Genomic DNA, 288,358 nt, shown 5'->3' with positions numbered 1-288,358 from the left:
TAAAAAACAATGAAATCCGGTCATTTGCAACAAAATGGAGGAATCTGGAAACATCACGCTGAGTGAAATAAACCAGTCCCAGAGGGACAAATATCATATGTTCTCCCTGACTGGTGACAACTAACCGAGCACCAAAAAGGAAACATGTTAAAGTGAAATGGACACTATGAAAACAGTGACTTGATCATCCCTTGTCCTGACTGTTGATGTACAATTTAATACTTTGCCCCTTTTAGTATATTTTTGTTCTACTTAATACTATTGGTTGAACTTTGTAATTAACACACAATTATTCTTAGGTGTTTAAATTTAACTGAAAAGTGATCTCTGTTAAATATAAGAGTGGTAATAAGAGAGGGAGGAGATGTACAATTTGGGACATGCTCAATCGGACTGGCCCCAAATGGTGGAGTTAGAAATGTGCCAGGGGATTCCAATTCAACCCAATCAAGGTGGCATGTACCAATGCCATCTCACTAGTCAAAGTGATCAGTTTCAATTCACAACTGATCATAATGATAGGTCTAAGAATCAAAGGGATCACACAAACAAGACTAGTGTCTGAAAATACTAACCGATAGAACCAAAAAGGGAGAGAACGATCCAACATGGGAAGCGGGATACACAGCAGATTCATAGAATGGCAAATGTCCTAAACAGCACTGTGGCCTCCGAATCAGCCCTTAAGGCATTCGGATCTAGCTGAAGAGCCCATGAGAGTATTTTAGGCATGGAAAGCCAAGACACTCTGGCATCTGGCCAAAAAAAAAAACCTAAATGAAAGATCTCTGCAAGTGAGATCCCAGTGGAAAGAACTGGCCATCAAAGAAGGAGGTAACTTTCTCTGAAGGGAGGAGAGAACTTCCACTTTGACTATGACCTTGTCTAAATAAGATCGGAGTCGGCGAACTCAAAAGGTTTCCATAGCCTTGGCAACTCATGACAAGAGCCCAGGGAGATTACTGACGCCATAAACAAGAGTGTCAATTTGTTAAGTCAACAACAGGAGTCACTGTGCACTTACTCCTCATGTGGGATCTCTATCCTTAATGTGTTATCCAATGTGAATTAATGCTATAACTAGTACTCAAACAGTACTTTACACTTTGTGTTTCTGTGTGGGTGCAAACTGTTGAAATCTTTACTTAATATATACTAAATTGATCTTCTGTATATAAAGATAATTGAAAATGAATTTTGATGTGAATGGAATGGGAGAGGGAGCAGGAAAGGGGAGGGTTGCGGATGGGAGGGAAGTTATGGGGGGGGGGGAAGCCATTGTAATCCATAAGCTGTACTTCGCAAATTTATATTTATTAAATAAAAGTTAAAAAAAAAAAAACTTAGAGAGTCCAAACAGACTGCACACTCAGCCCTCTGCCTCTCAGCTGAGCCGCCCGCCTGGCCTGCCTAGGTGTATTCTCTCCACTCAACTATGCAACCTCGCTCTCCCCAGTCTGAGTGACTGGCTGCTCTCTCTCTGTCCCTGCCTTTCTGAGGGACACCCTATCCCCAATAAAGCCTTATCACTCTACTCTCTGTTTTTCTTGCGTGGAGACAAGAACCTCACGGTTTCCACGACCTTCCCTCCAGTAACAGATGGAAAATCTCTCTCTTGTCTCTCCTACTCTCTGTGTAACTCTGCCTTTTCAAATAAATAAATAAGTCTTTTAAAAGAAGAAGAAGACATGAATTCTAGAAGGAGAACAAAAGCTGATAGAGGTAGACAGACCAGTATTATTACAACCATCCTGGCAGTGATAACGGGAATAGAAATGAGAAGAGAGACTTGTCACCTGGTCAAACAAAGTGCAGAACCTAAAGATGTCTCAAGACTTAAGGAGTCAATGGAAGAGGAGGCCTTGAATGCACACGGTCAGGATGGACAGGTAAGAACAGAAGCTGGGGCCAGCACTTCGGCCTGGTGGGTAAATCTGCCTCCTGCGGCGCCAGCATCTCTTACGGGTGCCGGTTCATGTCTCAGCTGCTCACCTTCCCATCCAGCACTCTGCTGTGGCCTGCGAAAGCAGTCGAAGATGGCCCAAGTGCTTGGGCCCCTGCACCCCCATGGGAGACCTTAAGGAAGCTCCTGGCTCCTGGCTTCAGATCGGCACAGCTCTGGCCATTGGAGCCAATTGGAGAGTGAACCAGCGAATGGAAGACTTCTCTTCCTCTCTCTCTCTCTCTCTCTCTCTGTAACTCTGACTTTCAAATAAATAAATCTTTTAAAACAACAACAACAACAAAGAACAGAAGCTGGAGAGCACAGACAATGAGCAAAACCAGACTAGTACAGTTTGAGAAGCCACTGGAACATGTATGTGCAGCCATCCAGCAAGTGAGAGGAAATTCAAGTCTGAACGTCATTAGCAGGGAAAGAGCTGGAATTATTTGCTTGAGAGTTATCCACAGAGATCCATCTGAGCATGGAAGCTGGGTGAGAAATGGAGCCCGGGAGATGATGATGCTCCACAGTAGAGACAGGCATAGGAAGGCTGGAAGAAGAGCAAGGGAAGAAGCAGAAAAGCTGAGGGCTGCAGAAGCCAGAAGACAGTCTCCCGCTGGAGCTCACCAACACGCTAACAGCAATAGAGGCTGCGGAGGGGCGTCAAACGCAGACTGTGGAGAGACCCCTGGGGACTGAGCAAAACTAGGCCAGTGGAGCAATAGTCATCCAGCATGAGCAGATTAGAGAGAAATAGTCTAGCAATGAAGGGAGGGAGTGGTGGAAATAGTGCAACAACCATTTGAGGGTGAGGGTGAGGGGTCTCATTGACCAACCTTCCGCTTTTCTCAACTGATGTTGCTAACATCAGATGCTTGCTTGGATTCTTGGCTCTCATTCCCTCACGTCAGCATTTACTCTCTCTCTCTCTCTCTCTCTCTCTTTTTTTTTTTTTTGACAGGCAGAGTGGACAGTGAGAGAGAGAGAGAGAGAGAGAGAGAGAAAGGTCTTCCTTTGCCGTTGGTTCACCCTCCAATGGCTGCTGCGGCCGGCGCGCTGTGGCAGCGCACTGCGCTGATTCAAAGCCAGGAGCCAGGTGCTTCTGGTCTCCCATGTGAGTGCAGGGCCCAAGCATTTGGGCCATCCTCCATTGCACTCCCTGGCCACAGCAGAGAGCTGGCCTGGAAGAGGGGCAACTGGGACAGAATCCGGCGCCCCGACCGGGACTAGAACCCCGGGGTGCCAGCACCGCAGGCGGAGGATTAGCCTATTGAGCCACGTCACCAACCAGCATTTACTCTCATTCCTGACACTTAAGTTTGCCTAATCTGGTCTCCAGGAAACTGGACCCTGTGGAATTCAACTGCATGAAGGATTAAACAGGATTTTGTGAGCAAGACTCAGCACCACCATTTGCAATAACCACCTGAAAAGAATGCCCTGGAAACTGAACTATTCAGTATGTGTCTCTCTCTGCCTGTGTTCACAAAGGCTTAATTTGTGTCTTTTCCAAATCTATGCCCTAGAGAAGGAAGGAATGGCAGTTAAAAGGCTTGTGTTGAGAAAAAATATTTTTTTAATTTCTTAGTAAATCAACTTATAAGCCTCATCTTATTGAAACTCTGTGTCTCTCTCACACACCAAGCAGATGTTACAGAGTCGCGCACATTCTTCTAGCTCTGAGATCATCATTATGAATAGTAATAATGCAGTTTTCAAAGCATTTTCATATTGGCTCAGTAGCAAACCTTAACTGTAAAGATGTTAAGCAGTAACTGTTATATTACAAATAAAACTTACACCTGTCTCTGTCTAAAATGTTAGAGTTTATTATTATTGTTATTGTTATAAGAAAAGGAAAAAGCAACCCTATAGGTATAACCCTTCACAAAAGAAAAATATCATGCTGGCAACTCATTATTTCAGGTTGTTATTATGTTAGATGATAGCTTCTAGGTGCAAGGCACATACCTATAATGATCACATTAAGGCAGAACCTCATTAATAATAGATGAGATCTGATTATATCCATTCCTGACGTTTCTTTAATAACCTGTGGCATTTTTGCAACAAAAAATAATAATTTGAACCTTTTTGCTTTTTTTCAAAAATATATATATTCTTGGCACATCTCAGTACCATGCTAGAGAAAATAGGCTGCTTTTGAATCAAGGAGTTGCCCCTGACATGAGACTTCCTGGTGCCTTTTAACAGTACAAATTGACATTTCAAATAAATGATAATAATAATCATTTTAGACTGAATTTCTGGCCTTTTAGAGATTTTTGAGAGAAGGAATTTGACAGATTTTCATTGTTGTGTATAGTGATTTTGCTTTTTGTTTTTTCATAGAACACATCAGCTTCTGTGTTCAAACCAGACCCAAATGCCTTGTATTCCCAGTGCAGTTAGTCCAGTATAGTTGCAATCTTTAAGAATTTTGAACAAATATTTTATAGAAGGCACCTGGTTAGTAGCAGGCATTTAGCCAAGAAGCGACCCATGTCCCACATCAGAGGACCCAGGTTTGCTTCCCAGCTCCAGATCCTGCTTCTCAAAAATTTTTTATTTATTTTTCTTAAAGCAATTGAGACACCATTTGAGATACCCACATCCCATATTGGAATGCCTGGATTCGAGATCCTGCCCTGCTTCCAATCTAGCTTCCTGCAGATGGGCATCTTGGAAAGCCCCAGGTGATGGCTCAAGTACTTAGGTCCCTACAATGCACATGGGAAACCAGGACTGAGTTATGGGCTCCTGATTTTGGCCTAGCACAGTCATCAGATGAAAAATTTCTCTCTCTCTCTCTCTCTCTCTCTCTCTCTCCCCCCCCCCTTCAAATAATAAATAAATCTTAAAAAATTTTTTAAAGCACCTTGTTTCTTATTTGATGCTATTAGGAAATTTGCTGCTGCTTCTCTTGCCCAGTTTTTAATCCTTCATCTCTTATGTAAGACGAATGATGCTCCTTTAACCAAAGATCTCTATATATCACCTTAAAATAGCAAAAGGTACTCTACACATATAATTAAGGACGTTGAAGTGGGGAGGTTATACCGGGTATCCAGATGTATCTGCTGTAATTACAAAGGTCCTTATATGGGGAGAAGGTAAAGTGATTAGAGCAGAGGCTAGAGTTATGCTTTGAAGATGCAGGAAGGAGCCACAAGCACAGGAATCTGGCAACCTCTGGGTAATTTTTTTAAAAGGTGGGGGGTGCAAAGAAATCGATTCTCCTTTTAAAACATCCAGAACCAGCCTTGCCCACACCTGCAGTTAGCCTCCAGAAGATTCAATTCAAACTTCTGATCTCTGTAACTTAAAGAGAATAAATGTGTGTCACTTTAAGTCACTATGTTTGCAGTAAATTTGTCACAACAATTGGAAACAAATATACCTTCATCTTATTTGCTTTCAAAAGAGGAAGAGGTAAGGATAAATTGTTTGCCACAAAGCTAAAGGAAGAGAAAATTCAACAGATATCATTTTAATCTATGTAAACTTGAACAAAGAAACAACATAATTTTGTAAATGATTATTCCTATTGAAAATAATGCTTGCCTATGATAGAAAGTTGAAAAGTACAGAACAGAGAAAGAGAAAAAATAAACAGCTATTGCTGACTTTCTATAGTTGTTCCCTTCAGTCTCTTTTCTATGTGTTTTTTATATACTTGAGCATTTACCAGAATATGGAAAATAATCATGTAAGGCAGGGATTTGTTGCCCACTTTGTAGATAAGGAATTTGAAGATCAGAAAAATTAAAGTGATTTTGCCATGCCACATTGCTCACAAATAAGAGAGCTTGGATTTCAGTTGTGTCTTTCCTAACAACAAACCATAACACAAAATGGCATTAGTAGGTGGGAATAAAACTGTAAGAGGAAAGTCCCACCAATTTTGATAGAGGCTTTAAAATTCTACTCCTGTTAGAGGTAACCCCAAGAAACCAGAAAGTGTTGATATGAAGTGTTGATGACAAAGAGCCATCTTTCTTTTTCCTAAGTTAACTCAACCACTAACAGACCAATAACCCAGGAAGACAGTAGGTAGACAGAATTGAGGTGCACAAATTAAAACCCATTTCATATCAGCAACCAAACTGCCCCATCACTAGAGCAAAGGTAGGTGGAGGCTGGGGAGGAGAGGTAGACTTTTCACATCCATGCATTTTATTATTTGTTCTACCAATACTATACCATTCTATGTTGTTCCACTAAATGTGTCTACTTTGTCTTTTCAAACAAAACTTAAGGGAGGAAAGAGGGACAGAGAGAGGAGAGAAGGAAAGCAGGAAGAAAGGAAGTATGTTAGTTGAGTCCTATGGCATGGGAAAGGTTGATGAACATGCTCTCACAGTTGCATACATTGGCTTTATCCATAGGCTTCTTTTTTATTATTGTTCATTAAACATTTCTATTTGGGTCAAGCAATTGGGAATTGTTTGCATTTAACAGTTTAATGCCTTGTGCAGTCAGTGATGTAGAGAAATTAATGTAAATGAAAATAAATTGGGTATTATGCCCAGTAGGAAAGCACCCCAGTCTGTATCCCTCATCTAATTCACTGCCTAAGCCAGAGTGCAGAACTTCTAATGCAGTGTAATTTCTTTTTTGTAAGGTGCAAAATACAGCCTCCATTAGTGGTCTATTTGAAGGATGCTTCATAAAGAGAAAGAGCATCCACATCTCGGAGGTACTTGGGAAGCTTGTGTCCTGTATATGGGTTCTGGCTGAGGCATTCATCCTGAAGGCAATTTGAAGAGAGAGACAATAGGCAATAAAACTAAATCATTCAAGAGACATCTGAGGGCTCTCCTCTGTGCCTGGGTGGTGGAGCTGGGCTGTAGCCAAGGTTGTGCTATCTACTCAGAGTGCAATTCTCCCTCCTTCAAGGTCATTCTCCTCAGTAAAGCAAGAAAGGAAAATGGAGTTGTAACTGAGATGAGATCCCTGACCCCTTTTAAGTAGAAAGTCTAAAGCCACTGTACTGCCCACATTTCTCTCTTTATGCCAAATACCTATTCTTCATATTGCCAGGGCCAAGGTTCTGGCTATTGCAGGGTAATCTGATTATGTGGTTGCAGTATGTGAGAGGATTTGTTCAGGCTCATGTTAGAACTTGAGGATAATGATTAGAGTGATGATATGACAATGACAGACACTAGCCCAACCAAATGCTTAACATGCACTAATGTGCATGTGTGTGCATGTGTGTGTGTGTGTGGGGGGGTACTTGTATAGTCACATATATCTAAGGACACTTCAAAAAGTTTGTGGGCCGGCGCCGCGGCTCACTAGGCTAATCCTCCGCCTTGCGGCGCCGGCACACCGGGTTCTAGTCCCAGTCAGGGCACCGATCCTGTCCCGGTTGCCCCTCTTCCAGGCCAGCTCTCTGCTGTGGCCAGGGAGTGCAGTGGAGGATGGCCCAAGTCCTTGGGCCCTGCACCCCTTGGGAGACCAGGAGAAGCACCTGGCTCCTGCCATCGGATCAGCGTGGTGCGCCAGCCGCAGCGCGCCTACCGCGGCGGCCATTGGAGGGTGAACCAACGGCAAAAGGAAGACCCTTCTCTCTGTCTCTCTCTCACTGTCCACTCTGTCTGTCAAAAATTAAAAAAAAAAAAAAAAAGTTTGTGGAGGGATGGGAGTTTGGCTGAGCAGATAAGCCACTTATTGAGAGATCACATCTCATATCAGAGTGCCTAGCCTTGATGTCCATCTCCACTCCAATTCCAGCTTCCCGCTAATGCACACCCTGGGAGGCTCACGTACTTGGGTCCCTGCCACTGATGAAGGAGACCTGGACTGATTTCAAGGCTCCTGGCTTTAGCCTGGCCCAGCCCTGGCAGGTGCAAACATTTGGGGGTGAAGGATCTCTCTTTCTCTGTGATCTCTTTCAAACAATCTATACTCACAAATACATAAAGATCATGGAAAATGCATATTAAAAATTGTATAGATTTCAATAATGTGTGCCATAGTTAACTTATCTTTTAATCTCATTTCCATGAAGTTTTTAAAGTATCATTATATGTATATTCATTTAATTCTCAAGCCAATTCTAAGCAGTAGACACTATTATCCTCATTATCTACATGAGAAAACTAAGGCACAAAGAAACTAAATAACTTACCTGAGACAGCAGCAGCTAATAAGTGGAGGGACCAGTATTTGAATGCTGGCCACTGGCCTCAAGACTTTGGTGAGTGGCTCTTCTTTCTCTTATAGGAAGGTACTTTAAAACGTTTACAGGAAAATATGGAATTAAAAGATAAGTTTATTTGGGAGTCTAAAATGTTGACATCCATTCATAGTTTTGTTTCGTTTTGTTTTTTGACAGGCAGAGTTAGACAGAGAGAGAGAGAGAGAGAGAGAGAGAGAGAGAGAGAAAGGTCTTCCTTTTTCCGTTGGTTCACCCCTCAAGTGGCCGCTACGGCTGGCCAATCCGAAGCCAGGAGCCAGGTGCTTCCTCCTGGTCTCCCATGCAGGTGCAGGGCCATCCTCCACTGCACTCCCAGGCCACAGCAGAGAGCTGGACTGAAAGAGGAGCAACCGGGACAGAATCCAGCGCCCCAACCGGGACTAGAACCCGGGGTGCCGGCGCCACAGGTGGAGGATAAGTCTATTGAGCCACGGCACCGGCCCAGTTTTTTTTAATAATATGCATTGTTCATAAACTCTTTGAGGACTCCTGGTATGCATAGATTTCAACAATTTTTGCCCCCTGTCCCAGAAAACTTATCTTTTAAGTCTATTTTTCATAAATGTTTTGAGGTATCCTTATAGATATATTTTTGTTAATTCTCTCAGCAACCTCTAGGGTGAATAACATTATCTACACTTTACAGATTAAGAAATGTGGTCTTACCTAAGCTCTCTTAGCTTCTCACATTTATATGTAATTTTATAAGTCATTGGTTTAAAAGTTTTTCTTCTACTAGAATCTTCCTGGAAATGAAATTTATTGGAAACTTCTCTGTCTGGAGAGAGAAGAGATGAGCCCATCCACTCCTATGTGTAGCAAGGAGAAATTCTCTTTGCTATGGAAGGACCATAGCACTTACCGTATTTCCAATTGTTTGATGCCATTGTTTGATACTCATTCATTGCCTGTTTTTTTCTAAAAAAGCTCTAGGAGAGCAGGAACTAAGTCTATCTTATTCACCACTGTGCATCTAGCACCTACAAAACACCAGGCACATAGTAAGAATTTAATAAACACAAGCAATCTTCAAAAAGTTCATGAAGAATGAATACTATGAAAAAAACATGCATGGATTTAATTTTTTTTGCACCAAAATAAATTTCTAATTTCATTTTCCAAAAACTTTTTTTAAGAGTCCACATATTTATTGAAATGTACAAATGAAGTCATACTTTTTGTTTCTCCATCCCACATGGGGCAAATCAGGACAAAACAGAACTTCCAAAAACTAGACAGCAGAGCAAACTATTAAATGAGGTTTTCTATCACCCAAGACTGTGTTTCATTTCTGTTAGTAAAAACCCCTTTGCAGGGCACTATGCTTAAACTGTTCTGCTGCCACTGTGGTAAAAAACACTGTGTGTTAAGCCACAGACATGAACTTGGTTTCACTCAGTCCATGGTGCCAGCAAGAATAGACAGAGAAGACGAGCTCAAGGAGCATCTTCTAGGGAAGTCTATTACCCTCACACATAGAGGCATTGTTCATTCAGTCTCTCTCTCTCTCTTTGATTTTTTTAAAATTTATTTATTTTTATTCATGTGAGAGGCAGAGAGACACAAAGGGAGAAATCTCCCATCTGCTGGTTCACTAAGAAAGAGGAACAAATTTAGATCCCCAAATGTCCACAATAGCTGAAGCTGGGCAAGATGAAAGCCTGGAATCCAGAATCCAATCCAGGGCTCTCAAATGGATCACAGAGACCCAAGCAGTTGAGCCATCATCTGCTGCCTCCCAAAGCGCATATTAGTAGGGAGCTGGAATCATGAGCAAAGGCAGGATTTGAACTTAAGCAATCAGGTATGGGATACAGACAACCCAAGCAGCATCTTAACCATTGCACCAAATGCCTTCTTCCACTGTTCTTTTTTCTTCATTTGCAAAGTCTTCCCAGACCATACAAGGTGGTTTTCCCAAAAGAAGCTGAATTAGAAATTACTGAAACATTTCAGTGTTTCAAATGTAACTATCATGCAGGTCTGCTTACAAAATTAAATAGATCCCTAAATTAAACATCAACGAATTTGACTAGTCAAATAAATACATGAAAATATTCACAAATAAAGTTAAGAAGAATTTCAGAAAAATATATTTATGCTTTACAACAGACAATATTATAAGATCAAATTAATAAGAAAAATTTACTGACTTATCAGACAAGTATGCAATGGGAGAAAAAGAGAATTTTTCAAAGAAGAAATATTAATGGTTAATAAAATATAAAGCTCTTCATTTCCACAGTAAAGCAAAAAAAAATGATAAAAAGGTGTTGTAAACCACAGTAGATATCTCAGAAATCTGAATATAGACTTACCATCAGACTCAGCCATCTCACTCCTGGAAATTTACCCAAAGGAAAGAAAATCAGCATAAGAAAGAGTTATCTGTACCCCCATGTTTATTGTAGCTCAATTCACAATAGCTAAGACATGGAATCAATACAAATGCCCACCAACTGAAGACTATACAAAGAAATTATGGGATATACACACCATGGAATACTACACAGTGGCAAAAAAAAAAAAAAAGAAAGAAATTCTGTCATTTGCAACAAAATGGATGAAACTGGAAAACATTATACTTCGTGAAATAAGCCAGTCCCAAAAGGACAAATACCATATGTTCTCCCTGGTTTATGGTAACTAATAGAGCACCTAAACAGTAATCTATAGAAGTGAAATTGACACTTTGAGATGTGATGACTCTGAACAGCCCTTTTCTCAACTACTAAAGAACAATTTTTTTCATGTTATTTATTGAACTCTTTATCTAGTATAGTGTTAATCTTATGTGTATAAAGTTAAATGAAAATAGATCTTAGTAAAAAATAAGAATGGGAATAGGAAAGGGAGGACAAAGAAGGGTGGGAGTGCAGGTGGCAGGGCAAATAAACTGGGAAGAATCACTATGTTCCTAAAGTTGTATTTATGAAATTCATGAAGTTTGTATTCCTTAAATAAAAGATTTCTAAGGAAAAAAAAAACACAGTGGAATGACTTTTTTAAAAATCAGGTTTATTAAGATATGATTTATAAACAGTAAAATTTATTCTTTTCAAATGTATAGTTTAATGTTTTGATAAATATATACAGTCTAGAGTTCATCATTAAAATCAAGACATAGAACATTTTTATCACTGACAAAAAAGTTCCCCTCAGCCCCCTTTGCTGTCAATCACCTCCCTCATGCCCACATCCTGATTCAATTTTTCCTTATATTTTTTTCCTTTTATAGAATGTCATATAAAAAGAATAAATACATAGTCTATTGAGTCTGACTCATTGTATATTTTGAGTCCATCAAAGTAGTGAAGGTGCAAAGAGTAACAAACAATAATGTTCCCAAATGTGTCAGACACAAGAGTGAATATGTAAGTTGGCATAATATAATCTCTCTTGGGTGCAGACTGGTAACATTTATCAGATTCTAAAAAACTGATACATGTTGACCACTAATCCTAATTCTAGGAATCCCTATACCAATAGTATTATCAAAGATGGGTAAGTATGCACAAAGATGTTTGCTACAATGTCACTTATCATTGTGAAAAGTTATAAGCATCCTAAATATTCAACATAGAATTAATGTATAAGTAAACTTATATAATAAGCATATCTATAAGTACACAAATTAGAAGTTAAGTTTATAAAAAGTTTTTGATGACATAGGAAAATACTTATGATAAAAGAGCACAAAAGCTGCACACCATGATCTCAGAGTAAAAATGCACAGGGACAAGACTGGAGGGAAAACTGTTGCCTCTGTGGGACAGATGACTGTGAAAAGTATGTATAGCATTCTTTTGTATTGTCCCCATTTGCTCCAAGGGCGTTTCATTATTTTTATAATTAGAAAAACACTTTACAAAATACTCAAAACCCTGCTTTCTACTGCTCTGCTTAATGAGATTCAGGTCAATCACACACCTTTAACCAAGATTCATTAAACACCTCCTAGGCCCCAAGTATTCTGCTAGTGCTAGGACAACAAGGATGTACAAGACTCTGTCCTTCCCTCAAAGGCACATTAGATCAAAAGATGAACATACAACACTAATTACTTTCAATAATAACTTATTTTGCATTTTTACTGTATGGTAGACACTAGCCTTGTTTTTATATGTCATCTCTTCTATTTTTAAAATGAAAATAACACTATTGTGGTTATAAAGATTCACCCTTACAGCACAGAGCACAGCTCCTAACTTATTTTAGGTTACCACATATTTGTTCTATTGTTAAAAGTATAGGCCGGCGCTGTAGCTTAACAGGCTAATCCTCTGCCTTGCGGCGCAGTTACACTGGGTTCTAGTCCCGGTTGGGGCACCAGATTCTGTCCCGGCTGCCCCTCTTCCAGGCCAGCTCTCTGCTATGGCCCGGGAAGGCAGTGGAGGATGGCCCAAGTCCTTGGGCCCTGCACCCGCATGGGAGACCAGGAGAAGCACCTGGCTCCTGGCTTCGGATCAGCGCGATGCGCCGGCCGCAGTGGCAAAAAGGAAGACCTTTCTCTCTGTCTCTCTCTCTCTCACTATCCACTCTGCCTGTCAAAAAAAATAAATAAATAAAAATAAAATAAAAAAGTATTATAAGAGAGGCAATAATTGAATAAGCTAAGAACTAAATACAAAAGATGGAAAGGAAGGACCATTCTACATTAGAGAGGTCAGAAACATTTGGGCTTTGCTTTAAAGATCATTGAGATCGGCCGGCGCCACGGCTCACTAGGCTAATCCTCCACCTTGCGGCGCCGGCACACCGGGTTCTAGTCCCGGTCGGGGCACCGATCCTGTCCCGGTTGCCCCTCTTCCAGGACAGCTCTCTGCTGTGGCCAGGGAGTGCAGTGGAGGATGGCCCAAGTCCTTGGGCCCTGCACCCCATGGGAGACCAGGAGAAGCACCTGGCTCCTGCCATCGGATCAGCGCGGTGCGCCGGCCGCAGCGCGCTACCGCGGCGGCCATTGGAGGGTGAACCAACGGCAAAAGGAAGACCTTTCTCTCTGTCTCTCTCTCACTGTCCACTCTGCCTGTCAAAAATAAAAATTAAAAAAAAAAAGATCATTGAGATCTTCCAGGTGGCCAAATAAGGTATAAGCATTCCAGGCAAAGGGGTCAGTACGTATCCTTATACCTTTGCAAGTGACTCCCCTAATACTTGTATAAGGAAATAGTTTCTTGTGTGCTACAGTCTCAGGAGTCCCTTAAAACCAAAACTGTACACTGACATGGAAGAGCTTCCAGTGTTAAGACAGCTCCTGAAAACTTTTTGGATTCATTTTATAACTTAATTCCATAGGAGAAACAGAGAACTGCAGTTCATGCATTGAAGATTGCTCTTTAGTTGCACTTTAACTGCATGTGAGTTGCACCAGAGAGCACCAGGGCTTCTTGATAAATGGAAACATCACAGAAACCTTTCGAAGCAGCAAAGCAACAATATTGTTTTGCCAACAAAGAGGAGTTGGTTCATTATCTTTCCTTCTTTACTGTCTTTCTTTGTCCTTTGCACTGTCTACCAAATGCTCCTCTAGTGCATAAACATAAATCCTAGCCATCTCAGTGATCTTCTGGAAGAGGAAAATAAAAGAATATTATTTTCTTTAGGATAAAATTGCCTTTGTTTTGCTTCAGAAACACTAGTCATTAGCCAAATAGTGTGACAAATTATGTCCCTGGCTTCAGCAGCATAAACACACAAGTTCAGTGAAAACAGCTTACACCCATGTCAGGCATCAATATACCAAAGAAAGAGCTGGAAGAGAAATTCCAGTCCAGGGAAGGTGAGGCACAGCACCCTTCATCATCATGCAATTACAGGTCCATGGAGCTACTTTCAGCAGGAGATGGTACAGTTCTATGCTCCTCAATATTCATATTCAACATTCAGGATTTCTTAACTTTCCATCTGAAAAACCCAAGGAACCCCTACTTCGGTGTCTTGGTGTGCTAGTAACAAGTGTGTTTAGGAGCTAACTGCAAATTTTTGCTTCTGTACCTGATCGCTTTGCTTGCTAATACTTGATCTTGTGAAATGCGCTCCCCCCCGCCCCCCCCCCCCCCCGCCCCAGGTTAGCCAATACTCTATAAGTTTCGATTTCCCGAGAGTTTCGCTCCCCGAAAGTTCCGGTTTCCCCAGAAAAGAAACTGATTGTAACTCCCGCCTGGGGCTCCCGCCCGGGACAGCCACTCCCCATCTAAAGGATCCAATGAGTACTCATGGTAACTTTCAAACTGGCCAATCAAGCCAAAGCGCGCGAAATAAGTTAATCTTGTGGTTTTTGTCTTTAAAAGCTGCTGGTAACTGCCGCTCGGGGCTTCTCTTCGCCATTGCTGGCAGGGAGCCCATTTGCCCAAACACCTAATAAAATCCTCTTGCTATTGCATCAGCCGGTCTGGAGATTGAGTCTTTGGGCGGCCACCGGAGCGTGTTGGATTCCCGATTTTGGGGTCCTTCACATCTTCATAGAAAGGTATTCAACAACAATTCCCAAACACTACCACTTCCACTAACATTTTGGTCCCAATTTATGGGACCACTGATTTTTAATTCAGAACCTAATTCTCACTCATCTTCACATTTTTCTCATGAACACAGCTCACAAGAGGTTTATTTATAAGCATGTGGGAAGTCACTATAGATTAATAAAAGCAAAGACATCCCTTGAAGCGGCCAAGCTTGACAGAAGCCCTACGTTTTCAACTACAGCCATCTCCTCTTCCTACTGAGAGCATAGTGGATAGAAAATGCAAGGCACGCTAGCAAACACTGGCTGCAGGAGTCGTGAAGAATCTGTTCGTTAATGAGTCCATCTTGGATTGCTTTCATGTTGTCCTTTTTTTTAAAGATTTATTTATTTATTTTTGATATTTAAAAAGATTTATTAGAGTCAAAGACCTCCGGCCAGAGTGGCATGGAAGAGGGATTCCAAGAGAGCAAAGAACCCAAAGAACCTCTTGGCACTGAGGTTTTTAAAGTATAATTTCCAAGGAAAAAAAAAAAAACTTGACAATCAGTTTGGCCTTCAGTGTCCCCAGGTGGGGACAAAACCCATCAAAAGAACTGATTTACAATCCTTTATCCTATCTGGCTTGCTCAGGATAAAACCAAAACCATCCAGAAGGGTAGGATAAGTAAATTGTTTTCACAATAAACTGTGAGCTCAGGAAGGTGAAATCACCACTCCCTTGCTATTCTCATGGTAAATTTGGAGATTCCTAAGGAAGGAGGACAGACATTTCGTTCTTGATTAAAAAAAAACCTTTTGGATGAGGGGGGGGGAGCAAATTTCACATTCCAAATTACATTGGGACTACACTGACTATTAGGAAGAGTTGCAGGTTAGTGCCTCCTCACATGGGGCATCAAAATTTAAGAGTCACAGAATAGAAAAGAGGCAGTGTACAAATTTACAGCCAGACCAAATTTATTCAGAGAAAATAAATGCGTAGAGGTGGGTGACCTCTGTGTGTACCTGATGGAGCATGTGGCAGAAGGCCCGACCCCCAGGAGCAGGGCTTTTTTAGGAAGGGCTAGGGCTGGGGGTGCCAGTAGGAGGCAGCAGGCAGAGGGGAATTCTGGGAACTGGGTTTGGCCTTGGGAACCTGCAAAACAATGCAGGGTGGGGTATGAAGGCAATAGGGTGTGAGACCCAAGTAAGTTTCAGGGGCAAGGAATACATTCCAAAGTTTATGTCTTTTGGGCAGTGAGGGAGAATGGCTGAGCCTTATGTCCTTGTTCCATCACTGACTACCTATTAACCCATCTGACTCCTCACATCCCCTCCTTAACACAAATGTACCCTAACATCTGTTAGAGAGGACTGGACGATGATCGCTCTGGCTGCTTCATGCTGAAAAGGGATGTCTTTGGGAAGGGAAGTGTTAGGAAAATGGCACAGTTTTATCTATGGTGCGATCTACACCCTGATTTACATCCTAGGCCCTAGCCCCCATGGCCCAACCACTGGTGTCAAGCTCCACCCCCATCCTAATGGGATTCGATACTCCTGCTTCCCTGCCCACCCTCTGGTGAAATCAGAAAAGACACCCTAAAATTCACACTGAAACGTGGCCCCTTAAGGTTCCCTAGAAATGCTATCCGGGGTGCCACATGTACTACCAGAATTTGGGGTGCCTTACGATTTCACCACGGGCTTATTACTAAATCCCCGATATTAATAAGCCCAAGAGGGATCTTGCCTAATATTTAGAGAAGAATTCTAAATATCGGCACAGATAAACGAGGCAGCATGGTACGTTTTAAGCTTTTATTTAGTGAGAAAGAGGCATAGGAGAGTGAGAGCTTATTTAGGGGAGAGAGGTGAATAGGGGTTCATACCGAGCACCAGGAACCAGCCACATGGTTGAGCATCTAGGCCAGGAAGCCTAGAGCACATGGCCCGAAGGCCATGCGCCCTGGAGACGCAGGGCTACAGCCAGCCCTGCCCTGGCAAGAGGCCAGGGAGGAAGAACAGGCTGGACCACACTGTGGCCTGGCTTTTAACCCACTTCCAAAGGGGGAGTGGTTAATTAACCTGATTGGCTGGTGGGCACCCAGGTGTGGCCAGGTAGGGAAATGAGACCACACAGGGGCAAAGGCATCAGGTAGGGGCATGAGGTCACACAGGGGCGTGGTCTTCCAGTTCACAAATCTGATCAATTTTAACCTGTATGCCTGCCTACTTCACTGGCAGTTTTAAAAGGGCCTGTTCCTGAATGTGTGGCTCTCTTGGCTCCTCTCACCTGCTCTCCTCTCCTCTCTTATCTCTCTTGGCTTCTCCTGCTCACTCACTCTAGCCTCCTCTTCTCTCTCACTCCCCTCTCTCTTCTCTTTTCTTTCTCTCTTACTCTCCTTTTCTCTCTTCGCCCCTTCCCTCCAGTCTGCTGTGTTTTCCCCAATAAACCCTTTCCCTTACCCCGGTGTTTGGTGTGTTTTGTGACGGCCTAACAGAAACACATAACAGGGAGTCAAGATAGGCTTCCAGCAGGAGGTGGCTTCACCAGGGGGTGCAGTGCCAGCTTGCAGAAACCGCTTCCATTGGAGGTTTTGAAGTAGGCAGCCATAAAGGTTAAAATCGATTAGGTTTGTGAGCTGGAAGACCATGCCTTCGCCATGCCCCTGTGTGACCTCATGCCCCTACCTGGCCACACCTGGGTGCCCACTGGCCAATCAGGTTAATTAACCACTCCCCTCTGAAAGTGAATTAAAAGCCTGAGACATGATGTGTCTGCTCTCTCTTCTTTTCCCTGGCCTCTAGCCAGGAGGGGGCTGGCTGTAGCCCTGCGCCCCAACGGCACGTGGCCTTTGGGCCACCCGCCCTAGGCTTCCTGGCCTGGATGCTCCTCCACATGGCTGGTTCCTGGTGCTCAGTATGAACCCAGATTTACCCCCCTCTCTCTTAAATAAAGCTCTCACCCTCCTATCCACATTTCGCACTAAATAAAAGCCTAAAATGTACTGTGCTGCCTTGTGTATCTGTGCCAGTATTTAGAATTCTTCTCTAAATATTGGACAAGAACCCTCTCGGGCTTATTAATATTGGGGATTTATTAATAAGCATATGGTGATATCATATGGCACCCCAAATTTCGATAACATATGTGGCACCCCAGATGGCGATTCTGAGGAACTTTAAGGGGCACATTTTTGTATATATTTTAGGGGGTCATTTCTGATTTCAGTTTCATGTGCATGGCCACCTAGAATTTTACTTTTTTTAAGTCCAGAGAAAACGAATCTAACAAGCAGTTTAAACTCACAGGATCTAAAACTGAGGACAGAGTCCTCCTCTAATAATGAGGCCCTAAGAAAAGTGTCTAAACCACGAGCAAGTTTTTTTTTTTTTTCATTGAGAGGTAAATAGAAACTGACAGAAAGGCCTTGAAAATAATCAGGTGGGCTTTAAGGCCTTGGCAGTTAGGAGGCTCAGAACTATCTACCTGTTTACATGGGATACATCATACGGGAGGTACCCTGTTCTTTTTCATTACCTAGCTGGCCTGGGAAGAGAGCTGGCTTGAAGAGAAGGTAGGTGGCATTTCTAAAAGGAAAACGTTTTTAGTTACTATACAGTTCTGCCTGCAATGTTGTTCACCATACTTGGCCATCCCCCTTGACAGCAGTGGTTACTTTGGAAGCTGGGCTGAGTGAAGGGCTTTTCAGCTTAGAGGGAACAAGGTCTGTGGCTCTGACCTGGAGCCCTTCAACTCCAGGGCAGGTCCATTTCCAGTGACCCAACTCTTGGCTGGCAGAGCTGCCAAAGCTCTTCATGAGCTGACTTCTGCTGAAGCCCTGGCTTTCCACATCGAAAACCAATGCAGTGGACTGGCCTGTTGGGTCTCCTTGATGGCAGATCACTGTGTAAAGCAGCCATTACTTGGCTTGCCACCTATCTTTCTTTACATTGCTTTTGCAACCTAGCTTCCTCTTCCTCCTGGTTTTTGTTAAAACAGACCAGAGGAAACCTTTAAGAGAATGCAAGTCAAGTGGGTGCTCTGTCCCTAATCTTTGGTGGCCTAAACTAAAAATCTGTAGTCACAGGCATATTCTGATAGTGTTTTTTCTTTGAGGTAGACAATGCCCATGAAAAAGCTATGTCAAAATGATGACCATCTTATCTATAAAGCTTTAAGTCATTAGTAAAACTCTCTTCCTTTGTTTCATTTAAAAAGTGAAGTTTTGCCTATGCCCATGGCAAAGTAATCTAGCTGTTGAATCACAATTTAAGCTCTCATTTTGGCTATGATATTATTATAGAAAAATGTTAGCCATCCATATTATAAGGTCTAAAGATTAAACTGTACATTCTAGAGAGTCCTTCAGAATAGAATTAATTACCCATCTTGAATAGAAAAGAGAAATGAGGGAACAAGTCAGGCTTCCCAGATCACTTACTGACAATAACAATACCAAATGAAAACTTAGCAAACAATTTTAACTGTTAAATAACAACTATGAAAACATCTACCTGAAGGTCCAATGGCTTCTATACATTTCAAGACAATAGTGTAGAAATTTATTTTTATTTATTTGAACGGCAAAGCAACAGAGAGAGGAGGAAAGACAGAGAGAGAGAGAGATCTTCCACCCATTGGTTCACTCCCTAAATGGCCACAATGGTTGGGGTTGGCCAAAGCCAGGAGCCTGAAGCTTCCCCAGAGTCTTCCACATGGGTGCCAGGGCCCAAGCTGACTTCTTTCCCAGGTGCACCTGCAGGGAGCTGGGTAGGAAGAAGAGCATCCAGAAAAAAAGAAGGAAAAAAGAAAGAAAAGAAATCCTGCCTTTTGCAACAAAATGGATGCAACTAGAAACCATTATATTTAGTGAAATAAGCCATCCTCAAAATGACAAGCACTATATGTTCTCCCTGATCTGTGGTAACTAACAGAGCACCTAAAAGGTAATCTATAGGAGTGAAAGTAACACTTTGAGATGCAAGGATTTTTAACATCCCCTGACATGACTGCCAAGAAACAGTGTTTTTTTTTTTTTCTCTTCATACTGTTTATTGAACTCTTTACTTAGTGAAGGGTTAATCTTACAAGTATAAAGTTAACTGAAAATAGATGTTTGTAAAAAAATAAGAATGGGAATAGGAGAGGGAGTAGGAATAAGGGTAGAAGTGTGGGTGGGAGGGAGGGTAGAGTGAAAAGTATCAGTATATTCCTGGATCTGTATACATGAAATGCATGAAATCTGTAAATCTTAAATAAAATTAAAAAAAAAAATTAAACCTCAGCAAGAGAATGAAGACTTCTTTCTGCCCAACCACTGGACAAAGTCCTAAACTCCACTATGATTGGACCAGCTTAGGTACTACCTGTCCATGAACTAATCACTATTACCAGAGGACTGATTTAGGCTCTGGTTCCTGTCCATCCATGAGTTCACCACTGTGACACAGAGCACGGGCTTACGGCTGACTCTGGAGTTAAGAGGTGAACACCATCCAACCATAATGCTATATAGTCTATAGGGATGGTTTTTGGGAGACAGCTAACTATATCTACTATAGGATGTCATAATCAGAGGGTTACTCTGTGCACATGGACTCAGAATAAAGGAATTCAGATATACAAATGTTTAACATCAAAACAAATAACAGGATTCACCAAAATCTCTATGTGAACTTCCTAGCCAAGGGTAGTAGGAAGTTCACTGGCTAACTTCTGATTCTATCAATGTACTACTATAAAAACAAATGAAACAAAAAGACAAAAACTACATGATTCCACTTAATAGGTACCTAGTGCTCGTCTCATAAAGATAGAAAGTAGAATGGTGATTACCAAGAGCTGTGGGCAGAGGAGAATGGAAAATTACTGTTTAATGAGAAAAGAATTTCAGTTTTGCAAGATGAAAACAATTCTGGATATGGATGGTTGCCATAGTTGCACAACAAATAAATGTATTTGATATTACTGAGCTGCCCACTTAAAAATAAGACAGTAAATTTATTATGGGTATTTTAGCACTATTTTGTAAATGGATGGGTTATGGGCATATTGTACAGACCTTAGAGCTGAATTTAGGTATCCCAACTCTAAAGTATTAAGTAATTCTTTTTTTTTTTTTTTAAAGATCTATTTCTTTATTTACTTCAAAGGCAGAGTGACCGGGGTGTGAGGCAGAGAAGCAGAGAGAAAGATCTCTTCAAGCCACTGGTTCACTCCCTAAATGGCCACAATAGCTAGAGCTGGGCCAAAGCTAGGAGCCAGGAACTCCATATGATTGTCACACATGGGTGGTGGGGTCCCAAGTGTTTGGGCTCTCTTCCAGTGCTTTCTCAGTCACATTAGCAGCAAGCTGGTATGGAAGCAGAGCAGGCTGGACTTGAATCAGCACTCTGATATGGGATTCCAGCACTGCAAGACAATGCTTAATCCACTGTCCCATAATGCAAGCCCCATGCTTGTTTTAAGTTAAATTACAATGAAAGTTATTATTTTTCTGCTTTCAAAAGATACAGGGTTGAACAACACAATGACATACAGAGAAGACATATATCAACATTTGGATGGATTGGAAGACTCAATATTATCAAAATGTCCATTCTCCCAAAAGCAATTTACAAGTTCAATGCAATACCAATCAAAATACCAAAGTCATTCTTCAAAGACCTAGAAAAAATGATGCTGAAATTCATATGGTGAAACAGGAGACCGAGAATAGCTAAAGCAATCCTTTACAATAAAAACAAGGCCGGAGGCATAACAATTCCAGACTTCAAGACATACTACAGGGCAGTTATAATCAAAACAGCCTGGTACTGGTACAAAAACAGATGGATAGACCAATGGAACAGAATAGAAACACCGAGATCAATCCAAACATCTATAACCAACTCATATTCAGCAAAGGACCTAAAACCAACCCCTGGAACAAGGACAGCCTCTTCAACAAATGGTGCTGGGAAAACTGGATGTCCACATGTCGAAGTATGAAGCAAGACCCCTACCTTACACCTTATACAAAAATCCACTCAACATGGATCAAAGAACTAGAGATGCGCCACGACACCATGAAACTAATTGAGAGCATAGGGGAAACCCTTCAAGATATTGGAACAGGCGAAGAATTCCTGGAGAAGACCCCAGAGGCACAGGTAATCAAAGATAAAATAAACACAGGGGATTACCTCAAATTGAAGAGTTTCTTTACAGCAAAGGAAACAGTCAGGAAAGTGAAGAGGCAACCAACAGAATGGGAGATGTTATTTGCAAACTACACAACAGATAAAGGATTAACAACTAGAATCTATAAAATGATCAAAAAACACCACAAAATCAAAACAAACAACCCAATAAAAAAATGGGCCAAGGACCTTAACAGACATTTTTCAAAAGAGGAAATCCAAATGGCCAACAGACACATGAAACAATATTCAGGATCCCTAGCCATCAGAGAAATGCAGATCAAAACCACAATGAGGTTTCACCTCACCCCGGTTAGATTGGCTTACATACAGAAATCAACCAACAACAGATGCTGGAGAGGATGTGGGGAAAAAGGGACATTAATCCACTGTTGGTGGGAATGCAAACTGGTAAAGCCACTATGGAAGACAGTTTGGAGAGTCCTCAGAAACCTGAATATAGCACTACCACAGGACCCAGCCATCCCACTCCTTGGAATTTACCCAAATGGAATTAAAGGGGAGAAAAAAAGAGCCATTTGCACCTCAATATTTGTTGCAGCTCAATTCACAATAGCTAAGACATGAAATCAACCTAAATGTCCATCAACGGATGACTGGATAAAGAAACTATGGGATATGTACGCTATGGAACACTATACAGCAGTAAAAAACAATGAAATCCGGGCATTTACAACAAAATGGAGGAAGCTAGAAAACATCATGCTGAGTGAAATAAGCCAGTCCAAAAGGGACAAATATATGTTCTCCCTGATAGATGGCAACTAAACGAGCATCTAAAATGATACCCATTGAAGTGAAATGGACACTATGAGAGACAATGACATGATCAGCCCTTGTCTAGACTGTTGAGGAACAACTTACTATTTTATTCCTTTTAGTATTTTTGTTGTAGTTGTTGTTGTTGTTGCTCTGTTTGTTCTAAATAAGACCACTGGTTGAACTCTGTAATCAATGCACAATCATTCTTAGGAGTTTCAAATTAACAGAAAAGTGATCTCTGTTAAACATAGGAGTGGGAATAAGAGAGGGAGGAGATATATAGGTTGGCACATGCTCACTCGGACTTACCTCCAATGGTGGAACTAGAAATGTGCCAGGGGATTTCAACTCAATCTTACCAAGGAGGCAGGTACCAATGCCAGCGCACTTGGTAAAGTGATAAATATAAATACACAGCCGATCAAAAAGATAGGGTATGTGTCGAAGAGATTTCACAAATAAGACAAGTGTAAGCAAATAATGAAGGATAGAATTAAAAGGGAGAGAATGATCCTGCGGGGGAAGCAGGACACACAGCAGACTCATAGAATGGCAGCTCTCTGCTATTGCCTGGGAAAGCAGTAGAAGATGGCCCAAGTCCTTGGGCTCCTTCACTCATGTGGAAGACTGGGAAGAAGCTCCTGGCTCCTGGCTTCGGATCAGCGCAGTTCCGGCCATTGTGGCCTTTTGGGGAGTGAACCATCGGATGGAAGACCTCTCTCTCTGCCTCTCCTTTCTTTGTGTAACTCTGACTTTCAAATAAATAAATACATCTTTTTTTTTTTTTTTAAAGAAGCAACTACACAAAGCCAGATGTTAGAGAAACATCAGTTTTATCTTTCAGGCAAAGCAAACAACACTAAAACTGCACAGAAATTCTACAATATCCATTGAGATTGCTGGTAGCCAGTCCTATCAGGAGAAAAATAAGTGAGTTCCAGGTTCCAACCTTAGCTTTAAGCCTCCCTCAAAGAATGTTGCTTACATAGCACTGATGTTAAGCAAAGATTAATAGACATGGGTCCAAATTCAAATTCTCCCTTGCTCAAGTTATTTAACTCCTTGAGCCACATTTTTCTCACCCCTAATATGGGTACTTTTTTACTACTTCAATATTCACTTGTTTATTCAGAAACTTTCAAGCATCCTAAGTATCAATTTCATAATTATGTTCTTTTTTAAGATTTTATTTATTTATTTGAAAGGTAGAGTTAGAGACAGTGAGAGAGAGAGAGAGAGAGAGAGAAAGGCCTTCCTTCCATTGGTTCACTCCTCAGATGGATGCAATGGCTGGAGCTGTGCCGATCCAAAGCCAGGAGCCAGGAGCTTCTTCCAGGTCTCCCAAGTGGGTGCGGGGGCCCAAGGACTTGGGCCATCTTCTACTGCTTTCCCAGGCCATAGCAGAGAGCTGGATTGGAAGAAGGGCAGCTGGGACTACAACTGGTGCCCATATGGGATGCCGGCGCTGCAAGCAGAGGATTAACCTACCATGCACCAGCCCCAATTTCACAATTATGTTGTAACAAAAACAGGATTTATAACAATGTTTTTACAAAAAAACCCTTTTATGCAATAATTTAGTGTGCTTATTTTTTAATTTTTATTAAAATAAAGTGAACACATTTCATGTATTTCATAGGTACAATTCTAAAAACAATACTTCCTTCTTTCCCTCAATCCCCTCCTGAAAAGCAAATCAAAACCACAATGAGGTTTCACTTCACCCCAGTTAGAATGGCTCTCACACAGTAATCAACAAACAGCAAATGCTGGCGAAGATGTTGAGGGGAAAGGTACCCTAATCTATTGTTGCTGGGAATGTAAACTTGTGCAGCCATTGTGCAAGACAGAATGGAGATACCTCAGAAATCTGAATATAGACCTAGCATATGACCCAGCCATCCCACTCCGGGGAATTTACCCAAACCAAATAAAATCAGCATATGAAAGAGTGATTTGTAGCCTAAGGGTTCATTGCAGCTCATTTCACAATAGCAAACATGTGGAATCAACACAGATGTCCATCAGCTGAAAGATGGATAAAGAAATTATAGTATAAATACACTATGAAATACTACTTAGCAGTTTAAAAAAAAAGAAAAAAGAAATCCTGTCTTTTGCAACAAAATGGATGCAACTGGAAACCATTATACTTAGTGAAATAAACCAGTCCCAAAAATGCAAATACCATATATTCTCCTTGATTGTGGTAACTAATACAGGATCTAAGGTAATCTGCAGGAGCAAGATTGAGACTCAATAATTGTTCATGGCCCTTGTCTCAACTGTTGAGGAACAGTGTATTTTTTTTCATACTATTTGTTAAACTCTTTAATTAGTGTAGGGTTAATCTTATGAGTATAAAGTAAACTGAAAATAGATATTTGCAAAAATTAAGAATTGGAATAGGAGAGGGAGGAGGAAGAAGGGTGGAAGGATGGGTGGGAAGGTTCACTATTGAATCTGTATATAGGAAATAAATGAAATTTGTATACCTTACATAAAACTTTTTAAAGATGAGAAAAAAAAGAAAAAGCAGGAAAATCAAATCTTAAATGGTCAAAACTTTCTAGAAAATAAAAAATGCTGCTACCTTCTTTTTTTAATTTTTGATAAAACATAATTTCAAACTACTCTATAATCACAAGCTTAAACAGCACTAACCATAATATTCAACAAAAAGTAGAAACACCACAGTTCCATAGGAGCATAAACAAAGGCTAGAAACAACCCAATCACAAAATACCGGTTTCATTCCCATACTTTTTTTTATATTTTGTATTAACTTACACATATCAGAGAAAACATATATTTGTCTTTTTTTGTGACTGGCTTATTTCACTAAGCATAATGGTTTCCACTTGCATCTATTTTGTTGCAAAATATGGGATTTCATTCTTTTTTGCGGCTGAGTAATATTCCACAGTGTGTGTGTGTTTGTGTGTGTGTATATATGTATTAATGTACAATTATTAGTTCTTTTTTATTTAGCCACTTGAATAAGTGATTTTAATGCCTTTGGGGTTTTAATTTTAATTTCTCTGGTGGCTAATGTTGTTAAACTTTATTATTTTAATTAGTATATCTTTCTTGGCAAATTATCTACTGAAACTTTACACTTATTTTTAAAAAGTGAATTTTTGGTCTTCTTAATATTGAGTTTTCAGAGTTTTCCAAATAAATTTTAGATATGTACCAAGTGTTAGTGCAGACAGAAAACAACTGGAAATCTTACACACTTCTGGTGGAAGTATAAAATAGTGCAACCACTTTAGAAAGGTGCTAGGCAGTTTATGAAAATTTAAACATATACTTCTACTATGACTCAGTCATTTTACTCCTAAGTTTTTATCTAAGAGAAATGGAAAAATTTGTAAAGAAACAAAAACAGTTGTGTATGAATGTTCACAGAAGCTTTATTGATAATAGCCCCAAATTAGAAGCAATCCTTGTCCATTAAAAAGAGAACAGAACAATAAAATATGGCATAGCTAGACAACAGAATATTATTCATCCATACAAAAGAACAACACACTGATCTATATGACATCGATGAGTCTCAAAATTATGCTGAATGAAAAAAAGTTGCATAACAAAGAGTTCATATTGTAGGTTCCCATTCACATAAAATTCTAGAAAATGCAAACTAATCTACAGTGACAGAAGATTGGTAGATTCCTAGAGATAGGAAGAGGGACATGGCAGGCTGAGAAGTAGAAAATAAAAGGGGCAAAAGGAAATATTCATGGGTGCAGATAGATTGACTATCTTTATCATAGTGAGGGCTTCCAAGGTGTGTATATGCCACAGTGTATCAAATTTAAATATGCGTAATTTATTGTATGTCAATTACACCTCAATAAGGCCTTAAACATTTATTTGCTCTCAACATTCCCTTTGTCCTGAGATTTGCTCTATAAAGAGGAAGAGGCTGCAGCAGCCATGCTTGTACATGTATTACATGACTCTGTCTTCTCAGAACCAACCCATGTGACAGCAGCTCATTAAAGATGATAAACACAGATGACAATGTTCTGGAGAAAAGGCTCTTAACACTCTGCTTTGGAGGTTCCTACAGTTTCTCTGGCTTGTTTCATCCAAACCTTGGTTGTTTTAGACTACAAAACCTGAGTATTCTTTTTTTTTAATTTTTATTTTTTATTTATTTGAAAGAGTTACAGAGAGAGATAGAGATAGAAAAAGATGTCCTCCATCCAATGGTTCATTCCCCAGATGACCGCAATGGCCGGAGCTGTGCTGATCCCAAGCCAGGAGCCTCTTCCAGGTCTCCCACAGCGGGTGCAGGGGCCCAAGGACTTGGGCCATCTTCTTCCGCTATCCCAGGCCATAGCAGAGAGCTGTATCAGAAGAGGAGTAGCTGGGACTAGAACCGGTGCTCATATGGGATGCCGGCGCTTCAGGGCAGGGCATTAACTCGCTGCATCACAGCGCCAGCCCCACAAAACCTGAGTATTCCGTCAATAAATCTCAGTTAGAGTTGGTTTATGTTATGGGAATCCCAGGAGTAAAATGAAATTTCCTTTTAATTCATCTCAGAAATATATATTGTATTCTCTTCATACGTAGCCACACCTCTATCTTGAAAAATCAGATGTTCAGCCAGCTAAGTGGATCATTCATCTGTCCCTCATTTAACAAAATGCCAGTAGTGTACTATAGGACAGGAACTGTGCCAAGCATTTTCACATCTCATTCAAGTTATACAACAGACTGTATAACAATCTCTCATTTATAATTGAAAAAGCATGGGCTCAGAGGGCTCAGTTATTTGCTTAACATCAAAGTTTTTAGTAGTTATTCAATCCAGCATTTGAGTACAGGCCTATCTAACTCCAGAGGCCACATTTTCCCCACTATCATTCCCTAGGAGTAGTAAGCCCTAACCTCAACAGCAAGTTTGCAATTTCCAGTCATAGTGGCTTGTGGGTTTGAGAAACAGGGACCTCAAGATGTTTCCTTGATGTTACCTCAAGGTTATCAGAGTGTAAGCTGATTGAAGCTCTAGAAATCAATGTCCAGGGAACAAATGAATTATCCAGTCTGGAAGGCAGGGAAAATCTGAGGTCCTTTTCTCTGTGTCAGTGTCTGTTTCCTAAAAAGGAAATTGGCTCCTAACTGACAAAGGAGCAGCTAAACCTTGAAAATAAAAGCAGTAACTACAACCACAAGAATTGCCCAAGCAATGCCACCTCTGGTCACAAATCAAAAGATAATGGGACTATAATATTCTTCCTGGGAACTCACTGGATCTTTGAACGCTTATGGAAAGTTCAAGGTTGAAGCTGAACTTTCTCACAGTTGCACTCCTGGTAATTCCAGTTGCACAGGCTCAGGTTAAAGCCAGAGACCTCCTAATACTTTCTTTTCCTCAGGGAAGAAAGTCTACCAGAGCAGGGAGAGTTTTGTTTTAAAATTTTAGAGATTTCAGTATGGTTTAAATGGTTTTTCTCTTGAATTTAAGAATACAATAAAAGGGGAAAATCTATAGATCTTCACATTATATAGTCTTCTTTTTCACCAAGATATAGAAATGTGAAAAATCCCCAAAAGCTCATGTACACCAAAAAGCATCACATTTGTAAGATTAAAAAACATGGAAACAAGAACTTAATAATTAGGTTAAACTAAACCAAAAAATATATCTATATGATAAAATGATGTACACATGAAAAGTATTTTCAAATACTAAAATAGCATAGCATAATATTTATGACTTTAAAATAATAAAAATAAAAATTAAGAGGGTACAAAAATAGGTATGCAGTCTGATCTGTGTGTGGGATGTGTGTATCTATGTGAGTTATCTAAATATTAACCACAACAATGTCTGAAAATGGGTCAAATGATTTCCTCTTAATTCCAGATACTGTCCATCTTAAAATACATATACTTGCATGCAAGTGTAATATGGCATCTTAAATTAGGGAAAGAAAAAAACAAAATCAATTGAAAAACTTGTGAAATATATATAAAGTCTGTAGCTTAGTTAATAGTAATATATACTAATGGCGATCACTTAGAAATGATATACAAACCCTGATTATGTAAGATGTTACCATTAGAGGAAGGAGGCTGAAGGATATATGGGGATTTGCTATACTAGCATTGCCATTTTTCTATAAATACAAAACTATTTTTACAAAACAAAATATTTTTTAAACATATGAGAGTGGGAGAGATCCAAGATGGCAGAATAGGGAGACAGCTTACTGCTCTATTCTAGGGGAAGATAGTTTAAAAAAAGCGGAGAGAGTGCAGTCACAGAGAAGAGTTAGGGAGAAAACGACAGAAGAAACTTCACACAAATTAGAGGGACACTGTGCACCTATGTGGAGAGCATGGATGTGCACAATTCAGGACTCCAGCAGCTGAGAGCCCCAGCACCAGCTCTAGAGAGTGAGGAGAGACTAGACTGCAGTAACCTAAGCCACTGGAGATAAAGCTGCAAAGAGCCTGGTGTGAGTCCAGCTTGAAGCCCTGTGGGGGCAGTCTTTCTGCCAATCTAGAGGAGAAAAAAAAAGGGGGGCATGTTTCTCTCTCCCTAACTACTCTGCACCTGTATCCTATAACAAGCTGAGAGAGGGTAAGCACAATTTTGCACATAAGTAACAATTGCACCAGCTCCTGTCCACATACCCTGCAACCAGCTGAGCAGAGACACCTGAGTCTGAGTGGGAGATGCTCGCAACTATGGGAGGCTTCTGTGCTGGGACTGTGAAAACACTGTGGCTGCATGGGAGGGTGCAGGGTAGGGCTGAGACTTTGGGCAGTCACTGTGGCTGGTTCCACATGCTCTGGGCTCCCTGATTCCCTGGTGAGGGTCATTGCTGTGGGATTCCTGCTTACACCAAGGAATGCACAGATCCTTTGTGTTGTTCTTGTGGCAATGCAGACAAATATTATACCCAGTGGGGCTAGCACCAAGGCACTGATCTTTGAGGAGAGGGGGTGAGTGTGAGACTATGTCAATAGAACAGAAAAAAAATCTCCCATTTGATAAAAATAAAAGAGATTTACCACGCCCAACTTGGGTATCACCTTGGACACGCCCTTCACCCTGGAGCACTGAATGGATCCCTTGATCACACCCAGAATATGCCTCTAGGTATTCACTGAAAATGCAAACACTCTACTAAGCCACAGAGGAATAGACCAAAGATAAAGGTCATCACAGAGAAAAAACATAACAAAACAAAAAAGAAACCAATAAGTATCTCCATAAATGCCTAATAATAAATGCAGAAATTCAAGAAATAAGAATAAGGAAGATGGCTGGCGCCACAGCTCAATAAGCTAATCCTCTGCCTTGCAGCACTGGCATCCCGGGTTCTAGTCCCAGTTGGGGCACCGGATTCTGTCCCAGTTGCTCCTCTTCCAGGCCAGCTCTTTGCTATGGCCCGGGAGTGCAGTGGAGGATGGCCCAAGTGCTTGGGCCCTGCACCCCAAGGGAGACCAGGAGAAGCACCTGGCTCCTGCCTTTGGATCAGCACAGTGCGCTGGCTGCAGCACGCCGGCCGTGGCAGCCATTGGAGGGTGAACCAACAGCAAAAGGAAGACCTTTCTATCAGTCTCTCTCACTGTCCACTCTGCCTGTCAAAAAAAAAAAAAAAAAAAAAAGAAGACCTAAATGAAAGATCGCTGCGAGTGAGATCCCAGAGGAAAGAATGGGCCATCAAAGAAGGAGGTACTTTTCTCCGAAGGGAGGAGGGAACCTCCACTTTGACTATGACCCTATCGAAATAAGATCAAAGTTGGCGAACCCTAAAGGCTTCCATAGCCTTGGCAACTAATGACTAGAGCCTAGGGAGATTACTGACACCATAAACAAGAGTGTCAAATTGTTAAATCAACAACAGGAGTCACTGTGTACTTACGTCTCATGTGGGATCTGTCCTTAATGTGTTTTCCAATGTAAAAAACAGTATTTTTACACTTTGTGTTTCTGTGTGGGTGCAAACTGATGAAATCTTTACTTAGCATATACTGAATTGATCTTCTGTATATAAAGATAATTGAAAATGAAAAAAAAAATCTGGTGTTAAATTGGAAATTGCATACAAAATTAATCAATTTTTAAAAAATATCATGTAGGATCTCTGTCCTTAAAGTGCTGTACACTGTTATTTAATACTATAACTAGTACTCCAACAGTATTTTTTCACTTTGTGTTGCTATGTGGGGGCAAACTGTTGAAATCTTTACTTAATATATACTAAACTGATCTTCTGTATATAAAGAGAATTGAAAATGAATCTTGATGTGAATGGAAGGGGAGAGGGAGCAGGAAAGGGGAGGGTTGCGGGTGGGAGGGAAGTTATGGGGGGGAAGCCATTGTAATCCATAAGCTGTACTTTGGAAATTTATATTCATTAAATAAAAGTTAAAAAAATAAAAAATAAAAATAAAAAAAAAATAAGGAAGACAACATGACACCCCCAAAAGAATGTAATGGAAGATGAAAAGAAAGAAGAAATGCCAGAAATGGAATTTAAAAAATTGATCATAGGATTACTTAGAAGTAATCAGAAGCAAATCCAGAAACTAATGAAATCCATACAAGACATGAAAGAAAATTTCTCCCATGAAATTGAGATCTTAAAGAGAAATCAAAATCAAAATGAAATCTTAGAAATGAAGAATTCAATAGAACAAATAAAAAAATTATGGTGGAAATCCTTTACAATAGACTGGTGAAGCAGAATAAAGAATAACAAAGTTTCAAAGTGGAGGAGGAGGGGGAGGGGAGGGGGAAAAGGAGAAACTAGAAAACTAAAAAAACACTATTGGAGATCTATGGGATATTATCAAACAACCCAACATATGGGCTTAGGAGTTCCTGAAGGTGAGGAAAGAGAGCATGGATTAGAAGGCCTTTTTAGTGAAATAATTGCAGAAAACATCCCTAATTAGAAGAAAGAGAGGGACACTTAAGTGCAGGAAGCACAAAGAACTCCTAATAGACATGACCAGAAAAGATTTTCATGACAACACACTGTAGTCAAATTGTCCACAGTAAAACATAAAGAAAAGATTCTAAAAAGTGCATGATGAGGGCAGGTTCCAAGATGTCGGAATAGGGAGGGAGCTTACTGATAGTCCAGGAGAAGATAGTTTAATAAAAGTGGATATAGTGTATTCTCAGGGAAGAGTTAATGAAAAAATGGCAGAGCAAACTCTTCCATAATTAGACGGACACAGTGGACCTATGTGGAGGGCACAGGCACCCATTGCTTGGGCCTCTAGCTGCCAAGAGCCTCTGCACCAGCACTGGAAAGTGAGTAGAGACAAGACCGCAGTAGCCCGAGACACTGGCAGAAAAGCTGCAGGAAGAGCCTAGAAGGAACGTGGCATGAAGCCCCATGGGGGAAATGTACACTAGCCTAACTAGAGAAGAGAAAAAATAAGGGATGGTATGGACACAATTCTATCTCTCCAATCACCTCACAAAGGCATACAAGCCAATAGAGCAGGCGCCATTTTGGACAAATGTCATAGCTGTGCCAGCTTGGGGCTGCACCTGGCAATCAGCCAAGCAGAGAAACCTGACTCTGGTAGGAAGAGATAACAGGCAGCTAGGAACTTGTAACTGTGTGAAGCTTCTGAACCGGGACTGTGGGAAAAAAAAAAAACAAAACCTGAGGGTGTGTGGGAGAACTCACAGTGTGGCTGAGACTTTGAGTAGTCTCAGTGGGAGATGCCACAAGCTTGTGTGGCCCTAGCTACCCAATGAGAGACATTGCAGGGGAACCTGAGATTACACTGAGGACTGCACAGATCCTTTCTGTGGTCCTTGGGACAGAGCAGTCGAATATTATATCCACTGGGGCTAGCACTCAAGCACAGATCACCATTGAGGAGAAGCGCTCAGCTGAGTGGAATTACCTCCCTTCTGATTAAAGAGACAGAGAGAGGTTTACCATGCCAAACCTGGGTGTGTCACTTTAGGCATACCCATAACCCTGAAGAACTAAACAGAGCTCTCTGGTCACACCCACTACAAGCCTCTAGAGATTCACTGAAAGCAGACAGTCTACTTAGCTACAGTCATAGTACAACGAAAAAAGCTGCCACAGTGGATAAAACAAAAGAAGAAGAAGCCAACGAATACATCCACAAATGCCAAACAACAAACACAACAACCCAAGAAACAAAAATATGGAAAACAACATGATGCTCCCAAAAGAATATGACACTTCAATAAAAGATTATGAATATGATGAGATAGAAGATATTAAAGAAATGGAATTCAAAAAATCAATGATAAGAATACTAGAAGTAATCCAAAGCAAATGCATGAACTACTGAAATCCATGCAGGACATGAAAGAAAATCTCTCTCATGAAAACGAAATCTTCAGGAGGAATCAAAAAGAAATGAAGAAGTCAATAGAACATGAAATTGAGATATTAAAGAGAAATAAAAATGAAATGAAGAATTCAATAGAACAAATAAAAAACGCAGTTGAGAGCCTTGAAAACAGAATCAGTGAGGCAGAAGAGAGAATACTGGACTTAGAAGACAGAGCACAGGAGAGGAAATTAAAAATCTAAAAAATATAGTTGGGAATCTACAGCATACTATTAAAAAACCCAACATTTGGGTTCTAGGAGTTCCTGAAGGCAAACTGCAGAAGAAAAACCATATGATCATCTCAATATATGCAGAGAAAGCATTTGATAAAATACAACATCCTTTCATGATGAAAACTCTAAGTAAATTGGGTATGGAAGGAACATTCCTCAACACAATCAAGGCAATTTATGAAAACCCATGGCCAGCATTAAATTGAAAGGGGAAAAGCTGGAAGCATTTCCACTGAGATCTGGTACCAGACAGGGATGCCCACTTTCACTACTGCTATTCAATATAGTTCTGGAGGTTTTAGCAAAAGTCATTAGGCAAGAAAAAGAAATTAATGGGATACAAATTGGAAAGGAAGAAGTCAAACAGCCCTCTTTGCAGATGATATGATTCTTTATTTAGGGGATTTTTATTTATGGATCTTTATTTATGGGATGTTTATTTTTATTTATGGATCTTTATTTATGGGATCTCCACTAAGAGACTATTGGAACTCATGGAAGAGTTTGGCAAAGTAGCAGGATATAAAATCAATGTACAAAAATCAACAGCCTTTGTATACACAGAAAATGCCATGGCTAAGGAAGAACTTCTTTTTTTTTTTAAACTTTTATTTAATGAATATAAATTTCTAAAGTACAGCTTATGGATTACAATGGCTCCCTCCCCCCCATAACTTCCCTCCCACCCGCAACCCTCCCCTTTCCCACTCCTTCTCCTCAGGAAGAACTTCTAAGACCAATCCTATTCACAATAGCTACAAAAACAATCAAATGCCTTGGAATAAACTTAACCAAGGATGTCAAATATCTCTATGATGAGAATTACAAAACCTTAAAGAAATAGAAGAGGATACCAAAAAATGGAAAAATCTTCCATGCTCATGGATTGGAAGAATCAATATCATCAAAATGTCCATTCTCCCAAAAGCAATTTATACATTCAATGCGATACCAATCAAAATACCAAAGACATTCTTTTCAAATCTGGAAAAAATGATGCTGAAATTCATATGGAGGCACAGGAGATTTTGAATAGCTAAAGCAATCTTACATAACAAAAACAAAGCCAGGGCCGGTGCTGCAGCTCACTTGGCTAATCCTCTGCCTGCAGCACTGGCACACCGGATTCTAGTCCTGGTTGGGGTGCCAGATTCTGTCCTGGTTGCTCTTCTTCCAGTCCAGCTCTCTGCTGTGGCCTGGGAGAGCAGTGGAGGATGGCCCAAGTGCTTGGGCCCTGCACCTGCATGGGAGACCAGAAGGAAGTATCTCGCTCCTGGCCTCAGATCGGTGCGGTGTGCTGGCTGTAGTGGCAATTTGGGGAGTGAACCAATGGACGGAAGACCTTTCTGTCTCTCTCTTTCTCACTGTCTAACTCTGTATAAAACAAACAAACAAACAAACAAAAACCAAAGCCAGAGGCATCACAATATCAGATTTTAAGACATACTACAGACATAATCAAAACAGCATGGAATTGGTACAGAAACAAAGGGATAGACTGATGGAACATAATACAAACACCGGAGATCAATCCAAACATCTACAACCAACTTATATTTGATCAAGGATCTAAAACCAATTCCTGGAGCAAGGACAGTCCATTCAATAAATGGTGCTGGGAAAACTGGATTACCACGTGCAGAAACATGAAGCAAGACCCCTAACTTTCACCTTACACAAAAATCCACTCAACATGGATTAGAGATCTAAATCTATGACCCGACACCATCAAATTATTAGAGAACATCGGAGAAACCCTGTAAGACATTGGCGCATGCAAAGACTTCTTGGAAAAGACCCCAGAGGCACAGGCAGTCAAAGCCAGGATTAACATCAAATTGAGAAGCTTCTGTTCTGCAAAAGAAACAGTAAGGAAAGTGAAGAGGCAACTGACAGAATGGGAAAAAATATTTGCAAATATTTGCAACTGATAAAGGATTAATAACCAAAATCTACCAAGAGATCAAGAAACTCCACAACAACAAATAAATAACATACTTAAGAGGTGGGCCAAGGACCTAAATAGATATTTTTCAAAAGAGGAAATCCAAATGGCCAACAGACACATGAAAAAATATTCAGGATCACTAGCAATCAGGGAAATGCAAATCAAAACCACAATGAGGTTTCACCTCACCCCACTTAGAATGACTTACACACAGAAGTCAACTAACAACAGATGCTGGTGAGGATGTGGGATAAAAGGCTCACCAATCCACTGTTGGTGGGAATGCAAAATGGTAAAGCCATTATGGAATATAGTTTGAAGATTCCTCAGAAACCTAAATACAGTCCTACCACATGACCCAGCCATCCCACTCCTTAGAATTTACCCAAGAGAAATTAAATTGGCAAATAAAAGATGCCTCAATGTTTACTGCAGCTCAATTCACAATAGCTAAGATATGGAATCAACCTAAATGCCCATCAACAGAAGATTGGAAAAACAATTATGGGATTTGTACTCTATAAAATACTATTAAGCAGTGAAAAAAAAATGAAATCCGGTCATTTGCATCAAAATGGAGGAATCTGGAAAACATCATGCTGAGTGAAATAAGCCAGTCCCAAAGGGACAAATATATCTTCACCCTAATCTATGACAACTAACTAAGCACAAAAAGGAAACCTGTAGAAATGAAACTGACACTATAAGAAACAATGACTTGATCAGCCCTTGTTCTGTTGAGGAACAACTTACTATTTTATTCTTTTTAATATTTTCTTGTTCTACTTAATATCATTGATTGAACTCTTTAACTAACACACAATTATTCTTAGGTGTTTAAATTTGACTGAAAATTGATCCCTGTTAAAAATAAGAGTGGGAATAAGAAAGGGAGGGGATGTACAGTTTGGCACATGCTTACTCAGACTTACCCTTAATGGCAGAGCTAGAAACATGCCATGATATTCGAAATCCCCTTAAGTTGGCATATACCAATGCCATTTTACTAGTTAAAGTGATGAATTTAAGTTCATAATTTATCATAAAGATAGGATTAAGTGTCAAAAGGATCACATAAACAAGACTAGTGTCTGCTAATAATAACTGATAGAATTAAAAAAGAGAGAATGATCCAACATGGAAAGCGGGATACACAGCAGACTCATAGAATGGTAGATGCCTAAACAGCACTCTGGCCTCAGAATCAGCCCTTAAGGTATTCAGATCTGGCTAAAAAGCCCATGAGAGTTTCTCAGGCATGGAAAGCCAAGACATTGTGGCAAAAAAAAAAAAAAATTGACCTAAATGAAAGATCTTTATGAGGAAGATCCCAGCGAAAAGAACAGGTCATAAAAGAAGGAGGTACCTTTTTCTGAAGGGAGGAGAGTACTTCCACTTTGATTACGGCCTTGTCTAAATAAGGTTGGAGTTTGTGATCTCAAGAGGCTTCCATAGCCTTGGCAGCTCATGACAAGAGCCTCCAGTGATTACTGACGTCATAAATAAGAGTGTCAATTGTTAAATTAACAACGGGAGTCACTGTTCACTTATTCTCCATGTAGGATCTCTGTCCTTAATATGTTGTACTATGCAAATTAACAGTAAAACTAGTATTCAAACAGCACTTTATACTTTGTGTGTCTGTGTGGGTGCAAACTGTTGAAATATTTCCTTAGTATATACTAAGTTGATCTTCTGCATATAAAGATAATTAAAAATGAATCTTAATGAAGAATGGGATGGGAGAGAGAGTAGGAGATGCGATGGTTTGCAGGTGGGAGTGTGGTTATGGGGGAAAAAAACACTATAATCCAAAAGTTGTACTTTCAAAATTTATATTTATTAAATGAAAGTTTAAAAAAAATAAAAAGTGCATGAGAGAAATGCCAGATTACTTTCAGAAGATCTCCAGTTAGATCCACAGTGGACTTCTCACCAGAAACCCTATAGGCTAGGAGTGAATGATGAGATATAGTCTGAGTCTTAAGAGAAAAAAACTGTCAACCCAGAATACTATACCCTGCAAAACTCTCATTTATGAAGGAAAGTGAAATAAAGACCTTCATAACAAACAGAAATTGAAAGAATTTGTCACAACCCATTCACCAATACTAAAAAATGCTTAAGGATGTGCTGCCCCCAAAACACAGAAACATGGCCATCACTACAAAAGTAGGTGAAAGTAGAAAATCTCCCAATGAAAGTACAAAGGAAATCCAAAGTAAACAATACAAATATTTATGTAAAAATAGCAGGGCAGAATCATTATTTATCAATAGTCACCTTGAATATAAATGGCTTCAACACTCTAGTTACAAGACACAGACTGGCAGAATGGATTAAAAAATAAAACTCAACTATTTGCTACCTACAAGAAACACATCTCACCAACAAGACACACACAGACTGAAAGTCAAAGGATAGAAAAAGATGTTCAAGGCTAAGAGAAACCAAAAAAGAGCTGATGTAGCCATCTTACTATCAAACAAAATTGACTTCAACACAAAAATTGTTAAAAGAGACAAAGAAGGGCACTATGTAATGATTAAGGGAACAATTCTACAGGAAGATGTCACTATTATAAATGTATTTGTACCTAATTACAAAGCACCTGGCTATTTAAAAGAAATGTTAATGGATCTAAAGGGAGACATAGACTCCAATACAAAAGTAATGGGGAACTTCAATACCCCACTTTCAGCAATGGAAATTTCTAACAGACAGAAAATCAGCAAGGAAACAACAGAGTTAATTGACACTATAGACCAAAGGACCTAACACATATCTACAGAACTTTCCATCCTACTGTTGCAGAATACACATTCTTCTCACCTATGCATGGAACCTTCTCCAGGATTCACCACATGCTAGGCAATAAAACAAGTCTCAGCAAATTCAAAAGAATTGAAATCATACCATGCATCTTCTCAGACGACAGTGGAATGAAACTGGAAATCAATAACTCAAGAACCTCTAGAACATTTGCAAATGTATTGAGACTGAACAACATGCTCCTGAATGAACAGTGGGTCATTGAAAAAAATAAAAGAGAAGTCAAAAAATTTCTGGAAACAAATGACGATGACAATACAATATATCAAAACTTATGGGACACAGCAAAAGTGGAGTTAAGAGGAAAGTTTATAGCAGATAGTGCCTACATCAAGAAATTGGAAACACACCAAATAAATGAGTTATCAATGCATCTCAAGGACCAAGAAAAACAACAGCAAACCAAACCCAAAACTAGTAGGAGAAAAGAAATAATTAAAAGTAGAGAAGAAATAAACAAAATTGAAACCATAAAAAATACAAAAGATCAGCAAAACAGAGAGCTGATTTTTTTTAAAAAATAAACAAAATGACACACCATTGTCCCAACTAAACAAAAATTGGAGTAGAAGAACCAAATCAATAAAATTAGAGATGAAAAAGGAAATGTTTCAACAGATACCACAGAAATAAAAGAATCATTAGAAATTACTACAAAAAGCTGTGTGACAATAAACCAGGACCTAGAAGAAATGCACAGATTCCTGGACACACACAATCCACATAAAATGAGCCCAGGAGACACAGAAAACCTAAACAGGCCCATAACAAAGACAAGAATTGAGTCAGTAATAAAGACCCTCCCAACAAACAAAAGCCCAGGACCAGATGGCTTCACTGCTGAATTCTACCAGACATTTAAATAAGAACTAACTCCAATTCTTCTCAAGTTAGTTCTTAGAACTTAGTTCTTAGCTATTAGAAGAATTTAAAAGGTAGGGAATCCTCCCAAACTCTTTCTATGAAACCAGCATTACCTTAATTCCTAAACCTGAAGATACATCAGAGAAAGATAACTATAGACCAATTTTCCAGATGACATAGATGCAAAAATCCTCAACAAAATACTAGCCATTCAAATCCAACCACAGATTAGAAAGATCATTCATACGGACCAAGTAGGATTTATCCTTGGTATGCAGGGATGGCTCAACATTTGCAAATCAATCAATGTGATATAACACATTAACAAATTGAAGAACAAAAACCAAATGACTATCTCAATAGAATCAGAGAAAGCATTTGATAAAATACAACACCCTTTCATGATGAAAAGTCTAAGCAAATTGGGTAGAGAAGGGACATTCTTAAACATAATCAAAGCAATTTAAAACAAAATTACAGTCAGCATCCTATTGAATGAGGAAAAGTTGGAAGCATTCCCACTGAGATCTGGAACCAGACAAGGATGCCCACTCTTACCACTGTCATTCAGTAGAGTCCTGGAAGTTTCAGACAGAGCCATTGGTCAAGAAAAAGAAATCAAAGTGGGGCTGGTGCTATGTTGTAGCAGGTAAAGCTGCTGCCTGCAGTGACAGCATCCCATATGGGCGCCAGTTTGAGTCCCCACTACTCCACTTCTGATCCAGCTCTCTGCAATGGCCTGGGAAAGCAGTAGAAGATAGCCCAAGTCCTTGGGCCCCTGAAGCCATGTGGAAGAACAGGACAAAGCTCCTGGCTCCTGACTTTGGATCGGCACAGCTCCAGCCATTACAGCCAATTGGGGAGTGAACCACCGGATGGAAGACCTCTCTGTCTCTGTCTCTGTCTCTCTCTCTCCCTCTGCCTCTCCTTCTTTCTCTCTGCCTCTCCTTCTCTCTCTGTGTAACTCTGACTTTCAAATAAAATAAATTCTTTAAAAAAAAAGAAAAAGAAACCAAAGGGATATAATTGGGAAGGAGAAAGTCAAATTATTCTTATTTGTAGATGACAAGATTCTATACATAAGGAATCCAAAAGACTCCACTAAGAGACTACTGGAACTCATAGAAGAATTTTTTAAAGTGGCAGGATATAAAATCAACACACAAAAATCAATAGCCTTTCTACACACAGATAATGCCAAGGCAGAGATTGAACTTCTAAGATCAATTCCATTCACAATAGCTAAAAAAAAATCAAATACCTTGGAATAAATTTAACCAAGAATGTCAAAGATCTCTATTAAGAGAATTACAAAATATTAAAGAAAGAAAGAGAAGATACAAGAGAATAGAAAAATCTTCCATGTCCATGGATTGGAAGAATCGATATCATCATCAAAATGTCCATTCTTCCAAAAGCAACTTACAGATTCAATGTGATACCAATCAAAATACCAAAGACTTTCTTCTCAGATATATAAAAATGATGTTGAAATTCATATGGAGGCACAGGAGACCTCAAATAGCTAAAAGTAATCTTATACAACAAAAACAAAGCCAGAGGCATCACAATACCAGATTTCAAGACATACTATAAGACAGTTATAATCAAAACAGCCTGGTACTGGTACAAAAATAGATGGAGAGACCAATGGAACAGAATAAAAACACCAGAAATTAATGCAAACATATACAGCCAAATTATATTTGATCAAGGAGCTAAAACCAATCCCTGGAGAAAAGACAGTCTCTTCAACAAATGGTGCTGGGAAAATTGGATTTCCACATGCAAAAGTATGCAGGAACAACCCCTACCTTACACCTTACACAAAAATCTACTCAACATGGATTAAAGACCTAAATCTCCGACCTGACACCATCAAATTATTAGAGAACATTGGGAAACCCCTGCAAGACATTGGCATAGGCCAAGAGTTCTTGGAGAAAACCCCAGAGGCACAGGCAATCAAAGCCAAAATTAATACATGGGATTACATCAAATTGAGAAGCTTCTGTACTGCAAAAGAAACACTCAGGGAAATGAAGAAGCAAGTGACAGAATTGGAGAAATTATTTAAAAACTATGCAACTGATAAGGGACTAATAACCAGAATATATAAAGAGATGAAGAAACTCCACAACAACAAAACAAACAATCCAGTTAAGAGATGGGCCAAGGACCTCAATAGATATTTTTCAAAAGAGGAAATCCAAATGGCCAACAGATACATGAAAAGATGCTCAGGATCACTGCCTGTCACGGACATGCAAATTAAAACCACAATGAGGTTTCACCTTACCCTTGTTAGAATGGCTTTCATACATAAATCAACAAACAACAAATGCTGGTGAAGATGTTGGGTAAAAGGTACCCTAATTCATTGATGGTGGGAATGTAAACTGGTAAAACCACTATGGAAGACAATATGGACGACCAGCGCTGTGGTGCAATAGGTTGATCCTCTGCCTGTGGCGCCAGCATCCCATGTGAGCGTCATTTCTAGTCCCGGCTGCTCTTCTTCCAAACCAGCTCTCTGCTATGGCCTAGGAAAGCAGTGGATGATGGCCCAGTCCTTGGGCCCCTGCACCCATATGAAAGACCAGAGGAAGTTCTTGGCTCCTGGCTTTGGATAGGCAAAGCTCCGGCTGTTGTAGCCATTTAGGGAGTGAACCAGTAGAAGGAAGACCTTTCTGTCTATCTCTACCTCTCACTGTCTGTAAGTCTAACTCTCAAATAAATAAATAAATAATCTTTTTTTTTTAAAAAGACAATATGGAGATACCTCAGAAATCTGAATATAGACCTACCATACAACCCAGCCATCCCACTCCTGGGAATTTATCCAAAGGAAATGAAATCAGCATATTAGTTATCTGTATCCCCATGTTTATTGCAGCTCAATTCACAATAGCTAAGATATAGAACCAACCCAAATGCCCATCAACTGAGGACTTTATAAAGAAATTATGGGATATATACACCGTGGAGTACTACACAACAACAACAACAAAAAATCCCGAAATCCAGTCATTTTCAACAAAATAAATAAAACTGGAAAACACCATACTTAGTGAAATAAGCCAGTACCAAAAGGTCAAATACTATATGTTCTCCCTGACCTATGAGAACAAATAGAGCACCTAAAAGGCAATCTATAGAAGTGAAATTGACACTTTGAGAACCAAGGATTTTGACCATGGAGCCTTATTTCGACTATTGAGGAATAGGGTTTTTTTGCATACTATTTGTTGAACTCTTAACATATAGTTAATCATATGTGTATAAAATTAATTGAAAATAGATCTTAGTAAAAAATAAGAATGGGAATAAGAGAAGGAGGATGAAGAAGGATGGGAGTGTGGGTGGGAGAGTGGGTATGGTGGGAAGAATAACCATGTTCCTGGCCAGCGCCGCGGCTCAATAGGCTAATCCTCCACCTGCGGCGCCGGCACACTGGGTTCTAGTCCCGGTTGGGGCACCGGATTCTGTCCCGGTTGCCCGCTTCCAGGCCAGCTCTCTGCTATGGCCTGGGAGTGCAGTGGAGGATGGCCCAAGTGCTTGGGCCCTGCACCTGCATGGGAGACCAGGAGAAGCACCTGGCTCCTGCCTTCGGATCACCGCAGTGTGCTGGCTGCAGCACACAAGCCGCGGCGGCCATTGGAGGGTGAACCAATGGCAAAAGGAAGACCTTTCTCTCTGTCTCTCTCTCTCTCTCTCACTGTCCACTCTGCCTGTCAAATAAATAAATAAATAAATAACCATGTTCCTAAAGTTGTAATTATGAAATGTATGAAGCTTACATTCCTTAAATATAAGATTTCTGGGGGAAAAATTTTAAAGACTACGAAAGTGGCAACAGAAAAAAGGAACCAGTTTGGCAAAAAAAAAATGCATTCTTGTTTGAGGCATAATTTATCATATGTAAACTACTTCCTAGATGTTTGGTTCTTCCCATAGTGATGGAAATTTCTATGGTCCAGACCTATCCTGGATTTTTCTGGTATGCCCCAGATAGCTGATAGACCGGTACTAGGCTAAGGATGTACAACCCAGACTGACAAGTTCATTGATTAGTTGACTTGTATTAAAAAAGAAGCCACTAAAAGACACATCAAAGGTTTCACTATTTTGTTGCTCTTTTCCCTTTTGCAAGAGCTTATAACTCATCCCCAAGTACATTTTAGATGAATGATAGAACACACTAATGAATTAATTAGCTGAAACCATATGAAACTATATTTTCAGACCAAATATGTCTAGTATTTGCATTTATATAGCTCAAGTTAAATAATATGCATTTATGATAATCAAGAAGGAAGAGTTTCAGAGTTAACACCTTACCAGGCATGGTATAAGCTCTCCTGCAATTATTATTTCCATGAGTTCCCCTCCGCTCCTATAGTATAGCTGTTTTGTCCTCTCATCTACATTTATTCTTTTTTTCTCCAAAAAATATAAACAGTAATGTGCTCCCAGAAATTTAGGACCAATTTATAAAACATCAGTTCAAAAGTCATATGTCAGGAGGAAGCATTTCGTCTAGAGGTTAAGGCACTCACATCCCATATAAGAGAACCTGGGTTTGACTCAGCTCTGGCTCTTGATTTCAGTTTCCTATAAATGCAGAGCATGGGTGGCAGCAGTGATATTTCAAGTAGTTGGGTCTCTGCAACCCACATGGGAAACCTAAATTGAATTCCCAGCTCCCAGCTTCAGCCTCAGTACAGCCTCAACCAATGCAGATATCTGAGGAGTGAACCAGCTGGTGGGAGTTCTTGTTCTCTCTCTCTCGCTCGCTCGCTCGCTCACTCACACTCTCGCTCTTGCTCTTGCTTTCACTATCAAATGCATTCTTTTTAGTCATGGGACAGGTGTTGTGATACAGTGGGTTAAGCTACTACCTAGGATGCCCTGATCCCACATCAGAAGGCCTGTTTGAGTCCCAGCTACTGCACGCTTCCCATTAAGTTTCCTGCTAACAAACCTGTAGGGCAGTGGATGATGATGGCCCAAGTATTTGGGTTCCTGTCACACATGTGGGAGACCTGGATGGAGTTCTTAGTCCTGGGTTTCAGCCTGGCCCAGCTATTGCAGGCATTCAGGGAGTCAATCAGAGGATGGAAGATCTCTCTCTCTCTCTGCCTTCAAATAAATAAATAAATAGTTTTTAAAAATCACACGTCATGACAAACTGATGTGTCCTGATTGGTTGTGAGGTGTGAAGCAAGTTAATTCATTACAACTTTTTAAAAACATACAATGTATAATTGGTTTGTCTTTTGCATTTTAAGACAAAACAAAATAGAGTCAAGGTAATCCTACCAGTAGCCTTACACTCGCCCTCACTCACACCCCAGTATGATTTCCTGAGTGGAGAACAGTCAGGGCTCCAAGAACCATATACAGCCCTATTTGTGTTTGGGCAGCACATGTCAACAAAGCATCAGCCTGTGTGCACCTGCAGACAAAGGGAAGTTGGGAATCACCATTACAGAGGATCAGCAAGTGCTGCAGGTTCCAAAATCAGAACACAAACATCTGTTTAACTATTTCACCACACTTAAGAAGCTTATTTGAAAGGTGAAGCAACTTAACATCTATAAGGATGGCTTGTGGCTATGCTTATTTAAAGCAGCGCTTTCAATATTTATTTAACTTAGGAAAATGCTTCTCTTTCTCAAACACAATCTAACTATTTATTTATTTATTTATACAAAAAATGCTGCTGAAGGTTTACTGTGTGCTAGAAAATACAGTTCTATAGTAATTAGTCGAATAGATGCTTTCCCTAGGCACAAGAAACTAATGGTCGAAACAGTAAGGCAAACATAGAAGTACAAAGAGTGCAAAATGTCTTGAAATCAACAGGGCACTGGACTGGGGGAAGACCTCCTTTCATAGGGAGATCATGGAAGGATTCTCTAAGGCAGCAACAGTTAGGGTGCAGCCTAAAGGATCAGAAGGGGACAGTCCTGCAAAGAACAAGGAAGAGGGCTGCATGGTGCAAATGGTATAGAAGTTCCTGAGGCTGGAAAGTAAAGATGTGGAGTGGTGCCAATTCGCATGACCATGCAGTTTCTCTCTGGTAATGCCTAGCAGCCCGAGTAGAATACAGGCATATTCTGGATTGACACAGAATTGGAATAGGTTATTCAGTAGGTGTCATTCAGAGTCTAAGAGGCAGGGGAGATGAAGGCGCTTTGAGGAATATGAAAATATAAACGTTACTGTAAGGGATCAGAAAGACCCAGTATTACCAAGGAACGTTTTAATAAAACTCCACTGCGATTCTTGTGGAAGTCTGGAGACACAGGCATTCAGAACTGTGGAGCAGATTTCAGAAAATCTGGAGGTTCTGGAAAAGAAGTGAAAGGTTGTGTCATCAAGATGGTATCATTTCTTAGGACAGTTGTCATCCTTACATCAACAGAGGGGACAGACAGCAGCAGTTTTTTCTGTACTTCTCTGTGGTTTCATCCCCCAACTGAAAGAACACTGCAAAATCTGTGATCACTGCTGTGTCTCCCATGTAAGCCTCCATTAACATAAATCAAGGTTCCATGTTTGGAATTTATGTTTCAGCACTTAAAGAATACCTTGCCAGTTATTTTAAATAGATAAATCAAATCAAAATTTTGTTAATAAAATATCAGACATGTCATAAGTCTTCTGATTTATTGAACAATGCCCAACAGACTTGATCTCCATTATTTCCATTTTTTAGGAAGAAAAATGGTTAGCTGGCTCATCCTACTCTTATTTTTATTCCTTCATTTAGGAGATTACATCTCAGCTCCAAAACCATTTTTAATAATGAGATATACAATTTTTAACTGTTGATATTTTTAGAAGAATAAACATGATTAAGATTAATTCATGCAGTTCCAGATATATTCAAATAATGGATTAGTCTGTACAGCACATTTGATTCATATCTGATAGTGAAGCTCTTTTATTTTTACTCCATTCATATATTCAGAAAGTTACTCTCTTGTTTGCTTAAAAGCCCAAACTGCTAAGCAGTAGAACAAAGTAAATATGAACTGAACACTCAAGGTAGCACATTCCAATTACCCACTTTAAAAACTGTATCCATTCCCAGGGAAAGACTAGAATACAGCACACTAACATGATGAGACAAAGAGAAATTTATGTTCATGGACCACAAGCAAGTTCTTTCCAAAGGTAATCAGTCAAAGGATTCAAAAATCAGAGCACAATGAAAGAGAAAGACAAAATCCAGACAAGCACATGGAAGAAGAGTGGCAGAGATGCTTTCCTTTTCTACCAAAGAACCATGTAGGTCCTCCATAAGTCTCAGATCAGTTTTGGGTGCAATTACGTATATATTCTGTCTGGAGAGTCTGAGGCACAAAAGCTTTGAGTTGGAAACGATTAGCAACATTCTTCATGATGTATTTGAATCATTTTATTCTTCCTACTTTGGTGAACAAACCACACACACACACACACACATTGTTTTTTTAAAGATTCAATTTATTTATTTGAGAGGTAGAGTTACAGTGAGAGAGAGAGAGAGACAGAGAGAAGGTCTTCCATCTGTTGGTTCACTCCCCAAATGGCCTCTATGACCAGAGCTGCGCCGATCTGAAGCCAGGAGCCAGGTGCTTCTTCCTGGTCTCCCATGTGGGTGCAGGGGCCCAAGGCCATCTTCCACTGCTTTCCCAGGCCATAGCAGAGACCTGGACTGGAATAGGAGCAGCTGGGACTAGAACCAACGCCCATATGGGATGCCAGCACCACAGGTGGCCATGGCGCCAGCCCCACACACACTTTTTTAAAGATGTTCATGAAAATCAGGTAAAACAAAATAATGGAGCCAGACACCTTTTGCTTACATTTCAGAATGGACACGCAGGCGCACATAGGCTGGTGCCCTGTTGAAATGTGTCACCAGAACACACCCAGAGCTGTGTGTGGTTCCCAGAGACCTGACTATGTCTGCCTAGCATCACACTGCAGGGCCTTAGTATGCCAATTTTTTAGTATTTCCCCAATAACAATATTCAGTGAGAATGTTGAAGATCAAACTAAAATTTTTTATAAATTAAGAATAATTCATGATAGAAAAATGTAAAATAAAATTAATTTATTAGTTCCTGAGATAAATATTTATCACTCCTACTCAACACTGACTAAATTTAAACACAGATGGGCCGGCGCAGTGGTACAGTGGGTTAATGCCCTGGCCTGAAGTGCCAGCATCCCATATGGGTGCTAGTTCTAGTCCCGGCTGCTCCTCTTCCGATCCAACTCTCTGATATGGCCTGAGAAAGCAGTAGAAGACGGCCCAGGTTCTTGGGCCCCTTCTCCTGGCTCCTGGCTTCTGGCTTTGGATCGGCGCATCTGGGGAGTGAACCGTGGATGGAAGACCTCTCTCTCTGTCTCTACCTCTCTCTGTAACTCTGTCTTTCAAATAAATAAAATAAAAATCTTTTTAAAAAACAAAAACAAAAAACAAAAAAAATAAATTTAAACAGAGATTAGGGGCAAAAAACTCAACTCTTTTCAGCAATTAAGTAGTCATTTGATCTAGAAAAACTCAGGAGCTTTAGTTCCATTTTGTACAAGGTAAAAGTACTAAGTAGTATGGTTTTTAGGTCTCCTTTTAACCCTAAAGTTCTATGTTTGGGTCGTAGAGTTATATATTAGTGCCTTTCATTGAGTATAGAATCTTATATACTATTGTTAAACTTTCTTTTTTTTTTTTTTATTTTTTATTTTTTGACAGGCAGAGTGGATAGTGAGAGAGAGACAGAGAGAAAGGTCTTCCTTTTGCCGTTGGTTCACCCTCCAATGGCCACTGCGGCCGGCGCATCGCGCTGATCCGAAGCCAGGAGCCAGGTGCTTCTCCTGGTCTCCCATGCGGGTGCAGGGCCCAAACACTTGAGCCATCCTCCACTGCCTTCCCGGGCCATAGCAGAGAGCTGGCCTGGAAGAGGGGCAACCGGGATAGAATCCGGCGCCCCGACCGGGACTAGAACCCGGTGTGCCGGCGCCGCAAGGCGGAGGATTAGCCTGTTAAGCCACGGCGCCGGCCTATTGTTAAACTTTCAAGAAAACTTAACTGACAAATTGGTGGCTAGTTTAATAAAATGCTACATTTTCTAGACTGTTTTTATACTCTTGAGAAATACTAGACAAGTTTATCTAAAGGGATGTAACTACTGTAGTCCTTCGTATAAACTCAAGCCTAAAGCAACATCCTCTTTCACTTTTTTGTTCCTTATGTGACTGGCTCAAAACCAAAAAAGGGCCAGCGCCGTGGCTTAACAGGCTAATCCTCCGCCTTGCGGCGCCAGCATACCGGGTTCTATCCCGGTTGCCCCTCTTCCAGGCCAGCTCTCTGCTATGGCCCGGGAAGGCAGTGGAGGATGGCCCAAGTGCTTGGGCCCTGCACCCCATGGGAGACCAGGAGAAGCACCTGGCTCCTGGCTTCGGATCAGCGAGATGCGCCGGCCGCAGCGGCCATTGGAGGGTGAACCAACGGCAAAAAGGAAGACCTTTCTCTCTGTCTCTCTCTTTCTCACTGTCCACTCTGCTTGTCAAAAAAAAAAAAAAAAAAAAAAAAAAAAGACGCTGCTCGCTGCTCTCTCCCCTCATTTATGATAGTTCACCAATGCTCTATTGCACACACATTACTCACTGTCCTCACAATGCTTTTTACACACACATTACCTATACTCCCTGCATATACATCATAGAAGTATCAAGAGTAATACTAAACATGTCATCAAGAAACAAACCCTGCAAATATAGTGTAGTTTACCAGAATGTTGATTTAAAGGTTGCATAGAAAAGAGAAAGAATTGCTTATAATGTCCACTGAGGCATACCCAGGGACAATTAGGAAAAAACAAAACAATGATAAGGATTCTCAGTAACAGTTAATACAGGGCAAAGAGAAATTTTAAAATATGGTTAACACAGGGCTGACACACTGCAGCACAGAGGGTTAAAGTTCAAGCTTGCAACAATGGCATCCCATATGGGCACCAGTTCGAGTCCCAGCTGCTCCATTTCTGATCCAGCTCCCTGCTAATGCGGCTGGGAAAGCAGCACAGGATGGCCCAAGTGTTTGGGTCCCTACTCCAATGTGAGATACCCGGAAGAAGCTCCTGGCTCCTGGCTTGTGGCCATTTGGGAAGTGAACCAGTGGATGGACGATCTCTCTCTCTCTCTCTCTCTCTCTCTCTTTGTCTCTACTTCTCTCTCTGTTAACTTTGTCTTTCAAATAAATAAAATAAACATCTTTATAAAATTATTAAAAAATATGATTAACACTAAAGCTTAAACTTGGCAATGACTGAGTTGCCAAAAATAATGTTATCCAAGGACACAGAATTAAATAATGTAATTTTGAGTATTTTTTCCCCCATTTGCAGACTCTCAGTTTCTGTGACTGACCTTCCAGTAGTGTTGCCTATGCCATATGATGGAAATGAATAAAACAAATGAACAAGCAGAAGTTAAAATAATGAGGCAAGTCTGTATTCCCAGAGCTCAAAGTCAAAATTCAGAGTCTCTATTCCACAGCCTGCTCAATAAGATAAAAGAGAAAAATTCAGATACTTGAATTCAGTCCCAAAAGAGAGACCACTCAAATAAAGCACTTCACAGCCCTCTTCTCTCTAAAGCTATTGTCATGAGCCATCTCCATCCATGTTCCCACTAACACAGTGTCACAAGTACCTCTGGAAGATATTTTTAAATTGTAATAGTGCCTCAACCTAGCATTTCCAGTTGCAGGGATAGTAAAGAATCTTGCCTTAGGCTTTATGTCTTCCTTCTCTGTGATGCTGGGACTTCACCTCTAGAGTGTAAAGGTGCAATTGGTTGGAATGGTCTGGCAAACCAGGTTGTGGAAGATCTAACTTCACTTAATGATATATAAGGAAAGTCATACATGTTCTCTACATTTTCCTGGGACCACAGAGAAAAGAGAAGCATTGCTCTGCCTCTCCTAATTGCTGGGCAACTCTGGGAGTCATATATTATGGACATTCCTTTCCTCTGCTTGGGGGGATTTGACATTATGTGGTTCTCAAGAGGTGCCTCAAACACCATGTCTAAAATGCAAGTGTATTCCAAAAAGTTAAGAGAAAAATGAAACTAAAGATAAGTTTATTTTGGTGCACAAGGATTTTGAAATCTGTGCATAATCTTTTCATAATATGCATTTCCATGAATTCTTTGAAGGTTTTGATACAAGAAGGAATGAGTAATAGCAAGACAGGAAAAGTCCCTATTCCTCTACTCCAATCACAACTTGCTCTTTGTGCCAGAGAATCCTTGCAATGCAACCAAACTCATTACAGCTTCCTGCTTTATGATGGCCTTTCACATTATCACTCCAAATGGAAAACCTCACTTAAACTACCCTAAGCTCAAAAAAAAAAAAAAAAAAAAAACAGAAGCAGAAAACAAGCTATGTCTCAGCCCTTCCCTGACCTGTAAGGACAGCATACAACAGTCATGTCACATCTTCTTCACTTGAATCCAATCTGCAAACCAGAATATTTGATGGTGAAGGTTGGGGGTGTTCTTCTTCAATTCTCAATCATTGCTCTGTCAAATCAAATCTAAGTTTCTTTTATTCTTCAAATAGCTTTCAAAATTATTTCAGTCAATTTCTAGTTTTCTACCAGGATTGGAAGGTGCTAGAAGGAAACTAGTTGGTATCAGCAGGGATTCAATTACATGCATCTATAACACAAAAGGGCTTTTAGTTTGAGAAAATTGCCTACAGAAGAGATTGTTGAGGGGCTGGTATTGTGGCATAGTTGGTTAAGCTGCTGTCTGCAATGATGACATCCCACATGTGTGCCAGTTCAAGTCCTGGCTGCTCCACTTCCAATACCTGCTAACAAGCCTGGACAAGTAGCAGAAGATGGCCCAAATCCTTGGGCCCCTGCATCCATGTGGGAGACCTGGATGGAGTGCCAGGCTCCTGGCTTTGGCATGGCCCAGCCCAGGCCATTGCAGCCATTTGGGGAGTGAATCCGCAGATGAAAGTTGTCCCCCTCTCTCTGTAGCTCTGCCTTTCAAATATATATATATATATATATATATATAAAGACATTGCCTAGAAGAACAAGAAAATAGTTTTTGATCTCCTAAAATGTTGTCAGAAAAATACTAAATTTGATTCCAAGTCAAAAAAGGCCTGGATTACAAATACAGCCAAAATTAAATTAAAACAAACCCTATAGGAGCTTGTATTGGGCTGGTGGTTAAGATGCCCCTCACATCGATATTCCTTGGCTCAATTCCCTGGCCTTGCATTGGCTGGTGGTTAAGATGCCCCTCACATCGATATTCCTTGGCTCAATTCCCTGGCCTTGCATTGGCTGGTGGTTAAGATGCCCCTCACATCGATATTCCTTGGCTCAATTCCCTGGCCTTGCATTGGCTGGTGGTTAAGATGCCCCTCACATCGATATTCCTTGGCTCAATTCCCTGGCCCTGCTGCAGACTCCAATTTCCTGACAGTGCAGTCCCTGGGAGGCAGCAGTAATGGTGTAAGCAGCGAGGTTCCTGCCACTCACAGGGGAACCCTGTACTGCATTTCCAGCCTTGGCTCAACGCTGTCTGCTGTGGGTACTGGGGAGTGACCCAGCAAATGGGAGCACCCTCTCTTGCACATGCTCGCTCTCTCTCGCTCTCTCTCTCTCTCCCTCTTTCAGTCTGTCTGCCTCTCAAATATAAATAAACAAACAAATAAAACAAATACTAAAGATGTAGAAACCAGCAGAATGATACGTTGAGAAAACAACCTCAGGGCCGGCGCTGTGGCTCACTCGGTTAATCCTCCACCTGCGGCGTTGGCATCCCATATGGGCACCGGGTTCTAGTCCCAGTTGCTCCTCTTCCAGTCTGGCTCTCTTCAGTGGCCTAGGAAGGCAGCAGAAGATGGCCCAAGTCCTTGGGCCCCTGCACCCACATGGGAGACTGAGAGGAAGCACCTGGCTCCTGGCTTCAGATCAGCATGGCTCCGGCCGTAGCAGCCATTCGGGGGATGAACCAACGGAAGGAAGACCTTTCCTCTGTCTCTCGCTCTCACTGTCTAACTCTGTCAAATAAAAAAAAGAGAGCGAGAGAGAAAACAACCTCAGAATGTGGAACATTCTGTCACATTTGTAACCTTGTTTCTCCAACAAATCGATGGTATAAAAAATGTGTTTGTGTGTGTACCCTTTGGAATGAATGAAGCTTTAATGAAATAACTACCAATTGCAATGTGTGGACCGCATTTAGATTGTAATTTGTACAAACCAAATGTGAAAATCCACTCTTTTAATAAAGAAATGTAAATGTAGACCTTAGATGGATATCACAGAGCATTAAATTATCATAGGAAAAAGTCCTTATCCATTACTAGTCTATCATAAAGGGCTTAAAAGTGGAATAGTAAGTCATCTGAAATTTTCTGTACTGTTCTCAAGAAAAAAGTGGGATATTCAATGAAATAAGGTGGGCAAAATGTTCATTATTGAAGCTGAGTAGTAAGTACACATTGGTTCCTTCTATTCCCAAGCAAACATTGCAATATTCCACAATAAGAAAGTTTTTAAAATGCCTATGTACTACCATTAAACTTTTTAGGCTGCATACATATCATTATTATAACATAATTCATATTACCACAAAATGGAAAAAATCTAAATTTCTACACTAGCACATTTTTAAAAAGAGATTTGATGAAAAAAATCTAATGAAAAGCATGTACCTTTTAAAACAACAGGGAGGCTGGTGCCGTGGCTCACTAGGCTAATCCTCCGCCTGTGGTGCCAGCACCCCATGTTCTTGTCCTGGTCAGGGTGCTGGATTCTGTCCCGGTTGCTCCTCTTCCAGTCCAGCTCTCTGCTGTGGCCCGGGAGGGCAGTGGAGGATGGCCCAAGTGCTTGGGCCCTGCACCAGCATGGGAGACCAGGAGGAGGCACCTGGCTCCTGGCTTTGGATCAGCATAGCTCTGGCTGTAGCGGCCATTTTGGGGGTGAACCAACGGAAAGGAAGACCTTTCTCTCTCTCTTTCTCACTGTCTAACTCTGCCTGTCAAAAAAAAAAAAAAAGAGGGAAAAGAGTAACAAAGTACATAATTTTTATTTCCAGAATAAAGACTAAATGTACATTATCATCATACTGTTTAAAATACTGTTTAAAATACTGTTTAAAATATGTGTGAATATAAACAAAGAGAAGACAAGTACATGAGAAAAATAAAACAACAAACTGATGTGTGCTAAAATATGATGAAATGTTTTTTCTTATTGGTGATGTATTTTTTTCTGAAATAAAAAAATGCTAACATGAACAAAATAAACATATATTGATATGGCCTAAATGGGCAGAAGTGCTGCATGAGACACTGGAAACCTCAGTGGCTTTGGAGTCGGACATTTAAATAATCTGAGAATCACTTTTCTCATCTCTAAAATGAATATGTCTATCCTGCAGGAATAGAATGAGGATTAGAGCTATAAGTGATTAGTGATGTAATTAAATGTCTGTCACAATATGCGGCACATGGCAAACACTCAGAAAATAGTACCTATTGCTATTATCATATTAAAAGTGAGACAATTCTGAGAAAATAGAAAAAAATAAGGTGACCTGAAGATGAAAGAACCAAAGACTTCTAGAGCTCTACAGCTTTCATACATGAAATGAAGGTGAAACGCAATGAGGACTTAATATCTTGCCGGCTGGGCCGGATGGAGGGAAGGGCTAGCTGGAGAGGGTTAAAGACTTGCATTGCGAGCAAAGGCAGGCCATGGGGAGAGGTGATGAGGGCACTAGGGAAAACAGGGGGAGTCATATGATACCATGCTACGTTCAAACTACTCCGTGGCTTCAAGGCAAACGCTACAGGACTGGAGGAGTCGGAAGATGAGCATGAAAGTAGGAAACTAAGAAAAAAGTATCTAAAACATATCCTGGAGAGACACTCTATCTGTTGAATCTGGTACTCTCTTCCTTCTGAACTCTTAACTTCCAACATCAGAAACTCCATGCAGACAAGAAGTTCCATGTCTGTGCTGAATGGCAGGGGAGCAGAATCGTAATAGACATTTATAGTAAAAAATGAGTAAAAGAGTCAGTGTGACTTTGGGTCTTATTTTGGAATATTTAGGCAAGAATGTAGACCAGACTGTTAATTCTGCATCCAGTTATTGATAATCATAGAATTCCTCAATGTGAGCAATCCCTAATTAGAGCCAGAATGTGAGAAGTGCAGGAAAGCTTGGATGTGGTATGGTTGTACTGACTTGCACAATCTATAGCGACTCAGTTGGAAGAGTCCCTAGGAGTCAGTCAGATTACTGAAAAGCAATGGGTCACTTTTTAAAATATATTTATTTGAGAAGCAGAGAGTGCGCTCCATCCATTGGTTCACTCCCCAAATGGCAACAGTGGTTAGGGTTGGGGTTGAATCCTGGAGCAGAAAGCATAATCCAGGTCTCCCATAAGGTGGCAGGAACCCAATTACTTGAGTCATGACCGCTGCCTGGCCAGGGTCTGTACTGACAGAAAGCTGGTTGCAAGAACTGGAGCCAAGAAGCAATGCAGGTTTCTAAACTACAAGGTTAATTCCTTCTCTCACAGGCCTCTTCTACTGTATAAAGTTATCTAATAAAATCTTAAGTCACTGAGGCCAGCACTGTGACATAGCGGGTAAAGCCATTGCCTGCAGTATTGGCATCCCATACAGGCACAGGTTCAAGTCCCAGCTGCTCCACTTTCGATCTAGTTCTCTGCTATGTTCTGGGAAGGCAGTGGAAGATGGCCCAAGTCCTTGGGCCCCTGCACCCACGTGGGAGATCCAGAAGAGGCTCCTGGCTCCTGGCTTCAGATCAGCGTAGCTCCAGCCATTGCAGCCAACTGTGGAGTGAATCAGTGGATGGAAGACCTCTCTCTCTCTCTCTCTCTCTCTCTCTCTCTCTCTCTTCCTTTCTGCCTCTGCCTTTCTGTAACTCTGCCTTTCGAATAAATAAATAAATCTGTGAAAAAAATCTTATTCACTATTTGTCTTCATCTCTCACTCCAAATTACCCTACATTTTTCCCCATCAAAGTTACAATTATACTCCACTGTCTAAAGTACTTAAAAAACAGCAATTTATTCTCACAGCTAAAATTTCCCATCAAGTTGCAAGGTATTCTAAGCATCATGAATGGATTTCAGGTCCTATTTTGGTTGGAAGAGATTTCATGGAAGTTTACTATCTAATTAAAAAAATAATTACTATGTCAGGTATCTAAGCACCATAAAAGTGGTGTGGACAGAAGTACTATAAGGTATTCAGTACAATATCGGGGCAAGATAGACAGATCACAGTCTTGTTACAGATCTGAAGGGCACTTTGTTATGTCCATCACTAAGGCTATAATCCTATACAATCATAAAGGTGTTGCCCTCTCCTGCAATGTGACTTTTCTAAATAGACACTTATAGATACCAGATGCTTCATCATCTCAAAGCAGAAATAAATCCTAATGAATATCAGACTAATTATATGAAATAATAGACTTTATATTTTCACCGAAAAGAAGTATCTAGAGGACTCCAAATCTGAAAAGGTATGCGGAATGTTCAAGTACCTTCCCTTGGTGCTAAAGAGATGGCACTTTAGGGGAAAGAACAGATAATTCCCTACTGAGATTATTATGAGAACAGAGTTTCAGAGCTTGTATGACCTGAAATCCACATAAGATTATCTTATCCTGTCTCTCGATTCTGCAAGATGAGAAAAGCAGGAGATCCCTGATGGCCAAATAGGGAAACGACATGCTGATTTTGACCACAGGAAGATACCAGAACAGGGGAGGAACCGTATTCCCAGTGGAAAGCTGGAGAGAATTTTCAGTGAAAAGTCTTCAGAAAGAAGAGAGACTCCATGGAGCAGGGGTTACAATCATGGATCAGCTAGCAGGACTCTGCTGGGGATGCCATCTTCTCAGAGTGAGGTAACAGGCACCTGCAGCAGCCTGTGGACCACTGGTGATGCTGTCTGAGGGAGAACCTTGCAGTTCCCACTGACTTTGAGTATGGCCTGAAGCACTGGTGTGGGGCAGGGTGTCCACCTGAACTCATGAAGGGGAGGCACATTGGTCTCCTCTCTCTCCCTGGGATCAAGGTGCCTGGAGACCACCAGGGAGGAAGCATCATCTTAATAAGGCAAACGGAGACTGCAGTAGTCCACACACCACTGATGGATTTTGTCAGAGGGATAAATTCAGTGTCCCCATCATCTTTGAGTTCAGCCTAGAGAGTTGGCAGGGGGCAGGGTACCCACTCAGTTCTGTGAAGCAGGGGCATACTGTTCCCCTCGCCTCACCCACCAAGGCAGCAGACTGAGCTTGCCAAGGCAGAGTACCAACCAACCTCTTTCGGACTGGCAGCTGCCTTCAGGAACAGGGTGGCTCTCTCTGGGGAAAAAGAGGCTTGTAGGGCACAGAATGGATCCCTGTTCCCTGATACTGTGGAAGTCCTGAACCCTGTGGCTGTGGGAATCCAGTGACTGTGTAATAGAGCATAAGGTGTTGCTGGGTCTAAGGGTAATCACTGGGTCTGGCTCCAGACACTCAGAATTCCCCGAGTGCTAGGGAGGATCCTCATGCAGAGCTCCACAATCACACTGAGTAGCATGTAGATCCTTTGTGTGGTTCATGTACCTGAGTGGGTGGGGTGTGCAGGCACTGTGGGCTCACCCTGGGCAGGTGGTTCAGCTTGGCAGGGGGGTGAGGCTGTGAACATGCAATGCAGTAAGATCATACATTGCCCTATGCTGATGATAGAGATCTACCATGCCCAACCTTGGTGTCTCTTGGGATTCTTGCTCCACCCTTGATCAATGGGAAAAACACCTTTGGATATCCACTGAAGGAGCAGGCACTCCAGTAAGCCATAGAAGCACAATTCAAAGAACAAAACCCTCAGAGGAAAAACCAACAAGTGTTTTCACAAAGGCATAAAAAATGTAAAAATGCAAGAGAAATGAACAAGGAAGACAATATGACTCCCTAAAAAGGAATACTGCATTTCAGAATTAGAATGTGAAGACAAAGAGGCTGATGAAATCTCTGAAATGGAATTTAAAAGGATGATCATAAGTTTACTCAAAAACACAGAGAAGAAAATATATGAGTTAAAGAAATCCACATATGACATGGCTGAAAACTTCTACCAGGAGATAAAGAAATTAAAGAAAAAATCAAGCGGAAATATTAGAAATGAAGAATTCAATGTGTAAAATAAAAAATACAGTGGAAAGCCTTAACAGACTCAATGAGGCAGAAGAAAAAAATATCTGCAGTAGAAGAGAAATCTTTGGAAATAACTTGTCAGACAAAAAGAAAAGAAGAAGAAAAAATTTGAAAAACTGAAAACAATGTTCAACATATAGGGGATAGCACCAAAGGACCAAAATATACATCTTAGTAGTTCCTGAAGGTATAGAAAAATAGAATGGCTTAGATTTACTCAGCAAAATAGCAACAGAAAAAATTTCCCAACTGAAAAAGTCTTTGTCTCTACAGTGTGGTTTTCCTAATCCTGTGTGGATAAATGATCCTTCAAGACCACCCAATGAGGGGACAACATTGTGGCACAGCAGGTTAAGCCACTATTGAAATGGGCAGTCCAAGTGGGAGACCATATAAAGTTTCAGGTTCCTAGCCTAGCTCTAGCCATTGTGGGCATCTGGGGAGTGAACAAGCAATGGAAGCTCATTCTCTCATTCACTCTTTCTCCTGGTCAAATAAATAAAATCTAAGCAAACAAACAAAATCAGAGCACCCATTGGTGGTCCCCAAGAAGCAGAGCCTGCTCCTCTGAGGAACAGCCTCTACTGCTCTCACACTGTTACAGGAGACAGCTGTCAACACATCACAAACTCCAAATTCTACTCTGGGAAAAATTTCATGAGAGCTACAAAACATACCCTATGCTGCACAGGAAGGTCAAGTAAAACTCCCTGCAGAGGTGGCCTCTCAGAAGGAATAAGGAGCAAGAAGCTAACATTGTTGAAAATCTGCTTTGTTCTAGGAACCACCTGAAGTGCTTTACATGTGTTAGTTACTGTCTTTTGTTGCTTCTTCCATTCAGTTTTATTCATTGAAGTATCTCATAGTCGTCTATATACACTACATAATTTCTGTTGAGGATGAATTTGGAGATAATTAGAGCAGGGAGACTTCCTATGTTAAAATCAAGTAAGATGTATTTCTTCACATTCCCAGTTATATATTCTTCATACAAATTTCTACTATTTTTCAGACCATTTAGGAACACACACTGACATGAACATCGCTATTTTTTAAAGATACATAGTGGGCATAAAGAATCCTAAATATTCTACGGACTTTATCTTTTATTAGCACATCTTCCTGTTCAAAATGAGTACCATTGCAGAAACTGCATGCAGGTATGAGAAAAAATCAGGAAGAAGTTAAGCAAGCATTAAGAGACCATAGCTCACCCACCTGGCCCACTCTCCTGAGACAGTCTGGCAGCTCTGACCACTGATTTACATTCTTCTCTGCTGCATGCTTGCCAGTGCTTATTAGACTATTAAAATATTAATAGGGTCTTGGAATCTGTCATTATTAATTTTGGAGAGGAACAAGGACATGCCGAGCCATAGTATTGATAGATTTGTAGAATATGTTAATCAAAGCACTCATTATTCACCCTAGTTACTTTTTCAGGTGGTTTTTCTTCACTAATAAATTTTGATATTTAACAATTTTTCATCTCCAACTAAGCACACTTGTTCCTTAGAAATCTACTTATGCATTTTATTATGTTTTTATAGCAATAATTTATTGAACAATTGTTGTGCCCCATCACACAATGATAAAATTTTCTGATAAACATCTATAGGGTTTAGCTGAGAAATCAGCAGATTCTTAAAGCTGGAATAAAAGTAATATGCTTCCTTTATAAATTTAGTTTATTTCACTTATTATTTTAGTTCATTGGTCCTATAGCAAGGCCAACAAGGCCCAAGGCCAACTTCTCAGGCTACCAGTCTCTGGGCTCAGGACACCTGCAATTATAAGCAGCATTCTGCACCAGTGTACTCAGAAGAGCTGTCTTCCTGGTTCATGTGGAGGCTCTTGGCACTGGCAGCCTCACCCCAAGACTTTTGGAAATTAACAACTTTCTGGTAGCAGTGACCATTAGTAACTCTGGTTTAGATATTATGGAGAGGCCAGAGAGAACTAAAATGGCTATTTTGCAATGCAAAAAATTAATATAAATGGTCTGATATGGAATGTTCCTGCTCTCAAGAGAAAAAAAGTTGAAGCAAAAAGGTAAATAACTTCCTAAGAACAGGCAGCAGGAACTGACACACATGGATATCTAATTCACCTAATTCCAGAAGCTTGAAATGCATCACATTTAGACTTGGAGTTGGGATGGGACAAGGGTACATTTAACAAAAAGGTAAACACAGGTACTTCCCTTGGTCAGAAATAGGACACAAGTATAATTGAAAGGCAACTAAGAAGTATTGTTTTTGTTTGTCTCTTAAAATCTTCAACTGAAAGTATATACAGTGAAGAAGAATGACATGTGCAGTGAGTAAGAAGGAAACACACTTTAAGGTTGTGTGAGATGAGGCTGGTGCTGTGGCACAGTGGGTTAAACTATCACCTGCAGCGCCAGCACCCCATAGGGACACTAGTTCAACTCCTGGCTGCTCCTCTTTCTATCCAGCTCCCTGTTAATGCACCTGAGAAAGCAGCAGAAGATGGCCCAAGTAGTTGGGCCCCTGCACCCTTGTTGGGGACCCACAAGAAATTCCTGGATTTGTCCTGGCCATTGCAGCAATTTTGGGAGTGAACCAGCAGAAAGAAGATTTCTCTCTGCCCCCTCAACTTTGTCCTTCAAATAAATAGTCCTTAAAAAAAAGGGTGAGTGGGATCATACCTGCATGTCTCCCCAATCTTTTTAGTCTCCTCAATTCATTTCCCACTATTATTTCTAAGAAATCAGTACTTTATCTGCCCCAATTGGGATGGCGGTGACAAAATGAAAAAGCAACAGGTTTGGTTGTGCTTCACATCCAATTACAATAGCACAGTCTGTTTCTAAACACTAAGGACAAATCAATGCAGAAACACTGCTTCAGATAGCTATAGCACTATTTACTATAGCAGCCCAGACCTGTAAGAAGAGGACTGTAATGAAAGGGACAGGAATGCAGATGGAATCAGAAAATAATTTGGCTGATTACATTATCAACATCACTATTTATGGAATAGTTCTTAATGTGGCTTCAAGCAGAAGCCAAAATGTTTTCAACTTGGAAGCTGAAATAGCCTTGACTGTGCTTTACCTAAAGCGCCTAGAGTAAATCAGATGGTGATACACCTTTTTTTTTTTAAACATGGCTAATTTAACTCTTCTTGGCCCAGACTCACAAAATAACAATTAAGATAATAACAAGCTGCTCCGACTGTTCCTCTTAGGCTACAACTAAAATACAAAACAAAACAAAAAGCTGTTGGAGGAAGCATTTTCAAATTTCAGTATTGTGTAATCCATGTTTAAATATAACAACCCAGATGTAAATTTCAGTTGTAAGATGTAAATCTCAGCCCACCCACCTCTTACAACATTCAGTGATGAATTACATGAAAGAAAACATCATTCAAAAGGGTACACTCCACAAGTAGGGTGTTGTCATTAACTCATGATTCTCCCACAAACTCCTTTCTTTCTACTCCTACCAGTAGAAATCTGAATATATGTTCTTTATTCAACATTGGAACTCAGAATATAACTAAAAAATTCTTGAGCGAATGAAGCTCCCTTGAGAGTTCTAAAATACATGGTCAGTCCATGTTATTACAAAAGAGGAACAGATTCTTAGCCTATGGGTTCAGATGCCCACAGATCCCTGAGTACCTGGATTTCATACCTGCTACCAGCTCACAACTCCAGCTTCCTACCAACACAGACTCAGGAGGCAACAGTTATGGCTCAAGTGACTGGGTTCCTGCCACTCCCATGGTAGACCTGGATTGAATTCCAGCTTTGACTCAACCGAGCCCCAGCTGTTGTACACATTTGGGAAGTAAACCTGCAGATGGGAGCATTCTTTCTCTCTCTCTTTCATCTCTCTTTTCTCTCCCCTTCTCAAATAAATAAATAAAAATCAGGAAAAAATAAAGAACAACAGCCTGTTGACACAAATATCCTGAAATTATTATTTTTCCATGTACTTCCTGATGAAATCAATTCCTCTTATAACTGAACTCTTCTCTAAACATCAAAAGTGAGTGTGACAGGGAAAAGTGAGTGTGGTTTTGTGTGTGTGTGAGAAGGAATGAGGAACACTGCCATCAACTGATACTTGCTTCCTTCAGGACTACTAATACTCCTCAAGTCGCCCTCTTTTGAACAGACAATGGTTCTCTCTGTCTCAGCCTTACTAACTTTGCTACAGTAACAAAACTGGGTGATTCTACCAACTCAATCACATCCTCCCAAATACACTTATTGAAGTCTTAACTCCCAATGCAATGGTACTGGAGACGGGAACTTTGGAAGGTAATTAGGTTTAGATGAGGTCATGGGTTGGGGAGAGGGGCTCATGGTGGGATTGGTATTATTATATAAAAGAGCAGGCTTGCTCTCTCTGTCCCTGTACTTAATGCAGGCAAAGAGGAGCTCATATAAGCACACAGCCAGATGACAGCTGTCTGCAAGCTGGGAAGAGAGCCCTTGCAAAAATCTGAGCACAATGGCAACCTGAACTTGGACGTTGAGCCTCCAGAACTGTGAGAAAATAAATTTCTGTTGTTTAAGCCACCCAGATTATGTATCATATTATGGCAGCCTGAGTTAGGATAGGTGGAGAGACAGAGATATTTTGAGAAGAATTTTTTCACATAAACAAAGTAGTTCTGTAATGCCCAGTTCAGTTGTCCCCAAAGACCACCAAGGAGCCGATACCGCTGTAAAGCACACGAGAGTTTTATTACAGGTCCGGCCTGGTCTCTCAATCAACACCGATGCAGCGGGTCTGAATTGAGAGCCCCAACCCTTCAGTTAACAGGGTTTTTATAGGGTTTTCAGAGACATTCTATACATCATGGTACCATTTAGCAAATCATCTCATCCCGCGGGAAATTCAAAGGACATCTCTTAGAATTGATTAGTGCATCCAGTGGCGGGAACGGACCTACTAAAGGTGGTTGGATGGCTTTGAGGTTGATGCCTTTTGAATTGATTGGCCAAAGCATAGGGTCCGAGCTGCTGGGGTGTACATGCCGAACTGCAGGGTCTCAGGTAGCTATCAATCACCTTATCTACCCTGAGAAGACACCAGGGACTCTAGGTATTTCTCTGTTATCTGTTAATCGGCTGTTGCTAGGAGATTTTATTGCAACGTGAGCTCATTTATTTACTTCTGGCTTAGGGTTCAGGGCCTGGTCAGGCCCAAGTTACAAGATGGAGGCCTAATTTAAAATAGTTACACCTTGATTCAGGCTCAGGTCTCACAGTTCTAAATACAATGGAGGGCTACTTCAGCTCATTTATTCTCATATTTATGAAAGCTTAATTTAACACTGCTTGGCCAGTGTCCAGGACCGCACCCTTAGAACAGCAAACAAAAGCAAACAATGTGAGGAAGAAGAGAGCGAACACAGCCCTTCTCTGAAGATGGAGCCATCTATTCAGTTGTTTGCACACACAATGTCCTGCTCTGATTGTAGCAAATGAGAGCAAAGGCACTTTGCAAAGTGCTGATCCTTTGCAAAGGACACAGGCCAACCTTGGGGCAGACTATGGCCTGCTGTATGTGTGCTACAGTCTCTACACTCTTCTTCATGCCATGCTACAGGCTTCCTCATGCCTTGCACTTCCAACGCCTCCATAGCATCTGTTAAGCATGGGTGAGTTAACTGAAGAGATCACTGGCCTCCAACAAAGAGTAAACTTAAAAGAAAAAGACAATTGTGAAATCACTCTCCACAAATCAGTTTATTTTAGTTCTGGCTTTTGCAAATGTGAAGCTTTCTATTTGTCTCTGTTACAGTAGGGTTTATACAAGGCTCAGATACACAGCTAGGCTTACCAGATGCCAATGCTAAGAACCGTGGATGCTCTCAGAGAAAAATCAGTTTCTAATAACCAAACTGTTTTCTCCTGCTCCTTAAAAAAATAAGAATAAAACATCAATGCTAGGCAAATAAATATAGAAATGGAGATGAGAGCTCTGCCTAGTACTGAAAGACTTGTTTTTAATAACGTTGATTTGGATCAATTTGAGATAACTGTTGGGAGATGCAAGGCTTGATTCTTAGATACGTCATTTGTTTTTGTTTCTGATCTGAGCTCAAAAGAATGCTGCCAGTGTTTTTCCAGCAGCACAATGTAGTTCTAGAAGAGTTAAAATCAGAAACCCTACCTGCTTAATCTGCCAGCAAACACCTAAGAGGAGCAATCAGCTCTGGGAAGAGTTGCTCTGAATGAGGGATGCCTGGCTGCTTTAGGCCATGCTGTTTGTCAGTCTTTCAAAATTCAAGTCATTACCAGATGCTGATCTCCTATAATATTGTGATATTTTATCTGATTACACTTACCTGATTGTGCCTTATCTGCTATTTGCCTTCCCATTCTTCCATGTATATTAAATGCAGGTGCTTTTATTATTCTGAGAGCTAGAGAGTGTTGACTGCTCTGAATATAAATGGGGATATTATATCATTAACTGGCTCCAAAAGCAGGACCATTCACTGTGTAAATCACATGCAAGGTACCTGGTAGAGACACAATAAACCATAATGTCTTGAGAAAGAAAGCAATAGGGAATGGATAAGGAGATAAAAATTTAAGGCATTGTTAAGAAAGGGTAATCTTCACAATCCTATTTAGTTCTTTCAAACTAGCATTCGCTGATGATATAACCTTTATATTAGAAACTCTCTTAAGTTTATAAAAGAGAGCCCTTGGAGGAGGCATCACAACATGGAATGCTATCACTAAAAGGATTACATAAAAACATTAACATTGATATCCTGTGGTTTGTCTAAGTCAGGACATTTTCGAATGTGCCAGTATAATCCTTTACAGGAGTATACGTTGCTTCTCCAAATATATACTTCCCCTACTTCAATATCCTCCTCAAACAAGGTGAATAAATGGCCACGTGCACTTAGCATTCCCAGATGTTAAAAGGTGAATAATTTAGAACTTCAAAGGATGCAATGTGCAGCCAATTAAGGCACAAGAGTGACAAGGTGCCTCTGCCCACCATTCTGGGGTTACACGCTATGCTTGGCTTCCACTTTGTTGGCTTCAGTAGAAGTTAACCCACAGTTATTTAAGTGGAAAGATTCAGAAAATCCATTTTCAGAGCAAATGTTATGTGAGAGTTTAAATGAGCCACTGCCCTGTTGGGTAGAATATCAGATGGCCTGTTCATCGATCAGTGTGTCAAGATTCCTCTACAATGTAACAACTGTGATTCAAACCTTTTAAAGGAGCACCCATTAGAACCTTTGCCTGAAGGAGCGTGGCCAGTCACCTAATAACAGTCAGACCTGAAGGTGTGAGACTTGGAAGAGAACAGCATGAGGACAGCTGGGAGCATGAGGAGGTAAGGCAACCAAGCATGTGGTTTCTACTCACTCTCCTTCCAAATGCCCTGTGTGAAGATACCAAATCACAGGGGATGGGCACCCCCCTGTCTCCTCACCACTCACAATTATGCAGAAATGCATGGGACAGCATATTCTTTTACCTCAATATATACAGATTTAAAGCACTTCTTCAATCAGACACTCTTTTAGAAACTATTATGAAACTATGTACTAAAGGCATACCATGAATACAGAAGATAGTCTGATAGCTTCAATAATTCCCAACTTGTACCTATTTTCTTAGGAAAGATGTCATAATTGGATTCTTATAACCTGAGTAAATTCTATTTATTTATATATAAATAATTTAAATGGATAGTATTTGACATTATTTAGCAGATCAGTTCTCAACAAAATTGTGAGAATTGGGACCAGCATTGTGGCACAGTGAGCTAAGCTACTGCTTGCAATGTCGGCATCCCAAATCAAACAAAGGTTCAAGTCCTAGTTGCTTCACTTCTGATCCAGCTCCCTGCTAATGCATTTGGGAAGGAAGGAAAAGATAGCCCAAGTACCTGAGCCTCTGCTACACATGTGGAAGACCAAATGGAGCTCTGGGCTTCTGGCTTTGGACTGGGCCAGATCCAGCCAATGCATCCATTTGGAGGGTGAAACATCAGATGAAGATCTCTCTCACTCTGTGTCTTGGTCATTCTGCTTTTCGAATAAATACATAAATCTTACAGAAAATTAGTGAAAATGAATACTCTAACCAATAAAATTTTTAGTGGAAAGCAAAGGAGAATATGTTCGTGATCTATGGGTAGGCAAGATTTCGTAGGTCACAAAGCAATAGCATGGGCAGGGGGGAGGACGATAAATTAGACTTAATCAAAACTATACATATCTAGAAAAGTTGAAGATGGCGGAATAGTGAGGGCACGCACTGATAGTCCGGGAAAAGATAGTTCAATAAAAGTGGAGTTACTGTAGTCTCAGGAAAAGGCTCGGGAAAAAATTGCAGAGGAAACTCTTCCGGATCTAGTGGATGTGACACAGAGGACCTTCAGGGAGAACAAGGACGCCCACAGCGTGGAAGACCAGCCGCAGAGTCAGCGCGCCAGCGCTGGAAGGGGAGGTGAGACAAAAACCTCGGTAACCCAAGACATTGGTGGAGAAAGGCAGAAAGAGCCTAGAGGGAATGAGGCTTGAAGTCCTGCTGGTTCACCAGGCTGACTGGAGGAGAGAAAAAAAAATGAATAAATAAGGGGAACTGGCATGGACACTAGCCTCTCTCTCCACTCGCCTTACAAAGCCAAGCAAGACAAAGAGCAGGTGCCATTTTGGACATACGTAAAGCGGCACCTGCCATTAGCCAAGCAGAAAAACCTGACTTTGGTGGGGAGAAATAACAGGAGGTTAGGATCTAGTGAAAGTGTGGAGCTAACAAACTGAGACTGTGAAAATATGAGGGTGGGCGAGAGAATTCACCGAGTACACAAACTCGGTAACCTTGGCAACTAGGTGAGAGACTGCAGAGAAATTTGAGACCACACTGAGGGCTGCATAAACCCTTTGTGTGGTCCCTGGGGTAGAGCAGACGAATACCCACAGGGGCCAGATTTCATACATCAACTACCCTCAATTCCACTCAGCTGTGTGGAATTACTTCCCTTCTGAGTCAAAAAAAAAAAAAAAAAAAGAGAGAGAGAGAGCAAGAGAGACCAACCTGGGTGAGTCACCTTTGGCACACCCTTAACCCTGAAGAACCAGAGTTCTCTGGTCACACCCATCACAGCCTCTAAGGATCCATCAAAAGCAGAGAGTCCACTTAATCTAGAGTTATAGTATAACAAGAAAAAACACCACAGCAAAGAAACCAAAGAATATCTCTAATATGCCAAACAACAAACGCAAAAACTGAGGTAACAAGAACAAGGAAGATACTATAATGCCCCCAAATGAAAAAGACACCCCAATTCAAGATTATGAAGATGATGAGATAGAAGAAATGCAAGAAGCGGATCTCAAAAAATTGATAAGAACATTAAGAAGTTCTCAAAAACAAATTCTTGAACTACAGAAATCCTTAATGGACAAGATAGAAAATCTCTCTCACGAAAATGTAATATTAAGAAGGAATCAAAATGAAATGAAGCAACTAGTAGAACATGAAACTGTGATAGTGACGAGAAATCATAATGAAATGAAGAACTCAATAGATCAAATGACAAACACATTAGAGAGCCTTAAAAACAGAATGGGTGAAGCAGAAGAGAGAATATCAGACTTAGAAGACAGAGAACAGGAGAGTATACAGTCAAACCAAAGAAAAGAAGAGGAAATTAGAAATCTAAAAAATATTGTCTGGAATCTACAGGATACCATTAAAAAACCCAACATTCGGGTTCTAGGAGTTCCTGAAGGCATGGAGAGAGAGAAAGGATTAGAAGGCCTTTTTAGTGAGATACTAGCAGAAAATTTCCCAGGTTTGGAGAAGGACAGAGACATCCTAGTACAGGAAACTCATAGAACCCCTAACAAACATGACCAAAAGAGATCCTCACCACGACACATTGTAATTAAACTCACCACAGTGAAACATAAAGAAAAGATCCTAAAATGTGCAAGAGAGAAACATCAGATTACTCTCAGAGGATCTCCAATTAGACTCACAGCTGACTTCTCATCAGAAACCCTACAGGTTAGGAGGGAATTGCAAGATATAGCCCAGGTACTAAGAGAGAAAAACTGCCAGCCCAGAATATTATATCCTGCAAAGCTCTCATTTGTGAATGAAGAAGAAATAAAGACCTTTCATAGCAAACAGAAATTGAAAGAATTTGTCACTACTTGTCCAGCCCTGCAAAAAATGCTTAAAGATGTACTACACACAGAAACACAGAACACAGCCATCAATATGAAAGAAGGTAAAGGAAGAAAACCTACTATTAAAAGATCATAGGAAGCTCAAAGCATATACTAGAAAATATCTTTGGGAAAACAGCAGGGCAAAGTCACTACTTATCAATAGTCACATTGAACGTTAACGGACTTAACTTTCCAGTTAAAAGGAACAGACTGGCTGAATGGATTAAGGAACAAAACCCATCTATTTGCTGCCTACAAGAAACACATTTTTCCAACAAAGATGCATGCAGACTGAAAGTGAAAGGTTGGAAAAAGTTATTCCATGCCAACAGGAACCAAAAAAAAAAGCATGTGTAGCCATATTAATATCAGACAAAATAAACTTTAACACAAAAACTGTTAAGAGAGACAAAGAGGGACACTATATGATTAAGGGTTCAATTCAATAGGAAGATGTAACTATTATAAATGTATATGCACCTAATTACAGGGCACCGGTTTATTTAAAAGGTATGTTAAGGGACTTAAAGGGAGACTTAGATTCCAATACAATAGTACTGGGGGACTTCAATACTCCACTCTCAGAAATAGACAGATCATCCGGACAGAAGATCAACAAGGAAACAGCAGATTTAATCGACACTATTGCCCAAATGGATCTAACATATATCTACAGAACTTTCAATCCTACAGCTAAAGATTTTACATTCTTCTCAGCAGTACATGGAACCTTCTCTAAGATTGACCACATACTAGGCCATAAAGCAATTCTCAGCAAATTTAAAAGAATTAGAATCATACCATGCAGCTTCTCAGGCCACAGTGGAATGAAGGTGGAAATTAGCAACTCAGGAATCCCTAGAGAGTATGCAAATACACGGAGACTGAACAACATGCTCCTGAATGAACACTGGGTCATAGAAGAAATCAAAAGAGAAATAAAAAATTTTCTGGAAGTAAATGAGGATAACAACACAACATATCAAAACTTATGTGATATGGCAAAAGCAGTGTTGAGAGGAAAGTTTATAGCAATAGGTGCCTACATCAAGAAATTGGAAAGGCACCAAATAAATGAGCTTTCAACACATCTCAAGGATCTAGGAAAACTGCAGCAAACCAGAGCCAAATCTAGTAGGAGAACAGAAATAATTAAAATCAGAGAAGAAATCAACAGGATTGAATCAAAAAAAAAAATTACAAAAAAATCAGCCAAGCAAAGAGTTGTTTTTTTAAAAAAATGAATAAAATTGACACACCATTGGCTCAGCTAACTAAAAAAAGAAAAGACCCAAATCAATAAAATCAGAAATGAAAAAGGAAATGTAACAACAGACACCACAGAAATAAAAAGAATCATCAGAAATTACTACAAAGAGTTGTATGCCAGCAAACAGGGAAATCTATCAGAAATGGACAGATTCCTGGACACATGCAACCTACCTAAATTGAACCAGGAAGACATAGAAAACCTAAACATACCCATAACTGAGTCAGAAATGGAAACAGTAATAAAGGCCCTCCCAACAAAGAAAAGCCCAGGACCAGATGGATTCACTGCTGAATTCTACCAGACATTTAAAGAAGAACTAACTCCAATTCTTCTCAAACTATTCAGAACAATTGAAAAAGATGGAATCCTCCCAAATTCTTTCTATGAAGCCAGCATCACCTTAATTCCTAAGCCAGAGAAAGATGCAGCATTGAAAGAGAATTACAGACCAATATCCCTGATGAACATAGATGCAAAAATCCTGAATAAAATTCTGGCCAATAGAACACAACAACAAATCAGAAAGATCATCCACCTGGAACAAGTGGGATTTCTCCTTGGTATGCAGGTATGGTTCAATGTTCGCAAATCAATAAATGTGATACACCACATTAACAAACTGCAGAAGAAAAACCATATGATTATCTCAATAGACGCAGAGAAAGCATTCGATAAAATTCAACACCCTTTGATGATGAAAACCCTAAGCAAACTGGGTATAGAAGGAACATTCCTCAACACAATCAAAGCAATTTGTGAAAAACCCACGGCCAGCATCCTATTGAATGGAGAAAAATTGGAAGCATTTCCACTGAGATCTAGTACCAGACAGGGATGCCCACTCTCACCACTGCTATTTAAGATAGTTCTGGAAGTTTTAGCCAGAGCCATCAGGCAAGAAAAAGAAATTAAAGGGATACAAATTGTGAAGAAAGAACTCAAACTATCCCTCTTTGCAGATGACATGATTCTTTATTTAGGGGATCCAAAGAACTCTACTAAGAGATTATTGGAACTCATAGAAGAGTTTGGAAAAGTAGCAGGATATAAAATCAATGCACAAATATCAACAGCCTTTGTATATACACAGGCAATGCCACAGTTGAGAAAGAACTTCTAATATCAATCCCATTCACAATAGCTACAAAAACAATCAAATACCTTGGAATAAACTTAACCAAGGATGTTAAAGATCACTATGAGAATTACAAAATCTTAAAGAAAGAAATAGAAGGGGATACCAAAAAATTGAAAAATCTTCCATGCTCATGGATTGGAAGAATCAACATCATCAAAATGTCCATTCTCCCAAAAGCAATTTATACATTCAATGCGATACCAATCAACATACCAAAGACATTCTTCTCAGATCTGGAAAAAATGATGCTGAAATTCATATGGAGACACAGGAGACCTTGAAAAGCTAAAGCAATCTTGTACAACAAAAACAAAGCCAGAGGCATCACAATACCAGATTTCAGGACATACTACAGAGCAGTTGTTAGCAAAACAGCATGGTACTGGTACAGAAACAGATGGATAGACCAATGGAACAGAATAGAAACACCAGAAATCAACCCAAACATCTACAGCCAACTTATATTTGATTAAGGATCTAAAACCAATTCCTGGAACAAGGATAGTCTATTCAATAAATGGTGCTGGGAAAATTGGATCGCCACATGCCAAAGTATGCAGGAAGACCCCTACCTTACACTTTACACAAAAATCCACTCAACATGGATTAAAGACCTAAATCTATGACCCGACACCATCAAATTATTAGAGAACATTGGAGACACCATGCAAGCTATTGGCACTGGCAAAGACTTCCTGGAAAAGACCCTGGAGGCACAGGCAGTCAAAGCCAAAATTAACTATTGATATTGCATCAAATTGAGAAGTTTCTGTACTTCAAAAGAAACAGTCAGGAGAGTGAAGAGACAACCGACAGAATGGGAAAAAATATTTGCAAACTATGCTACAGATAAAGGATTAATAACCAGAATCTACAAAGAGATCAAGAAACATTACAACATCAAAACAAACAACCCACTTAAGAGATGGGCCAAGGACCTCAATAGACATTTTTCGAAAGAGGAAATCCAAATGGCCAACAGGAACATGAAAAAATGTTCAAGATCACTAGCCTCAGGGAAATGCAAATCAAAACCACAATGAGGTTTCACCTCACCCAAGTGAGAATGGCTCGCATTCAGGAATCTACCAACAACAGATGCTGGCGAGGATGGAGGGAAAAAGGAACACGGACCCACTTTTGGTGGGAATGCAAACTGGTAAAGCCACTATGAAAGTCAGTCTGCAGATTCCTCAGAAACCTGAATATAACCCTACCATACAACCCAGCCATCCCACTCCTTGGAATTTACCCAAAAGAAATTAAATTGGCAAACAAAAATGTGGTCTGCACCTTAATGTTTATTGCAGCTCAATTCACAATAGCTAAGACCTGGAATCAACCTAAATGCCCATCAACAGAAGACTGGATAAAGAAATTATGGTATATGTACTCTATAAAATACTATACAGCAGTAAAAAAACAATGAAATCCGGGCATTTGCAACAAAATGGAGGAATCTGGAAAACATTATGCTGAGTGAAATAAGCCAGTCCCAAAGGGACAAATATCATATGTTCTCCCTGATTGGTGACAACTAACCGAGCACCAAAAAGGAAAACTGTTAAAGTGATTTTGGACACTATGAGAAACAGTGGCTTGATCAGCCCTTGCCCTGATTGATGATGAACAACTTAATACGTTATCCCTCTTAGTATTTTTTTGTTTGTTCTACTTAATACTATTGGTTTAATTCTGTAATTAATACACAGTTATTCTTAAGTGTTGAAACGTAACTGAAAAGTGATCCCTGTTAAATATAAGAGTGGGAATAAGAGAGGGAGGAGATGTACAATTTGGGACATGCTCAAGCTGATTTGCCCCAAATGGTAGAGTTAGAAACATACCAGGGGATTCCAATACAATCCCATCACGGTGGCATGTATCAATGCCATCTCACTAGTCCATTTGATCAATTTCTGTTCACAATTGATCATAATGATAGGACTAAGAATCAAATGGATTACATAAACAAGACTAGTGTCTGAAAATACTAACCGATAGAACAAAAAAGGTAGAGAACAATCCAACATGGGAAGTGGGATACACAGCAGACTCATAGAATGGCAGATGTCCTAAACAGCACTGTGGCCTCAGAATCAGCCCTTAAGGCATTTGGATCTGGCTGAAGAGCCCAAGAGAGTATTTTAGGCATGGAAAGCCAAGACACTCTGTTGAAAAAAAAAAAAATGACCTAAATGAAAGATCTCCGTGAGTGAGATCCTAGTGGAAAGAACAGGTCATCAAAGAAGGAGGTACCTTTCTCTGAAGGGAGGAGAGAACTTCCACTTTGACTATGACCTTGTCTAAATATGATAAGAGCTGGTGAACTCAAAAGGCTGCCATAGCTTTGGCAACTCATGACAAGAGCCTAGGGTGATTACTGATGCCAAAAAAAAGAGTGTCAATTTGTTAAGTCCACAACAGGAGCCACTGTGCACTTACTCCTCATGTAGGATCTCTGTCCTTAATGTGCTGTACATTGTGATTTAATACTATAACTAGTACTCAAACAGTATTTTTCACTTTGTGTTTCTATTTGGGTGCAAACTGTTGAAATCTTTACTTAATATATACTAAACTGATCTTCTGTATATAAAGAGAATTGAAAATGAATCTTGATGTAAATGGAAGGGGAGAGGGAGTGGGAAAGGGGAGGGTTGCAGGTGGGAGGGAAGTTATGGGGGGGAAACCCTTGTAATCCATAAGCTGTACTTTGGAAATTATATGCATTAAATAAAAGCTAAAAAAAAAAAACTACACATATCTACTAATCAGAAGACATCATTAAAAAAAGTAAGAAGGGCCAGTGTTGTGACGTAGCAGGTAAAGCCTCCGCCTGCAGCATTGGCATCTCATGTGGGCACCTGTTTGAATCCCAGCTACTCCACTTCCGATCTAGCTCCCTGCTAATGCACCTAGAAGGCAGCAGAAGATGGCTCAATTCCTGGGGCCCCTGTACCCAGGTGGGAGACTAGATGAAGCTCCTGGCCCCTGGCTTCAGCCTGGCCCAGCCCTGGCCATTGTAGCCATTTAGGGTGTGAACTAGTGAACAGAACATTCTCTCTCTCTCCTCTTCTCTCTCTGTATTTCTGCCTTTCACATAAACAAATAAATCTTATAAAAAAATAGGAAAACTAAGAGACAAGTCACAAAGGTGGAGGAAACACTGATAAATCATATTTCTCAGATAAAGAGGATAAACAAAGAACTGTGATAACTGAACAGCAGAAAGGCAAAAAATCCAATTAAAAATAGGGGCAAAAGATTTAAAGTGTTTGGTGAGGGTCTTGTGGTACAGTAGAGTTAGGCTGCCACTTGGATGGCCATTTCCTCTATTGGAGTGCCTGGTTTGAACCCCAGCTCAAATACTTTGGTTCCTACCACCCACAGGCCCAGTTCTGGCAGTTGTGGGTATCTGGGGAGTGCCATCAGGTGGGCAATCTGTGTGTGTGTGCTTGTGTGCGTGTGTACATGTTTGTGTGTGTGTGTGTTTCCCTTTCTGCCTACAAATTAAATAAAAAACGAAGAGCCAAAAACACACACACAAAAACGTGTACACATATTTAAATAATCCAGGAGGAAAAGAAAGCTAGACATCAGAAGCAATGGGTGGCAGGCCTATTAATGGCTGATCTGTACAGTGATCTGCCCTCAAGGAAACCCAACAGGCCAGTCCACTGCAGTGGCTTTCAATGTGGTAAGCCTGGGCTTCAGCAGAAGTCAACTTGTGAAGAGCCCTGGCAGCTCTGCCAAGAGTTGGATCACTGGAAATGGACCTGCCCTGGAGTCGAAGGATGCCCAGGTCAGAGCCACAGATCTTATTGGCTCTAAGCTGAAAAGCCCTTCACTCAGCCCAACTTCCAAAGTGACCACTGCAGCTGAGGGGACGGCCAAGTGGGGTCAGCAACATTGCAGGCAGAACTGTAAATTTCTTGTTAGAGATGCCACCTGCCTTTACCTGGCCAGCTCTCCTCCCAGGCCAGCCAAGTAATGAAAGTCAATAGAGTGCCTTCCCCTAGGAGGTTCACACCTCCCTTAGGATGTACCCCATGTGAAGAGATAGATAGGTCTTGGCCTCTTAACTTACAAGGCCTAAAGCCCAACAGATTATTATCAAGCCCCTTCTGTCAGGTTCTATTAGCCTCTCAATCAGAAAAGTTAATTGTAGCTTAGACAGCACCTTTCTTAGCTCCTCTAATAATGACTCTGTCCTTTGTTCTAGACCCTGTCTAGCGCACTTGGGCCTCATTCCTCCGTAATCATAACCTCTACTCTACCACCAATGGCTCTACTCCCAACCTGTGTGTACTGATGGTCCTCTTCCCCACTTAATGCTGTATAATTGTTCAGACCTGGTTAATGCCACTCTTAGGATCATTGGTTACTATCCTCACCCTGTCTTTTATGACCCTGTCTGAATGTGATCAGAGTCGGCGAACTTGGAAGGCTTCATGACGAGAGCCTAGGGTGGTTGCTGGCGCCATAAACTAGAGTGTCAATTTTTTGGGTCAATGGTAAGAGTCACTGTGCACTTGCTCCTCCTGTGGGATCTCTGTCCTTAGTGTGCTGTACATTTTGATTTGATGCTATGACTAGTACTCAAACAGTATGTTTCACTTTGTGTTTCTATGTGGGTGCAGACTGTTGAAATCTTTGCTTAGTGTGTACTAAATTGATCTTCTGTATATGGGGAGAATTGAGAGTGAATATCAATGTGAATGGAAGGGGAGAGGGAGTGGGAGAGGGGAGGGTTGCGGGTGGGAGGGAAGTTATGGGAGGGGGAAGCCATTGTAATCCATAAGCTGTACATTGGAAATTTATATTCATTAAATAAAAGTTAAAAAAAAGTGTACACAAAAAAAGTGCTCCACATTATGTGTCATCAAACACACAAACGCATATTAAAACCACAATGCAATACCATTACACACTCACCTGAACAGTTACAGTTACTGAGAATAACAAACATGGGCAGCGAAGTGAAGTACCTGGAACAGCCCTGTAGGTAGGAAGGTAAAGTACTTGAAATTTTTCATAATGTAACAAAAATGGGAAAAAAGTAAGTGAATATGTATAATAGTAAACTTCCTGTTTAGTTGTTAAGTTTCAATTACAGTTGCAGCAAAGGGTTAATTGCTCAGTTCCTAGAAATACCCCAACAAGCTTATATTTACTAAGTTTCACAAAAGCAAGAATTTTTGCCTGTTTAACTGATTAGAAGCACCTAATGCTATGTGTAGCATATAGTAGGCGCTAAATATTTGTGGAATGAATTTATCATATATAATTTTTTAAAGATTCATTTATTCATTTGAAAGGCAGAGCAAGAGATAGAGGCACAGAGGAACAGATGGTTCATCTGCTTGTTCACTCCCCAAATGCCCACAATAGATAGGTTTGGGCCAGGCTGAAGCCAGGAGTCAAGAACTCCATCCTGGCTTTTCACATGGGTGGCAAGTTCTGTTGCCTTTCAGGGGCATTAGCAGGAAGCTGGATCAGAAGCTAAGCAGCCAGGACTGGAATTCAATATGGGATGCAAGCATTATAAGTGGCAGTTTAAACTGCTGTGCCGCAATGCTGCCCCTATATATAATTCTTAATCAAGCCTTTTCAGTGCTTGCAGAAATTAGATGTGATCAAAGCAATGCAAGTATCTTCTATGATCCAGCCCACAATCATTTATAAACTATGAGTGGATTATTCTGAACACTGGTTAATATTAATTATCTAAGTAAACTGACCTTAGCATGACTATAGCAAATAATAGAATAGAAATAATTCTAAGAACTTGTGTAGTTTATTGACTTAGGTGGGCATCAGAATTATCTGAATCTTCTAAAAAGTGCAGGTTTTCAGGTGTAACCTCATAGATTCCCATTAAGGTCCTCACATAATTTCAGTGTATAACTAGGTTTCGCAATCATTGATCTGGCTCATTTCTTCTCAATTACTTCAAACATATCTTCCCCAAAGATGGCAAGGCAAGTAATTTTTATTTAGCACTTACATACCAGATGCTGTTCGTGTTATCCCATTTAGATGTCACAGCATTTTACAATTTACATTTTGAAAAACTGATACTAGACAACCTAAAGTAATTTTGTCTAAATTCAATATAACTAGCAGGAGAGGAACCAATACAGGGAGACAGGTGGGTCTACAAAGCTAACACATTACCAAGAACTTTTTAAAAGGTAAGTAGAGAAGTTGCTGAAAAAATTTCTCATCTGGTATTAATGACAGGTGTAACTTTCTATCATTCAGAAAGCCCCTAATTTCTTAAATGTCTGGTGGTATAATCTCAGCCTCTGTCTTGTTTTAGTATCAATGGAAGAGAGCAGCTGTTCTGATTCTTTCTATATGTCTCCATGAAGTTTCTGAGAGAAAGTCAGAGACTGACTTCTAGGTCTTATCCCCTGATACTTTCTGCACTTGGAATGATCTACTTTGGCTCTTCAGAGTTCTCCAAGTTATTCCTCTCACAAAATAATAGTAATAAGCCATAGCACTTGACTGTTAAAAAAACATGTAAGGCAAATTCTCACTTGCCTAGTTTCTTTTTCTTTCTTTCTTTTTTTCTTTCTTTTTTTTTTTTTTTTTTTGACAGGCAGAGTGGACAGTGAGAGACAGAGAGAAAGGTCTTCCTTTGCTGTTGGTTCACCCTCCAATGGCCGCCGTGGCCAGCACGCTGCAGCCGGCACACCGCGCTGATCTGAAGGCAGGAGCCAGGTGCTTATCCTGGTCTCCCATGGGGTGCAGGGCCCAAGCACTTGGGCCATCCTCCACTGCACTCCTGGGCCACAGTAGAGAGCTGGCCTGGAAGAGGGGCAACCAGGACAGAATCCGGCTCCCTGACCGGGACTAGAACCCGGTGTGCTGGTGCCGCAAGGCGGAGGATTAGCCTGTTGAGCCACGGCGCCGGCACTCACTTCCCTAGTTTCTAGAATAGAATCTTTGGTCAAGATCAGCCATCAGTTGATAACTCCTTCCCGGATTACTAATGTGACTAAATCAGGAGGGTGGAACCCTTGAGAATGGGATTGATGTCCTTGTAGTAAGAGACTTGAGAGAGAAAATCTCTCTCTGTGAGGACACAGCAGGAAGTGCTCAGCTGCAAGCCAGGAAAAGCTTTCACCAGGAACCATGCTGACTGGCGCTTTGACCTTGGAACTTTAACTTTCTAGAACTGAAAGGAATAAATTTATGTTGTTTAAACCAAAAATAAATAAATAAATAAATAAATAAATAAACTTTAGTTCTCTTAAGCTGTCTTTAGGTTTGGAGGTTATGTTCATTACATATAATACAGCTTGGCACACCTTAAAATATTTATTTCTTATATTGTATATTATTTACACATAGGATTTTCTGTTAAGGGTACTCAGAATTAGGAATCAGGTGTTCAGAATAAAAATATCCTTTCTTTGTGTGATTTCATTAACAGGGACTTGGAACACCTGTAATATTCTATGTCTCAATGGGCCCCTCTTTTTATGAACTAACGGATATTTATTTTAACATAACATGCAATAGTGGCATAGTACACATTTTTCTCAAATGTATCTGAAATTTCAATGACATAAGCCATGTAAGCCATAGAACAAATCATAACTCTTTTTCTATTTTTATTGATGTAAAGAGAACAGATTTCATATATTTCATAGGTACAGTTCTAAGAAGATAAGCATACATCCTTCCCCCCTCACTCTCTCATCTGTCCTCCTTCCTTCTTTAATTATTGCAAAAACATGCTTTCAATCAACTCTATAATCACAGGCTTAATTCACCATAAACCGTAATAGTCAACAAGTAAAAAGTAGGAAGACTACAGTTCCACAGGAGTATAGACAAGGACTAACAACAACATAAGAGGTCCATTTTATTCCTACACTTTTTTTTTTTGTATCCTATATTAACTGCCACATACCAGAGAAAGCATATGATATTTCTCTTTTTGGGACTGGCTTATTTTACTAAGCATAATTGGTTTTCAGTTGCATCCATTTTTTTGCAAAAGACAGGATTTCATTCTTTTTATGGCTGAGTAGTATTTCATAGTGTGCATATACTACATTTTTTTCATCCAGTTGTCAGTCAATAAGCATCTGGGATGATTCCATATCTTAGGTATTGTGAATTGAGCTGCAATAAACATAGGGGTACAGATAATAACTCTTTCATATGCTGATTTCATTTTGTTTGGGTACATTCCTAGGGATGGGATTGGTAGGTCATCTAGTAGTTCTATTTTTAGACTCCTGAGAAATCTCTATATTGTCTTCCATAATGACTGTATTAGTTTATATTCCCATCATCAGTGGAATCCTTGTCAGTATTGTTTGTTGATTTCTGTATGAGAGCCATTCTAACTGGAGTGAGGTGAAATCTCACTGTGATTTTGATTTAGATTTATCTGATGGGTAGTGATCCTGAACATTTTTTCACATGTCTGTTGGCCATTGGAATTTCCTCTTTTGAAAAAAAATGCCAGTTCAAGTGGTTTGCCCATTTCTTAACTGGATTGCTTGTTTTGTTGTTGTTGAGTTTCTTGAGCTCTTTCTAGATTCTGGATATTAATCCTTTATCAGTTGCATAGCTTGCAAATAAATTCTCCCATTCTGTCAGTTGCCTCTTCACTTTGTTGAGTGTCTCCTTTGCAGCACAGAAGCATCTTAACTTGTATAATCCCATTTGCCTATTTTTGCTTTGATTGTTTGTGCTTTTGGGGTATTTTCCAAGTAGTCTTTGCCTATACCAATGTTTAACAGAGTTTCCCCAAAGTTTTCCTCTAGTAATTCAATGGTATCAGGTCATGGATTAAGATTGTTGATCCATTTTGAGTTGATTTTTACATATGGTATAAGGTAGAGGTCTTTTTTAATATTTCTGAATACAGAGATCCAATTTTCCCAAAACCATTTGTTGAAGAAACTGTCCTCTCTCCATGAATTTTTTTTTAGCTTGTTTGTCAAAGATTAGTTGGTTGCGGACACGTGGATTAATTTCTAGGGTTTCTATTCTGTTCCACTGGTCTACATTATTTATGAGCCAACACCAGGCTGTTTTGATTATAACTGCCCTGTAGTATGTCTTGAAATCTAGTATTGTGATACCTCCAACTTTATTTTTGTTAAAGATTGCTTTAGCTTTTGGGGGCCTCCTGTGATTCCATATGAATTTTAGCATCATTTTTTCTAGATCTGAGAGGAATGTTCTGGCATTTTGACTGGGATTTACTTGAATCTGTAAATGGCTTCAGGTAGTATGAAAATTTTGATATTCTTCCAATCTATGATCATGGAAACTTTTTCCACTTTTTTTGGGTCTTCTTCTATTTCTTTCTTTAATGTTTTGTAATTTACATCATAGATATTTCACTTCCTGGGCCAAATTTATTCCAAGATATTTAAATTTTCTGGAGCTACTGTGACTGGATCTGATCTTACAAGTTCTTCCTCAGCCATGGTATTATTTGTGTGTATAAAAGCTACTGGTCTTTGTGTGTTAATTTTATATCCTGCAACTTTACCAAACTTTTAAGTATTCCAATAGTCTCTTGGTGGAATCTTCTCACTCCCCTATATATAGAATCATGTCATGTGCAAACAGGGATAATTTGACTTCCTCCTTTCCAATTTGTATCTCTTTGATTTCTTTTTCTTGCCTAATGGCTCTGGCTAAAACTTCCAGACTATATTGAATAGTAATAGTGAGAGTGGGCATCCTTGTCAGGTTTCAGAACTTAGTGGAAATGCTTCCAACTTTTTCCCACTCAATATGATGCTATCTGTGAGTTTGTCAATTTTTTAATTGTTGACACTTTGCAGAGTATGTTTTTGATATTAAATTATAAATCAATAACTATAATTAGAAAATCTCCATATGCTTGAAGATTATACAACACACCTCTAAATAGCTCATAGATCAAATTTAAAAACTTAGAAAAAATAACTAATTGTATTTACTTTTGAGCTACAGCATGACATTTCAATGCATGTACACTATGTGTGCTGATCAAAACAGGGTGATGCATTTCCATTTCTTTGACATTACTTTATGATTGGATTTGCTCATAAAATATACACTAGGTTATTGTGAATTGTGTTCTCCTAACCTTGCTGTGTAACACCAGGAACTTATTACTTCCATCTAATTCTTATTTGATAGTTATTAGCCAAACTCCTTCTATTTCACCTACCTTTACAAGCCTCTAGTAATCAACATTATCTGTTCAGATTTTTATTTCAGCTTCCAAATATGAGAAAGAACATGTGGTATTTGTCAGTCCTCCAATACCAAACATTTTGCTGTAAATAACAGGATTTCATTCTTTTATGTGGCTGAATCATATTCCATTGTGTGGGTGTGTGTATTTTTATGTGTGTGTCGCATTTTCTTTATCCATTCATTTGGTGATTGACATCTTAGATGAATCCAAATCTTGGTCATTATGAATAAAACTACAATAAATATGGTGGAGCAGGTATCTCTTTGATAAAAGGATTTTATGTCTTTGGTATCTATACCCAGGTATTGCTAGATCATATGGCAATTATATTTCTAGTTGCTTTTCTTTTTTTAAAGAAATCTCCATTTTTTTCCATAGTGCCTGTATTAATTTACATTCCCACCAACAATGTGTTAGAGTTTCCCTTTTCCTACATCCTCACCAGCATTTATTATTTTTCGATAACACCCATTCTAACAGGAGTGAGTTGAAATCTTATTGTGGTTTTGATTTGACAGACAATTCTCAAAAGAAGAGATACAAATGGCCAAGAACATATGGAAAACATGCTTGATATTCCCAGCCATCAGAGAAACACAAATCAATACGTTCCTCTTTACACAGCACTCCAACATGCTACATAGATAGCCCTTCCAGAAGAGGCCCATGTCTCTTAAGACACTAGCACTCTATTTACCACCTTAAATGATCACAACTTCCTACACTTAATTCCATTTCAGTGTCCTCCACTCCTCTTTTATTCTAGATATCTCTGTCCCAGGAACTATCAGTGTGCACATAATGACTTAGGCCACTGTGCATATTAACAACTCTGGTAACAATGTGTAGGACCTTTTGATTAGCAAATGAGAAATGTCCAAATAACAAAAATGGATGCTTTGTCAACCTTCCTGAGTTTCAGACTTCCCAACTATACAAAAAGGAGGCAGATTCCATAATCTATATAATCGCTTCCAGTTAAAATTCTGATATTAGACAAAAACATGGTTGGTTTTTGAGAGAGCCCCAACTCATTTGATTCTCAGGCTAAAAGGTGATGCCACTGAAAAATCAAGAAGTGTTTTCAGGGGCTGGCACTGTGACATAGTAGGCTAGGCCTCCACCTGCAGCACCAGCATCATATATGGGTGCCAGTTTCTGTTCCTGCTGCTCCTCTTCCAATCCAGCTCTCTGCTATGGCCTGGGAAAGCAGAGGATGGCCCAGGTGCTCGGCCCCCTCCACCTGCATGGGAGATCTGGAAGAAGCTCTTGGCTCCTGGATTGGCCAAGTTCCAGCCATTGCGGCCATATGGGGAGTGAACTAGTGGATGGAAGATCTTTCTCTGTCTCTCCCTCTCTCTCTGTCTGTAACTCAACCTTTCAAATAAATAAATAATCTTTTTTTAAAAAAAGAAGTGCTTTTAATAATACTATTTGTATTTATTGAAAATTGGGCTGAGGGCTAGGTCAGAGGGGTTCCCCATATATATAAAGGGTACTCAAAACTAACATTCATTGAGCAGTTTTATAATGTGCTAGGAGACTATCCAAAGATCTTGACATGTATTAACTTATTTAAACTAACAACTCTTTGAGGTAAATGCTATTACTTTTCATCTTATAGATGAGGAAACCAAGGCACAGAGAAACTTGGACCAAAGATCACAGGGTTGCAGAGCCAGGTTACAACTCAAGTGGTTTGACACCAGAGTAGAAGTAGCATTTAGATGAATCCTAAGAAAAGCATCTAGTACCTGAGGACTTTTCCAGCATATACTTTAATGATCTGGCAAGAGGTGGCAAACCCTATCCCTTCCTGCACCTCTGGAGGCCATCATTACCAGATCACAGCACTATGGGCAGGGTGTCAGAGCAGTGGGGCTCAGTTGCTGACTTGTGAGTCTTCGTCAGTCTGCAAAAAACTCTTTATCTCTAGGGACTCACTGAAATCCAAGAGTCTGGATTAGAAAACACACAGAACATTCTTAAAAGTCAAAAGAAGTTGAGGAGCTATTTGCTTACAGACTAACTCATCCATCTAGAGATTGATCTCTGCCAAATTCTCCGAGACTCTGTTTCTCAGTTATTTATGAGAAGCTGTGGCATCGTGTTTCAGAAATTGCCAACCAGTCAGCACTGATGGCTATGTATTTTTCTTGCTCACTCAGTGGCAAGAAACATATATAATAAATTCTTAGGAACTTTATCTCTTTCAGTTAGAGTCAAAATAACTGCTGACTCAGGGATTTGCTACAAAAATCTATTCCTGGGTAAAAGGGAGAACTATTCTTTACAAAAAAGAAGGATTTCAATACTTCAGTGTTTCCAACAAGAACAGAGAGGAACTATGGAGAAGTAAAATAAGAGACTGTGGCCTATGATTAAGAAATTGTCTCTTAGTATTTTTAAACTATTTTAAATTTGTTATCAAAGGAAAGAGAACAACAGATTAACTGCTCATGTGTCACTTTGATTAAAAATTTTTAAAATAAACTTCTTTTACTTTTATGGTTGTAGATAGAAGTTATTAACCATCTGCCTTTGTATTATTTAAACAATATACAAATAAACATTATTTTAGTACCAGAAGACAGTTATTCACAGAACTGTTCATTTATACCCAATAATTCTTCTTTGCTGTTTAATAAGAGCCAAAAGCAACCATCATTTCAATTCTTTTTAAAATTTATTACCTACAATTCTAACAAAAACAGATGATAATACAGTATTTCATTGCAAATGAAGAAGGCCTTAACGATATATTTTAAAATGTTCTGGCGGCATCAGTTATCTCCTTCCGAGGAAATAGTAAGAGGAAAAAATGACAACCTAAATCACAATTCACATTATTAGAAGAAATGAGAGTGGAGTAAACAACTACCAGGTGACAGTTCCACTAACTAATGCTCTTACCTAAACAAGCATATCCTTTTACATAAGAACAGAATTGGAAAAAATGACTTAATATTTCACGTCTCTACTTCAAAACACCGAGATGAGTATATTATACAAAAGTAAGTGGAAAGACAATCCTTTGCTATGTAGAGCAGAGAATAGATAAAAAGGTAAAAGATCCCTGAAGGTGAGAGAATCATCCTAAAGAAGAGAAGTCAGAATATACCAACCAATGGAAAATCTTCATTGAGGACAAACTCAGGTATGCACTGTAATTAAAAATTACACATTTTTTTTTCACCCTCCATGTAGATCCACAGTGTCCCTCTAATTTGCATGGAGTTTCCTCTACCATTTTCTCCCTAACTTCCCTGAGACTGCACTCCATGTTTGTTTGTTTTTGTTTGTTTTTAACTATCTTCCCCTAGACTAGAGCAGTAAGCTCCCTCCATATTCCACCTTCAAAGTTACACATTTAATGACAAATTGTAACACCGGGTAGGTTTTTAGAAAGAACACATACCAGTGTAACCATGGGGCAGATAATGAAAACTAATGTTTCCAGCACCATGACGTCCTCCTCACGCCCTTTTCTGTGCTGGCTCCTTTCATTCAACATTAGATTTCTGAGATTCTTCCAAACGTCACAGAGCAATGCTTTGTTCATGTTCACTGCTATTTAACATTCCATTATTTGACTAGGCCACAATTTAACTGTTCACTCTACTACTGATGGACATGTGCAGTGTTTGCAAATTTTTGCACTAAGAATACTTTTAAAGCTCAAAATAAACAAACTTCTTGGGGGTGGATGTTGTGGTGCAACACACTAAGCTGCCACCAGTGTTTGAGAGGTAGACTTGCTCACATTTTAAATGTCAGCCATTCTGATGGCATTTTATTGCCACTTCATCATGGTTTTTACTTATAGGGCCATGATGACTGACAATGTCAAATACCTTAGTATTTCTTCTTTCAGGAACTGATTCATCAGTCATTTCCCTCATCTTCTAAACATAGTTTTCCTATTCTTAAAAAACAAATCAGATAAGAAATAAACAAAACCCAAAATACTCCCAGAGTTGCTAGAGTGCTGGCCGTATTCCATTTCTTAACTGAGATGGTAGTTATATACCTGTTCAATTTATACTGATTCTTTAAGCTGTTTCCAGTTGATACACTTTTCTATGTGTGTGAAATTTTGGAACTTAAGAAAACTTTTTTAAAAGCTGGAGCAATTTTCTAACAGACTAAACCGCTCACAGATAAAAAAAAAAAAATAGATAAACTCTGTATAAAATAAAAGAAACAAGTACCTGAAGGTTCTGGAGAGTAAGCCACAGCACGTGGATTGTGGAGCACAGTAAAATTTAGACAAGGGAGGGCCAATGCTGTGTTGAAGTTAAGCCCCCGCCAGGGGTGCCGGCATTCCATATGAGTGCTGGTTAGAGTCCTGCTCCACTTCCTATCCAGCTCTCTGTTAATGCAACCGAGAAAGCAGCAGAAGATGGCCCAAGTACTTGGGCCCTTGCACCCACATGGGAGACCGGGAAGAAGCTCCTGGCTCTTGGCTTCTGGCTCCGGCCTGGACCAGGCCGTTGCAGCCATTTGGGGAGTAACCCAGTGGATGGAAAATATCTCTCTCTCTCCATCTCTGTATCTCTGCCTTTCAAATAAATAAATAAATCTTTACAAAAAGTTTTACACAAGGAGAGTATCACATTGGAATGCCTCATCTTCTGTGGCTTTGGCCTGAAAAACAATCTGTGATTCACGCCAGCTGAGTTCCCATAGAAAACATACCACTTTCTGGCTGCTGAACAAGACAGAGCCAGGGGTAATTCTAGAATGAAGAGGGATAAGGAAGGGGTTCACACGTTCTGTACATAAACTCTTCCCACATTTCTGACTGACCTAAACTATGCATGTACTATGTGCAGTGGAGGGACAGCATTAAACTTGAAGACAGTGCAGGAAATGACCCAATCTAAACAGAGGAAAATTATTAGAGAAATAAAACAGCCTCAGGGAGCTGTGCAAAAATATCAAATAGCCCGATATATGAGCAACTGGAATCGCAGAAGAGGAAAGAAAGAATAAAGCAAAAAATGTGTGAAGGTAGCCAAAGAATAAGACCTTACAAATGAAGAAACAACAAACACTATATACTTCTTACAACAAACTGTGAAGGCTACAAGACAGTGGGACACTTTTTGTGTACTGAAAGAAAAATAGCTAAGTTGGGGCCAGCGTTGTGGCACAGCAAGTTAAGCCACCACCTGGGACACAGGCATCCCATGTGAGTGCTGGTTCCGTTCACAGCTGCTCCACTTCCAGCCTGTTAATGTGTCTGGGAAAGCAGAAGACAGCCCAAATGCTAGGGCCCCTGCATCATGTGGGCAAACAGAATGGAGTTCCAGGATCCTGGTTTTGGCCTTGCCCAGCCTTGGCTTTTGTAGCTACCCACAGAGGGATGATCAATCTCTCTTTCTCTCCCTCTCTCTTTATGTCTCTCTCTTTACTTAGCCTTTCAAATAAATTGGAAAAAAAAAAAAAAAAGGGTAGCAGGGCTGGTGCTGTGGCATAGTAGGTTAAGCCATTGCCTCTGTGCCAGCATACCACATGGGTACTGGTTCAAGTCCCGCATGCTCCGCTTCCAATTCAGCTCTATGCTATGGCCTAGGAAAGCAGTGGAAGATGACCCAAGTGCTTGGGCCCCTGCACCCACTTGGGAGAGCCAGAAGAAGCTCCTGGCTCTTGGCTTCAGATCGGCATAGTTCCAGCCATGACAACCATTTGGGGAGTGAACCAGTGGATGGAAAACCTATCTCTCTTTTTCTTTCTTTTTTTTTTTTTTTTTTTTTGACAGGCAGAGTGGACAGTGAGAGAGAGACAGAGAGAAAGGTCTTCCTTTTCCATTGATTCACCCCCCAATGGCCACTGAGGCTGGCACACTGCACTGATCTGAAGGCAGGAGCCAGGTGCTTCTCCTGGTCTCCCATGCGAGTGCAGGGCCCAAGCACTTGGGCCATCCTCCACTGCACTCCCGGGCCACAGCAGAGAGCTAGACTGGCAGAGGGGCAACTGGGATAGAATCCAGTGCCCCAACCGGGACTAGAACCCGGGATGCCAGCACCGCAGGCGGAGGATTAGTCTACTGAGCCGTGGTGCTGGCCATAAGACCTATCTCTCTCTCCGCCTCTGCCTCTCCCTCCCTGTAATCCACCTTTCAAGTAAATTAAATAAGTCTTAAAAAAAGGGGGGGGGGAGTGGTGGGGGCAACTCAGAATTCTATATTCAGGGAAAATACCCATTCGGAATTAAGCCAAGTTCAACTTCTGGTCAAGATGGAATAACCGGGACTAGATTTCCTCTTATAACTGAAACAATTGAAGAACAGGCAAAATATGTGAAGCAACAATTTTTTTTTTTTAAAAAAAGATTTTATTTATTAAGAGGTAGAGTTACCCAGAGAGAGGTAGAGACAGAGACAGAGGTCTTCCTTCCCTCTTTTGCTTCACTTCCCAGATGGCTGCAATGGCCAGAGCTGTGCCGATCCGAAGCCAGCAGCCAGGTGCTTTTTCCAGGTCTCCCACGCTGGTGCAGGGGCCCAAGCACTTGGACCATCTTCTACTGCTTTCCCAGGCCACAGCAGAGAGCTGGATTGGAAGAGGGGCAACCAGGTCCAGAACCGGCGCCCATATGGGATGCCGGTGCTGCAGGCGGAGGATTAACCAAGTGAACCATGGAGCTGGCTCCAAAGCAACAGTTTTGAAAACACTGGACATTATACCACTGTGCGATAGAAGACAGCGTATTCCTTTCAAGTAAGGGAGAAAAAGAAAGAGAAAACAAGGTAAGTACTATAATCGTTGTTTTGGGGGAGAGCCCAGCCATGAGCAGAGAAAGGAAACCCGGGCAGTAGAAAGGAAACTCCCTCAGTAGAGAAAATGAAGCCCAGAGAAAACAAGGCGATTTCTCTGAACAGTGTGGCAGGCATGAGAATGACATGGAAAGAGAACTTTGGAGATCTGCAGAGCATCCCAAGTATTCAGCTAAATACTGAACAAGGCACACAGCTATGGCAAATACCTGAGGCCCAGGACAGAATCGCCATAAATGAGATGAACAGTGCTCAGCACCCTCAACATCACACAAGGCTGGGTGTAGTATCTGCTCACCACAGCCGGGCTGGAAAGTCTCGGGACTGTCATGTGTGTTAAGTACACACAAGAGTGTTTTTACCAGTATTGTGAAATAATAACCATATGGTAAGCACATCACAGGACTGCCCAACAAATCAAACTACAAGTAATTTATCTGTATCCCTGTAAAAAGGCCCATGACTATTTATATAAAAATATCCAACACCCAACAAAGCAAAATCCACAATGTGTGGCATTCAATCCAAAATGTTCAAGTGTGTAAAAAAAAGTGGAAAATGTGATCCACCAAGAAGGGCGACATATATCAATTGAAACCAACGTTGATACAGTTGTTAGAATAGGAAGAATATTAAACAATTGCTATTCTGGGGGTGGTTGTTGTGATGCAGTCAGTGGGTTAAACCACACAAGCATCCCCCATCATCCCATACTGAAGTGCTGATTTCAGTCCCAGCAGCTTCACTTCCTATCCAGCGCCCTGCTAATCCACCTGGGAAGCAGCAGATGATGGCTCAAGCACTTGAGTTTCTGCCACCCCTGTGGGAGACCTGATGGAGTTCCTGGTCCAGCCCCAGCTATGGCAGCTATTCAGGGAATGAATCAGTGGATAAAGATTCCCTTTGTCTCTCTCTCTCACACCCTCTCCATCTCTCTCTCTCTCACCCTTCCTCCCTGTTTATCCCCCCATCACTCTTTCAAATAAATAAATAGATAATTTAAAAAAAAAGTTATTCTAGGGGCCGGCATTACGGTGTAGCAGGTAAAGTTGCTGCCTATGATGCTGGCATTCTACATGGGTACTGGTTTGTGTCCCAGCTGCTTTACTTCTGGTACAGCTCTGGGCTAATGGACTGGAATAAGTAGCAGAAAATGGCCCAAGTGTTTGGGCCCCTGCCATCCATGCGAGAGAGCCAGATGAAGCTCCTGGCTCCTGCCTGGCCCAGCTCTGGCTATTCAGCCATCTGGGTAGTAATCTAGTGGATGTAAAATCTCTCTTTGTCTCTCTCTCCCTCACTCTCTATAACTCTTTCAAATAAATAAATCTTTTTTAAAAAGCTATTCTAAGTTTACATGGTTATTAAGATTTAGAAAATACAAAAAATGTATATCAGACTCAAAATGAAAATTTCATAATGTAATATGAGAAATGTATTAGATAGGATTGATAGCAGGTTAGACACTAAACAGTAAAAACAGTAAATTAAAAGGGAGAAAAATATCACTTAAAAAGATGAACAGAGGAGCCAGAGCTGTGGCATGGTGGATAAAGATGCCACCTGCAACATGGGCATCCCATATGGGCACTAGTGCAAGTCCCAGCTGCTCCACTTCTGATCTAGCTCCCTGCTAATGTGCCTGGGAAAGCAGTAGAAGATAGCCCAAGTGCTTGGGAGCCTGTACCCACATGGTAGACCCAGAAGAAACTCCTGGCTCCAGGCTCTTGGCTTTGGATTGGCCCAGCTCTGGCCACTGTGGCCATCTGGGGAGTGAACCAGTGGATGGAAGATCTCTCTCTCTCTCTCTCTCTCTGTGTGTGTGTGGGTCTCCTTCTCTCTCTAACTCTGCCTTTCAAATAAATAAATAAATCTTAAAAAAAAAAAGATGAACTGAGCATCAGTGAACTATGATTAAAAACCTCAAATACATTATATATATGCAACTGGAGTCCCAAAAAGAATGAAGTAACAAGAAATGTCCAGAAAAAGGATAGCCAAAAAATTTCCAAATTTGATAAACATGGTAACCTCACAAAATCAAGAATCCCAATTAACCTTAAACACAAGAAACATGAAGAAAACTACCCTAAGTTACACTGCAATCAAATAGCTCAAAACTAATGATAAAGAAAAATGCTATAAGCAGTCAAAGACATGTTACAAACAAAGAAAACAATGATGGCAGCAGAGCATCTCAAAGGAAACACTTTCTAGTAACATCTTTAAATGAATGGAAAAATACAATAACAAGTATTGACAAGGAAATAAGAACCTTGGTACAGTAATAATGTCAAATGTTGCATTCATTTGTAAAAATCCGCAAGTTTCTCACAAAGCTAAACGCAGAGCTCTCATATACGACAGCAATTCTACTCTTAGGTAAATACTTAAGAGAAATGAAAACAATTGTCACATCAAAATTTGTATCTGAATCGTCATAGCAGTATTATTCATTATAGTCAAAAAGTAGAAATGACAACAGCCAGTCAAACGCTAAGTGGATAAACAAAGTATAGCGTACCTACACATTAAAACATTAATTTGGCCATAAAAAGGAATGAAGCGCTAATACATGTGACAACATGGATGAACCCTGGAAATAAAGCCCAGGCCCAAATAGCCATCTATTATATGATTCCATTTATAGGGAATGTCCAGAATATACAAATCCATAAAGGAAAAAATGTATTAGTGGCTGCCAGAGGCTAGCAGAACATGGACACTGGAAGTAACTGCTAATGCGTATAAAGTACTTTTTTTTTTTTTTTTTTGGACAGGCTGAGTGGATAGAGAGAGAGAAAGGTCTTCCTTTGCCGTTGGTTCACCCTCCAATGGCTGCTGCGGCCGGCGCATCTCGCTGATCCGAAGCCAGGAGCCAGGTACTTCTCCTGGTCTCCCATGCGGGTGCAGGGCCCAAGCACTTGGGCCATCCTCCACAGCCTTCCCGGGCCATAGCAGAGAGCTGGCCTGGAAGGGGGGCAACCGGGATAGAATCCGGTGCCCCAACTGGGACTAGAACCCGGTGTGCCGGCGCCGCAAGGTGGAGTATTAGCCTGTTAAACCACGGCACCGGCCTACATTTTTTTTTTAAGGTTTCGAAGAGAGGGAGGTAAGAAGGGAAGGAAGAGAGGATGAGCAAGAGGGAGAGAGAGACAAAGAGAAAGAACCTGAACTCCCCCATTCAATGGTTCACGTCCCAAATGCCTGTAATACTGTAATGTCTGGGGCTGGGCCACAGAGGAAGCCAGGAGTTAGGTTTCTCACTTGGGTGGCAGGAATCCAATTAACTGAGCTATCCCCACTGCCTTCCAAGGTCTACTTCAGCAGGAAGCTAAAGTCGGCAGCCATATCTGAAGTCAAACCCAGGTATTCAGATGTGGGCTGCAGGCATCTTAACTGCTAGTCTAAGAGCCCACCCACGAAGTATTGCTTTAGTCTGATGAAAATGTTCTGGAATTACATAGGATTTATTTTATTTTTATTTTTTATTTTTTTTTGAAAGGCTGGGTGACAGAGATACAGAGAGATAATCTTCCATCTGTTCGTTCTCTCTCCAAATGGCCTCAACAGCCAGAACGGGGGCAAAGATGAAGCCAGAAATCAGAAATCTCCACCCAGGTCTCCCACATTGGTGGCAGGAAATCAAAAAACTTGAGCCATCATCTGTTGCTTCCCAGAATCATTAGCAGAGATCTGGATCAGAAATTAAGTAGCCAAGACTTGATCCAGCACTCCAACATGGGATGCGTGAGTCCTAAGTGGTGGCTTAACCCACTGCACAATTCCTCCTGGACTTAACACAGAATGGATGGAGGCATAACCCTAAAAACCAATAAACTGTACATCTTTAAAGAGTGAAATTTGTGATATGTAAATCATGTATCAACAAACTGTCAAAAGAAATGATGGAAATACATTGGAGAAGATATCTTAAAAGAGACAGTGTTACAAATTATATACTATGTAAAAATACCACACATAAACTGCAAAGAAAAGTTTTTAAGTGTAAATGGTCAAAATAACCTAATGAAAAGGCAGGGATTGTAATACTGGATAAAAAGGGGGATTCAACCATATGGTGGCTATAAGAAACATAATTTAAATATAAAGAAACAAATAGAGTTAAAGGTTGGAAAAAAATATACCACACTAACACTAATCAAAAGCAGAAGTAGTATAAGAGAAAAACAATTTGGAAAAGAGGGATAAGAATATCATTTCATAATGAAAAAGAGGCCATTTTTTTAAAAGAGGATATAATAACTTTAAATGTTTATTAATCCAATAATGGCTTCCAAATACTTGACTCAAAAATTGAGTCAAGGGGGCTGGCACTGTGGTGTAGTAAGTTAACCTTCCACCTGCTGTGCTGGCATTTCATATGGGCACTGGTTCGCGTCTCTGCTGCTCCACTTCTCATCCAGCTCCCTGCTAATGGCCTAGGAAAGCAGTAGAAGATGGCCCAAGTGCTTAGGCCCCTGCACCCATGCAGAAGACCCAGAAGATGATCCTGGTTCCTGGCTTCGAATCAGTCCAGCTCTGGCCATTGCGGCCATTTGGGGAGAAAGTCAGCAGATGGAAGACCTCTCCCTATGTCTGTAATTCTGCCTCTCAAATAAATAAATCTTTTTTAAAAATTGGCAAGGAGTGGCCTGCGCCATGGCTCACTTGGTTAATCCTTTGCCTGCGGTGCCGACATCCCATATGGGTGCCAGTTCTAGTCCCGGTTGCTCCTCCTCCAGTCCAGCTAACTGCTGTGGCCCTTGGGCCCCTGCACCTGCATGGGAAACTAAGAGGCTCCTGGCTTCAGATCAGTGCAGCACCAGCCATAGTGGTCATTTGGGGAGTGAACCAACGGAAGAAAGACCTTTCTTTGCCTCTCTCTCTTACTTTCTATAACTCTGTCAGATAAAAAAAAAAAAAATTGACAAGGAGAAATAGGCAAATCTACAGTTAGAGATTTTAATGCTCTCTGTAGTGAGCAGAATTCTAAGAGTGCTCCCAAATTCCACAACCCCTGGTATACAAGTACATACTCAAAATAATCCCTGGCTAATATTCTGTGAAGACTAACTTATGTTATGACAAAAAGGAAGAAACCTTACACATGCAATTAAGGTCACCTATCAGTTAACTAAAAAAAATTATCAGAGTTAGGTTTGACGTAAGAGGTGGGCCTTTTTTTTTTTTTTTAAGCTTTATTTATTTATTTGAAAGGCAGAGTTACAGAGAAGCAGAAGCACGGAGAAAGAGAGAAGTCTTCCATCCACTGGTTCACTCCCCAAATGGTGGCAATGGCTGAAGCTGGGCCAATCCAAAGCCAGGAGCCAGAATCCTTCTCTGGGCTTTCCCATGCAGGTGCAGGGGCCCAAGCATGTGAGCCATCTTCTACTGCTTTTCCAGGCCATTGCAGAGAGCTGGACTGAAAGTAGAGCAGCTGGGACTTAAACTGGTGCCCATATGGGAAGCCGGCACTGCAGGAGGCAGCTTTACCCACTAAGCCACAGCACCGGCCCCAAGGTGGACTCTTTTAAAGTAGGGTTAGAAATCAGAGACAGAAGATGTGAGCAACACTCCATCCTACTAGGCCTTTAAAAAACAGGTTGCCATGAGTTCTATAGCTGCAAAAGGAATCCTTGCATCAACCACAAGAGCTCTTAAGAGGCCTCCAAGTTTCAGATGAGACCACAGCCAAAGATGCGACTTTTTTTAAAAATTTTTTTGACAGGCAGAGTGGACAGTGAGAGAGAGACAGAGAGAAAGGTCTTCCTTTTCCATTGGTTCACCCTCCAATGGCCACCGCGGCTGGTGCGCTGCGGCTGGTGCGCTGCGGCTGGCACACCGCGCTGATCCGAAGGCAGGAGCCAGGTGCTTCCTCCTGCTCTCCCATACGGGTGCAGGACCCAAGCACTTGGACCATCTTCCACTGCACTCCTGGGCTACAGCAGAGAGCTGGACAGGAAAAGGAGCGACCGGGACAGAATCCGGCTCCCCGACCAGGACTAGAACCCCGTGTACCAGCGCTGCAGGTGGAGGATTAGCCTATTGAGTCGCAGCGCCAGCCAAGATGAGACTTTAAATCCAGTCTTCTGAGACCCTTGGCAGAGGACCCATCTAAGCCATGCCCACGTTCCTGACTCACAGTAACCATGAGATAACAAATGTGTTCTATTGTAAGCCAAATTTATTTATTATGTAGCAATAGAAAATATTCCTTCTTCCACTAAGTACTGAAGATATAGATAGAGGATCACTAAGAATATAGATCTGAACACTACTAACCAATTTGATCTGACATTTAGTACAATTCTGACAATACAATGCGGACTTTTTAAATGTGCATGGAACACTCACCAATATAAAGCATACTTTAGGCTGTAATATAAAGCTCGGTAAATTTAAAAGGATTCACATCAAACAAATTATTTCCTATGACTGTAAAAGAATCAAATTAAAAATTACTAACAGAAAGATCTTTAGAAAGCCACAAGTACTAGGAAACCAACATATTTCTAAATAACCCATGGGTCAAAGAAAAAAATTGAGAGGAAAAATCACCCTTTCAGAATATTGCAAAACATCAGACTGAGCAGTTATAATTTCACAAGGTTTTAAGTAAATGTATAATCAAAAGTAGACTTAATGACTATATTTAAATATTTTAAAATGCAGCTACTAGAGAGGGTAATAGAGCTTCTGTTGCAGGAATAGAAACAGGATTGTTATACTTTCAAATATTTTTCCTTAAAAGCTGACAAAAAGGAACTGTCTCTTAGCCTGATGGCAATGAAAGACAGAAGATAAATCATTGCTTGTGGAAACCAATTTATTTAGTCACTCTGAATTGCTGTTATTTATTACTTGTCATCATAGGCTGTTAGTTCAATTAAATATAAAAAAAGCTGAAGTTCTCTCTTCTCCCCCATCCCCACTCTTTAAAAAAGAGAAAGAAATGACATTTAAAATATTAAAAGAACATTTTAAGTTTTTTGTGTTTATAACTTTTAAGGAGGTGTTCATTACACATCTGCAACAAAGGAAAGATTATTCACTGCTTTGACTAGTTTAAACTTCAATGTTTTCAGGGACCACTTGGAACCTCTCCTTTCAAAAAAACACAAACACAGAAACTTAAAACAAGGCACTTAGGAACTAAGCTTTCATTCCAATGCTGCACTGAATTGTGAGGAAGCCTGGGACAGCAAACTCACAGCTAATAAAAAGTCTGATTTCTTAAGGGTGGTGTAAGGGAACTCTTTCAGGTAGGTTACACTGCCCAAACTTGTTATACACAAAGTGTACAACATTTCAGTTTGACCATATCACAAGGGTCTTCATCATTGAACTGCAATCAACCACAAAAAACATCTTATTCATATTAAGTATCAGTCATAGAGTGGTACATATTGCCATGGGAAAAAAAGTGGTATCTGGAGACTCTGGCAAGAGATCACTATCAAGCAATGAAGGTTAACTGAATGTGCTGCCTACTCCTGCCAGGCGTAACAGCCTGTTATCCATGGTTATATCCCTCACGTTTATACCTTTAAAGTGTCAAATAAGAGCTCAGTAGTTCTGGGGCTAATTTCAGCTTTCAGTGATAAGCATATCTTATGCTCCAAATGACATGAAGTGGTCATCAACCACAGAGTACACAAGTCCATTTCTTTTACTGTTTCAATGAACAACACTTACATCATTTCCAGCAAACTTCACAGTATGACTGCAACCAGTACTTAAAAGCAAATCTGAGAGGATATAGCAGTGTTTTCAAATAGCTGTCTAAATATAATGCTTCATCCACCCAGTAAATCAAGAATCTGCCTGTTTAAATTCTTTTTTCACGAATACTTTTGTCTTTATAACAAAACTTACTTGTGCACAATTGAATATGAATCCTATTTCTTATAGATTCATCCTTGAAAACATCAATTATCATACTGTAGTAATACTCAGAGCAAACAAAAACTCCTGAGTATGTGATAGTCCATGCCCCTACACAAGTCTCCAAGAACCACAAACCATAGCTCTGTCACTTCATCAGATGTCATTTCTTCCTGTTGTGCTTCTTCTACAAATCTCCCAGTTCTCTCCCCCACACCTTCAACACTCCTGAGCTTAAAGAATCAGAAACCATAGTTAACAACTCCAGGACATTCACACTTTGCAATTTGATTTTGTATTTGTGTGTGTATATATAAACATATATAAATATGTGTGTGTTTGTGACATCTTGGCATATTAAGGATATAAACCTATGACTTCCATATTTGTGCAAATGCGTCTTCTCCAGAATGTCTTTTTATCTTGCCAGTATGGAGTATCATGTGTATACCTATGTACACAGCCACATGTAATTTGATTAAGGGATAAAGTTTGCATACTGTAGAACAAAGCAAAACTGCCAAGGGATTATGTCTAGATAGGATTCCTCTCTACATAATTTTCTCTTCTCACCAACCTATTTGTATTTCTTATTAAAAATAAGGAGGAGGGGGCATCATTGTAGTATAGCAGTTGAAGCCACCGGATGCAATACCAGCATCCTAAACAGGCAACGGTTCATGTCCTAGACGCTCCACTTCCAATACAGTTCCCTGCTAACAGCCTGGGAAATGCAACAGAATTGGCCCAAGTGTTTGGGCTCCTGTCACCCACGTGGGAGACCTAGAAGAGGCTCCTGGCTCCTGGCTTTGGCCTAGGCTCTGCTGTGGCCATTGGAGCCACTTGGGAAGTGAACCAGCAGATGAAGATCTCTGTTTCTCCCTCTGTAATTCTGGCTTTCTAATAAATAAATAAATAAATTTTTTTTTAAATGTGGGAGAAATTAGGAACTGAGAACTAAAACTTTAAAAACAACTCTTTTATGGCCGCTGTTGTGGCGCAGCAGGTTAAGCTGCTGCCTGCAATGCCAGCATCCCATATATGGGTGCTGGTTGAAGTTCCAGCCGCTCAACTTCCAATCCAGCTCCCTGCTAATGGCCTAGGAAAGGCAGTGGAAGACAGCCCAAGTGCTTGGGCCACCACCACCCACGTGGGAGACCTGGATGAAGCTCCTGGCTTCTGGCTTCGGCCTGGCCCAGTACAGTCAGTTGTAGCCATCTGAGAAGTGAAGAAGCAGATGGAAAATCTCCTTTTGTCTCTTCTTTTCTCTCTGTAACTCTGATTTTCAAAATAAATACACAAATCAACAATTCCTTTAACACAAAATCACCCACCATTCACAGACTTAGCATAACTTCAATGCAGGGTGTATAAGAAAGATTAATGAGTATTAATATTTGTGTGATATACATTGAAATGATTGTGAGGATGAATGAAGTGGTGGGGAATGACCAAAAAGTGCAATGACCAGAAATTTTAACCTATTCCTATAATTGAAAAATAAAACCATTACTAACAATGATTATTATTATTATTATTATTTTTTTGACAGGCAGAGTGGACAGTGAGAGACAGAGAGAAAGGTCTTCCTTTGCTGTTGGTTCACCCTCCAATGGCCGCTGCGGCTGGCGCGCTGCGGCCAGCGCAGCACACTGATCCGAAGACAGGAGCCAGGTGCTTCTCCTGGTCTCCCATGCCAGTGCAGGGCCCAAGGACTTGGGCCATCCTCCACTGCACTCCCGGGCCACAGCAGAGAGCTGGTCTGGAAGAGGGGCAACCGGGACAGAATCTGGCGCCCCGACCGGGACTAGAACCCGGTGTGCCGGCACTGCTAGGCGGATGATTAGCCTGTTGAGCCACGGCACTGGCCCCTAACAATGATTTTTTGAAAACCACATGCGATAAACATTAAAGTGGCTGGTATTTGGTACTAGGTCTTTAAGATTTCATCCAACAAATAACTGTCTCTTTGGTTCTATGTTTATAAAATTCTCAATTATGTATTTAAATATCTAGAACTAAGCTTTTCGACAAAGTTTTAGGAAATATATTTTTTAGTTTTTAGTTCTTATAGGTTAATATAGCAGAACAAAACAAATTTCGTCCTAAACAAGCTCCAGTTAGGGAAGAAAGTGGAAGGCAGGAAAATGGCAGAAGAGCCAGGTTTTTTAAAAGAGTAAACAGTGATGCAGAAGAGAAAAAAGTGACATAGAAGAGAGTCACTGTGAAGGTTGGTCAGGTAGGACTGGTTCAAAGCAGGTGCAGCAAGCAAGCCAATGTGGGAGCTATGTTTTCATTCATCTGGTAGTTCCATAAGCTCTTTTCAATCAAAATTCAATTTTCTGATAATATATCTCACTAATAAAGGCAAATACTTTCAAACTGATTTATAATAAAATGTGTTTAAGATTGATGACTCAAATATTTGCTCTCAGAAGGAGTTACGATGCACTTAATAAAGGTTAATTTTGGGGATTCAAAACATAATCACCAATGAAAAGCCTATCCCTTCATTAAAGGTTAGCAGAGGGTTTTTTTTTTTTTTTAAATCAATTCAATTTAATTAATATGTAAGTGGAGATATGAAAACCAAGTTCCTATATTTGCTGTTATATTGATGTAAATATGTTCTGTAACTAGGAGGGGCTGATTTCATTTATTCAACATGAGAGCAATAAGTTCTATAAGACTGATGTGGGGCACATCAGCTGTGACAAGAGAGCTTTTCTCTGCACAGATTAGGTGGAAAAGCTGTCATCCTTAGGTATGCTTGAAGAGAAGAGCTGACTCTATGCACAGCATGATTATTTGTCCCCCAAGTTTTCATCACTACGCAGTATTTACAGTTAGCCTTCGTTGTTTCTCTGGTGACTACAGCAGCAGTTTGATTAACTAGTGCACAGCAGAAATCTTTACAGGCTTCACAATGCGAAAGTATTCTGTTTACATACTTTAATGTTAATGGCAAGAAAGAACTATAAAACACAAAACTTGACAAAAACGCAGCATTTTAACATTTAAATTTGGCAGTAAATACGGGAACATAAACACTTTCTCTTTGTACATACCGAAGATTTGTTATAGATATGAAGGTTTCTATAATCATGAATAAGCCAAAGACTTCATAATCAGCTTTTAATTTGATCTTAGTGTTCTTGATATTATATTCTCTTCTTCATTTATTAGTAGAAAAAACTGACAAAAGGTATCACACAGACATTTAATACCAAAACAACTGTTTTACAGCCATCACATACATTAAGCTCTCTTTTTCACCAGGAGACAGAAAGAAAATCTTCACGGAGTTTTTCCAGATATGTCCTGCATTTTTTCGGGCACACATTTTTTGTTAGGCTGCTTTTCAGTTTTTCTTGTGGAATACACAAATAAACATGATAGGCAAACCTACCAAATTTCCACCAATTTGGTGATTTTACATAACACACTACAGACAAACCTGTATTTAAAAACCTACAGCAAATACACATAGAAGGTGGTAAATCAGTGATCTATTTTTTTGTACTCTGAAAAAACAATGTTCCAGATGAAGACATACTATGAAAGAAAAGTAATGAACAAATATAAATTGTTCAAAGGCAATAATGTATCTTTGGGGGCTGGCATTGCAGAACAGAAGATTAAGCCACTGCCTGTGCCACCAGCATCTCATATGAATGCTAGTTCAAGTCCTGACTGCTTCACTACCAATCCAGCTCCCTGGTAATTTGCCCAGGAAGGCATCACAAGATGACCCAAATGCACAGATCTTGCACCCACGTGGGAGACCTGGATGGAGCGCCAGGCTCCTGACTTTGGCCTGGCCTAGCCCTGGCTGTTGCAGTCATTTGGGGGAGTGAACCAGCAGATGAAAGACCCTCTGTCTCTCCCCTCCTCTCTGTCACTCTTTCAAATAAGTAAATCTTTTTAAAATTACCTTTTAAAAGTGATGCAGTGGGGGCTGGTATGGCACAGTAGGTTTCAGTAGCTGTTTGTAATGCCAGCCTCTGGTATCAGAGTGTCAGTTCAAATTCTAGTTGTTCCACTTCCTATCCAGCTTCCACCTAATGTTCCTGGGAAAACAGGGGAAGATGGCCCAAGTCCTTGTGATGTGGGAAATCAATCTATAATTTTCTATACAGTTTCTTGTCTTCCACAGAAATAGAAATACTAAGTAGAGATTGATATTATGTGCAAACAGGAAAAGAATTTATTTGGCAGTGAGAGAATACACAACACCATGGTAGGCTGCTCCATGGTGAGAAATACCCTTCATGAGTGGGCCAAAGAGTTGTCCACAAAAGAGAGAAAAAGGGAAATCCAAAAACGATCCATGTAATTGGGAAGGTCTGTCTGAGAGGGGCTATCTGGAGAGCGGGAAAGGTCCTTCCAAGAACTGTGATGGAAGATCACATAGGAGAGCAGTAGTCTGAATACGTCCCACAGTTTGGAAAGACAGCACAGACAAGAGTAGAACTTCTAAGCAGGGTCCATGGTGGAAAGACAGCTGTCTCCCCTACCTCTTTTCATAAGGAAGTAGGTGGTACCCCAATTGGATATGCAAACAGGGTGGGGTCTCAGCATGTACCTTGAGCTTGGATATAAAGGATGGATTCTGAGAAGGTGGGAGTATCAAGCCGACATTTAAAGAGGGTGGGAAGTAACACTATGCTCCTAAATCTGTATATATGAAATACATGAAACTTGTATACCTTAAATAAAATTTTAAAAGAGAGACAGCATCATTGTATAGGCATACAGGAGTTCCCAGCTCTAAACTAACTTCCTTTCTCCTTATCCCACATCACTTGAGTCCCTGTCACTGATTCAGAGACTAGGCTGGCATTCCTGGCTTGGCCTGGCCCAGACTTGGCTGTAGTGGCCATCAGAAGAGTGATCCAGCACATGGAAAATTTCTCTCTCTCTCTCTGCACCATTCTGCCTTTCAAAATATAAATCTTTTTTTCTTTCTTTCAAGATTTATCTATTTGAAAGGCAGAGTTACAGAGATAGAAGGAGAGACACAGAGAGACATCTTTCACCTGCTGGCTCACTTCCCAAATGGCCACTACCACCAAGGCTGGGCTAAGCTGGAGCCAGGAGCTTCATCCAGGTCTCCCATATAGGTGGTAGGGGCCCAACTACTTGGGCCATCTTCCACTGCTTTTCCCAGGCACATTAGCAGGGAACTGGATAGGAAGTAGAGCAGCTGGAACCTGAACCAGCACACAACTGGGATGCCGGCTTCACAGGTGGCAAGTTTAACCACTACGCCAAGGTACTGGCCCCCAAATAAGTAAATCTTACAAAAAAAAAAAAAAAAGCGACAAAGGTGAGCTGTGTTCTCTTTCAAAAATTTTTTTCAAAGAACAGTAAAATAATCAAGCTTTTGGATCTGCAAAACATCCTTTGATTTTTATGACTTTCAATTTTTTATGATTAGAAAAGAGCTTTCAGTTGATAATAATTATCTATTACAAAAACACACCTAATAACACTAAACTCCTTTGTTATTCTAAGGAGTAGTGCTGAGCTGTTTTGCCTTCAGGCTAGAAATTGTTTCTTTCAAATAAGATAACCAGGCTTTGGTTTTAAACTTTTAAGAAAAACCTAAAAAACTTAAGAAAAATCTGTCAAAATTAATAATTTCAAGAAATTTTAAAAATAATTTAGCAATATTTTACATATAAATTAGTTCTCCTTGATATAAAATACATTACTTGTATACAAAGACTGAATATTTAAAAATGAAAACACAATATCCTGATCATAATACCAAAAAACAGAGTTTTAAATCTCTTCAAATCCCCACATAAAACTAGGCACAGCAATAAAAAGAAACACCAAAACATTTCAAACTACACATAGGGGATCCCCACAAACTTCACAATACAAACAGGTTAGAACAAACCACCACCAAATCATAAGCCCTTTGTAACGTCAACTTTTGTGGGAGAAAACAAAGGGAGGACAATCAGGCCTAACAGAACTAATAAAATTAGAATAATAAAATGAAATAAGTGGATACCATAGCAAGCCAATTTGAGACAGCAGCTGAAACTGTAAGGCATTTTGCCTCTAATAACAGCAAGTAAACACAAGGGATAGTAAGACCTAAAAGGATCTTGAACAGTCTAGCTGCTAACAACGCCAGAAACTGACCAGCCAGGACTCCCTTCTAGGGCAGACTCTCACACCAAAACTGAGCAGCACAGAGAAAATCAACAGGATGGAGAGAAGTTCATGTGAACATGGGAGCGGGAAACAGAGGCAGCAAATCTCAGGGGGTAGGTTTCCATATCTTGAAAGCTAACCTCCACTAGGTTTCTTCAAAAAATTTCAGAAAAATGAACTTGAAGTAAAATGAGAAACAAAAACACTAGGATCAAAATGTCATACAATGTTGCTATAAATGAAATAGAAATAATAAACAGATCAACATTGCCACAAAATGAAAGTACACTAGGAAGACCCACCTATAGAATATACTAAAACTACTAGGCTTGTATTTGTATTGACAAAGGTTACTTTAAAATGATACAAGGTATAAAACAAACAAATCAGATACAAGGTGACAGAATTTGAGTAACAATTAAAGACATAATCATTTCAGAAATCAAAACTAAACCAGAAGGAACATAGACACGAATAAACAGAACAGATAATGCCTTTGGAGAAACAAGTGCAAAGGGAGGCATTTAAACTCAAAATGAAGATAAAAAAATTATTCACAAAAAAGGGATGTGTCCTGAAGACAAATAAAGATGAAGATAATGCAAATAATGGGAAACTCTGAAGAAAACCAAACCAAGAACAAATACCACAACAAAAATTCAAGGAAAATTTCTCCAAATTCAAAAAAAGGGATGTGAAATTACAAATTCAAAACAAGGGATGTTGCATATCTGACAACATCAGTACTTAGCAATCAATACCAAGATACATTTGAGTAAAAACTACTGGAGCAAAAGAAGGAAGGAAAAACACATGGGCACCTATAAACAACAATGCCATTGCTAGTCCCAGGTTATCACCAGCTCTAGCTGCTGGCATCCTTATCTACTTTCACATATCCTTTCCATTAGAAATCAATTAAGATTCTACATTAAGATCACTGAACTTGGATTTAAGGAAAAAAAAAAAAAAAGAATGACAAAAGCAACAGTTACAAAAACCAAGTAACATGCTTAAACATAATTTACAAACCACCACATCTGCTACCACTATCCCACAAGAGCTCACTAAAATGGTAAGAGACTAAAAGGACTAAACCATGTAGACAGAAAGTAAAAAAGATAACAGAGGATCAAGAAGTTGGAAGCTGGAGCACAAATGTCACAACTTAAGAGCCTATGAAGAGATGATACCGAGAAGTAATTAGATTCTAAACTCATGTAAAGCTCCGTAATGGAGATCCCAGGTTCTTCAAAAGACAAAGAGAGCAAGCAGCAAAACCTGAAAGTTATCGCCTCTAAAACAGGCAAACCACTCATTCAACCTCTCCACACAAGACTGGCAAAGCTGAAGCATGAGACTCTAAAACAGGTGTACCCAGCCAAGGTTAAGGCAGGGTTAGCTTACTGATAATACCCAAACTACATAAAGTCTTCATAGTGACTTGTGGATATCCTCAGACAGCAAAAAAGAAAAAAGAGAGAGAGAGAGAGAGAGAGAGAGAGAAAGTCCACCAATCAGTGAAGTAAGTTTTATCCATATATAAAACCAGCCAAAAAAAAAAAAAAACAGCCAAACATCACCAAAGATTAATAAGTAAATTTGAGAGAACTTCATATGAGGAACAATACAAAATTTAACTTGAGAGAAGGCAAAAAACAAGCAGAAGCAAACTTGAAAACCACTAAAATTAATATCCAGTAAATGCTACATTCATGAAACAGCAGAGCACAGGCCAAGGAAAAGGCCAAGCAAGTCCTGACAGTTTCAAACAGAAAAGAAATGAGCTCTTTTAGATTCAGACAGCTTATTACTTACATAGATGGTGAAAAAAACAGTAGTCAAAGGTGCCAGGTACCAAGTCCCCATGGCCCTTGAGCAAGGTGACACTAAGGCAAAATGCAACAGATGACAATGTAACTGCAGTAATAGGATACCCTGATGCTACAGAGCTAATGCCATGCTGTAGTAAGCAATTTTATAGCCTGCAACTGCACTGTAATGGGGGAAAGGTAGACTATCTCTGGACTCAAAGGAAACAGGGAGGTAAATAAGAGAAGTGCCTTAAGACATCTTCCTGCCAGACAGGGAACCTCCCACAAGAAAGAAATGCAGATGAGAAAAATCAAACAGGACTTCTCATAAAGACTGTCTAATTTGCTATGTTCTCAAGAGGACCACAGGGTGTGCCATCAACACTTAGATCAGTCTGAGATTCAAGTTCTGCCTGTGCTGCCAACCAGGATACATATAAGGGCAACAGAATAGCACACTGGAGCCACTGCCCTACAGACACAAAGCATGGTGCTATTTTAAAAAGGGAATACTTAAGAGGCCTGCATAAGCTGCCACCTGAGACACCGGCATCCCATATGAGCACCAGTTCCAGTTCCATTTACTCCACTTCCAACCCAACTCCCTGCTAATGCACCTGGGAAAGTAGCAGATGATGGCTCAAGCACTTGGCCCTTGCCTCCCACATGGGAGACGCAGAATCAATTCCAGGCTCCTGGTTGGGCCTAGAACAGCTCTAGGCTGTTGTAGCCATTTGGGGAGTAAAGCAGCATGTGAAAAATCTGTCTCCATCCCTCTCTCTGCCTTTCAATAAATAAAAATAAAAATGAATCATTTTTAAAAATTACAACAGACTGGGATTAAGATGGCAGAGTAGGGAGGAAGCTTATTGCTCTAGTCTAGCTTAAAAAAAAAAGTGGAGAGAGTGCACTCTCAGGGAAGAGTTAGGGAGAAAATAGCAAAGGAAACTAAGCAAGTTAGATGGACATAGTGGACCTATATGGAAGGCGTGGAAGCCCAAAACTCAGGACCCCAGCAGCCAACAGCCTCTGCACCAGCACTGGAGAGTGAGGTGACATCAGACCTCAGCAGCCCAAGTCACTGGAGATAAAACTGAAGGAAAAGCCCAGAGGGAACCTGGTTGGAGCCCTATCGGGGATAGTGTACCTGCCAAACTAGAGGAGAAAAGGAAAGGAGGGGCATGTTTCTCTCTCCCCAATCACCCTGCAACAGCGTCCTGTAACAAGCCAATAGAGAGTGTGCACCATTTTGGACATAGGTAACAGCTGCACCAGCTCAAGTCGGTGCCCAGCAACCAGCTGAGTGGAGACTCCTGAATCTGGTGGGGAGAACTGACAGGGGGCTGAGTGCTCCTGACTGTAGGAAGCTTGTATCAAGACAGTGAAAAAACTGAGGCTGTTTGGGAGGGCTCATAGTATGGCTGGGACTTTGGGCAGTCACTGTGGGAGGCTTCACACCTGGTGAGCAACATTGCTGGGGAGTCTGCTTACACCAAGGACTGCACAGATCCTTTGTGTGGTCCTGTGGCAGAGTGGACAAACTTTATACCTACTGGGGCTAGTGCTCAGGCATTAGTTTCCTTTGTGGAGAGGAGCTCAGTTGAGTAGAGTAAACCTCCCTTCTGAAAAAAAAAAAAAAAAAAAGAGAGATTTACCAAGCCAAACCTGGGTGTGTCACCTTAGACACACCCTTCACCCTGGAGAAATGAAGAGCTCCCTGGCCATACCCACCACACACCTCTAGGTATTCACTGAAAGCAGATACTCAACTAATCTACAGAAGCATAGTACAAAGATAAAATCTGCCACAGCGAAAGAAGAAACCAACGAGTACCTCCACAAATGCTGAATAACAAACGCACCAATTCAAGAAACAAGAATAAGGAAGACAATATGACACCCTGAAAAGAACACAATACTTCAATACTAAATTGTTAAGATGATGAATTGAATGCCACCAATAGAATTCAAAAAACTGATCATAGAAGTATGCTATTTCTATAATACACACAATTAATCAGAAGCAAACACAAACTAAAGAAATATGTACATGACATGAAAGAAAATTTCTCCCACAAAAATGAAACCTTAAAGAGAAATCAAGGGGGTGAGTGCTGTGGCGTAACAGCTAAGGCCACTGCCTGCAGTACTGGTATCCCATATGGGAGCCAGTGCAAGTCCTGGCACTCCACTTTCAAGCCAGCTCTCTGCTATGGCCTGGGAAAGCAGTGTAAGATGTCCCAAGTCCTTGGGCTCCTGCACCCACATGGAGAACCGGAAGAAGCTCCTGGCTCCTGGCTCCTGGATTTGGATTGGCACAGCTCCAGCAGCTGCGGCCATCTGGAGAGTGAACTAGCAAATGGAAGACCTCTCTCCCTCTTTCTTTCTCTCTCTGCCTCTCCTCTCTCTGTGTAACTCTTTCAAATAAATAAATAAATAAATCTTTAAAAAAAAAAAAAAGAGGGAGAAATCAAAATTAAATTTAGAAATGAAGAATTCAGCCAGCGCCATGGCTCACTTGGCTAATCCTCCGCCTGTGGCACTGGCACCCCGGGTTCCAGTCCAGGTTGGGGCACCAGGTACTAGTCCCGGTTGCTCCTCTTCCAGTCCAGCTCTCTGCTGTGGCCCGGAAGGGCAGTGAAGGATGGCCCAAGAGCTTGGGTCTCTGCATCTGCATGGGAGACCGGGAGGAAGCACCCACCCTCTTCCAATCCAGCTCTCTGCTATTGCCAGGGAAAGCAGTAGAAGATGGCCCACGTCCTTCGGCCCCTTCACCCATGTGGAAGACCAGGAAGAAGCTCCTGGCTTCTGGTTTTGGATCAGCGCAGTTCCAGCCGTTGCAGCCGTTTGGGGAGTGAACCAACGGAAGGAAGACCTTTCTCTCTGCAATGGCTGGAGCTGTGCCAATCTGAAGCCAGGAGCCAGGACTTCTTCTGGGTCTCCCATATGGTTGCAGGGGCCCAAGGACTTGGGCCATCTTCTACTGCTTTCCCACGCCACAGCAGAGAGCAATTGGAAGAGGAGCTGCCGGGACTAGAACTGGTGCCCATATGGGATGCCGGTGCTTCAGGCCAGGGCATTAACCTGCTGCACCACAGCACCGGCCCCGGTTATTTGTCTTTTTAGGTTCTGTGTCTTCATGGCTCAATTTAAGAAGGTTGTATGTGTCCAGGAATCTATCCATTTCCTCTAGGTTTCCCAGTTTGTTGTCATTACAACTCTTTTTAGTAATTTCTGATGATTCTTTTTATTTCTGTGGTGTCTGTTGTCACATTTCCTTTTTCATCTTTTTTTTTTTTTTAAAGATTTTATTTATTTATTTGAGAGGTAGAGTTACAGACAGTGAGAGGGAGAGACAGACAGAAAGGTCTTCCTTCCGTTGGTTCACTCCCCAAATGCACGCAACAGTCGGAGCTGTGCGATCCAAAGCCATGAGCCATGAGCTTCTTCCTGGTCTCCCATGCAGGTTCAGGGGCCCAAGGAATTGGGCCATCTTCTACTGCTTTCCCAGGTCATAGCAGAAAGCAGGATTGGAAGAGGAGCAGCTAGAACTACAACCGGCGCCCATATGGGATGCCGGCACTGCAGGCAGAGGATTAACCTATTGTGCCACAGCGCCGGCCCCAAAAATGAACTTCTAAGATCAATCCCATTCACAACAGCTACAAAATAAATCAAATACCTTGGAGTAAATTTAATCAAGGATGTCAAAGATCTCTACAATAAAATTACAAAACATTAAAGAAAGAAACAGAAAACCAAAAAAAAAAAAAAATTGAAAAAATAAAAGGAAAAAGCTTCCATTTCCATGTGCATGGATTGGAAGAATCAACATCAAATCAACATCAAAATGTCCATTCTTCCAAAAGCAACTTACAGATTCAATGTGATACCAATCAAAATAACAAAGACATTCTTCTCAGATATAAAAAATATGATGCTGAAATACCTATGGGAACACAGGAGACCCCAAATAGCTAAAGCAGTCTTCCACAACAAAAACAAAGCTGAGGCATCATATTTCAAGACAAACTACAGGGTTGTTATAATTAAAACAGCCTGCAACTGGTACAAAAATAGATGGATAGACCAATGGAACAGAATAAAAACATCAGGAATCAACCCAAACATCTAAAGCCAAATTATATTTGATCAAGGAGCTTAAAACCAATTCCTGGAGCAAGACATTCTATTCAACAAATGGTGCTGGGAAAATTGGATCTCCACATGCAAAAGTATGCAGGAAGACCCCTACCTTACACCTTACACAAAAATCTACTCAACATGGATTAAAGACCTAAATCTCCAACCTGACATCATCAAATTATTAGAGAACATTGGGAAAACCCTGCAAGACACTGGCAAAGGCAAAGAGTTCTTGGAAAAGACCCTGGAGGCACAGGCAATCAAAGCCAAAATCAACACATGGGATTACATCAAATAGAGAAGCTTCTGTACTGCAAAAGAAACACTCAGAAAAATGAAGAGGTAACTGACAGAATGGGAGAAGTTATCTGCAAACTATTTAACTGATAAAGGATTAATAACCAGATTATATAAAGTGATCAAGAAACTCTAAAACAACAAAACAAACAACCTAGTTAAGAAATGAACAGAGAGCTTAAACAAACATTTTTCAAATGGTAGAGTTAGAAACGTGCCAGAGGATTCCAATTCAATCCCATCAAGGTGGCATGTACCAATGCCATCTCACTAAATCAAGTGATCAGTTTCAGTTCACAATTGATCATAATGATAGGACTAAGAGTCAAAGGGATCACATAAACAAGAATAGTGTCTGCTAATACTAACTTAAAGAATTAAAAAGGAGAGAACGATCCAACATGGGAAGCAAGATACACAGCAGACTCATAGAATGGCAGATGTCCTAAACAGCACTCTGGCCTCAGAATCACCCCTTAAGGCATTCGGATCTTAAAGAGCCCTTGAGAGTATTTTAGGTATGGAAAGCCAAGACACTCTGGCAAAAACAACAACAACAACAACAATAACAAAAGACCTAAATGAAAGATCTCTGCAAGTGAGATCCCAGTGGAAAGAACGGGCCATCAAAGAAGGAGGTACCTTTCTCTGAAGAGAGTAGAGAACTTCCACTTTGACTATGACCTTGTCTAAATAAGATCAGAGTTGGCGAACTCAAAAGGCTTCCATAGCCTTGGCAACTCATGACAAGAGCCTAGGGTGATTACTGACGCCATAAACAAGAGTGTCAATTGTTAAGGCAACAGGAGTTACTGTGCACTTACTCCTCATGTAGGATCTCTGTACTTAATGTGTTGTACAATGTGAATTAATACTATAACAAGTACTCAAACAGTACTTGACACTTTGTGTTTCTGTGTGGGTGCAAACTGTTGAAATCTTTACTTAATATGTACTAAATTGATCTTCTGTATATAAAGATAATTGAAAATGAATCTTGATGTGAATGGAATGGGAGAGGGAGTGGGAGATGGGAGGGTTGTGGGTGGGAGTGAAGTTATGGGGGGGGGGGGGAGCCACTGTAATCCAAAAGCTGTACTTTGGAAATTTATATTTATTAAATAAGTTTTTTTTTTTTTTTTAAAGAAATGAACAGAGGGCTTAAACAGACATTTTTCAAAAGAGGAAATAAATCCAAATGGCCAAAAGACACATGAAAAAATGTTCAGGATCACTACCCGTCAGGGACATGCAAATCAAAATCACAATGAGGTTCCACCTCACCCCAGTTAGAATGGCTTTCATAAGAAATCAACAAGGATATGGGTAAAAAGGCACCCTAATTCACTGTTGGTGGGAATGTAAACTGGTAAAGCCACTATGGAAGACAATATGGAGATACCTCAGAAATCTGAATAGAGACCTAACATATTACCCAGTTATCCCATTCCAGGGAATTTACCCAAGGAAATGAAATCAGTAAACAAAAGTGAGGTGCGCCCTCTTGTTTACTGCAGGTCAATAGCTAAGACATGGAATTAACCTAAATGCCCATCAACCAAGGAAACTATGGGATATGTGCACAATGAATATGTACAGTATGGAATACTACACAGTGGCAAAAAAAATGAAATCTGGTCATTTGCAACAAAATGGATGAATCTGAAATACATCATACTTAGTGAAATAAACCAGTCCCAAAGGGACAAATACCATATGTTCTTCCTGACCTGTGAGAACTAATAGTGCACCTAAAAGGAAACCTATAGAAGTGAAATTGACACTTTGAGAAGCAATGACTTTAAACAGCCTTATCTTGATTTTTGAGGAAGTTATTTTTTTCTTCATACTATTTGTTGAACTCTTTACTTAACATAGAATTAATTGTATTTGTATAAAGTCAATTGAAAATAGATCTCAGTAAAAAATGACAGTGTGAATAAGAGAGGGAGGAGGAAGTTTGTAACTGTAAAGCTGTATCATTTTGCATATATTCCTACAGATTTACTTCTAAGGGTACAGTTTAAAAACTTGCCATGGGACTCCAAATCCCATTAAACTGAGTGAAAAAAAATGCCATCTTAAGTGTTAAACTGACCATATTATGTGTTAAAGTCAACATATAGATAGAATTAAGTGTTAAAGTGATCATATGAATAGGATCAAGTGACTGGTTTTAATAATAGATAGAATTAAAAAGGAGAGAATGTTCCAACATGGGAAGCAGTTCACACAGCAGACTCATAGAATGACAACAGCTTTAAGTAGCACCCTAACCTCAGAAGCAGCCCTTAAGGCATTTGGATCTGGCTGAAAAGGCCAGGAGAGCATTTCAGGCATGGAAAGCCAAGGCAAAAGTCATTGGAAGAACTAGAAAACTGAGAAAATACACAAGAAAGCAGCAGGAAAAGATGGAAAACAGAAACAGTATTTTTTTTTCAAGATTTATTTATTTATTTCAAAGAGCTACAGAGAGGGAAAGAGGGACCAATTGTGAGAGAGAGATCCCCCATCCACTGGTTGACTCCCTTGATGGTGGCAATGGCAGGGGCCAGGCCAGGCTGAAGCCAGGGGCCAGGAGCTTCTTCCAAATCTCCCATGTGGGTAGCAGGGGCTCAAGCACCTGGGCATCCTCTGCCTCTTTTCCCAGGCTACTAGTAGGAAGTTGGATCAGAATTGGAGTAGTCAGGACACAAAGTGGCACCCATATATCATGCCAGCATTGCAGGCGGCAGCTTTACCCACTATGGCAAAACACCAGCCACATTATGAGATTTTTAAAAGCAGGCCTAGACATATGTGAATGACAGCCAGAAACAGTGATAAGAAAAAAATAAAGGCAAGGAATTCACCCAGGAACTGAATGACATGAATTCCCCTTTAAGAGTCCATTAATGATTAACTCAATGGGCAAATAAAATCCATACTCTCATTCATCAAGAAATTTCAGAATACTGAGGATAAAGATGAAGAAATAAAAAAATTGTACATATACACTATGGAATATTACACAGCAGTAATAATAATGAAATCCTGTCTTTAGCAACAAATTGGATCCAATTAGACACCATTATACTTAATGAAATAAGCCAGTCTCAAAGAGACAAATACCATGTTTTCCCTGATCTGTGGTAACTAACAGAGTACCTAAAAAGCAATCTATAGGAGTGAAATTGACATTTTGAGATTCAATGATTTTAAACAGCCCTTTATACTATTTGTTGAACTCTATTTAGTATAGCGTTACTCTTATGAGTATAAAGTTAACTGGTCTTTATAAAAATTAAGAACAGGTGTTGGCCGGCGCCGTAGCTCATTTGGCTAATCCTCCGCCTGCAGCGCTGGCACACCGGGTTCTAGTCCCGGTTGGGGTGTCGGATTCTGTCCCAGTTGCTCCTCTTCCAGTCCAGCTCTCTGCTATGGCCCGGGAAGGCAGTGGAGGATGGCCCAAGTGCTTGGGCCTTGCACCCGCATGGGAGACTAGGAGGAGGCACCTGGCTCCTGGCTTCGGATCGGCGCAGCGCGCCGGCCGTAGCAGCCATTTGTGGGGTGAACCAACAGAAGGAAGACCTTTCTCTCTGTCTCACTCTAACGCTGCCTGTCAAAAAAAAAAAAAAAAAATTACGAACAGGAATAGGAGAGGAAGGAGGAAGAAAGGTGGGAGCATGGGCAGGAAGGAGGGGAGAGAGGGAAGTATTATTATATTCCTGAATCTGTATATATGAAATACATGAAATCAGTATACATTAAATAATTTTTTTTAAAAAAGATGAGATCTTGATATCTTCCAAACAAACAGAAACAGGACACATATTAAGTATCAAGAATCAGAATGACAATGAATTCTCAACAATTTCAATGAAAGTGAGAAGACACTGGTACAATATTTTACCCTAGACATCAACATAAAGTTTCATCTGAATATAATGGTAGAACTCAGCCTTACTGAGTCACCTCAACAAATCAAAAATAATTTATTTTTTATGCAATCTTTCAGAAAAAGTTGTTGGAAGAGATAAAACACCAAAATGAGGGAAGAAGGCAAAGAATCTGGGAAATGGAGGCTCTAACATGAGAGGTGAAAAGCAATCAATTCATATTAACATAGAAAACTCCAGGGTGGCGCTGCGGCTCAATAGGCTAATCTTCTGCCTGGCACTGGCACACGGGGTTCTAGTCCTGGTCGGGGAGCCGGATTCTGTCCCGGTTGCCCCTCTTCCAGGCCAGCTCTCTGCTGTGGCCAGGGAGTGCAGTGGAAGATGGCCCAAGTGCTTGGGCCCTGCACCCCATGGGAGACCAGGAGAAGCACCTGGCTCCTGGCTTCGAATCAGCACGGTGCACCGGCCGCAGCGCGCCTACCGCGGCGGCCATTGGAGGGTGAACCAACGGCAAAAGGAAGACCGTTCTCTCTGTCTCTCTCTCTCACTGTCCACTCTGCCTGTCAAAAAAAAAAAAACTCCAAAAAGAAAATTTTTAAAGGAAAAATAATAGATTATAGATGCAATCATACCTACTGAGAGATTTATGCTTCTAGACGACAGCCTGGATGTAAATTAATGCCTGCTATATAGAACACTAAGCAGAAGAAATAAATATATTATTAATTCCAAACAACTTAAAACAAAAATTGAACCAAAGAAGGGAAGTATAATTACAGATACTATACAGTCATTTGTTGACAACATTTACATAGCCAAAAGAATGTAAACACTGAACGTTAAATAAATCAGAAAGTATGACATAATTGCACTGTATTGGGAGGATGAAGGAACAAGCTATGTGTTTAGAGGACAGCTAGAAGAACTAGAGTTTAATCTTCATATTCCAAAAGAGACCATTAACAGAAATCTAAAGCTGAAATACAGAGAATTAGCAAAATAATCATGCTATTTAGAAATACAAAGGTTAGTTCTGTAAAAGATGATTGCAAGATTTGAAAGCGGTTACCTGGTTAGCAACAGCTAGGTATAAAGAGCATAAAGAAGGGAAATGCTAATTTTCACTATAAACTTTGGAGATAAAAAGTCTTTTGGACTTCAAATAATTCACATATTGCAAAATAAATAAAATAATAAATTAAAGATAACTTAAGTGTATGGGCCAAACTGAGTAATTCTACACAGTATACTTACCAAGTGCTCTTGACAATGAATACTGTAACAAACAAAAAAATACATAGCTTTATTATTGTTGACACCCAGCATCTCGGAGATAGAGAGAGACACTAGACAACTTCATTTGGAATTTCAGGGGAAGGTGAAGGAAGGAGATAGTCAAAAAATTTGTTAGATCTCAAAAATTCATTTCTGGTTATATACTAATTAGAACCTTATTGTTTTAAAAATAGAGTTTACTTGAATACAAAAGGAAAATACCAAAGTATGAAGTTTTAAGTTAAAGCACTGGTCTTTCACTTTCACTTTTAACAAATTTAAACAAATACAATCAAGGAAATGCTGAACTGAATTCTCTCTTTTTATGATGGAACAGAACTAAGAATTTTTCAAACTTTCAGGCTGTTCATATCCTTTCTGCTTTATGTACCTTGAAAATGGCATCAAAAATGCTTATTTTACTACAATTTGTATTAACTGTTCAAGTGATTCAGAACATTCTTACTCAGATAACTTTTAATGCCCAGGAACTAATATTTTGCTGAAAACAGGCTTTGGTAAAAAGATTTATAAGGAGAGGATATACTACCTTACAGTTTTAAGGAACTGATGGTGTCAAACAAAAACTGTTTGGGGTTTCGGGGCAATTTTTTGTAACTGAAAATGTTTTACTGGTAACCTGATTATAGGTTTAGGATATGGCTGAGTAAGTGGATTAGTAGAAACATCTTTTAAAAGTTGGCCAAAGCCTAGAGCTTAAAGCAACTGCTAATTAATGCAACTGCTAATTAATGCTAATATCAATGGTTACCCAGCCTTCAAGAACTCAACTTCCTAGTCAAACATCAGAACTGCTTGACACTGAATAGAAAATTTAGATGTCCAGTTTTACTTTAATATTTTAGTTACTCATTAAATATTGTCTAAAAATATTCCTTAACAAAAGGAAGAAACAAGGCATAAAAAGCAGCAGCACTCATATTCTTATTTTCAGTCTAGTCCATATTTACCATAATGTCTCTGGCTTTAAGACATGAACAAAACTGAACACCTTAGAGGAACTCAATAATTGTGAGTTGATGATTTAAATGGCAGTATCAAATCAACATATGGTAATTTCCCATTATTTATATATTTCTAAAACCAAAACTGTCATTCTCTCAGCCATTCTTGTCAAAAAGCTCTCTCAACATTAAAAAAGGATAGTGATTTGAAAAAGGAATGTAAGCAGCCTCTAATTTGTACATTTCATTCTACCTCACACATACCCACTCCAGTCAAATGTTCTATAAAGTATTCTGCACACTGAATAGAACAGAAACACAATATCTCCAGAAGGTGGCGACTTCAATCAGCCACAAACATTCGGACCTTTTCCTATTCTTATGTTTAATCACACAAATGCCATCTATGATATTTTATAATTAGTGAGCAACAATAAAGCTTATAATGTAGTTTATTGTTTTAACTTTTGGTTTGATCAGAATAGAAAAACTATTTTACCATTATCAATACACTTTCATCTTAAAGCTGCAACAATGACACACATCCACATTTATTTTACCAGACTAAGATAACCATTTCAAACAAGGTTGGGGAACCATTTTTCTGACAATGGCCATTTGGACATTCATAACATCATTCACAGGCCATTAAAAAATTATAAATTTAAAGATTAGCCGACCTACAGATTTATTAAATTTCAAGTCCTGCTAGACCAAATGATTTTGTAGGCTTTATATGGCTCACAGGACAGACATTCCCCACTCCTGATTTCAAATGATACAGGTTGCTGTACTTCTTTAGAGAGATTCAGAAAGGAAAAATAAATGGCAAGATTATTTAGACATTTTTCAGAAAAAAAAAAAAAACAAAAAACAAAAAAGAACCTGTAATAGCAACTCAAATGTTTCATAATGTCCTCTATTTCCATTTAAAAAAAAAAAAAAAAAAAAAAGCCCTCTAAAATTAACAGGAACACAATCCTTATAAGTTTGCTATATAAGAGAAATCCTCTCACTATATAAGTATAGCATGGCTTATAAGGATATTTGTCATTAAATATAAAAACAACAGCTTCAGATTTATATTTTAGGAAAAAGGTAATTTAGGTAAAAGTAAAACGTCCCTACCTGAACTTATTTTGATATAGTAATGGAGAGGAAAGTATCTCTAATTGTGGCAGGATATTATTTACAGTAACTATGCAAAATTGCATTAATTACAACATCAACTTATCAAAGGTTCCTGAAATTAATTTTGCTTTTTGAAAAGCATCCAAAGTCTTCAGATTCAGATGATAGACATTTATTAATTTTGATTCATGGAATTATAGTACATCAGATCTTCAAGTAACAATACCAGATAAAATCTTGTACAATAAAAGATTCTTCTTTCCTGACAGCTAGGAATGTAAATGAAAATTTGCTCCTTTTTTATTGAAGAAAAAACTTGAACAAAATGTCCAATAGTATCAAATACCTATTAGAACAGTTTGTCTGCTAGAATTATACATGGGCAATTAGTTATACATTGTTAAAAATTGCCTAAAATTAAATCATTCTTTCTTTTATAAAAAAGTTTTTCTCAGCCATTTCAGATCTTTTTGTCTTTTAACAAAAGCTGCTACTCAGTTTTAACCAGGAATTCCACATCCACAGAAGGCATCTTCAAAATGGTACATATTTTAAAAGTGAATATAAATAAAACTAAATTTCTTAAACTGTGAACAAATGTAGGAGCAATAATTTAACATTTTATTGCAAAATATAGGTACAGAAACATGCTTAGTCAATCTTTCTTAAGCTCTTAAGTTTGGTGCCAAAACATCTAAAAGTAAAGGAAAAAAAATATGACTCATTGCTAATGATTTCTAAGGTATTAATTGGCAGACATAGCTAAATACTCACCTAATAAAGTATCCAGGCTATCCAACTATTTTTGCCATGAATTTGAAAGACAGTAACACATGTCTACAATACAAAAGAAACCAAAGAAATCTAACCATGGATCTATTAGTCCTATGATGAGTTCACCTAATAAGGGTTACATGAGAAACATAAGATACAAAGAAAACTTCAGATACAAAACTGTATGGCATGGCTTCATTCAAACACACTCAAAATTCAAACTCACATTAAATAACTAGGCTGACTTTTTTATATCACCAGCTTTCATGAGGGCCTTAATCGCTCTTGCCCTCATCTCAAGTTCTAGCAGCTCCAGCTGCTGTGCAGATGGCTGAACATCTTCTGGTGGAGGAACAGTCAGGGTGGCTGCTTTTGGTTCCTTTGGGCTAGACTCAGCCAGTCCCAGAATCTCATTCACACTTTTTTCAATGTCTTTTTCCAGGTCATCTATCTGACCAGCTTCACTTTGGACTGTATTTTCTGAAGCCTCAGGAACAGCTGCTTCTTCGTTGCAGGGGCCTTCTATGTCACTGTCGTAAGCATCTGCATTTATACTGAGTACATCACTATCTTCCCCTTTGCCTGTAATAAACAAAAAAAGGGCGGGAAGAACCACATAACCTGAATGCCCCGGGTCAAAATTTCCTTACTCTTCATGACTGAAGGGCTATTCTAATCCCACCTCCCATCATAGAGTCCCAAATGCATTCTGTATTCCCATTCCACCCCTTTTCCCCCTGACTTGTCAACTTTCAAAACTGATCCAATTTAATGTAAATCCTAATGCATTTTCCATTCCAATCAATTTAGTAGAACATGGAAGCATTGGGAAATTTATTCCCTCATATGGAGTTCTCATGATCTATTTTCCTAATTAAAATGTCATTAACTTTTATATCATAGCAAAGCATCTGCATTACAAAATGAAAACTAACTGGAAATCCTTAGGATAGAACACTGCATATTACTAAAGAAGTAAAACAATTCTAGAAAATGTTTAAAATACTTTGTTTTATAAACTACCCAAAAACAAAAACAAAAAAAACAAAAAGCACAGGAAAAATACCACTGGCAAGCTGGGTATCATGCGCACTACAATTATCCCAAATCTTTTCATGTGCTTCTTCAAACACCTGGTTCTAAATCAATAAATTAAAGGAGAATGCCTAAAGCCCAATACATTTTTGTGAAAAGGATTTTAATTAATAAAGTTACCACACTGTGGTCTTATAAAATGCATTTGATATAAAACTTCTACAACTGATGCTAAGAACTTGTTTACAAATGCACAAAATAGCAATCAACCATCTCAGTTTAGGCACTGGATATAAGTCAAGTTCAGGCATCATTTTACAACTTTGAGTAGTCATACCTTCACTTTTTTTTATCATTTAAATCCCTAAGTTTGTTTCTTTCTTTTTTTTTTTTTTTTTTTTTAAAGAAGGTAATGATCTCCAAAATGCTGGCTAATTAGCTACTGATAGTAGGGAAAAGTTATTTACAAAACACAGATTGACAGATGGAAAATTCTGATAATAGAAATACATAGGAAGGACATAAATAATTCTACTCCATTGGTTTGATAACAATTTACTAATTTACTGATCTTGACCAATCTGCCTACATTCTTATAAATCAAAAACTACTCCCTATTCCAAACTTCAAATGGAAAATGAATAAATATTTTTGCATCCACAAATAGAATTGGGGAAAAAATTGCATTTTAATTATCTGATGCCAAAGAACATTTCACATATCTCCCTAAAGCAAAAAGTACCTCCAAATAGCCAAATTAAAACTGCAGAAAAATGATTTTACCCCTTTGTATTAAGAAATGTTTGACATAAATATTCCAATTTGATAAAAAGGTTTATTTAAGAAAAGAAATGTTAAATGAGTCACAGCCTCAAAGTTTAATTTTAGTGCAGGCTTTAACCTAAAATTCTCAATGTATAGTCACTGATTTTAAATGAAAATCTGCAAGCAGTAAAATATTTCAAAACTTAAAGTTTTGAAAGTGGTGATTTTTCAGACTAGAAGCTGTTGTCAATGAATCAATGAATGGATAGAAGAATAAATTGAGTAGGTGGACAAAGGAAGTTTAGAGTCCCAATTTTTACTCTGTCATGAAGTATTTAATTTTAGGCAAATCCCTTAGCCTCTCAGAGTTTCACTCCCATAAAAAGGAAAGCAAGTTGTCCTATCTCTAAAAATCAAAAATCTAGGGGCCAGTGCTATGGTGCAGCGAGTTAAACTGCCATCTGGAATTCCAGCATCCCCTATCGGCACTGTTGAGTCCTGGCTACACTACTTCCAACCAGCTCCCTGCTAATGCACCTGGGAAAGCAGCAAAAGAACGCCCAAGTGTCCTTGGGCCTCTGCATCCACATGCGAGACATGAAAAAAGCTCTTGGATCCTGGCTTCAGCCTGGTCCAGCCCCAGCAATTGTAGCCATTTGGGGAGTGAAACAGCAGATGCAAGAACTCTTTCTCTTTCTCTCTGTTTCTCCTTCTTTCTCTAACTCTACCTTTTAAATAAATAAAAGTTTTTAAAAATAAATAAAATTCAAAATCTAATATTATGGTAATATTACAAACATACAGAAACTTACAAGGCTTTAGGCTACTCCTTTTCCCCTTAATATAATCATCACAGGGACAATAATTCCAAAAGAAGTTCCTACTGACAGCAGTAGCCAAAAAAGACAAAATCAAGTGGGTAAATCAGGTTCTACTAAATGTTTTTTACCAAACAACCTATTTTTAGAGGAAATTTTTTTATTTAGCATGTAATGACGATGTAACTGTAACAACAAAGTATTACACTGAAATTCACCTATTATCTAGAGTACAGAGATACATATATTACAACACAACTAAGCAGTCCTCCATATATATCAAATCACAAAACTTGAAGTGGCCACATTTTATTAGTTTGCTTGATTCTATACGTAGAACAAGTTTTAAATGACAGCAAAACTTCTAAGAGATATTTTCATTAAATTAAAAGTGAAGAATCTACATATATGGCAAATCTTCTATCTGAATGTCACTGTCATGCACCATTGGCCTGTATTTTACACCAAGACTACAGCGATATATGAGTGTAAATAGATAATTTTTTAATGAGAATTTTTTTTTTCTGAGGAGGTCCACAGCTTTTAAATACTTTCCAAATGACTAAGAAGCACTGATCTGTATACTCTTACTTAATCCAGATCATTTTAAGCCCATTTACATAAGCTTATTTAAGAAGCAACCACAGTTAAAGAGCTACTCTGCCCTCAGCTTATAATAAAATATTTAACTTATAGTATCATCAGCACCAAAAATTCAGGATCAAAATATTTATACACAACAGGCCCAGTATTTAAAAAAAAAAAAAAAAAAAAAACTGAGTAAGAAATATTTTTCCTTCATGATTTCTATGGGTGTGCTTCAAATGTTTTAGTGAGCAGAATGCAGGCTTTTTTATGTTTGTTTTTATATCAGAAACGGTACATACAGTCTATCATTTAAGAAACACCAGGCTGTAAAACTGGTATTCTCTTTACAAATTATCCAAAATCCAAATGACATGACTGAGTCCTTAAGACAGTATTGCTGAATGCATTTGTAGGTTTCATTTGTCCACTATAACTGCACCATAGATGCCAAGGTTTTATAGAATTATATACCTAAAATAATTTAGCATAGTACTTTATTCTACAAATGCAAAAACAAGTTAGAGTGACTTTGTGCAACACAATGACAAATTATTTGAAGATCTTAGGATCATGCTTCAAGTACTTTGCAGTACATCTTAATTTTCATAATTCCAATTAAATTACTCATTTTTAAAAGCACCACTTACAAACATATAAATACATTTATAAAAATATTTCACTCTCATTGTTGATATTAGGAAATTGTAGGCTTTGCCTATCAATTATGACCCTCAAAATGGAAGAAGTGAAGCTGACACTTTCCTTGTATAGAAGAAATTTTATGCTAAAATGCCCCCATTCAGAGCCTGTAAAATTGCAGTATAGTCATGTTTTGTGCTTCTGAATCCCTGCTCTGTGTGCATCAGCCTGCACACATGTGTTTGTATAGTGTGTTTTCAAGGGCATATAATAATCCATTTAAACTGTACAGAAATTCCACAAAGAAGTGTCTTCAAGTTTTTATTCAGGCTTAAGAGTCTAGGTAAGAATAACAAACCAACATAAAACATAAATTATTTCCTCTCCTTTAAATAAAAGCTAATCAACAATAAGAGATATTCCAGGCATCAGAGGTAATGTGATATCTATTTTAATAAGTCTTGAGAATCAGTTTTTACAAATTAAATTTAAAAATTGTCTCAGTAATGATTAAAAGTAATTACATACCATGATTTATGGTGAAAATTTCAAAAATCAGTTCATGAACAAACAAGGTACTTGGGCTTTACAAAGGCACCAGTCCTTAAACCCACTTAATTTTTAAAGTTTTTTAAAAGATCTAAAGAAAAAACATGGAAATAAAGTTTTAGATGCATGATTTTTTTTTTTTTAAGATTTTATTTATTTATTTATTTGAGAGGTGGAGTTACAGACAGTGAGAGGGAGAGACAAAGAGAAAAGCCTTCCATCTGATGGTTCACTCTTGGGCCATCTTCTTCTGCTTTTCCAGGCTACAGCAGAGAGCTGGATTGGAAGAGGAGCAGCCGAGACTAGAACTGGTGCCCATATGGGATGCCGGCGCTGCAGGCAGAAGATTAACCCGCGCCAAGGCGCTGGCCCCTCAAATGCATGGTATTAAACAAAGGTCTCTGAAATTCACCAAGAAAAATAAAACCCAGGTGGGTTCAAAGTAAAAATGTTAAAGATATAATAAAAAATAAGTAAAAATTCAAACTAACTATAAAGATTTTAATAATCAAAAGTAAAACAGAGAAGACAGTAACCAAAAGATTAGACTCAAGTTTCATATGTCACAGAGAAATAAAATAACTAATTTTAAGCAATACACAAGGAAACAAGAGGATATGATATATAGTTTTACATTAATCCTGCTCCTTCAATAAGATGAGTGACTCCTATAATACTGAATACCACATACAGCATTTCAGAGTAAAGCAATAGAAATGAAGAAAAGGACCAGATAACTTATGGAAAAGGATTAAAAGACTTTATGAGATTGGCTAGGCAACAGTTACATAAAGACAAAGTAAGAGTTAAAAGATTTTTCAAGGAAACAGCAACAAAGGGGCACAGGGATTTATCGAGCACTTCTCTCTTATGGCTGAGCCCCTGGCTAAGTAGTTACCAATGTAAATTCTATTCTATTACACTGTCCTCTGGTCTGTGTACTTCCATCACTTCCTTTTCCTGTTTTCCTGCTATCTTCCTTTTAAAAAAAAATTTCGGGACCAGCATTGTGGTAGAGTGGGTAAAACCACCTGTGACACTGGCATACCATACAAGCACCTGTTCATGTCCCATCTGCTCCACTTTTGATCCAGCTCCCAGCTACGTGCTTGGGAAACCAGTAGAAGCTGGCCCAAGTGCTTAGGCCCCTGCATCCACATAAGAAAACTGGGAGAAGCTCCTGGCTCCTGGCTTTGGTCTGGCACACTGCATCCATTTAGGAACGGAACCAATAGATGAAAGACCTCTCTCTCTCTGTCCCTCTGTTATTTTGCTTTCAAACAATATATATATTTTTTAATTTATTTGTTTTCAGGGCTTCTGTTGGGTTAACACCCTGGCCTGAGGTGCCGGCATCCTATATGGGCGCCAGTTCTAGTCCCGGCTGCTCCTCTTCCCATCCAGCTCTCTGCTAGGGCCTGGGAAAGCAGTAGAAGATGGCCCAAGTCCTTGGTCTCCTGCACCCACGTGGGAGACCCGGAAGAAGTCCTGGCTCCTGGCTTCAGATCGACATAGCTCCGGCCTTTGCGGCCAATTGGGGAGTGAACCAGCGGATGGAAGACCTCTCTCTCTCTCTCTCTCTCTCTGCCTCTCTTCTCTCTGTGTAACTCTGACTTTCAAATAAATAAATAAATCTTTAAAAAAATTTCTTTGTTTTCATATTATCTTATGTCCTACCAACTTGATTCATAGCCCAGCAAACTTCCAAGTACTGAAGATTTTTTTAAATAAAAACCAATCCATCTAGACTCAGTATCTAGAAAGGAAAATGAATCAAGCACTACTCAAATTCATCACTGACAAAGAAGAATATATGAAATAATTTATCAGAGTATTATTTGCTTATATTATTCAGAGATAGTTATGAATATGGGACAAAACCATAAAAGCAAAATATCAGGCAACTAAATAACGCCCAACCATCTTTAAACATTTTATTGACAAAAAGAAAAAATAAAACTACCATATATATCCAATCTCTTTAAGAGTAAAATACTTTGAATACAAATAAAAGAGAGTACACTACATAATAGGGAAAATTAAGTTGTAATACTTGTATTTGTATTATAACAAATTCAGTGCTTAAGAGCTGCAGGGATTCCTCAAGTTAGACTCAGGCAAAATATTATGTAACATATTATTGTTTTTTGTTAATATAAATGTTGTAAATAATACACAAGAAAGTAAACAATCATACAAGAATTGTTAATAACATCATAAATATTTAGTTATAAAAATTAAAAACAACCTTTAAATTATGCTAGAATATTTAAGTCCTTACAGGGCTTACTATATTCTAGTCGTTAATAATTCAACTTATCAGAAATAGTTCTATGCATAAAATGGAAGTATCTAATATTAGGACTGATTGCATGCTTCTGAAACTTCTTGAGAGGGAGTTACTGAATTAAACCAACAGAGAAACTCTGAAACTTGAGAATATTTAAATACCTATACAAATTCTTGCTAAAGATGGCATATATACACATATCTACTTCCCTTCCCTACCAAGTACGCATTGAAGTGACAGCCAAAAAAAAGTAACACAAAAATTGTAAACTGTGGTGGGCATTTAGCCTAGTGTCTAAGATAATGGTTAAGACAACTATGTCCCAGGGTGGCACTGTGGCACATCAGGTTGAACCACTGACTGTGACACGAGCATTCCATTTATCACCAGTTTGAGTCATAATACCTGGAAAACCAGCAAAAGATGGCCTAAGTGGTTGGGACTCTGCGACTCACATGGGAAACCTGGATGGAGTTCTAAGCTCCTGGCTTCCTGAGGCCATTTGGAGACTGAACCCCTAAGTGAACCATCTCTCTGTTTCTCCCTCTCTGTAACTATGCCTTTCAAATAAATAAATAAATCTGGGGGGGTGGTAAACTGAGAGCTTAATCAAGATGGTTTGCATGGATTAGATAGGTATAACTAGAATGCCAGATATTAACACACACACACACACACACAAATGACAACTGTACCCCATATCAGAGTACCTGGATTCAACAGCCAGATCTGGCTTCTGACTCCAGCTTGGTGATAAGCAGACTCTAGAAACAAGAGTGATGGCACAAATAATAGTGTTCCTGCCTCCCACATGGAAGACCTGGATTCAATTCCCAGTTCCCAGCTCCAACTTTGCCCAATACCACCTCTCACAGGCATTTGGGGAGAGAACCAGTAGGTGGTAAGTTTGCTCTAGCATGCTCTCTCAGTTCATGCTTTCCCTCTCTCCCCTCTTTCTCCAAAATTAGATAACAAAGATATTATCTAAAGATAAAAAATCTTGCAAAATTTTATGAACTACAAAATGCAAACAAGATTAAATAAAAAGAATAAAACAAAACCACAGGCACAGACATCACAAATAAGTGTATTATTTCTTACAGAGTCTTGGAGGAAAGGCAGAACTGGCTGTGGAACAAACAAAATAATTAAAAGTAAATCCATGCAAAATAATTCAGTCAGCTGAACTTCTTTCCCCATCTTTGTCACATGTTCAAGTATTCTGTACTCTACTGAAAACCTATTCCACCCGCTTTACATCAAAGAAAGATATATATATTATATATATATTTATATCAAAGAAAGATATCTTTTAGAGAAATATATCTGAACATCTGTTGAAGAAACCCAAACCAACTAACAGAAAAACCCAGCTACAATAAATAACCAAGATGAATAAAGGAAGAAATGAAAATTCAAGGATCAGAAAAATAATCCTTTGGGTTGGGAGGGAATTTACCTACTTAGTATCCTTAGAGAAACTGAAATGGACACAGCAGCCATAACAAAAATACAAGGTAGGGACCAGAGCTGTGGCGTAGCAGGTAAAGCTGCTGCCTGCAGTGTTGGCATCCCATGTGAATGCTGGTTCCAGTCCCGACTGCTCCGCTTCCGATCCAGCTCTCTGCTATGGACATGGCCTGGGAAAGAGGTGGAAGATGTCCCCAGTCCTTGGGCCCCTGCACCTGAGTGTGAGACCCGGAAGAAGCTCCTGGCTTTGGATCAGCCCAGCTCTGGCCCTTGTGGCCATTTGGGAGTGAACCAGTGGATGGAAGACCTGTTTTTCTCTCTCTCTCTTCCTCTGCCTCTCTGTAACTCTGCCTTTCATATAAATAAATAAATCATAATAAATAAATAAATAAATAAATAATGGTTCAGTCTTTTAAAAAAAAAAATACAAGGTGCAACCAAAAACAGCCAGAAAACAAGAATCATTATGAAGTTAAAACCAGTATTGGGCAGGCGCCACAGCTCACTTGGTTAATCCTCTGCCTGTGGCGCTGGCACCCCAGGTTCTAGTTCCGGTTGGGGCCCTAGATTCTGTCCCGGTTGCTCTTCTTCCAGTCCAACTCTCTGCTGTGGCCTGGGAAGGCAGTGAAGGATGGCCCAAGTGTTTGGGTCCCTGCACCCACATGGGAGACCAGGAGGAAACACCATTTGGGGAGTGAACCAACGGAAGGAAGACCTTTTTGTCTCTCTCTCTCACTGTCTAACTCTGCCTGTCAAAAAAAAAAAAAAAAAAAAAAAACCTACAATTGCGAAATGCAATCATTTAATGGTTACAAGAAGATAATGTTAAGGAAATCTCTCTAAATATAGGAATACATTTAAAATATGTAGTAAAAGTTGAGAGATAAGGATGAATATCTCATGGTGGCCAATATTAATATAATTAACAAATATTGTTGAGCAACTACTATGTACAAGACACTGCTTTAAGTAGTAAACAGTGAACAACAACAACAAAAAAACCCCTGTATTACATTCAAGTCACAGGAGAGAAATTTTAAAATATATATCAGATACTGAAGGGAAATAAATCAGTGTAAAATAATAGCAGGAGGATGCTTTCAAAGAGTGAAAAACTATAGATCGAGGACTTGAATAAAATGGGAGAATAAAAGTCAGAAAACAGAGAGACAGTGGAAAGAGAAAACAAATACTGAAAACTAACCTGGAAGAAAACTGATCTAAAGTAAAGGTCTTCACACTTAAAGGGCTTGCCAAGTACAGACCTAATAACACACCCTGTGAAATACCACAGTTCAAAAGGTAAGAAAAAATATCCTCAAAAGTTCCAAAGAAAAAACCAGATTATCAACAAGGTATTAAAATAACTAGCATCTGTTCTCTGTTGCTATAACAAAATACCTAAAACTAGGTGATTTATAAAGACTTGGTGGAGGGGGGCCTATCCTGTGGCACAGTAGGTTAATCCTCTGCCTGCAGCGCTGGCATCCCATATGGGCACCGGTTTCAGTACCGGCTGTTCCTCTTCCCATCCAGCTCTCTTCTGTGGCCTGGGAAAGCAGTGGAGGATGGCCCAAGTCTTTGGGCCCCTGAACCTGCATGGGAGACCAGGAAGAAGCACCTGGCTCCTGGCTTCGGATAGGCACAGCTCTGGCCGTTGCAGCCATTTGGGGAGTGAACCACCGGAAGGAAGACCTTTCTCTGTCTCTTCCTCTCAGTGTCTGTAACTCTACCTCTCAAATAAATAAAATCTTAAAAAAAAAAAAAGTAATAAACCTTAAAAAAAAACACTGGCAATTTACTTGGCTCATAGTTCAGTCCAAGAGCATAGCACTGGTATCTGGGCCTTCTTGCTGTACTGTAACATGGCAGAAGGTATCACAGGGTGAGAAGCACAAGACAGCTCTCTCAGGTTTCTTCTTCTTATAAAACTACTAGGACCACCATAAAGTTCCAATAACCTTCATGACCTCATCTAGTCCCAACTGCCTCTCAAAGGCCCACCTCCAAACAACATTAACATGTGAATTGGGGACTCAAGTTTCTTCCAAGAAATCTTGGATTACACATTCAAACATGAGCAACAAGCTTCAGGGAACCCAGAGTATTCTCATCAGCAAGTGTGGCCAATACACAATCCCAGTGTTCTCTAACGTAATTACAAAAAAAAGGCAAATGTGCTTCTAATCAAGCTTCTAAATCTACCAATTTACAGAGAAAACAGGAGACAAATGAAAATGGATGCAATCAGCAAAACTTGAACTGAAAACCTTTAGAGGACAAATAAGCCAGTCTCTTCAAGAAACCAACTGCAAAGATGAGGGAGGAAGACAAGGGGAGGAATGTATAAAGACAGTACAAACCAATTGCAATGTATATGCTTATGTGGCTTCTAATTAACATGCAGTTTAAAAAATACAATAGAGGCAGATATTTGTCATAGCAATGAAGTAACTGCTTGGAATGCATGAATCCCATATTGGAGTGCCTGGGTTTGTGTTCTGGCTCCTCTTCCATTCCCAGCTTCCCTCAGAGATAGCAGCCTTGCCACCCACACAGTTGACCCAGATGGATTCTGGGACTCTGGTTTTAGCTGGCCCAGTCCCAACAGTTGTTGTTATTTGGAAGATCTTCCAACAAATGGAAGATCTCTTCCTGTCTCTGTTTTTAAGATAAAATACATATGATATATAAAAATCTTTCAAAAAATAACAGTATTAGACAACTCCAGAAATTTGAACACTATTCTACAAGCTCTGTATTAAATAATGCATCCACACAATAATTAATAGTTAGTGAAGCCATTAAGTGAAAAGCAAACAACACTTGATACTGCTAATCAATTTTAACATCAAAATACCATCTATGAATATAACTAGGATAAGCCTGAACTTTCTGAATATCTGGTGATATTAAGAAACTACATGGGGCTGGGCGCTGTGGCATAGCGGGTAAAGCCGCCACCTGCAGTGCTGGCATCCCATATGAGCCTCGGTTCGAGTCCCAGCTGCTCTACTTCTGATCCAACTCTCTGCTATGGCCTCGGAAAGCAGTGAAAGATGGTCCAAGTCCCGGGCCAGCGCCATGGCTCAATAGGTTTATCCTCCGCCTTGCAGCGCCGGCACACTGGGTTCTAGTCCCGGTCGGGGCTCCGGATTCTGTCCCGGTTGCCCCTCTTCCAGGCCAGCTCTCTGCTATGGCCCGGGAGTGCAGTGGAGGATGACCCAAGTCCTTGGGCCCTGCACCCGCATGGGAGACCAGGAGAAGCACCTGGCTCCTGGCTTCGGATCAGCGCGATGCCAGGAGGCCATTGGAGGGTGAACCAATGGCAAAGGAAGACCTTTCTCTCTGTCTCTGTCTCTCTCACAGTCCACTCTGCCTGTCAAAAAATTAAAAAATAAATAAATAAAAAAGATGGTCCAAGTCCTTGGGCCTCTGCACCCCACATGGGAGACCCGGAAGAAGCTCCTGGCTCCTGGCTTTGGATCGGCACAGCTCCGGCTACTGTTGCTTCTTAGGGTATTATTATATTTTTTTAAATTTATTTGACAGGTAGAGTTATAAATAGTGAGAGAGACAGAGAGAAAGGTCTTCCTTCTGTTGGTTCACCCCCCAAATGGCCACTATGGCCGGCGCTACGCCGATCCGAAGCCAGGAGCCAGGTGCTTCCTCCTGGTCTCCCATGTGGGCGCAGGGACCCAAGCACCTGGGCCATCCTCTACTGCCCTCCCGAGCCACAGCAGAGAGTTGGACTGGAAGAGGAGCAACTGGGACTAGAACCCGGCGAAAATATGGGATGCCGGCACTGCAGGCGGAGAATTAACCAAGTAAGCCACAGCGCTGGCCCTAAGGTATTATATTTTAAAAACAAACTTCTTAACTTTTTTTTTAAAAGATTTATTTATTTATTCGAAAGAGTCACACAGAGAGGGAAGGAGAGGCACAGAGAGAGAGGTCTTCCATCTGCTAGTTCACTCCCCAGATGGCCACAACGGGTCTCCCGCAGGGGTGCAGGGGCCCAAGGACCTGGGTCATCCTCCACTGCTTTCCCAGGCCATAGCAGAGAGCTGGATAGGAAGTGAAGCAGATGGGTCTCAAACTGGCGCCCATATGGGATGCCGGCACTGCAGACAGCAGCTTAACCCGCTACAACACAGCGCCGGTCCTGACAAACTTATCTTTACAAAAGACACTATAGTTGCTCCTCGGCGTAGGATGCAGTTGCATACTGGTAAATCCATTGTAAATTGAAAATCCCATAAATCAAAAAAGCATTTAATACACTTAACCTAGGGAACATGATGGCTTTGCCTAGGCTATCTTTAAACACATACATTAGCCAGCTGATTTAACATTAAAAAAGGAAGAAGAATAGAAGTAGTTAAGTCTAACAGAATTACATGGAAAAGTTAGTATAAAAGGACAGTATCCAAAAGTATTGTCTCTGAAGACCTCACCATTCTAGATAGCAGCTACAACAGGAATCTTCTGCAAGCCTTTTAGTATTTTCAGCCTTGAGCCGGTGTACAATAACAGGCTGACCTATGAGAGATACCTGACTATAATCCTTCCTCTAGTAATCTGAAAGTAAATGGAAAAAATATTTCAAAATCTCATTTATCATTCTTGTATCATTTGACTTCAACAAGCTTCTAAATAACTGATATCAAAAGGTAGAAGAATTATGAAAACACAAAAAGATGACCAAAAAAAAAAAAAAAATGAAGGTAGAGCAACTGTCTCAGTATCTATCTTTTTAGTACTAGAGTTTAGAATCAGACAACTTTTCCCCTCAAAGATTTAGAATTTATTCTAAAGAAAATCACACTCATACATCTTGAACTAGTAACATATCAGTGCTCTATAATCTACCCACCTAAGGAAGGTGTGCTCAAATTCACTGCTTCACAAATTGTCCTACTTCCTGTGACACTGCCTTTTTTTGCTTAAACTAATATAAATCCAAAAATAGAGAGTAGGGGCCGGCGCTGTGGCACAGTAGGTTAATCCTCCGCCTGCAGCGCCGGCATCCCATATTGGCACTGGTTCTAGTCCCGGCCGCTCCTCTTCCAATCCAGCTCTCTGCTATGACCTGGGATAGCAGTAGAAGATGGCCCAAGTCCTTGGTCCCCTGCACCCACGTGGGAGACCCGGAAGGAGCTCCTGGCTCCTGGCTTTGGATCGACGCAGCTCCAGTCAATGCAGCCATTTGGGGAGTGAACCAACGGAAGGAAGACCTCTCTCACTGTCTGTAATTCTCAAATAAATAAATAAATAAATAAAATCTTAAAAAAAATAGAGAGCAAAGAAATGAATCAAGTTTTAGATAATGTAAAGGCACCTGTTGAAAAAAAATCTTTTTACATGTATGCAGGAAATATGTATTAAAAAAACTAGGTATGGATTTCAAAAAAATTTTACAACAAAATAAATTAATATTTTTAATTTCATTTTTCACAAACTTTTTTGAAGTATCCTCATATATTCATAGAGTAAGCAGCAAGTCATCAACAGTATGCAAAAAAGTAGCAGTGTATTTCATCAAATATACAGAAACTCTACAGTTTCTAAAACTACAAACACTGAAGAATCAGAAAAAAAAACTGTCAGTTTTCAAGAGAAAATTTGTGAAAACAAAATAGTGAAGGCCGGCGCCGTGGCTCAATAGGCTAATCCTCCACCTGCGGCGTCAGCACACCGGGTTCTAGTCCCGATCAGGGCGCCAGATTCTGTCCCGGTTGCCCCTCTTCCAGGCCAGCTCTCTGTTGTGGCTCAGGAGTGCAGTGGAGGATGGATGGTCCAAGTGCTTGGGCCCTGCACCCACATGGGAGACCAGGAGAAGCACCTGGCTCCTGCCTTTGGATCAGCGCAGTGCACCGGCTGCGGTGCGCCAGCCGCAGTGTGCCAGCTGTGGTGGCCATTGGAGGGTGAACCAACGGCAAATGGAAGACCTTTCTCTCTGTCTCTCTCTCTCACTGTCCACTCTGCCTGTCAAAAAAAATAGTGAGAGCCTTTAGGATAAATAACTAAGTCATTTTAGAGCTTAAGACAGTGATGGTAGAAATCATAGTAAAAAGTGTTTTATATGTTTTCCAAATAGATGGAGACCTCATGAGGAAGGGTAGTTCAGGAGTGTGGGTAGATGCTCAAATATAAAAGTCTATCTAAACATCAATTAACCAAATGAAGAAACATTCAAAGAAATGTAAACCACAGAGCAATCTCTATGATGACCACATATTTTTAAAAAGAACATAAAATCAATGATTAATATAAAACACTGGTATGAATCTATGTAAGTAATAAAAACAGAACTAAAGGTGAAGGGAAACAAAAACCAGATGACTCAGTTTTGTTAAGACCAAAAAGAAAAACATGCTAGCAAGGAACATGTTCTTTAGGGTAGGGATTAGAATAATAATAGGTAAAAGAAACTAATATTCTATTTTGTTTCCATCTTCTCTATAAAGAATAACACTGAACAGAATTGATCAGAAAGAAACAATTCTTTCACTCATCTGTCCATTTCCTTTTTCACTCAGAACAATTTATTGAGTGCCTACTATGGGTTATTGTCGAACACTTCAAGGAACCTAAGACATAGTCCTTAGTCCTAAAGGAGTTCTCTCTTTAAAGGAGATAGTTACATATAAACAAACAGAAATGCTACAAAATGGAAAGCTACTTAGGGATAGGAACCATGTCAAAATAACTTACTCTTCCAAAATGTCTGCCGAGCTGAAAATTACTGATAATTGGGCAGTGTTAAAACAGAAGAAAACCACATGCAATAGTACCATGAACTAGGTGATAATCAGCTGTACCATCTTCAGATTACTGAGAAAAGATGTGAGATGAGCCAAAGCAGGTTACAGAAGGTCACTTAGTCTTTAAAAATCTCAGGTTTGAACATATTGGATCAGAGTATTAAAACTTACAGTCTCCACCAATAGATTTCCATTTATATTCTGAGATATGCTATGAACTAGACCATGTGATAGTGCAAAAGAGTTTAGCTTTTCAAAAGAAAGTGACTTCTGTAAGACTGCCATTCAGTAAACTTGATGTCAATTCCCAGTAAAATTCTAGGTTTAATAGGTTTATATGCTCTAAAATAAAATAAAAAAAAAATGAAAAAAGCAGTGCCAACTAATTTAGACAGATCAGGTAACATTTCATCACAGATATATATGATGTGTGGAAGACCCATATGCTTATCTTAGGAAGAAATAGGCATGCAGAGGGGAGGACAGCAAAAGTGAAGTCCCTGACACAAGAATACTTGCAGAGCTTAGAGGCAAAGCAAGGATGCAAGAGCAAAGTGAGTAAAAAGAATGATGGCCCAGACCAGGTTAAGGATATCCTGGACACAGGAAGCGCTTCAGATTCTGTTTAGATATTGGAAGCTACCAGAAGGCTTTGGAAAGAATGGTGACATGACCATTCTCATATTTTAAAACAATCATTCAGACCGCTGTGTGGAAGGGACTGCAGGGAAACATGGATAGCAACAAGGAGATCGCGATGTAAGAATGAAGGCCAGAACAGAGAGGCTAAGAAGAGTTGTGAGGAGGTTGGATTCTGAACATTTTGAAAAGCAAGCTAATAGGATTTATAGATGGAAATGAAACAAAGAATTCAAAAACAATTCCAAGGTTCTTGGCCTATAGTCTCATAAAAATGTAATGACTATTTAGTGAGAGGGAAAACATTGTACAAAAAGCAAAGTTTTATTTATTTATTTATTTTGATTGTTGTTTTTCAAGTAGCAACAACAAGAGAGGAATCTGGAACTGAGTCTAGGATATGTAGACTTTAAGGACGTTTATTGAACAGCTACAAGGGCATTTCAAAAAGTTTATGCAAAATGAAATTAAGAAAGTTCTGCGGTTCACAAAATTTTTGAAATCCATGCAAACTTACTGCATAATATACATTTTCCATAAGCTTTCTAAGACTTTAGGCAATAGTAAGAGGATATACAAGTTAGAAAGAAGTCTGAGTTGCAGAAATAAATTGGCAGCTGCCAATCTCAAACCTATGTAAGATCATCATACTGGGAATGTAGAAAAGAACTCCAAGAGTAAGCCATGGAGCACTCACCCTTTAGAAATCAGGAAAAGGGAGAACGATGCAGAGGAACTGAGAATAAAACCAAAAAGACAGCGTTAACAAAGAGAACAACGCATGTGGTCAAATGCAGCAGAGAGCACAGGAAGAGAACTGAAACAATACCAGTGAAACAGCTGTGGGCAATAGTTCAACACAGGGGGACACTGGTTAGGTAGAGAGATATAGAACTGTAGGCATCGAAAGAAAAAGGGATCAGGGCACAAACAGATGGAGTGGCATCAGCAGCACAGAGTTTCCCCACTTTGACCAAGAGGAGAGTTCAGACCACAGGTAGGTATGAAAAAAATTATTCACACATTTTCTTATATTAGATAAGTTCTTTCCAGGCCAGGACATGTTTTATTTATCTTTCTATCCCTGGTGCCTAGCAAAAATCAATTCACTTGTTAGGTGAAGGGATCAGCTTCAAAATCTGAAAAGACATCATTCAAAAACAGCATTAAACTCATTTTCTAGAATTCAAAGGGAACAAAAGGACCAATGAGTATAAGTTGCCTAAAGAAACAGGATGATATTGAGGTAACAAGGCAGAAAATAACAATGATAACAGAAATAATTACCTTTTAATATTTACTGAGCACTAAGTATGTACTAAGTACTTATTCAATCCTCATAACGTAATAGGCAATTATACTCATCATTCTCCTTTTATGAATGAAGAAGCTGAAGAACAGTTTATCCTAGTTCACACAGCTAAGATGGCAGAACCAAAATTAAAATCTAAGTAAACTTACAAAACCATGCACTTAAATATTCTATTCCATTTCCCAGATCTTAACAAATTCTGAATGTCTACCTATGTAAACTTCATAGATCATAATGCTTGTTCAAAAACAGTAAAGAGGGAAAAATTGAACATTGGTTATCTGTTATTTTCTTGGTAACTGTTACCTTCTTGGAGCTCCCACTTGAACAAATATATGTAGGAAACACAGACTTAGAGAGTACGTATTAAATACGAATAAATATTAAGAGAATGAAAGACAAGCCGCAAACTGGGTAAAAGTATTTGCAAAATCTCTGATAAAGGACTAGAATCCATAACATAAAAACTCTTAAAATTCAACAACAGGAAAATACACAACCAAATTTAAAAACAGGCAAGGGATCTGAAAAGACAACTCAGGCAAATAAGAATAAGAAAAGATGATCAATATTATATGTAATTAGGGTATTACAAAGGGAGAAAAAAACCATAAACAAGAAACAATCACATACCTATTAGAATGACCAAAATCCAAAATGGTGACATCACCAAAGCTAGTAAGGATGAGGAACAAAAGTAACTCTCATCCATTGGTAGTGCTAGTGCAAAACAGTACAGATACTCTGGAATACAGCTTAGTAGTCTTACAAAGCTAAACTTTAAACAAATTTAAGTCTGCAAAAATCCTGCACATTAATGCTTAATTCATGAATGCCAAAACTCGCAACCAAGATGTCCATCAATAGGTGAATATATTGCTGTACATCCATACAATGGAAAACTATTCAGTGATAAACAGAAACCAGTATCAAGCCACAAAAAGTATACTGAAATGTAACACTGTACCTCATAAAAATATATAATTTAAAAACATGTTTTTTAAAAAAATAAGAAATTTCAAATGTATATTGCTAGTGAGAGAAGCCAATCTGAAAAGGCTGCATTCTAAATGACTGCAGCACTATGACATTCCGGAAAGGCAAAACTATAGATACAGTAAAAAAAAATCAATGGTTGTGCTCAGGCAAGAAAGGGAGAAAAGGAATGAACAGGTAGAACACCAGTTTTTAAGGCAGAGAAACTATTCTGTATGCTACCATAACAGGGATACATGTCATTATATAATTATCAAAACCCACAAATATAAAACAGAAAAAGTGAATCATAATATAACTTCAGTTACAACTAAGTTATTAATTGATTCTCTGGGGAGAAGCAGTGGGAATAGGTATATGGGAATTCTTTGTACTGTATGCCCAGTTTTTCTGCAAATCTGAAGTTGCTCAAAAAAAAAAAAAAGCCTGTTAGTTTATAAAAATATAGTTTAAATTGTTTGTGTAAGATCAATATTTATATGATATGGAAGCCCAAAATGCTAATTTAATCATAAACTGATGTGGCATGTTAGAGTTCAGGAACAGATGACAAAATCTGAATTTATATCTAGAATTTACTATCTTTTCTTTGGCAGGAGCACTTTGCTAAGAAGGTACTTTCCTTAATGAAGTACACAAAAGTGTAATGAATGAAAAGCACCCAGGGTCCAAACATCTGCTGAAAATTTAGACTATGCAACCTCAAAGTAGCTCAACTAAGGACATGGTTGGGGTCCTATGAAACACATCACAGGATAGGATGTTTATAAAGAAGCATGGAGGGGCCGGTGCTGTGGTGTAGTGGGTAAAGTTGCCGTCTTCAGTGCCCGCTTCCTATATGGATGCCGGGTGGAGTCTCAGCTGCTCCACTTCCAATCCAGCTCTCTGCTATGGCCTGGGAAAGCAATAGAAGATGGCCCAAGTCCTTGGGCCCCTGCACCTGCATGGGAGATCCAGAAGAAGCTCCTGGCTTCAGATTGGCCCACTCTGGCCAATGTGGCCATTTAGGGAGTGAACCAGTGAATCTGCCTCTGCCTCTATGTAACTCTGTCTTTCAAATAATCAAGCAAATCTTTAAAAAAAAAAAAAAAAAGAGCATGATGGAAGTAATTTTTCTCAATAAAATGAATCATTCTTTGTAATTTCATTCTCAATAAAACAAACACATTCAGACACTGTTCATCCAAAAATCAATATACTTTTCTTTACATTCCAAAAGTCTTAACATTTAAAAATAACAAAAGGACCTTCTAGAGGATTTTTTTAAAGTATGCTAAGCCTCCATAAAAATGTAATTTCATCTTTTCATACAACTACTATCCATAAAGAGAGACAAATTTTAAAAAGTGGGGAGGATCTTGTTTGGTGTCATTGCTAGTAATACCTTGCAAAAATGCTCAAAGGAATGAAAAAAGCAGTGTAAAAATCTAAGACTCACTGTTAGTTATGCCACAATCTCTTCTTACTTCACCAGCTGTTGGACAGGACACCATTTCCCCAGAACCAGTTTTTTCAAACACTTTAAAGAAGTTCTGGGGCCAATGTTGTGGTGTAGTAGGTTAAGCTGCCACCTGCAATGCTGACATCCCATACAGGCGATAGTTACAGTCCTGTTGCTCCACTTTTGATCCAGCTCCTTGCTAATATGCCTGGGAATGCAGTGGGAAATGGCCCAAGTCATTGGGCCCCTGCACCCACATGGGAAACCTGGATGAAGCTCCTGGTTCCTGGTTATCACCTGGCCCAGCCTTGGCCATTGCTGCAATTTGGGGTGTGAATCAGCAGAAGGAAGATCTCTCTCTCTCTCTCTCTCTCTCTCTCTCTCTCTCTCTCTCTCCCCCCCCCTCTATCTCTGCCTTTCAAATAAAGAAAATAAATCTAAAAAAAAAAAAAAAAAAAAAAAAAGGAGAAGAAAAAGTTAAGCTCCTATTCAGAATCTGCATTCTGTGACTGCTTATTTGTTAACCAGGGGCTAGGAAGAATCACACACTTTTTTTTTTTTTCTCTTTGTATACAGAAGATCAGTTTAGTATATATTAGGTAAAGATTTCAACATTTTGCCCATATAGCAACATAAAGTGAAAAAACTACCATTGGATTACTAATTATAGCATTAAATAGCAATGTACAGCACATTAAAGACAGAGAACCTACATAATTTTTTTTCAAATTAATTAATTTTCTATGCCATTTCCATTTTAACACCAGGTTGTTTTTTTTTTTCATTTCCAATTCTCTTTATATACAGAAGATCACTTCAATATATAATTAGTAAAGACCTCATCAGTTTGTGCCCACACAGAAACGCAAAGTATAAAAATACTGTTTCAGTACTAGTTATAGCATCACTTCGCTTTAGACGACACATTAGGGACAGATCCCACATGGGGTGTAAGTACACAGTGACTCCTGTTGCTGATTTAACAATTTGACACTCCTGTTCATGGCGTCAGTAATCTCCCTAGGCTCTAGTCATGAGTTGCCAGGGCTATGGAAGCCTTTAGAGTTTGCTGACTTTGATCTTATTCCGATAGGGTCATAGTCAAAGTGGAAGTTCTCTCCTCCCTTCGGAGAAGGGTACCTCCTTCTTTGATGGCCCAGTTCTTTCCACTGGGATCTCACTCACAGAGATCATTCATTTAGGTCTTTTTTTTTTTTTTCCATGATATCTTGGCTTTCCATACCTGCTATACTCTCATGGGCTCTTCTGCCAGATCCGAATGCCTTGAGGGCTGATTCTGAGGCCAGAGTGTTGTTTAGGACATCTGCCATTCTATGAGTCTGCTGTGTATCCCACTTCCCATGTTGGATCTTTCTCTCCCTTTTTGATTCTATCAGTTAGTATTAGCAGACACTTGTCTTGTTTGTGTGATCTCTTTGACTCTTAGACCTATCAGAGCTATCAATTGTGAGCTGAAATTGATCACTTGGACTAGTGCGATGGCATTGGTACATGCCATCTTGATGGGATTGTGTTGGAATCCCCTGGCACATTTCTAACTCCACCATTTGCGGCCAGTCCGATTGAGCATGTTCCAAATTGTTCATCTCCTCCCTCTCTTTTTCCACTCTTAGATTTAACAGGGATCACTTTTCAGTTAAAATTTAAACACCTAAGAATAATTGTGTGTTAATTACTGAGTTCAACCAATAGTACTAGAACAACAACAACAACAACAAATACTAAAAAGGATAAAGTATTACATTGTACATTTAAAGTCAGGACAGGAGCTGATCAGTTCATTGTTGCTTATAGTGTCCATTTCACTTAACAGGTTTCCCCTTTGGCGCTCAGTTGTCACCGATCAGGGAAAACAAATGATATTTTTCTCTTTGGGACTGGCTTAATTCACTCAGCATGATGTTTTCCAGATTGCTCCATCTTGTTGCAAATGACTGGGTTTCGTTGTTTCTTACTGCTGTATAGTATTCTATGGAGTACAAGTCCCATAATTTCTTTATCCAGTCTACTGTTGATGGGCATTTGGGTTGGTTCCAGGTCTTAGCTATTGTGAATTGAGCTGCAATAAACATTAATGTGCAGATGGCTTTTTTATTAGCCAAATTAATTTCCTTTGGGTAAATTCCAAGGAGTGGGATGGCTGGGTTGTATGGTAGGGTTATGTTCAGGTTTCTGAGGAATCTCCAGACTGACTTCCATAGTGGCTTAACCAGTTTGCATTCCCACCAACAGTGGGTTAGTGTCCCTTTTTCCCCACATCCTCTCCAGCATCTGTTGTTGGTAGATTTCTGAATGTGAGCCATTCTCACCGGGGTGAGATGGAACCTCATTGTGGTTTTGATTTGCATTTCTCTGATTGCTAGTGATCTTGAACATTTTTTCATATGTCTGTTGGCCATTTGGATTTCCTCTTTCGAAAAATGTCTATTGAGGTCCTTGGCCCATCTCTTAAGTGGGTTGTTTGTTTTGTTGTTGTGGATTTTCTTGATTTCTTTGTAGATTCTGGTTATCAATCCTTTATCTGTAGTATAGTTTGCGAATATTTTTTCCCATTCTGTTGGTTGCCTCTTCACTTTCCTGACTGTTTCTTTTGAAGTACAGAAACTTCTCAATTTGATACAATCCCAAATGTTAATTTTGGTTTTGACTGCCTGTGCTGTGGGAGTATTTTCCAGGAAGTCTTTGCCTGTGCCTATATCTTGCAGGGTTTCTCCAATGCTCTCTAATAATTTGATGGTTTCAGGTCGTAGATTTAAGTCTTTAATCCATGTTGAGTGAATTTTTGTGTAAGGTGATAGGTATGGGTCTTGCTTCAAGCTTCTGCACGTGGAAATCCAATTTTCCCAGCACCATTTATTGAATAGACTGTCCTTATTCCAGGGATTAGATTTGGATCTTTGGTCAAATATAAGTTGGCTGTAGATGTTTGGGTTGATTTCTGGTATTTCTATTCTGTTCCATTGGTCTATCCATCTGTTTCTGTACCAGTACCATGCTGTTTTGATAACAACTGCCCTGTAGTATGTCCTAAAATCAGGTATTGTGATGCCTCCGGCTTTGTTTTTGTTGTACAGGATTGCTTTGGCTATTCGAGGTCTTCTGTGTCTCCATATGAATTTCAGCATCATTTTTTCCAGATCTGAGAAGAAGGTCTTCGGGATCTTGATGGGTATTGCATTGAATGTATAAATTGCTTTTGGGAGAATAGACATTTTGATGATATTGATTCTTCCAATCCATGAGCATGGAAGATTTCTCCATTTTTTGGTATCCTCTTCTATTTCTTTCTGTATGTAAGGTTTTGTAGTTTTCATCGTAGAGATCTTTAACGTCTTTGGTTAAGTTTATTCCAAGGTATTTGATTGTTTTTGTAGCTATTGTGAATGGGATTGATTTTAGAAGTTCTTTCTCAGCCGTGGCATTGCCTGTGTATACAAAGGCTGTTGATTTTTGTGCATTGATTTTATATCCTGCTACTTTGCCAAACTCTTCGATGAGTTCCAGCATTCTTTTAGTAGAGTTCTTTGGGTCCCCTAAATAGAGAATCATATCATCTGCAAAGAGGGATAGTTTGAGTTCTTCCTTCCCAATTTGTATCCCTTTAATTTCTTTTTCTTGCCTAATAGCTCTGGCCAAAACTTCCAGAACTATATTGAATAGCAGTGGTGAGAGAGGGCATCCCTGTCTGGTACCAGATTTCAGTGGAAATGCTTCCAGCTTTTCCCCATTCAATAGGATGTTGGCCATGGGTTTTTCATATATTGCTTTGATTGTATTAAGGAATGAGAATCACACACTTTTAAAACAAATTAGTGGTACACATGCTTCTCTACTTCCTCCAAACAGATTGTAACACTTTGTAGTCTCTTCACAGCTCTTTAACATTTCCAACCTGCAATTTAGGTCTCCAAAGAGTCCACACAGAATTCCATGGAAATACATGGATAACAGACATTTAAAACTCTTGTCCTACAAATGTTGCTTAATTAGTTGAAGATCATTCTTTTCCTTTACAAAGCACTAAAAGACTTACAGCATTCTTCTCATTATCTTTTTAACTTTTCATAATTGTATTTATTCCTTCAACTACAGTTATGAAGTTCAACAAAACTCATATATTTTTTAACTGGAAATTCATTTCTTCCTTTTTTTTAAAATCTGGGTCTCTATTTAGCCACTCTGGTTTCTCCCACTACAGTACATTAGAACAATCACAACAACAACAACAAAGATAAGAGTTGAGTTTTTTCATTTATCTCTCACTTTCACAACTCAAATGGTATTATGCAGTTTTATACTTAATATCTTTGCTAAATGATAGCAAAATCTTTTATATGATGTTTTTTTTTGAAATATGCTATATAGTCACTATATTCTACAATAAAAGATCTCCAGAATTCATCCTGAGACTAACTGAAGTTAACTGTCCCCCTTTGACCAACATGTTTCTCCCCATTCTCTATCCTCTGTATGCCTTTATAATAATCTAAGAGTAGTGGTCTGTCAACTTCATCATCTATGTAAACCTGTCAGAGAAAAAAATTTGAGGGGCTGGTGCTTTGGCGCAATGGGTTAAAGACCAGACATCCCATATGGGCGTTGGTTTGAGTCCCCGCTGCTCCACTTCCAATCCAGCTCTCTGCTGATGTGGGAAAGCAGTGAAGGATGGCCCAAGTTCATAGGCTCCTGGACCCAAATGTGGGACCTAGAAGAAGCTCCTGGCTCCTGGCTTCAGATTGGCTCAGCTCAGGCTGTTGCTCCCATTTAGGAAGTGAACCAGCAGATGTAACTCTTTCAAATAAATAAAATAAATCTTTTTAAAAAAGTTTTTTAAACACTTTCCTCAGTATACATTTTTTACTTACTTATAAACTGACATGTACCATAATATATGTGAGGGTACTTCAAAACCAGCATTCATGGTGTCAGGAAAATGGTGCAGTCTTATCTATGGCACAATCTACACCTGACATCATCCTAGGCTCTAGCCCCACCGCCATTGCTGAAAGCCAGGTGGCCACATGGCCCAATCGCCAGTGTCAAGCTCCACCCTACTCCTGCTTCCCTGCCCACCCTCCGGCAAAGTTTTAAAAGGACCTGTTCCTGAACACGTGGCTCTCTCTTGTCTTCCCTTCTCTGTCTCCTTCTCTCTCTTCACTTCTCTCTCGCTCCCCTCTCCTCTCCCTCTCTCTCGGCTCCTTTCGTCTTCTCTCTCTCTCTCTCTCTCTCTCTCACTGTCTCTATGCTCTCTCGGCTTCTCTCTCACTCCCCTCTCTCCTCTCGTCTCCTTCCTCTCTCTCTCTCTCTCTCTCCTCTCTCTCGGCTTCTCTCTTGCTCCCCTCTCTCCTCTCCCTCTCTCTCGGCTCCTCTCTGCTCTCTCTTCTCTCCTCTGTAGCTCCTCTCCTCTCTGTCTCTCTCTCTTACACTCTCCTTCTTTCTCTTTTCCCTACTTCACCCCTCCCCTCTGGTCTGCTGGGTTTTCCCCAGTAAACCCTTTCCCTTACTCCAGTGTCTGGTATGTTTTGTGGCAGCCTTACACATGGGGAAACTGAACTAAAGATAAGTTTATTTTGGTGGAAAACTTTTTGAAATTCATTAACAGTTATTTCTCTTTAAGATTTATTTATTTATTTGAAAGGCAGAGTTACAGAAAGGCAGAGGCAGAGAGAGAGGGTGAGAGAGAGAGATCTTCCATCCACTGGTTCACTCCCAAATGGCCACAAAGGCCAGAGCTGGGCCAATCCAAAGCCAGGAGCTACTTCCGGGTCTCCCAAGTGGGTGCAGGATCCCATGTACTTGGGCCACCCTCTGCTGTTTTCCCAGGTACATCAGCAGAGAGCTGGATCGAAGTGGAGCAGCCAGGACTCAAACTGGCACCCATACGGAATGCCAGTACTACAGGCAGCAGCTTTAACTGCTACACTACAACGCCACCCCTGAACAGTTTTTTCTTAATATGCATGTCTCATAAATTTTGTGAAGACCCCTCGGGTATGCGTAAATTTCAAAATTTTGGCACCAATTTATCTTTGTTTGAAGTACCCTCATCTATAAAATCAGAAATTTTAGAAGGGAGAGCTTTAACTAAATAAGATTATATATATTTATTTAGTTTAGAAGTGTTATAGCACTGTGATGATCACAGTTTGGTGACCACTGGTCTGAAAAGCAGAAAAAAGTCCACAAAAAATAGCTATTTTAAGCCTTCATCACTCAGTTTAGTCACTGACAAACATTTTTCCCTTAATTATTAAAGTCTGCCTTTCAACTTCTTGAAGTTCTTGAAAACAAGACTTTTCTTACAGCTCTCCAGCACTAACTTGTGAATCAGAAGGCCAAAACGTAGCTACAGGAAGCAACTTGTTTTTCTTAATAGGTGAGAAGATTTGAGCCTAACAAAAGCAAAACTGTATGAATATTTTCTGTGAGTTTGCAAGTATTCCTCTAAAACAAAGGAAGAAAAATTTTCATATGAAAAAGCTAATATACAAGATTCAGAGTAAGATCTAGTAAATGCCTTATTAATTTTGATCACTTTGTATACCATATGGTTTCATTTATTTTAATGCCTGAATTCAAACGAACATATTTCAAGGAACAATCAAAAAGCCTAAAGACCAAATCAAGCATCTTTTCTTTTTCTCTAACACAATACAAAATGTGGAGATAACAGGAAAAAAAAATTGTACATTTCACTCTGCTCTCATTAAACAATTTAAGAAAACAGCTATTAAGCACTTTTCCCAAGTAGAAATAACGCACAAGACACTGGTCTTTACAGAATCTGCCAGCTCAAAAGAAACCTCAAGACCAAGGCCAAACAGCCAAGCTTAGCCTCAATCTGCTCTACAGCAGCACCACCAAGTGGTGATTTATGTAATCTCTGTTCAAACACCTTCAGAACAGCAACATATCTTAGAAGTCCACACTAGATTTTCTGACAATTCTAATTATTCAAAATAAAGTGAACCAAAACAAAACAAAAGAAAAATCCAATGGTAAACTTACCTACTTTTTTATTCTCAGAGGCCATACTGAACAAATTTAATAATTTATATTTGAAAGCCCTTCAACTATTTTTTTTTAACTTTTATTTAATGAATATAAATTTCCAAAGTACAGCGTATGGATTACCTTCCACCCGCAATCCTCCCCTTTTCCACTCCCTCTCCCCTTCCATTCACATCAAGATTCATTTTCTTTTTCTTTTTTTTTTTTTTGACAGGCAGAGTGGATAGTGAGAGAGAGAGACAGAGAGAAAGGTCTCCCATTTGCCGTTGGTTCACCCTCCAATGGCCGCTGCGGCCAGCGCATCTCGCTGATCCGAAGCCAGGAGCCAGGTGCTTCTCCTGGTCTCCCGTGCGGGTGCAGGGCCCAAGAACTTGGGCCATCATCCACTGCCTTCCCAGGCCATAGCAGAGAGCTGGCCTGGAAGAGAGGTAACCGGAATAGAATCCGGAGCCCCAACCAGGACGAGAACCCGGTGTGCTGGCAACGCAAGGCGGAGGATTAGCCTGTTAAGCCACGGCGCTGGCCTAGGATTCATTTTCAACTCTCTTTATATACAGAAGATCAGTTTAGGATATATTAAGTAAAGATTTCAACAGTTTGCACCCACATAGCAACACACAGTGAAAAATACTGTTGGAGTACTAGTTATAGCATTAAATAACAGTGTACAGCACATTAAAGACAGAGATCCTACATGATATTTTTTAAAAATTGATTAATTTTCTATGCAATTTCCAATTTAAAACCAGGTTTTTTTTTTCATTTGCAATTATCTTTATATATGGAAGATCGATTCAGTATATACTAAGTAAAGATTTCATCAGTTTGCACCCACACAGACATACAAAGTGTAAAAATACTGTTTTAGTACTAGTTATAGCATCACTTCACATTAGACAACACATTAAGGACAGATCCCACATGAGATGTAAGTACACAGTGACTCCAGTTGTTGACTTAACAATTTGACACTCTTGTTTATGGCGTCAATAATCTCCCTAGGCTCTAGTCATGAGTTGCCAAGGCTTTGGAAGCCTTTAGGGTTCGCCGACTTTGATCTTATTCCGACAGGGTCATAGTCAAAGTGGAAGTTCTCTCCTCCCTTCAGAGAAAGGTACCTCCTTCTTTGATGGCCCCGTTCTTTCCACTGGGATCTCACTCACAGAGATCTTTCATTTAGGTCTTCTTTTTTTTTTTTTTTTTTTTTGGCCACAGTGTCTTGGCTTTCCATGCCTACAATACTCTCATGGGCTCTTCAGCCAGATCCGAATGCCTTAAGGGCTGATTCTGAGACCAGAGTGCTGTTTAGGACATCTGCCATTCTATGAGTCTGCTGGTACATTGGTACATGCCACCTTGATGGGACTGAATTGGAATCCCCTGGCACATTAGGTGTTTTAAAATACTTGAAGGGCTTTCAATCCCATCAAGGTGGCACGTACCAATGCCATCTCACTAGTCCAAGTGATCAATTTCAGTTCACAATTGATCACTCTGATAGGTCTAAGAGTCAAGGGGATCACACAAACAAGACTAGTGTCTGCTAATACTAACTGACAGAATTAAAAAGGGAGAGAAGGATCCAACATGGGAAGTGGGATACACAGCAGACTCATAGAATGGCAGATGGCCTAAACAGCACTCTGGCCTCAGAATTAGCCCTTAAGGCATTCAGATCTGGCTGAAGAGTTCAGGAGATTATCTTAGGCATGGAAAGCCAAGACACTCTGGCAAAAAAAACAAAACAAAACAAAACAAAAAAAAACACCTAAATGAAAGATCTCTGTGAGTGAGATCCCAGTGGAAAGAATGGGTCATCAAAGAAGGAGGTACCGGCCGGCGCCACAGCTCAATAGGCTAATCTTCTGCCTTGCGGCGCCGGCACACTGGGTTCTAGTCCCAGTAGGGGCTCCGGATTCTGTCCCGGTTGCCCCTCTTCCAGGCCAGCTCTCTGCTGTGGCCCGGGAGTGCAGTGGAGGATGGCCCAAGTGCTTGGGCCCTGCAACCCATGGGAGACCAGGAGAAGCACCTGGCTCCTGCCATCGGATCAGCGCGGTGCGCTGGTCGCAGCGCGCCGGCCGCAGTGGCCATTGGAGGGTGAACCAACGGCAAGGGAGGACCTTTCTCTCTGTCTCTCTCTCTCTCTCACTGTCCACTCTGCCTGTCAAAAAAATAAAAAATAAATAAATAATAAATAAAAAAAGGAGGTACCTTTCTCTGAAGGGAGGAGAGAACTTCCACTTTGATTACGACCTTGTCTAAATGAGATCAGAGTTGGCGAGCTCAAGAGGCCTTGGCAACTCATGACAAGAGCCTAGGGTGATTACTGACGCCATAAACAAGAGTGTCAATTGTTACGTCAACAACAGGAGTCACTAGGCACTTGCTCCTCATGTAGGATCTCTGTCCTTAATGTGCTGTACATCGTGATTTAATGCTATAACTAGTACTCCAACAGTATTTTATACTGTTTCAGTTTGGGTGCAAACTGTTGAAATCTTTACTACTTAGTATACACTAAATTGATCTTCTGTATATAAAGATAATTGAAAATGAATCTTTATGAGAACGGAATGGGAGAGGGAGCAAGAGATGGGAGGGTTGCAGGTGGGGGTGAAGTTATGGGAGGGGGGGAATCCATTGTAATCCAAAATCTGTACTTTGGAAATTTATATTTATTAAATAAAAGTTAAAAAAAAAACAAACCACCTACTATAAACCTTAACTCCTCAACCTAAATATTGAAATTTAACTTAGCTATTTCTCATTTAGTTTTAAATTTTTTCTCACGAATTTTCAAGAAGGAATGAAAACATAAGAACTTAGTTCTTGGAGTAGCTGCTGTGGTACAGCAGCAGCAGGTTACACCACTGCCTGCAGCACCAACATTCCATATGAGCACCAGTTCAGGTCCCAGCTGCTCCACTTCTGAGCCAACTCCCTGATAAGGAGCGTGGGATAGCAACAGAGCATAGTGCAACTGCTTGGAACCCCCGCTAACCATGTTGGAAACCCAGAAGCTCCTGGCTTCAGCATGATCTAGCCCTGGACATTACAGCCATTTGGGGAATGAACTAGCAGATGGATCTCTTCTCTCTCCTCTCTCTCTCTGCATTTCCCTCTAACTCTGCCTATCAAATAAATAAACAAATCTTCATAACAAACAAAGAAAGCATGAGGGCTCCATGAAGACATCATCTTAGTCTTGTGGCTGGCATTGTGACACGACATAAGGTTAGGCTGCTACCTGTGATGCCAGCACCCTAACCACTCTTCTTCTGACACAGCTTCCTGACTAACGCACCTGGAAAAGCAGTGGATGATGGGTCAAATAGTTGGGCCCCTGCCACCCCTGTGGTAGAACTGGATAGAGATCCAGGTTCCTGACTTCAGCCTGGCATGGCTTCTAGCTCTTGCAGCCATTTGGGGAGTGAACCAGTGAATGAAGATCTCTTTCTCTCCCTGTCTCTCCCTCTCTGTCACTCAAATAAATAAAATAAATTTAAAAACTTAATTTTTGAAGTTATAATAATTTGCAAAACTAAATATCTGCCCAGTTATAAATTTTAAAGCAAAACTTTAAATATTTTAATATTGCTGGATTTACTTATTTACAAATAAACCTATAGGAAGGTAATTAACATCAGAGATTTGCTTAATTTTTAAAAAATATTTTCTACACATTAAATACCCTCAACAAATAAGTTTGTATATTTTTAACTATAGCACAAATGACTAATTTTAAGAAAATTTATAAAGCTATTCTATTCATTTTTATTTAAGAAAGAAAGAATGAAAGAGATCCCATCTGCTGACTCACTTCCCAAATATTAGCAATGGCAGGAGTCAGACTCAACCTGGGTCTCCTACATGGGTGGCAAGGACCTAACCACTGGAGTCATTGTTATCCTCCCACAGTGTTCATTAACAGGAAGCTGGATTTGGGAGCTGAGTTGGAATTCAAAGCCTACCACTCTAATAATAGGATATATAGGCATCTCAACCAGCAGCTCAACCATTTGGCCAACTGTCCACCCAGTCCTCCAGGAAATTAACACAAGATCTCAAACTTGTACATGTGAGCATGAACATTCACACAGCTGCTCTAAAGTGTAAAACTACAAATAATTTGTTCTTATACAGATGCCTTGTGGTTAGAAATGAGTAATTTAACAAACTATTTCTAACAGAAGAGTTTCTATTTTACCTAAGTACTGACCGATCAATCCACAGACTACATTTACAGTTAACAATTCACAGTGAGGGTAGTTCTTTGGGTATCAGCACATTGTTAAAGTGCAATGGAAGTTAATGTACTGTCTTAATGAGATTCATCTTCAGTGCTGCCAGTTTCATAAATGATATTCCCCATCAACATAATACAACTAGCACTAGACAAAGAAATGCTAATTTCAGTTTATTTTGCAGTTAATATTTATTACTCAAGAAACACATGAGTTTTTTAGAAGTTAAAAAAAACCTAAAAATGTAACTTAAACAACTTGTCATACCACATGCCAGTATAAATACTATGATTCGGTCTATTCGGAAAGAGCAAAGAGGAAACTCAACATTTCTTTAAAATTTTGATCTGGTGAATAAAGGGTAACTTTAGTACTAAATAAGATTCCATGAAATTTCTTAAATGGTCCAGCCATTAAAATGACAAAGCATTCACAAGGGGCATTATATTCTGTTTTTATTTAGCTAATTTTGAGTGAGAATTGCTAGCTATGCAAGAAAAGTTAGAGACACAGTATTAAATTTTTTAAACTTTTGCATATTACAAACGGAGAATCTGAATTCATTTATAAAAAGGAAATAACCTTCATTGAACTTACCAAGATTTCTATTTTCTGATAAGCCTCAGTGTCTTCAGTAACTCCACATAAGATACTTATCTGTACAGATTTCAGCTATACTAATATTTATCTGGAAGATGGTCTACAGATATAAATCTTATAGATAATTCATGTTTATCCCACTATACAACAAACTTTTACTGGTTAGTCACTTATTTTTCTTAAAAACTTTACATATTTCCCTTTAAAAACCAGTAAACTTAATTTACCCACTTCCTACACATTTAGTTACAACATGAGTTATATCACACAGTGATCTACTGTGCTTTGATCATATGCTTTCTCAGCTCTGCTTGATACCATCAATATGATTTTGATGTTTCTGATGCCAAATAAGAATTTATGTCTGACCTATAGGCTCCTAAGCTTTTAAAAGATCTGAATTTTGAGACATCAAGCTACTCTGATATTTATAAAATTTATTACTGACAAATTACTGAGATTGGCTACTCTACCCAACAAAGACTGGTCTTCAAATGACTGAAGTTATCATAAAAAAAATCGCAGCAAAATAGACTGTTGTCACTAGGAAGGATGCTCCAAAATACTCTTGGTGCCCACACATGAGAACAGAAAAAACATCTTTTCTTAGAAGGGACCACTGGATAATTTGTCCATCTAAGTCTTCATTCCTATGAATCTCAGTTTATGTCCATGGGAGTACCCACAAGTAGTCACACTACAAAGACATAATTTTGTTTGGCTATTTACAGAACTAACAAACAGGACTTCTGAAAAGCACTGAGAATTCTCAAAACTATCAATCAGAAGTAGCATAAACTTCCTGGTACATAAGTTAGAACTACAATTTAGATTTTGTTATAGATTAAATCACATAATTAATTACCCAATGTCATTTTTCACTTTATTAGGTATCAGTAACAGACTATAGTAAAACACAAACAAAATGGGCTGGCACTGTGGCTTAGCAGGTAAAGCTACCACCTGCAGTGTGGGCTTCCCATATGGGCTCCACTTCTGATATAGCTTCCTGCTAATGTGCCTAGGAAAGCAGAAAAAGATGGCCCTAGTCCTTGGGCCCTGCACCCACATGGGAAGAAGCTCCAGTCTCCTGGTTTTGGATCAGCCCAGCTCCAGCCACTGCGGCCACTTGGGGAGTGAACCAGCGGATGATCTTTCAAATAAGTAAATAAATCTTTAAAAAAAAAATTCTCCCTAAATAAAATCTTGACTTGATTCTCTCTACCAATTAAATTACCTACCAAATAAATTCCTATGATTTAAGTTTTAAAGAAACTATTTTATGTCATAAGAGATTAAGTACTTACGTAATAGACAACCCAATTTCTTGGCTGATGCTCATTGCTTTGCATTAATTTTACCAGGAAAAAAGTGCAAGGTGATATGACATTTGAATAACTAATAAAAACTTACTTTACTTTTAACTGTTCCTACTAGAGATGAGAAAAAAACCAATCAAACAAAAAATATTTAAAAGATTAGCAAACAAACAAAAAACATTTACAAGGTTAGCCTGGGGTTAGTATCAAACATGGGCAATTTGGAGACCTGACTGCTCCACTTCTGATCCAGCTCCATGCAAATGCACCTGTGAAAGCAGCGGAGACTGGCCCCAGTACTTGGGCCCCTGAACCCACATGGGAGACTCGAAAGAAGCTCCTGGCTCCTGGCTTTGGCCTGGCACAGCCTTGCCTGTTGAGGCCATTTGGGGACTGAAGCAGTGAATGGAGGATCTCTCTGGTTTTCTCTCTCCCTGTCTCTTGCTCTTACTCTACCTTTCAAATAAATAAAAATAATCTTAAAATTAAAAAAAAAAAAATGACCTAAGGGGCTGGCACTGTGGCATAGCAGGTAAAGCTGCTTCTTGCAGTGTCGGCATCCCATATGGGTGCTGGTTTGAGTCTTCGCTGCTCCACTTTTGATCCAGCTCCCTGCTAATGCACCTGGGAAAGCAAAGGAAAATGGCCCAAGTCCTTGGGCCCCTGCACCAGCGTGGGAGATCCGGAAGAAGCTCCTAGCTCCTGGCTTTGGAACAGCTCAGCTCCAGACAATGCAGCCAACTAAAAAGTGAAACAGCGGATGAAAGACCTCTCTCTCTCTCTCTCTCTCTCTCTCATGCGGCCAACTTAGAAGTGAAACAGTAGATGGAAGACCTCTCTCTCTCTCTCTCTCTATCTGTCTCTTCTCTCTCTGAGTAACTCTTTCAATAAATAAATAAATAAATAAATCTTAAAAAAAAAAAAAAAAAGACCTAAGACTTATTTTAAAAAAAAGATTAACTTCATTAATCTATTTGGCTTGAATAAATTTCACTTTATTTGTGATAGTTGGTAATGTCAAAAAGTACTGGTGTAAAGAAAGCAATAGATAAGGAACAAATGTCATCCTATAAAATTTACCATTTTTCCCACATAAAACTCAAAGTTACACTAGTCCCAACATCTTGTAGTTGAGGATATATTACAGAAGTTATTAAATTAAAATTACTCAAGGTAAGAATTTTCTGGGGGCCAGCACTGTGGCTCAGGGAGTTAACGCCCTGGCCTGAAGCACCAGCATCCCTTTTGGGCACCGGTTCGAGACCTGGCTGCTCTACTTCTGATCCAGCCCTCTGCTATGGCCTGGGAAAGCAGTAGAAGATGGCCCAAGTCCTTGGGCCCCTGCACCCACATAGGAGATCTGGAAGAAGCTCCTGGCTCCTGGCTTCAGATCGGCACAGCTCCGGTTGTTGCAGCCAATTGGGGAGTGAAAAAGCAGGTGGAAGACCTCTCTCTCTCTCTAACTCTGACTTTCAAATAAATATATAAATCTTAAAAAAAAAAAAAAAAGAACTTTCTGGTGACATTTGTAACTAACTACACATGGTTAAGGTAGAGACCCTAAAGTAGCAAAAGTAGCTATGAAATAAAGAATGTATTATTTCCTCTTTTGATCATAGACCAAGTAAATTACTGTTTCCCTATCTTTAAAATGGGGCTACTTGAAACACTGAAAATTTATTACTGATAAAATGCTTCTAATCTTCAGATAAATGTTATGCAAATGTACTTGATTCATACCTTGCTTTAATTCCAAACCCTCAGGTTGCTTGTTCTCTTTCAGGGATGAAGCAGAATCCATACAGGTATCTTGCCTGTGGAATGAAAATAAATTTTAAAAAATTGTGAAACTATATCCAATCACATAATATTACTGTCCATGTTCTTGGAATTAGGCTAGGCTCCTAGAAAGACACACTGACTTCTTATAAGCCCCCGGGATATCATTTAGTGCATCCTGGAAACTCAGAAATGTGTAAACAAGTGCCAGAAGCAGCAGCTACAAACTATAACCAGTAGTTGAAGCAGTCTATTTCTTTGCAAAATCAAAAGGCAAACTTGGAAGTATTGAAAATGGACGTAATTTTTTCTCCCTTCCAACACTCTGCAGGATAGCTGATGAGAGATATCACAATTCACAGCAGTCTCCAATAATTTTCCAAGTTCAACTGTTAAACTTAATGGGCATTTTAGCATTCATATTACTTTATATTCATCTAATTTCATACTTCAAATACTTTGATGTCTACAGTATGTGGAAAATACATATTTTATATCTAATAACATATATAATCAAAGTAAATGGATTAAATTTAAGATCATGCAAAAAGTTTCAATTTGCTATGTTCTGCAATAAAGCTACAAACTAAATGGATTCTTTCTTAAGACAGCATTATACCATCTTAATACAACTGTTGTAAAAACATTCCAGCAAAAGTTAAAAAGTTAATTTTAAGTATTCAAATGATAATTTTCCTCAAGATGGGTAATCATTTTCTTCAAAATATGTATCTATTACCTTGAGAATTTTTATATGCATCCTAAGACTACCATAACATGCTAGAAGTAATACTTAGAAATTTCTTTTACTAACAGAATTATTTCTACCTAATTAACAGTACCAAATTCCTCAAATAACCCAAGGATTAAAAAAGAAAAAAAAAAAACTTAGGGCTGGCAACATGGCATTGACCCAGGGTAAAACCACTGCTTGAGGCATCAGCATCCCATATGGGCACCAGTTTAAGTCCTGGCTGCTCCACTTCTGATCCAGCTCCCTGCTGATGACCTGGGAAAGCAGCGAAGGATGGTCCCAGTGCTTGTGCCCCTGCACCCACATGGGAGACCCAGAAGAAGCTCCTGGCTTCTGGCGGGCCTGGTTTTGGCTGTTGCAGACACTTCAGGAATGAACCAGCAGATGGAAGATCTTGCTTGCTCTATTTCTCTCTCTTTCTCTCACTCTGCCTTTCAATTAATAAACTTTTAAACAAAAAAGTTAGGATCAATTCTTTGCCAAGTTTACAATATTCTTTCCAGTCTGTATATTTGGCACTTTGCATTTGTGTTGTATTAATCCTTCATTAAAGCCGGCGCCACGGCTCACTAGGCTAATCCTCCGCCTTGCGGCGCCGGCACACTGGGTTCTAGTCCCGGTCGGGGCACCGATCCTGTCCCGGTTGCCCCTCTTCCAGGCCAGCTCTCTGCTGTGGCCCGGGAGTGCAGTGGAGGATGGCCCAAGTCCTTGGGCCCTGCACCCCATGGGAGACCAGGAGAAGCACCTGGCTCCTGCCATCGGATCAGCGTGGTGCGCCGGCCGCAGCGCGCCTACCGCGGCGGCCATTGGAGGGTGAACCAACGGCAAAAAGGAAGACCTTTCTCTCTATCTCCCTCTACTGTCCACTCTGCCTGTCAAAAATTTAAAAAAAAAAAAAAATCCTTCATTAATACAAGCCAAACTCAAACACACTACAAAAATTTAAATTGTGATATTAACTATGACATCTGAGGCTTGTAATTGAGATCTCAGGTCTTTATACTTCTTTCTTGTCTAATATCATCCACTCAGACTTTACTCTTTAAAACAGAATGACTGACGGATCCCAAGAAGGACTGTAACAATTCTCCTTGGCAATCCCAGAACAGAACAGAATAAATGCCAATATACTACGTTAAGAGCTTTGCAAGGAACAAAGGTAGAATGTATTACCTAAAACCTTCCACTCAAGTTAGATTTTACCAACTAGGGATATTAATCTATTTCCAACTATCTTCCCATTTTCTAAGCACATACTTCTAAATTTACAAAAATAAACTTCAACAAAACACATGTGACATCACCAATAAAAATAAGACATATGTATATAATACTTCAAGTGATATATATAACCAATATATCCTGACTTATAACCTGTATTATGACAATCATCAAAGCCACAATGAACTGAGTAAAGTTCTACTAAGAGGAGGAAGTTCAATGACAATGTTATAAAAGATAAAAGGCTGTGGAAATACTCCAGGTTAATAGAAAAAGAAAACTCCAAAGAGTCAAAATTAAATACTATAACTAACTTGAGTGTTGAACTGGAGGGGGAAATGTTATAAACAACACTAATGTATCAAAAGACTGCATAAAAGCATGGCATCAATGTTAAATTTCCTGAAGTTGATACCAGTGAATATGTAACAGACTACCATTTAGAAAAACTAAAGGTACTTGAAAAAAATCAAGGAAAATGTATTTAAAAGATGTTTATTTTGGAGCAAAAAAAAATCTTTACTTTTGTAAAACACGCATTTTCCATAAACTTTTTGAAGACCCCTGTTTACATGGGTTTCAGATTTTTATACCAAAGTAAGCTTTTTTTTTTTTTTTTTTTTTTGACAGGCAGAGTGGACAGTAGAGGGAGATAGAGAGAAAGGTCTTCCTTTTGCCGTTGGTTCACCCTCCAATGGCCGCCGCGGTAGGCGCGCTGCGGCCGGCGCACCACGCTGATCCGATGGCAGGAGCCAGGTGCTTCTCCTGGTCTCCCAAGGGGTGCAGGGCCCAAGGACTTGGGCCATCCTCCACTGCACTCCCTGGCCACAGCAGAGAGCTGGCCTGGAAGAGGGGCAACCGGGACAGGATCGGTGCCCCGACCGGGACTAGAACCCAGTGTGCCGGCGCCGCAAGGCGGAGGATTAGCCTAGTGAGCCGCGGCGCCGGCCAAAGTAAGCTTTTACACTTGATTTTAGCCGAAAGGCTGAGAAACAATACCAAAGTAAACTTTTAATTCCATGTTTCCATGAACTTTTTTGAAGTACTGTCATCTGTAACAAGAAGGTATGTAAAACAGATGAAATCTTAATAGGTAAATCTAGATAAAGGATGCATGGATGTTTCCTGTATAGTCTTGCAATATCTCAGTCTAGAATTATTTACAAGTAGTTGATTAATAATAATGCAAAAAAATTGGTAAAAAAAAAAGCTTAAATCCCCTTCAAATAAGATTGGATGCCACTATAAACACAATCTGCTGTCATAAACAAGTTAGTGCCCAAAAAGACTTTTATAGCATTCCACCATTCTTAGATGGGTTTGATCAAGCTGTTGAAGTCACTAAACAGAATTTCAGTTAGTAGGAGGAGTACACCACCCTGTGGCAGAAAAGGGAAATAACTAAATACTTTTACATCAGTACCACCTGAAGGAAACAAAAAAATCTCCGAAATAGTTTTGAATAGTTGGAAAATTAGTACTAGCAAATTTTTCCAAGATGTAGACTTTATAAATAAAATTATCATATAAGTTCACAGTTCTCTAATACAATCTAAAGATCTTAAATTGCATGAAAGATATTTACACAAAGGAAATGTCTTAAACAAAATTATATGTGCACACATTTTTAGTCTAGTTTTATGAAAATAAAAATATCTACTCTCAGAGATAGAACTAGGTGATAGAACTAGGAAAACTAAAGAAGTCCAATTCATATTTAAATAGTTCTATCAAGCACTTTAAAACCATGTTGGAATTTTATTAATGACTGGAGAGAGGGGAAAGAAAAAGGAGGGAAAATATCAACAAAGCCAGTTTGGCTTACCAATTTTGAAATGACCTTTGTGTTCTGTTGCACTTAAAACAAAAGAAAAGGCCTGCTTGCACTTTTCTAGTTCCCTTCTCCCATTCGCAGAGTGCCTTCTCTGAAGCAGTTTAACTCACAAGTGTGGCACTGAATTATAAAGGCCCACCATCAATTCCTGTGATTTAAGTTTTCAAATAACATCAGTCCAACTTTCTTTAACCTAAATACTTTCTTACTCTCTATTGTTTCTTAGAATTCGGTGATTTTTTTTTTTTTTAAATAATCAAGGTAATATACTAGGGAGATCTATGGAACTTAAGAACTACACATGTGAACTATTAAAGATTTAAAAACTATATTTCTACAGGCAGGAAGAGGGGGAGTGTCAATTTCCTATTCATGTGAAAAATACCGTAAGGGTACCTCAACAAAAGGATAAACAAGCTGAGTCTGGAGTCTGATTCTTCTCATTTTGGCAAAAGTCACCTGACAAAAGAATCAGATAAACTGGCATAACAAAGGAATAATCCTGGATTATCTCCATATTCCTGGGAGTAAAAACTGAAGTTAAATGAAACCATCCTACCTTCTTGTAATGTCTCTACTATTAAGAAAATAAAGGTGGGCATTTGGCTTAGTGATGAAGATACTATTTGGGACACCCACCATGTCCCACATCACAGTGTCTGGGTTTTACTCCTAATCCCAGCTTCCTATTGGTACAGAACCTGGGAAACGTAGTGATGGTGCTCACTGCTGTGTTCTTGCCACCCACATGGACACCCAACTGACCCAGTCTACGCTGTCAATGAGGGCATTTGGGGAATAAACTGGTAGATGTGATATCTCTCTACCCACTGCCAAAAAAACGACTAGTACAACCACAGAACAGCTAAAACAAAAAAAATTAAAAATAAACAAAATTGACACAACACTGGCTCAACTAACCAAAAAAAGAAGAGAGGAGACCCAAATCAATATAATTAGGGATGAAAAAGGAAATGTAACAACAGCTACCACAGAAATAAAAAGAATGATCAAAACTTACTACCAGAAGCTGTTAGCCAACAAACTGGGAAACCTAGAAGAAATGGATAGATTTCTGGACACATACAACCTTCCTAAATCCAGCCATGAAGGCACAGAAAACCTAAACAGACCCGTAATGAAAAGACACGAATTGAATCAGTAATAATGGCCCTCCCAACAAAGAAAAGCCCAGGACAGGATGGATTCACTGCTGAATTCTACCAGACATTTAAAGAAGAACTAACTCCAATTGTTCTCAAGTCATCCAAAACAATTCAGAGAGAGAGAATCCTCCCAAATTCTTTCTACAAAGCCAGTATCATCTTAATTCCTAAAACTGAAAAAAGGTGAAACAGAGAAAGAGAATTACAGACTAATTTCCCTGATAAACACAGATGCAAAAATCCTCAACAAATTTCTAGTCAGTTGAATCCAACAACACATCAGAAAGATCAGCCACTCAGACCAAGTGGGATTTATCCCTGGTATGCAGAGATGATTCAACATTCGCAAATCAATGTGATACACCACATAAACAAACTGCTGAACAAAAACCATGTGATTATCTCAATAGATGCCGAGAAAACATTTAATAAAATTCAACACCCTTTCATGATGAAAACTTTAAGCAAATTGGGTATAGAAGGAACATTTCTCAACACAATCAAGACAATATATGACAAACTCATGGCCAGCATCCTACTGAATGGGGAAAAGAAGAAGCATTTCCACTGAGATGCGGTACCAGATAGGATGCCCACTCTCACCATTGCTATTCAATATAGTCCTGGAAGTTTTAGACAGAGCCATTAGGCAAGAAAAACAAATCAAAGGGATATAAATTGGGAAGGACGAAGTGAAACTATCCCTATTTGCAGATGACATGATTCTATGGATAGGGGATCCAAGAAACTCCACTAAGAGACTACTGGAAATCATAGAAGTTTGGTAAAGTAGCAGGATATAAGTCAATACATAAAAATCAACAGCCTTTGTATACACAGACAATGCCAAGGCTGAGAATGAACTTCTAAGAGCAATCCCATTCACAATAGCTATAAAAAAAAAAATCAAATACCTTGGAATAAATTTAACCAAGGATGACAAAGATCTCTACGATGAGAATTACAAAACATTAAAGAAAGAAATAGAAGATACAAAAAATGGAAAAATCTTCCATGTTCATGGGTTAGAAGAATCAGTATCATCAAAATGTCCATTCTTCCAAAGAGCAATTTACGGATTCAACATGACACCAATCAAAATACCAAAGACATTCTTCTTAGATCTGGAAAAAATGATGCTGAAATTCATATAGAGGCACAGGAGACCTCGAATAACTAAAGCAATCTTGTAAAACCAAAACAAAGCCAGAGGCATCACAATACCAGATTTTAAGTCATACTTCAAGGCAATTATAATCAAAACAGCCTGGTACTGGTACAAAAACAGATGGATAGACCAATGGAACAGAATAGAAACAGCAGAAATCAATCCAAACATCTACAACCAAATTATCTTTGATCAAGGAGCTAAAACTAATCCCAGGAGTAAGGACAGTCTCTTCAACAAATGGTGCTGAGAAAACGGGTTTCCACACACAGAAGTATGCAGCAAGACCCCTACCTTATATCTTACACAAAAATCCACTCAACATGGATTAAAGATCTGAATCTACTACCCAGCACCATCAAATTATTAGAAAACATTGGAGAAACCCTGCAAGATATAGGCACAGGCAGACTTCTTGGAAAAGACCCCAGAGGCATAGTCAGTCAAAGCCAAAAATAACAAATGGGATTAGTTCAAATTGAGAAGTTTCTGTACAGCAAAAGAAATAGTCAGGAAAGTGAAGAGGCAACTGACAGAATGAGAGAAATTAATTGCAAACGACGCAACTGATAAAGAATTAATAACCAGAATCTACAAAGAGATCAAGAAACTCCACAACAACAAAACAAACAACCCACTTAAGAGATGGGCCAGGGGCTTAAACAGACATTTTTAAAAAGAGGAAATTCAGGGGCCAGCACTGTGGCGTAGTGGGTAAAGCTGCTGCCTGCAGTGCTGGCATCCCATATGGGCACCGGTTCGAGCCCCAGCTGTTCTACTTCCAATCCAGAGCTCTGCTATGGCCTGGGAAGGCAGTAGAAGATGGCCCAAGTCCTTGGGCCCCTGAACCCATGTGGGAGACCTGGAAGAAGCTCCTGGATCCTGGCTTCAGATCAGCACAGCTCCAGCCATTGCAGCCATTTGGGGAGTGAACCAGCAGATGGAAGACCTCTCTCTCCCTCTCCCTCTCCCTCTCCCTCTCTCTCTCTCTCTGCCTCTCCTCTCTGTGTAACTGTGACTTTCAAGTAAATAAATGTCTTTTTTTTTTTTTTTTTTAAGAGGAAATCCAAATGGCCAACAGACATATGAAAAAATGTTCAGGATCACTAGCCATGAGGGAAATGCAAACGAAAACCACAATCAATTTTCACCTCACCTCAGTTAGAATGGCTTTCATACAGAAATCAACAAATGCTGGTGAGGATGTGGGGGAAAAGGTACTCTAATCCACTGTTAGTGGGAATGCAAACTGGTAAAACGACTATGGAAGACAGTTTGGAGATACCTCAGAAATCTGAATACAGTCCTACCATATGACCCAGCCATCCCACTTCTCGGAATTTACCCAAGAGAAATGAAATCTGCAAATAAAAGAGTTATCTGTACCTCCATGTTTATTGCAGCTCAATTCACAATAGCTAAGACATGGAATCAACCTAAATGCCCGTCAATGGAAGACTAAAGAAATTACGGGATATGTAATCTATCGAATACTACACAGAAGTTAAAAAAAAAAATGAAATCCAGTGTAATTGCAACAAAAAGGATGAATCTGAAAGACATCATACTAAGTTAAATAAGCCAGTCCCAAAGTGACAAATACCATTTGTTCTCCCTGATCTTTGACAACTAACAGAACACCTAAAAGGAAACCTGGAAAAGTAAAATTGACACTATCAGAAGCAATGACTTGTACAGCCCTTGTCCTGACTGTGGAGGAACAGTTTATTATCTTTTTTTTTAATTATTATTTTCTTTTCTACTTAATAATATTAGTTGAGCTCTTAACATAGAATTATTCATAGGTGTATAAATCCAACAGAAAATAGGTCCAAGCAAAAAATAAGAGTGGGAATAAGAGAGGGAGGAGCTGTACAGTTCCGCACATGTTCCCATGGACTTATCACTAAGGGCAAAGCTAAAAACTTGCCATGGAACTCCAAATCCATTAAGCTAGATGGTAATAATGCCATCTTACATGTTAAAGTGACCATACTAAGTGTGTAATTGATCACATAGATAGGATTAAGTGTCAAAGGGATCACAAAAATAAGATAGAATTTTTTTTTTTTTTTAAAAAAGAGAATGTTACAACATGGGAAGCAGTCCACACAGCAGACTCAAAGAATGACAAACACCCTATGAGTACTCTGACCTCAGAATCAACCCTTCAGGCATTTGGATCTGCCTGAAAAGCCCATGAGTGCATTTCAGGCATGGAAAGCCAAGATATTGTGGCAAAAAATGATCATGATCTACAAGAAGGATCACTCTGAGTGAGATCCCAGCAGAAAGGAAAGAAGAGGTCATCAAAGAAGGCTGTACTTTTCTCTGAAGGGAGGAGAGAACTTCCACTTTGCATATGGCCCTATCTATATACTGACGGAGTTTGTGGACTCAAAAGGCTTCCATAGCCTTGGCAACGCATGTCAAGAGCCTCGGTGGCCAGCACCACGGCTCACTTGGCTAATCCTCCGCCTGCAGCGCCAGCACCCCGGGTTCTAGTCCCAGTCGGGGCACTGGATTCTGTCCTGGTTGCTCCTCTTCCAGTCCAGCTCTCTGCTGTGGCCTGGGAAGGCCCAAGTGCTTGGGCCCTGCACCCACATGGGAGACCAGGAGGCTCCTGGCTTCGGATTGGCGCAGGGTACCGGCCATTTGGTGAGTGAACCAACATAAAAGGAAGAACTTTCTCTCTCTCTCTCTCTCTCTCACTGTCTAACTCTGCCTGTCAAGAAAAAATAAAAAAATAAAAAAGAGCCTCGGTGGTCATTGACATCATACATAAGAGTATCAATTGTTAAGTCAACAAGAGAAGTCACTATGCACTTACTCCCCATATAGGACCTCTGTCGTTAATGAGTTGTACTATGAGAATTAACTATAAAACTTGTTTTCAAACAGTACTTCATACTGTCCAAATTCTGGAAATCTTAGTCTTATAGAGTGAGAATTCTGTATATAAAGTTGATTAAGAATGAATGTTAATAAAGAATGGGATGGGGCCGGTGCCGTGGCTTAACAGGCTAATCCGCCGCCTTGCGGCGCCGGCACACCAGGTTCTAGTCTCGGTTGGGGCGCCGGATTCTATCCCGGTTGCCTCTCTTCCAGGCCAGCTCTCTGCTATGGCCCGGGAAGGCAGTGGATGATGGCCCAAGTGCTTGGGCCCTGCACCCACAAGGGAGACCAGGAGAAGCACCTGGCTCCTGGCTTTGGATCAGCGAGATGCGCCGGCCGCAGCGGCCATTGGAGGGTGAACCAACGGCAAAAAGGAAGACCTTTCTCTCTCTCACTATCCACTCTGCCTGTGAAAAAAAAAAAAAAAAAAAAATTAAAAAAAAAAAAAGAATGGGATGGGAGAGGGAGTAGGAGTAGGGACAGGAATGGGGATGGTAGTAGAGTGGGTATGGGGGAAGAATTTCTATATTCCTAAAGCTGTACCTATGAAATTTGTATTCATTAAATAAAAGCCTTCTTAAAAAAATGCAGGTGGGGGCATGCATGTGACCTAGCAGTTTAGACACTTGTTGGGATACCTACATTCAATATTCATAATGCATGGGTTCAAGTCTCAGCTCTGCTCCCAATTCCAGTTTCCTGCTAATTAATGTGTATCCTAGGAGGCAGCAGGTCTTGTCTCACACGCTGCCACGTGCATGGACTGAGTTTCGTAGCTTTAGCCTGACCCAGATCCCAGCCTTTGAAGGCATTTGGGGAATGAACCAGGGATGGATGTTCCTCCATGTCTCTGTCTCTGTCTCTGTCTCTGTCTCTCTCTCTCCAGTATTTAGGGTTACATTTCCTTTCATTCCCTCATGACCCTTACTCTATTTCTGAACCGAAGAGCATAATACTTCTGTTTCCTTATGCTTTTATCAGGCTTCTTTCATCATATCTCCTTCTGATTTCCTCCTATGAGGACACAAATGATTGTATTTAGGGTCCCTTCAGATACTTTAGAAAAATCTCCCCATCTCAACAACCCACTTCAATCATACCTGCAAAGTCTTTTTGCCAGATAAATACTCAGATTCCAGGGACTAGATCATGGCTAACTTTGGGGAAACTCTTTCAACCCACCAGATAGAGAAAAAATGCATTTCACTAAAATCTAACTGAAATTGTCTTTATGGGTCGGCGCCGCGGCTCACTAGGCTAATCCTCCGCCTTGCGGCGCCGGCACACCAGGTTCTAGTCCCAGTTGGGGCACCGATCCTGTCCCGGATGCCCCTCTTCCAGGCCAGCTCTCTGCTGTGGCCTGGGAGTGCAGTGGAGGATGGCCCAAGTGCTTGGGCCCTGCATCCTCATGGGAGACCAGGAGAAGCACCTGGCTCCTGCCTTTGGATCAGCGCGGTGCGCTGGCTGCAGCGTGCCAGCAGCAGCGGCCATTGGAGGGTGAACCAACGACAAAGGAAGACATTTCTCTCTGTCTCTCTCTCTCACTGTCCACTCTGCCTGTCAAAAAATAAATAAATAAATAAATTTAAAAAAAAATTGTCTTTATGTATAAGCAGTATCTGTGATTGGGTCGCATAATAGAATCACCAACAGAGTCACAGGTATTTTCATATAAAGTAATCATCACAAATATTCAAAATATTGTTTATACTTATCTCTATTTTAAAATTATGGAAGTGAGGGGCTGATGCTGTGGCATAGCTGGTAAAGCCGTCGCCTGCAGTGCCAGAATCCCATATGGGCGCCGGTTCAAGTCCTGGCTGCTCCACCTCCAATCCAGCTCTCTGCTATGGCCTGGGAAAGCACCAGAGGATGGCCCAAGTCCTTAGGTCCCTGCACCATCATGGGAGACTCAGAGGAAGCTCCTGGCGTCGGATCAGCACAGCTCCAGCAGTTGTGGTCAATTGGGGAGTGAATTAGCAGATGGAAAGACCTCTCTTTCTCTCTCTGCCTCTCCTTCTCTCTCTGAGTAACTCTTTCAAATAAATAAATAAATCTTTAAAAAATAATAAAACAAATTATGGAAGTGAGAACAGCTGTTAGTTTTTTTAAAAAAAGATTTATTTGAAAGCCACAGTGACAGACAGAGAGTGAGACAGACAAAGAAAGAAAGAAAAAAGGAAAGAGAGAGAGAGATCTTCCATCACTGATTCACTCCTCAAATGGCTCTTATAGCCAGGTCAAGGCCAGGCTGAATCTAGGAGCCAGGAACTCCATCCAGGTCTCCACACACATGGGTGGCAGGGGCCCAAGTAACTGGGCCACATTCTGCTGCTTTCCCAGGACATCAGCAAGGAACTGGAGCAGCCAGAACTCAAAACTGGCACTCCAACAAGGGTTGCTAGCTTTGCTCGCATCACAAGCAGCAGCTTAATCTGCTGTGCCAGGATGACAGGCCCCATTGCTTGATCTTATTAACATGTACAGAAGCATATATTATGTTGCAAAATATTTTTATTTACCATTTCAAAAACTGGCTTTCTTTGTGATTCTATTTTAATCCATGAATTAAGGAGAAAATTACTTTGATAAAGGATCCTCAGGTTTGACTAGACTTCCAAAAGAAATATTTGGCAACAAAAAAAGGTTTAGAAGTACTGCTCTGGACCCAGCGCTGTGGCACAGCAGGTTAAGCTGTTATCTGTTTATTCAGCATCCCATATGGGCACCAGTTCAAGTACTGGCTGCTCCACTTCCAATCCAGCTTCCTGCTAATGTGCCTGGGAAAGCAGCAAAGGATGGCCCAGGTGCTTGGACCCCTGCACTCATGAGGGAGACTCAGATGAAGCTCCTGGCTTCAGCCTGGTCCAGCCCTGGTCACTGCAGCAACTTGGAGAGTAAACCAGCAGATGGAAGATCTCTCGCCTCTGTCTCTCCTCTTGCTAAAACTCTTTCAAATAACTAAATTTTTAATAATAAGAAGAAAAGAAATACTGCTTTGGATAGATGACAAGGATAGGAAGAAGTTGGGGTTAGATGGGAAGATTAAAGTAGAAAGACTTTTATTTTCACTTTAAACTTTCATGTATTGTTTAAATTTACATTTATGAGTATGTTACTCATATTTATACATACATCCAATTCAGGGTTTTTGTTATTGTGGTTTTGACCAATAAGACCTATGAAGAGCTTCATATTTTCCCTTCGTGTGCTAGGCTGAAGAACTGATGCCTAAATATGCTTATGTTCTACTTCCCAGAAATTGTGAATGTTAACTTATATGGCAAATGGGATTTTGTGGGTGTGATTAAGGATTTTGAGACAGACGGATTATCTTGATGAGCCCAAGTAACAATAGCAGTAACAAAAGGAATACGAGGCACCAGAGAAGGCAGTATTGTATTGGATAAAGAGACTGCCAACTGCAATGCCAGCAATCCATATAAGAGTGCTGGTTCAAGTCCCAACTATTCTACTTCCAATCCAGCTTCCTGCTCGTGTACCTGGGAAGGCAGCAGAAGATGGCTCAACTACTTAGGGCCCTGACCCTTATGTGGAAGATCCACATGAAGAATCTGGCTCCTGGCTTCATCCTGGCCTAAATCTGGTGTTGTGGCCATTTGAGGAACAAATCAGCAAAGGAAGATCTCTCGATCTCTCTCTTCCCCACCCCCTCTACCTCCCCTCTTTTGCTCTTACAAATAAATAATAAATCTTCAAAAAGTAAACATAAATTCACAATTTCTGGTTAAGAAAATTGAGAACATATAGAAGCAAGTCAAAACCATGACTAGCAATCACTTAAAGCCCAAAGATGAAATATTCCAGAGGACAACTTACCTAGTTTCCTTAGAAAGTTAAACTTAATTAAAAGGTGGGGGAGGGATGAAGGAACTCCAGATTAAAAGACTTAATAAACATAATTGAATATAATCTATAGACAGTTTATACTCTGCATTGGTGAAAAATTTAAAAGGCCTTTTGAGGACACCTGGGAAAAATATGACTTGAAATCGGTATCACAATATTAGAGAACTGCTAAGTTTTTTTAAGATTTGGTTATTTATTTGAAAGGCAGAGTTACAGAGGGGCAGAGGCAGAGAGAGACAGACAGAGAGAGGTCTTCCATCCGCTGATTCACTCTCCAGATGGCTGCAACAGCCAGAATTGCACTGATCCAAAGCCAGGAGCCAGGAGCCTCCTCCAGGTCTCCCGCACGGGTGCAGGGGTACAAGGACTTGAGCCATCTTCTACTGCCTTCCCAGGCCATAGCAAAGAGCTGGTTCGGAAGTGGAGCACCTGGGAATCAAACTAGCGCCCACATGGGATGCCAGCACTACAGGCAGTGGCTTTACCCTCTACACCACAGCGCTGGCCCCACAGAACTGCTAATTTTTTTTAAGTGTTACGAAGATATGACTATGTGAGAAAATGTTCTTCTTTTCTAGAAATTCAAAAGTATTTAGAATCAAAATATTTGTAACTTGTTGGAAATACTTCAGGAAAACACAGGAAGCAAATATGGAAAACTGGAATAACTGTTAGATCTATTCCACTTATTTCTGTATGTTTGATGTAATTTATAATAAAAAGGAAAATAACCTAATACAATGAAATATTTCTTTTTCTAACTCAGACAGGAAACATCATCTGAAAAAAATTATTAACATAGGGAAACACTTTAAAAATTACATGTATGGTGACTGGTGTTGTGCAAAGGGGTCAAGCCGCCACTTGGAATGACAGCATCTCACATTCAAAGTGCCAGTCGGAGTCCCAGTTGCTCTGCTTCCCATCCAGCTCCCAGCTAATTGGGAAAGCAACGGAAGATGGTCCAAGTGCTTGTGCCCCTGATATCCATGTGAGACCAGAGTGGAGTCCCTGGATCCCACCTCTAGCCTGTCCCAACCCTGGCTGTTGAAGGCATTTGGATACTGAACCACAAATGGAATATATCTCTTTCTCTGTGCCTTTCAAATAAATAGATAAATCTTGGGGCCAGCACTGTGGTATAGTGGGCTAAGTCTCCGCCTGTGACACTGGCATCCCATATGCACACTGGTTCATGTCCAGCTGCTACTCATCTGATCCAGCTCTCTGCTATGGCCTGGAAAACCAGTAGAAGATGGCCCCTGCACCCATGTGAGAGACCCAGAAGCAGCTCCTCGTTCCTGGGTTTGGATCAGCCCAGCTCCAGCCATTGCAGCCATTTGGGAAGTGAAATAACAGACAGAGGCCTTTCTCTCTGTTTCTCCCTCTGTCTGTAACCCTACCTGTTAAACAAATCTTTTTTAAAAACAGGTAATTGTTTAAAGTTATCTATAAGCAGTAGGCATTTGGGGCAACAGTTAAGACATTGCTTGAGATGTCTACATCCCATATTGGACTACCTAGGTTGGAGTCCCGGCTCCGATCTCTACTCCAGCTTCTTGCTACTGTGCAACCTGGGACTCAGAAGATGGTGGCTCATGCAGTCAATTTCCTGCCATCCATGTGAGTCTCATTTTCCAACTCCTGGGCTTGACCTGGCCCAGCCCTATCTGTTATAGGCATTTTGGGAGTGAACAAGTAGAAGATCTCCTGATTTCACTGTCTCTCTGCCTTTCAAATAAATAAACTTCTAAAAAACAAATTACATATATAATTTTAAGCTTTCTAGGTTAACTTAAAACATATTTTCAATTCATCAATCTTTGGATATGGTACCATGGTCTTATCTCTAACATAAATTCAGCCTACTCACATAAACCAGCATGCACATTTCTAGTTTTGGTTTATTTAAAAATTTTTTTAAAATCTTGATTCCAAAAGAAGTTTATATTTAGACAATGAACTTTTTTTTTTTTTTTTTTTTTTTTGGACAAGCAGAGTTAGACAGTGAGAGAGAGAGACAGAGAGAAAGGTCTTCCTTCCATTGGTTCACCCCTCCAAATGGCCGCCACGGCCAGCGCGCTGCGCCGATCCTAAACCAAGAGCCAGGTGCTTCCTTCTGGTCTCCCATGCGGGTGCAGGGCCCAAGCACTTGGGCCATCCTCCACTGCCTTCCGGGGCCACAGCAGAGAGTTGGCCTGGAAGAGGAGCAACCGGGACAGAACTGGCGCCCCAACCGAGACTAGAACCCGAGGTGCCGGCGCCGCAGGCCAACAATAGCCTCTTGATCATCGCTGTTGTTTCCCACAGTTAATTGACCAGAACCTTTCAGCAATTCAAACATGAATTTTCCCCTGCATTCAACTTAATCAGCTACTCTTATCATATTAATATTTCACCTGTTTATATATAATTGTACAATTATAATAATTGCACTGCAAAGACATGAGTATATAACCAAATAATTCAAATGGTGGGAGAAGTGCACAGACTATTAGAGAATAGTAATTAACAAACTTTACACACCATTAAAATCAGAGAATATATTTTTCAAATAAAATGGAAGGGGACAATTAATAAAAATGAATCAGTAATTAAATTTCTAATTTTTCAGCCGACGCCGTGGCTCACTAGGCTAATCCTCCGCCTTGCGGCGCCGGCACACTGGGTTCTAGTCCCGGTAGGGGCACCGATCCTGTCCCGGTTGCCCCTCTTCCAGGCCAGCTCTCTGCTGTGGCCCGGGAGTGCAGTGGAGGATGGCCCAAGTCCTTGGGCCCTGCACCCCATGGGAGACCAGGAGAAGCACCTGGCTCCTGCCATCGGATCGGCGCGGTGCGCCGGCCGCAGCGCGCCTACCGCAGCGGCCATTGGAGGGTGAACCAAGGGCAAAAGGAAGACCTTTCTCTCTGTCTCTCTCTCTCTCTCTCTCACTGTCCACTCTGCCTGTCAAAAAAAAAAAAAAAAACAGAAAAAAAAAATTTCTAATTTTTCAAAAAAGTAATGGGGATAGGATAGAATACAGGAATGATAATTGCTAATCATCTAATAGCACCTAAGCAGCTGAATGAGGCTGCTGATTGATGGAAAAAATGATACTAAATACTGTTTAAAAACATTGTTTCTGTACTTCAAGGAATATAAAAATTTTTTTTAGCAGAGACAGCTACCAAAAAAGCAAACATTATTTCACAAGTCCAAACACAGCTGCACATCAGATGGCTTGAATAAAATGAAGATTCTCATCAGGAGCCTCTGAGAAGCTCACACACCTAAGGAATGCTCTAGAGATTCTGGATAGGTGCCTATCTGTTTCTTAAATAAAAGTAACTAAGTATAGACATGCTTCAAATTAACCAGGTTGGAAAAAGTTGAGGGGCCAGTGTTGTAGCATGGTGTGTAAAGCTGCCACCCACAATGCCAGCATCCCATATGCACTTCAGATCCAACTCCTGGTTAATGCACCTGGGAAAGGAGCAGAAGTGCTTGAGCCCCTGCAGCCATGTGGAAGACCTGAAAGAAGCTCCTGGCTCCTGCTTCAGCCTGGTGCAGCCCTGGCTATCGCAGAAATTTGGGAGTGAACCAGCAGATGGACACTCACTCTCTCGCTCTTGCTCTCTCTGTTTCTCCCTCTATCTAACTCTGCCTTTAAATGAACCCTAAAAAACAAAACAAAAAGAAGTTGAAAGATTTGTTTAATCTGGGAGTGAACCAGCTTATAGAAGCTCTCTCTGCCTGTCATCTGTCTCCCTCACTCTTGTCTGGTAAAAATAAATATATATATACAAATAAATAATATTGGAGGGGACCTTGGGGGTGACAGGTATGGAAAGGTTAATGGTACTACTTTCTTCTTTGTCCACATGGGAAACCCAGAAGAAGCTCCTGGCTCCTGGCTTCAGATAGACCCAGCTCTAGCCATTGAGGCCATTTGGGGGAGTGAACTAGTAGATGGAAGACCTCTCTGTCTCTCCCTCTCTCTGTAACTCTCTGCCTCTCAAATAAATACATAAATCTTTTTTTTTTTAACTTTTATTTAATGAATATAAATTTCCAGTGTACAGCTTATGGATTACAATGGCTTCCCCCCCCCAATAACTTCCCTCCCACCTGCAACCCTCCCCCCTCCCGCTCCCTCTCCCCTTCCATTTGCATCAAGATTCATTTTCAATTCTCTTTATATACAGAAGATCAATTTAGTATAAAGATTTCAACAGTTTGCACCCACATAGAAACACAAAGTGAAACATACTGTTTGAGTACTAGTTATAGCATTAAATCACAATGTACAGCACATTAAGGACAGAGATCCCACATGAGGAGCAAGTGCACAGTGGCTCCTGTTGTTGACCCAACAAATTGACACTCTAGTTTATGGCGCCAGTAACCATCCTAGGCTGTCATCATGAGTTGCCAAGGCTATGGAAGCCTTCCAAGTTCACCGACTCTGATCATATTTAGACAAGGTCATAAAAGACAGAGTGAGGATAGTAACCAATGATCCTAAGAGTGGCATTTACCAGGTTTGAACAATTATACAGCATTAAGTGGGGAAGAGGACCATCAGTACACACATGTTGGGAGTAGAGCCATTGGTGGTAGAGTAGAGGTTATGATTACAAAGGAATGAGGCCCAAGTGCACTAGACAGGGCCTAGAACAAAGGACAGAGTCATTATTAGAGGAGCTAAGAAAGGTGCTGTCTAAGCTACAATGAAGTTTTCTGATTGAGAGGCAAATAGAACCTGATAGAAGGGGCTTGATAATAATCTGGTGGGCTTTAGGCCTTGTAAATTCAGAGGCCCAGACCTATCTATCTCTTCACGTGGGGTATATCCTAAGGGAGGTGTGAACCTCCTAGGGGAAGGCACTCTGTTGACTTTCATTACTTGGCTGGCCTGGGAGGAGAGCTGGCCAGGTAAAGGCAGGGGGCATCTCTAACAAGAAATTTACAGTTCTGCCTGCAATGTTGCTGACCCTACTTGACCATCCCCTCAGCTGCAGTGGTCACTTTGGAAGTTGGGCTGAGTGAAGGGCTTTTCAGCTTAGAGCCAATAAGATCTGTGGCTCTGACCTGGGCATCCTTCGACTCCAGGGCAGGTCCGTTTCCAGTGATCCAACTCTTGGCAGAGCTGCCAGGGCTCTTCACAAGCTGACTTCTGCTGAAGCCCAGGCTTACCACATTGAAAGCCACTACAGTGGACTGGCCTGTTGGGTCTCCTTGAGGGCAGATCACTGTACAGATCAGCCATTAATAGGCCTGCCACCCATTGCTTCTGATGCCTAGCTTTCTTTTCCTCCTGGTTTGTGTTAAAGCAGACCAGAGGATGCAAGTCAAGGGAGTGCCCGTTTCCCATCTCTAATCTTCGGTGGCCTGAACTACAAGTCTATAGTCACAGGCATGTTCTGTAGTAGTTTTTCTAAGGTAGACAATGCCCATGAGGAAAATTATATTCTCACTTTAAAACTTTCTTTCCCTTAATGTTTTCTTAAGTTGTTATCTAATGGTTGAAACGGTTTGCTAAGTATTCATGTGATATTGCTATTGTCAGCAAGCGATCTAGGACTTGCTCCCTCATTTCTCTATTCTAAGCCCAACTTGTTCTTTCATTTCTCTATTCTCTTCAAGGTAGGAAACTAATTCTATTATGAAGGAATCTGTAGGATGCACAATTTAATCTTTAGACCTTATAAAAGAGATGGCTAACATTTTTCTGCAATAGCATAGCCAAAATAAGAACTCAAATAATAATCTCATAGCTAGATTCACTTCGCCATCAGCGAAGTATACAGTAAGTAGAAAAAACCTCCCTTTCAGACCAAAGGGAAAGAAAGTTTTAAAATACATAAATCTTTTAAAAATTTTTAATCTCTGCCTTTCAACTGGGCTATGTAACTGGATGGGCAATTTACTCTAGGGAAGTTTGTTAACTAACAGCAACAGTTCTATCACATATCACTGTTAGGATTCAGCCATAGAAAAGAGGTCATATACACAAATCTAGTTCCCACTCTCAGTAAGACAATGATCAAGCCAGAGGAACAGTTCAGCAATTTTAAAAAATAAACATGTTTCTACAAAACAGTCATCAAACTTCCTACACTTATGCTCTATGTTCCTCTTTTACTCTATCTTCTCTAAAGTGCCTACCCTAAACAATCAGCAGTAACATAAAGGAAACTACTCCTGTTTTTGAAGGGAGGACTAACTTATAGACAACTCAAGGAATAAAATGATTATAATAAATTAAATCCAATAAAACAAGTAATCAGTATTGATTAATAGTAGTTATGAGTAACTAGATGAGACCAACTTGTTCTATTTTTTTAAGTTTATTTTTATTGATTTGAAAGGTAGAACAAGAGAAGGGAAAAGATTTTCCATCCAGTAACTCCATCTCAGTCTCCTACAAGGTAGCAGAGACTTAAGTACTGAGCCATCATCTGCTGCCTCCCAGAGTGCACATTAGCAGGAAGCTGGATTAGAAAAGGAAGTGAGTCTGCATCTCAGGCACTCCAGCATTGGATGTGGGTATCCCAAGTCGGTTTAACTTGCTGCCCACCCTCCAACTTGCTCTTCTAGACCATTTTACAGTATTTTAAGAATATCCATGTATTCTATTTTAAACAAAAGCACTCACATTTTTTATTTACAAAATACAAAAATGGATATTTTAAAACAATTATTACAGAGTGGGCATTTTTGGTACAGTGAATGAAAGAGCCAATTGGGATCCCTACATACTGTAAGAGAGTGCCTGGGGAGTAAACAACATACTGTCTTTCAAATACATAAAAATATTTAAAAGTAATAATTTCAAAAATAATTCACTTTATAAAAATTCTCTATAAATTTTATTAGATAAATATGCCATTGAAAATAAAATAGGGGGTGGAACCATCGCCTATGAAACCAGCATCCTATATGGGCACAGATTCAACTCCTGGCTGCTCCACTCCTGCTCCAGCTCCCTGCTAATGGCCTGGGGAAAACAGTGGAGGGTGGCCCACGTCCTTGGGTCCCTGCAACCATGTGGGAGACCTAGAGGAAGCTCCTGGTTCCTGGCTTCGGCCCAGCCACACACTGGGGAGTGAACCTTAAGATGGAAGATATCTCTCTCTCCAACTCTGACTTCCAAATAAACAAATCAATCAATCAATAAACAAACAAACAGGAAAAAAAAAAACAGAAAATGATTCAAGGCCAGCGTTGTGGTGAACTGGGTTAAGCTGCTGCCTGCAATGCCAGCATCCCGTAAGAGTGCCAGCTCGACCACAAGTTCAAGTCCCAGCTGCTCCACTTCTAATTCAGCTCCCTTTTCATATGCCTAAGAAAACAGCAGAAGACAACCTGAGTGCTTGGGTCCCTGCCACTACATGGGAAATCCGAATAGAGTTCCAGGCTTCTGGCTTCAGCCTGGCCCAGCCCCAAGTTGTAGCCATTTGGGGAGTAAAGATCTGTGTCTCTCCATCTGTAACTTAGCCTTTTAAACAAATAATCTTAAAAAAAGAAAAGAAAGCAAACGGTTCAATTTATATATATTTCCTAAATATATGGCTTACTTTGGAGTATCTTATTATTTAAAAAGTTAATCGCTTCCAATTAGAACTCAATAGTTTACTCATAATATGCCCATTATCTGATAAGAAAGTAGCAGTGGCTAGGAATAGTAGTTCCAGAAACACATAGAACCTACTTTGCAGTATTACTTCTTTTGAGAACCTGGATTTTTTAATTGCTTTACCTGATAAACTGTTATATTATCTCAACAGTGCTTATTATCTGTAGGGAAATACGAATTCATTTCTACTGACATTTTCCTCAATATCACTCAATAAAAGCACATTCATTTAAAATTCATAAAAAAGATAGAGCAATTCTATAACATTGCAAAGATTTCCCTAAAGTGTTCATAAATTTATTCTTTATATATAAAATCTCAATCCTGATTATTTCATTGCGCTATTCAAGACTTAAATTTCATTATAAATACATTCTTTAGAGCATAATCATGTAACATTATAGGCCAAACAAATACCTGCTCTCATTTTCAATGCATTTTAACTATAATAAAGGTTTCTTTCCAGCCCATTTCCAAATGGTGACAGCATTCTAATTCCAGGCCTCCATATTATCTAATTTACTTAAAACTTGTTCTTGTTAAGCAATTTGTCATAATCCATGACTTTTACAAGTCTTGTCACAACTTCTAACAGTTTTAAAGTACTGTAGGGCAAGCTCTCAACCTAGCAATTAAGATGCTGGATAAAACACTTAGGCCTCACTGCCGAGTGGCTGAGTTTGATACCCTCCTCCAGCTCCTGACTACAGCTTCCTGCAGGTGATGACTCACTCAAGTAACTGAGTTTCTGTCACTCAAGTAGGAGAACTGGATTGAACTCCCAGCTTTGTCTGGCTCAGCCTGGACCATTCTAAGCATCTGGGGAATAAACCAGAGGCTCAGAGCTTGCTCAAACTCTGAAATAAATTTAAAAAATGAATAAATAAGCACCACAAAATTTTACACATTGCCAAAGTTTTCAGACTTTCTCCAATACAAATTGTTCATTTGCTGTTTTTTAAATGAAGATATTTAGAAATTATGCAGTTTCTAAATTTCATTCCCACTGAAGTTGTTCTAAGTTGAAACTCAATAACAATTTCAACCTTCAAAGGAGCACACTGTCAAAGATTTCTTATAACTCCTTCTTTCTTGCTATTTTTTTGTACTCAAAAAGAACTATTTTCAGTCCAGAGTAAGCAATAATCTTTTAAACAGACAGTAGTAAAAATCAGAAAACTCTGGGAAGAAAATCATCCATCTGAAACCTGGTCTTTGGAAGTCATACATAATTTGAATATACAAAATTGGTACTGGGAGAAGATAATGTAAAACTTTAAAGACAATTTTAGAATCTTAAAAACTTACATGTAATATTTGTGTATGTTTCTGTGGCTGAAAATGTTTAATGGATTCTAAGAAAACTAACAGACACAGGGCATATTCAATACCATACACACAGGTATACATACACTGCTCATTAAAAAAATGTTAAAACTTTTTAAATTAATTATTTGAAGGAAGAGAGAGACCATGCAACTCCATCCATTGGTATACCTGCCAAATGCCTGCAATAACTAGAGCTGGGCCAGGCAAAAGCCAGGAGCTAAGAGTAGAATCCAGTTCTCACACATGGGCAGCAGGGGTTCAATTATGTCCACTAAAATTGGAATAGAAATGTAAAATATATGTTTCAGTCAATAAGAAGCTGGCAAATTGATTTAACTGTTTCCAAGGCCAACCTCTGGTGTTTACGTAGTTTCCTTTTTTTTTTTTTTGACAGGCAGAGTGGACAGTGAGAGAGAGAGAGACAGAGAGAAAGGTCTTCCTTTGTCGTTGGTTCACCCTCCAATGGCCGCCGCAGCTGGCGCACTGCGGCTAGCGCACCGCTCTGATCCAAAGCCAGGAGCCAGGTGCTTCTCCTGGTCTCCCATGGGGTGCAGGGCCCAAGCACTTGGGCCATAGCAGACAGCTGGCCTGGAAGAGGGGCAACCGGGACAGAATCCGGTGCCCCGACTGGGACTAGAACCCGGTGTGCCGGTGCTGCAAGGCGGAGGATTAGCCTGTTGAGCCATGGCGCCAGCCTACGTATTTTCCTTTCAATCAAGTCTCATTTTAAAGACCTTTTATATATTAAGCATTCCAGCAAGTGAAGTGCTATATGTAACACACTGAAATATACATGTGTCATACAAAAAGTAACAGTGTTCAATTCCAACTTACTTTTTATCCTTCCAGATATTGTTAGATTTGTTTTTTCAAGCAACTGTGTTATCAATTGATTTCTTAATGCTGGAAACCATTTCAAAAATTTTTAAATGTAGCTAAGGTCAAGGATGATGGGATGAGAGCCCATGGCTCTAGGCAACCAATCTGTAACTCTGGCTTATTGTCCAGTTAAATCAAGTATGCTGTATTAGTTTCCTATGGACACTTTAACAAATTACCACAAGTCAATGGCTTAAAACAACATAAATGTATTCTCCTACAGTTCTGGAGGTCATAAAACTGAAATGAATCTTAGGGAACTAGAATGAAGGTGGAGGTAAAGCTGCATTTCTTTTAGAGGCCCCAGGGGAAATACACACCCTTGTCTTTTCCAGTTCCTAAAAGATCACCTATATTCCTTAGCTCTGGTTCCTCCTGTAACTTCAAAGCACAATACTCCAACCTCTGCTTCCATTTCTGAACTCAAATTTGCCTAATATTAGAATTGTTATGTCTGTTTGCAAGTACAGATTCTCCTTGAATTCAGTTAGGGTGAGGTTAAATTCAAAATACACTAAGTTGAAAATATATTTAGTACATCTAATCTACCTTAAACGTGCTCAGAACACTTATAGGCTAAATCATCTAACATAAAATCTATTTTATAACAAAATGCTGAAATCTCACATAATTTATTAAATATTGGGCTGAAAGGGAAAACCAGAGAAGTTGTAAAAGTGTGCTTCCTTATCACCAAAGAATCAAAGCACAGGACGCCCAGCACCATCTGTACTGCTTCCAGATTTTGTTTGCTTACTGACTTCATTTATAACACATTCAGACATTCAAAAATTTATATTGTTTTCACAGTCATAAAGATGTTCAAATGGCTCCTGAGTTTTTTTTGTTTTGTTTTGTTTTGTTTTTTCATTTGACAGGTAGAGTTATAGACAGTGAGAGAGAGAGAGACAGAGAAAGGACTTCCATTTCCGTTGGTTCACCCCCCAATGGCCACTGCGGCCGGCACACTGCGGCCGGCGCACCGCGCTGATCCAAAGCCAGGAGCCAGGTGCTTCTCCTGGTCTCCCATGGGGTGCAGGGCCCAAGCACTTGGGCCATCCTCCACTGCACTCCCGGGCCACAGCAGAGAGCTGGACTGGAAGAGGAGCAACCGGGACAGAATCCGGCGCCCTGACCAGGACTAGAACCCGGTGTGCGGGCGCCACAGGCAGAGGATTAGCCTAGTGAGCCGCAGTGCCGGCCTAGTTTTTATTTTCTTAAGCATATCTTCCAGAGTCCATCCTACCAAAATCTAGTATTTTTTAACTCAATCTCTCTGATATTTTTAGCTTATAACTTTAAAATTGGAAAAAGGTACTTTATTTCCTTCCACAGTAGTCAGTTAAGGTTGGGTGACATTTCTCAGTGATTTTCTATTATACTGCTTTTTATTCTATAATATTCTATTATATTTCTGAGTTTTTAAAATTTTTTACTCATAGCTTCAATAAAAAATGATTGCTGACATCAAAGAAGGAGGTACCTTTCTCTGAAGGGAGGAGAGAACTTCCACTTTGACTATGACCCTGTCGGAATAAGATCAAAGTCGGCGAACCCTAAAGGCTTCCAAAGCCTTGGCAACTCATGACTAGAGCCTAGGGAGATTATTGACGCCATAAACAAGAGTGTCAAATTGTTAAGTCAACAACAGGAGTCACTGTGTACTTACATCTCATGTGGGATCTGTCCTTAATGTGTTGTCCAATGTGAAGTGATGCTCTAACTAGTACTAAAACAGTATTTTTACACTTTGTGTTTCTGTGTGGGTGCAAACTGATGAAATCTTTACTTAGCATATACTGAATCGATCTTCGGTATATAAAGATAATTGAAAATGAAAAAAAAAAACCTTGGTGTTAAATTGGACATGGCATAGAAAAGTAATCAATTTTAAAAAAATATCATGTAGGATCTCTGTCCTTAATGTGCTGTACATTGTGATTTAATGCTATAACTAGTACTCCAACAGTATTTTTCACTGTGTGTTGCTATGTGGGTGCAAACTGTTGAAATCTTTACTTAATATATACTAAATTGATCTTCTGTATATAAAGAGAATTGAAAATGAATCTTGATGTGAATGGAAGGGGAGAGGGAGCGGGAAAGGGGAGGGTTGCGGGTGGGAGGGAAGTTATGGGGGGGGGGGGGGAAGCCATTGTAATCCATAAGCTGTACTTTGGAAATTTATATTCATTAAATAAAAGTTAAAAAAAAAATGACTGCTGAAAAATAAGTAGGACTATATCAAACTAAAAAGTTTTTGCACAGCAAAAGAAACAATCAACAAAATGAAAAGGCAACTTATAGATTAGGAGAAAACATTTATAAACCCTATATCTGACAACAGGATACTATCCACAATATATAAGGGACTTACAGAACTCAAAAGCAAAAATAAATCACTCAATTAGACTATGGGCAAAAGATCCGAACAATTTTACAAAGTGGAAATAAAAAAGGCCAACAGGTATGTGAAAAACTTTTCAACATCACTAATCATCATAGAAATCAAAACTATAATCACAGGGGCTAGTGTTGTGCCGAAGCAAGTGAAGCCACTGCCACTTCCAACAACATATATGCCACTTGTGACAACAGCATGGCATCCCATATAGGAGTGCCAGCCTAAGTATTGGCTACTCTGCTTCCAATCCAGCTCCCTGCTAGTAAACCTGCGAAAACAGCAGGTACTTTGGTGCCTGCCACCCACATGGGAGACCCAGGTGGAGTTCCAAGCTCCTGGCTTCAGCCTGGCCCAGACACAGCCATTGCAGCCATTTGGGGAGTCAATCTGAGGACAGAAGATCCTTCCTTCTCTGTCTCTAATTCTGCCTTTCAAATAAAAAATAAACCTTTTAAAAAAAATAAGAGCATATGCTAATACTTATCTTTCTTAAATCCACAAATCTATCTTCACAAGTAATATGGCCTATGATCCCCCATATACTTTGCCACTACTCATGTGTTTTAGCAATAAAACCATTAAAGGACAAAACTACAACAATTTAGTTTGAAGATTTTTGATTGGCTTGATTTTCAATACTAGAAAAGGGTAACATTTCACTACAAAGTAGAACACCTATTCCAACAGGTGGAGTAGAAGAGGTTGAAAAAAGTGGGATTCAAAATGAAAAAAAGCAGAATGGCCAATTCAAAGTTACTTTCCTTACAAGGAGAGGACAGAGCAATAAAAAACTACAAATTGGTTAACATTAGTTACTTCAGCATAAGGATTAAGACACAGAACTTCATTATGACGCTGATTCCAACCGGCTATTGGAGAAATCTGCCTGTAATGTCTCTAATCCTGACTTCTCAGAAAGTCTGAGAAGTCTAGTTTCAAGGTGGTAATGTTGACTTTTAGTATGAGTCCATCTTGGTTTTTAGCCAGTTCTGTGCAATTTAGTCCAAAATGATGGCCTCCTATATATTTATTTAACAAAATTACAGAGATATCATAAAATAAATTCAAGATCTCTTCATTCTTTCCTTGGGCCTGGACTATTTCAATTTTCACTTATTTATTTGAGAGGCAGACACAGACAGACAGACAGACAGAAGGAGCTTCCTATCCACTGGTTTATTGCCCAAGGCCAAGACTAGACCATGGCCAAGAGCCAAGAACTCAATCCAGGTCTCTTAGGTAAGTGGCAGCAACCCAGTTGATCCATCACCTTCTGCCTCCAAGGATCTACAACAGCATGAAGGTGAAGTCAGAAGCTACAGTTGAGTATTACAGGAACTGAAACCCTCCAATAAGAGGCATGGGCATCTTACCTAGCAGAACAATTGCCAGGTCCTGTTTTAAAAAACAGGAATAAAATATAAGCAACAATTGGCACTTATTGAATGTTCCATTATCTGTAAATGTATTACATATATTGACTTTTTAAAAAAAAGATTTATTTATTATTATTTATTTGAAAAGCAGAGTTACAGAGAGGAAGAGGCAGAGAGAGACAGAGGTGTTCCATCTGCTGGTTCCCTCCCCAGATAGCCACTACGGTCGAAGCTGTGCCAATTCAAAGCCAGGAGCCAGGAGCTTCTTCCAGGTCTCCCATGCGGGTACAAGGGCCCAAGGACATGTGCCATCTTCTACTGCTTTCCCAGGTTATAGCAGAGAGCTGGATCGGAAGTGCAACAGCCAGGACTTGAACCAGCGCCCATATGGGATGCCGGCACTGCAGGTGGCGGATTTACCGGCTACACCACGGCATTGCTCCACCCCCATACTGACTTTTTTGTTTTGAAAGAGTTACAGAGAGAGGTAGAGACAGAGAGAGAGAGAGGCCTCTCTACTGGTTCACTCCCCAGATGGCCACAATGGCTCTGATCCCCAGATGGCCACAGCTGCTCTGATCCGAAGCCAGGAGCCAGGAGCCTCTTTCTTTTCTCTTTATTCCTGCCTTATGGCCTTAAGACCAGTTTCCTTCACTATTCTTCCAGCTTTTTTTACAATTCCTAGTACATGCATGATAGGTTTTCAAAAACTGTCTTCTAGGTTCCCATTAGTTACACATAAGGATTCATTTTGTTTTTAAGTTTTTCTCTGCACTGTTACATGTTTGTTTATTCAACTTGAGTTTTCAGAATAAAGATTCAGTTCTGGCTTTAGAGCTTTAGAACTTTTTAGTTCCAGAAATAACTGAGCTCTAATTATAGAAGAGTTTTCACTGTTTTGTTAAATTTTCCTTCCTGTGTTCAACAGAAGCTGCCAATTCTAGTTATTCAGCTGTTTTTTACTCTCATGTTACTGTATTTCTTTCACTAATTTTTGCTTATTCATGATTGACTTTCCTACCAGCATCCACACAGATCAGACTATTGGCATCTATTAGAATAAAAAAAACAAAATAGGGGTCAGAGCTGTGGCGTAGGGGGTAAAGCAACTGCCTGCAATGCTGGCATCCCATATGGGCGCTAGTTTGGGACCCAGCTGTTCCACTTCTGATACAGCTCTCTGCTATAGCCTGGGAAAGAGTAGAAAATGGCCCAAGTGCTTGGGCCCCTGCCCAACCTACATGGGAGACCTGAAGAAATTCCTGGCTCCTGGCTTCAGATTGGCCCAGCTCCGGTCACTGTTGCCATTTGGGGAGTGAACCAGCAGATGGAAAAACTCTCTCTCTGCCTCTGCCTCTCTATAACTCTGCTTTCCAAATAAATAAATAAATCTTTAAAAAAAAATTTTAAAAATGGGCTATGCAAGACTTGAGAATGTTAAGCTCACACACCAAGCTGCTAATAAACTCAATCTTCTATTGCGGGACAGGAAAGAAGTTTTTAAGTCTTCTTTCACAGCCTCCTAAGGCTTTGAGAAGAAGCAAATCATTGCCTTTACCCACATCTCAGATTTTACTCTGTATCAAAAGTAATGTTCCCGACCTGCATCCTCTCTTGTGTATCTAAAGATCACTTAAACCTAACACTCCCTCTCTTGGCTTCACCAGTTAGCTCACTTAGGTTATTCTATTGCTGCAGAAGTAGAAGAAATGAAAAATCAGGATCATGAGTAAAAGCCAAAAATCTTCCCACATTATCCCTCTCCCATCTTCCTTGTTTCACACTGCAGTATGTCTTGCCCATTCACAATCAACACTATTATTAGTTCCAAACTAGAAACATTAGGTTACTTAGTTCCCCTAATCCTATGAAGCAAGAATTATCTTCATTTTACAAATGAATAAAATCATATTTTATTAAGTTAAATGTTTCAGGGACCAGGGCTGTGGCATAGCGGGTAAAGCTGCCACCTGCAGTGTCAGCATCCCATATGGGTGCTGGTTTGAGTCCTGGCTGCTCCACTTCCGATCCAGCTCTCTACTATGGCCTGGGAAACAGTGGAAAATGGCCCAAGTCCTTGGGCCCCTGCACCAGCGTGGGAGACCTGGAAGAAGCTCCTGGTTCCTGGCTCTGGATCATCAGCACAGCTCTGGCCATTGTGACCATCTGGGGAGGGAACCAGCAGATAGAAGACCTCTCTCTGCCTCTGCCTCTCTGTAACTCTGCCTTTCAAATAAATAAGTAAATCTTAAAAAAAAAAAAAAAAAAAAAAAAAAAGGCCGGCGCCGCGGCTCACTAGGCTAATCCTCCGCCTTGCGGCGCCGGCACACCGGGTTCTAGTCCCGGTAGGGGCACCGATCCTGTCCCGGTTGCCCCTCTTCCAGGCCAGCTCTCTGCTGTGGCCAGGGAGTGCAGTGGAGGATGGCCCAAGTCCTTGGGCCCTGCACCCCATGGGAGACCAGGAGAAGCACCTGGCTCCTGCCATCAGATCGGCGCGGTGCGCCGGCCGCAGCGCACCTACCGCGGCATCCATTGGAGGGTGAACCAACGGCAAAAGGAAGACCTTTCTCTCTGTCTCTCTCTCACTGTCCACTCTGCCTGTCAAAAATAAATAAATAAAGAGGGCCGGCGCTGTGGCTTAACAGGCTAATCCTCCGCCTTGCGGCGCCGGCACACCGGGTTCTAGTCCCAGTTGGGGCGCCGGATTCTATCCCAGTTGCCCCTCTTCCAGGCCAGCTCTCTGCTATGGCCCGGGAAGGCAGTGGAGGATGGCCCAAGGCCTTGGGCCTTGCACCCACATGGGAGACCAGGAGAAGCACCTGGCTCCTGGCTTCGGATCAGCGTGATGCGCCGGCCACAGCGGCCACTGGAGGGTGAACCAACAGCAAAAAGGAAGACCTTTCTCTCTCACTATCTACTCTGCCTGTCAAAAAAAAAAAAAAAAGAGAGAAGAAAGTTAAATGTTTCAGAGATTCCAAAGCAGTTTCATTTGCACAAAAGCCTATACAGTCTTTCATAACAAACACTGCCTCTAACTTTCATAAGCATTTGTGTAATGTCAGTCACTCCAATCTCTCTGAGCTTAATTTTACCACCTTAAAATACTGTTAATACCTACCTCACAAGGTTGTTGTACAAACCGAATGAATGAATGAAAGTACATAAAAGTGAGTAGAACAGTGTCTGCACACAATGCTCAGTAATACTAATATTATTATTTATTTGGCATCCTTTAGCTTAAAAAATTGATTTTGTTTTTCAAAAATAAAAATAAAAGTATCTAGCCTCAAGTAATTTAAAGGGATCTCAACAATCTGGCACTTAGCTCCACAGGAAGCTATTCTGATAATTTTTGGTAATACAGGTTGACTTGAGTATCCCTTTTCTGAAATGCATGGGTCCAGAAATATTTCAGATAAAGAGGTTTTTGCAGATTTTGGAAAATGTGCATAGACTTTACCAGTAGAGCATTCCTACTCCAAAAACCCAAAATCTGAAATGTTCCAAAATCCAAAACTTTCTGAGTAACGTGTTGATGCTCAAAAAGTTTCTGATTTCAGGCTTTCAGATTAGGAAAGCTCTATTTGTATTTATGTTTATTCAATGCCCTCACAGTAGCATTAAAAAGTTAATGTGTCTGTCTTACATCCACATTATAAAAGTAGTTCTTCACCTCAGTCACTTTAAATTTATTTGCCATTTTTTTTAATCACCACAGGTCAGAATACATTGTTTTCTGTTGTAATTTTTAAAGAATTTGTATTCTCAGTATCCATTAAATGGCTTCCAACAGTAGAAAAGGTAGCACTAGTACTCAGGTGTGAAAAAATATAGCACTTAACACTACTTCAGGCCGGCGCCGTGGCTTAACAGGCTAATCCTCCGCCTTGCGGCGCCGGCACACCGGGTACTAGTACCGGTTGGGGCGCCGGATTCTATCCCGGTTGCCCCTCTTCCAGGCCAGCTCTCTGCTATGGCCCAGGAAGGCAGTGGAGGATGGCCCAAGGCCTTGGGCCTTGCACCCGCATGGGAGACCAGGAGAAGCAACTGGCTCCTGGCTTTGGATCAGCGAGATGCGCTGGCCGCAGTGGCCATTGGAGGATGAACCAATGGCAAAGGAAGACCTTTCTGTCTCTCTCTCACACTATCCACTCTGCCTGTCCAAAAAAAAAAAAAACAAAAAAAACACTACTTCAAAAACTAGAAAAAAATGATTTGAAAAAAGGGAAAACAAATGTAATCAAGCAAATGTTTAATTCAAGATTTTCTCTAAGCAGCATTAAGAAAAAAATTGTTAATTTAGATAATTCATAAGTACTAAAAAATAACAGGCCTTGCAAATGTGTAAAGCAGCTTAGGTTGATCAGCATATTAAGTATAATACATATTTAGTATTTTGAGGAAAGCCAGTAATAAGACTTACTAAAATATGTCCACTTTTTCCTCTAAGGCAAGGTATAAATCATCTTATGACACTACTAAGCAAGATAAATGTGATGATCGAAGGTCTACTGATGGGGCCGACGCTGTGGAGAAGCCGATAAGGCCACCACCTCCAGTGCCGGCATCCATATGGGTGCCAATTCGAGTCCTGGTTGCTCCAGATCCAGCTCTCTACTATGGCCTGGAAACGCAGTAGAAGATGGCCCAAGTTCTTGGGCCCCTACACCCACATAGGAGACCTGGAAGAAGCACCTGGCTCCTGGCTTCAGATCAATGCAGCTCCAGCCATTGTGCCCAATTGGGGAGTGAACCAGCGGATGGAAGATCTCTCTCTCTCTGCCTCTCCTTCTCTCCCTGTGTAACTGACTTTATTTAAAGATAAATAAGGCCGGCGCCGCGGCTCACTAGGCTAATCCTCCGCCTTGCGGCGCCGGCACACCGGGTTCTAGTCCCGGTCGGGGCACCGATCCTGTCCCGGTTGCCCCTCTTCCAGGCCAGCTCTCTGCTGTGGCCAGGGAGTGCAGTGGAGGATGACCCAAGTGCTTGGGCCCTGCACCCCATGGGAGACCAGGAGAAGCACCTGGCTCCTGCCATCGGATCAGTGCGGTGCGCCGGCCGCAGCGCGCCTACCGCGGCGGCCATTGGAGAGTGAACCAACGGCAAAAGGAAGACCTTTCTCTCTATCTCTCTCTCTCACTGTCCACTCTGCCTGTCAAAAATAAATAAATAAATAAATAATAATAATAATAAAATAAAGATAAATAAATCTTTAAAAAAAACAGTGGATATCATGAACAGTACATTCCAAATGCAAATGAAAGCTGTGACACTGAGGCTGGCATTGCCATTATTCTGTATCTATATATAGCAGCTTAAGAAAATCACCTTAATCATGATGCAATCAACTGCATACTATACACACCAAAAGGACTAAGCATTTTAAGTAAGCGATTCAATCCTTCTAAACTGTTGTATTATTTTATATAAATACAACAATTATATACTTGATGTAAGAAATCTCCAAAGGAATAAAGAAATTTTGAAATCAAAATTTAAGTTTTTTTTTTACTTACTGATTGGCTAAATCAGATCCCATCTTAGAGCCATCATCTGCTGCCTCTTCCATATCAGAGTCCATACCAGTTTCACCTGATAAATAAAACAGACTACTGATTTAATCACTACAGAAGAATGTCATCTTTAAAAGCAATGCAGATTAAAAACTTTATAATTAAAAAACAAAATGCTGGCCGGCACCGCGGCTCACTTAGCTAATTCTCCGCCTGCGGTGCTGGCATCCCAGGTTCTAGTCCCAGTTGGGGCACCGGATTCTGTCCCGGTTGCTCCTCTTCCAGTCCAGCTCTCTGTTGTGGCCCGGGAAGCCAGTGGAGGATGGCCCAAGTGCTTGGGCCCTGCACCCACATGGGAGACCAGGAGGAAGCACCATCTGGGGGGGTGAACCAACGGAAGGAAGACTTTCTGTCTCTCTCTCTCACTGTCTAACTCTGCCTGTCAAAAAAAAAAAAAAAAATGCCTACATTTAAAATAATGTTATTTTCGGGGCCGGTGCTGTGATGCAGCAGGTTAAAGCCCAGGCCTGAAGCACCAGCATCCCTTATGGGCACTGGTTCCAGTTCTCGCTGCTCCTCTTCCGATCCAGCTCTCTGCTATGGCCTGGGAAAGCAGTAGAAGATGGCCCAACTCCTTGGGCCCCTGCACCCACATGGAGACCTGGAAGAAACTCCTGACTCCTGGCTTCAGATCAGCGCAGCTCTGGCCTTTGCGGCCAACTGAGGAGTGAAGACCTCTCTCTCTGTCTCTATCTCTCTCTGTAACTCTTTCAAATAAATAAAATAAAGCTTTTAAAAAATGTTATTTTCAATGCATCTTTAGGTATTTTTCATTGTTTTATCTTTTTTTAGAATGTGTGTATATATACTTATGGACTACATACATTTGTATACATCTATTTCAATAGCTACAAAATTCCATTGGACAATTTTACATTTTTAAAAGCTCTGAGAATAAAAAAAATCTCCATTTTCTGTTTCTTCTAGCAGAATGCAAACATTAAAATCCTTGCAAAGTTCCAAAAGAAAAAAAATCTGAAAATCCAAGAGTCTAGAAATACCAGTATCACAAACAGTAATCACACTTCAGGTGGACATATAAATATCAGCAAATTGCAAGGAGTTCCTCTAACTCCACATCAGAATCTTAACAGAGCAGAAGCAGTATGCAGTTGGTAACTAACTGCTATAAGGAATATAAAACAGAAAATTCAAAAGTTATGTTAAGAAAAATCTTTGCCTTCTCAATTTTTATTTTTTGTAAATATATTAAAGCATATTAACTTACGCTCTTATCTATACATTTGACTTGGAAAACTATGTGTCAAATCTATGTTTAAAATATTATTCTGATACATAAACTATATTTCTCAGTACAAAGAGAAGTAAAGATACTCTTCAATGATTACCCAAATAATGAAATCAAAGTAACATCCAAATAGAAAAAATATTTCAAGACAAATGCTGTTGGCCGGCGCCGTGGCTCAACAGGCTAATCCTCCGCCTAGCGGCGCCAGCACACCAGGTTCTAGTCCCGGATGGGGCGCCGGATTCTATCCCGGCTGCCCCTCTTCCGGGCCAGCTCTCTGCTATGGCCCGGGGTAGGCAGTGGAGGATGGCCCAAGTGCTTGGGCCCTGCACCCCATGGGAGACCAGGAGAAGCACCTGGCTCCTGGCTTCGGATCAGCGCGGTGCGCCGGCCGCAGCGGCCATTGGAGGGTGAACCAACGGCAAAGGAAGACCTTTCTCTCTCTCTCTGTCTCTCTCTCACTATCCACTCTGCCTGTCAAAAAAAAAAAAAAAAAAAAAGATAAATGCTGACTACATTAACTAAAAAGCTACCAAAATACAGGAACATGTATTCTTACCTTCAAGAATCTTCAGGATTTTTTTTTCAGACAGCAGCTCTAACTGTTCTTGGCATAGCTTTTTAATTTCTTCTATTGAACAGTTCTAAAGAAAATGACATATTTAAAAAAATGCATTTATGTAATATAGCTTCAATATAAATTAGAAAACGATAATCACAAGAAAAATTTCAGTTAAGTAAATCTTATCAAACAAACTAAAAGCTTCAATTAGATTCACATACATCTTTCCATAGGAGGAAATCTGAAAAACTATAGTTAACATATGACCATTTTAGAGATTTGATGGGAATATATACAGTAATGTTTCAGATAAAAGAATAAACTAGAAAGTCAATTGGTTTCCCAGATACTCTTAATTGTAGTCTTTTTTTCTTTTTTAAGTAATTCTTCTAAAGTTTAAATAATTCAAGCTCTAGCTCCACACATTTCAGGTCTATGATCTTGGTCCTAACATGTCAAAGACCTACTTAAAGCACTATAAAACTAGAAGAATATATTTCCCAAATACTCATAATTTTCAGAAATAAGTATACAGAAACCTTTGTGAATTTAATGAAATATAAGGGTACTTTAAAAAGTGCTAGGAAAGGCCGGTACCGCAGCTCACTAGGCTAATCCTCCGCCTGCGGCCCCGGCACCCTGGGTTCTAGTCCCGGTTGGGGTGCTGGTTCTGTCCTGGTTGCTCCTCTTCCAGTCCAGCTCTCTGCTGTGGCCCAGGAAGGCAGTGGAGGATGGCCCAAGTGCTTGGGCCCTGTACCCGCATGGGAGACCAGGAGGAAGCACCTGGCTCCCGGCTTCAGATCGGCGCAGCGCACCAGTTGTAGCGGCCATTTGGGGGGTAAACCAACGGAAAAAAGAAGACCTTTCTCTCTGTCTCTCTCTCACTGTCTCACTGTTCAAGGAAAATGCACTTTATCTTTTTATTCTATTTTCCACCAACTTTCTCAAGACCCTGATACAAGCTGTTACCAACCATCACTACACATGCAGTGATTATATTCTTTTTTTTTTATAAGATTTATTTATTTGAAAGGAAGAATTAGAGAGAGAGAGACAGAGAGGCAGAGAGAGAGAGAGAGATCTTTTATCTGTTGGTTTACTCCTCAAATGGCCACAACGCCCGGAGCTGGGCCAGTCCAAAGCCAGGTGCCAGGAGCTTCTTCCAGGTCTCCTACATGGGTGCAGCACTCCAAAGTACTTGAGCCATCTTCTACTACTTTCTTAGGCACATTAGCAGGGAGATGGATGGGAAGTGGAACAGCCAGGACTCGAACCGGATACCAGTGTCGCAGGTGGCAGCTTTACCTGCTATGCCACAGCATCGGCCACTATATTACTTCTTAAAATACCAGAAAGATTCATTACACCTCCTATTCAGCTACTATAATTGCCAGCATTTAATAGAATACACTTCTTGCCTAAACATTTTTTTCTAGGCAAATTTTTAAATATGCAAACCCATAGATGATTTTTCAAAATCCCTTTAGAATATATTTTCAAGTCTTCTGTTTTACATGAAAATATCCAATTATACACTGCATTAAGTAAAACAGTTGTTATACAGAAGGTTGCATTTCTGGGCACAAGAGGGCTTCAAAAAAATTATGGAAAATGAAATTAAATGGATATGAATTTTCCATGAACTTTCTGAAGCCCCCTCATAGTGACCATATACATAGTAATGAAGTACCTTTAACACATCAGGAAGCATCTTCTGTAATTTCTTCTCTCCTATAATACAGAAGCATTGTTGTAGCATTTCCTTTTTGTCTGATATATAGAAACTAACTGGTTTTAATGATACAGTCAGGTCCATTCCACCTTCTTCAAGGTCACTATGTTCTGCTAAGAGTAATTCTTTTTCCAAAGTTGGCAAAAGACATTTGTTCTCCTACAATTAAAAGAATAAGAAATCATTACACAGTACTACTGAAAACATGTCTATATGGAATACATATATGACATCATATAGTTACATTTACTAAATACCTCTTTAAACATTTCTAATTATTTACATAATTATTTAACTAAAACCATAGGAAAGAGTATTTAATTTTTCAGTATCTTTCAATTTTACTTGTTACACTTCAATTATTTTAAGGAGTAGCTATAAAGGGAAGAGATAATATTCTAGTACGTGCAAATGAAGATATATTCAATATTGCACAATTTCCTGCAATTTAGATTGCAAAGAATTAGGATATTCCTCCAGGTAGTTTATACAGTTATTGTCATTCTACTTAAACTCATATAAAGATATGAAACAGGATCAAAATGTTAAATAGTACACACATTATAAAGTAACATGCTTACCACACCTTCAAATCATTGTATAATTTAATCATGTTCAAGGTCCTCATTTTCAAGTGATTTCAGTATTTAAGGCATTTCTTTTTTTAATATTTATTTATTTAAAAAATAAATAAATGAAAGGCAGAGGTAGAGAGATATAGATAGATAGAGACAGACAGACAGAGATATCTTCCATCCACTTGTTCACTCCCCTAAACGACTGCAACAGCCGAGGCTGGGCCATGCTGAAGCCAGAAACCTGGAGCTTGTTCCAGGTCTCCCATGTGGGTGCAGGGGCCCAAATGCTTGGGTCATCTTTTACTGCCTTCTCAGGGAGCTAGGCAGGAAGTGGAGCAACCAGGAATCAAACAGGTGCCCATATGGGATGCTGGCACTGCAGGCGGGAGGCTTCACTTTCCGGTTTGTTTTTATACCAGGTTCCAGTCTAACTGCCCATGATCCATTAGCTTGTGTTCTGTCAAGTTACCTTCTATCTCCCAAATCATGTCCAAGCTCTCCAAATGTACTGTAATAACCCTGGTCCAAACTTCTATGATCCTTTGCCTCGCTTACATCAACAACCATTTAGCTGGACTCCCTGTATCTAAACTGAGGTCTCTGTTTTGTTTTCAGTTGGAAGACACATTTTATTAAATGTATACTTACTCATCCTTCTTGTTTAAAACCCTTCAGTGGGTTCCCCTTGGTCTTCTTGGGGGTAACATGGCCTACCTGGTTCTTCACGTTCATTATCTGTGTTCTGGAAACAACAACCTTCTTTGAATTACTCAAATGTAATCTGTTCTCCTTCCTTCAGCTCAAAGATGCAGGGTTTCTGTACATACTAACATCACTCTGTACTCACAAGATTAAAAAATTCAAATACCACAGGTATCAATTCAACTCATTCCCTCAGAAAATCTTCCCTGATCACACAGATCAAGTAGATCTATTTTTTAAAAGAATTTATTTATTTATTTGAAAGTCAGAGTGACAGAGCGAGAAGGAGACGCAGAGAGAGAGAGAGAGAGAGAGAGAGAGAGAGATCTGCCATTCGCTGGTTCACTCCCCAGTGGGCCACAATGGCCAGAGCTGAACCAATCCGGAGCCAGGAGCTTCTTCCAGGTCTCCCATGTCGGGTGCAGAGGCCCAAGGACCTGGGCCATCCTCTACTGCTTTTCCAGGTCATAGCAGAGAGCTGAATCAGAAGTGGAGCAGCTGGGACTCAAATTGGCCCCCATATGAGATGCTGGCACGGCAGGCAGCAGCTTTACCTGCTACGCCAAAGCGCTGGTCCCAAGTAGATTTATATTTTATCTTCTGATGGAATAGATTAAAAATTAGTTTAGGAAATTGTAAAGAATACTATGATAATTAGACTGAAAGTAGAATCCTCATACACTGCTAGAAAAAATAAATTTACAAAGTTACCATATAGTCCAGCACCCCATTCCTAGATACATACCCAAGAGAAATATAACACGTCTGTACACATTATATATTATAATGTATAGCAATATATAATATACAATATAATATTCATTATGTGAATAATGAATATTCACAGCACCATTATTCATAATAGCCAGAAGGCAGAAACAACCCAGATGTCCACTAAATGATAAGTGGGAAAACAAAATGTGGTATAGCCAAACAATGAAATATTATTCAGCCAGAGAAAAGATAGAAACTTTGTGCTACAAAGAAATGAGCCTATGTGCTACAGCAAAGATAAACCTTGAAAATATTATGCTAAATGAGAAAGCCAGACACAGAATTCCAGACATTATATAAATCCATTCATATAAGCTGTCCAGAACAGGGGCCAGTGCTGTGGTGTAGTGGGTAAAGCTGCTTCTTGCAGCGCCTGCAGCCCATACGGTTGCCAGTTCCAGTCCCAGCTGCTCCACTTCCAAACCCTGCTGATGCACCTGGGAAAGAAGCAGAGTATGGCCCAAGTGCTTGGGCCCCTGCACCCACGTGGAAGACATGGAAGAAGCTCCTGGCTCCTTGCTTTGAATTGGCCCAACTCCAGCTGCTGCGGCCATTTGGAAGAGTGAATCAGCGGATGGAAGATCTCTCTCTCTCTCTCTCTCTCTCTCTCTCTGTAGCTCTGGCTTTCAAAAACAATGTCCGGAACAGGGAAATCTGAAAGTTTATAGGATTAGGAAGTAAATTAGCAGTTACCTAGGGATAGAGCAGGGTAGAGGTAGTAGGGATTACAGCAATTTTTGGAGATGAAAATATTTTAAAAGTGAGTGTAGAGATGATTCACAATTCTGTAAATATACCAGAAACCAAGGAACTATACACTTGAAATGGATAAACTGTTATAACAAGCCAACTATATTTCAATAAAGCTCTTAGGAAAATACAGGAAACTTGGGGCAGGTGTTATGGTGCAGCAAGTTAAGCCACTGGCTGGAATGCCCACTGCCAATACTGGAGTGCCTATGTTCAAGTTTGGGCTCCACTCTCATCTCAGCTTCCTGCTGATACACTCTAGGAGGTGGCAGGTGATGGCTTAAGTAGTTGGGTTCCTGACTAGGACTGTGTCTGGCTCCCAGTTTTCACCTGACCTAGTCCCAATTCTTTCAGGCATTAGTGGAGTGAATCATGGATAGGACTTGACTCCATGTGTCTTTCTCTCTACCTCTCAAATAAATAAATAATTTTTAAAATTACATTATCTAGGGGCCAGCGCTATGGCTCAGTAGGTTAATCCTCCACCTGCGGTGCCAACATCCCAAATGGACACCAGTTCTAATTCTTGCTGCTTCCAGCCCTCTGCTATGGCCTGGGAAAAGCAAAAGATGGCCCAAATGCTTTGGCATCTGCACCCATGTGGGAGACCTGGAAAAAGCTCATAGCTCCTGACTTTGGATCACTTCAGATCCAGCCATTATGGCCATTTGGGGAGTGAACCAGTGGATGGAAGACCTTTCTCTCTGTCTCTCCCTCTTACAGTGTGTAACTCTACCTCCCAAATAAATAATAAATAAAATCTTTTAAAAAATAATAAATGGGCATCTCCTTTAAAACAAATTACATTATCTGATTAAAGGAGAAAAACTATGTTATTTTACCAACAGAAAGCCAGAAACCATCTGATAAAATTCTACAAGCCCAAGTGAACTAGGAGTTGAAGAAAATTTTCCTAACCTGATGAAATCTATCTATCAAACCATGACAGGCCGGCACCGTGGCTCAACAGGCTAATCCTCCGCCTTGTGGCGCCGGCACACTGGGTTCTAAGTCCCGGTTGGGGCGCCGGATTCTGTCCTGGTTGCCCCTCTTCCAGGCCAGCTCTCTGCTGTGGCCAGGGAGTGCAGTGGAGGATGGCCCAAGTGCTTGGGCCCTGCACCCCATGGGAGACCAGGAGAAGCACCTGGCTCCTGGCTCCTGGCTTCGGATCAGCGCGGTGCGCCGGCCGCAGCGGCCATTGGAGGGTGAACCAACGGCAAAGGAAGACCTTTCTCTCTCTCTCTCTCTCTCTCTCACTGTCCACTCTGCCTGTCAAAAAAAAAAAAAAATGACAAATATATTCATTGGCAGTACATCAGGAATGTTACCGAAAATAAAAAAAAAAAAAAGAAATTGGGGAAAGAATGCTGCAACAATGACCAAAAAATTTTCAATGCTAAAAGGAAGAGATAAAATTCACTGTTAGCAGAAATTTTTTTGGAGAAAAAAATTCTAAATAACAAATTAGTTTTGTTTGGCTGTGTGGCTAGACACAAGAAAATACATAAAAATAAATCACCCATGCCTACATAACTCCCAATTTAAAGATGTCATGTTAAAAACACTACAATACAGATTACTTTTATACTCCTGAGTAGGAAAGATCATTCTATAGAACAAAATCCAGAAGGCAAAAAGAGACAAGAGGTTTGACTACAAAGAAATCATTAGGTTCGGTATACACTGAACAAAATTATAATAACATTTATAGTATACACCACACAAAGGTTTAGAATCAAGACTTTGTGTAAAAATACTGAGAACTTACCAGTAATAAAATGAAAACAGTCAAAGAGAAAAACTAGCAGAAGATATGTACATATTACATAAGGAATCAAATAGCAAATAAAAATGTAAAAATGTTCAACCTCACCATTAATTAGGAAAATATAAATTAAAGCAACTGCAGCATTAAGTTGACTTGTTAGTTTGGCAAATCTTTATAACATGGGATTTGAAAGTTAGCAAAGACTAGTAGAAATGAGTATCCTCACTCACTGCTTGAACTATAAATCGATGAAATCTTACATGAAAGGCATTTTGTGGCACCTACCAAGTTTTTTTAAACTGCACACATTTTGACCCAGTAATGTCACTCCTGAGATTCTATCCTAAATTATCTTACATAAAGCTATATGTACAAAGGTGTCAGTTATTGTATTGTGTGTAGTAAGAATTAAAAACTTATCACTAGAGATTAAGAAATACAGGGAACTCACCATAAAACAACTAAAATGTACAGAAAGAAACCTATCCCAACAACGCAGGGGTTTACCCAGTCCAATGGGGGACACAATAAAGCTTACGTATAGAATCTTAAAACTCAGCCATGCGACAAGAAGTGATGAAGAGAGACTGTGCATCAAATCGTTAATGGGAAAGCATGAAGAGGCCCTTCCACACTTCTTCCTTTATCTCTGGGTTGAATGAATTTTATGCATTTATTCGTTTTATAAAGTATCTTAATACGGGGCTATCTGAGCAGGCTCATGGTGCATACAGAGCATACTTTTGGTGGAGTCAGACCCCAGATTCAGGTCTAGGAGCTATTCATCTCTGGGGCTGTGGGGGGAAAAGCGCGGGGCCTCGGGTTTCTCATGTGTAATGTGGACTTCATCACAACGTACTAAAAACAGAAGATGAAGAGAGAACTAAAGCGAACGGCTCACAAGGGCACTGAAGGCAAGGCCAGCTTCCAGTACACACTCTTCCGGGAGACTGAGGAGACCACAGGAATGGAAGGGGCCAAGTGTGCTTTTTTGAAAAAACAAAGTTAGCTGGTGAGCAGATTCAGAAACTTTTAAGTCCAAAGACACGGGAGCGTGGGGGCTCAACGGGACTGATAAGAATGGACCTCAAGTACGGGTGGAATCTCCGGCCGGTGCCCCCCATCACGCCCGTAGCCCGCCTTTTTCGAAGAAAAAATAAAAAAATAAAAAATAAAGCAGCGGCTCCAGGAAGCGGCGAGAGGGGAGCGCACGCACCTGCTGCACGGAGCCCGAGACGCTGGAAGATGAGTCGGTGCTCCTCCGCTTCCGGCGCTCGCTGCGCTCCACGCTGCTCCCACTGCCCCCGCCGGTGACACTGCCAGTGAGGCTGGAGTTCCCACAGCAGCTGACGCTCCCGCAGCCGCTCGTGCTCCCGCAGCCGCTGGTGCTGCCACTGCCGCTGCCACCCAGGGCGGGGACGAGGTCCGGGGCCGCGACCGTCGCGGCTGCTTCCTGACTGCTACGTTTGCGCCGCTTCTCCCGGGAAGATTTCTTCCCCGTCATGATCCCTCTGCTGCAACCATCCAGGGGAAGCCCTCCGTCTCCGGAGCGACCGAAAATTCCCTCCTCCTGCAGCCGGCGACTGGCGCTGGCGTCGCCGGTGTTGCGTCACTTCCGGCGCTGGCGCAGAACGTGGTGAGGCATTTCTGGAGGCGGTGGCGGGGCCAATCGCACAGCTCCTCGGAGTTGAGGAGGGTGACCCTAGGTTATAAATGGAGCGGCTGGGCCCGCTCGCGGTGGCTTTTCCTTTTTATACATGAAGGGGGTGGGAGGCAGAGCCCTGCAGCAGATATTTGCCTTACTGATAGTGCTTTTCGATGTCTGTCGGTTTATAACAATACCCAGTAAAAGTATAATTTCTTCTCCATTTTAATTTGCAAATTCTAGGAGACTTAACCACGTAGAACAATAGAGAATTTAGGAAAAAGTAGTTTCATCTCAGTGTCAACCCCTAGCAAATTATTGTTTTGTTTTGTTTTAATTTTAGGGAGTTGTATAGGAATAGGGCTCTTGTACTTCTTTGTTTTTCCCCATTTATACTGATTTCTACGCCCGACTCCTTGTTAATCTAAAGACACTTGGCTCCAGCATTTCATTATATTCCTAATTTATTTAATATCTAAGTACTTAGCATTTAGGTTGTTGACAGCCTTTCACTTTTTAGAATAATGCAACAGTGAATAACTGAAGAAAAAGTTACTCTCTATGATGTTTTGTACCCCCAAAAGATATTGATCAAAGAATATCAGCATCTAACAGATTCCTGTGGTTCAAACTTACAGTGCTTAAGAGCCCAGCAGTAAACATTCTTCAGGACTTAAAACTTTGTAACAAATGCAGACAGCTTTTCTGCCCTCAAACAAGTATAGGGGAGAATAGATAGAGATTGGTATTTATATGCCATTTTTGTAACTACTCTTCACCAACCCAGTGAGCACTGATCACAGTGATTCACCAGGGATAGGCATGCATTAATTCTTAGGTCAATCAGTAATTGGCTGGGATTTTATAAAGAGATAATAGGTGAGGAATTTAGTCTTTCATCTTAAGTGATGAACTATGAAGAAATTCATCTCATCTCCTAGATGTACTGCTCTCTATCCTGTGACAGTTTCTAAGAAAATGAGGCCAACAAGACACTTGCATTTAAAATAAGAAAATCCTGGTGTCTAATTTTCCATCAGTGAGTCAATAATTCTTTTTCTGCCAATTAAACTAATCTGAGTTGGTTCATGTCACTTGCAAACTAAGTCTAATACAACATGTAAGATCTTCCATGATCTGAAAAGCTTTTTTCTTTCCAGCCATGTGTGTTCCCTAGAAATAAACCCTTCAAGACTATTCAACAACCTTACTTCTACTTATGTTACTTACTTAAGAGTTTTTCCAAATGACTTCCATTCTCATTCCTGCTAAAATTCTTTATGTAGCCCACTGCTGTCACTTCAGAGCATCCAGAAATTTTTACTACAGAGATTTGCTCAACACTTTCTACAATATACTGTTGTTTCTCACAAACAGAGGCCATACATTATACATCCATGTAGTCCCAACACCTAATACAATGCCTGGAACATGCTAGACACAAATGTGTGTTAAGTGCTGAGCTGAAAATGTCAGAACCCACAGAGAGCTGTTTTTCTAACACCACTGTGGTAAATTGCATTATCAGCCTACTTCTTCACCCATCACTGCATCAATACCCTTTGCCGTGAAATTTGGCAGCACCCTCCTGCTACAGGTGAAAGACATAATCCCCTGCCCAGGGGCTCTGCCATGTGGCTGACTTTGACTAAGTGGGTCTTATTCATCAGCTCTTCATTACTATTAAAAAATATACCTGACACAGGCTAATCATGAAGGAAACATGTTTATTTTGGTTTCTGTTTCTGGAGGTGCACAGTCCAAGATCAGACAAGTCTCAGTCACCATATGGTGACGGCATTCTTGCTGGGAGAAACCCAAAGTGACACAGAATTACTAGCAAGAAACAGCATGTGTGCCTCTGTGTGATCTCTTATAAAACCACCAGAATTTAATCATGAAGGTTTTGCCCTAATGACCTGATCTGATCCAATCCAATCACCTCTGAAAAGCCCCACATCGAACACATAACTGGATTGTTTCCACCATCTCAATGACATGAATATAAAATGTTGAGGACCAAACCTTTTACATGAGTCTTTGGGGGACATTCAATATCCAGATTAAACTCCAATTCATAGTATGGATGTTCACAGATGCACAGCAAGTGATGTCTTAGGGAAAAAAAAAAAAACACCTTGTGCAATTAGGACAGGTAGGTAACACTTGGTCTTCCACCATCACCATGAAAATTGTATACCCACTGATCTCAGAAGACAAATGAGAAACAAGTAGAGCAGAGCTTCCCCAGCTAAGCCACGCCATGAACCCCAGCCTAGAGCAGTTCTCAGCCAATGTGCAGATGAGAGAGGGAGAGAGATTCCATCTGCTTGTTAACTCCCCAGTTACCTGCAGTGGCCACGGCTGGGCCAAAATCAAGAGGCAGCAACTCAATGCGGGCCTCCCGTGTGGATGGCAGGACCTCATTACATGGGTAATCATACTGCCTCCCACGATCTCCATCAGCAAGAAATTGGGGTCAGGAGCTGGAGGATATCAAACCTAGGCACTCCAGTATGGGATGAGGGCGTCCTAACCAGTGTCTTAACTTCTAGCCCAAGTGACTGCCCTTTCATTTACATTTATTTTTAAGGACTTATTTATTTGAAAGGCAGAGTTACAGAGAGGAAAAGACACAGATATTCACTGGTTCACTCCCATCAATAGTCACGATACCTGGGGCTGGCTGAAACCAGGAGCCTGGAACTCTATCTGGGTCTCCCACATGGATGGTAAGGCCCAAGTATTTGGACCATGTTCTGCTGTTTTCCCAGGTGCATTAGCAGGGAACTGGACCCAAACTGGAACAGCCAGGACTCAAACCAGTGCTCCTACAGGATGAAGGTGTCACAGGTGACATCTTCACTCACTATGCCGTAACAATAGCCCCGCTCCTTCACTTTTATGTATGAACATTTTTGTTAAAAAATTAGAGGGACTGGGGCCAGCGCTGTGGTGCAGTGGGTAAAGCCACCCCCTGCAATGCTAGCGTCCCACATAGGCACTGGTTGGAGTCGCAGCAGTTCCACTTCCAATCCAGCTCTCTGTTATGGCCTGGGAAAGCAGTAGAAGGTGGCCCTGCACCTGGTGGGAGACCAAAAAGAAGCTCCTGGCTCCTGGCTTCAGATCGGCCCAACTCTGACCGTTGTGGCCATTTGGGGAGTGAACCAGCAAATGGAAGACCTCTGTATCTCTCTCTCTGTAATTCTGCCTTTCAAATAAATAAATAAATCTATAAAAAAAAAATTAAAGGGACTTAAAGCAGCTTTAGAAATAACCAGCTAAAAATCTTTGTGAAATGTTAAAAAAAGGGAAAATCATGTAAAAATTGTTGTCTCCAAAATGGTATTTAAATTGTAACTGTACCACATATAATTTGTTTGTTTAAAAGATTTATTTATTTATTTGAAAGACAAAGAGTTAGGGAGAGATCGTGAGAAGTCTTCCATCCACTGGTTCAACTCTCAAATGAGCTCATCGGCCAGAGCTGGACAAGACTGAAGCCAGGAGTCTGGAATGCCATCTAAGTCTACATAGGTGGCAGAGACCCAAACACTTGGGCCATCATCTCCTGATGCTTTCTCAGACACATTAGCAGGGAACTGGATCAGAATTGGAGTAGCAGGGGACTCAAATCAGGGCTCACATAGGATGAGGGAATTGCAGGCAGAAGCTTAATGTGCTGCGCTACAACTCTAACCCCATATGCCACATAACATTTTCAAGAGAAAAATACACTAGAAATTATTTTAAAAGATTGATAACTTTCTTTTCAAGGTGTGCATGGAGGTGCTATCTGTTTCACTCCTTAAATGGCCAGAGCAGCCAGAGCTCGGTCAAGCTGAAGCCAGGAGCCTGGAACTCAAATCTGGATCTCCCACATGGGTGGTAGGGCCCCAAGCACTCAAGCCATCATCTGTGGCCTCCCAGGGTGTGCATTATGAGGAAGCTGGACCTGAAGTATACTAGTCGGGACTTGAATCAAGTATTCTGATATGGGATGCAGGTGTCCCAAGTAGCATTTTTTTTTTTAAATAAAGATGATTTTTTTTTATTTGAAAAGATTAGAGAGGAAAAGAGACAGAAGTCTTCCATCTGCTGGTTCACTCTCAATGACCACAAGGGCCAAGGCTGGGCCAGGCTTAAGCCAGGAGCCAGGAGCTGGGTTCAGAGGCCTAAGCATTTGGGCCATCTTCCATTGCTTTCCCAGGCCATTATTAGGTAGCTGGATCAGAAGTGGAGCAGCCAGGACTTAAACTGAAACCCAGATGGATACTGGCATCTATCCACTATGCCAAAACACCAGCCTCCTCAGTGGCATCTTAACCACTGCATCAAATGCCCACCCCAGACTGAGTAACACTTTCTCATCTCTGGTGGGCAATTTTTCTCTTAAGACGTCTTGGAAACAAGATACTTCAAATTCTCCTTTATGCATTATATGATTGCCTCACAAAATAAACTTAAGATATATTGTGACAATTGCTTAGGACCCAGTTCCTACTCTTAAACCAGAATTATCTTTTTTAAGATTTATTTTATTTATTTTAAAAGGCAGAGTTAGAGAGAGAGGTAGAGACAGAGAGGTCTTCCATCCACTGGTTCACTCCCCAGATGCCCAGAACGGCTGGAGCTGCGCTGATCTGAAGCCAGAAGCCAAGAGCCAGGAGCAGGGTCCCAAGGACCTGGGCCATCTTCTACTGCTTTCTCAGGCCATAGGAGAGAGCTGGAATGGAAGAGGAGCAGCAGGGCTAGAACCGGCACCTATATGGGATGCTGGCGCTTCAGGCCAGGGCTTTAATCCGCTGTGCCACAGCGCCGGCCCCCAAACCAGAATTATCTTTCTAAAGAATCCTTTCTTAGCTATGCTTCTCCCATCATTTGGTGAGCTTAAAAATTTCATTGCATTGCTCTTTAGTTATTAAACACTGCAGTCATTGTGGCATAGAAGATAAAGCCACTGCCTGCAATGCAGAGATGCCATACGGGCACCGGTTCGTGTCCCAGTTGCTCCACTTGTGATCCAGCTCACTCTAATGGTCTGATAAAAGCAGCAGAAGATGGTCCAAGTGCTCGGACCTCTACCACCTTTGCAGAAGACCTGAATGAAGCTGCTTGTTCCTGGTTTCACCCTGGTTCAATCCTAGCTATGACAGTCACATGGGGATTGAAACAGCATGTAAAGACGTCTTTCTGGGTCTCCCTCTCTGTAAGTCTTTCAAATAAATAAGTAAATAATTTTAAAGCTAGAATAGTAACATACTCATCTACAAATGTAATGCCAGAGAGTAGATAAGAAATGGAGACAATCACTGAGCTAATGGAGTTTTAAATGCAATGTGAAGGACACTAATCCCAAGAGTTGAACCCTAGAGATGATTAGGCAACATGCAGGGGCCGGCACTGTGACACAGCAGGTAAAGCCTCCTCCTGCAGTGCTGGAATCCCATGTGGGTACCGATTCGTGTCCCGGCTGCTCCAATTCTAATCCAGCTCTCTGCTAGGGCCTGGGAAAGCAGTAGAAGATGGCCTAAGTTCTTGGGACCCTGCACCTGTGTGAGAGACTTGGAAGAAGTTTCTGGCTCCTGGCTGCTTATTGGCACAGCTCCAGCAGTTGCAGGCATTTGAGGAGTGAACCAGCAGATGGAGGACCTGTCTGTATCTGTAACCCTGCCTTTCAAAAATAATCTTTCAAAAGAAAAGAAAAAAATGCATCAGTCTAAAAAATGTGCATTACCTCAAATGCCATTTTGAAATGTAGAAGGGCACTCCAGAAGGTTTGTGGAAAATGGGATTAGATGTTTATTTTGGTGCAAAAATATTTTGAAATGTATTTATAGTTTTGTTCATAATATAAAACATCCATGAGCTTTTTGGAGAACCCTAGTACTCCTAGGGAACTATTAATACTCTTGGGAGAGATTTGTCATAGCACTTCTTGGTATCAAAAACTAGAAGAGTGGCAGATAAGAGGTAATGGGGGCCAGCGCCGTGGCTTAACAGGCTAATCCTCCGCCTTGCGGCGCCGGCACACCAGGTTCTAGTCCCGGTTGGGGCGCCGGATTCTATCCCGGTTGCCCCTCTTCCAGGCCAGCTCTCTGCTATGGCCCGGGAAGGCAGTGGAGGATGGCCCAAGTCCTTGGACCCTGCACCCGCATGGGAGACCAGGAGAAGCACCTGGCTCCTGGCTTCGGATCAGCGCGATGCGCCGGCCGAAGCGGCCATTGGAGAGTGAACCAACGGCAAAAAGGAAGACCTTTCTCTCTGTCTCTCTCTCACTGTCCACTCTGCCTGTCAAAAAAAAAAAAAAAAAAAAAAAGAGGTAATGGGTATATGCAGATAATAGAATATTTTATTTATTAAGGTGGAGATATATGTACTATGTATGTTAAGTTTAAAAACCAAGTTATCAAATGGTATGTCTGATACAATTCCTTTTTAAAAAATAAAAGCAAATGTTTACATATCAGCATGTCACAAGATGTTATAAATGGTTCTCTCTAAATGGTGGGATTAGAGGCAATTGTTTTTTTAAGATTATTTATTTATTTGAGAGGCAAAGCTACAGACACAGAGAGGGCGAGACGGAGAGAAATGTCTTCCATTGCTGGTTCACGCCCCAAATGGACTCAACAACCAGAAGCTGGGCTGATCCGAAGCCAGCTACCAGGAGCTTCCTCTGGGTCTCCCGTGTGGTGGAGGGGCCCAAGCATTTGGGCTATCCTCCACTGCTTTCCCAGGCAATAGCAGAGAGCTGATCAGAAGAGGAGCAGTTGGGACATGAACCTGTGCCCACACAGCACCGGCTAGCTGGCTGGCTGGCTGGCTGGCTTGCTTATGTATCTATCTATCTATCTATTTGAAAGGCAGAGTAACAAAGAGAGGGTGAGGGAAACAGAGATCTTCCACCTGCTGGTTCATTCTCCAAACAGCTGCAACAGCCAGGACTAACACAGAAACTTACCTGGTTCTCCCGAGCAGATGGCTGTGGCTGAAGTACTTGGGCCATCATCCCCTAGCTTTCCAGGTGCATTAGCAGGGAGCTAAGTTGGAAATGGCACAGCCAGGGCTTAAACTCATACTCCATTATGAACTGCAGGCACCTCAAGTGGAGGCTTAACCCTCTGCACCACAATGCATGTCCCTAAAAACAATTTTCATTGAGGGATGCATGTGTTTCTACTCAGTGAGTGTTGATTATGTTTATATTCAGAAAATAACAAAGAAAAAGTTTAAAGAAAAAAAATCATTAAAATATCATTAAACCACTCAAGTGTAACTTTTCCTCTTTTGCTAAATTGTATTTTATAAATATTTTTCAATAAACATGAAATGGTATAATACATCTTGTTATAAAAAGACTTACATAGAGATAGGAAGCAAACAATGTTTACAATTTGGCACCCCTTTCATTTTTCAAGAGTTAACTCTTATTATTAATCAAGATTTTATGTCCTACCATTATTTAAAGGTAGCCAGTTTCTCAAAGTATTGCATTAATTGTTTGTACTTGTTACTGCATACTAGAGTGAATGTATTACAAAAAAAAAAGCAGTGTACTATAATGGAACCAGGCTGACACAGGCTCAACTTAACTTTGACACAATCCCCCCCAAGATCCCTATTCGAGAAGTAAAGCACAGGTACCTAGCTGGACTAGCAAACAGAACACTTAAAGTCCAGGTACACACCAGGAAGTCACAATACTTAGCAAAGTGTACTTACCTATATTAACTTTTTATCCATTCCCTTTGAATATTCCAAGTTTTCCCCATAGGCCATCCTATAAATCAGAACTTTTCCTTACCCAATTAGGAAGAGTACTTTTTTTCTTTTTTCCTTTCCCCCTTTCCCTCCCTTCCCCTCCCACCTTCCTTCCTTGCTTTTTTTTTGTGAAAAGTTTTTTTTTTTCCTTTTAATTTAATTAGTGCAAGTGGAACGTAGTAAACATTTTACAGTCCTTAGTGCAGAACTGTTCTTAGACTGCAATTTGGCCACTGAGTCAGGAAACTCGTGATTTCGTTTGCTTTGTTTTTTAATTTGAAGCAGAAAGCTACAGACAGACAGACATGCAGCTTCCACTTCTAGTTGACTCCCCAAACACCTGCACTTGCTGGGGTTATGTCAGGCTGAAACCAGGAGCAGGGAGCGGAACCCAAGCCACCTAATGTGGGTGATAGAAACCTAATAACTTGAGCCGCCACTGCTGCCTCCCGGTATCTTTATTGGCTGAAAGCTGGAATCAGGGACTGAAGCCAGAATCCAACTTGGGCACCCTATCAGCAGGCATGCTAACACCCAGACTGAATGCTCCTACTCACGGTTTCTTCTACCATAAGTTTCAAATGTTGCTCACTAGTCTAGGGAAAGTCCTCTTTCTAAAAAGCCCTCTCTCGTTTTTAACATAGGAGTAGTTATACTTCTTTTGAGAAACTGGGTTATCTCCAACACAATACATTAATTAATGAGTTATTAGGATGTTTACCTTCAAATCTGATGATCTCTCTGGGAAGTATAGCATTGCATGTATTTTGAGTAGTTAACTAATTTTTTACTTTACTTTTCTTCTCATATGATTCATTCCAGTATTTTTACTTCTAAAAACAGATAATTCTATATGTCATTTATTTTGAGGATCAAAGGTCAAAGTGTAGTACATTACCTGGACCATACTACTTCAAAAATACTAGCTTCATATGACAGGCTCTAGACATTCAAATAATAGTGCGATGTGTTCTTTCTTGCACAATTGCCTGGTAAAATTCAACATGTTCCAGATCCCCTTTGAAATAATGGAAATGACCCAAAATAAACAATCAAATATCAAAACTGGGATGAAAAAGGAAGTAACCCCCAAAAGTGAAATTTAAAAAAAAAAAACTATACCTAAGATTGTAGTTGATTTGAGGTGTCAGCAGTCTGAATTGATGTGGCCTAACACAGCTTTCCTATTTGATTTTTCTTCATCTAAAAGTGACCATCAAGCAAAAAATACTATTCAAGCAAAGAATATACTATTTACAAATGACTTAAATCAAAAAATTGTTATGCCTTTTCAATACATGAATAAACATAACTTTTTTTTTTTAATTTTAAAGTAGTCATCCTAGAAGATCATCCTGACATGTATCAGTGCTATTGAAAGAATCCAGCAATGAGAGGAACTGGAGAAATTAGATAAAAGATAACTGCCAGTGCTGGCACTGTGGTGCAGCAGGTAAAGCTGCCACATGCAGTGCCAGCATCCCATATAGGCACCAGTTCCAGTCCAGGCTACTCCACTCCCTGCTAATGTGGAAGATGGCCCAAGTGCTTGGGCCCGTGTACCTATGTGGGAGACCCAGAAGAAGCTCCCGGCTCCTGGCTTTGGACTGGTCCAACTCTGGCCATTGCGGCCATTTAGGGAATGAACCAGTGGATAGATCTCTCTCTCTCTCTAACTTTGCCTTTCAAATAAATAAGTAAATCTTAAAAAAAAAAAAAAAAGTAACTGGGGCCGGCACTGTGGCATAGTGGGTAAAGCTGCCACCTGTAGTGCCAGCATCCCATATGGGTACCAATTCGAGACTCAGCTGCTCTGCTATGGCCTGGAAGGCAGTAGAAGATGGTCCAAGTCCTTGGGCCCCTGCACCTGTATGGGAGACCTGGAGGAAGTTCCTGGCTCCTGGCTTTGGATCAGCTCAGCTCTGGCCATTGTGGCCATTTGGGGAGTGAACCAGCAGATGGAAGACTTCTCTCTCTGCCCCTCTGTAGCTCTGCCTTTAAAATAAATAAATACATCTTTAAAAAAAAAAGATAACTGTCAATAATGAACAATTTGTTGTACATAAATAATGAAATCAGGTTATAAAAGTAAATCCACTATATTCTCCTAAGCAGCCAAGCTAAGGAAGAAATACCATTGTAGTTGTGGTGCTATTAATTATTGCTCTTCCTTGCATTGCTTCTGTAACCTTCAAAATCTACTTAAATTACATAGGAAAATCTCACAGTTCATCAGTGCAAAATTTTATTTCTGCCTCGTTTCCTCTCCCCAGGACTTTACAAGATCTGAAATTTTACTTCATCCACAGTATTTTTTAAATCATTTGTAATCAGTCATGGAAAATATGAGCAAAACAATTATCAATTTAAACTTTCACCCCTTTCCCCACTGTTACAGCAAATTTAGGATAAGTCTACAGCATTCACTTACTTTAGCTGGTTCTGACACTGAAGAATACTTTTTTATTTGAGAATCAACACCTAAAGACTTGGCTAACTGTACAGCATTTGAATCATCACTGATAAGTGTCCCAAGAGCCACAAGAAGTCTAAAAGTGGCTTCTAGGTCTTGTACAACTTCCAAGATTGTGCTAATCACGGATAAGCACTGAGCTTTCCTTCAATGTTATGGTCTTTATGTAAACAAACAGAATAGTTCAGGGTCAATGTAGCCAGAGCAATGTGAATGTTCTTATTACTCCCTGATTTCAGTTCTATTGCACGGGACATCAGGGATTCCCTCTGGGTCATCATGAGCTTCTGTCCTGCCTGGCCAGCGAAACAATTGCAGAAAGTTCTGAGAGCGAGCAGCTGGTTTGCTGGCTTTCCTTTAGGGTTCAGAAGATTGATAAGATGACTGCTGAACTGAGCCCCTTCCTTTTCATTGCAGAAATTCTCATTCACACTGGGATGTTTAATTGACAGCCGAAGGATATCAAGTGCAGGGAAGACAATATCTATTAAAAAGAAAAATTCATTAAGGCTTATGAAATTCAAAAAATTCCTTATGACTGTTATGCAGTTTTTTAGGACATTATTTTCCTAATATAATACAAGTGACAATTTTAACATATGAGTACTTTAGAAAATGTGAAAAATCATCTACTTGCTTTAAAAAATATATACTTGTATTTATTATTTTTTTCTCGCTAATACAGGCTGGATTTATTGCTGTAAGATCATATATATGCTTTAAAAATATGGTAACTCACTCATGTTATCAAATAGCCTGACAGTGTGTATTCAAAATTGAACCGAATACCCTGGGCAGGGACCTTGCTATTAAAAATCCTGTAAGAGGGGGCCGGCGCCATGGCTCAGTAGGTTAATCCTCCGCCTGCAGTGCCACCGGCATCCCATGTAGATGCCGGTTCTAGTCCCGTTGCTCCACTTCCAATCCAGCTCTCTGCTGTGGACTGAGAGCAGTGGAAGATGGCCCAGGTCCTTGGGCCCCTGTACCCATGTGGGAGACCAGGAAGAAGCACCTGGCTTCTGGCTTCGGATCAGCACAGTTCCGGCCATTGCGGCCATTTGGAGAGCAAACCAATGGAAAGAAGACCTTTCTCTTGGTCTCTCCCTCTCACTGTCTGTAACTCCACTTCTCAAATAAAATTAAAAAAAAAAAAAAAAAATCCTATAAGATCAAAGAGTTAGAATTTCAGTTAACAACAGATAACAGGATGCTTCAGGTTGGTCAGTAATCAAGGGGCTTAGGTAGGTACCACCTGAATCAATGTACTAAACAATCACTAAAAATAGGAAATGCGGGGGGCTAGTGCTGTGGCTCACTTGGTTAATCCTCTGCCTTGCGGCGTTGGCATCCCATATGGGTGCCAGGTTCTATTCCCGGTTGCTCCTCTACCAGTCCAGCTCTCTGCTGTGGCCTGGGAAGGCAGTGGAGGATGGCCCAAGTCCTTGAGCCCCTGCACCTGCATGGGAGACCAGGAAAAAGCACCTGGCTCTGGTCTGCGCAGCACACCAGCCGTAGCGGCCATTTCGGGGAGTGAACCAATGGAAGGAAGACCTTTCTCTCTTTCTCTCTCTCTGTCTATAACTGTCAAAAAAAAATTTTTTTAAAAATAGGGAAATCCAACATTGTGTGCTCCATACTGTAAAAGTAGTATGTAGCATCATTTGTAGAGAATTTTCACCTAATGACTACTGAGCCAAAATCTAATACCACCAGCAGAAACAGAGATAGAGGAATATATCAAGCAACTACCCAACTCTACAACATGGCCATTTTGTAGAAATCAATGACCTTTTTTTTTTTTTTCAATTAGTCAATGGCAGGAAAAGTAATGGTGGAAAGGATGTTTTTGTAATAAAAAATACTTAAATAACTCAAAAAACAAAAAAATTATGTCAGTGTTCATAGCCTAGGATTAATAGGTCACAAAGTGAGTTTCTTTGATGGATTATAAGTGATCCACAAATCCTTTCAAACAGTATACAAGCTAGTGCAAGTTAAGGGATCACTGTATTATAGGTTGAGCATCCCTAATCCAAACATTCAAAATCTGGAAAATGCCAAAACTGGAAACACTTCTCATCCCAAGAGTTTCAGATACGGAGTGCTCAATCTGCCCCTTCAGTTTCCTCATACACTATATGACCAAAACAAGATTATGAATCACACTGGTACAATGAGTCCTTTCTGGGAAGTTTTTCACCATGTGAATTAGAACTTCCCAGGTTAACTTTTATTTATCCTAGAAACACCAGTTATATTGACAGAAATGAAGGGCATCCTTCTTCCTTTCTTACTGCATTTTGAAGAGTGTTTATTTACCTTCAGGCCAGTTAACTGCTTTCCACAAAATCTGAAGTTGCTGGGCTGTGGGTTTTTCTGAAGAACTGTTACATATTAAAGACAGTATCTTCTCAAGAAGCACCAAGTCATCCTCAGTTAACTTCTTGTCTTCCGGTGCAGTTCCATTAAGTTCCTTCAGTTTACCTAGAACCCAAGACAAAACCTTCAAAATTCCCTAACTCTAATAAGCCATAAAATTTTCATTAACAGTCTTCTATTGTACATGAAGGGGAGTGAAGACACTTCTGGGCAATTATTACAGAATATAAAATAAAGTATGTATTTTTTATTGATTTTTTTAAAAGATTTTATCTATTTATTTGACAGGTTACAGACAGTGAGAGAGAGAGAGAAACAGAGAGAAAGGTCTTCCTTCCGTTGGTTCACTCCCCAAATGGCTGCAACAGCCCCAATCTGAAGCCAGGAGCCAGGTGCCTCTTCCTGGTCTCCCATGCGGGTGCAGGCGCCCAAGCACTTGGGCCATCCTCCACTGCCTTCCCCGGTCACAGCAGAGAGCTGGATTGGAAGAGGAGCAGCCAGGAGTAGAACCAGCGCCATATGGGATGCCAGGTGGAATGCCATACGGGATGTTGCGCCCCAGTTACCCATGTGGGAGATCCATACAAAGTTCTAGACTCTTGGCTTGGGCCTGGCTCAGCCCTGGCCACGGCAGACATTTGGAAAGTGAACCAGGGGATAGAAAATCTCTTTTTCTCTCTATTGCTCTGCCTTTCAAACAGATGAAAATAAATTTAAAAAAATGTTTAAAAATCATTTACAGAATAAAAAACTCCAAATTTCTATCACAGAAGCTTAGGAAGATAAACAAATTTTTATCAATCATAAATGGAAACGTGTGTTGTATGGCATTAAAACTTTTAACAGTAACAAATAGAAGAATAAACTTAAAGGAGGGTTAGAGGGAGAGAAATGGAGGGAGGGAAGATGAGAATATCATTATGTCCTTAGAGTTGTATCTATAAACCACACTAAATCTGTTAAAATTAATTAAAAATTAAAAAACTTTCTTAAAAAAACTAAACTTTTTTAAGGAATGCAAAAAAGAAACCTTTTTTTTTTACAATTTTATTTATTTATTTGAGAGGTACAGCCAGAGAGAGAGGGAGAGACAGAGAGAAAGGTCCCCTAACCACTGGTTCACTCCCCAAATGGCTGCAACTGCCAGAGCCAGGCCAACCCAAAGCCAGGAGCCAGGAGCCTCCTCCGGGCCTCTCACATGGGTCCAGAGGCCCAAGTACCCAGGCCATCCTCCACTGCCTTCCCAGGCCATAGCAGATACCTGGACCAGAAGAAGAGCAATTGGGACACACTGGTGCTACAGGCCTAGGCCCAGCCCACTAAGCCACAGCGCCGGCCTGCAAGCAACCTCTTACATTTGTATGAGAGCTTAAAAATTCTGAAGTGTACATATATTTCTTTATGTTCAAAATTGAGCAATGAAAACAGCTATCAATTTTTTATAAAGACAACGTAAAGGATAATAATGGGACCAAAAAACTCAGCCTCATAGACAAGCATCAATTAATTCTCCCCATAATCTTTTTGGCAAACAGACCTAATAGTTCCCTTAGTCCAAAAAAAAAAACAAAAAACAAAAAACAAAACAAAACAAAACAAAAAAAACCCTGCCATTTTGTTCTGGGAAAAGCTAACACAAAGCAATCAAAGTCAAAAGAGTAGTTTCATTTTTAAAGGGCAATTTTAAATGTTGTTTTATTATTTCTGAGTGTCAAGAATTCTTTCATTCTTTTTCTAAATTTGAGAGGTAGAGAGACAGCGCACATCTACTGGTTCATTCTCCAAACATCGGCTACAACCAGAACTGGGCTGGGTAGAAGCTGGTAGCCATAGACACAATCCAGGTCTTCCATTTGGGTGGCAGGAACCCAGTTACTTGAATCATCACCACTGCCTCCCAGGGTCTGGATTACCAGGAAGCTAGAGTCAGGAGCGGAAGCTAGATATCAAAGGCAGGCACTCTGATAGGCACACAGCAACTTAACCAGTAAGCCAAACACCTGCCCTAGGGCCATTAATTTTTTAAAGATTAAAGATAAGACCTTGATTTTCTAAAACATTCTTTTTTTTTCCCCAGAAAACATCGGGAATTTTGAGAGGTGGGACTTATTTTCTTTCCCCGTAGGTATTTTCTTATTAAAGGCATCATGAGCATTTACATATTTATAAAAGGCTTTCTTACAAAGTATTACAGGTCCATTACCACATTGTGTATTTGTAGTTGACAGCTACGTAATATCATAATAGAAATCTCTATGCATGTAAGGATATAGTTCCTGACATACGAGGCAGAGAAACAGATCTCAAATAGTGAGAAAAAAAATAAACTTACCTAATATTTGTGTAGGGTTTGCTTGGTCAAAAGTGACAGCTTCTTTTTTAGGGAAATAAATATTCAATGCGTTAGGTGCAGCTGATCGGTAAGCACTATTCCCTATTTACAGAATAGAAAATGATGAAAATTACGAGTGATCAAAAATGAGATTTTTTCCAACTATATGACTGTTTTCACAATTACTGAGATATGCAACTACTCAGTGCATGATGTAACATCAAACTTCAAACAAAAAGAAAGAAAAGCAATCATCCATAACATTTTTTTATATGTTGTTTGTACTAATTGATGTAAGATTTTTTGGTTTGGGGAAAAGAAGCTTAAATGTAGAACAAAGCCATTCCATTTCATATTTTCTACTTTTCTTTTAAATTTTTAAAATTTAAAAAGATCAAGGATACAAAAAAATTGGGAAACATCCCATTCTCATCTTATTTAAGACAATCTGATCTCTCCCTTCTCATGTCTTTTATTGTGTATTACAAATGATATAGACATTTGCATTGTCATTCTCTCCAATCATTTTCTATATCATCTTTATAAATGCCCCAGTTTGTACATTCATAAAGGGGAGAGATCCTGGTCTTTTGTATTACTTAAGCCTCAATTATAGTAACTGAAACTTAGTATCTTATATTGAACAAAAAACTGGCAAAACAAAAAAATTCAGCAACATTAAATGAATATAACAACTTCATGTAAAGTATAATTTAAATCTAATTTATAGCCTACATTTCCAAATTTAATTTATACTTCATGTTTGTTCTAATGTGAAATTTTTGCAAAATATTAGTAAAAGATTTAAATGTTCTGAGTATATAATACATATAAAAGATGAAGCAAATAATGTAGTAAGTATAAAAATAATTAATTTTTTTCATATTTATTTATTTATTTGAAAGTCAGAGTTACATAGAGAGAGAGGAGAGGCAGAGAGAGAGACAAAGAGAGAGAGAGACAAATAGAGAGGAAGGGAGGGGGGGAGGGAGGGAGGTCTTTCATTCGATGGTTCACTCCCCAATTGGCCACAATAGCCAGAGCTGCACCGAACCGAAGCTAGGAGCCAGGAGCTTCCTCTGGGTCTCCCAAGTGGGTGCAAGGGCCCAAGGATTTGAACCATCTTGTACTGCTTTCCCAGGCCATAGCAGAGAGCTGGATCGGAAGTGGAGCAGCCAGGACTAGAACTGGCGCCCATATGGGATGCCTGCGTTTCTGGCCAGGGCATTAACCCGCTGTGCCACAGCGCTGGTCCCATAAAAATAACTATTTCTAAAGCATAGGATATTTACTGATATGATAAAAGATGAGTTTTATATACATTCTAGTTGTGTGAAGGGAAATATAAATGTTAATCAAGTATCATCCAAAGAATTAAGTACAATGCAGAGTTTTACGGAGGAAAGTACAGAATGCAATGAGAGCTTATAATAGAGTGAATGATCCAGCAAAGGACAATGTGGGTGCTCAGAAAAGCTTAACTGAGTTCATTTAATAAATGCTATAGATAGGGTCAATAAAGTGGAGTAGCAGGTACAGCTGCTGCCTGCATCCTATATGGGCAACCGCAACCACTTAGTGTAGGTAAGTAGAAGGCAAGGAGAATGCAAGAAAAGAAAAAGTAGTCAACAGGACCCATCATAGGGTTTTCTAATGAAGGGATGGATGCAGAGCAAACTGTTAAGAAGACCATGGGCTGTAGTATAGGCCACTTTGGAGATTATTATTTTATGAGTCTGGGTAAAAGATACAGTAGTTGGTACTAAAGTATAAAATGTTCCAGTATATAACCCCAACTGTTAAAAATTAACTTCTAGAAAATGCAAGGGAGCCCTACTGACTTTAGTCTCTTTTGTTACAACAGGTACAGTGGTGATTTACATCAATTTTCTAAGTTTACATAAATTATGAAGTCTTAAGGAGGCAGGTATTATCTTAAGTTTGCAAATAAAAAGAGACAGACATAGCAGGTAACTTCTTCAGAGTCAGACTGAGAGTTGAATGTAAGGATTCTCACGTCAGGGTCCATAATCTTTAAAAATTAAAAAAAAAAATTATTTGAAAGGCACAGAGATGGGCAATGCGATCCAGCTCCCCAATATGGAACTCAATTATGTGAGCCATCATCACTGCCTCTCAGGATCTGCTTTGGTGGGAAGCTAAAGTCAGGAGCTGGAGCCAAAATAGAACCCAGGCACTCCAATGTAGGTCCCAGGCCTTTTAACCACTAAGCTTAAGGCCTACTCCAAGAATCCATAATCTTAATTACTATATTAGTATTATACTCCAATACTGCCAACCAATGCTACTTTTACAAGTAAAAAATAGCTTTTGGGGCCAGTGTTGTGGTATAGTAGGTAAAGCTGCCACCTGAGACACTGGCATCTCACATGGACGCTTATTCCAATCCTGACTGCTCCACTTCCAATCCAACACCTTGCTCATGTGCTTGGAAAAGCAGAAGATGACTCAAGTATTTGAGCCCCTGACACCCATATGGGAGACAGGGAAGAAGCTCCTGGCTCCTGGCTTCAGACCATTGCAGCCATCTGAGGAGTGAAGCAGTGAATGGAAGATCTCTCCTTCTCTCCCTCTCTCTCACTCTATAAACTCTGCTTTTCAAATAAATGAATCTTTAAAAAAATAGCTTTCAAAATTATATACCGACCGGCGCCGTGGCTCAACAGGCTAATCCTCCGCCTTGTGGTGCCGGCACATTGGGTTCTAGTCCTGGTCGGGGCGCTGGATTCTATCCCGGTTGCCCCTCTTCCAGGCCAGCTCTCTGCTATGGCCCGGGAAGGCAGTGGAGGATGGCCCAAGTCCTTGGGCCCTGCACCCGCATGGGAGACCAGGAGAAGCACCTGGCTCCTGGCTTCGGATCAGCGCAGTGCGCCGGCCGCAGCATGCCAGCCACGGCGGCCATTGGAGGGTGAACCAACGGCAAAAAGGAAGACCTTTCTCTCTGTCTCTCTCTCTCTCTCACTATCCACTCTGCCTGTCAAAAAAAAAAAAAAAATCATATACCAACTGATTTTTAAGTACAGTGATAGTTTCTGGGAATTTATGATGCTTAATAACGTATTTTACTCAAATTCTTCTGAATATATACTTTTGTGTACATAAAACATAAAATCATAATTACATAGGGAAAATACATGCCAAGAAATCTGTCAAAGTTGAAGCAGATGAGTCACAAATTTAGCTCTGCATTTAATTGGCAGACAATGCAGAGGAAAACATGCCTGTATATATTTAAAGAACAAATAACATGTGTCAGACTCTAGGCTAAATACCAAAGATAAATGAAAAAATTACTTGCTCAAGACAAGGCCAAATATTCCATCCTAAACCTTAAAAGCCTATTCTCTTCTGAGTCTTGTTAAAAAGAACAGTGTGTAATCCAGTGAATAATATTCTCAACACATTAAGAAGCAGCAAAGGAGGAGAGATTGGAATAAACACAGATCTTGTGAGGATACTGAGGAAACCAGACTTAATACAGTAAAACAAGTTTTCATATTTTTAAAGTTAATGTAATTTTTAAAAAGATTTAGTTATTTGAAAAGCAGAGTTAGAGAGGGAGAGACAGAGAAAGAGAGAGAGAGAGAGAGAGAGAGAGAGAGAGAGGGAGAGCGAGAGAGAGCGAGAGTGAGCTTCCATCCACTGGTTCACTCCCCAGATGGCAGCAATGCCCAGGGATGGGCCAGGCCAAAACCAAGACAGGACCTAGGAGCTTCTTCCAGGTCTCCCATGTGAATGGCAGGGGCCCAAACACATGGCCAATCTTGTGTTGCTTTTCCCAAGCCTTTAGCAGGGAGGTGGATTGGAAGTGGAGCAGTGGGACAGGAACCAGTAACCACATGAAATGCCAGTGTCATGTTGCAGGTGAAGGCTTAACCAGCTATGCCACAATGCCAGCCCATTTGTTTAGTTCAAAGGCATAGTAAGGGAGGGGAAAGGGAGGTTGAAGGAGGGCAAGAGACAGAGAGAGAGAGAGAGAGAGCGAGCAAGCTTCCACCCCACTAATTTACTCCAAAAAAATCCACAATAGGTGGGACTGGCCAGGCCAAAGGCAGGAATGAGGAGCTAGGAACTCCATCCAGGTCTCTCCCACTTCAATGACAGGGGTCAAAATACCCAGGTTGTTGCCTGCTGCCTTCCGAGGCACATTTGCAGGAAGCTGGATGGGAACCACCACTCTGACATGATATGTGGGCATACCAAGTGGCAGCTTAACCTGCTGCACCACAAAACCCACATCTAAAACAGTTTTTCAGTCCTGGCTCCATATTAGGATCATTGTGGAAGATTCTAAAACACCCCTTTCCAAGATCTTCAACATAGAGGAATACCAGACCAAGTGAACTTGTGTGGGGATGAGGTTGAAGTACTTTTTTTTTTTTTTAAGCTCCAGATGATTCTAATGCATGCAATGAGGCAATCCTGAGACAATTCTAAAAAGCAACCCAAGAAATATAGTATTGATTTACAATATACAATTTTCAGGCAAGAAAATGACTCAAATTTTCTTAATCTTTCATTAAATAAAAGTTTCAATAAAAATTTTTAAAGATTTATTCATTTATTTTGAAAGTCAGTTACAGAAGACAGGGGGAGACATTCTCCATCTGCTGCTTCACTCTCTCTCTCTGTATTTCTGAATAAATATATATTTTTAAAAAATCTATGGGGCAGGTGCGGTAGCATAGCAGGCTAACCCTCTACCTGCAGTGCCAGAATCCCATATGGGTACCAGTTCAAGTCCCAGCTGCTCTTCTTCCGATCCAGCTCTCCGCTGTGGCCTGGGAAAACAGTGGAAGATGGCCAAAGTGTTTGGGCCCCTGCTCCCACATGGGAGACCTGGAAGAAGCTGCTGGCTCCTGGCTTCAGATCAGCTCAGCTCTGGCCATTGCGGCCATCTAAGGAGAGAACCAGCAGATGGAAGACCTTTTTCTCAGTCTCTCTGTCTCACTGTCTGTAACTCTACCTCTCAAATAAATAAAAATCTTAAAAAATCAAAAACAAATGAAAAATACGTACCAGTAAATGGATCAACTCCAGACATAGAGGTTGGCATACTTGCAGAACCTGGCACATAACGACCAGCACCTACAATGCAATAACACTCCTAGTAAGCAAAGGTAACTGCAAATTACAGAGTACAAACTCCTCCTCCTGTACATAGAATAACTATTTATTAGTCACACTTTAGAATGGCATCTTTACATGCTAAATATGCTATAAATATAATACAGGGCCGGCAGCGTGGCTCAACAGGCTAATCCTCCGCCTAGCGGCGCCAGCACACCGGGTTCTAGTCCTGGTTGGGGTGCCGGATTCTGTCCCGGTTGCCCCTCTTCCAGGCCAGCTCTCTGCTGTGGCCAGGGAGTGCAGTGGAGGATGGCCCAAGTGCTTGGACCCTGCATCCCATGGGAGACCAGGATAAGCACCTGGCTCCTGCCTTTGGATCAGTGCGATGCGCCGGCTGCAGCACACCGGCCACGGCGGCCATTGGAGGGTGAACCAACGGCAAAGGAAGACCTTTCTCTCTGTCTTTCTCTCTCACTGTCCACTCTGCCTGTCAAATATATATATATATATATATATATAATACAGAAAAATGCTTAGAATAGTGCCTGGCATATAGTAAGTCCCCAAGAAATGTTATCTTAAAAAAGTCATTCTCAAGGTACAAAATAAACATTTTATGTCTTATGCATTATAAATGCAGAAGTTTAATAAATTACAAAAGCATAAATGGAATAGAGAGAAAAAGGTTAGCTAATGCATAATACCTTCAGAGAAGACTTAGGTTAAGTGTTAGGGATGCTATGACAACAGCCCAGTCACATTTGCGATTATAATTTTGGCTATCTTATTGAAAATAGAAAGAAAAAAACAAAAAGCAAATATATAGAGAGAAACAGTAGAATTTAGATATTCAAAGCTCTGGATCAACTTCTGTGAGAAGAAAAATGATGAGCTTCATTTTAGTCAGAGATTATAATCTAGAAGTTGATATAACCAGTGTAACAAGCACAGAAAAGGCAAACACTTAAAAAAAGAAAAAAAGGTATAAATAAGATTAATAAAAATAATGAAGATCATCACAGAGTAAAGTTGGTGAGTTCTAACTATATGCCAGCCAACATGCTAAGCATCTTATATGCATATATTCATTAAAGTATTAATTAGATACCATGATAATTCATGATTATTTTAGAAGAGGAAGGCTGAATAGTTTACTTGTATTAAAAGCTCTTGAGGGCTTTTATTGTTCTCTGACTCTTGAAGGAGAGTCATATTCAATATTCAGATTGCTAGAGTCCACCCATAACCTAGCGGTACTCTAAATGGCTCCATTTTACAAACACATAGGGAGTTTTTAAACATACATAAGTGCAAACCACACTCAAGACCATTTCACTGGGGCCAGCACTATGGTGTAGTGGGTAAAGCCGTGCCTGCAGTGCTGGCATCCCATATGGGCACTGGTTTGAGTCCTGGCTGCTCCACTTCTGATCCTGCTCTCTGCTATGGCCTGGGAAAGCAGTGGAAGATGGCCCAAATCCTTGGGCCCCTGCATCTTCATGGGAGACCAGAAGTAGTTCCTGGCTCCTGGTTTAGGATCAGCACAGCTCCGGCCATTGCAGTCAGTTGGGGAGTGAACTAGCAGATGGAAGACCTCTCTCTCTCTCTGCCTCTCCTTCTTTCTTTGTGTAACTCTTTCAAATAAATAAATAAATCTTAAAAAAAAAAAAAATAGACCATTTCACCAGAATCCTTGAGTGACAGATCAGGGTATGAATATTTTTAACCTACTCACTAACTCAGTAACTCAGAATCTCTAAGAGTAGAACCTTGGGATAAGCAATTTAAACAAGCTTCCCAAATCATTCTAGTAGACACTAGAAGTTTCAACTGCAGAAATTAATAAAGAAAAGAAAAAAAAATCAAGATGTACCATAAGTTGTAAGCCAGAAGAACAAACTGTATGGCCCCAGTGCTATTTGTACAATTGGGGGAACAACATCTATAGTAATATTAACTAACAGATATTGATAGTTTAAATGTATTCCAGGTATTTTGTTAAACATTTTACACGTTATACCACTGAATTTTCATGTCACAATGATAGATGCTGGTATCTATCTTATCTTCCTTTTAAGTATACCTTGCTATCCTAATGACACCATAATTCTCCTGGACATTTAGTATGTTATCCGGTGTACCTATATAACCACTGCATTTTTTGAGTTACTGACAGTGTGTGACGTAAGACATGCTCTGGTTATGACAGCCCTAGTTCTTTTGATTTTGTTGGTGATGGTTGAAGCTTTGTTCTTCCTGCTCCAGACAAAAAGGCGCCAGTGAGACTCAGGAACACTGTTGATCTAAGTTTCAGGGCATCACCGTTTCTGTACTGCTGATTAAGAGAAAGTCATCATCTTATCTACTCAAGACCCTTACTACCATTTGAAACAGCATTACATCATCAAAGAGTTCCTTAAGAGACACCACGCCATCAGAGCATTTAACGTGCTAGTTATTGGTTTTAGTATACTAGTTATAAATGCCCTAGGTGCAACCATTTGTATCTGGGCCACCAATTCATTCAAAGGAAAAAGAAAGCTCACCAAGAACAATTCACAACTTCAAGACACTGACCTAGGGTATACTGGGTCCATCTAGAGCTGAAAGAGGACTACAGTTGGTATTTTATAGCTCACAGTACTAACTCTGCTAGCAGATTCCATACAGGCCATGAATCTCTTTCTAAATTGGATATATTGTCCAGGAACTCTGGCTGAAAACCCAAAAACAGCACCATAAAAGATATCAAAGCCATTCTGAAAATAGGTTTCTTCAGCTGCATTAAAGTCCAACTCTGGCCATTTTTTTTCCAATAGTGTTGATGGTGAGGCATGCATACCTTGATAAGTAAATTCAGTTTGAAGAGAGACACCGACACTTCAAGGGCTTCAAGAAGGCCATTTATAACTTAGATTAGGAAGACTAATCTTGGATAGCTGAGTGGAATGTCTCCTTCCATTCTAAGTCAAAATATGCCTGGGCAGACTTCTTGAATGCAATGTTCCATCCAATATTAGAGACTCACATGGCTCCTTCTCTGCTCATGACTGGTAGCATCTCGCCAGTGATAGCACTCATGCTGTGACTTGGTTGGTGGGTTCCCCTATTATCTAATTTCACAGATAAAAAAAATAGGCTCAGACAGGTTAAGTAACTTGCCAACTTTGCACAGCAAGTAGGGTGGTAGAGCCAGATTGTGAATCAACATCTGTCTGACTCTAAAATCTATGCTAACTATTCTGTTCTCCTGGCAGGAAGTACCACTGGGGCAAACGATGAGTTCCAACTAATAAAATGCTATCTAATAGTCATGAAGAAGTCTACAAAAGTATTCCAGGAAAAAGCAAAATTCAGAAGTTAAGGAAAGGAGATTCATCAGAACAGAAAATACAGATAAGGGAATTATTAATTCCTGGATGACATCTCCAAAATATAAAACCATACAATACAAAACGCTATATACTGAGTGAAGAATGATATAGTAATCAAAACTATATCCCACCTGTAAAAGGATCTGTTGTAGGCAATGTGTTAGAAGATCCTGAAGTCCCTGGAACATACCGGCCACCACCTGTGCATGCAAAACAGGAAAAGTTGAAGTATTACTAAATTCTGAATTTCATTAATAGCACATGCTTACATTACAGGAACCTAAACTTGGAAAAGAACATAACAGTAATGCTGTCACATGTCAGAAATTATAATCAGATGTCTTATACCTAGGACAAAACTAAAATTTTAATGATTCTCCAAGTTTTGTTTTCCCAACTTTAATGCTTTTTTATATCTTAGTCCTAGCACTTGCATATTAAAATAAAATGAATTCAAATATAAAAAGAGAATTTCAGGTGATCTCTGACCTAAAAAATAATCACATACAATCTATTCCTGTCCTGTTCCTTTACAAATTCATGAGAATTCCTGCTGTTGCTGCTGCTATCAAAACCACAGGCATTAAATGTTAATCTTTTTGAGAAGCCCTGGGTTCATTAATTCATGTGTCAAACAGTGCACTCAGTGCTGGGGATCCAGCAGGGAACAAAATTGCTTGTATCCATTGAAGCTTATAACCTACTGGAGAAGAGAATTACAAAGGGGATGAGTGTTACAAAGGAAACAGATTGCCATTTGCACATTTACAAATGTGTGGTATGTATGCGAATATATGTGTTGTTAGTTCCTCTAGGGAAATAATCAAATTGTTCACAAAAAAATTTGTAAAGATGCTTATGAAGTTAGAATCTTGGAAGGGCAAAACAAGCCAAGCAGTTGTTAGATTTCCAGGTAAAGCTAGCTACTTTAACACTTGTCCTTCGTCCCACATAGTTTACATGACACTGCAATATGTCCACTCTTTTTTCCCTGTAGTGTGAGATTACACCAACAAAAATACAGGGACTAAGCACCTAGTTTTTTTTCTTTTTTTAATGTTAAGTACAAATATTTGGAAGTATATATCATTTATCATTCATTAGTGAGTGATTTGATAGTTCTGTCAGTGCACAGGTGAGATTATGTGAATGGGCAAGGGAATTGTGACTCAGGAGATAATTTGGATACATGGAGTATCCAAGAAGGAAGGAATTGAGAAAGGAAGGCGATAGGAAGTTCTTGTAGAATAGGGAAGAGCACAGGCACAAAACAGAGTCAGAAATTTCAACAGGAAAAGCATCAACAGTAAAGTTACCTACTGCGAAATCCTACTTAAAAGTAGGCCCTGTAACCTAAGAAAAGAGGAGACATTTTATTTCTTCCTGTACCTCAGTTTCCAGGATCCGGAATGCAGAGTAATACTGGTTGGATTTTAAGTCACATTCTAAAAGCCAGAATTCAGACTAATGTTGCTAATGCATAGTTTATAGAAAGATATTAGCACCTAACCCTATTTTTAACATTTTAGATACCGCATACAAGTTGAGTATCCCTAATCTAAAAATCCAAAGTGCTTTAAAATATAAAATTTTTCAAGCAGCAACATGACAATACAAATGGAAAATTTCACACCTGACCTCCTATGAAGAGTCATATTCAAAATACAGGTGTGCTAAAATTATTGCCTAAAATTACTTTTGGGATATAAATATAAATATATATATATATATGTATGTATATATATATATATATATATAGAGAGAGAGAGAGAGAGATAGAGATAGATAGATATATGGTATTTTTGAAATATAAATAAATTTCATGTTTAGCCTTGGCTCCCTCCCCAGTATATCTCATTATATATTTGCAACTATTCCAGAATCTGAAAAAAAAAAAAATCTCAAGCCTAAAACACTTCTGGTCCCAGGCATTTCGGATAAAGCTGATACAAACAGCTAACTTTATTAGCTTAAAATAAACATGTAGAAAGCAAATCACATATAAAAAAACACCCACATTTCAATCCCAGATATGACGCACAACTAACAGAATTTCTAGTTACTAAATTGCACCAAAATATATAATTTTCTTACTTTTCCCACAAAGAAACCTTTTATTTAATGAGTAAAAATTTCATAAGTACAACTTTAGGAAAACAGTGATTCTTCCCACCATACCTGCCCTCCCACCCCAACTCTCACCCAGCTCCTCCTCCCTCTCCTATTCCCAGTCCCATTCTCCTTTAAGATTCGTTTTCAATTAACTTTCTATACAGAAGACAAACTCTATACTAAGTAAATATCCCAACAGTTTGTACACACACACACACACAAAAACAACTGTTTGAGAACAAGTTTTACAATTAATTCTCATAATACAACTCATTGAGGATAGAAGTCCTGCAAGGAAAGTAAGCATACAGTGACTCCTATTGTTAATTTAACAATTAACACTCTTATTTATGATGTCAATAATCACCCGAGGCTCTTGAGATGAGCTGCCAAGTTATGGCTACCTCTTTCCACCGGGATCTCTCTCACATAGATCCTTCATGTAGGACATTTTTTTTGCCAGTGTCTTGGCTCTCCATGCCTGAATTGCTCTCATGGGCTTTTCAGCTAGACCAGAATGCCTTATAGGCTGATTCTAAGGTCAGAGTGCTAAAATATATAATTTTAAAAAAGAGAAACTATAAAAAGGAATTTTCAAGTTTCTTTACTTCACATGGTTGAATTAAAATTGCTTAATTTTATTTATAGTATAGCTATATTTCTGAAAGAACAATTTATTTCTATAAATACAGAATTACTATATAATCTGACTTAAAATACGAATGTGTTGCGAAAGCCTGCTTCAGATCTTGACTTTAATATAAACAGCTACTCATAATAGGTGTTTAAACACTTAAAAAAAATAAATCAACCAACACAGATGAAAGTACGTAAGACCTGGGGCCACTGCTGTGGTGTAGTGGGTTAAGCATCTGCCTGTGGCGCTGGCATCCCATATGGGCGCCAGTTCAAGTCCCGGCTGCTCCACTTCAGATCCAGCTCCCTGCTGATGGCCTGGGGAAAGCAGGAGAGGACGGCCCAACTGCTTGGGCTCCCACACCCACCTGGGAGATCTTGGGGAGTGAACCAGCAGATTAAGAGCTCTCTGTCTCTCCCTCTGTAACTACATCTTTCAAGTAAATAATTTTTTTTTTTAAAGTACGTAAGACCTAATATAAACATTAATTTACCTGTAAATGGATCTGAAAAACTGGTATTCCCAAGTCCCAACATTTGACCTTTTGTGTTATCAATAATAAATTTAGCCACCTGATCCAAAAACATAGGATTCAAATCATTCTTCTGCAAGAAGTTGTATGCGGTTAACCAGGGATCATCACTGGTATTATATGGCAATTTATATGATGGTCCACCTTCATTGACATCAATTGAGAAAACATAATCAAATTCCTGTAACAGAAATATAAACAGGAGATAAAAGATTACCAATTAATCTTTTCACATATATTACTTTTCATATATATTAATACATGTTAATTCATACATACATATATAACAAATATTATGTGTTTTTCATTTTAATAATTATAGTAACTAAGCTTGCTTTAATGTACAATGCCAAAAACTCTCTGGCAAAGAAGGACTAATAGAGACCACTCACATGTGCTGCAAGGTAGTATTTCAGTGGGCGGGGGCTGGGGGTGGGGTGGGGTGCAATGGAATGGAAGATAATTATGGCTACATATTAATTCCAGAACCAAAGGAGGGCTGCCAATTGGTTGATCTTAAAGCCAAAAGTATCAGCTGTTACTATGCCCTACTCACCTAAACACGCTGGCATTTAAGTACTGCTCTGCAGGGTCCATCATGTTGTATCAAATTCAATACAGTCAGGCACGAGGCATTAAATGAAGGGTGGCACAGAATTCCTAATCCTAAATGGCTGGGAACTGCTTATGTATGGGAACTACTAAAAGATAATGCCCACTTTATTTATCGAATGCAGCTTTCTATACATGGAAAGATATTCTTTAAGTTAATCCTTTCAATACAGGGGAAAAATAATTTTCCTAAAGTAATTTATTTCTAAATTTTAACAACCCCCCACAAAACACTGTATCAGCATTGAGAAAACTTTTAACCTGCCTAATGATTTAAGATAATGATAATTAGAAAGAAGTCAACATACTTTCCCTTCATATAAAACTTTTCCAGATGTTTGCTGATTAGCACCAGATGAGCCAACGACATCACCAATTTTTATCCACCTTCCTTCACTAACACTCCACTGATAGGCTTCGACTTTCTCCCCATCTCTGATGAGACGAGTCTGTCCTTCTCTAGTACCTTAAAATAAAAATTTTAAAAATCAAGATAGAAAGAATAAAATTCAAAAATATTTATTAACTTAAAAAATACTGTTACTTATTTGAGAAGCAGAGAGAGAAAGGAAGAGAGTTCTCAATTGTTGGTTCACTCCCCAAATACCTGTAACAACCTCTGGCTGGGGCTGAAGCCAGACGCTAGAAATTCAATCCAGGTCTCCCATTTGGGTGGCAAGGATCCAGTTATCTGAGCCATCACTGCTGTGTCCCAGGGTCAACACTGGCAGGAAGCTGGAGTCAGGAGCCAGAGACTGTATTGAATCCAGGCACTCCAATAAAGGACAAGGGCCTCTTAAGCAATAGGCTAGGAGCCCACCCTTTCAGTTAGATTGATGCGTTGGCATCCAAATTCTGTTCTTGGCCCTCTAGGGTATATCTTCAACCAGCAACCATAGAAATTTTTTTCAAAAGTTTAAGTGGGTTCTGACCTGTTCAGCACAAAACCCTTCGATGGCTTCTCATCTCTTGGCAAAAGTTCAATTCTTGCAGTGGTGTACTAGAGCAAATAAACTGTCCCTACCATCCCCTCTGGTCTCATCCTCAACTCCTCCTCCCACCCACGTCACCCAACATCAACCATGAAGCCTTTACACTGCCTATTTATTTTGCCTGTGACATTTTTCACATGGATGCTGAAAGTTTTGCTCCTTTGTCTCCTTGACTTTACTCGAATGTCACCTCAGCAAGGCTTTCAGAAGAAAGCTTATCTACCTTCCCTCACTAACACTCCGCTGACGGCTTCAACTTTCTCCCCATCTCTGATGAGGAAGCTGTCCTATGGGGACAGCTATGTTCCTCTTCCACAGGGGAGACCAGTGGCTGTCTAACTAGAGACTACTTTACCCAGATCCTTGAACCGCAAGTCTACTGACGTCACATTACTCAGCCATGGCCAGTGGAACTAGGCGAGTATAGTATGTCAGTTCTGGCCTAGTCCATCATCCCCTAATCTCTTCTTATACCTTGTCTCAATCTATGGCAACTTTTTGGTTTGGTTAAAGTAAATCCAGCACAGATATGTACTTCAAAAGAGAATTACATAGCTTTTTTCAGAAAATGTGGATGGGGGGTTTTACAAGATTTAGAATCTGCAACTACATCAGTGGATTTTTTTAATGCTCTATTACTTATCTTTTGCCCATGTATGAGTCTGTAACATTACATATGCCGGTCATCTGGAAAACCATTTTGGGCGACCATTATTGTGGCATAGTGAGTTGAGCTCTGCGGCAGCACCAACATCCAATATGGTCACTGGTTCCAGTCCTGGCTGCTCCATTTCTAATCCAGCTCCCTGCTAATGTGCCTGGGAAAGCAGCAGAGGATGACTCAATTGCTTGGGCTCCTGCACTCATGTGGGAGACCTAGAAGAACTCCTGGCTCCTGGCTTCGGCCTGGCCCAGCCCCGGCCGTTGTGGCCATTTGGGGAGTAAACCAGCAGATGGCAGACCTCTTTCTCTGTCGCTCCCTCTCTAACTCGCCTTTCAAATAAATAAGTAAAAATGTTTAAAAAAGATAATACCAATTCACTGACTTATGCATATTTCCATATTTACACATTTTATTATTCGATATGAAAAACTGCATTTGTTAATATTACCACTATAATCATCAAACATTGGGAAGCTATCAAGCTTCTGGTGGCACATACAAATTTTCTAAATTTCCAATTTTCACTTGAAAGCTTGAATTTTATCTTTGGCAACAAATACTGTCAGTTATATTCCTTAAAGTAACAAGCTCACTTTCACAATTTTGAAAAAATGTCTACGAGATACCGAAGCCTGAATAATCCTAGTCAGTCTTTCAAATAAAAGTGATATTTCATTTAAAAAGTTATACTTCAGCCTACAACTCAAATGACCAAACACACAGTTTTCTTCGAGACGGCACAGTGTATTTTACGTTTTGCTACACTGAATATTAGAAAGATGTATATTAAAGCGTCAAGAAGGAATAAAGCAAGTTTTAATGCTTCATCAAAGACTTTCTTCAGGGCAAATGGCAGTGATTTTTTTTTTTTTGACAGGCAGAGTGGACAGTGAGAGAGACAGAGAGAAAGGTCTTCCTTTGCCATTGGTTCACTCTCCAATGGCCGCCACAGCTGGCGCGCTGCAGCCGGCGCACCACGCTGATCCAAAGGCAGGAGCCAGGTGCTTCTCCTGGTCTCCCATGGGGTGCAGGGCTCAAGCACTTGGGCCATCCTCCACTGCACTCCCGGGCCACAGCAGAGAGCTGGCCTGGAAGAGGAGCAACCGGGATGGAATCCGGCGAATGGCAGTGCTTTTAAAAACACAACCGCATGTCAGTGAAGAACACGGTAAGTACTAGAACAATTCAGTGCCACTGCATTGATCTGCATGCCAAAGAGGTAACAGTTTTATTTACTTTGCCTTTGCACCTTAAATGCGAATGTTAGCAAAGTGTAAAAAGTCAAATAACAGCTCATAATAAAATTAGTTTTGACCTCCTGGGCATTCTGAAAAGATCTCAGATTCTCTCGAGGCCCATGAACCAAGCTTTGAGAAATACTTATATATCATTTGATAATATAATGAGTCAGGATATATTCAACACAAGATTTTATCTTTTTGTCCTCTGCTTTCAAACTCAAATGATAAGCAGACATGCCTTCACTGAAACTCATTTTTATGTTTTCTCTATACAACCTCTCTCGGGGAATCCAATCCAAGAAAAAATATCAAATGAGTGACTTTTGAGTGTGTACTGTATATAAGCTAACAGGGAGACTTTTTTTTTTTTTAATTAATTAATTAATTTAAAAGGCAGAGTTACAGAGAGGCAGAGGCAGAGAGAGACAGAGAGATCTTCCATCTGCTGGTTCACTCCCCAACCCGAAGCCAGGAGCCAGGAGCTTTTTCCAGGTCTCCCACGCGGGTGTAGGGGCCCAAAGACTTGGGCCATCTTCTGCTTTCTCAGGCCATAGCACAGAGCTGCATAGGAAGTGGAGCAGCTGAGGTTCAAACTGGCGCCCATATGGGATGCTGGAACAGCAGGCAGCGGCTTTACCTGATACGCCAAGTGCCAGCCCTGAGATTCATTTTCTAAAAGGATTTTTGGGGGTCGGGCATTTGGCATGATGGTTAAGATGTCAACTGGGACACCCCTATCCCATATCAGATGCTCTGCTCCTGATTCTAGTTTCCTGCTAATGTACACCCTGGGAGATAGCAAGTGACGGCTCAAATGCTTGGGTCCCTGCCACCCACGTCAAAGAACTGGACTGAGTTCCTGGTTCCTGGCTTTGGCTTGGCCTAGCCCTGGCCATTGTGGACATTTAAGGTAGAAACTAGCAAATGGGATCTTGCTCTGTCACTCTGCCTTTCAAATAAATGAAAAATTTTTTTAAAAATTTGTTTATGGGAAGTTTATTGACTCAAAGTCTAAACTGTGAGAGAGGTAAAAAGAACACAGTTTCTTTAATAGTTATGTGTGATAACAAAATCCTCAAAAGTCAGTATCTGGCAATGATAGGAACACTAAAACCACTGGCAAAACCTTGTTTTTATTTATCACTTATTATCCCAAAAGGCATTTTTTTTTTTTACCTCTAAATAAAATGGAATATTTACCAGGTTCTCTCAGATGTTCCCTTCCAGGAAGCTGCTCGGCATTAATGTCCCCTAAATCACCAGTTTTGGAATCAATGGTTGCCTGAGAGAGCTCTTTTTCAAAAGCCTTGATTTCCTCAGCACTTGCTGTCCGATCCTCTGATTCTGTAAACACTCTAATAATGCCATCACTATAGGGAAAAACAAACTGATTTTAAAAGTCAGTGCCATAGAGTATTAACATTCTCACACCCCAATGAAATAATCTATACATATGAATGTAAGAAATGTTACTAAGTATTTATTATTGAGATAGCACAATACTAACTTCATTACACAATGTCTTCTAATATTTATTTCAACTATTTAAAGGAGAAGTTACTGGCAAAAGAGAGAGAAATATATCTTCATACAGTTTTCAACTCCAAGTTAAATGTATCATTGCATTAATCTAGAGATAGAGTACTTATGTTTAAAGTCAGTATTACAGCAGCATTATGGTATAGTGGTCTGGTTTACTTTATAAAGGGATCAAGGACCCAACATACAGTTTATTAAATAGCAAATGTGAAAATATGGCCTTTAGGCCGGCGCCGTGGCTTAACAGGCTAATCCTCCGCCTTGCGGCGCCAGCACACCGGGTTCTAGTCCCGGTCGGGGCGCCGGATTCTATCCCGGTTGCCCCTCTTCCAGGCCAGCTCTCTGCTATGGCCCAGCAAGGCAGTGGAGGATGGCCCAAGTCCTTGGGCCCTGCACCCGCATGGGAGACCAGGAGAAGCACCTGGCTCCTGGCTTCGGATCAGCGCGATGTGCTGGCTGCAGTGGCCATTGGAGGGTGAACCAACGGCAAAAAGGAAGACCTTTCTCTCTGTCTCTCTCTCTCACTATCCACTCTGTCAAAAAATAAAAAAAAGAAAAAAAGAAAATATGGCCTTTATTCTGCCAGTAATGAACAATGTGAGTCCAACCACAGGAAAACAAACACCACAAAAAAACCCAGCCTCACGCTTAGACTGCATGGCAATCCTCAATCTCTAGGCTCAGAAAAAATTACTTTATTTCCATGAACTCTCAATTCTAGAAGTTTGAAATAGCAAAGTTAGTACTTTCCACTTTTTCAAACATGCTTAGGGAGGTGGGGGTGGAAGGGAACTAAGCCGACAAATCAACCCTTGCCCCGGACAAAAGATAAAACACTTCTACTTTGTTATACCCTCTAATCCTCACAGCTGTCACCTCTTTTTTCTTGCCTTCAATTCTAAGATAGTCTATAATCCTTTCCTTCATCCACCTCTTTAAGCAGCCCTTTATGGCTTTGTACATATCTCGTTTCTACAAAAATGTGATGTCAGAGAGTCACTAATAACATCTTTCAAAGCAAATCCAAATGCTTTTCTGACTTGCCATTCCCTGACGCTTCAAGTTCTTTTTGACCTTGATGACAATCTCTCTCAAAAATCTCTCCTTTTCTGTCTCTCTAAATGCCGACTTCTGTATTTCTTTGTCCTGTTTAACCTACTGGCCTCTCTCAATATATTACCAGACTCGGTTCTTAATCGTCCACTTCTTGTCTATACTCTTCCCTCAGAGACAGATCCCCGCTGGTTTGCTTTGGGCAGCGTTGTGCAAATCTTCATCTTAGTCTCAGTTTGTCTTTTTTTAAAAAACAATTTTATTTGAAAGGAAGAAATAAAGAAGGAGAGAGAGATTCTTCCATACGCTGGTTAACTCGCCAAATAGTCACAACGGCCAGGGCTGGGCCAAGCCCAAGTCAGAGCCAGGAGCTTCTTCCAGGTCTCCTTGTGGGTGCAGGAGCCCAAGTACTTGGGCCATCTTCTGCTGTTTTCTCAGGCACATTAGTGGGGAGCTGGATCAGAAGCAGAGCAGCAAGAACTGGAACTGGCACGCATATGGTACAGCGGCACTGTGGGCAGAGGCTTAACCTTCTACGCCACAGCGCCAGCCCCAGTCTCAGTTCTTGTATTAGGCTCCTAATTGCCCATGATCCATTAGCATGTGTGTGGCCCTCTATTACTCAGATTTCTGGAAGTCCAAAGTGAAGTCATCACTTTCTGTACCAAACTAATTCTCCCAATTCTCGAATTTTTAAATGAGGAATTCCATTGAAGACTGCAGCTTTTTTTTTTTTTTTTTTTTTTTGACAGGCAGAAGACAGAGAGAGTTATAGACAGTGGGAGAGAGACAGAGAGAAAGGTCTTCCTTCCATTGGTTCACTCCCCTAATGGCATCCCACATGGGCATTAGTTAAGAGTCCTGGCTGCTCCACTTCTGATCCAGCTCCATACTTATGTGCCTGGGAACGCAGTGGAAGGAGGCCAAAGTCCTTGGGTCCTTGACACCCATGTGGAAGACTGGGAAGAAGCTCTCCTGACTCTTGGCTGCAGATTGACCCAGCTAAGGCCTTTGCAGCCATTTCAGAAGTGAACCAAGAGATGGGCAGACCTCTCTCTCTCTCTCCCTCTCTCTATAACTCTGACTCTCAAATAAATAAATCTTAAAAAGCAAACAAACAAACAAAAGAAAGAAAGAAAAAGAAACAAAGAAAAATACTTACAAACTCTTACCTCCAAGCACTGAAACTAAAAAAATGCCTGGCAGTCAAGGTACTCCAAAGTTAAGCTCCACCACACCTACCACCCACTATTCCCTAGCATTAGCATGCCTCTATTTTCCTTCATTCCTATGCAGATCATATTCATTCCCATGAAAGAAATTGAGAAACTGTCATCTCTCAGTATCCATGGGGCTTAGTTTTACAACCAAAATCCACTGATGTTCAAGTCCCTTATATAAAATGGTATAGTATCTGTATGTATTATTTCTTAATGAAGATTTTTTAAATTTACTTATTTATTTGAAAGGCAGAGTTAGAGAGAGAGAAGATAGAAAGAGAGATCTTCCATCTACTGGTTTACTCCCCGAACGGCTGTAACAGCCACAAGTGATGCAAGCCAAAGCCAGGAGCCAAGAGCTCCTTCTCCCATGTGAGTAAAGGAGCCCAAGACTTGTGCCATCCTCTGCTGCTTTCCCAGACACATTGGCAGGGAGTGGGATCAGATGTGGAGCAACTGAGATTTGAACCAGCGCCCATATGAGATGCTGGGGCTGCAGGCCGAGGCTTTACCCCACTAAGCCACAGTGGAGGCCTCATATTTGTATGTATTCTATTCATATCTTCCTGTATACTTTAAATCATCACTTGACTACTTATAACACTTAATTAAACTCTATTATTCAGGAAATAATGATAAGAAAAAAAGTCTGTACATGCCCAATACAGATGAATATTTTTTCAAATATTTTCAGTATGAGGCTGGGTGAATCCACAGATGTAGAAAGCACATATACAGAGGGCTTGCTGTATTGCTTCCATTGATAGAAATTTTCATTTTCTTCTTTACTCATAGTCTTGCAAAATCCAACTCAAATTTCTTCTCCAGAAAGTTTTCTCACATCCATCTCTACCTTCCCTAACTTCTTTTATAGTCAGTGCTTCAATTGCACAACTTGCAGTACAATTCTAGTATAACATGTCACATATCATCAGTGTAAACGCTGTTCTATCTTCTGTTTTTCTGTTAAGAGAATGTTCATATCATCTCCCCAGGTCATCTGAAATTTCTTATGGTTTATCTCCGTATACTCTGATGTCTACCAAAGGTCTAGACACATAGTTACTAACTGATTAGAATATAAATACCTTGCACCAACCACAATGTCACCATTGTCTAGCACACAGCAGCACCATATAGACTGAGCTGGAAGTCGGATTGTTTGAGCACATTCCCCATGTTTCCAGATTCTCAGGGATCTGTCTTCTGCTGTTGTCACGAAATCTAAAATTAATGAATACAGGAAAAATTAGTTTCAGCAAATAGAATTAAGTACATTTATTCACACTATCATTCTTAAACTTCAAAGTTTTAAAAGTAGTTTTAAATTTTATTAACTTATACCCTACATAACTTCAAAATCACATTTTAAATCCATTTTGTTTCTTACATCACATATCTTTAACAAATAAATTACATAATCTTTCCTCAGAGACCCAAGGACTTTTAAAAACACAACCGTCTAATTTGAATTAATATAATATATAATTATATATATTTATAATTATAACATGGCCATACAATTTTCTTTATTAGGAAAATGGTAGTTAGCAAATAGTTACTAAATTATTCAAGTCACAGATAAATACACTGTCAGAAGTAATCAGTCTTCCTCCTGTATCTCAAAGATGAGACAGAATAATGCTAAATATAAATTTCTAAACACATTGCACAAGATAATCTTACCTCTACAATTCGGAAAGACAGATATGCTATAAATATAATTTGTATGTCCATAATATACTTCTAGACACTCGCCAGTGATTTGCCACCTTCTAATACTAGCATCATTTGCACAGGAAAGAAATTGTGTTTCGCTCAAAATTGCCAAACCTCTTACACAGTCTTCATGTCCTGGGTTACAAAAAGAATAATGCCAACCAATAAAATGAGTCATGTCTTTGAAGGCTCTGTGCAGTTTATAAACATTAAAAAACATCATAAACTTGCTTTTTCAACTTAGAGAAGTTTCATTTTTTTTCTATAGCAAAGTCTGGCAACCAAAATTTGTACTTTAGCTTTACCATATTTTTTATCAATAATCTTGAGAAATGATTTTATAAACATCCTATCCTCTCAAAACAATTGCCTAAAGCCCTCTAGAAATAGTATTTTGATACCAACAATTCTTCATTTTCATCTGAAAATTCATTCTCAATTTTTATTTCCAATAACAAAAATACTTCATAAGATTCACAATATTTAACAGAAATTCATAACAAAGAGTAAATATCCAGTACATTTAAGGACAAGACATTTTTTGAACCTTGTAATCTAATAAGAAGAACAGAAGCCAAAACTCCCACTTTCAGGGCCAGCGCTGTGGTGCAATGGGCTAAGCCTCCACATGTGGCTTACGTGCGCCAGTTCCTGTCCTGGCTACTCCTCTTCCAACCCAACTCTCTGCTTATGGCCTTGGAAAGCAGCAGAAGATGGCCCATGTTCTTGGGCTCTTGTACCCATGTGGGACACTGGGATGAACCCCTGGCTCCTGGCTTCAGCCTGGCCCATCTCTGGCCATTGCAGCCATTTCAGGAATGAAAGAGTGGATGGAAGATTCCTCTCTCTCCATATTTCTGCCTTTCAAATAAATAAATCAATCTTAAAAAAAAAAAAAACCCTCCCATTTTCAACATTTTTTGATTGTCAGCACAGTTTCTCACTTGATAAATATATATTGTATGTACTGATTAAAGAAACACAGCATAATACTTAGTTATAACTTGTTATCCATTTTCTACCTACAGAGATTTTTAAACTCTGTACAAAGGGACTCATGAAGGATTATCCAGAATGGTGATGAAATTTTAAGGAGAAAATGTTAAAAACAATAAAAACTCAGACTAAAATCCTAAGTGTCCCACAAATAAATTAGTGCTATTAATATTTAACAGAAGATACTTTAGTGTTGGTATTATTTAATCACTGAGGTTTAAAAAGACTACCTACCAAAATCCACAAATTTGTTATTACACAATGTGTTTCAGTATAAAGACATTAATGATGTGCGCCACTATATGTGAAGATAACACTGAACTAACCCAAAATAAGTAAGATTATTTATGCTTAAAATTTCAGGCTGAATGCGTTAACAATGACAGAAAATATCTACATAACAAAAATTATATACATATTATATATATAATGGAAAAATACATACAAACACTGTAACTTACCAGACAGCCATCCATTAGTCTACACCTGGTTTTATGAGAGGTTTCACAATAACTTTTTTCTTAAAGATTTATTTATTTGAAAGACAGAGTTAGAGAGGGAGAGGGGGAAATCTTCCACCTGCTGGTTTACTCCCCAAAGGCTACAACAACCAGGGTTGAGCCAGACTAAAGCCAGGAGCCAGGAGCTTCCGTGGTGTCTCCCATATGAGTGGCAGGGGCCCAAGTACTTGGGCCACCCTTTGCTGCCTTCCCAAGCACACCAGCCTGGAGCTGGATTGGAAATGAAGCACTGGGAAACGAACCAGCATTTGTGTAGGATGCAGGGTGGCGTTGCAGGCAGAGGCTTTTACCCACTGCACCACACTTTTTAAAAATATATATTCACTCTGACAGGAAAATTGCATTCACCCAAAACAAATAGCTCAAATATATTGATGTTTTGAAATACCATTTTCAAGCCTCTAAAATCTGAGTAAAAAAAAAATCATCTGAGCAAATAAGCAATATTACAAAAGTTACTTGTCCCAATCGTACCTGAAAAAGTTCGCTCACATCTTCCAGCCTTCCACAGTTTAATAGTTTTGTCTGCTGATCCAGTCAACATTAAGCCCTGTTCAGGTAAGATCTTTACTGCCCATACTGCAGCTGTATGACCCTGTGAGTAAAATCAGTATCAATTTCACTTGCCACGAAACTGCCATATGTAATTTTTATCTAGAATATTCACAGAGAAACACTGTACCTGTAAGGTCATCATGCATTTGTCATTCAGCCAGACTTTAGCAGTGGTGTCCCATGAGCCACTAAGTAATGTTCCAAATTTTCCAGATGAAAGACTACAAACTGCAGGGGGAAAGTCATTAGTTAACACATTTTCACACAGAAAAAAAATGCTCAACCCTGCAACAAGGTGTTAAAAAGAATTGCTATGGTAAAAACACTCTGGCAAGTGGCAGTACCTTAGCCAAGTAAGGCTTAACTCAATGGAGACACTGAAGAGTGTAGTGGTCAAGAGCACAGACTGATACCAGACTGCCTGGGTACAAAGCCCAGCTGTATAACTTACATGCTAAGTGATAATATTTAACCTTGGATTCCCACTCTGTAAAATAAGGGAGCAGGACTAAGTGGGAATGCACAATCCCTTATAGATTTAAGAAAGTACAATAAGGAGACAACAGAAATTATTTTGAAATAGTTTTTTGATAGATAGTTAAGGCCACTCTCTTCAAAATAACACAAAAACACACAAAAAACCAACAAACCTAGATCCAACATAAACGTTCAATAGTAATGAAATGATTAATTAAACTTATTACCTTAATGTAAAATTACACATTATAAACACTGTAAATATAAAACATTATCTAAGAAAAGGAAGAATGCCCCAGAAGGTCAAAGCAGGGCCACAGAAAAAATGAACTGGGAACTTCTTTCATGAGACCAGAGAGAACTTCACAAAAATCTTTCCATTTGAGAGGACAAAGTCCTCGAAACAGCCACTGATTTGGATTTCAGAATGGCTAGATAAGAGAATGCTTTCTCGTGCTGTCCCCTTTTCTGAATCGGAGTGTTTGCTCTAACTATGCTATCCTTTTCCACAACTATATACTGCGTATGGGTGATAGTCCACATATCTCTTAATTTAAAAGGAAATATATCTGGACCTGATGTAGAAACACCTGAGCAGCACCTCCCTGATGGTTAGAATACTATGCCTAACCCACATATTCTTAGCTTTGGGCTTGGTTCTATAACTACTTGGGGCTTTTGAATTGTTCCATATTGGGAGGTGGGAGGGTATATTTTGCCTGTAGCAGGAAGAGGAGCTCAATGATTGGTAACCAGAACACACATTGTGGTAGCTCTCCCTTTCCAAATACATAGAAAGATGGTACTTTCCTCCACCATTTGAAGTTACGTACAGCCACGATAGCTCCATTTGTTGGTAGACCACATGGTAACTCACATTTTCACAATACCCCATTTTTTTAAAGACTTATTTTATTTATTTGAAAGGCAGAGTTACAGAGAGAGGAGAGATAGAGAGATCATCCATCTGCAGGTTCACTCCCCAAAAATGGCCACAATGGCCCAGGTTGGGTCAGACCAAATCCAGGAGCCTGGAGCTTCACTCAGATCTCCCATGTGGGTATTGGGGCCCATGCACTTGGGCCATCCTCTACCACATTCCTAGGCACACTAGTAGAGCTGGATCATAAATCAGCTCCCATATGGGATGCTGGCGTTGTAGGCAGCAGCCCAACCCAACACACCACAATGCTGACCCGAAACATACTATTTTAAAGCCAGTGCACAGGGGTAGGGACTGTGGCTCAGTGGGTCAAGCTGTGGCTTGGGAAGCCCGCATCCCATACCAGAGTACTGGTTCAAGTACTTACACAGCCTCAGCTGTTGCAGGCATTTGGGGGTTAACCAGAGGATGAAAGAGCTCTCTCTTTGTCTTTAAAGTACATGAAATCAAATAATATATATATATTTTTAAAAATGAGCCAGTGTACTAACCATGTATTCTTTCATTGCTGGAATGACTGACTACATGTAGAGAAGGCCAAATCCCTGATAAGCAAAGTCCCCCTTCTAATCCAAAGTAGAGTGAATGAGAAACACTCACTCTGTGTTATGTGATAAGATCTGGTAAGTATATCTTAGACTTATGCAACAGATGCAAAAAGTGAGCTACAGGTACACAGAAAGTTATGGAAATCAGGGGAAAAAAGGGTCATTAACTTCAGAAAAACCATCTTTCCTGGGGCCGGTGCCATGGCGCAGTAGGTTAATCCTCCGCCTGTGGCACCAGCATCCCCTATGAGCACCGGTTCTAGTCCCGGCTGCTCCTCTTCCAATCTAGCTCTCTATTGTGGCCTGGGAAAGCAGCAGAAGATGGCCCAAGTGCTTGGGCCCCTGGCTCCTGGCTTTGGATCAGTGCAGCTCCAGCAGTTGCAGCCATTAGGGGACTGAACCAATGGAAGGAAGACCTTTCTCTCTGTCTCTCTCACTTACTGTCTGTAACTCTACCTCTCAAATAAATAAGTAAATATCTTTAAAAACAAACAAGCAAACAAACAAACAAAAAAACCCAATCTTTCCTAAATATAATTTAAAGCTAAATATGCATTATATTTAAATTAACATTCCTCTTACTTGTTACGTACTCTGTTCCAAAATTTTAAGTGACTTTCACAAATGCATGTCTTTAAAATTTCTATCATTGTGTATTAAAGATGCCACACACACACATACACATACATGCATAGATATACACAAACACAAACACTTTCCAAATTCTTTAGAGGAATTAAGTTTAAAGTGTTTATGTTACATGTCCCAAAGTATCCCAGATACATAAGTAAGCTTATATACTGCACTAATTAAGCATGTACTTCTATAATTAAAAACTGTTATTCCACATACAAATCCAGAATTATCACAGAATTAGGAATATATACAAATCACAGAAAACAATATTCGGGTATGGTGCTGTGGCATAGTAGGCTAACCATCTGCCTGCAGTACAGACATCCCATATGGGCACTGGTTGAGTCCCAGCTGCTTCACTTCTGATCCAGCTCCCTGCTGATGGCCTGGAAAAGCAGTAGAAGATGGCCCAAGTACTTGGACCCCTGTACCCATGTGGGAGACCCAGAAGAAGCTCCAGGCTCCTGGCTGCAGGTTGGCCCAGTTCTGGCCATTGAGGCCATTTGGGGAGTGGAACAATGGATGGAAGACTGCTCTCTCTGTCTTGTCCTCTCTCTATGTAACTCTGCCTCTCAATAAATAAATCTTAAAAAACTATATTCCTAAGTATTAAACCTTCTTCAATAATGACAGCAGAGACCTAAACACATTCCTTCTGGGTCTTTGATTTGGTACATGTATACAGCCATAATAAAAGATAAAGAAATATACTTAATTTTCCTTAGTAAATGGAGTTCTTGTACAAAACAGCTGAAAACCAAAATCATGAAGTACATTAAAGTTATGTATTCTCTTTCTTCCATAACTAAACACCTTATTTTTTGCCTGCATAAGCATGTCAACCTTTACCAACAACAACAGAAAATACAAAGGGACTTTACAGATCTAAGATAGGCCCACCAAAAGTTTTCCACTAAAGCTACAGCTGAAGCAAACATAACAACTTGAGAAGATGGATATGTGAATTTTATTTTCAAAAAGACAAAAGTCCAAACAGAAAAATACCAAAATGTTATACTTACCAGTATTTTTGTGACCTTTTAGAATATAAAGTGGCAACGGACTGTCCAGTGAGAAGATACATATATTGTGGTCATTTCCTCCAGTGGCAATTAGTCCATGAGGGTATGTGTCACTTGAAGGTATGATGCATACACAAGATACAAAGTTGGAGTGGCCACTCATACAGTGCATTTCTGTAAAGCCCCTGTTAGGACTAAAAAGATAAGATAATTAATAGATAGGCATTTGTTCCGTCCCCTAACCTAGGACATAACACATCAAAGGATCATTTTTATTTAGTGTCTCGGATGAACAAGTACATACTATTTTATGAATCCATTGTTTTAAATTAAATGTATAGAGAATTACATCAGATTAGATAAAGTCTGTTTACTACTTCTTTGACAAAAATGTCAATTAACAGAAAGTATTAATAAGTAGGAAAGGCAGGGAAACAAATACTGAGTGGCTTTTTCTCATTCTCCATCTTCGTTTCTATTCATCAGTGATTGCTACCCTAAGAAACCCTTACTGCAGGGGCTGGCATAGTGTAGCAGGTTAAACCACTGCCTACAATGCCATCAGCTCTTGTGGGTGCAAGTTTAGAGTCCTGGCTGCTCAATTTCTGTGGCAACTTCCTGCAATGTGTCTGGGAAAACAGTGAAAGTTGTCCCAAGTCCTTGAGTCCCTGCACTCACCTGGAAGATGTGGATGGAGAAAACCCTGCTGAAGTGAAACATATAAACAATCAAACTAAAAGAATTTGCGGCGGGGGGAGGGGGGGGTGTCCACAAGAGTTTCAGCCTAGCAGATCCATATCGGAGTGCCTGGACTCAATGCTCCATTCCCAATTCCAGTTTCCTGCTAATTCAAGTCCTGGAATGTAGAGGCTAAAGAGGTTGGGTCCCTGCCACCTTTGTGGGAGACCTGGACTGAGTCCCTGGCTCCTGGCTTTGGCCCAGCCCAGGACCAATTATTGAGGCTACTTGTACTGTGAATAAGTGGATGAAGAGTTCTCTGTCTCTCTCTTTCTACTTCTCTAACAATAGTAGCAATAAAATCCATTATCAATAAGCCTTAAATGTAGTGAGTACATTTTCACACTATGAATCATTAACTCAATACCAATTAATATAGTGTGTGTATCTAAGTTGCTAGAATATTGATCATTCTCAATATGCAGAAAAGGAACTAATATGGGGATATATAAATGGCTGCTCTAAACAACAATAACAAAAAACAGATGGCTACTCTAGGGACACAGTACACTGAAAATTGCCTCTGGATTAGAATGATTACCAGTTTGTTCTATGTATCAATTATTTAACATCACTGCCTTACTAAGAAGCCAAAGAATAGATGATGATAGATTACATGGAAAGCAGTAAGTCAGCTGCTAAGAGGGATATCAAGAGCTATGTCCATAAATTAAATCGAGTTTACATTATGGTTGAAGAATACAATACAGGCACATTAAGAGAGGAGTGTGTTCAGTCTTTGCCTGGGAGTCTTATCTTTTATCTATTTTCACTACCTTCCCAAATCCCGTTAAAACTGTGTGTGTGTGTGTGTGTATAAATCCACAAGGCCAAGGAACATCAAAAAAAAAAAAAAAAAGGGAAACAACTTTAAATAGTGAAAACTGACAGAAAAGTAACGAAGGCCTTAGGCGATCTGGGGAAAAAATGAGTTTTACAGAGGTAGCAGGAAGAATCAATTTAGCCATAAATCCCCAAAAAGGTCAAGAACTGGCGAGGAGAAAAGAAGCATCAAGAATCTGTTGCCCTACTTCGCAACAATTGCACTGGTATTATCTGTATGATATAATTTTGAATCTCTGAAGTCAACTGAAAGCTTGCAATGTCCAGGACAAAGTTTGGTCTGTAAATGTGAGCTAACTTTGAACAATTTCAGTTCTTACCACGGTACCTCATATCTCAGCTCCATGGCAGGTAGTCATGCATATGTCACTGGAGCAGCTTGTACGCATGTGCAGGAGCTAGGTTAGGCAATAAGGATCCTGTCCTCCAAATATCAGGGATCTGTTCTCTGACAACTTATTGCTACTCTGACCTTGGAGGAACAGAAAGAGGCAGGCAGCACCGTTACTATACCCTCTCATGGTTGTCGGCCCTTATCTCTCCAACTGAAGTGATTTCCAGGGTTTTAAATTTTTATTTATTTATTTATCATCTTTTTTTTATTTGAAAGGCTGAATGACAGAGACACAGATTCCCTATCTACTGGTTTACTCCTCAAATGCCAGCGACAGCCAAGACTGGACTAGGTTAAAGCCAGGAGCCCAAATCCAACCCACATCTTCTATTTGGGTAGCAGGGACCCCTGAGTGATTATCTGTTGCCTCCCAAAGTATGCATGAACAGGAAGCTGGAGCTGGAAGCAGAAGTGGGACCTGAATCCAGACACTCCAATATGCCCAAGCAGCATCTCATCTCCTGCAACAAACTTCTGCCACCCCTTATCTTTATCCCTTCACTTTTTTCTTCTTTCTCTCAAGTCAGACATGAAGACTGGGACATTCAAAAAGAACTGCATGCGCAGAGAAATCAGGAAGTGAACATGCATGTTCAAGGAGAAGTACAAGCTCAGAGAAGGCCTGAGAAGATGATCTTTGGCACAGTCACCCTATAATAATGAACAAATAAAAAAACATAATGGGAAAAATCCCCCTGAAAAATGGGGAAAATATAGTTTCTACAGTCATCATATTAGATTCAATATCCAGTTTTTAACAACAACAACAAATATAGAACACATAAATAAACAGGAAAGCATGGCCTGTTCAAAAAAAATCAACAGAAACTGTCCATGAAAAATACCTAATTGCAGATTTACTAGAGAAAGTCTTTAACACAACTGTCTTAAAGATGCTCAAACAGCTAAAGGTAAATGTGGAGAAAGTCTAGAAAACAATGTATGAACAAAATAAAAATATTAATATAGAGATCAAATGCCTAAAAAAGGAAACCTTAGAACTAAAAAAAGGTACAATAACTGACATGAAAAGTTTACTAGGCAGATTAAAAGGCAGATCTGAGTAGGCAGAAGAAAAAAAATCAGTGAATTTGAAAATAGGACACTGTAGGGCCGGCGCCGTGGCTTAACAGGCTAATCCTCCGCCTTGCAGCGCCGGCACACCGGGTTCTAGTCCCGGGTGGGGTGCCGGATTCTATCCCGGTTGCCCCTCTTCCAGGCCAGCTCTCTGCTATGGCCCGGGAAGGCAGTGGAGGATGGCCCAAGTCCTTGGGCCCTGCACCCGCTTGGGAGACCAGGAGAAGCACCTGGCTCCTGGCATTGGATCAGCGCGATGACTCGGCCGCAGCGGCCATTGGAGAGTGAACCAACGGCAAAGGAAGACCTTTCTCTCTGTCTCTCTCTCTCTCACTATCCACTCTGCCTGTAAAAAAAATTAAAAAAAAAAAAAAGAAAATTAAAAAAGAAAATAGGACACTGTAAATCATCAAAAGCAAGAAAAAAGGTAGAAAAACAATGAACACAGCCTAAGGGACTTGTTTGACATATGAAACAATCAACACAATACTGCGCCAATTCCAGAAGACTGAAACACAATATTCAAAGAAATAATGGCTAAAGACACTCTAAATTTAATGAAGCTCACTTAACTCCAATTAAAATAAACTCAACAAGTTCCATAATGAGACCCAATATATTCAAACTTAAGAAAAAGCAGAAACAAAGAATCTTGAAAGCAGTGAGAAAGAAATAATTCATCATACACAAGCATTCTCAATAGGATCATAAGAAGATTTCTCATTCAAAGTTTTGGAGCCTGAGGTGTGTGGAGCCACAGCTAAGTCACATCCCAAACCCATATCAGAGTGCCTGGCTGGAGTCCCAGCTACTCCATTTCTGATCCAGCTTCCTGCAAATGTGTCGCCTGGGAAGCAGCAGGTGATGGCAAAAATACTTGGGTCTCTGCCACTTATGTTGGAGACCCAGATGGAGTTCTAGGCTCCTGGCTTTGGCTTGTTCCAACCCCAGCTGCTGCAGGCATTTGAGGAGTGAACAAGCAGATGGAAGACATCACTTTCTCTCTGTCTTTCAAATAAGTAAATCTTTTTTTTAGATGTGGTATAAACAATGGAATTTATTCAGTCATAAAAAAGAAAGAAATTCTGATATATGATACAATATGGATGAACCTTGATTGAGGACATTATGCTAAGTGAAATAAGCCAGTCACAAAAAGACAAATACTTCATGAGTTCACTCAGAGTCAAAAATCATAGCACAAACAAGTATATTCATACTTCAGCCCAAGACCACCAAAAACAAGGTCCTGGAAGCCAAGTCATCATTCTCTAGTCAGGAGATCAGCCCAGTGAACCAGCCCAGCCGATAACCCTCCAGACAAGCTCACAGCCAGCAAATCCCATGCAGGAGAACAGGGTTTCTCAAGTTTTTTTTTTTTTTTTTTTGGACAGGCAGAGTAGACAGCGAGAGAGAGAAACAGAGAGGAAGGTCTTCCTTTTGCCGTTGGTTCACCCTCCAATGGCCGCCGCGGCTGGCGCGCTGCAGCTGGCGCACCGCGCTGATCCGATGGCAGGAGCCAGGTGCTTCTCCTGGTCTCCCATGCGGGTACAGGGCCCAAGGACTTGGGCCATCCTCCACTGCACTCCCTGGCCACAGCAGAGAGCTGGCCTGGAAGAGGGACAACCGGGACAGAATCCAGTGCCCCGACCGGGACTAGAACCCGGTGTGCCGGCGCTGCAAGGCGGAGGATTAGGGTTTCTCAAGTTTTTGACTTCTCCACTCTCAACATTGAGCATATAATAAAGGAGCTGGCCAAGCCTCCAGTATTAATATATAGTGACCAAAACAAATAAGAGAAAAAAAGAACTTGGAGGAGGAAACAAACCACCGAGAAAAAAATAAAGATTTTTCCTTTAAAATATCATTAACATCCTGAGAGATGCAAGGGAAGGTACTGCAACCATGAAATAAGGACATGATTTCCCAAAAGGTCAAGGCAACCTCCTAGAAAGTCTAGGAGATCAGGGATTAATACTATTTAACAACAGGAGAAAAAAGAAATTCAGAAAACTAAGGATCTGAACAAAAAATAGTTCCAGAAAAAATGAAAAAACAAAACAAAGAATTGACTTAGTAAAATTTCTCAGACCTTGTGGAGATGAATTTTAATATTTAAAGGGCCCACTTGGGACCAGCATTGTGGGTAAAGCCAATGCCTGCAGTGCCAACATCCCATATGGGTGCCAGTTCCAGTCCTGGCTGTTCTACTTTCTGTCCAGCTCTCTGCTATGGCCTGGGAAAGTAGTGCTTGGGTCCCTGCAGCCTGGTGGGAGACCTGGAAGAAGCTCCTGGTTTCTGGCTTCGGATCAGCTCAGCTCTGGCCACTGCGGTCATTTAGGGACTGAACCAGTGGAATGGAAGACCTCTCTCTCTGGTTCTACCTCTCTCTGTAACTCTTTCAAGTAAATAATTCTTTAAAAAAAATTAAGCAACTGAACACAATTATGAGCTACAGAAAGAACATAAAAATTGTTGAAGAAAAGTTATAGCTTATTTCACAGCTCAAGTGTAGTCAAAATGTTGCAAAATACTGATTTAGTCTAAACAAGCTAAATAAGGTTCAGTGCATAGATGCATACTAGGGTACTTCAAAAAGTTCATGGAAACTGTAATTAAAAGACAAGCTCATCTTGATCCAAAATAATTTAGAAATCTATGCATAGCTTTTTGGATAATACATATTTACTATAAACATTATGAAGATCCCATTTATACATAGACTTCAAAAAACTTTCTAAGTGGCCAGCGCTGCGGCTCACTAGGCTAATCCTCCGTCTGCGGCGCTGGCACTCCGGGTTCTAGTCCTGGTTACTCCTCTTCCAGTCCAACTCTCTGCTGTGGCCCGGGAAGGCAGTGGAGGATGGCCCAAGTGCTTGGGCCCTGCACCCGCATGGGAGACCAGGAGGAAGCACCTGGCTCCTGGCTTCGGATCGGTGCGGTGCGCCAGCCGTAGCAGTCATTTGGGGGGTGAACCAACGGAAGGAAGACCTTTCTCTCTGTCTCTCTCTCACTGTCTAACTCTGCCTGTCAAAAAAAAAAAAAAAAAAAACTTCCTAAGCTTGCATTTTAATTTCATTTTCCACAAATACTAAAAAAAAAAAAAAATATATATATATATATATATATATTAATTTGAGAGGCAGAGAGCCAGAAAAAGAGAAATAGAGCTCCCACCTGCTGGCTCACAAGTCAGCAGCCCACAACTCGGTGGCAGGGAGGAAATTACTTGAGCCATTATAGATACCTCCCAGGGTCTGCATTAGCAGGAAGCTGGAGTCTGGAGCAAGAGTCCAGTATCAAACCCAGGTATGCAAAAATGGTACATGGGCAAACTAATGATTAGGCTAAATACTCCCCTAAATCCCACCCCACCCCCAAACTTTAAAAAATACCTTTGTATATATGTGATTAGGTAAAAGGCAGAAAGAGCTACATTCTCATATTCCATAGTAGAAACTAACAAAAAATGCCTAAAATAAACACTGTTTCTATATACACACACACCCCTAAAAACAATATATGTATATATAGATGTAAAATGCTAAAAAGAGCAGTTCAATGAAAATTTTACTTTGAGAAAGGGAAATGGAAGCACAGTGGGAAGGGAATTGATTTCTTAACAAACCCCAGAACTGTTTAAAGGGGGGCCCAATATTCTAAATGTTTACGTGATCCAGATGTCACTTCAGCCTCAGGGCATGCTCAGGAAAGATTCAAGGCATGATCTTAAATCTGAAAATGTGATTCAAATATGGGTAGTTTTCAAAAGGCAAAGCAAGATAAGGCAAAGTTGCTGGAGCTGTACCTCAACTTAGAAGTTGGCGATAGACTTGGGAAATCTGAAGACAAGAAGTCTGATACAAGGGCATGTTGGCTGTCTCAGGTCAGTGCACAACCCAAAAATTAATGTCTCTATTCTGAAGGGACTTCAGAGGGTCCAGAGAGACTTTCTGGGTTTTCAATGGGATTTTGTGAAAGACTTAGTCCACACTAGAACAGAACTATTTCCATCTCCCTGGAACAAAACTCCCCCATCATTCTACTCTCTACACTTAATATGCTGAACCAGAACCATATCAATAATGTACACGAGCAAACAAACTTCATTTACTACTTAGCTCCAAATACTGTATGGTACTCTACTAATTTTATAAATATATTATGAAATAAAAATTGCCAGTATCTTGGCCTTGAAGATACTTTTTATAACAATAAATGGTGTGGTTGGGTCATTCTATTCATGATGGCTAAGAGATTAACACTCCGTGACTATGAGAGCCTTTAACCTATGCAGTTACAAATAACAAATTAAGTAATTTTATCTGTCTTATCACTCATTATCTAGCTTTGTGCCTGGCAAAATGCAAGCTCTTCATCAGTGTTAGTTGAATAAATATATGAATTAGTTTTTTAAAAAGAACATGAGTTAAAAGAATTAGTTTTCAAATAGAGGATCATTTCAACTAAACGTTGCTTGAAAATGCAACCACTCCAGCGACTTAAATTCTTGTCAACCTAACACAATTCTACAAAACATGTAAAAGTTTAATGGCAGGATAGATACAATTACAACAGACAACCTTTAGATAGTCCTGACAATGTTTAGATCCTACTGGGCATATGCTTCTATTGGATTCAATTTTAAAAGACTCAAGCATAATCAATAATTGTACTCAAACACACAAAAAGTTACTTATTGGTGTTATTACGGGGCTTGGGATACCATAGTATCCTAGAGTTAGAAGAGACCTGTAGAGGTCAACTCATCCAATACAAGGGCTTGCTTTATAAAACCTAGTCTAGTCCAGCATACTGCAAATGCCCTCGTAAAGATCTACTTCCATGCCCTTTCTCCACCAGCAGCTGGCAGACACTTCTCAATGGGTAAATCAGATCACGCTGCTCTCTCCTACAAACTATTTGAAGGCTCCCACCTGCAGACTCCATGATCTGGCTCCTGCCAAGCTCTCAGACCTGCCCTCAGTTCACAGCTCATTCCCTCATGCCACTTAGGGACTTCTTTTGTCTTTTTCAAGCCGCGGCCTCTGCCTAGCTCTTTCAGTTCCACTCTACTCATTCCTCCTTCCCAAGGCCCCCAGCTCAATCCATGTAGTCAGTGCTTCAAATGTCAAAGGCACACATCTCTTCAGAGAGGCTCCTTCTTTTACACCTCCCTTCACCCAATTTATTTTCTTCATAATACAGGTGCCAGTTCTTACCTACTTATTTGCTTGGGTTTTAAGCCTTGTTCCTCAGCAGATTGCAAGACAGCTGCACAAACACAGCCAACTTGTCTTCATTTTCCTCTCCAAGATCCAAAATAAACAGGGGGCACTCTATAGTTAGCAATCAACTGATGGATGGCCACCCAAACCCTGAAACCTCCAGTGATGGCAGACTTGCCAAATAATAAAACCACTAACCTCAATTTTTCTTTTTCCGGAACAAAAAAAAAAAAAAAATCTCTGTTCTGGTTTTAAATTTCCTGCTAAAAACCAGCCAAAATCAGAGCCAAACCCTTGAATTTAGTCTGGACTGGAGGTTAACCTGGTTCTCGACCTTCTTCCCCTCCTGAACCCCTCTGATAAGTCTTTTTCAGGTTAGTACAAGCTCTCTCCTCAAGAAAACAGCACGTCCCCATATGGCAATAAAACTTTTGAGAAGTTTTCATCCCCAAGACCCTCACAGACAACCCGACTCTAAACTGGATAACAGGGATGGAGTCAATGCAGTTTTTGAGAACTAACGTGTTCAAAACCTATCTGAAGGAAGACTACAGTACAACTTCTGGGGGAGAATGAGGACATGCCAGATGCTTTCACACTTACTCACTTAGGAGGGTGCATACGGAATCAGTAAACCTCTAAATCTAGAAGACACTTGGGAGATCATCGTCCGAAAACCGAAGCCCTCTCCCCAACCACCACCAAAAAAATAAATAATAAGAGGCGCGTCCAAGGTCACTCATTTGATTGTGCTCGAGTTAGGACAAGAAAGCCGATCTCGGTCCCCCATGTGGTGTTCCTTCCACTTAAATCTCGCTAGGATCTTAACGTGGAGTGCCCAGAGAGCCAGGGCTCCGAGAGTTGGGAAGGAGCGGGAAGCAGAGGAAAGGCAAGAGAGGGAAAGAGCAGGCTACAGCAGGGAAGAGACACTCTTCCCACTCGCCGGGAAGCTTGCAACACAGACGGCCGACAGCCCCACTCGCAGCGCTCACCTGTCCGGGGCCCACAGGCGGGTGGTGCGGTCTCGGGACACCGACACAAAGGCCCCCGGCGGATAGAGGCAGCACACCAGGCCCCGCACGTCCAGCTCGTGACCCGGGAGCGAGCAGCTCAGCCGGTACCTGGCAGCGCCGCTAGCCATGGCCAGGGTCTTTCCGGCGCCCGGATCCCGGGCACCGCGCGAGATCAAGTCCGCAGCGGAGACTCCAAGCGGCGGCGGGAGACAAGCCTGCAGGTGAGGGGCGCCTGGGGACCGGAAGAGCCCAAGAGCCGGTGCGGAAGGGCGGCGGGGAAGGGGCGCGCCGAGCGGGCCGAGTGACACAGCAACCCACACTTGCACACCGGAATTCATCATCCGCCCCGGCCCGCCATGACGCAGAGCGTGTGCGTCCGGGCTGCCGAGGCCGGCGCGCAGCTAAGGTTCTGTCCCCTCCCGCGCTCGAGGCAGCCCCGAGACGAAGGGGTAAGGACGCCCGGCTGTATTGACCCCGCCCTCGGGTCCTTTCCAAACTCTGACCCTTTCCTAGTCCCCCGCCGAACTGTTTGTTGTAATTCTCCAAGCAGGCGGGGACTACGAGTCCCACAATGCCGCGCGCCAGCGGGGCGTGAGCAGCCAGTGCGCAGACTCAGGATTTTTCAAATCTGGGTCCGCGGAGCTGCGCGCCGTGGGGTCAACGGGGTGGAGTTGTTTGTTGACTTCTTTCGCGGCGTCCATACCAATTTTCCTCAAACCGCCTCTGCAGTCTACTGACATTTTAACAAGCGGTTTTCTTCCCCCCCTCCCCGCCCCATTAAAACTAGAGACCATGAAATTGGGGCCGCTTAATAGTTTGCCTTGGTTTCAAATTACTAGTCTCTTTGCCCCCTACCATCAAAGTTAGCAAATAAGTAAGGTAGTCCAGTTGTACTCTTTGAAAGTACGCCTACTTACTCCCCGTGGTTTGTTGAAGTGCAGATTCTGATTCGGTAGGTCTGGCTGAGGCCGAACGTAGCTCATGTAGTTTTGATAAACCCCAGGTGATGCTGCTTGTCGTCATCTGTCTGCAGTGACTGCAAGGGTTTACAAGACCTGTTCTACTTCCAGCTGCCTTCCCCCGCCCCCACCCTTGCATCTAGTTCCACTTCACAAACCCTTATAAATTAATTACCGTTTGCGCTTTTCTGACTTCTCCCTTCTTGAAATGCCCACTTCAGGTTTGGAGTCACCACTCCTTTTCTTTCTCCAGTAGCCCTGAATACCTCTCCCTGAGGAGACTGTTTACCACTTTGCTTTTTTTCTAAAGCTCTATCCCCCAGAATGACATATCCAAATTTCAGATCTGTATTTCCAGCTGTTAGAAATCTTTACCTAGGGGCCGGCGGGAACTGTGGCATAGTGAGTAAAGCCACCACTTGCAGTGCCAGCATCCCATATGGGCATCAGTTCGCATCCCAGCTGCTCCTCTTCCCATCCAGCTCTCTGCTGTGGCCTGGGAAAGCAGTAGAAGATAGTCCAAGGCTTTGGGCCCCTGCACCCACCTAGGGGGACAGGGAAGAGGCTCCTAGCTCCTAGCTTTGGGTAGGCCCAGTTCCAGCCCTTGTAGCCACTTGGGTAGTGAATCTGCCTGGAAAGACTTCTCTCTCTGCCTCTACCTCTCTGTAACTCTGCCTTTCAAATAAATAAATCATTTTTTTAAAGGATGACGCAAGGGTAGGGTGGGTACTATCATTATAACCTAGAATGTCATGTTCTTCATCTGTCAAATTTCAATACTGGTTTATCATGTGTATCCTTCTAGTTCCTCTTTGGAACCAATACAATTTTTTATTTATTTTTAATATAGTCTGCCTTTCAAATAAATAAATCTTATTTTTTAAAGATTTTATTTACTTATTTGAAAGGCAGAACTACAGAGAGGCATAGGCAGAGACAGAGAGAGAGAGAGACAAAGAGAGAGGTCTTCCATCCACGGTTCACTCCCCAGATGGCCGCAATGGCCAGAGCTGTGTCCATCCGAAGCCAGGAGCCAGAAGGCAGGAGCTTCTTCGGGGTCTCCCACTGGCGCTAGTTCGAGTCCCAGCTGCTCCACTTCTGATCCAGCTCCCTGCTATGGCCTGGAAAAGCAGTAGAAGATGGCCCAAATCCTTGGGCCCCTGCACCCATGTGGGAGACCCAGATGAAGCTCTTGGCTCCTGGCTCCTGGCTTCAGACTGGCTCAGCTCAGGCCATTGCAGCCATCTAGGGAGTGAACCAGTGGATGGAAAACCCTCTCTCTCTCTCTCTGTATTTCTACTTCTCTCCCTGTATAACCCTCTTTCAAATAAATTAAATAGGTCTTTTTAAAAAAATTGTATTTGAGTTATACAAGTTTCAGGTATTTCATATATACAGATTTAGGATAGTTTTAAGAGCATAGGGGCCGGCACTGTGGCTTAGTGGGTAAAGCAGCCACTTGCAGTGCCAGCATCTCATGGGCACTGGTTCGAGTCCTGGCTACTCCACTTCCGATCTAGTTCTCTGCTATGGCCGGGAAAGCAGTGGAAGATGGCCCAAGTGTTTGACCCTGCAGTGCGTGGGAGATCTGGAAGAAGCTCCTGACTCCTGGCCTCAGATCAGTGCAGCTCCAGCCATTGCGGCCATCTGGGGAGTGAAGTATCAGATGGAAGACCTCTCTTTCTCTGTCTGTGCCTCTCTGTAATTCTGCCTTTAAAATAAATAAGTAAATCTTTTTAAAAAAGCCATGATAATATCCACCCTATCCTTTCTTCATCCCTCCTTTCCTCCCATCTTTGCTCCTTATTTTTCTTTTAATTTTTACAATGACATACTTTGAATTTACTTTATAATCATGAACTTAACACAATTCAACAAGTAGTAAGCAGAAAAACCACTGTTCTGCAGGAGTATAGACAAGAGCTATAAACAATAATCAAATCTCTGGGGCCAGCACTGTGGTACAGCGGGTTAACACCCTGGCCTGAAGTGCCGGCATCCCATATGGGCACCGGTTCTAGTCCTGGCTGTTCCTCTTCCGGTCCAGCTCTCTTCTATGGCCTGGGAAAGCAGTAAGAAGATGGCCCAAGTCCTTGGGCCCCTGCACCCTGGTGGGGGACCCGGAAGAAGTTCTTGGCTCCTGTCTTTGGATCCGCGCAGCTCTGGCTGCTGCAGCCAATTGGGGAGTGAACCATCGGATAGAAGACCTCTCTCTGCCTCTCCTCTCTCTGTATAACTCTTTTTTTTTTTTTTGGACAGGCAGAGTGGATAGTGAGAGAGAGAGAAAGAGAGAGAGAGAGAGACAGAGAGAAAGGTCTTCCTTTTTGCCGTTGGTTCACCCTCCAATGGCCACTGCGGCCGGCGCATCGTGCTGATCCAAAGCCAGGAGCCAGGTGCCTCCCCTGGTCTCCCATGCGGATGCAGGGCCCAAGGACCTGGGCCATCCTCCACTGCACTCTTGGGCCACAGCAGAGAGCTGGCCTGGAAGAGGGGCAACCAGGATAGAATCCGGTGCCCCAACCGGGACTAGAACCCGGTGTGCCAGCACCACAAGGCGGAGGATTAGCCTATTGAGCCACGGTGCCAGCCTGTATAACTCTTTCAAATAAATAAATAAATCTTTAAAAAAATCAAATCTCAAAATGTCAACTTTGCTTATCAACGTATTTTATGTACTCTGTATATTAGCTACCACAAATCAGAGAAAACATGTGATATTTGTCTTTTTGGAACTGGCTTATTTCCCTAAACATAATGATCTTCATTTTGTTGGGAAAGAGAAGATTTAATTATTTTTACCAGCTGTAGTAGCCCATTTTGTATATATACCATAATTTCTTTATCCAATTGATGGACATTTGGGTTGATTACATAGCTTAGCTACTATGAGTTGAGCTGCTATAAACATAGAGGAACAGGTAACCCTATCATATGCTGATTTCATTTCCTTTGAGTAAATTTCCAGGAGTGGAATGGCTGGGTCATATAGTAGATCTATTTTCAGATTTCTGTAAAATCTCCAAACTGTCTTCCATAATGTTTGCACAAGTTTACATTCCCACCAAGAGTATTTTAGGGTACTTTTCTTCCCACATCCTTGACAGCATTTTTTTTTTTTTTGGTTTTTGGATGATAGATATTCCAACTGGGGTGTGGTGAAACCTTGTTGTGCTTTTTATTTGTGTTTCTCTGATGGCTAGTGATATGAGCATCTTTTTAATTGTCTACTGGCCATTGTATTTCATCCTTTGAAAAACACCTGTTCATATCCTTAGCCCATTTTTTAACTAAATTGTTTGTTTTGTTGTTGTTGAGTTTCTTGATCTCCTCACATATTCTGGATATTAATCCTTTATCAGATGTATAGTTTGCACATACTTTCTCCCATTCTGTCAGTTGTATCTTTACTTTGTTGAGTTTTTGCTGTGCAGAAGTTTCTTAGCTTGAGGTAATCCCATTTGTCTATTTTTGCCTTTAGTGCCTGTGCCTCAGGGGTCTTATCCAAGAAGTCATTGCCTATGTCAATGTCTTGCAGTGTTTCCCCTATGTTTTCCCCCAGTAATTTGATGACTTCAGGCCTTAGATCTCTGATCCATTGTGAGTTGATTTTTGTATAACGTGTAAGGCAAAGGTCTTGTTTCATATTTCTGCATGTAGAGATCCAGTTATCCCAACACCATTTATTGAAGACACTGTCTTTTCTCCAGACAGTGATTTTATCTCATTTGTCAAAGATTAGTTGGTTGTAGATAAATGGATTAATTTTGGGTGTTGCTATTATGTTCCATTGGTTGGTGTGTCTATTCTTATGCCAGTACCAAGCTGTTTTGATTATAAATGTGCTGTAATATGTTTTGAAATCAGTATTCTGATACATCCACCTTTACTTTTATTGTTTAAGATTGCTTTAGCTATTTAGTCTCTTGTGATTCCATATAAATTTTATTATCATTTTTCCAGGTCTGAGAATGTAAGGAGTCAGAAGGCTTAATAGGCAGTCAGGTTGGTCTCAGTGGAAATTTAGGGTGCAAAATGCTTGCTTTCCCCAAAAATTACCTTTATGAAGGTCAAAAGTGCCTGCCCCATTTCTAGGAATTTCCAGTTTTACCATGAGAATAGCAATGGAGTGGTGATTCCATCCTTCTGAGCTCCCAGTTTACTGTAAAACAAATTAGAGGGGATGGCACTGTGGCATGGTGGGTAAAGCCACCGCCTGCCATGCCGGCATCCGATATGGGCACTGGTTCGAGTCCTGGCTGCTCCACTTCCAATACAGCTCTCTGCTATGGCCTGGAAAAGCAGAAAATGGCCCAAATCCAACCACCCATGAGGGAAACCCAGAAGAAGCACCTGGCTCCTGGCTTCAGATTGGCCCAGCTCAGGCCGTTGCAGCCACTTGGGGAGTGAACCAGCAGATGGAAGACATCTCCCTCTTTCTCTGTCTCTGCCTCTCTCTAACTCTGCCTTTCAAATAAATAAATCTTTTTTTAAAAAATAGGTGTCCTCTTCTGGTGGTTCGTTTATTTTATCATGAGCACATCAGAGAGGGTATAAACTTTACAAATCAGGTCTTTTGATAGGTTTGTCCCCACCTTGTATTGATTGACAGTTTCTTCTCCAAAACTGTGCTTAAAAACCCCACTAGCATTTCAGCTCTGCCTCTCTTGGAGCCCTTCTGCAGGCCACTATGGCTGCAGGTCTCTGACTTAAAACAAATCTTACTTTAAATACACCTGCTTTTCTCTTTGTCTTGTCCCCTTGAGGTAATCTTTTCTCCACTGCTGTTTCAACCCTGACAAGAAGAATGTCTTTGGTATTTTGATTGGGATTGCATTGAATCTGTAAATTGCTTTAATTGGGAAGACATTAGGCTAAGATTACTCTTGCTCCAAAGTCCAACATAAATATAAAACAAAACTGAAGCTTAACCGAGCAGAAACTGCCACACTAACTTCTAAATGGGCACTTTCCTCTTTAACCAGACAAATTTATTGTTAGTCTTGCTTCTAACACCTTATCAAAGTTTTTCCCTACAATCCCAAGATGGAGCCCAAACTACTTTTAGTTTGATTCAATTCATCAATCACTATCTGCTGAAATAAACTTTTTTAAAAAAAGGTTTATTTGAAAGGCAGAGTTACAAAGATGCAGAGGCAGAGAGGCCTTCCATTGGCTGGTTCACTCCCCAAATGGCTGCAAGGCTGGAGCTGGACCCATCCGAAGCCAGGAGCCATGGGTTTCTTCCAGGTCTCTCACATGTGTGCAGGGGCCCAAGCACTTGGGCCATACTCTACTGCTTTCCCAGGCCATAGCAGTAGCTGGATCAGAAGTAGAACAATTGGGATTTGAACTGGCACCCATATGGGATGCTGGCACTGCAGGTGGTGGCCTTACCCGCTACTCCACAGTATTGGTCCCTCAAATAACTTCTTCACGATTTCAGTTTCTCTCTCTCCCTCTCTCACCACGCCTCCTCCCCGCCAAATACTTTATTTGAAAGGCAGAAAGAGACAGAGCTCTTCCATCTGCTACTTCACTCCCTGAATACCCACAGCAGCCAGGCTGGCCCAGGCTAAAGCCAGGAGCTTATAACTCCATCAGAGTCTCCCCCATTTGTGAGAGGGACACAAGCACTGTAGCCATCATTTGCTGCCTTCCAAGGTTGCATTAGCAGGAAGCTATATCAGAAGCACAGGAGGTCAGGACTTAAAGCAGGCATCCCAAGCAATATCTTAACCTCTGTGCCAAATTGCCACACCCCAATATGTTATGTTGATTAAATTAGCTAAGAAATAATTTAACTGCATTAAAGTAATATAACAAATACATAATGGAGCAGTGACTGAATTGAGATTCTGTGAACATTAAACTGGGTTCCTGGTACTTTTTTTCCCCAATAATTTATATGTTAAGCAATTCAACAATTTAAAAACATTAGAGTCTTTCAATTGTCCATCTGCATGTAAATGACAAATTCTGGATCCACCTCTTAAACTCTGAGGGCATGAAAAAGAAAGTTCTAGGTTTGTCATTGGTCAGAGACAATATACGAAATAATTGTACAGCCAGACTAACATTAAAATTTGTAAATTGAGGTATACTTTATAACATATCTTCTTAGTATGATGTTTTCAGTATAATTTAGGAAAAGGTCTAAATGCACTGTAGAATAACAGTAATGCTAATTAGAATAAGCTCAAGATCAGTTTGGTCCAGTGCTGGCAACTTAGCCAGAAAAACTAAGCAAGTTAAAATAATGAATCTTAGCAGTTAGCAATGACATTTGGCTTGTATCTTGTATATCAAAGTGATGGTGACAGAATATTGTTTAATTTCTTTTACAAAAGTCCCACAAATAGACATAGTTACCAAAACTCTGGGTTAGTATAGCGCAATATAGTTCCTCCTCAATTTATAGTAGAGTTACATCCTAATACACCCATGATAAGTTGAAAATATGGTAAGCCAAAATTGCATTTAATAGAACTATTAAGCTGATAGAAGAGTTTATTGGGAAAAAAAAAAGAGTTTATCGAGCTGTTATTGATGCCATCCAGAGAAGGACCAGGTCCTGGAGTATGTCCATTGCACCTTGGAGCCAAGAGTATTTTTATAATGAAAATTTGGGGAAGGAAAGCGTACATTGTTTACAGTGTACCTGCACTGGCTATAGACAAGAAGCATAAGAACTTGCAAAGCAGGGACAGTTTGGGGATAAGGAGGACAATCTTTAAGAAGTACTTGTTGCTTTGTGGATGACTTGAGTTAATCGTCTGAAAAATGTATATCTAAGCAGGAAGAGCTGGCATCTGAGGGTTGTGGCACAATTTTGGGAATGTGTAAGAGTCTTCCGTTACTTTCTGCTGTTAATTGATTAACTTCCTTTTCTCTTCCTCTATCTTCTGGCCCTCGTAATTAAATTTAGAACAGCTCAGAATTTTTCTTTTATCCTTTTCTAATCTAGCAAACATCATAGCTTAGTCTAACTTACTTTAAACATGCTTGCAACACTTACATTAGCTTATATTTTTGCAAAATCATTTAACACAAAGGCTATTTTATAGTAAAAATGTTAATATCATTATTAAACACTGGCAGTGCAGTACATTTTATAGTACTATCATTTGTTCTCATGATCCCATGGCATACTGGGAGTTCCAAGTGCTGTCACTGCCTGGCATGCAGAGAGCTTTATACTGCTTATCATTATTAGCACAGGAAGACACCAACATTCAAAACTGGAAGTACTGTTTCTAGTGAATGTGTATCACCTTTGCACCATTGTAAAGTTGAACAATCCTAAGTCAAGTTATCATTACCCAGGGACTATTACATATACTACAGAAAATATTATAAACATTTTGGCAGAAATGATGGAATTTTAATATTTCCAAGGTCTTTGAAAGTTAAGATTAAGACTGTATACCCCTCCCCCAAAGAAAAACAAATCCATTGGAATATAAGGAAAAAAGTACAAAATGTGAAATATGAATTCCATCTTTGGGTGGTTAGCAGCCTCTGAATCACATTGTGCTTCCTGGCAATGTGGAAGATTAAAGAAAATGTTTCAAAGTGAATATTTGCTTCAACCTTTCTTTTAAAAATAGCTGTTAAAACAGGTAGTTGGTCTCAAGCTTTTGATGTCCAAAGAGAAGAAAGACATTCTCCTAGTGCTAATACATTTGATCAGCTTTTTTCTGTTGCTAAACATCTAATATTATCTTTTTTTCATATTTTTGAAACAGTCAAGGTAACTACATAATTCACAAAATGATGGCTAATATGGAATTTAGTCATTATTTTTACTACTTAAAGGTAAACAAAATAATATATTCCTCAGTTTTTTATTTTTTTATTTGTTTATATAAAGGGAACAAATTTCATGTAGTTCATATATACAGTTTTAAGAACATAATGATACTTCCTACCCTACCTTCTCTCCCTCATTCTAGGATATAGAATGCAAATTTTCAAACACTAGCCAATCAATTTTCCTCTCTGGATGCATTGTTATTGGTTTATTGTTTAATTCCTGAGGATTATTTACAAGATGTAAGAAAATATTAGCTTGAATACTTCTTCAACTTGCTTTAACCATATGTTATATCTTAGATAATTTTCCATAATGTAGGGGAAGAAAACTTATCCTGTACCCTGTGTATGGGGGCCTGCAAATAAAACTGACAAAAGATTAACAGGAGATAAAACTAAATTTCATAGATACAAGAGCCAAGAAAAGAAGCAGCTGGCTCATCAAATGGTTAAACTTATGAGTATATACTTACCTTTGTAGGAAAAAGAAGAGGAAATAAATGGTTTTTTACAAATAGGTTTCTTTAGGGTGGACAAACAGAATTTTAGGAGAGCAGATAAGACAGTCTGCGATAGGGGCCAACATTGTGACATAACAGGTAAAGCCAATGACTGTGATGCCTGTCTCCTGTATTGCCGCCAGTTCGTGTCCTGGCTACTCCACTTCCGATCCAGCTCCCTGCTAATGGCCTGGGAAAAGCAGTGGAAGATGGCCCAAGTGCTTTCCAGAGAAACCTGGAAAATCACTTCTGGCTCCTTGCTTTGACCTAGCCCAGCCCCGGCTGTTGTGGCCATCCAGGGAGTGAACCAGCAAATGGAAGATCTCTCTGTCTCTCCCTCACTTTTTTTAACTCTGACTTTAAAATAAAATAAATTGAGAGAGAGAGAAATAATGTTCCTCTATACAGGGATGAGTAGTGTTTCTGTCTTCTCAGGGCTACAAATTGGGATTCATGGTGGCCTCATTTCCTAGAATTTGCTCCTTTTAGTCATATAAAGAAAGCTCTGAGGCCAGCACCGTGGCTCGATAGGCTAATCCTCCGCCTGCGGCGCCGGCACACCAGGTTCTAGTCCTGGTCAGGGCACCAGATTCTGTCCTGGTTGCTCCTCTTCCTGTCCAGCTCTCTGCTGTGGCCCAGGAAGGCAGTGGAGGATGGCCCAAGAGCTTGGGCCCTGTACCCGCATAGGAGACCAGGAAAAGCACCTGGCTTCTGACTTCGGATCAGCGCAGTGCGCCAGCTGCAGTGGCCATTGGAGGGTGAACCAAAGAAAAAAAAAGGAAGACCTTTCTCTCTCTCTCTCTCACTGTCCACTCTGCCTGTCAAAAAAAAGAGAAAGCTCTGAGAAGGCTTTTTTTTGCCCTTCATTTGTGGGATCTCAAATGCCTTCAGTTTAAAATAATCTTGATGCGAATTCTGGGAATTCAAATGGGGCACAGAATATCAAAACAAAGAATTCTTTCTATTGTATTGTTCTTTAGATCTTTCTATTAATCTTCACAAATTCTAGGGGCCAGCACCGTGGCTCACTTGGTTAATCCTCCACCTGTGGCGCCAGCATCCCATATGGGCACCGGGTTCTTGTCCCAGTTGCTCCTCTTCCAGTCCAGCTCTCTGCTGTGGCCCGGAAGGGCAGCGGAGGATGGCCCAGGTCCCTGGGCCCTGCACCCGCATGGGAGACCAGGAGGAAGCACCTGGCTCCTGACCTCGGATCGGCACAGTGCACCGGTGGTAGCAGCCATTTGAGGGGTGAACCAACGGAAGAAAGACCTCTCTGTCTCTCTTTTTCACTGTCTAACTCTATCTGTCAAATAAAAATAAATAAATAAATAATCTTCACAAATTCTAAATCAAACATCGACATAGCTATTTCTTTGGATCACAAAGAAAGTATTTCTATTATATGACTACTGTATTATCAGCATACAATTCCATTGTGATTTCCTTTCTTTTGAGGCTCCTAGGAGAATCCTTGTTTTTAATGACCAAATTTTATATAATTTATGAGTGTGGCATTATTTAATCTGTATCCTTAGGTTTTTCCTAATCTTTTGCTATTAAAACCCTGTACAGACTAATAATCTTGCGTAGGAACATATGTATTCCATGTGTATGAATTCAATCTGACTATAAACTGAATTCCTAAAAGCAAATTCTGTGTCAAAGGCCATGTACCTTTGAATTTTTATAGCCATTTTCTTTCCATAGACTTTACCACTAGTATATCAAAGTTCTTGTTTCAGCTGATGTAAAATACACTACTAGGCTGATTAATCTTTTCACTATTTTTCATTAGAATATCCAATGATGACACCCCTGAAAGTTTTATGTTCTAAAATAAATCCATTAGCTGTTTGTTACTATAATGAAACATCTGAGGAAGCTAGCTTCATAAAGATAAGTGGTTTATTTTGGCTCACAGTTCCAGTGGTTCACAGTCTAAGATTGGCTAGCTCCATTGGTTCACCCTTTGGTGATGGAATTCTTAATGGAAGACAGAACATCATATAGCAAGAGACAGGGAACACATATATCTATTTAAATCTCTGTAAAGCAGGAGTGGAGAGCCATTTGTCTGCCAAGTACCATTTGGATATTTATAATGTCATTCACAGACCATACAAAATTATTAACTTAGATATTAACCTGCTGTAGATTTATTGAATTGAGTCCTGTCTATGGTTATGTTGGCAGTGCCAGATCAGATGATTCTGCAGGCTTTGTATAGCCCATGGGCCGAACATTTTCCACCCCTGGTATAAAGCCACCAGGATTCAGTCATAGGTGCCCCATCTTAATGACCAACTGCAATATCATCACATCCCAAAGGCCTCACCTCTGAACAACATATTTGTGTTAAATTTCCCCCATCATAGAACCATTAACATATGACTTGGAATTCAAACTCCTGAATGAATTTAGGAGCCAACCTATGTTCAGATCATAGCATCTACAAACATACTGCAGAAGTGTGTTCATGATATTTTGTTAATGTTTTTCCTCTTTGGGGCCTGGGATGCTTGGGTATTTTCAGTATTTAAATAATATCCTGTTGGTCAAACCTTACTGCCTCAAGGAGACAAATAATCAATTGGACTGTGGGTTACATAATAGCCTCTAATTAACTGAATAAATCTTGCTTCCTTTCACTGAGAATTTTAATATGGGACAATAATCTGGCAATGGGAATCAGAAACCAAAAAATCCATAGGGAAAAACTAGTGAATGGTTACTGTGAAGCAGCAGAGGTCCTAGATAAGTAGCAACAATGAATAAATATATTATGAGTAAGCAAGAAACCTTGAGATAAAATAAATACAAAATAGAAAATGAAACATTTTCTTGAAAATAACTGGAACAGTAGAAACAAAATCAGAGAAAAAAAGAAAAAGATGTATCATACTGTCTGGATTAAGTAAATTCCACTTCACAGAACAGTGGTGCCTGGCCTTTGATTCTGAATTTTTTTTTTACACTTTTGAAATATGTGGTAGCTCACTGAGGCTCAGCTGCCTGGTTATTTGAGGTTAGGTTCTTGGGACTTCACTGCTACCTTTAGATCTATTTATGTAAGGAGTGCTGAAGAACTCACTCTTCTATATAGGTACTCAGGATACAAAAATAAATATGTTGCTGCTCTCAATGAATGCATGGCTTTTTGGTAGTAATAAACAAAAAACAAGGAAACAGTGACAAAATTTCTCTCCTTGACCAAACTCTAGCTAGGCTCCTCTAAGTACACTTCTTGACTAGGCGTCAACCTTGGCCTACAAAGACTTGAACACTGACACTGTTTATAATAGTTCAAGGCCACATCCCTAGGATGACCCTACTCCCCTTGAAGTACTTGCCTGAGAAAATAAGGCTACAAAAGAATTTTTTCCAGAGAACGCATCAAGATATGGCTCCTTTCTATCTGTGGGAGGGTGGGAACCCAACTTAGATAAGCACTGGTTAACAAACCTAAATGGGTTTCACATGGACCAATGTCCTATGCTAGAAAAATTAGTTATGATACTTGTGTCTTAGTCCATTTAGTCTGCTATAATAAAATAGCTTAGACTGAAATTTACAACAGAAATGTATCACTCACAATTCTGGAGTCAGGAAAATCGAATATCCAGGGGCCAGTAGGTTCTGTGTCTGGTGAGGTTTCTCTGTTTCATAGATAATGACTTTTTGCTATGTCCTTCCATGGCAGAAATGGCTGAGGGGCTCCAAGAAGCCTGTTTAACAAGGATTCCATTCACAAGGTCTCTGCCTTCCTGACCTAGTCAGTTTCCAAAGGCCCCCAGGTCCCAACACCAGGACCTAAGGGGCTGGACTTCAACATATGAATATTGAGAGGACACATATATTCAGACCATGGGCACTTGCTAACAACATATTCAAGAGAGGCCAACAATAGGTATAGGGATCACTGCAATGGAGTTCACAGAGATTGAGCTCAGCTCTGATTACAAGAAGCATAGGCAAAAGTGGAAATGTATAGCTAAGAGCAGGGTGAGGGTCAGTGGATGGAATGTTACTAAGAAGAAAGATCATGGGTAAAGGGAAACTCTTCATAGACAAACTCATCTCTTGTTGAAAATAGTACAAAGTGAAAAATATCGAGAGTGGTCAGATATTAGGGATAGGAATTTTTTGCCAAACTCACTTAGCAGGATTCTTGCTCAACCTTGATTTTATAGGACAGGGAAGGAAGATTAAGTTGAGCATACACAGAAAGGACTGAAAGGAACATGGCTAAAGCTTTGGTCAAAGGAGAGAATCTTTTTGTAAATTTTTAAAAAGATTTTATTTATTTATTTGAGAGGTAGAGTTACAGACAGCAAGAGGGAGAGACAGAAAGGTCTTCCATCCACTGGTTCACTTCCCAAATGGCCAGAGCTGTACTGATTGGAAGCCAGGAACCAGGAGCTTCTTCTTGGTCTCCCACGTGGGTGCAGGTGCCCAAGTACTTGGACCATCTTCTACTGCTTTCCCAGGCTATAGCAGAGAGCTGGATCAGAAGTGGAACAGCCGGGACTGGAACCAGTGCCCAAATGGGATGCCGGACCTGTAGGCAGAGGACTAACCCACTATGCCACTGTGCCACAGTGCCGGCTTCTTTGTAAATCTTCACATGTAAATCTTGACCCAACTAAGTACTTGCTCAGCCACTGCCTTTCCCAACAATTTCATTCACCCTTTAAAATGTCCAATCACTTGTGTACAAATCAAGTTTTAATTCAGTCCATGTTGGACTCTTTTCCATTTTGTAACAGTATATGAGCCTTACTGATTAAAATCTGTCCTTGTGGGGCTTTTGGCCTAGTGGTTGAGACAATAGTTCTGACACCCACATGCAGTGCCTTGGTTCCAGGCTCGTCTCTGTCTCCTGACTTCAGGTGTCTGGAGCCACTGAGGATGGCTCACTGATTGGGTCCTTGCCACCACATGGGAGACTTGGGCTGAGTTCCCAGCTTCTGGCTTCTACTTGAGTCCCATCTGTTGGGTGTTTGCTTGTGGGCCAGCAGATGGAAGCTGTCTAACAGGTGTCCTGCTTCTGGTTTTCATTCAGGTTTGGGGTGGTTGCATCAGATTAGATTGGAGAATCTGGGAATCAAAATGCTCATGCCCAGGTAATAAGGAAGCCTGTGACAGCCAGCGTAAGTCACTCTTGGTTCCTGTGGTAAGGTTGGGATGGGGGTAGGTGAAGAACTGACAACCGAGCTACAAAATGACTAACAGGAAGACAAATGTCCATTACAGTCATTCCTGAAACTATTTTACAAACCGCCATATGACATTACTTTATTTATATTATACTGATTTTAAATTCCACAAAGGCAGGAATTTAAGAGGATAAATCTGAATGTAAAAAATATATGCAAGTTGGAAATAAGATATAAAATAATGTTAAATATCTCAATATGTATGCAAGTACTTTCGGGTCTCTCCATATGAGGACTAGGAAAACGAAAGCTGAAAGCTATTTTATTAGATAAGTGAGATTGAAGTAGTTCTTAAATCTTTTTAAAATCATTTTATCAGAAACACTTTCCACTTAACTCACAGCCTCCCTCATAAATTTGAATCAAAAGAACTCTGATGGAAGGAAGCTAAAAGACAGGAAACTTCCAATAAAATTAATAAAACAGATGGTGCCAGAATCGCACTCATGCTCATTGTTGTGTATGTTATGCAGTCCTAACAGGACGGGACACTACAATAATTAAGAATAAAGAGACTTTACAAGGCTGCCTGCCACCAGTAACTTCAAACCACTCTTATAAAAGCGTAAACCATTACAGGGCAGCAGATGCGAGGTTACACAGCAAGGTAACACGACCTGCCAGTTTATTCGGTCAGGAACACAGAGGGTGCTCTTATTATCTAGAAAACCGAGGCGTTCAAATAAATCCTTCCGTTCCGTAGCCAGCCTGCAGCTTTACATTTCTTCCAGAAAAGAACTGAGGTCTTAAAAAAAAAAAAAAAAAAAAAAAAAATCAGTTCTCAAATATCGCGAGAGCACTATGCTCTGTCTCAGCGCGTCGCTACCGGAGGCGAAAGCGAAGGGCTGGCCAATCGGGAGGCGGGAACTTCTCCAGCCTCGCCCCCCCCCCCCCGTTGCCGGGATACGCGACGGCGCGCGTCGCCTAGAGGTTAGGCCTCACGGCCTAGGGAAGCTGCGGGAGAACCAGGAGCAGCGAGCGGGTGACCGAGTGTGCGGGGCCGGCTTGTGGGTTCTGCTTTACTGGCCGCCTCAGAAAGAGGTTGGAGCGCCCCGAAGCCGTGCAGCCGCCCTCTTTCCGCGCCGGCGGAGGTGAGAAGTCCTAGACCTTAACCGTTTCCTCCTGCGGTGATTATCGTTTGGAGATGCTGATGGCTCCAAACAAAACAAATTCGAACTCTTGGGTGCTTAGCTGTTGTGTTTAGGCCCTCATCCAGGCCCAGAACTCCCCATCTGTAGTCGGGCCACGGGTGCAGAGACCTCTAGCGTGCCCTGAGGAGACCCGCCAAGCCGAGACCGGAGGGTAGGGTCCAGGAACTGGGCGGAAGGGTTTCAGTCAAAAGCTATGGATTTCTGACCGTTGGTCACAGTGGAAAGGACTTAGCAACCTTCCACTTAACATGTCTGGGAAGTTTGCTTCGGAAGGATAACGATAGTGATAGGTACTAGATGTTTCGCGTGTAACATCTGTACTTTTCCAAGCTGCAAGGTAGAGCTCACTGCCACGTTTCTATTTTAGAGTTGAGGAAACGCCTCCTAAGTGAGGGCCTTAGTGAGGTGCTAGGATTAAACAGCTGGTAACTGCCCCGATCTTTCTGTAACTAAAGGCCAGGCTGCCTCTCTGATTGTTTTGATAACCTTGGAGATTGCATGAATATCGGATTGAAGAACCCTGCAATTAGCAACATTCCTTGCTAGTGCCTCTGCTGCTCTCTTGACCCCCCTTGGGGCTGGTCTTTGCTCTCTTACACTAGTTTTCTCCTGTGTGGTCTGTATGTATTGACATTTCCAGGATAGAGTCTTGGGCACTGTTCTCTTTTTCTCCATATTCTTTCTCTAGCTCATTGTAAGTTTTCTGCATGACTTGTAGTAGGACATAGCGTTTTTACACTGCAGGCCACTACACAAAAATGTTTAAATTTATATAAACATAATATAAAAAGTTAAGGAAACAATACTTATCCTTCCTGTGATTAGTGAACTCTTTTTTTCCCCTATGTTTAAAGCATATTGGTCATAACCTGCCAAAATGTTTTTCACAACTTGTGAAGAGGTGACTCTCAATTTGAAAATAATGCTACTCTAAATTGCTGGTAAAATTTTTTATATAATATTCTGAATAAAAGAGAGAACTGGCAAACTGGGAGATAATAAGTGAATTAAGGAGATAGTTTAATGGGTGGTGTGGTGAAAATAAAGATGAGAAAAGGGAGTAGCCATTTGGTAACAGCAGTTGATACCTTTTGAGATGCCTTACCTCCCTTTTGGGAGTGGCTGAATTCAGGTCTTGGCTCTGCTCCCAAAATCACTGAGTCTCTGTCACCCGGATTGAGTTTCCAGGTCCTGCCTTTGGCCTGGCACCTTCCAGCTATTTTGGGCATTTGGGGGAGTTGGCCTGCAAATGGGAGCCCTTTGACTGTTTCTCACACTGTGTCTCTGTGCCTTTCCAATAATATTAATTAATTTATTAAAAAGATGAGATTAAGGCTAGAGAGTAGAGTAACTGGATTAAGATGTTTGAGATGAAGTATTTTTTTTTTTTTTTTGACAGGCAGAGTGGACAGTGAGAGAGACAGAGAGAAAGGTCTTCCTTTTCCATTGGTTCACCCCACAATGGCCGCCGCGGCCCGCGCTTTGTGGCCTATGCACCACGCTGATCCGAAGCCAGGAGCCAGGTGCTTCTCCTGGTCTCCCATGTGGGTGCAGGACCCATGGACTTGGGCCATCCTCCACTGCACTCCCGGGCCACAGCAGAGAGCTGGACTGGAAGAGGAGCAACCGGGACTAGAACCCGGTGTGCCGGCGCCACAGGCGGAGGATTAGCCTATTGAGCCGTGGTGCCGGCTGAGATGAAGTATTTCTAAATGATGACAAGCTCCTGTCTGGCCAGGCTATGAAAGCCTGAAATGTAATTGAGATGTTTACTGAAATTGAGGTCAGGGAACTGTTGAAGGTGGAATATTAGGTACTAGATCTAGTATCCAAGGGGAAATCACCCAGGGTAATGTGGGATTAGAATGGAGAGGTTGTGAACTAGCTAAAAAAAAAAAAAAAAGACTTCAGTAAAGACAGAGAAGTTAGGAGGTTGCTAGTTAATAGCAACCTTGAAAGACCCAAAGCAATATGGTTCTATTCCCTGGTCCTCAAAGGAAGTGAATCCTGTTTTTTTTTTTGTTTTTTTTTTTTTTGATAGGCAGAGTGGACAGTGAGAGAGAGAGACAGAGAGAAAGGTCTTCCTTCCTTTGGTTAACCCCCCAGTGGCCGCTGCGGCCGGCACACCGCACTGATCCGAAGCCAGGAGCCAGGTGCTTCTCCTGGTCTCCCATGCGGGTGCAGGGCCCAAGCACCTGGGCCATCCTCCACTGCACTCCCGGGCCACAGCAGAGAGCTGGACTGGAAGAGGAGCAACCGGGACAGTATCTGGCACCCCGACCAGGACTAGAACCCGGGGTGCCTCGCCGCAGGTGGAGGATTAGCCTAGTGAGCTGTGGCGCCGGCTTTATTTTTTTTTAAAGATTTTTATTTGTTTATTTGACAGAGTTACAGCCAGTGAGAGAGAGAGACAGAGAGAAAGGTCTTCCTTTTCCATTGGTTCACTCCCCAAATGGCCGCAACGACCGGAGCTACACTGATCAGGAGCCAGGTGCCTCTTCTCGGTCTCCTGTGCAGGTGCAGGGTCCAAGGACTTGGGCCATCTTCCTCTGCTTTCCCAGGCCACAGCAGAGAGCTGGACTGGAAGAGGAGCAACCGGGACTAGAACCAGCACCCACATGGGATGCCGGCACCGCAGGCGGAGAATTAACCTAGTGCGCCAGGGCGCCAGTCCCAATCCTGTTTATTTTTTTAAAGACCTGGCAGAGGCCCACACAGTGGCTCACTAGGCTAATCCTCTGCCTGCGGCGCTGGCACCCCGGGTTCTAGTCCTGGTCGGGGCGCTGGGAAACCAGGAGAAGCACCTGGCTGCTGGCTTTGGATCAGCACGGTGCACAGGCCGCAGCGCGCTGGCCGCAGCGGCCATTGTGGGGTGAACCAACAGAAAAGGAAGACCTTTCTCTCTGTCTCTCTCTCTCTCTCTCAGTGTCCACTCTGCCTTTCAAAAAAAAAATAATAATAATAATACCTGGAAGAATGTTTTAAAAGTGACACTTTGGAGCAAGGAGAGTATTTCCTCCTATGCTTTGAAATTGTGGGACAGGAACTTACTAAAATAAAATAGCCTTCCCTAAAAGTTTTACCTTGGGGGAATTCTGGCTTCTGTTAAGGTGAAGAGTCAAAGGAAGTATTTCTAGCAGAGACAGAATATAAAAGAGTTAGTCATAAACCAGAAAACAGATATTTGATTGGGAAATATGTTGGATATGTCAGAAAAGAGAAAACAGAGTATGGCATGATAACTAGAAGGACTTTATTTTGGTAAGAAAATAGGATTTGAGGGAGGAATGTTGTAATATATGATCCTATAGTTCTAAACAGAGCATTAATGTCAGATTTGAACAAAATTAAAGGAGGCTTGGCTTTGTAGTAGTACCTGCAATGCCAGTTTTCAAAACAAATCTTTGTGAATTAAATGTTTAAAGGAAGGGTATTATGGTGTTTTGCTGTAAACACATCAAAGGAAAATTGAAATATTTATTGTTTCCAAACAGTGGATAAAGTGAGCAAACAATGGCAAATAATCACAAACCTTCAGCAACTCGCCCTGTTTCAAGAGGTGGAATTGGGTTGACAGGAAGGCCTCCTTCTGGAATGCGACCCCCATCAGGAAATATTCGAGTGGCAACTGGAGTAAGTTTAAAACTAATCTGTTGAATTCTACATATTTTCTGATAGAAGTTGGAAATCCTCTCTATAATTAGAGATTCTACTTTGTTCCTTTGTTCTATAAATACAGTATATATGTTATTTTGGAATGCATCAGCAAGTATAAATGTGGGAGAATATTTGAAAGACACTACTGAGAAAAAGGAACACTATTAAAGTGGATGCCTGGCCTTAGTAATCCTCAAATTTATTTATTTAAAAAAAATATTTATTTATTTAAAAGAGTTACACAGAGAGAAGAGAGGCAGAGAGAGAGAGAGAGAGAGTTCTCTCTGTGCTCATCCAAAGTTAGGAGCCAGGAGCTTCCTCTGGGTCTTCCCATGTGGGTGCAGGGGCCCAAGGACATGAGCCATCTTCTACTGCTTTCACAGGCCATAGCAGAGAGCTGGACCTGAAGTGGAGCAGCTGGGAGCTGAACCAGTGCCTGTATGGGATGCTGGCACTGCAGGTGGCAGCTTTTACCTGCTATGCCACAGTGCTGGCCCCCTCAAATTTATTTTAAAGAAGCAATATTTTTTTTTTTTTTTAAAAAGAAGCAATGATTTAAGTGGGATAGTATATGGGCTAGAATCAAATGAAACTGGATAGACTGCACCCACATGTGAGACCCAGAGGAAGCTCCAGGCTCCTGGCTTAAGTTGGGGAGCCAGCTGTTGGAAGATATCTCTCTCTGTGTGTCTCTTTCTTTATCTCTGTAACTCTTCCTTTCAAATAAATTTTTAAAAAATTAGTAATATTTTATAAATTGTGTAGATTCTGTTTTTTTCAAAAATTTTCTTTGCAGTCCTACAGTAGTAAAGGTGCAGTGCTTTTTCAGTTTACTGAGTGTAATCTCACTTGTCATATAGATGCCACCTGGAACAGCAAGACCAGGTTCTCGTGCAGGTCCTGTAGGGACTGGTGGAGTTCTGTCATCTCAAATCAAAGTAGCTGATCGTCCTGTGACACAACAAGGATTGAGTGGAATGAAAACTGGGATGAAAGGTATCTATTTTAAGAAGATGGGCATATTTTATATAAGAAATACTATAGTCAAAGTCAAGTCAAAATTAAAGCATGTAATTCTTAATCTTTGATGCACAAAATTTTTGTGAAGTTAAATAGCAGAATTAATGTAAAATATGTTGTGAACCAGAAACTTACATACGTATATGAACTATTTTAGCCTTTTTCTTTTTTTACAGGCAGAGTGGATAGTGAGAGAGAAAGACAGAGAGAAAGGTCTTCCTTTGCCTTTGGTTCACTCTCCAATGGCCGCAGCGGCCGGCGCACCGCGCCAACCCGAAGCCAGGAGCCAGGTGCTTCTCCTGGTCTCCCATGCGGGTGCAGGGCCCAAACACTTGGGCCATCCTCCACTGCCTTCCCGGGCCATAGCAGAGAGCTGGCCTGGAAGAGGGGCAACCAGGATAGAATCCGGCGCCCCAACTGGAACTAGAACCCGGTGTGCCAGTGCCGCAAGGCGGAGGATTAACCTGTTAAGCCACGGCGCCAGCCTATTTTAGCCTTTATTTTTCTGAACATAGAGTTTTACTGTGACTTTACTATAACTGTAACTTGAAAAAATTCAAAATAACTTGAAGAAATGTTCAGGATACACATTAGATTCTTAGTACTACAAAGAAATATTCTGAAATACTCTTTAATAGTTTTCATATCAAAAGGACATTATTAAAATGTGAGTGTATTTACAAGAAGTGAATCAAGATAATTAATACTCCATTGTAAATACTGCTTAAGGAAATGAAACTTAACACATAGATGTATACTGAATATGATTATGACCCTTCATGTATTTAGAAAGCAGAACAGTACATTATACGTTATGTTTTAAAAATTTGGTACGTGAGTATATATAACCCAAAACTTAATGAACTTTTATATAAAGCATTTTTTGTTTTCTGGTATTAATGACAATGTGAGGGATAAAGATATTCTGCTGGCCGGCGCCGTGGCTCAACAGGCTAATCCTCCGCCTTGCGGCGCCGGCACACCGGGTTCTAGTCCCGGTCGGGGCACCGATCCTGTCCCGGTTGCCCCTCTTCCAGGCCAGCTCTCTGCTGTGGCCAGGGAGTGCAGTGGAGGATGGCCCAAGTGCTTGGGCCCTGCACCCCATGGGAGACCAGGAGAAGCACCTGGCTCCTGCCATCGGAACAGCGCGGTGCGCCGGCCGCAGCGTGCTACCGCGGCGGCCATTGGAGGGTGAACCAACGGCAAAAAGGAAGACCTTTCTCTCTGTCTCTCTCTCACTGTCCACTCTGCCTGTCAAAAACAAACAAACAAAAAAAGATATTCTGCTGGCATATAATTACTTATAAGACATCATATTGGGAGCTGGCAGTATGATGTAGGAGATTAAGTTACTGCCTGTGATGCTGGCATTCCACATGGGTGCCAGTTTGAGTCCCGGCTGCTCTACTTCCATTCTAGCTCCCTGCTAATGTGCCTGGGAAAGCAGTGGAATATGGCCTAAGTTCCTGGGCCCCTGCACCCACCGGGAGACCTGGATGAAGCTCCTGGATCCTGGCTTTAACCTGGCCCAGCTCCAGCCTTTGCAGCTATTTGGGGAGTGAACCAGAGGAAAGAAGATCTCTCTCCCTCTCCTTCTGTAACTCTGCCTTTCAACTAAAATACATAAATCTTCTTAAAAAAAAATCATATTACAGTTAGCATTTTGTATCCATGTATTCTATATCCACAGATTGAACCAACTACTGATAGAAATTATATTTTAAAAATTGTATCTCTATTGAACAGATACAGTATAATTTTTGCTTGTCATTATTCCCTAAATAATACAGTATAATAACTATTTACATAGCATTTATGTTGTATTAGATACTGTAAGTAATGTAGAGATGATAGGGGAGGAGGTGCATAGGTTACATGCAAATACTATACTGTTTTATATGAGGGACTTGAACATCTACAGATTTTCATATCTGCAGGGTATACCAGACCCAATCCTCCTTGGATACCAAGGGATGACTTATTTTTCTTTTTTCTTTAAAGATTTATTGATTTACTTGAAAGTCACTGTTACACACAGAGAGAAGAAGAGGCAGATAGAGAGAGAGGTCTTCCATCCACTGGTTCACTCCCCAGTTGGTCACAATGGCCAGAGCTGCGCTGATCCAAAGCCAGGAGCCAAGAGCTTCTTCTGGGTCTCCCACAGGGGTGCAGGGGCCCAAGGACTTGGGCCATCTTCTACTGCTTTCCCAGGCCATAGCAGAGAGCTGGATGGGAAGAAAAGCAGCGGGTACTCGAACTGGCACCCATATGGATGCCAGCACTGCAGGCGGCAGCTTTACTCACTATGCCATAACACCGGCCCCTGTATTTTTCATAATACAGTATATCATGCCCTTTGAAAGCCCGCCTTAAATTTTCTTTTTTTTTTTTTTAACTTTTATTTAATGAATATAAATTTCCAGTGTACAGCTTATGGATTACAATGGCTTCCCCCTCCCATAACTTCCCTCCCACCCTCAGCCCTCCCCTCTCCCGCTCCCTCTCCCCTTCCATTCACATCAAGATTCATTTTCAATTCTCTTTATATACAGAAGATCAATTTAGTATAAAGATTTCAACAGTTTGCACCCACATAGAAACACAAAGTGAAACATATTGTTTGAGTACTAGTTATAGCATTAAATCAAAATGTACAGCACATTATGGACAGAGATCCCACATGAGCAAGTGCACAGTGGCTCCTGTTGTTGACCCAACAAATTGACACTCTAGTTTATGGCGCCAGTAACCACCCTAGGCTGTCGTCATGAGTTGCCAAGGCTATGGAAGCCTTCTAAGTTCACCAACTCTGATCATATTTAGACAAGGTCATAAAAGACAGAGTGAGGATAGTAACCAATGATCCTAAGAGTGGCATTTACCAGGTTTGAACAATTATACAGCATTAAGTGGGGAAGAGGACCATCAGTACACACAGGTTGGGAGTAGAGCCATTGGTGGTAGAGTAGAGGTTATGATTACAAAGGAATGAGGCCCAAGTGCACTAGACAGGGTCTAGAACAAAGGACAGAGTCATTATTAGATGTGCTAAGAAAGGTGCTGTCTAAGCTACAATTAAGTTTTCTGATTGAGAGGCTAATAGAACCTGATAGAAGGGGCTTGATAATAATCTGTTGGGCTTTAGGCCTTGTAAGTTAAGAGGCCCAGACCTACCTATCTCTTCACATGGGGTATATCCTAAGGGAGGTGTGAACCTCCTAGGGGAAGGCACTCTGTTGACTTTCATTACTTGGCTGGGCTGGGAGGAGAGCTGGCCAGGTCAAGGCAGGGGGCATCTCTAACAAGAAATTTACAGTTCTGCCTGCAATGTTGCTGACCCTACTTGACCATCCCCTCAGCTGCAGTGGTCACTTTGGAAGTTGGGCTGAGTGAAGGGCTTTTCAGCTTAGAGCCAATAAGATCTGTGGCTCTGACCTGGGCATCCTTTGACTCCAGGGCAGGTCCATTGAAAGCCTTAAATTTTCTTGTGATATCATTCAGCTGACTAAATTTTAAAAACCCACTGATTATTTATACATTTGCTTAATAATTAAAATAGCATAGAAAAATAGCTCCAAATTAACTAGTAAGTATTCATTCAACTAGTCTTAAAAATATATTTACAAAAATATTTGTTTAATATTACTTATGGAAGACATTAAAGGTAGAAACATACGAAAATTCATACTTACTACTTTTCTCCAGTCTCATTTAAGAGAATGTCTACCAGTAGATTTCAAAGCCCTATAGGAGAATTTTGATTGTTTTCACTGTATGCTGTTATGCGCTGCTATTGTTCCTATCTACTCTAGTGTCCAGTTTCCCATAATAATAAAACATTCCCGGCCAGCGCCCTGGCTTAACAGGCTAGTCCTCTGCCTTGCGGCGCTGGCACACCAGGTTCTAGTGCCAGTTGGGGCGCTGGATTCTATCCCGGTTGCCCCTCTTCCAGGCCAGCTCTCTGCTATGGCCCGGGAAGGCAGTGGAGGATGGCCCAAGTGCTTGGGCCCTGCACCCACATGGGAGACCAGGAGAAGCACCTGGCTCCTGCCTTCGGATCAGCACGGTGTGCCGGCCGCAGCGCGCCAACTGCGGCGGCCATTGGAGGGTGAACCAACGGCAAAAAGGAAGACCTTTCTCACTATCCCTCTTTCTTGCTGTCCACTCTGCCTGTCAAAAAAAAAAAAAAAATATCTGAGACAAATTTGAAAAATCCTGATCTCTTGCTCCTATTGAGGAATATCAGCACTGTCCTCCTGTATGACAGCCAATCGTCACATAAAGCTACATAAATTTTAATTAAGTAGAAAAAAATAGTTCCCCAGTAGAACCTGTCAAATTTCAATCTCTTAATAGTCTCATCTGGATACTCTATTGACCAGGGCTAATATAACCCCGTTATTGTGGAAAGTTCTCTTGGAAAGTTCTGTTCTAAACTCCCTTAGATTCACTGTCTTTGCAGTCAGCCTGTCCTGTGGAGTCTGTTGTCCTAACAGCTCACCTGTGGTCCCATCTTTGTGGTCTTTTTTTTTTTTTTTAAGATTTATTTATTTATTTGAGAGGCTGAGTTACAGAGAGAGAAAGAGGAGAGAGAGGTCTTCCATCTGCTGGTTCACTCCCCAAATGGCCACAACAGCCAGAGCTGGGCCTGTCTGAAGCCAGGAGCCAAGAGCTTCCTCCCGGTCTCTCATGAGGGTTCAGGGACCCAAGCACTTGCTTTCCCAGGCCATAGACAAAGAGCTGGATTGGATAAGGAGCATCTGGGACTTGAACCAGTGCACATACAGGATGCTGGTGCCACAGACAGTGGCTTCACCCACCATATCACAGCACTAGCCCCCCATCTTTATGGTCTCAATTCAAGCTTTCCTTATATCATGATTCTAATATATTTATTCTCTTTTCTATTTCAACTTTTCTTGATTTATTGGGACATTCGTGGCTACTGTATGAGAATTGTGTATTATTCTGATTGTGCTGAGTTTGCTGTTTGAGTGGAATTTTAAAACTGAACACTAACACTTAAAAAATATTTTTTAGGTCCCCAAAGACAAATTTTAGACAAATCTTATTATCTTGGACTTCTCAGGTATGTTAAACAAACACATCTTTTCTATATATGATCTTGAATTTTAGCTGTGGTACTTATGATAATTAGGTGTCTTTTGATTTCTAAGAATTATTTTGTATTCTAATTTAATATTGGCTCATTTGGCTATACTGCAGAATAATATGATAATCCAGTTAGGCTGAGAATTTTAATTCTGTGTATGTTTTGTCTTAAAATCTGATTAGTCTACTAAGGCAGAATACTTGAAACTGTGTAATTTACAAATAATAGAAATTTATTTTTCATAGTTCTGGAAGTTAAGAAGTCCAAACTCAAAGTGCTGGCAGATTGAATGTTTGCTGAAAGCCTGTTTCTCATAGATGGCTGTCTGTATCTTCTCATGATAGAAGGGCAAAAAAAGGGCCTAGCTATATAAGGCATTAATCCCATCTATAAGGGAAAACCTCCTGTACTAATTACATCCCAGAGCTCCACCTTTTAATACTGCTTTTTTTATTTAAAAAAAAAGTTTAATTAATTAATTTGAGAGGCAGAAAAATAAAGAGCCTTTATCCACTAGTTCGGTCCACAGATGCCTACAGCTATTGGACTGGGCCAAGCCAAAGTTATAAACTGAGAACTCAGCCTGGGTCTCTCATGTCAGTGGCAGGGACACGATTGCTTATGCCTCTCCGAGAGCACATTAGTAGGAAGCCAGAATCAGGGACAGAGTCAGGACTCACAGGCACTGCAGTATTGAATGCAGGAATCCCAAATGGCATCTTACCTTCTGCACCAAACACCTATCTCTTAATTTTATGGAGATTAAGTTTGAATATAAATTTTGGAAGGCACACAAAGGTTTAAACCATAGCACAAGTCATTCTGGCATTGTGGTGTAGTGGGTTAAGCCATTGCCTGCATTACAGGCTTCCCATTTGAGTGCCAGTTCGAGACTCATCTACCCAACTTCCAATCCAGCTCCCTGCTAGTGTGTCTGGAAAAGCAGTGGTAGATGGTTTAAGTGCCTGGGACCCTGCATCCATGTGGAAGACCCAGAAGAAGTTCCAGGCTCCCGGGTTTGGCCTAATACAGTCTGGCTGTTGCAATCCTTTGGGGAGTGATCCAGTGGATGGAAGATCTGTGTTTCTCCTTCTTTCTCTGTAACTCTGACTTTCAAAATAAATAACCAAATCTTTTTAAAAATCTAGAAATAGGCCGACGCCATGGCTCATTAGGCTAATCCTCTGCCTGTAGTGCCAGCACCCCAGGGTTCTGGTCCCGGTCAGGGTGCCGGATTCTATCCCGGTTGCTCCTCTTCCAGGCCAGCTCTCTGCTGTGGCCTGGGAGTGCAGTGGAGGATGGCCCAAGTGCTTGGGCCCTGCACCCCATGGGAGAACAGGAGGAAGCACCTGGCTCCTGGCTTCAGATCGGCACAGCACACCGGACACAGCAGCCATAGCGGCCATTTGGGGAGTGAACCAACGGAATGAAGACCTTTCACTCTGTCTCTCTCTCTCACTGTCTAACTCTGCCTGTCAAAAAAAAAAAAAAAAATCTAGAAATAAAATATAGCATAAAGTTTAAATTTTTTTGCTTCTTTAAAATTTTTAAAAATTTAATTTTAAAGGAATACAAATTTTAAAAGTGCTGTTTTAGGAATATAGTTATTCTTCCCACCATACCCACCCTCCTCCCACACTTCCACCCCTCCTCCTCCTCCTCCCTCGCTCCTTCCCAGTCCCATTCTCCATTAAGATTCATTTTCAATTAACTTTGTACAGAGAAGATCAACTCTATACTAAGTTAAGATTTCAACAGTTTGCACACACCAGCACACACACAAGCACACAAAAACTGTTTGGGAACAAATATCATATTTAACTCTCATCATATAATTCATTGAGGACAGAGGTCCTGCATGGGGATTAGTGCACAGTGACTCCTGTTGTTAATTTAACAATTTGTTAATGATTAGAGAATCTATGTCAGTTTCAAATTAATTGATTAGAATAGACTGAGGTTATCTTTATTCAGAGCTTAATGAGCCATTTAACGAATTGCACAAACCATTTGTGTTGTACATTTATGAAAAATGTAAGATTTAACTAGAAAGCCTTCTGGATTAGAATTATTCCTGACTTTTTTATTTCTTTTTGATCAGAAGTAAAATAAGTGAACTTACAACTGAAATTAATAAGCTTCAGAAAGAAATAGAAATGTACAATCAGGAGAATTCTGTGTATTTGTCATATGAAAAGAGGTAGGTACTTTTTCAGTTAAAATATACAAGACCTTTTTTATTACTTATACTTCTGAATAAGTACTTATTGCTCATTCGGTATTGTATATTCATCATATTGAATTTTTACTTATCCATAATGGTTGAAATGTTCATCTACTTATTTATATATTTATAAATGTGTTTTTCTTATGCTTACAGGGCAGAGACTTTAGCTGTTGAAATCAAAGAGTTTCAAGGACAACTAGCAGACTATAACATGGTATATGCACTTTTCTGAGAGAATTTCTTTTCAATATTTTCATTGCTTTTTTTCCACTTTGAAATACATTATTTTAAGTATAAAGTAATACAGGAATATATACTTACTGTGAAAGATTGAAACCATAAAAAGAAAGAGAATAAAGGGCTACTTTCCTTTCTTTCTCATTTCTCTCCCCAAAATTAATGTGGCTTAACAGATTGATAAGTATTCTTCCAATATTTTTTAAAAATGTTTACTTACAAATACAAAAATATACACATGCTTTTTTCCCTAACAATATTAAAATTATGATTAAAGTTACAATTTGGGAAGAAGTTAACATTTGTTGGGTAGTAATAATGGCATTGCTTTCAAAACACGTTTTAGTTTTTTTTTTTTTAAGATTTGTTTATTTATTTGAAAGGCAGAGTTACAGAGAGGCAGAGAGAGAGAGGGAGAGAGGTCTTCCATCTGCTGGTTCACTCCCCAAATGGCTGAAAGGGCCAGAGCTGTGCCAATCTGAAGCCAGGAGCCAAAAGCTTCTTCTGGGTCTCCCATGTGGCCGCAAGGGCCCAAGCACTTAGGCCATCTTCCACTGCTTTCCCAGGCAATAGCATAGAGCTGGATCAGAAGTGGAGCAGCCAGAACGTGAACTGGCACCTATATGGGATGCTGGCCCTGCAGCCGGTGACTTTACCTGCTACGCTACAGTGCCGACCCTACGTTTCGGTTTTCAAAAAGTGTTGTTATTATAAAATCTTAAAAATTTAATGGTTTAGCAGACAGATTGCCTCCATCTTTATGTTTTATTCAAAATAAAGTATCTGTATTTTATCAAAATAGACTATGTAACTTAAAAAATAGTTCTGCCAGGTATGCATACTGATGTGGACTTTGAGAACAAGCAATCCCTTTGGCAAAGTTGATAACTGCTTTTATGCTTGGGATGATGTTGGGCCTATGAAAATATCTAGGGTTCATATTTTCTATCAGTTCCTTGGGCGCTTTATTTAATGAAAATGACAAGCTTTTATCTCACTTTTCCTGTTAAGAAATAGTGTTACAAGAAGCAAGCAATATTTTACCATAATATTTAGGTATATTAGGATGGACATATTTGATATTGTTACATTATACTTAACAATAAAATTTGCTAATTGTGTATTGTAATTCTTAAATATTCTGAGCTATACAATCCATAACAAACATTTTATAGGATGAAATATTCATTGCGGTTGTTTAGCAAGTAATGTTTAATCTAAATATGAGACAAGCAATTTTTATAAGATAGGAAGTGACTGAGAAAAGGAATTTTTAGTTATGCTGGGATTTATGAAGTAAATTGCTTAATATGAAAATAATAAGATGTAAAGTTTGCTGTTTGTAGGTTTAATAAAATAATGCCTGATACATAGAAAGCACTTAGTCTGACATATGGTTAGTTCCCAGTAAATGTTAGATGTTACTAGCTCTTTTATCTATAATAATTGTGGAAATTAAGCATGTTAATATGAATAATGGGCTCTGAATAGTGTTTGGGACATGATAAATACTTTGTTAGCTATTGCCTAACATTTTGAAGTAGGTTTACTAGTGTTCTGTTTATACCCTTGTTTTTTGTTCTTTTTTTTTTTAGTTTTTGGAAGATGAAGACAATTTTTTATATTATCCTTAGTGTAAATTTTAAATCCATTAATAGTTTTCTCCCCTCAAAAATACAGTATGACAGATCTTCCTAAAACATTTATTTTTGATAGAATCTTCTTTAAAAGCTCATCCATCTCTTCAGAGCAAGTAAAACTCTCCGAGATATCTGCAGGAGTAGTTAATTACTGCTCACTTTTCTATTCTAAAAAGGTGTTTTACTTATTGGCCAAATATGTGGTATATGTTTACTTAAGAAGCTAAATAATTTGTGTATATCCAGGAAAATAATACACTTAAGAAGTCCTAATACTTAAGTTACTATTTGTTTGTATAATTGAATGCTTATGTGATGAATTAACAGAGAAAATTTATAAAGAGTAATATATGTAATTTTTTTTCTACTTTTGTTTTTAGTTGGTAGATAAACTTAATACCAATACTGAAATGGAAGAAGTAATGAATGATTACAACATGGTAAGAAAATTTATAAATATAAGCAATAGATCTATATAAGACTTTATGAAACTTAGTGATGGGCATTACTCTGATCTTAAATACCACTATTATATTTGAACTCCCTTAACTTCTCTTTTAAAATTTGTTCCCATTGGTTGTCTCTCCCAATTAACACTTTAGTTACTGTGTCTACAAGGCTGTTTTAATTGGTATCACACTTAGCGTTAGTCAGAGAGTGCCATCTACATTTCCTTATATATATATGTCAGTTTATATTTTCGGTATAACTTTTGCCCAAATGGAGCTGAGTACTTGATAGAGGTAAATGGCACTTTTACATAGCTTTTATAACAAAAGAAGAAAAATGAATAGATATAATGCCAGATGTAATACTAACTGGTTGGTAAATGAAAATTTGTATACAAATTTCTTAGATTAATTATTTGATAGAAAACAATGAAATGTATTAGCTAACTTGTTTTTATTATAGATAGCTTATTTTGATTGAAAATAACATAAAACTCATTATATGATCAAAAAATTATTCCAAGAATACATAAAAAGGACTCTTCTTTTCTAAAATTGGGTTCCAAAACCATAATTTAGTAGGTTATTGTAAGCTTAACAACACAGGAGAATTCACAACTTTAAAACTGCATTTCAGTGCCTTATGTGTTTGGTCAGTTATTTGGGATTTGTCCAAATTGTAGGTTGTATATACACAGGCAGAGTCAAGTAGGAATACTTAGGTAAACTCCTTGAGTGATTTAAAAATAAAATTTGTGATGGTTTTAAATTCAACAAATTTCTAGTGAAGTATTTATTGAATATTCAATAAGTTCTTGAAATGCATTTTATATAAATTAAGTTTATATTCAGTTTTTTGGCAGATCACTAAAGGCAATGAATATTTTTGGTGTGTAAAAAGACTTTATTAGAGATTTTTTTTGTTAAAGGAAACAGTTAACTTTATTTTTTCATAAACTTTGTATGTATCATTCTGATTATTTTGAATAATCTCTCCTTTGTTTCATAACCTGAATAACCTTTAAGAAAGAATTTGTTAGTGTTTTTTTTAATTAAATCACTAACTTTTCTGTTAACTGTTTATTTAGCTTAAAGCCCAAAATGATCGAGAAACACAAAGCATGGATATCATATTTACTGAAAGACAAGCGTAAGTTCAACCCATTTAAATATCAAAGAGATTTGTAAGTGAATTTTTTAGGTAGTTCAACTTTTTTTTTTAAACTTTTATTTAATGAATATAAATTTCCAAAGTACAGCTTATGGATTAAATGGCTTTCTCCCCACCCCCATAACTTCCCTCCCACCCACAACCCTACCCTTTCCCGCTCCCTCTCCCCTTCCATTCACATCAAGATTCATTTTCAATTCTCTTTATATACAAAAGATCAATTTAGTATATATTAAGTAAAGATTTCAACAGTTTGCACCCACATAGAAACACAAAGTGAAAAATACTGTTTGAGTACTGGTTATAGCATTAAATCACAATGTACAGCACATTAAGGACAGAGATCCTACATGAGGAGTAAGTGCACAGTGACTCCTGTTGTTGACTTAACAATTTGACACTCTTGTTTATGGCATCAGTAATCACCCTAGGCTCTTGTCATAAGTTGCCAAGGCTATGGAAGCCTTTTGAGTTCACCGACTCTGATCATATTTAGACAAGGTCATAGTCAAAGTGGAAGTTCTCTCCTCCCTTCAGAGAAAGGTACCTCCTTCTTTGATGACCTGTTCTTTCCACTGGGATCTCACTTGCGGAGATCTTTCATTTAGGTTTTTTTTTGTTTTTTGTTTTTTTTCCAGAGTGTCTTGGCTTTCCATGCCTGAAATACTCTCATGGGCTTTTCAGCCAGATCCGAATGCCTTAAGGGCTGATTCTGAGGCCAGAGTGCTGTTTAGGACATCTGCATTCTATGAGTCTGCTGTGTATCCCGCTTCCCATGATTGATTGTTCTCTCCCTTTTTTATTCTATTAGTATTTTCAGACACTAGTCTTGTTTATGTGATCCCTTTGACTCTTAGTCCTATCATTATGATCAATTGTGAACAGAAATTGATCACTTGGACTAGTGAGATGGCATTGGTACATGCCACCTTGATGGGATTGAATTGGAATCCCCTGGTATGTTTCTAACTCTACCGTTTGGGGCAAGTCAGCTTGAGCATGTCCCAAATTGTACATATCTTCCCTCTCTTATTCCCACTCTTATATTTAACAGGGATCACTTTTCAGTTAAGTTTCAACACTTAAGAATAACTGTGTATTAATTACAGAATTCAACCAATAGTATTAAGTAGAACAAACAAAAAAAATAGGTAGTTCAACTTTCAAGTCATTTATATCTTTGCAAACTTTTCTTCACTGTTTTTCCATGTTGCGTTTTTTCATTTAAAAAATGTTTTTAATACAGACTTTATTGTTTATTCATGTTATCCCCACATACCACTAAAAAATTGATTCTGTACAAAGTAAATTACTACGTAGATTATATAAATAGGATTTCTCCTTCTAATAGAAGAACTTAAAATCTAAGATAAGTAAGAATATTTTTATGTCTACCAATTTTAATTTTAACTTGGGCCTTTATCTAAATTGAATTAAGATATTTCAGGCCCAATCTAATGAAACATGTATTATTAGGAAGTAGTCTAGTTACATTATTTCATTAGTATTTACAATTTCATTATATTAGTAACTATATCATATATAGATCATATGTACAACTGTATATATAATATAACTTGTCTGAAGAATGAATACCAATACCTTGACTTTGGTAATAGAGTAGTCATAGCAGTGGAAGTAATGCCTACCTAGGTAATAAGTAGATATGTTATAATTCAAATAATTGCTCTTCACCAACTTTTGTATAACGTTAATCAAATATTGTCTATGGCAATGCAAGCCTAGAAAATGAGCTGTTTTATATACACACACATTCACATTCTGTGCCAGAAATTTAATACTATTATCTCTTTGAATATTTATGATCTCTTTGAGAGCAATGTTAGTAATCAACTAAAATTACCAAAATTTGGTAATACCAAATACACTGTTATGTTAGTTCTGAATAAATAGTATATATTCAATGAAGCATAGGATGTTAAAATATACTAATAAAGCAATAAAGCATTTGAATGATAAAAAGAACTCTCCCTCTCCCCTCATCTATCATTTGATAGGGCTGAAAAGTGATTTCTTAGGAGTTGAAAATACTGGGGCCAGCGCTGTGCCATAGCAGGCTAAGCCTCTCCCTGTGGTGCTGGCATCCCATATGGGTGCTGGTTCAAGTCCTGGCTGCTCCTCTTCCAGTCCAACTGTCTGCTATGGCCTGGGAAAGCAGTGGAAGATGGCCTAAGTGATTGGGCCCCTGTACCCCTGTGGGAAACCCAGAAGAAGCTCCAGGCATCTTCAGATCCACCCACTTCCAGCCATTGCAGCCATCTGGGGAGTGAACCAGTGGATGGAAGACCTTTCTCTCTGTCTTTGCCTCTCTGTGTCTAACTCTACCTGTCAAATCAATAAATGAAATCATTTTTTAAAAAGTGAAAAAAAAAAGAACACATTCAACAAATTGCATGCTTAAGATTAAAAAAAAAAAAATTGAAAATACTGACAGTCCCTTTCCTTTAACAAAGAAATTTCCATTCATAGTAACCAGACTCTTCCTTGAATTTTTTTTTCTGGTTTTTAAACCACTTAGCAAATAACCATCATTTATTGTGTAGAGATACACTTCTAGGTACCATAAAAAATAAGAAATATATAAGGTATAACTCTCTGAACGCCTTGAAGAGTTTAGAACATTTAAGTCCCTTTTATTTCATTATTTAATTCAAAGTGTATAATACCCAGATCAGATTTACATGTTTTACAAAGATTTACATGTTTCATACAAAAACATTCCCAGATTATAAGTTTAAGATCCTTAAAAATTTGTCCATTTGGTTCATTTGACTAAGGAAAAACATGATAATTTGTCCTGAGAGTGTCCGTGACCAATTTGAAAACTATATCTGCAGTTTGTAATTAAAGCTGAGTGAAATAAGCTTGCCTGTCTCTTCTGGGGAGAAATGTAGATTAAGAACAAAAGTTATGAAATTTACTTTTATAGACAGCAGGAAGATAAATTTATTTCCTGTGTTAGCCAGGTGATCAGTGTCTCAGTAACAGAAGGATCCTATCTTGACTCTGCACTTTCAAAAGGGTCAAGAAATGAGCCAGTGCTGCGGCTCAATAGGCTAATCCTCCACCTGTGGTTCTAGACACCGGGTTCTAGACCCTGTCGGGGTGCTGGATTCTGTCCTGGTTGCCCCTCTTCCAGGCCAGCTCTCTGCTGTGGCCCGGGAGTGCAGTGGAGGATGGCCCAAGTGCTTGGACCCTGCACCCCATGGGAGACCAGGTTAAGCACCTGGCTCCTGCCTTTGGATCAGTGCGGTGGAGGGTGAACCAATGGCAAAGGAAGACCTTTCTCTCTCTCTCTCTCTCACTGTCCACTCTGCCTGTCAAAAAATAAAAAAAATAAATTAAAAAAAAATAAAATTTGGGGAAAAAAAAGGATCAGGAAATGATATCCTTTGGGAAGGCTGGTAGAAAAAGCTTCTGTTTTCATACTTCTCTTTCCATTTAGTATGCTATAATCACCTGATTTATTATGGAAAAGCCTTCCATAGTAAGTTGGTTATAATATAACGTCTTCTTACATCATTAATAGTTAGACATCTAATTAATTTTAACAGGCCTGTTTGAACAAATGATTCTCTTCTAATTTTGATATCTACATTTGGTAGTTGGATATTAGTCAAAGTTAGTTGTCTTTGAAAGTGCACATGATTATAATTTTATACCCTTTTTTCGTTTAGACAGATCATTATTGAATATTCAATATTCACTGATAAGATTCTCTTAAATGGAAGGTGTTAGATATAATGTTCACTCATTTATGTTTATTTTACTATATTTCTCAGTTATCAATATTTGCACTATATAATTAAGAAATGACATTTTGGTAGAATGATTATTTAGAAAAAGAAGCATGGTGTTCCCATAATCATTCTTATAATTGATATTTAAAATAATGTATAATTGATATTATATGTAAAGAAATAGTAAACTTAAAAATTTATACCCTTTATTTAAAACATTTCTATACAAGCAGCAAGTATGCATTATAATAAGTAAAATCTGCTTCACAGGGCACATCATCCTAAACAGATCTTAAACAGATCCAATAGACATTTGAACTGAATTTATTATTTATGTAACTTATTTTATTTTCATTTTTATTTGAAAGGCAGAGAGTCAGAGACAGAGACAGAGAGATCTTCTGTCTACTGATTCACTTTCCAAATGTCCAAAATGCTTAGGGCTAGACTAGGTAAAAGCCAAGAGCCTGGAGCTTATCACAGGTCTTGCACATAAGTGGGTCTTACATACCTGCTGCCTCTCAGGGTACATGTTAACAGGAGGCTGGAATCTGAAGTGGAGCTGGAACTTGAACCAGGCATTCCAGTATGGAGTTTCTTAAGTGGCCTCCCAACTGCTGGACCAATGCCTGCCTTTCCATAACTTGTAAAATGGCTATTTTGCAGATTGTGGCATAGATATGCATTATTTTCAGTCTCTCTTTTTAAAGAAATTCAAGTACAAACACTTTTTAAAAATTTTTATTATAGGGAAAATTAACATACATCAAAATATTGTATTATAACTCTATGTACATCCCCAGCTCCCGTCAGTTCATATTCAACCCTGCTCTATCTACAACTCTAGCAGCTATTCCCATCTATATATTATGATGAAGAAAATCCAATATCATTTCATCTGTAAATATATTTCACTGTTTTAGTAATATGTTTATCTCTAAAGATATAAATACATTTAATTTCCTCTTTTATAGAAGATAAAAATTAATAGATTTTGCTACAGTTTTGAGTGTCACTGTTAGTAATGATGTTATTACAGTTAGGATTGCTGCCAATGGATTATAAGGAATGGCAAATAATTCACTTTAGATAGCCCTTTCCTATTATTCTCAAGGTCAGTGTTCCCTGCTGTTTCTCGGATTGTTATTGTGGTATGAGTTCTTATTACATATACCTCAAAGAAAGGGTTTTGTTGTCAGGTAGCTTTAGCACTTCCTAATACTTAGATCTTGAATGATCACAAAGTAGTTTAGTTAAGAAATTTGTTTCTTTTTATTCAAACCTAGTGTTTGCTATAGTAATTTGACCATACTTATTTTTATTTTCCTGTAAGTACTTAATGTCTCTCTGGAAATTAGTGTTACAGAAAACAATTCAGCAAACATTCCTGTATCTACCACCTGAAGATCCTGTAGCCCAAGCACAGACGCATTGGAATAAATTTTCCCAGAGAAAGAGAGAAATATCCATTTTTAAAAACAAGATTCATACATCATTGTGATGCCCACTTTGGAAGCCAACATGATATTAAATTGTGGTGATCATGTTTTATGACAACATTGTGTATCACTGAGATCATAATTAACCTACTAGGGATTTTTCCTGAACACTATTCCTGTGTTTTAAATTACTACTAAATTTTAAGAAAATTTATTTTGCTAATTCAGGACCTATTTTTAAAAATATTTTTCAACTCCAGGAATTCACTCTGTGAGCATAAAATCAATTGTATATAGTACATAGCTTAAGCTATCTTCGTTCGTTACTTCTACCTATAATGGCTTAAGTCCAAAAACTTTATTTCTTCACTGATTTGAACTTTACTATAATGTTAATACATATTACGTCAAATATCTGTTACATGAGAATCTGTTATAATTCTTGAATAATTTCCTTTACTAGACTCTGTGGTCTCCTGAATACTGCTGAGAATAATAGTGCTGGTATTATAGACTGTTACATCCAAGAGTGTTAGTTACTACTATATTTGGAACTTCTTGCTTAAAACAATGAGAAAGACATAATTTTAGGGTATTTATGTATGTTCTAATTTATGTAAAGCTCTACTAGCTTTGTTTGGTTCAGAATCTCTGTCTCTAAATTGTAAGTGGACTGATAATATTTTTTAAATCAAACTTAGAAAATTAATTTTCTTCACGTAATTCACGGGTATCTATATATTTGTCTTCAATAAACCCATCATCATCTATCACAAATGAATGCAGTTGTTCAAATATCACTGTAGTATCTTCAGAGTTTGCATCTGGTATCTGTGAAAGAGAACTTGGGTTTCCAGTAAAACCGTCTTCATAGGTTTCTGCTTCATGTTCTTCCAGGCGATGATGGTTGTAACTAATTAGAAAATTATACCATATTGGGCATTTGATAGCCATAAATATAAGGAGTGAAGTAATCAGTACAGTGATAACAACACCAACAAGAAAAGCCCAACTTTTTCCAAGAGGTTCATGTTCTTAAATGATAGAGAGAGAAATGGAGAGAGAGTTTGTTAAATTGACAAAAATATCATAATCAAAATCACATGTCCTAATACTCCCCAGTAAGTGAATGTGCATTATAGTTTTATTTAGGCAAAAGTAAAACTACAGTAAGTAAAAGGTGCTTCCTATTGTGAAAGAACCCATTTGTTTTAACGATAACTACAATTTGAAAATTCCAAACCCCCAAATCTGAAATACTCCAATATCCAAAACTTTTGGAGAACTGACACATGATGCTACAAGTAGAAAATTCCACACCTGAACTCATGTGAAGGGTCACAGCCAAAATGCAGATGCACTAAAAGTATCATTTAAAAATGTGTTTAAGTGTAAATGAAATATAAGTTAATTTTTTGTTTATCCTTGGGTCCCATTCCTATGTATGTGCAGATAGTCTAACATACAAAATAAAAAATTAAGATTCAAAACACAAGTGATCCCAAGCATTTTGGGTAAGGGATATTCAATCTATACCTGTCTTTTCAGGTGTTATCCATTCATCTAAAACTATTATTGATTCACAGTCATTAAGAATTGTGACATAGCTAGTTAAAATGAAGGCTCAGAAAAGTTAAATAATACACAGTGGCATTTGGATGGTACCTTGCAGAGCCTAGGTTGGAATCCCAGTATTTTGTAAATCTTTTGTTTAGATTAAGAATTGTTTTTTTACATTGTTTATAGAATTCAAAATGGAGAAAGATAAAGAGAGCTACTTAAGTTTATTCAATTTGATACTTTCAGCATTACTAGTCTTTCAAACTAGTACATTACCTGAATTTCCTGTTAAGTTATTCAGAGAGCTGTTAAATGTTGAGTTGCTAATGAACTGAAAATTAATATAAAGGTCTTCCATTACAGATGAAGTGAATTTTGAGCATTCAGCTGCATGGGGTACTGTTTTGATATTGTAGCTCTTCTGGGTATCTGGGTAGATACACATGGTGATGTTCTCATTTTCTAATAAGAAAGAATAAAGATTATTATAGGAAATGAAGATGATTAACATTTTATAGTTTTTATCCAGGATTTGTGGCTTATCTGTCATTATTTTAAGTACATAAGATACTCTTACTTCCCTGCCTAATAACACAATGCAGAAATTATGTATATCCCTATTTTGTTATGTTGTTTTCTTTTTTTTAGATTTATTTATTTTTATTATTTGATAGAGTTACACAGAGAGAAGGAGAGGGAGAGAGAGAGAGAGAGAGAGAGAGAGAGAGGCCTTCCATCTGATGGTTCACTTCCCAATTGGCCGCAACGGCCAGAGCTAGACCAGTCAGAGAGAGAGAGAGAGAGAGAGAGAGAGAGAGAGGGAGAAAGAGAGAGCGAGGTCTTCCTTCTGATGGTTCACTTCCCAATTGGCCGCAACAGCCAGAGCTGCCCCAATCCGAAGCCAGGAGCCTCCTTGGTGTCTCTTACGTGGGTGCAGGGGCCCAGGGACCGGGCCATCTTCTACTGCTTTCTCAGGCCATAGCAGAGAGCTGGATCAGAAGAGGAGCAGCCAGGCTAGAACCGGCACCCATATGAGATGCTGGCGCTTCAGGCCAGGGTGTTAACCCACTGCACCACAGCACTGGCCCCATGTTGTTTTCTAAATACAGTGTAAATGTATCTGTTTAGTGTTTAGTTTGTGTTAGTAAAGATTTTATGGCAGAGCATGGTATGCATTTAACAAAGTAGGATACCTGTTTTCATCTCCTCTGTGACAAGATATTCCAAGAATAAACAAAGTACTTAGAGAAAGAAATTTAGTCATATCTATTGAGTCTGTAAACTTAATACATTATTAAATTTACATATTATTAAACTTAATAATATGACAAGTATCATATATATGTATGTATATATTACATTTAATTTTGTTTTTTTCTTGGAGGGAAGACATCTATTCTGCAATTTTTAGTTAAGTTTTTCTTTAGTTTTCCTTAAGTGGAAATCATTTCCTTTTTAATTTTCATTATTTTTAAGAGTATTTTTATTTATTTGAAAGGCACAGTGACAGAGAGAGAGAGGAAGGGAAAAAGAGAAAAATCATTCATTCACTGGGGTTTACTCCCCAAATGGCTATACCAGTGGGAGCTGGGCCCGGCAAAAGCTAGAAGCCAGGAGCTCCATCTTGGTCTCTCATTTGGGAGGCAGGAACCCGACTACTTGAGCCATCATCTGCTGCTTCCCAGGTACTTTAGCAGGGATCTGGATAGGAAGCCAAGTAGCTAAGACATGAACTGGCACCTTGATAAGGGGTGTGAGAGTCCTAAGTAGTGGTTTAACTCACTGTGCTACAATGCTGGCCCCAGTAGTTTCCTTTTTCAGAAAACATTAAATGAGAGATTTTTCTGGGGTGGAACACCAAAAGTTAACCACATCTTGGTTTTGATTTGAACACTTACCTAGTGTCACATTTGATGTGTTCAACCAGTTCTGCAAATTGTATATACTACAGGAGCAGTTCCATGGATTTTCATATAACATTATTAATTCCAGATGAAATAGTTGTGGTACATCAAAATAACTTAAGAAATTGCCTTGTAGACTCAGAAGTTTCAGGGTTTTTAGAGGCACAAATATATGAGGATTCAGTTGCTTTATTTTATTTTGGCATAGATACAACTGTTTGAGTTTATCCAAGCCTACAAATGCATCATATTGAATTACATAGATGGAGTTTTTACAAATATTTAAAATTTTCAGATTGGAGAGGCTTCGGAAACTATTATTATGTAAGATAGTAACATTATTCTCCATCAAGTAGAGCTCAGTGAGTGAAGAATACTTCTGTAGAACCTTTGTGTCTCTAATGTCAAGAGTAATTTGGTTATAACTGAGATCAAGTATAGTAACGTCTTTATTGATATCCACTGGAATCAAAGAATAATTCTTTTCAGTGAAATTACATTTGATTTCCTAAAAAAGAAAAAAAATATTAGAAATACACTAGTTGGGAAAAACATTAACAATTTCCCACAATTTCATATCTAAGCACTCAGACATTGGGAGAAAATCATTGTGGGAAAAAAAATCTGCTATCTAATCTGTTGGTATTATAGTATGAAAAAGGTAAAATGTTTCTTCGTTTGTTGGGATGAAATACTCATGATTAAGGAAATTCTGATGTAATCAAGACAGGAGACTAGTTTTTTATGTGTAATCATTACTAATAGAATATTGTTATATTCCCATGTCTCTTTGTATTGCCTGAAAATAACAATTCTGTTAGCTTGCTTTTATTTAATATTCTAGTACGCAAGATTGGAATTTATAATGAGAAAATTATCTAAACAATCAGAGCGAATAACATTAATTAAATTAATTATGAAATTAAATAATTATGAAATAATATCTAGTAGATAACTTTGTAGAATTAACCGCTCAAAATTTGATGTTTTAAAAGGAAATACTTGTTTTGTATCAGAAATTGATCTTTGTTTGGATTTAATGAAACAGAAAATGTGAAGTACTTTTCTTATGTGGATGTAGATTCAAATAAGTAACTCTTGTTTTGTGTGATGTGTAGTTGGAATGGACCCCCAAGAATAATGTAAAAGGAGCAGTTTTGCTTATAAATTCATGATTTTTTCAAAAGTGTCCTATATTTTAGACTGTGGTTTTTAATGTCTTGAAACTGGTCTCTGACTTAATAATGAAAATTTAGAGATTCTCTTAATTTTAAAGGATTCAGTTTTTATAAATGATGACTGCTTTTGGCAAATTAGAGTCTGGCTTAGAGATCATAGATTTTGAATGTACACGATTTTTGAGTTTTGATAGCCCCCCTTTTTTCAAACTTGGGATATTTTACTAGATATACAAAAAGCATACCATTAAAACATTTTGACTACCTTCATTGTAAAAACTTACTGTTTCAGAAGTCTGGCTCTTGTCCAGTAGTAGCATGGAGACTAGCCAAAATGAGATGGTGATGCATGTGATTTTCATATCTCAAGCCTGATAGAAAAGAAAGGGTTTTCATCTCAGGAGGAGACTAGAACTCTAGAGATTATTAGAGACATTTTTTTCTCTTTTAAATTTTTTTTGTAAAATGCGGAAATGTGGAACATGACATAGCTGCTCACCAACCCTACACATGACTCTTAGCTAGAAAGCCCTTTGGAGAATGAGAGCTCAATATTTTTTAGGGTATCTGATTAGTTCCTTGATATATTGAAAGGGGCTTCAAAGTTACTTAAGTGATTCTGCATTTAAAATTTTTTAATCTATATATGCATAAAACAAAGTCCAGAAGAATGTGTTTTATCTCCTTAAAAATGTTTCTCCTTTATTTTTTTTAAACTTTTATTTAATGAATATAAATTTCCAAAGTACAGCTTATGGATTACAATGGCTCCCCCCCCCCATAACTTCCCTCCCACCTGCAACCCTCCCCTTTCCTGCTCCCTCTCCCCTTCCATTCACATCAAGATTCATTTTCAATTCTCTTTATATACAGAAGATCAGTTTAGTATATATTAAATAAAGATTTCAACAGTTTGCACCCACATAGCAACACACAGTGAAAAATACTGTTGGAATACTAGTTATAGCATTAAAGCACAATGTATAGCACATTAAGGACAGAGATCCTACATGATATTTTTAAAAAATTGATTAATTTTCTATGCAATGTCCAATTTAAAACCAAGTTTTTTTTTCATTTTCAATTATCTATATACAGAAGATTGATTCAGTATATACTAAGCAAAGATTTCATCAGTTTGCACCCACACAGAAACACAAAGTGTAAAAATACTGTTTTAGTACTAGTTAGAGCATCACTTCACATTGGACCACACAATAAGGACAGATCCCACATGAGGCGTAAGTACACAGTGACTCCTGTTGTTGACTTAACAATTTGACACTCTTGTTTATGGCGGCAGTAATCTCCCTAGGCTCTAGTCATGAGTTGCCAAGGCTATGGAAGCCTTTAGGGTTCGCTGACTTCGATCTTATTCCGACAGGGTCATAGTCAAAGTGGAAGTTCTCTCCTCCCTTCAGAGAAAGGTATCTCCTTCTTTGATGGCCCCGTTTCTTTCCACTGGGTTGTCACTTGCAGAGGTCTTTCATTTAGATCTTCTTCTTCTTTTTTTTTTTTTTTTCCAGAGTGTCTTGGCTTTCCATGCCTACAATACTCTCATGGGCTCTTCAGCCAGATCCAAATGCCTTAGCGGCTGATTCTGAGGCCAGAGTGCTGTTTAGGACATCTGCCATTCTATGAGTCTGCTGTGTCTCCCGCTTCCCATGTTGGATCGTTCTCTCCCTTTTTGATTCTATCAGTATTCACAGACACTAGTCTTGTTTGTGTGATCCCTTTGACTCTTAGACCTATCAGTGTGATCAATTGTGAATAGAAATTGATCACTTGGACTAGATCTCTCATGTAGGTGGCAGGGACTCAACTACTTGAACCAACACCTGCTGCCTTCCAAGGTCTGCATTTTATGGAAGCTGAAATCAGAACCGAACCTGGGATTTGAACCCAGGCATCTTAAATGGATTGTGGTCATCTCAAATGACGTCTTAACTGCTGGCCAATGCTTGCCCCAGTTTTATAATTTTTTATCCTTACTCTCCTACATTTCATCTTGGTGTGTATTTCTCTGCATTTTGGGATGCATCTTCAATTATATCTTCAAAGTTTTCTATTAAAGTGTTATTTTTCCTGTAAGTCCTTTTTTGCTTCTAAGAGCTCTTTTTGTTCTTTGAATATTTTCTTTTTTAAAGATTTATTTATTTATTTGAAAGTCGGAGTTAACACAGAGAAGGAGAGGCAGAGCGAGAGAAAGAGGTCTTCCATCCGCTGGTTCACTCCCCAGTTGGCCTCAATGGCTAGAGCTGAGCTGAGCCAGGAGCTTCTTCCAGTTTTCTCATGCGGGTGCAGGGGCCCAAGGATTTGGGCCATCTTCCACTGCTTTCCCAGACCATTGCAGAGAGCTGGATTGGAAGAGGAGCAGCTGGAACTTGAACCAGTGCTCATATGGGATGCTGGCACTGCAGGCGGCTGCTTTACCCACTATGCCACAGCACCGGCCCCTGAATATTTTCTTTAGTAGTATTCTGTTGCATGAATGTTCTCATGTTATTGTTTCTTGTGCCTTTTATGGTTTTATTTAAATAGTCTTTATGTCCTCAGTTTCTAGGTTTCCATTTTATTTTGTACTTGCTTTGTTTTGTTGGCTTTCTTTGTATGAGTCACAGTGTTTTGTTTTTGGCTTATCTGTAAGAGTGAGTGACTAAAACACTAATTGGGCTGTATGTTTGCATGGATCTTGTAGACTGTGGAACTTTTTTTATAGCGTGAACTTGCTGGACTCTTCTTTAGATCTCTTGGACTGATTGGATTTCATAAAATGCCTCTTCTACTCTATTATCTGACCAACAGTCTGAGAGCTGAATGGTTAAAAATATGTTGGTGTAGGCCGGCGCCATGGCTTAACAGTCTAATCCTCTGCCTTGCGGCGCCGGCACACCGGGTTCTAGTCCCGGTCGGGGTGCTGGATGCTATCCCGGTTGCCCCTCTTCCAGGCCAGCTCTCTGCTATGGCCCGGGAAGGCAGTGGAGGATGGCCCAAGTGCTTGGGCCCTGCACCCTCATGGGAGACCAGGAGAAGCACCTGGCTTCTGGCTTTGGATCAGCGAGATGCGCCGGCCGCAGTGGCCATTGGAGGGTGAATCAACAGCAAAAAGGAAGACCTTTCTCTCTGTCTCTCTCTCTCTCACTGTCCACTCTGCCTGTCAAAAAAAAAAAAGTTGGTGTATATTAATATTTGTTGTGTCAAATTTAATTTACCTTCATAAGTGTCCCTGTCCTCACTTCTCTTTATTGCTCAGATTCCTTTTGTTTCATTTCTCCATATAGGGAATAAAGTCCTCTAATCTGCTCAGTGTAGCGTAAGAACATTATCTGGCTGAGCAGAGGTGGGGAGGAATGAATCCCTCCTCCTCTACTTCCAGAATACCTAGCACTGCCAAAGTTTTAGACCTTTTAGAGTTTCTGCAATCTAAACCAAGTGGCTTCTGAGCTTTTCTATTTGCTGGCTTGGAAGAATTTTCCTTTCCAGTAAGTTTCCATTCAACTGTTAACTTTGTGGTTTCCTAGTTTTGGGAACCTGAATTAGCAGGTTTCCTAGTTTCTTGTTTCCTCTTCTGTTCTCTTTGTCCTTGTTAGTTTATACCTTATTATTTATTTTTTTGTGCCTTTTATGTTGATTTTAGTTAGGTTTTGGACAAGAGTCAAAGTTAGTAGGTGAATTCAACATGCCATCTTTAGCTTGAAATTGCCATTTATTGTAGTATACTCTTCTTGCTAAATACTTTCCATATAACCATTTTATTCATAACCTTGATGTTTCTTCTTTCTCTACCTCTGCTTTCTTAAAGTCAACATTATAAACCCTTCTGCAAATGGGTGATTTATAAAGATATAATCTTTAGGAGTCATCTAAAATGTAGTTTTTTGAGCTTTCTTGCATCATTTGTTACTTATGCCTTTTAAGGAAAGTATATTCCATCAGAGCAAGAACTAGAAAAATCTAATCAAAGTGAGTAAGACTCCCTTAAATTTACTGAAGTCTGTCACCCACTTAAGAGTGGGAAATGTGGCTGACACCATGGCTCACTAAGCTAATCCTCCGGCTGCGGTGCCGGCATCCTGGGTTCTAGTCCTGGTCGGGGTGCCGGATTCTGTCCCGGTTGCCCCTCTTCCAGTCCAGCTCTCTGCTGTGGCCCGGGAAGGCAGTGGAGGATGGTCCAAGTGCTTGGGCCCTGCACCCACATGGGAGACCAGGAGAAGCACCTGGCTCTTGGCTTCGGGTCAGCGCGGTGCGCTGGCCGCAGTGCACCAGCCGCAGCGGCCATTGGGGGGGTGAACCAACAGAAAAGGAAGACCTTTCTCTCTGTCTCTCTCTCTCTCACTGTCCACTCTGCCTGTCAAAAAAAAAAAAAAAAAAGAGTAGGAAATGTGTTATTATTTCAATGCTGGTCTGTTCTAGTCAGCGTTTCTTCATTGCCTTCATTTTGTTGATCTGCTTTGGCTTATTCTCCTCCCTCTGTCTTTCATTGTTAAATCAGCAACTTTGCCTTATAGTGTTTATACAGCTTGCATGTAGATAATAATAGAATCCCTTTTAGAGCCAGAAATGAGTTCAAGCTATCACTTATTCCAGACCTTTGCTCACAGAAGGGGGATGCCTAAATCATTTACAAAAGATAGTTTACCTGCGCTTAATGATCTCTAGGAGTTGGTGTACAGCCTCTTCAGTGGCTTGTTTTGTTATTTCCTGGTAGCCTGGTAAAGTTCTTACTGATGTCTCTGGTGATAAGTGAGAAGTGAGTAAAGGAAGAGAAGTGCTGTTTTTTCGTAAGCAAATTTGGATGGGGTGGTTAGAAACAATAGATTACTAAGAAGATTCACTAGATTTAAGGAAAGAGGTGATATAGAATAGGAGCAGATGAGGAAAGTAAAGGAGGCATGATGAGACTGTGACATATGTGGAAACAAATATAGAGGATGATTTTATATTTAATATGTATTATTTTATCATCTATTTAATAGTGTTTTCTCTAATATGCTAAGGAAATGAAATTATAAGGATTACAAAAATAATTTTTTCTTTGTGGTAAATTTCAGAATTAGAAACAGTATATTAGACACAAGAAGGCACTGAAGAAATGTAAAGCTTTATTGGGTGGAAAACTGAAATACCCATATCTACACTGTCTTTGGGGGTTTCCACATATTTGTATGTCTTTGGGATGTCAAAGAAGAGTCTGGCAGAGGAGGATGAATATTGACCATCATGACACTGAATAAATCCCTAAGCGAAAGCATTTACAATCATTATTGTTTGTGTTAAAGAAAATAGATTGGCATGGCCGGCGCCATGGCTCAACAGGCTAATCCTCCGCCTAGCGGCGCCGGCACACCAGGTTCTAGTCCCGGTCTGGGCGCCAGATTCTATCCCGGTTGCCCTTCTTCTAGACTAGCTCTCTGCTGTGGCCAGGGAGTGCAGTGGAGGGTGACCCA

General features: G+C 40.1%; 4 protein-coding genes across 6 annotated transcripts in view; 1 reads left to right on the top strand and 3 right to left on the bottom strand.

Annotated features, from left to right (window-relative positions):
• Positions 1-45,071: 45,071 nt before the first annotated feature.
• On the bottom strand, positions 45,072-191,142 carry CAAP1 (caspase activity and apoptosis inhibitor 1). 2 transcript variants are annotated; one of them, XM_062208127.1, is made up of 6 exons: positions 190,764-191,142; positions 184,934-185,134; positions 183,241-183,325; positions 181,376-181,451; positions 149,307-149,380; positions 45,072-45,169 (listed from the first exon to the last, which is right to left on the bottom strand). In XM_062208127.1, the coding sequence occupies exons 1-6, from the start codon at positions 191,049-191,051 to the stop codon at positions 45,132-45,134; spliced, it is 762 nt and encodes a 253-aa protein (XP_062064111.1). In that variant the 5' UTR covers positions 191,052-191,142; the 3' UTR covers positions 45,072-45,131. The 2 variants fall into 2 exon arrangements, with proteins under 2 accessions (XP_062064111.1, XP_062064110.1); XM_062208126.1 differs by lacking the exon at positions 45,072-45,169 and adding an exon at positions 114,445-115,644.
• A 7,341-nt stretch (positions 191,143-198,483) lies between these two features.
• Positions 198,484-242,283, bottom strand: PLAA (phospholipase A2 activating protein). The gene is given in 15 exon segments (XM_062208125.1): positions 198,484-201,569; positions 201,572-201,913; positions 203,749-203,913; positions 206,141-206,242; positions 211,181-211,249; positions 214,737-214,805; positions 217,848-218,067; positions 218,807-218,964; positions 222,596-222,765; positions 226,296-226,431; positions 226,894-227,061; positions 228,918-229,038; positions 229,126-229,226; positions 232,625-232,818; positions 241,897-242,283. Coding segments are annotated over 15 exon segments (2,598 nt in total). The 5' UTR covers positions 242,259-242,283; the 3' UTR covers positions 198,484-201,348.
• Positions 242,284-257,300: 15,017 nt separating this feature from the next.
• Positions 257,301-288,358, top strand: part of IFT74 (intraflagellar transport 74) — a 154,929-nt gene continuing 123,871 nt past the window's right edge. Inside the window, exons 1-8 of one of the 2 annotated variants that reach the window (XM_062208123.1) lie at positions 257,301-257,495; positions 261,050-261,188; positions 262,073-262,208; positions 267,273-267,321; positions 269,447-269,545; positions 269,726-269,786; positions 271,830-271,889; positions 272,987-273,048. In XM_062208123.1, coding sequence (XP_062064107.1) covers positions 261,069-261,188; positions 262,073-262,208; positions 267,273-267,321; positions 269,447-269,545; positions 269,726-269,786; positions 271,830-271,889; positions 272,987-273,048 — 587 coding nt within the window. In that variant the 5' untranslated portion in view covers positions 257,301-257,495; positions 261,050-261,068. The remainder of the gene's footprint in view (positions 257,496-261,049; positions 261,189-262,072; positions 262,209-267,272; positions 267,322-269,446; positions 269,546-269,725; positions 269,787-271,829; positions 271,890-272,986; positions 273,049-288,358) is intronic. The other variant, XM_062208124.1, reaches the window with a different exon arrangement.
• Positions 278,975-283,273, bottom strand: LRRC19 (leucine rich repeat containing 19). Its single transcript, XM_062207005.1, has 4 exons — positions 283,196-283,273; positions 281,728-282,241; positions 280,106-280,291; positions 278,975-279,303 (listed from the first exon to the last, which is right to left on the bottom strand). Exons 1-4 carry the CDS (start codon positions 283,271-283,273, stop codon positions 278,975-278,977), a joined length of 1,107 nt encoding a protein of 368 aa, XP_062062989.1.

The sequence above is a fragment of the Lepus europaeus genome, chromosome 12 (assembly GCF_033115175.1).
Source record: "Lepus europaeus isolate LE1 chromosome 12, mLepTim1.pri, whole genome shotgun sequence".
Classification (NCBI taxonomy): domain Eukaryota; kingdom Metazoa; phylum Chordata; class Mammalia; order Lagomorpha; family Leporidae; genus Lepus; species Lepus europaeus.
Note: the sequence above shows the minus strand (reverse complement) of the source record. Positions and strands in the feature narration are given on the sequence as shown.

Bases quoted from the DNA above. Each gene is read 5' to 3' on its own strand.
- CAAP1 (XM_062208126.1), bottom strand. From the start codon at position 191,051: ATGACGGGGAAGAAATCTTCCCGGGAGAAGCGGCGCAAACGTAGCAGT. The intron at 183,326-184,933 runs GTACTTCATTAC...CATTTTCTTTAG, and splicing joins TGCTTCCTGATGTGTTAAAG to AACTGTTCAATAGAAGAAAT. The intron at 115,645-149,306 runs GTATGAATCAAG...TGTTTATTACAG, and splicing joins GGGTTTGGAATTAAAGCAAG to GCAAAGGGGAAGATAGTGAT.
- LRRC19 (XM_062207005.1), bottom strand. From the start codon at position 283,273: ATGAAAATCACATGCATCACCATCTCATTTTGGCTAGTCTCCATGCTA. The intron at 282,242-283,195 runs GTAAGTTTTTAC...TTTCTTTTTTAG, and splicing joins AGAGCCAGACTTCTGAAACA to GAAATCAAATGTAATTTCAC. The intron at 279,304-280,105 runs GTAATGTACTAG...CTATCATTTAAG, and splicing joins TAACTTAACAGGAAATTCAG to AACATGAACCTCTTGGAAAA.